The sequence below is a fragment of the Bombus vancouverensis genome, chromosome 5 (genome assembly GCF_051014615.1).
Source record: "Bombus vancouverensis nearcticus chromosome 5, iyBomVanc1_principal, whole genome shotgun sequence".
Taxonomy (NCBI): domain Eukaryota; kingdom Metazoa; phylum Arthropoda; class Insecta; order Hymenoptera; family Apidae; genus Bombus; species Bombus vancouverensis.
The window spans coordinates 12,508,383-12,794,117 of NC_134915.1; the positions used below are offsets into that span (position 1 = coordinate 12,508,383).

The window sequence follows — 285,735 nt, forward strand, 5'->3', positions numbered from 1 at the left end:
GACGAACGGTTAGTTCGTAGATAAAAGATCGACTTTCATTAAGTTGGACTTTATTACAGTAAACGATGCGAAGCAGCATTTATTTAATTTACTTAAATATAACATATATTGATTAATTATAATATAATACTGCAATTACTTAAATTAGTGGTACCGGTTATTTTTCGATACCGATATTCCTCAACTTCCGTCGATTCGTTGAATTTCGCGAACGTCCAACTGATCATTAACGAGTACGAGTACGAGTATGAGCGAACATCGTATGTATTTGATATATTTTTTTACCAAAGGATATCGTATTTGGCTGTCTTCATTTCATTTCATTAACATGCACGAAGTTACGTACGTTTTTAAATTACATTAACATATGCAATACGCATTTGTGACTAAAGTTAATAAAGCTATTTATGATTAATGTTGACGGAATGGAGTTGATAATGAAACAATGACATTGACAATTATTAGTAGACGACTTAAATTATATAATCCCTTTATGCAATTAAAAATGGCATATATAACCCCCACGTTTAAATTAATCTTGTTTAAATGTTATTGTTTTGCTCATGAAAGTTTTACAGTAGAAGAAACAATAATAGCCGGATAATCACGTTTATTCCATTTGAAAATGCTACAAATTAAAGCTATAGATGTCAGTACTGTATGAACGAGTCCGTTTTTTCCTACTGTAGGTACTTACGAAAGGTACAAAAGTATACAAATTTTAATATTTTGCCTTTATTCAATATAGGTAATCCCAAGGTCATATCATAGATTGATTCCAACTGTCGTTTTAATAAATGAATATTTTGTGCTATAAATTTTGCTATAAGTAAAGACTTTTTATCTACTATTTCTGTGTTTGCATATTTTGCTTTTAACAGGCTAATGTTTTGAAGTATTAATTCAATCCGTTCTTTGATATTTATAACATTATTCCTAAAGCTTTGATATTGTCCATAAGTATTAGAGAAGATACAGAAGTTTATTAATGTATTTTCAACAAAAATTTCTATTTCTTTTGACAATGGTACATCCCTTAGCTTTAATTCTTCATAAGGTATAGAAAGATCTCCATCCAATTCTCCCAAATGAATAACAAAATAATTACCTGGTCATTTATTGACGAGTGTACCTAGAAGATGAATATTGCCTGAACGTATAGCATAATAAAATGTATTATGGCATACTTCATTTTCATCATTTGGTAGCACAGTGCTCTTCCCAATATCAACTGATAGATTATTTAGAATGTTACTGTCATTACCAAATAAGTATTCTAAAATTTTTACTTTATTGTGTTTACAAGCTAAGATAACTAAGTTAGTATTTTTAATAGTGTTGTTAAAGCTATTATAATAATAATCAAAATTATTTGATCTTCTATACTACTTATACAATCAATAAAATTATTTAACTTTTTTAAGCTATCAACATTGCCCCCTAATTTCGTTTTTTCGAGTTCAATTAAAATCAGGAGATAAAGTTCTTTAGCTTTTGTATTTCTGTAGTAGAGCCTTTTATATTCGTTGTTAAAGTATGGAAAGGATTTTTTGAGGTATTACAAAGAACTTTATTCTAATATTCACATAACTTAGCTCGCCACGTGGGTTACTCGTCGGAGGCCTAGGTCACGAAATTTCTCATTGCACTTTTCCCTTTTGTCTCAACGGAGTCCTAGAGCATCATGCGACACTCGCGTGCATACCAAGGAGGGAATACATACTTACGTGTGTTTTCGCTCTACGTTCCCTCACTCTCGCACGTATTGGGTTGGCAACTAAGTGATTACGGATTTTGACAATGTCACCTAATGACAAAATCCGCAATCACTTAATTGCCAACCCAATACAATACAAATATACTATATATTCAACATTCTTTTATGAACTTTTCTTTTGATGTGTAAGAACGCGATAAAAACCATCTATTTTCTTGATAAGGAGTAGCATGTTCAAAAACATTTAAAAGCTTAATGTTACAGCGTTCAAAACTAAGGGACAATTTTCAAAGTTTTTCTCTGTGGCACTGCGTTGTGATCTTTTGCTTTTTTTCATTTTAAGAAACTTACCCTGAACTAACACTTTTTGTTAAACTATAGCTATAACCAAATTTTTTGTAAACTTTTAATTAAATTTTTAAAATTTTTTATGGTACGTTTCTACGCGACATAAAATTATGATTTTTCTGTCAACAATAAAGTGTGTTGCTCTAACATTCAGTGATGTCATTCATGACATCGTAAAAGTAGAGAGGAAATTCCCTCTCCAGCAGAAGTCACATCAAGTGTAGATAACGACGAGCATGCGCACTAAAGTAACTTTGTGATAATGCCATGCGGCTAATAAAGGAACTAAAATGTATCATAACAGATCGGAATAATAACATTCCGCATAAAAAATTGGACAAGTACTGGACCTCTGTATATGTACGATCGTGTATGTAATACTGCAATATGTATCATTGATTGAAGATATAAAAAGCATTGCATGCCACGTCTATTCTATAGCAGAGAGAAAATATATATCTATACCTCGTCTGTATATGTATTTTCCCTCAGGTGAGGAAATTTATCATCCACAACCTCAACAGTGATATAGTACATGTTTTTTTTTATTTATTTATTCAAATTTTACAATTTGTCCAGTAGGACATTTGGTAAAATATTATAGCGATATACTAATATAGCATGTGGGTGGCTACCCCCAGCGGGGTACCAACATCGTGTTTGTTAGGTTATGTCCTTTGTGAGATCTGTTGGGGTAGTACATGTGTTCTTCTGGGATTTAATACGAAAGAGAGGGAAACAACATGTTTACATCAGAAGAAATAAAGAGGCAATTAAAAGATTTATTAATATTGAAACGTAATGGTGAATTAGACACTGAGGAGAAGCTTCTTAACTCGAATAATAAATATTGGAGAAATTGTATCATGTATGATAGTTTGGAACATTATGTTTATCATTATGATGAAGAGGTACTAATTTATAAAATATAAATTTTTAAACAATTTCGTCCGTTTATTATATAATGTTAACCTTTATTTTAGATAAAATTAAATACACTAGCCCTTATAGTAGAATCAAAGAAGAGCACTTTAAAATTTACATCTCAAGAACTTGATATAATCATCCTGTTTCTACAAGTTAATTTTAAAGAAAATATAGAATTTGTTCCTCTAATAAAAAAGGTAAGATCACTATAATGGAGATCTAAGCTTCCTATGAAACATAAATTTGTTTTTGTAGACTTTAAAGCGAATGAAGGACAGCTTAGCTGTTATGAGGCGGCAATATGCACAAGAAGAAAAAATGAGAAACCATTATAAAAAAAACCGTAGTTCATCAGAGATAAAACAAGAAGTGATGGATGAATCATATAAAACATCTTGCAATTTAGAAAGTGATATAAACATGTATAGTTGTAAATTTGAATCTCTACGTCAGATGTGCATATGTAGCCCTGATGCAACATACAATAGGAGGCAGTGTTCTCTACAGATATTGCTCCTAATGAGAGATTTATTAGATAATGAATTTAAACAAGTTATTTGGAAGGCTGAGCAAGTGGAAGCAATATTTAACCTAATGTTATTAGATACATATGAAACAAATAAAGTAATGGCTTTCAATCTAATAAAATCAATAGATCCAAATTTATTGCAATTAAATAATGAAGGTCGTGTTCGTGATATTATCATGGTTGCTATTGAATTAGGCAATAGTGTAAGACCTATTGATACTATTACAGCTGTATATATGCTGAAAGTTAGCATACTGTCACCTATTGTACAAAAAGTACTTGAAAATCATTTAGATCTAATAATACAGTTTGAAGATATAAAAGAAGCAACAATACTACAACTGATACTAATTTTGTTGAAAAAGTTGAAGGTATTTGTGCCTATTTATATGACTTAATTGTCTTACGCAGATAGCTATATAAATTATTTTTGTAGGATTCCTTGACTCTAGCAAAAGAGAATATAGTGAAAACTGTTATTAAACATTCTTTGTATGGCTATCTTTTCTGTATAAGAAATTTGTTATATGAATGCAATTTGGAGAATGCTGGGAAAGAATGTTTGTGGCAGAGCACTGTAACAGAATTGATATCCATATCTTTCGAATGCAGTCATGCAGTTTCTTTAATAGTAAATAATTCTTCACCAGAGGGACATTTACCAATGGATTTGAATTCACAAGCTATTAATGAATTATGTAATTCTGTGCCTGATAAGCAAATAGTAACACCACAAATGGTGTTGCTTTGTTCTTGGCGTACTGTAAAGGAAGTTAGCTTATTGTTTGGTTTGCTTTCCACTAAGGCACCTATATGTGAAGACAATCCTTCCATAAATTTGTTAAATGAAGAGCAAGTAAAATTTCACAGTTTGTATTAAAAGGTTATTTCTTTAGAAGAAAATAAGATAAAGCAAATTTTTAACAGATTATCAAAATAGGAGAACATTTTGTTTCCTTGCTTACTGAAACAAAGCATAGAGGAGCATTTGAACAGGCTCATGTAGGATTCAGCCAATTGTGTTCTCGACTATGGCGTTTAAGTAAAACAAATCTAAATGAATTACCTAAATTGTGGTTGCATCAAATTTTGATTTCCATCACGGGAATTAAAGAGAACTCAAAATTGTGTGCAACCAGAAGAAGTGTAGGAGTACCATTTATGATACAGGTAAATGAGATCAAATATTTCAGTCCTGATTTATTTTTTTACATTATTTTATGAATCTTACTCATATGAATCTTACTTAACAGGCTTTACTATCTACAGAACCTCGTCGATACAAAGATACAAAAACTATAACCTTTGATTCTGTGATAAAAATTCTGTTAGGACTTACACAATTGAAAAGTGAAAATCTATGGGAAAAAGTGCAACAACTGATATACTCAAACTCTGTTTTTACACATTATGAGAACTCACTTGCTACATTAAAGTACAATGATGATTGTCCTGTAAACGAAAATATCGTTCAAGTCACGGAAATTAAAACACATGCTCTAAATATCTTAAGAGCAATTTTTCGACATTCTCATCTTGCAGAAGTAGTAAATAATTATGTTGAAGATGGTTTAATAGCAGCATTTAAAAGTTACGATGCTGCAACATGGGCGGTAAGTAAACTTCTTCTATAATGCGAAAATGAAATAAAAAATATATGCTGTCCCTCACAGGAAAGAAACGCAGCAACATTACTTTTTAGTGCACTTATTACTAGAATCTTTGGTGTTCAAAGAACGAAAGACCATATCAATCTTACCACAGATAATAAAATGAATTATAGAGTATTTTCTGAAAAATATTCTAATCTATTATCTTTCATTTTGGATCAATTGCAAACATTTGTGGCAATGGATGATACTCTTATAAAAGCCGATATACAATCGATATTGCTTTTACTATCACGGTTATACTGTAATAATAATACGGAACCTAGCGATATTCAACGGAAGGTAATTATACGTGTTTCATACGGTAATTTAGCTTAACTCTTTATGTACTATGGTTACTTATACGCGACCGTATTAATTTTACCGTACGGTCTACCTGTCGCGTATATGTGACCATGAATTTGCAGATTATGCATGCCCCTGAACGATAATGTTTTCGTATTGGCATGTTTGATCTGTGTTCGCCATGGTATCAAAGGTTTATTATACCGTCTTTGTATCATTAGCGGCTGCAGCAACGGACGAGTATATATAATTGCGAATAGTCAACGGTTTTGTTCCTACTATCACGAAATAGTCTTCGAAATTCTCTCTCTTTCCTCATGGCATTAAAAGCCTTCTTGTACAAGTACTAGAAAGCAGAAACTCCTTATGATAGTGGAAGTTGTGATGAAATGAAGAATATAACTCCACCAGAAATATAAAGTATATCTATAACTACAAATCACTTTTTGTTTCTTAATTATTCTACGAACCGATAATTTCTCATGTTTTTGAAATATCATGACTAAGGATTTAAATAACTTGTTTTTCCCCTGTTACACAGACAAACAGTGCTACTCACATGCTCGTACTTAGAAGTTTCATGACAAAAGGTATACGTCTATTTCAGGTCAATGATCTTATAGATTTAATTATACAATGCGCAAAAAGTGCGATATTCGAAACACGCAAATTAGCAGCCAGAGCACTTGTACCTTTATTAACAACACAATCTGTTCAATATGCTTTAACAAAAATAATTGAGAATATAATATCTGCAGGGACCAACTATTCATCTTTAAATTTAATACATGGTTATATGTTGCAAGTATGCATATCAGTAATGAACATTTCTTTAAAATACTAATTGATTTTTTTTTAATACTAATTAATTTGTAAATATTTTTTAAATGTTATAGATATATGAAATACTAATATATTTCAATTTTAAATCGTTTGAATTGGTTGATGTAAGTTGGGATGAATTTTTGAAACACACAGTTTGGATCATAGAAAATCTGGAGCGAAAAAATTCAAAACCGCCAAGTTTTTTATTGGCTGCACATTATGTAAATGTTTGCAATAAAATATGTGAAGTAGATAGAACGTAAGGGAAATTAATATTAAAAGTTTCGAATTATTAACAAAATACAAAAAATCGTTTCAATTGCAGGTATGCGATACGAATGTTGCCGATGCTATATACCGTAATTTCACATTTATTAGGTGAAAAATTAAAACAAGGACCTGCGCGAGAGGTGTATAAATTATCAGTAATTAGATTCATTCGATCAATAGCGAGAGAAACTTCGCTAATTCAACAGTCCATAGTAATCAAAATATGCTTGCATAATTTAAAAGTTCCTGAAATGCAAATTGCTGCATGGTCAATTATTTCAGAAATCATTAATGAAGTGAAATACAGAGATGTATTACAAACATTATTAAATTATGGTTTCTATGAAATTCGCAACTCTATAGAATGTTTTTATAAGTATAGTCCAGAATTGCAAGATGCGATATTTGATTTCCTCTACAGTAGCCTAACGTGCATTAATCAAACTGAATCCTCTGATTTCATGAGAAGAATTGAAATTTGTAAATTTGTGTTAAATGAAATACGTCTACAGGATAATAAAAGTGGATACTATGAGAGAGACTGCTACTTAAGATTATTGGGGAAATCATATGTGACTTTAGCTTCTTTTAACAAACATGATGGAGCAATTAATTTAGAGTGTACAACTGATGTATATAGTAGCTTCTGCGATAATCTATGGATCACAAGTTTGAGTGGAGATTTTAGAAAATCTGCATTTGAAATAATGGAGGGTCTTTTCCTAGCGTGTTATAAATGTGAAGAGTATCAATGTAAGTTATGAAATGTTAAAATATTTTTATGTATACAATCCTAATTAAATATGATCACAGATGTACAGATTCAGTGGTGGACAACAGTATTACAATTGTTACTGGATAATAATCGCGAAATACGAAATGAAGCATTCTCTTTAGTTGATCATGTTCCGGTACATTGTACAGTGATTAATGATTGTTCATATATGAATTTACTACTTTCCAAATTCTTAGAATGCAATATACGTAATAAACATCCTGAGTATATGTGTATTGCGCTTTTTTATTGGAGTACTGCATTGTTAGATTATATAGATTACGAAATGGATGATACAGATGTAAGTAAATATTATTTAAAGTATTAAAAATGTAAAAGATACTGTAAATGTAATGTTATTCCTTTTAAGGTGTTCAACAAATGTACAAATTATGACTTCTTTGAACCTTTGGAGGTATCAAGGACATGTGCTGAGTTTTTAATAAAAAATATGGAGTGTTATATAGACATTATATTGCCAGATGACGCTATAAATTGGGTCAATTCACTTTTGAATGTTCAATTTCAAAAATCCATTTCGTTTAGAACGCTCGTGAAGAATTATGAAAATTACATACCTACTCTCGAAAATAAATTGCACGATATTTTGAACCCGACTTACAAGAATAAATTATTACAAATTTTATCATACGAGCAATACAAAAATATATTATAAAATGTTTACATAAAATAAATCGAACTTTTTTAATAAAATATAGTCGCAATCATTTTATTCAACCAAAGCAAAAATATAAGCACTTAAATTTTAATATCATCGAAAATAGATTCTGCATTCCAAAGTTGCCCTATTTGTAAAATAAAGAATATTCAATTGTTCTTTACAAAGTAAGAAATTCTATGACAAATTGAGGAACTTTTAACTGGAAAGATAACGTCTTTTTAAATTTAAAAAGAACGGAAGAGTGGAGTTAAATGTCGGTTGGGGAAATATCCCCAGGTGTTAGTGGCTAGAGAGTTTAGTTGAACCGCTTGGCGCAGGTAGACGCCACCGTCGCGGCTCGACGTTTGCCGACTCGGTACGTATTTCGTGACATTATACCGCGGATCCGTCGGATTTTCGCGTTTTTCGCGCCTCAGCGTCGTGACCGTCGAGTATTAGTGTGCGCCGACAATCTTTATCTGCGTTGAACGAGAGGCAGCATGTCCACGAGTGTTCGAACAGATTAAAACAGAGGAAAAAGCAGCTGAGAAGATAGTGGCCGTGTGTGTACCAGGCATGGAGTGGACTCAGTGCGCTCGTTTCAAATCGTTACGAGCCGTTACCGCAGTCCCAGTCGAACCAAGGTGAGTTCCGCCGACATAAACACGCGGGATCGCGTTCCATACATGTTGTTTCACTTTCATATTGAACTGTTATATCGTCCCTAGAAGATCCTGTCGATTCCTTCATTCCCTGTTCTATGTATGACCTACTTGTTGTACAAGCTGTCATCTCTCGATTAGAATATTTCTGTCTGAGACCGAGCTGTGTTCCGCGATTGAACTCTTCTTGCCCGGAATCGTGCCACACGATAGCCTTTCTCGGGTAGGTTTTCATGTAAAAAAACACATTGAGAGAAAAAGAAGAGTTAGAGAGAGAGAGAGAAAGAGAGAGAGAGTGAAAGAGGTGGAGAGAGAGAGAGAGAGAGAGAGAGAGAGAGAGAGCAAGAACTGGGAAGGAGCGTGAAACGGAAAGATCAAGCGAGAGCAGCGAGAACAAGTTTGAAAACTAGCACTGCCAGTCCGTTGAACATCTGCGATTCCTAAAGTGCGTCCTTCCAAACACGGAATGTTAAATAGCCTTCGCGCTTGATCAACTAACGGAGCCTTCTCGAATGATCTTTCTTGACCTGTCTCTCTTTCTCCTCGAGGAGAAAGGTCATCGGTCTCAAATTCATCTTTTGTCCACGCCTTAGGCACACCAGTAGTAATGCGCAACGACATACATATTTTCCCTTGGTCCAAACTTGTTTTAAATTACCATAAGTAGTTTGATACCTTCTGCCTCAATGCGCTTGATTCTTTTTCGTAATCGGTCAAATTTCTCAATGTCAAGTTGACTACTCGTTACGTCCTGTCACGTTCGATTTGATCGCCTGTCTCGATTCGTTCGTTTCGCAAACAGGAAAATTGCTAAGCCATTTTTCATTTAATAACTTCCATGACATTTTTAATCACCCGTTATGTTCACTATGGGCTATGGAGAGGTGCATGTCAAGCAACAATTTTCGTTTGTTAACGCGTTATGTGATATAACGTACGCATTTACATCTCATTATAATCAGAAGTGAAGCAAAAGAATGTGAGAAATAAATACGAGTAATTTAACGATTATTTTTTGAAGCGTGAAAGTTAAATATTTGTTAAATCAATAGCTTTTTCGACAACACGTTTTTGAAATGTAAAAATCTTTGCTAATCTCCTTTCAAGACTTGAAAATTTAAGCATTCTTTGACAATTGAACAATATTTTTGGCTAAAGTCATTCATCACGACATTCGTTTTTCAAACATTAGCCACAGGGATTACGCAGGAAAAGAACATTTCATAACCTGATCATTTGCATTGTTCCGCTGATCTAGTGTTTTTAATAAACGATGATGAAGAGAACGACACTACGTTTGGTATACCCGATTATTTACATTTTTCTCGCTTCTTCGCTCTTCTTTTTTTTTCCGCCCCTCCGGCTGTTCTACAAGAGAAGGAGCAATCATTTACTTCTTACAAAATTACATGTATTAACTGTTTCCACAGAACACACTGGGAACATTTTGTTAGAAACTAACTCGTTGCTTGTCAACGAATAAGCATCGTTACAAGATCTGTTCTTTTTAGAACGTAGTAATTAAGAACCGGTAATTTCAAGGAATTCTATTTATGATCGATGATCGATGAAAATGAAAATGCAATGTGTAATATCATGTAACGTATTTCCTATTTCGAATATAAATTTTAATCATGGATTCATACATATTATAAAGAGTTACATGTATATATCGCATGCAGACCCATAAAAAGCTACCCCCACAGTAGTACCAACTTCTGCATATATACGTTACGAAACACGCAACCAAGCAAGGTTCTTAATTTCTCTAAGGTAATTTATTTTTCCGGTTTATTTTCGATTCCATTACCACGATACGCATTAAACGTCATACGGATAAGGTCTCGTTTCGTATGGGAAGTGCAGCCAACCTTTCTTCTCTTCTTGTTTAGTTCCGTGTTCGCGGGAAACAATTGGGCGTTCAGAGAGCAGGAAAAGGTCGAATATACAACTCACGTGTCGAGGGTCTATTTGTTTTATCAAGCCTGCAGCGGCAACCTGCTCCCGCATTATTTTGACAATAACGCCGAGCAACCACGCGAACCAGACACAACTATATAGGTAATTTATGCAAAATGCAAGCCGCGCACTCGCCTACGGGCGCGCTTCGTGAGCGCTACCCATTACATTATAACAAAACAATGTTTAACGATTGTAATTGACCGTAACTACGGCTCGAATTCGATAAAAATGAAAAAACTCGAATTATGCGGAACGCATCGATTTGCATGTACGTAACACGCCTCTCGTCGATTCGATTGTCTATGCCACACCGTATGTATTTGTTCGTTAATATTAAAAGATATGGTAGTTCGTTGAAATTACTTACTTAGCTTACTTTGTAAATCAAATTTCATCTACGAAGACCAATAGTACATCGATTTGCATTCTCGCTCGTTGGTCGAAACGTATTCGCTGCTGTTCTCAAGCTTTCGTCTGACAAGCTGTCAATCACGAACACGTATATATTTTGCAATCGATAATCATCCATTCCCGCGTTTTTTCGATTCACGTGACACGGTCGATCGAGAAATTTAATTTTCACGATGCGCATGAAAGCTGCGCGTTGTACGTATCCGTTGTCGGATGGTTTCGCTGTCAGTTTCGATTGCGCGACAATCAAACGCGTTAATTTCCAATGGTCGAATGCCGCTTATAATCCGGCTTCCATGTCGGATCTCGAAAGCCTGCGTTCGCTTTTCACCTTCCGGTTGCCTTTCGAACTATGCGAGCCTGGTTTCCGATTTTACGACGGTATACAGCTGCACGTTTTATCTATGGTCATTGAACCTTTGCTACACCGGAGAACACAGTGAGTCTATAGTCGAAGCTACTTTCTTTTTTTCTCCTTTTTTGTGCAATGTTGCATCACGGTTCACTAAATTAGGGATATTTTTACGTCTGCGCATTATGGAACGTTCGTGCTCTTTGCGATCGACAGTATCACCTAACCTTACAAATGAAACATTTTCTATCTGCGTGTATTCCAGCTCTTGAAATACGACATTTTCATAGCTATCGGTTTCGAAAATTAGACTTGCGTGACATATGATATCTTTATTAATATTTATTCAGTATAGTTTTGCATCTTTAAATTTCAATATACAAATTAAAATTACTGCCTTTTACACGTTCCAACGTATATATCTGGTTACGGAAATTCAGCCATTGTTATTGAACAATGGAGGATTCCGACGAATAAGAAAAAGCAGCCATGTTCGTTATACCGAATGTAGAATAAACGAACGATGGAATCGAATCCGCAGTTCGGTATATACGGCCAGCCACGGTACGTGACAGATATCTTGAGGGACGTGTTCAAATACCACCGGATGATTCACGACATCGTGAATATAAGAAAATGTAGTTGGGATTTTTGTTGGGAGGTCTGGTTAGGTATAGCTCGTTGATATTCGATCCTATCGAGCGAGAAGGAATTTTTGGCGGGAGCTTTGTGATCGATCCAGCTACTTCGAGATCTAACGATCGCCGATTCTTTGATGCCTCCGTGTGAAATTAATTTCCACGGAAAAATCCGAGATCTGCGGTCTCGAAATTCGATAGCTCTGCTCCCGTTTCTCGACTAAACCCCGGAGGAGTGAAACGTCGCGTATATTATTCGTATCATCGTCTAATCGACTTACGTAGTCTAATGGTTTCGAGTGATTACCTCGAAGTGCATCTTGACCTACACCGGAAACGGTCAAGTGCCTTCTTAATGATTATTAATGTCCCTTAACGATGCTTAGTCGGCTCGATGGCCAAATCACGCCGATTAACTCTGATAATTGTCCTTGCTGCTTGCCTCGGTTTCTCGCTGTTTGGTAAATTTTTCCTTATCTCAAATTGTAACAAAGAAAGTCAAGATAATTTAACTGATTGCGCGAGTAAACGTTTACTCGGAATACTTGCGTCCGAAGTATCGTCGTCATTTAATCTCCGTTAACTACCGTTTCAACGGAGCAATGTCGTTAACGATATACTACGATTTACGAACTGTTATTTGGCATTCCGTCCCAGTGATATAGTTCGGAAGCAAACATGTGTCGTAGTGACTCATGTTCCCGTTTAACTGTCGTGCGTGCCAAGGACATCGCGTAGTTGCAGTAGATACGTCCTTGCCAATTTTGGAATCCCGATAAGCGAGTCTGTCGCCTGTGACAAATCATTTTAACGAGCGCGACAGTTTAGAGATATCGATGATGCGGTTCCTTGGTTTCGTCGACGGCGACCTGGCCTCTGTCCATTTGGAAAATGGGACGAGCTGTCGAAAGTGGCAACGCGCTTCCTCTCGCCACATCCCCGTCGCAAATATAACCTTGTAACACGAAAACAGATACTTTCGAAGTTCATTCAGTTTGTCCCTGGCTTGCACGTGACAATTCTCATTATATGCCGTTTTCTATGGCGATTTTCCAAATTCTTAAATCTTGTTATAAAAGTATCGTCTTATACGGGGACGCCTGTACTTAAATTTTCAAGCACCCAAGATACTCAAATTTCAAAAGTATAAAGATTTCCAAATATCTCAATTTTTAAATACGTATAAGATTTTAATTCGTTCGTTTATTTCAACCTGTTTCTCTCCTTCTGTTCTTTTTTTCTTGTGTCTGCTTTTCTCGTGTCTCCGCGATATCGTCGCTTCGCACGATTTCCATGGCAGCTTTCCCCCTTGCGCCGCTCGTAAAATACGAACAGTTTCTCAGAGCGAAAGACGGACGATTTTCTCGACGTTTGGCGATATCGGTTCGATTATTAGAAGATTAGTTGGTTGTAGCGGGTACTGCGAAACATCGGGTCAACCCGCGACCATAAAACTCGAGGCTGGTGTGCTCGCAATCTGGCAAACGTTCGCCAGTCGTACTCAAACGCGTGCAGAAGTTCGGCACTCGCGTATTGCTTTAGACACGAGAAAGGGTCGCGAAAGTTTCTCCGGGTTTCGACTAAGTTTCCCCACCTCTACAGGGAATTTCGACTGTACCATATGCAATGATATCCCGTGAAATTTATATAACTTGGCTACCGGCAACTTTCTGCCTCGAGGATTAACTTTTATCTTCATAGAATCTATTTTACTACGAAATGTTATCGATTTATCCTTCCTTTATCCATTACAAACAGTAATCTGCTATGGTAAACTCTGCTGTCCATCAAATTTCAACGCGATTGGTCACCGGTGACTTTCGGAAAAATATTCGTCAACTTGATTTTAGAGTTACTTTGCTCGCACGCGTACGCGAATTTCATTCATCAGGCACTCGGTAAATTTCCTCCTATTGTCCTTCGTCCTGGATGCTCTTCCTTGACCAAATGGGGGAACTCGTAATTGCGTGGCTGCGTTCAAAAGGGTTCGCCGCGTTTTTCAGTTCGCCAGTTTCGTCTCCCCCGCCTCTCTGTGTGGATATTTCCCGTGGCGTTTTCAAGGCGGGGCCCGGTACACAGGTTTTCTACCCGCAATTAGCATCGGCGATGTATTCGTGTCACGTATCCACGGGATAGTTTCTTCGCACGCGACTCCACGTGAAACGTCCTTTATTTCGCTGAGTGTACGCGAACGATCGTCACAGAAATTGCACGGCAAGCAACACGACCAACAGATAGAATGAGAAATAGAAATATCTTTCGCTCTTTTTGCTCGTGCGCCTGATCTAGAAAATTCGTTGCTTTGCGTTCCTCGTCCAGGTAGTCATTCGATCGTTCTGCCTTTTCTACTTCTCTGCGCGTTTCAACCAGATCCTTCTTGCGATTCTTGCGTTTCATTCGAAGATCGTCGATATTTTATAATCGTTAACCCTGTTCCGTCCCTTTCCTTTCTTTTTAATCGATAATTGAAGGATTAACACGTAAGTCTACGTTTCGCGTTCCTATGTCGGTTGTCGGAACAGCTAGGAATCGGCTCGCGTATCACGTAAATCATTGAGATCTTCGCGCGATTCGCGATCGAACGACAAATAGAATCTGGAAGGAAGATTTATAGAAGGAAGAGAAACGCATCGGTGTCGCGTAATCGAAGAAGTTGTTTTCGGCGGGCTGGCTCGTCTCTCGCGGAATTTGAACGAGCTATCGGACCCGCGTTTGCATACAGGGTGTCGAATAAATTACATCGACGAGCCGGCTGTCCGTCCGCGCGGAGAAAGAATCGGTTTCGTTCTACGGGGATCTGTCGGGCCATAAATAATACATAACCAGGATACAGGCGAGTTGGCTCGCGGAAAAAAGGGGAGAAACGTCGGAGGAAACGGAGCGGCGCGAAGGAGAAGAGACGCGAGCCTTATCGATGCGTGTACAGTCTGATGTGGAAGTCGCGTATCGGTTGAGAATTCTCCAACGGATCCCTCTTTGCATCTTAACCCTTTTGCATCTGTGCACGAGATACGAATCTCGCGACGCGACGTTCTTCATACGATGCTACGAACGATAGTGGATATTCTTCGATATTTTTGGACAGCAGGTATTTTTCCATCTTTTATAAATTCAGGCATTTCGTCCATGAATACGAAAGAGTTAAGGTTTGATATATCTTGTGGCATCTTCATCCGTGGAAAAGCGAAAGCTTAGTTTCAATTTTCACGTCTCGATGAAAGTAGGAACGAGCGAAAAATCGCTCGATTTTCGACAAACGGGTATTTCTTTGAAAGAAGAACAGACGTTAGACGTCGAATCCCTCGAATCGATGTGTAGCCCCCTTGTATCGCTCCTTTTACTCGCAGACCTCTTTCTCTTCCTTCCTTTCTCTGTTTCTTCGTAACGTCGATACACGTAACAGTAATTGCGCGTGCAAGCGCACGGACTACTCGCAAGCGGCATTACACTTTGTTCCGACCGATGGAATTGCGTGGAAACGAAGAACACCGCGCTGTTTCTCCGCCACGAACCGATAATATCTTGTTTTCCAGATACCTGCGGGGCAAACGTTCTCGGTCGGTTTGGAAGAGCGAATTCGAGCGAATCAAAGCAACGGTTCGATAATCGAGCCGGCCGAGTCTGCCGATTCGACCAGCGGCTCTCTTTTAACGCGAGAAGAATGGTGGAGGCCACTTGTTAAACGTAGTGGGAGTCTGAATACCCGTGATTTATGACGGCACAGTGGAAAGAAAGCGCGGTTAATTTGGAGCTTCGGTTATTGATGGTCTACATTTGTGAATTGCCTTCGATTAAAATTCGCAGGCGGTTCGTTAGGCGGTCCTTTATATTAAGCGGCAACTTTAGATTTTACCTGGCGATTCTTCTTAAAATCTTGTGGGACTTGGAACTTGTCGTTAAATTTTAATTCGAATCGATAACAATTGTATTAAGTACGTAATCGGAGCTTCATATTCAGCAGGAATTCCAGCGACTCAGAGCGGGAAAATTTCCTGGATTCGATGAAGAGGAGGTCGTTTCTTTGTCAGGTAGCTGCCAGTTTGCCACACAGTGGCTCTTTGTGCGAGGGAAGGGCACGGGAGTGAGCCATTGGCATTATAACGACTGCCTCCAAGGAGCCGACCAGATTGAAGAGGGCTTCCGTCGCGCCTCGTATAACGCGAAAACCGTTCGAAAGTTAATTCGAAATTTATTCATGGACTCCACGGGACCACTAGCTGCCGCCTTCTCTATATACGTCCGGGTATTATTACGTAGAGGTACATGTAGCTGGAACGTTGATGCTCCTCCTGGTCGTAGGCCTATACGCCACCAAACGGGGGTAAAGTAGGGCTAAAAAAAGGACAAACCAGCCTCCTATGAATACGTAATGTTATTACGATTAAGAATTAAGTCCTGTCGATCGATCGGCGGCTCGTTCTCGCTTAGAGGCCGTTTCAAGTTTCCTCGAATCTGAACGTCAAAGGGAATGTCGTTTGGAATCGACCGTTAGAGAAAGATTCACATCGATCGATCATGTTTGAAGGGAGAGATTTCGAGACAGATATCGAGATTGCTTAGGTACTTCAGATTCGAAAAGTTCGCGGTGGTCCCGAAGTAAATGTTGTTGCGAGCCGAACGGCGCGGAACAAGAGGGGGCACGGGTTTATCGGGAAGATTTAGGTATTTCGTGTAGGTATTCAGATTTATACGCGGAACTCGCCGTTATTGCGGCTGTATATCTCGCGTGTATCCAAAAAGGGTCACGCCACACGGTCGAGGAGCGTTTCTTTCATGAAAACGACAAGCCCAAAAGTATACCGCATCGCGTGGTAAAAGATATCGCTTGCTCGTAAAATCGGCGATATTAGGCGACCGCGCGTTAGAGAGAATCTGACCGTTCGACGAGAGAGAGGGAGAGAGAGGCGTATACACTTTGCGGAAAATCCGGCAGAAGAGAGGAGAGAAGTAGAAGCGGCGCAAAATCAACCTATGCCAATACATACCGACCGATAGATTTACAGCGTAGTAATAATAAAACGCGCGGAATACGAGCGTTGCATGGGGCTTTATTAAAACGTCGCGGTTTATGGAAGTTCGACCGGTCGATCGATACTGGCGCTCCACTCGCCAAATCGTTGGCTGTTTCTTCGTTTAGTCAGCTATTTTTCCTCGAGAATGGCAGACTCGTCGATCCGCTTCGGTCTCGACGGAGATCAGTCACGATGGATAAAAATACTCGTCAAGCTGACGTAACGACGTAACGCGAACGGGGGTCTGGAATCGAGAGGATCGTTGTCGATTACGAGTGCGATTGCGTAACGTTCGTTCGTCCGTAGCGCGGAAGCGCAATTTTTCATGATTGGTAAATGTAGTTAGCATACTCGAGTACGTTCCTTGCAGGACGTATGTTCGTCCGTTATCGTATATGCATATATGTAACGATCATTTTCTGAGCGAAATCGTCGCGTGGCCGTTGATGTTCGGTCGCGTTCGATATTCATCGACGGCAAGGAAACGCCACAGGTAGTTGACACGAGATTTTTCACTCATCAAGTGCCAACCGTGGCACTCGCTATGAGATGAACAGCGCCGAAGAGAAAAGCAAACAGAGAGTAGAAAGAAGAGAGGACACGTAAAGGGCTGACGACTCCTCTGCGAAACGAGCCGACACGGCGTTGCTATTTCTAGACGAAGATTTGGTTTCCGGCCGCGCCATCAATTTGTATAATTACTGTTTTCTCTGAAAGCAGCTTCACTGTGGTCCCTTGTGGCCAGAAAAAACTTTCTATCCCTTTCCTCGCCGAAAACACCGAAAGACGTAGCTTTGACTCGACGTTTGGCGTCGATGTTTCGTCGTTTCGCGCCATACCGTCTCTTCTGCGTCTCCAATCTCCGATTCTCATCGGTCCCATTATCGTAATTGGCCGACGAATCGATGGAAGATGGCAGGTTCGCATTTACAAGTACACGCGTAAAGCAGTCGAGGTGGAAGTGAAAAATGTAGGAAATCGTGTCTTCTCGAGCCGATAGACTCGCCTGGCGGGATCACAAGCAGCGGCGGAGAATTGGGTTAAGCTCAAGGGAACGTCAGATTAATTCAGAATATTCAGGATCGCGTACGAATCCCGCTTACGTATGTTCATTATGTGGCTGCGTGGTATCGAGTTCGTGAATCGACTGGCTGTCTAAGTGAATAGATGCTGATTAGGAGTTCTCACGCATCCCCGAATGGAAGGAGAAAGGCTTCTCGTTATTCGTTATTTGACTCCGCGAGTCGGCTGATCCTATCGGCCTCGAGTGCCGTCTGCATGGTTACGCTGTCCGCCAGCGTCGATTCGGATTTTGATTCGCGGATACTGCGATTATTTCTGGGTAATTTTACTTCGATTCGGATTCGCGTCTCGTTGATTCATCGGCGATTTGTTATCGTGATTTTCCTATTAAAATAATATTTATCTTCTTCCCATTGCGAGCAAAGAGCCGGCGATGTATCGTTTCAACGTGTATCACACATACAGATGAGTGAGTGGTCTTGCTAGTTGTAGAACGATAGGCGACGATAACAAGGCACTGAACTACGCGAGTGTTCGCGCGGTCTTCATTGTGGTTTCGAGTCTTTATCTTCTCTGGTTTTATTCGACCGCGGATATCCCGAACGCCGTAAACTTTGACGCTTGACCGATTTTGCGAGCCGCCTATGTCGCGCAGGCTATTATTTTCGCGTTTGTTTTTCCCATTCGCCTGGCCTTCCCTTTGCGAGCGAGCGGACAAGTGCCGCAGACGTTTCGCTCGCGGTAATTGCAGAACGGAACGTTACACGGCCCACCCCTCCATCCGGTTTTTCATTTGGCCCCTTTTAGTGTCGACCTTAAAATAAACTTTGTAGTCCTGCGTCGTCGTTCTCGTCGCCGTAGTCGTCTCCTCTTCTCTCTTCTACTCCCTCTGTACTTTCTCGCTCTCCTCCGCAATCCTCCCTTCCCTTTCGGGCTCTGTGTGCGCGTCTCGTCATGCCAAGTCAGCCGAAGAAGCGCGGCCGAAGGAAATGAAAGAGGTAGGAACGGAGGGGGTCCAAGAGGGAGAAAGAGAAGAGAGCGGAGCGCTTCAAGAGACACCCCAAAGAGTTACAGCTTTCAATTTAGTACTGCAAACACTCGCAGCGAGTTAATATCTGCCTTCCATTTCCTGGTTTAACCTCGTCGGACTGGACCGCGAAAACAAATTCGTGAAACTTGTCGCCCGCTGTTCGGTAAGTCGAGAGAAGAGACCTGCTGTCTCTTCTCGACTAGACGTCGACATAGATGTTTGGAGAAGCGTCGTTTTTCGAGGGGGTCGATTAAACCTAAGGGTGTCTAACGGAGCACACGTCTGTCGATGGGACGCAGAGACGCGGCGGCGCGACCACGAGGAAACTTTCCGCGGGAGAAGACGACTACGCGTTCTTCGCTAATGCCGCGCACAAATTGGATACGGTTGGGTTCGAAGTTGGAAGCGACAGGCCGCGAAACCGGCCGATTAGAGTCGCGTCAGAGACGTCGAGTTGCCTGCTTCCCGATTACCGAACCGCGAACGTCGATGCTGCCTGCCTCCTGGACGCCGCGATAATCGCGTTCGGCTCGAGTCGCTGTGTTACCGTGTTGCACGTGACTCAAGTGCGCAGAAAATAAACTACGAAGGTAGGGAAGGGATTTGGGGTGTTGCCGGATTGGAGAAATTTCGAGAAAGCTTGGTGTATCGACGCGTAGAAACATACGATCGAGGGGAACGTAAGACGCGGTTAGACGAATATTTCTGCTGGCAGCTGGGGAGGCAAAGATCGCGATGACGTGGTAAATAACGGCGTATTACAGTAGCGGCGTAGCACGCGAGAGCTTGACGCGAGGTTAAGGTAGCCGGAAGAGCGGCTGTCTAAACGCGTGACGCGCGTACACGGTCTCGCGATCCCACGATTGGCCATGTCAGTGTCAGTTGGCGATTTGGATGTTGCAGGTCGCAGTATAGCCGCGAGGATGTGAGCAAGGATGCACGCAGGAGTGCGTGAGATCATCGTGATCGCCGGAAGATGGCCGCGACGCCCGTTCCGACGCGCGTATCAACGTGATCCCTCGAGGCAAGCAGGGAACGCGAGGGACCGGCCACGCCGTCCAGCGATGCACTGAGGCCTCGACAGCGGTGTCTCGAGTATCGAGGAGGATACGCAAGTCAGCTAAGACAAGCACGGAGCCAAAACACGATGGAGGAGGTGCGAGGTTCCCCGGCACGACGCCTCTCGCAGATCCTCGACCCGATCGCGCGGCTTGCCACCGATTTTGGTTCGAACTCGGCCCCCTGCAGTCCCAGACTAGGCGTACGAGGTCACGAGGCGAGCAGTGGCAGTATCGTTCAAACTGGGCCAGCAGCAGCCGAGGTCACGACACGTAGACAGCAAGTCGGTCCGGAATCGAGTCGAGGCGGCGGCTTGCCGCCAACCGGAGCGGAGAGTCCTCGACTCTGGCCAAGGCAATTTCGTCAGGCGCCAGCCCCACCGCCGCGACCCAGACACGCGAACAACGCGAACAACAATCACGCCGCGGCGATCGCCGCCTCTGGAAGCCTTCCGGTACCGGTCCACGCCAGGGACTCGCCTTACGTCAACGTACCGAACTTGCTCTTCCAAAAGGATAACAAGGGATTCGTAGAGACGGCGAGAAGCGCCGGTTACGTCGAGCTCCGGGACACCAAGCCAAAGTGTAGCCCGTACGATTTCACATCAGAGTCGAGCGGCCACGTAGAGTACACGGACAAACGAACGTTCGCCGCGCAGACTGACTTCGACGGCTCCTCTAGTTGCTACGACGCCAACGATCTGGCCGCGTTTGCAAGAGCTAGGTCGAACTTCGATCCTGGACCGGCGCCACGTGGCGGACACTTTGACCGAGCGTATTCGTTCTCCGGCAGGCAGCCAGAGCAGACGGGCAGGATCTTTGCGGAGAATCGACTGTACGTGGAGCAAAGAAACGCCGTGGCTGCGGCAGCCGCTGCTAGTTCGGACGCGAAGAAGGAGAAGCTCGAGAGCAGACCCGCTTACGGCGCGTCCAAGAGTTTCGATGGATACTCGAGCGCGGTGGAGGAGCTTAATTGGCAGGAGAGGTGCCTCGAGTTGCAACTCGAACTGCACAGAAGCAGAAGTCAGGCCACCAGGGTGCGAGACATGCTTCGCGAGAAGGTGAGTCTGTTTACTTTGATCTTTAACTCCTTGCTCGTTTCTTTTCTCGTTCATCCGCTTTCCACCGGATTCGTTCGAGAAACTTCAGCTGGTCAGCCGCGGAGCACGTATCTCCAGAGCCGCTGGAAATTTACTCGGTTACGATCGACTGCGATGTTTAACGCGTCAAAGAAATCGTATTATTCCAACGAAGATTAAGGAAATTACAGAGGTTGATCGTGGAAAGTGCAGCCGATGAGATGGCTTACCTCCCGAACCATATTTTCTAGCGAGTCCGCGGGGACCAATCGCGACAAACGGTCCGTGACTAAACCAATAAGCGATCCCGTTCCGTGCCGGCGGCGTCACGGCCTCTGCCCGATAACTATTCTCCGTTTTCCGCGTTGTCTCGACCATCGAACGGCTTGCATTTTCGCGAAACCATCCGTTCCTCCGGAATTCTATCCACTTCCCGATAAATTCGTTATGCCTCCTAAAAGAAGGAACAGAAGACGTTAGGTTAATTTAAAATACGTAAGTTGATACGATGAATGGAGAGATTCGGGAAAACATGAAAGAAGCGCTGTCGTATATTATCGATCAATCGATTCCTGGGGAAATACCTTCTGCTCTGTCCAATTCCTATCGAATACTCGTCAAGCAGTTCGTACAGTTGGTCGATCACATCGGCAAGCGTGAACGAGGCTTTAGATCGTTCACCAGACGCGCGTAGGTCGCGATTCGGATCGAAAACGACGTCGAACCGGTCCTCGTTACGATCCTGGAACAATTTATACCGTTCACGAGCGGGTTTTATCCGACGCCCGACATACGTCAAATGAATTGCAGGAGGGTGAACCGGTCGGCGGAGGGGCAAAATGCCGCTTAGGTACATACGTCTTTAGTATGCATGGTCACGCGTCACGATTTAACGCGACCACCCTAGATAAGGCACATAGCCGCCGCTATGCAGAGCCAGAGAGAATGGTCTCTTTGCTCTCTGAAAACCCCTCGTGCCTCTTAAACGGAATTGAATTACTTACCGGACGAGGAGACTACGCAGCCACAGCTTAAATCGTTGTTTTCCGCGCTCCGTTGCCTGTCGAAAAATCACGCCAACTTTTCACTGAAATATCGCCAGTCACCGATATTTCTTCATCTACTTCTTTGTCCTTGATCTTTAGCCTTGTCATTCTTAAAATACAGAAAAGCTATAGAATAACAAAAATAGCTTGGAATCTATGGATAAGACCTTGGAAATTGAACTTTGGATAGAAATAGTGCAGACAGAATATTCTCAAGAGGATTTAAATACTTCGTAATCGATACGGACGACTGGATATCGTTCGATTGGAATAGCTTTGTAAAACGCACTATCGTTTCCATTAGATACGAATAACAGATACACAGTTTGGAAAGTAGCGTCGTGTGTCTTGCGCGTATTGCTTTATTCTATCGATCTATTGCTTCTAAGAAATTAATTAGCTTCGATAGTATTTCCATTTCAATATCTTAATTCTTTGATATGAATTCTTTAACGGAGGATGATAAATCTTATCACAAACACGTACGTTGAATCGTATTAATTATTAAATTCTTTACTCGAAACGTTCGTGGAGTAACGTTCGCACTTAACTTGGAGAAGTCGTAAAATCAGCTGACGGCACGACGAGCAAGCCACGACCATGGCTCCTTATCGCTTTTGTATCGCGCCTCCAAGCTGAAGCCCGTTACGCGTTGCTTGCATCACTGCCGGATCGTTGTCCTGATTGACGTAACGTTTGTTTACAGCGCGGCTGGCTCGCGGCGAGATTGCAGATTACGCTCGCGCGGAACTTCAAGTTCGTTTCACTGCATCCCACGTTTTCGCCTTTCTCTCCTTTTTATGGCTTTTCGTCCCAAGCTTTGCCCAAGGTTCCCTCGCTGTTTCAATTAGATACGGTTTTATTACGAGTTCAAAATCACGAAATCTATTCCGTGTCTGCTACTCTATTCCGTACGTATCCGGCTTCGCTTTCAAACTCTTCTTCGATCGTTTAGTTTAGCTCGTTTCGTGTCATATCGAGTGCTAAATTGATGTAACATGGATGTTGCGAATTCTCGACTAAAGAGCAACCGGTCAGATCAAACCGTACCTCGAATGAATTAATGCTCAAGGTAGCGGAGGTTTAATAGATCGAGTGTCAGAGTAATCTAGCACTGTATTTGCACTTGTATAAAAGTAAAGTGTGAAGTTGTGAACACGGTGGTGGTAAGATCTTGCTGGGAGTGAAGTATTTCACCCGTATGGTACGATGTCTGATGATAAACTGTCCTCCTACGTTGTTGATTCTCCCTACCAGTCGTTGGGATTCGTCTGTCCATCGTGTTCTTCCGTCTGGTCCTTTCCCGGGGTTTGTTACCTGACCTCGAAGTCATTAGGTTTACAGCTCGGGGAGGACACGTAATTCGGAACTTCCTAAAGAAGGGAATGAGCCTGTCCGTGCTGTACACGGACGGTCACTCAAAATTCCGAACAATGGATGTTAATACTTGCCACGTTTATATTTGCCAATTTATACATACGTAAAACACTGTCACGCTCTGATTCATCAGAGACTGAACATATGAGCAGAGCAGCAGATCGACTGTGCCACGTAATTACGTTAGAATATAGAAAGATTATACGAAAGAAACCTGGAAATCCATTCAAAACAACAGAGTTCCGACTATCTCCGACGAAGCATAGTTCGCCGTAGGGTAGTAAGTAGTTTCGTTCCGTGGTATACCAGACGAATAATCCCTTAGTCCAATCGATAAATAGCTCTGCTTAATTGGATTCCCACCGTCCTAACAAGCAGAAGTTACAGCGAGCTTGTAATCCGCGTCTCGGCCGCGGAAATCCTTCGGTTCCTCCATGGCCCCGCGAATCCCCGTTCGCAATGTTCGCGTTCGAATCAACGGGGGCGGCGCGCGTATATGCGGAATAGTTTCTTAGAAATTGCTCACGTGCTCCGAGAGTTGACCTTTCGTCGCGTGACAAGAGCCTACACTACGTTCCGCGTTCACGGTCGCGCCACGGAAATAGTTCAACCATACCAGTAGGGTGGAAAAGGCGGCAGAGGTGGAGGACACGGAGGAAGATAGCGGGCCGCAAGCCGTCAACTATCCGCGTATCGCGCTCTTTAAAGCCTTCTCAAAGGGCACTAACGAGTTACGGCCTCGTAAAAAAATTAACGGCACTCGGCCGCTTCCGGTGCGATACGATTTCCCCGCGAGTTGAAAGCCCTTCCGCCGCTGACGGTCGTGGCACCCATAAAGAGTAGAAAAAATATACGCGTCGGAGGACGCGAGATAGCTAGGGCCTCGCGGAAATTCGCGCGACGCAAGAATCTCGTCGTCGAACCTCGGTTTCCCACGAGTGGAATTTTTCCCCGGCTTTTCCGCTTCTTCCATTCTCGACATTTTCAGCAAAGCGGCGTCGAACAGTCGCCCGGCTGAGCGTTAATGCAGACAAACTGCGGCCGAGAAAGGGTGAGGACGCGCGCGTGTGTTGTCAGAGGGTGGAGCGAGAGGGAACGTTGAAACGTTGACGAGAATTCGGCGAGCCGCGCTCAGTCGGAAATTATACGGCCGCCTCCGCGCGAACCCGCCATATTTCGACGTTTTTGCCAGACTGTCCCTCGCGTTCCGCCCTTCTTCCGGCTACGGTTTTAGTTCCACCCCCGAAAACATCCAGTTCAACGGGGAATCGGTAAATATCGCGACGTGCATCGGACGCGTTCGTACGTGTCGGTGAACGTGGTTTTCGTCGCCTCTTCCATCCTCCTGTTTTCTCTTTTTCGCTGTGTTTTTCATCCTCCGTTCTGATTCCTGGCGAAACGCTGCAATCGACGTATGTATGCTGCTAATGAATATCGATTCGGAGTAGATGTACGAACGTAGACAAGGCAAGGTATGAATTTTAAAAAAATGACAGAGGCATAAAAGGTCGTGGTATAAGGTTTATTACTTTTGATGAATAAATTACAGAGACAATCTTCCCAGAGACGGATACGCTGTGACTCTAGCCGTGAGTCCGAAATGGTTGGTAGTTGTCTGCGAAATATTAAAGCCGTGGAGCATTATGCTACGTGGAAAATACGGCGCCGTTGAATCGCACGATGAAGCTGATATAATCTTCGGACGAACGTTTCCAGGCGAAGTTCCACGCGATGGCTATTTCTTCCCTTGTGCGCGCGTATCTCTGGAGCTTCTTTAAAAGCGTCGCTCTACGGAGATTCGGGCCGAGTGTCAGTTTCGCCGAGAGCTCGAACGAGCCTTCTTCCAGTCTTCGTTAGAATTTCTAATTTATACACCGCCCGTCATTACGCGATATTTCGCCTTACGCTCGCGATCCTTCGAAAAAAGGTCCGCTATTTACCCAACTGGTATATTTCTTTCCCGAGAGATTTCGCCCTGGATCTCCTTTGTCTACCTTCGCTGGTACTTCTTATTATTGTCTCGTGCCACATCGCGGCATCGTCTCTCCGTTTTGTCATCTTTGTTTCCACGAGAGGCGTTCCCATTTCCGCGACTATGTACTGTGAAACTGTACGGTGTCAGTTGCGGATTCACGAATAACACGCCTAACATCCGAGTTTCGGAACTGTGTCACGTCCGTGTACATGCTCCGTAGAAATGCTCCCTCGAGCTAATAATTCAGACCGGTTGTTCCTATCGATTCAATTAATCTTGCTCGGCGCAACTATTGGGATTTAGTCAGTTGCACGGCGTGATACATCGCGTCAAACACCGAACAAGACATCCATCACTGGAACAAATACGGGAACACCAGCGGTTCGATTCTTGTTTGCCTTACTCTCTGCCCCATCCACCGATCAACCTGGAAAACCATGCTAGTCACACTTAGAAATCCTTGCACTTACGATTTAACACGTCACCGATTTTCCATTGTCGGTATCGTTAAAAAGGTTAATTTGCGCGGCGATGTACGCCACAGAGACGGTAGGAAACGACGCCTGTCTAACTGGCGACACCTCGTTATCCAGACGACGATGACAGGCCGAAGCAGGACGCGCCTAAGCAAATATCGCCGCGTTGGTATACGCGAGTGCACACAGGTAGCCAGGAATATATTGTTCAGGCGTCCTATTAATATTGCATTCCATCGGAACGGCGTGCACAGCGGCGCGTTCCACATACATATATAAAGGTCCGTATCAATATTGATTCGACGGCGACGGCGTGAATGGAGGCTCTCGTGCAAACAGACGAGCCTTCCGCCGCGCAGATTTCAAAAGGCTGCCTTCCTCGATGGCTTCAGCTGGAGGGAGGGCTGAACCTCCTTTTCGAACGTTTTCAGACCTATTTACGGATGAAACGGATGTTAACTTGGCGCCTCGCTCCTCTCTGTCACCGGGAGCGGAAAGGATATTGAAGGCTGAGCGACTACTCAGAGCCTTCTGATTGAGCGTTCGTCGTGCCTTCCTACGCTTTCAGGGAATATTGAAAATTGGAGACTCCTCCGCGAGTATCTTTATCTCTTTTCTCGCTTTTGTCGATGCCTCCATTGGCGCACGCCTCTTTTTTTTTTTTTTTTCTCGTTTCCGTTTCAATCGAGAGAATATAGAGAATCGTATCGAATCGTGGATTCGTATTTAGTTGATGTTTAGAGAATAGACGAATGAACGGAGCGTGGGACACGATCGTCGCTTTCCATAGATTTATTCTCCGAAGGCTTGGCGAAATCGGGAACGTGAGCGGCGAGGCAACGAGGCTAATGAAATTATTCACATCGCGCGATACTTGGCGTTGCGATAACTAATTCGCGCGGACGTACGCGTGCCCGAAATGAGTTTTGGGATTTAGCGATGATTCTTCGCAAACGTAACGACCCGTTTTGTGTATTCCCCGACACTTTCGATGTTTGCATTCGCCGACCCATTGAATTGGCGTCGCGCGACGCGAATAAAATTGCCCTCTGGAATTAGGGTGGAATCCGCGTGCGAATCGTCCGCTCGACGTACCTCCGGTGACCACAACTTTTCATTAAAATCGTCGTTGACGCGGTCGTGTAAAACTGCGAGAGTGCCCGATGCAATATTTATTCATTCTCTTACGAATAGCCGGCCGCTGAAATACCGTCTTCTCCTTTTTCCAAAAAGCCGAATAACACGCGAAAACGAATGGTTTTACGTAACGACGAACGTCACCGGGAAATTATCGTTGGTTTCGTGACCAGAGCCAATGGTGCGAATTTCAATGTCAAACTGGTCGACAAACGAAGGGAAATAATTGCGTGACTCGAACGAATTCCTCGCAATATTCGAAGACGACCCGCTTTAATATCGATCACGCCGACCGCGTTTTTCCTCTTTTCCTTTTTATCGTTTCACGCCACCCCTTCTGCGTTCCTCTTCCACTGCCCTCGAGAACATTCTCCCGGTGAATCCTGGCTCGTTGGAGCTACACGAGGTGACTTATCGATGCCCGTTTGCGTTCCACTAGCATTATGCAACAGAATCGGAGCGGGTATAAAGAGTAAGAGGGAAACGGAGAGAACCCGCGCCGGCTGTGGCACTCTATTGATACAGATGATGGCCTTGTATATACCTAATGCTCGTGGGACCTATACGACTCAGCCACCCGTTACATTACCGTGAAATATTTGCCATTATCTTGATTTGTATACCTACCGAGTGTCCCCACATCGTGTCCATCAGTTCGTTGATTCGCTCGCGCTCCATTCATTAATGTTTCATCGTAATGGATCGGTCGATTATCTTGCGCGCGATCAGTCACGTCACTTTCCGTTTCACCGAGTAACACGTGCACGATTCTTCGTCCCGTTGCAACCACAAACGATTAGCCATCCGTAATTCGTCACGATTTTGTCGCGTCGATCCTCGTACCTCGGTTCTTACGAGGTTTCAAGGTAAATCAGTTGTTCGGGCAAACTCGCGTACAAGGTTTCGCGGGGCTAAGAGTCGACTTGCTTTTCAAAAAGTCGTAGCACGCGAACTTTATTATCCTTCGAAGAGGAAGTTTGTCGCGGTGGGGTGAATGAATCGACGAAAGTCTGCTCGTGGTCTGGTGGTCTCTTTGAAAGCTGTTTGATACTGGTCGAAGTCTATGGCGAGCAAACGTCGCGAAAGTTCCGGGCAACGTTTATCGGTTCCCTTCGGCTCATTTTCTTCCGCCGCTCTTTGTTTCCTGTTTCGTGTCGGCTTAGACTCCGGCATGTCAGGGCAATACGCCAAAGACGCGCCGACCGAACGAGACTGCGGAGTAGGGTGTTTCTAATTGGCCCCATCTAAGAGAGGTCGTCTCAAAGAGAGAACTTCTCCGTTTCCGCGTGTTCCATCCCGTCGTTGGCTGCACACTGCACACGCGTACGCTTCTCCACACGGTGGACAACGAAGCACGGTGGTGCGCTCGTCGCTAGCACGAAACGAGACGACGAAGAGATACAGGTATACCTAGATAGCTAGAGAGGAGACCGTGAAACGACTCGTTTTCTAGTCGCGCAGAGAGGCGTGTATCTGGCTCGTTTTCAAAAGCCGACGTCCTTTATCTCGTTCCGTTTCATTTCCGGCACCGCATGGCGAACCAGCGATATTTATCAGGACGCAAATTTTCCAAATTAATATTGGCGACAGCCCGTTAAAATTCTACGTGGTACCCGGTTATTTTCGACCACCGTCGCTAGTGGTGTTTGTTTTTAAGCGAACCGTCTCGGGGATGTTTCTGATTCGGCTCCTTCGCTTTCACGAAGATTTCTCTTTGAAGAAGAAAGACGATCCGCGAAACGACATGATATGAGTCGAGAATCAAATTAAGCTGCTTTACAATTAAATTTATCGTACGATCCGAATTTTCACACTTTCCTGTCTTCTATATTTCGCGTCTCCATCGTGACCGACCGAATTTTCCGCGACGAATGCACCGGCTGCTAATCAAAGCAGGGTGAACCGAAAACATCGTTAAAGATGCCATAGATATAGAGGTTGGTAATTTTCGCATTGATGTTGTACGAGCTGTATCGGACGACGAGGCTTCGCACTCGTTAGAACCACGGCCACCCATAAGTTATATATATTTTTCCAAGTTTCCGTGCCTTGTGTCCCTGTGTGCTTGTCAAGAGTCTCTCTTTCTCTTTGAGGCAGGCAGGAAGAGCGACTCGACTCGGTTCCTTTCGTGGCACGGAACCCTCAAAAGTCCCTCGGCCCTCTCGTCACGGCCACTCCGACGATAGAGGGACGAGAGCCACGCATACACACGTACGTGCACAAGGTGTCTCGTTTTAATCCACTGCGGCGTGTGTCTGCCGAGAAAAGCGGCCTGGAAAATTGCTTTCTTGAGTAGTGTGGGTTTCTTTGAAAGGTACTAAAGCCGGTGCTTTAAACAGTTTGCAGCTTTCTTAGAATATTTCTCCATCTTTGTTAACAGCACCTTGCCATCTTCATCGACCATATTAGACGATATTTCACGATACCTTTGATTTTTATGATTTTACCGCGAACTAAAATGCGAATGATATCTTATGGGTTGGAAATTGTCAGACACCTCGTATATAGAAATACACGTGGCATTCGAAGGGAAGAAACAGTAGGGTAAGAGAAGTAAGATGGAAAATTACAATCTGCGAACTCCTCGTTGTAACCGACGACTACGTCGGATTGCATGGCACCAGGAACCCGGACATCGTGTCCAATTAGTAGCCAAGGCAGCGGGAAACTTTAACGAAATTCGAGTTCGGAGAACTCGCGTCTCAATTAAAACTTCGCGTCCCACGACACGAGATCGTTCCACGGCGTTGAATCGGTCTGCGGCCATTCCGGGGGCACCCAACTCGAACTTCGTCTCGATTTTTAGATCCGCATCATGCTTCGAGTCATCGCCACTTTTAGCGCGTTTCTCTTGAAATAATCGCCACGGTCCGTGCCAAATTTCCCTCTATACGAATTAAGAAATCGTCGAATTATTCTCAGTCGGTTATTTGCAAACACCCTGGTGAAAGTTGTAAGCGTGGGAGTCCTAGCTACTTTTTAATATCGTCGAACGTTGCCAAAATACATCTCGAGCTTCTAAGTTGTAATTCTCTTGTTTCCATAACTTTGCAACGTTATAGGCTAGGCGGTCAGAATTTATGCGCGAATGGTTGCAGTTTGATCTCGATATGCGTAACATATTCTGTTTTCTTCGTCGATAGTGAAAATTCGTGTGCTGTGTGTCGATTCGTGCGTGGATCGTAGTGCAAGGAGGATGGATCCGTTAATCCTTTGATCTTCCTTGTCGCACGTTTGCATGTAGTAATACGAATCACGTTATTCTTTGCTAATTATAAAATGAAATTATTATTCCTAATTTTTCCTTTGCGTAAAGTCTCTGATTCACCGTGACCACCATCGACGAGTTAATGTACCTTTTCTTTTTAGAAAGGAAACGTGAACCAATTTCCATGGTAGACATCGACCAAGAAGAATAGCGTTGTAAATTCACGTATCAATTCAGGCTGTTCGACTTTAGATCTCTTTAGTGGTAGCGGGAGAAAGTGTTGGCGCGTGACGCGTTTAATATTGCGACGTAACTTATCAATGCAAATGAGCCGTGCCGTTAATGCCGGTTACACGAGCGTAGTAAACATTACCGTTTATCTTTACGCGTCGCTCAATCCGTCCTCTTAAAGCCAACAAGAGATACGAGCGGTGTGCATTATCGCGGAACACCTTGCGCGTGTCGTCTCCGCGTGTGTTACTCCACTTGGAATGAGAAACGAGCGTGCGCCAGCCGTTCGATCTCTGGTCTTGTCTCGGAGATGACGAGGATGGGTTGGCCTCGAGATGACTGCAATCGAACTGGATCCGATAATCGAGCGGCTTTGCGTGTCATCGCAAAGAGTACGACAGGACGCGGAAGAAGCGCGAATATCAAACCGAATACCGCGGCTCGTTGTATATTCTGGTTTATGTATATTTTTACATGGAAATCGTCTGTCTCGAAAGCTCGTGTTTCATAGTTGCGCATATATTTTCTTTTATTTTCTAGAGCTTTCGAGGAATTCGCGAAACGCCGAGAATTCTCTGAATAAATCGAATAAAGGAGAACGGTCAGAGACATCGCAGACGTTTTCGCGTAGAATTCGTCGGGTTGTTGCTCCGTTTTTCTGTAGAGTCTGTTCTTCCAACTTTCGGCGCTTCTTCACGAAAGGGATTTGCTCACGATCGAAGCAGAATTTTGTCCCTCTTGTTCACGAGGCCAGCGCGACATTTTAAAATACTTGGTAGCCGTCTTTTTCCTTTTTCATCATCCCTTTTTCCTGCTGGCGGTTTCTCCGTAGCCGTGGTCGAGGACACGGTCGGAAGTCCGCCGAATTCGATCCTTTATTTGCGGAGCACCACGCGAAACGGAGAAAGAAGGAGCCTGGAGCTCGTTCGCTTACCAACACGACTTCTCGATTCTCTCGCGTCTGCACGGTCGGTGTGGGTACGTGCGTGTGTCGGAGCCGGCGCCGGCGCCACGACGCCGGTCGTCTTGTCTGCCGAGAAAAGTTCCACACCAATAAGCGACCGCGTCTGAATAAATCTCGTCTCGCTCGAACTGGACCACCCTCTGACTTTTTCACGCTGCACGCCACTGTATCGGTAAAACGTGCAGACTTCGTATCGATTTGGAATAGATCTCTCCTTGTTTTTCTCTCCTACTCTTGATCTTTCTTCATCTACGAGTCATCTAACTTTTAGCAACTGTAAAAAAAGATTGTTCCATGTTGCGTAGCGAGTCAAATGGTCGTTCGTAAAGAAAAAACGGCGGAGAACACGGGGGATGGGTGGTGCGGTAAAAATTCTCGGTATAGGCTCGTAAAGACGAAAGCTTTGCGGTTCTAGTAAATACGAATTAAGGGTGGTAACGCGCGCGGCGAAACGAGCTCGCGCCAAGACTTTGCAAGTCGAAAAACTTCCGATGCAGCATCGTCTTTCACGAGTCTCGAATCTTCTCCGCTCCTTAGGCAGTCGTTCATTTTTATTACGAGCTCGTTCCGGTCTCGCGACCATTTACCGGCATCTTGACTCTTTTGATTATCAGCAGTTTAGGAGGAAGGTAGCCGGGTTTTCAGTTTTTAGAAACAACCGTACGTTTTCGCAATTATACGTACGTGTGCCTGAATCTTTTCAAAAGGTCCGAGATTAAAGCGTTGTTGTTGGTTCAGACATGTTCCACAGGGAATGATCAAAGCTCCAACGTGCTTCCTCTCCGCGTTTCTTCCGGATCCTGTTTGACGAGGGTCCCTTTTGCCCCAGATCACACATCCGTCTGTACTTCATCTCGACAAACAGACGTTGCTTTAACCCGTGTACGTGTGTCCTGCTTTGCAGCTTGTACTTCGTACTTCAATTACTGTTCCTACGTCAACGGCTGCTCCCCAGCGGTGTAACCAGACGACGAAATTTGCAATTTCAACCGGCTTGTTTAAAGGGAAATCGTCGTCGAGAAATAGTAGGACCTAGCTTTTGCCAGTTCCAAAGTAATGTTGTATACTTGGAGCAGCTTAGTTTCTTCGTTTGTACAGGAACGTAAACAGATAGATTATTATTTCGATAAAATAAAGAGCAAGAAGATGGCGTATAGCTTAGTTCCGAGAGAAATAATGTCGATTCAGTCTGGTTTTAAGATATAGAATTATTCTTAGCAGAATTTTCCTAAGTCGTTCGTTTATTACGTGGCTCAGATGCGTTCTGCTAACTATTTTCGTAAAAAGAAACTGATCCCCTCCGGACCATGATCACGCTGCACGCTATAAACTCGAAACATATTTCTAACAGAGAACGCGCTCGAAAGCTGGCGTTTAGATCTCGCTGGTTAAAATACAAATAATCCTCTCGTAGAGTTTTCCAAGTTCTCGTGAATTTCCAGTGATTATTCTTTCCACCCGAAACGATTTAACCAATGAAGAATCGTCGAGTCGCACGTGCTGGAGCGTCTGATTAAGTATCCATGAACCGCAGGCCTTGTACTAGTACGTCACGGGTCGGCTGGCTACGAGGCAGTCGATTTTGCACGTACGGTCCACCCTAGAGTCCGTGATAAAATCCTATCGACAAACCTGTTCACAATACCCTTTGGATACACGTCTTTCTTCCCCTCTTCCCCCTTCCTTGTCCCAGCCTTTTACGGGGGCGGCGAGCGAGCGTCGACGGCGGCGGCGTCGTCGTCGTCTTCTCCCACGGGCGACGAATTTCATCGGGAGTAGCCTAGACGACGAAATTGGGAAGCCGTGGCTTTCCGGAATGAGATTCGGACGGTCCGAGTGGCGCGGCGATATCCCGCCGGGGGGATCCCTTTGTGACTAATTTCCCGAGCGTTTCTGTACCCCCATCCCTCAATCGAATCACCGTGAAAACGCGGCGAATGAAAGGGAAATAGAGACAATTCGATCCCGACCCTTTTACGTCCGCTGCCTTCGTTATTTCTTAATCATCCAATCTGCTAGTCATTTATTTTCATTCGTCCACTATATGTATATCGTGGTTATTATTATCGTGAGACAGAGAATTCTCTTCTTTCGAATTTCCTTGCCACCGATCGTGATTCCATATGTCGTTGAAAATCCAGCCCCTAAACACCGACAGTCTCGACGAGAATTGATTAAGCCCGGTTTAACCCTTCGTTTGAGCCCTCCAGTGTCTCGTAATCGTAAATTGGGGTGGCTCACCCATCCCCGTGTAACGTCAACCGAGGAGCGTCGCCGTACTACCGCGTGTTCTCCTTTCATTCCACCCTGTACGCACCTGTACACCCTCTTTCAGACAGCCCGGTTTCAGATGTTGCCGCGGTTACGCGCCGCGACTCCGCGAACGAGCAAGTCTCCAACGATTTATAACGCGTTCCCCATCTCGCGTGACCGTTCAACGTTTTTATCGAGTGATCTATCCGTCCTACGAGTCTGTTTTTCTCCATTTGTTTCACGAGCGTAATCGATATTCGTCCGCAGTGCAGTCACGACGACCTTATGAATTCCATCTCGCGGATCGTAAAGCAAGTTCTCCCCACGAACCCCTGTCATCGGGGACTGTTTCGTTTCGTTCCGTGTAATTCTCCTCGTCGTCCGTCTCTTCCACCGTTCTGCTCCCGTTGAAACGACTCCGGACGATTAGGGGCGGCTCGCTGCGCCACTAAATTTCCAAGGCTTTTCCGGTCGAACGACGTCCGATGGAATTTTGGTCAGCTTCTACCGCGGTATTCTAATTCCACGACGCCCCACGATTTCCGGAATAATAATAAGCCGCGAATGAACTCGCTACTTTCGCGATAACTCGCGCGGCCAGTTAAACGATCCGCCCTCTTGTAATAACGTTTTTCTTTTATAATTCCGCTGATCGTATCGGAATTTTGAAAGTATTCAAATAAAAATCCTGCCACGTACGATTTACCTTTAAGAATTGTATTTGAAGTTCTATTTCGAATCAATTTCACGCATCCCAAAATCAACGATTTATATATCATACCGACGGTGTGGAATCGAGACGAACTCAACAGCATCGTGGCGGTCGTTTCACGTCGCAAATAAAACTTTTTCCCCCGAATGCTCGCGTATCCGGGTATATACATCTTGGACCGGGTTCTGGGCTCGTTTTCCGGGAAACTGCCACATGTAAGCACCGAGGAATAATCCGACCCCCGACTTTTTACCGTTTTCGCGCTCTACCCTCCGGCGGTGGCTGGTTTCCTGCCCGAACCGGGACACCGGAGAATACGTAAATCTCGAAGAAAACGCTCCTTGGAGAAGTCAGAGGCAGGAACGGTTTCACAGTCCAGGGACGACGAGCGCACACCGAGGGCTCATTTGACCAGACGTACGATAAAGCTCGTGTCTAACGGGCCGAACCTCCCACTCCGTTCCATCAGCCCCTTTACGAGCGGATTCTTTGTGTAAGGGTTGCTCGTATGTCCTCCGACATCCCCGACTCGCGATTCAACAGGCAGCAAATTGTGCTTGCATTCGCGACCGACCGAACGGTAACGAGATCGCAAACTGTCGCACTCCCTAATACACTCGTTCTGATACACGAACCTTCTTTCGATTCTGTGACTCCGCTATCGGTTGTCGCGCGAGCAATTTCTTCTCGTTGTTTTCCAAACAGATCGTATGTTAGCCGGTAGCAGAGTAGCGCTTCTCATTCTTTGATTTCGATGCGTAATATCGGCGATACCGATGGCTTTTTACTGCCTCGTTTCTACTCGTTCAAAGGTGTGTCCATAGATACCGAGAGCTCTTCCCCTGTCGTCCTAAAGCATCGATTTTTACGTCAGGATTTCTCCCAGTCTCAACGTGTCTCTATTCGGTTATCGTAAGATAGGGTGAAAAGCGATCGGTATCAGGTTTAGGCGTTTCATCGCAGAGAGAATAGTCGGTGGAACGAGAATTCCGGGGTAATTCCACGCTGGAGCAATGTAATCTACTTTTGACGGGCACAGCCACTCGTCGCGCGTTTATTGGATCGCGACGGCTCGTAAAAGCTGTCGCGGCGCGATCGATCGATCGGGGATTTTTTGGCATCGCAGTATACACACGTCGTCCGTTAGACCGGTATATCCCGGCTATTGAATAGAGCCAATGGTTGTCGCGGATCGTCCATCGAGCGGGCCGATAGAACGGCTGCAAAGGCGTACCTCTATTCGCGCGACACATACCACCGACCAGTGTATAGTCGCGAATACGATTACGACAGGATACCGAGCGAAACGGCAAGAATTGATATCGCGATATCGCGTCGATACGTTACGACGATTGCGAGAGACCCGTCACTGGAATCGTCGCTGTCGTTATTGTGTCTCGACGGTACAATCGTTTTCCACATTGAAAGCTTCGATTAATAGATAAATCCTTTTGATAGTCACGTTGTATCGCGTCGATGTAGCGCGTGTTATTGCCAGGTGAAATTGGCGAATTAATTCGATCGTTAATAAACGAGTATTTTATTCTCATGAAAATTGGATCGAAATGGGGGGAAAAACGGAGGAGTCGAATTAATTTCCATAATATCCTTAACATCGACCACTTCGATCGAAAGCTGTCGCCGTGCAAACTGTCCACGTAGTAGTAGGTTGGACGTAGCAGTATCTCGATGTCCCGTAGAGTTCGATGATTACATTTCGAAGTCGATGGCCTGAGAATCCTGTCGGAAGATAACTGTAACATTCTTTGTCTTTCCACTGGCTTCCTTTCGTTCGCCTTAGATTCTGTCGCGGGTTATTTCCTCGGTCGGTGTCGTTTCGTCGGAATTCGATCTCGGAATTCTACCTATTCAATTCTCAAAGATGTCGTCCGTGGTTTCCATTATGGCTAGCGAATTTCGCGATTAATAATCACAGAAGCGACTCGAAGCGGGTGAATATCTCCAGGAATATTCGTCGAAGGGACGAACTTTTCCCTTAGCTGGTCGAATCTCGCGGCTCGGTTTTCCTAAATAACGTCATGCTCGATTCTTTCTCGTCGGTTGATTTTCCACAGTTGGCACGGTGGGTCTGACGGGCGGGAAATTTCCCAACGCATCAGAGAGGTTCTACGAACGAGCCTGGACCGTGCCATTGTCTCGCTCTGTTCCCGCTTCGTGATCGATCGCGGTCGTTCCACTTTTCTCGAAAGTTGCTCTTTGTTTCGCCTCTGTGCGAGAGAACGCAAAGTGAAATGGATCTTGATGCAGACTCGCGTGCACGTACGTACGTACGTGTGTTTCAATAGACTGGTACTTGTTGAATCGTTAGACGTAGTTGGTCCTCTTCTAATTCAAACGATTAGCGCTTATAGAAATAAGCACGCTATTCACGGCCCGCCATTCACCGCGTCACACTCTGCTACGTATTCAATGAGTCTTCGATCGATAACCTCGCACATAGCCGAAAATCAACACTTACGCGAGAAATATAAATGCGTGTAGGCGGAAATTTCCAATCCGTATCTTTTCCCAATTTCTTCCCGTTGAAAGGAAGCCTTAAAAGGATAGAGTAATCCAGAAAGTTAATTGGAAACGCATCAGGATCCGTTAATTTGATAAACGGATCAAGTGTTCTCGGCAGCAGGTTTCCTTGGGTAACAGGTGATTTTTCATTAGGCCGGCTGGCCCTGGTGTTCTTCGTCGGGGCGGGTAATGGAAAAAATGCGGTGGTAAACCCGTGAACTTTTCGTCGGGGATGTGGAAATAAAAAGATCGAGTCCGTGATTAAAAGCCCTCGGGCAACAATTGATTTTTCCCCCGTGTCCATTACACGAGGGCACGCACACGCTCGTACGGTACACGCGTACACGTATCAGGTAGACGCGTAGACGCATGGTTGAGTTTGTCCCGCGGGCTCGCACGAATATCGACTGCGGAAAGAGAAGAGAAGAGAGAGAAGAAAACGGCTCGAATTTGTTGAACCGCGTCGCCGATTCACCGTGGAGAATGCCGCCGATCCACGTTCGCGAATTTAAACGATTTTACTCGATACCGTTGCCAGGCCGAACGGAGACGTGCGCGGAATAAAACCGCCACGTTTTTCCAACGCTCCTGCGCTCGACTTCTCCCAGAACGAGTAACTTCCGCGCGGCGAATTTGTTTCCTGCTGCGGCCAGCCTTTCGATAAATTTCGATGTTCCCGGGAAATTTGCGTGTCTAGCCCAAGTATATATTCTTTTTAAGCGAAATCTGATTCGTATGCATACTACGAGCAAGTAAGAATCGCTCGCGGTTTCGACTTTCCCTCGGTGTTTACGCGTCTGCTCGCCTCTAAATTCCATCCAAGAATTTCCGCGTTTCTCCGATCTGTTCGCCGATACTATTTTCCTGCGTTTCATCCACTTACCATTCGTACCTTAGTTGTTCGATATAGAAGAACGATTCAAAGAACAAATATATGTCGGAAGCTTAGAAACGTTTTTAGGGCGCGATCCCTGTGTCACTAGCTGTATCCTTGAGTCAAAAAGAAGGCATAAGCGGCGGACAAAAACGCGTTACGAGCTACCGTTCGTCACGGAAACTGGGTTACCATTAGACAGAAACAATAACGGCGGACTTGGATAGAGGGTATTTTTGAGCACCAGTTTCCGCCAGGATACAACAGTTCGATGCACGTGTCGCTAACTCGTTACAAGATAGTTGCTCTGTGAGCGCAGCTGTGGAAGCCAGGTCGCGCAACTTCATTGGACACCGCTGGACGTTTTTGACGCGAGCGACGTCGTGCGATTGGTAGCTCTCTTTCTCTTTTCGGCTAGCAACGCGGAGCCTAAAGCCCACGTCCGCCCGATCCATTTATCCCCGCGGGGGAAAAAGGGGCCAAGGAAAAAGCCTGCTTTTATTGGACGACCGCCGCTCCCGCGACAGTTACATATTGCGCTGCCTATAAAGCTTTCCCCTCCTGGCGAGCGTAACGCAAGCCTTTTTCATCGTAGACACGATTATTCGCGGTAACAGGCGAATGTAGATCGTCGTTGGAACTGAAGTCGTAATGGGTTTACAAGATTCTAAGAGAGAAGGTTTTTTGGACGGTTGGGAAACCTGGACAGACACGGAGGGTGGATTAATCCCTCGAAATTTGGATGATTTCGAGAAAGGTTCGAAGATCTCCTATCGTTGAAGCTCCTTCTCGATCTTCTTCCCTGGCTCGAGAAGTCGTAAATTCGCTGGTCTTGCACGAAATTTTGGCGAAAATTCTCTGCGGTTCTCGATATTATTCCAGAGATCCGAGTCGCTGCGATTCATCCCGGAGTCGTCGATGATCGATGGACGCGATTCCTTCGGCCACCTGAAATCTCTTAAACTCGGAATCGAATCGTGGCTTTTTCGTTTTACCGCTAGAAGGAAGCTTGAAACGAAGAAGATTCACAATTTCGCTGGAGCTGTTCGATTTGTATCTCGGCGAACAGCTCGCAGACGCGCGGAACAAAGGGCGCCACGGCGCGAGATATTACTCCGACGATATAAAGCGAGCTGATATAGCGTGTCAGACCTGCTGACAACCTACGATAGACCGTGGCGAGGTTTTGTTCGTTGCATTTTCGGCAAAGGTATCGCGATAGCCCGCTCGCAGAAAATCTCACTCCGTTGCCTCCTTGGGTTTCAAAGGGAAATGTTCGGGCCGAGCATGGGAATCGCGAAAATAGAATACGAAGGTAGACACGCTGTTTTTCAGCGACAAAAATTCGATTCAAAGCAGACACGAAATGTTCGTTCCTCGTGCTCGTTACTGACACTTCTCATCTTCCACGCGGCTTCGTTGAACAATTCGCTCTGTTTCTCCCACTCGCGACAGCTTCTCGCGGAGTAATAGAATTACTCGCGTCCTTCTCCGCATTGCGACCGATCTTTTTTATTCCGATTCGTTCGCGAGACTTCTCTTCTCCTTTGATAAAAAATGTGTATTATCTTGCGAATTTCAAATCTACCAACGCGCAAACCGGCCTAAATCTTCCATGAAACGCTGCACGAGGCGCGTAACGCGGAAACTCGCGGTCGCTGACGAAACTGCAAAACGGTGTATGTTCCTCTCTTAAACAAGAGGAGGGTTCGAAGCGAAAACGCGGCGACGTGTCTCGCTAGACGAAATCACCGCGGGACTTTAACTAACCCTGAAATTAGAGATGCTCGGGCGCGCATTTTCTAGACGAAGAGGGTGGCGGGAGAGGAAAGGCACACGGAACGCGCGACACGGATCAGCTACGTGGAACAATCTGCTACCGGAGTACGAACGTCAAATGGCACAACAAAACTAATTTTACAAAACGCCGCGTTTCGCCCAGGTAAATTATTAAGGTCGCCTACCAGCGTCTCTGTTGCTCGTACTCGAGCCACAGTCAATAGATTCGCCGCCGCCCTTCGCTACAATTTAGGCTGGAGCGTGACGAGTACTCGGCGGGGGTTCGTGAAAGTTTCGCCCTTAGCGCCATCGGGGTTAAGTCGCGCAGAGGGGAACACGGCAAGATATTGCACGGCGGCTTGCTTTCTCCGCGTGATTCGTGAAAAGCCGGCAATAAAGTGGACCGACATTATTTATTAATTTCGTGCGTGCCTAACGGAAAAAGCCGCGACGCGACCCTTGCCCCTCGTTAGGCAGAGAATGTGGCTGGCGCTAAAGTGGCTCCACGGTGCCGTCACTCTTCTGGACCCCTTCTCTTCGCAAAATGGTTCTGGGAAGAAAAGGTTCTAGAGAGTTCGAGTGAAAAAGGATTATTAGACGAAAGGAAAAAGTTATCTGTCGAAGAACCGGGTCGCCGAGCGATTAAACACTCGTCGAGGACAAAGAGGAGCTAATTCGAGTCACACCGAATGCCAACTATTCGATTCCGAATCGTGTCAGGCAGCGATGATCAATTATCGTGCACCGTCTAGCTTCGATCCGTCCAAGATACTCGTTCGAGAAAGCACCTCTTATCTCTGCTTCGTCCGTCTCATCCACCCTCTATCCGCGCATCGTCTTGACCCAGTACAGGGGAAACAGAGTCCGGGACAAAAGCCATCACGAGGTCGTGTTTTAGCATCGTCTCGTGGCTCTTCCTTTGGCTTAGGAAAAGTGGGAAAAGTAGAACGTGATGTTTAATATTTCATCATGCGCTTAGTCACTGTTGCGCGCCTTCTTTCTGGGTCAATTCGCAACTCTGTTACACATCGGTTGACCGAATTCTTGCTTTTTTAATCGTTCATCGATCCTTCGCAATCGTCCGCTAGTCGTTCCGTCATTCTCTGAATCGTTTTTCGTGCGGCGGAGAAAAATCAGAGAAAATCGTAGTAGACTGAACGGAGCATCTTCCCGTCTGTCATATCCGTTTCGGGCGACGAAATGCTCACGAGCGGAATTGCGGTTGCTCCTGAGGCCAGCTTGAAATGCCCTGGAAGCAAAATCGATATTTAATTTTAACGAAGCCGAGGCCGCACAAAAGAATATTCTCCGGCAGTCGGTTCTGTAACGAGAGCCGGAGTCGGTCTCGTCCTCCTTCTCCCCTCGTCGTCCTCGTTTCCCTTTTCTCCCCGTTGCTTTCTCAGGGATCTGCTCTTCGTCTTTGTGTCTGGCGTCTGCGTCGCGAAACTTGGACTCGTCGTCGCGAGCCTAGGGGAAAGGACGAAGGTCGAGCGAGCTGCGAAACTTCCACTTCTCTTCTCTCCCTAACCGTACAGTGAAGAGCAAGCTGTTAACGAGTCTCCTAAAAAAGGACGATTTGTTTCGCGGCTTCAATTTTCCCGCGTTTCAAGATCGTCTTCAGAACACCGAACAAGCCGCGCCGGTAAATTCTCGCCGAAATTCTTTCCAATTTTCCAAAGTGGCGAGCTACGCCGGCAGGCTACGGTCGCAATTTTGTTTGCGTCCGTGTCGACGACGGCTGCTCGAAACGCGCGCCAAGAAGCTCAGACGGGGGAGGCTTAAGAACAGGACAAAGGAGACCGGGTCTCTCGTCGCGCGGCGTGATAAAAGCAAGCTTTCCGTAGGATCGTGTATTTTCCAGGGATTTTTGGGAGAACGGCCGCGAAAATTGCAGAAGAAAGGAGGCTTATCCTGTGGTCCTACGCTCGGAACTCGCTACGAGAGCACCGGTCGTCTGGCGTTCGTCGTGAAACGACGTTGAAAGATCGTACATGCTTTTCCTACATTCGTTCCCCGGACCTCTCTACCTTTGTCCGAAATGTTCGGACGACTCTATCTTCTCGATCCTCTGTCCTGCATCTTTCCCCTTTCTTTTCTCTCTGGGATAGATCCGATCGCGGTAATCTGCTGCGGCTCTCTGGTAACGAGTCTCGGTTTCCAGCTAGTTTCTCTCGACGAAAGTTTGATGAAATTTTGTAGCTAGATAACAGGCTGAAATGCGAGAGACGGATAGTGGAAACGTTTTATAATCTTCTGGAACGAGACGCAAGGTGAGAACAACGAAGACAGGACGTTCAAAGAAAAAGCGAAACATTTATGAACGATATTCGACGGCTGATTACTCGGTCGTGGCTGCCTCGTTGACCATCTTCTTAGTATCAGCTGCATATAACAAACGACCCCATTTAAGCACGAAGACCGAAAGCACGGCGCTGCGCAGCTTAAGCTACGATCGCTTATGGCGGTAATTTCGAGCGCCGAGAGGCTATCCAATTATTTCGATGGCTTCTCGTGCGTCGACGCTTTTCTCTTACTTTTTATCTTTGCCCCATACTATCATCCACGATAGGTAATTGCAACGAAACAGATATACTTCAGTATAGTTAGAATTTCAATTATATCCCTCCCTTTTTGTACACATATACGTCTCGTTCCATGTAATCCTCCTCCGAGTTCGAATCCCATAGCGGCGGGTACTTCAGTTTTCTCCTTGTAATCGAATTAAATCCACCTCGTTGATCTCAGAAATCGATCAACAGTCGAATCTCGAATTATTATGGCGCGTGTGTTCAATTACCACGACAGAAGTGGATCGTTGCCGGTTCGAATCGATGCTAGCTTCTAGGAGAGACTGTGCTCGCTGGGAGACAAATCTGTAGAGAGATCGAGAATCCCAGGAACCAGGACGAGACGAGAATCGATCGTCGACAATCTGTCGTTGATAACTCGGTCCGACAATAATTGGCCGCGCGAGGAAGCGAGGGAGGATCCATCTCGCGAAATGCAACGGGCGATGACAAGAGGGTGCCGTTCTTCTCTTGTCTCTGCTGCCACGCTGAATCGTACGTGAGGACGTTTGAAGCCGCCATTAAGCCCTCAAAGACGAAGCCTCGGCGACGAACCGTCGGAGTAATTAATTCCTCGCGCCTGGAAATTTCGTTAGAGGACGACCAGGCTTCGTAAAGTCGAGGTCACAGGTTCACCCTCTGCTCGTTCCACTTCTCTCGTAATAACCGGTCGACTTCGTGCTTTTAGGGTTAGTCACATTGTCAGAGAGCTTCGACGATCGGTTTGCTTAGCGAGAAAAGGCTATCGAAGTTTAACTATGCGATTTTCCATCGATCAATCGTGTTTCTTTTTCAGACATTTTTCTCGTTTCTTAGAAACGGTAACTTGCACGTAGCGGCAATACTCGAATTATTCCTCTCTTCGATCTTGTAATATAAATTGCACGCGAACTTGTTGTGTCGAACGAAAGGACCGGGAATAGCATTGCTTTTATCACGATCGTTGAAGCGAACAGGTGACCAGATAAATTAAACGGGAGCAAAGAAACGAGCTTCTCACCCTTTCGCGGACCGAGCGGGGGTGAGGTTTAAAATTACGACGGACAAGCGTTTTAATTCCTCCCGCTGAAAAAGTCGGGAAGGGAATTCAAGTGGAAAAAAGAAAAAAGGGGAGCGTAACAATTTTCCCTTCAAGAACCCGTTCTTAATATTCCTTCCGCGATAAACCGTTTTCTTCCCCCTGTTCTGCCTGCGTATAAATACCAAACGTACAACAGTACGTCAGCGAAGTTGTTTCCCACTTGGAAGCAGTTCGTTTCGGTAGCGAGACTCGGTCCCGTCTATCCCCACTGTCTGTACGGCTTCTTGATTTTCGATTTCTCCATCGTGCATTTCCTTCAGCCTTGATCTTTCGTTACCACAGCCCCAGAGTTTGGTCAAGGATACCATAGCAGGTGGCAAGGAGGAAATCTGCCCGCGAGAATTTATCACAGGCACGAATCTCTCGACTCGAATCCAATTTTCGAGATGTACGACGGTACAACGTTATACCTTTTCGTCGTTATTTCTCGCGACCACCCTCCAACGCTTCCCTGTTCTTGTTTACCAACCATGTTCCCGCGGTATCCGCTTGTCAAAAAGTAGATATACTGGCCGGTGAGTCGAACGCAAGTGGCAACTTTCCTTCCGAGTCGACTTTTTCCTGGATCCACTGGAGGGTGGGTCGGACACGCGCGAAAAGAAGAATAGATTCCTACGGGAACGAGCAACTGGAAGGGGAACGCTTCGATAAGCAGTCAATATATCCTAAGCTCTCCTCGGTCCTTCTCCTTTTACGCGAACCGAGGAATACGCTGATGCCGCACTCTACTCTATCCGATTCGATTGCCCCGATATACTATACGTTGCTCTACTCCTATCGTCCAGCTCTCTTCTAGATTCCAGCGCTCCTCCTTTGATTCAATTTGAATTTCTTTTAGCTCTCGCGTTGCTTAAGCCCGTCTTGTTTCGTCCTCGGCTTTCTCCTCCGGTTCGTTCGTATCTCGCGATAAATAACTCGACACCTCGAAACGAGTAGCTGCAGAGAGCAGCCCTTGCAGAGAGACCCCGCGAAGACGGCCGAGCTAAGTAACCTTAACGGGATTATCGAGCTTTCTTCGCTCGTCCGTCCAAGGTTGGGCTTCCTTTCGATTACATGACCGCTCCTTCACTCGCTGCCTCTGCCGAACCTTGTCCCTTTCGTCGAGTTCCATTTGCCTCTTTCAACCACCTCCTCCTCTGTTCCTTCATCGATCGCGCAACTAATTCGTATACAAGTTCATCGTCTTGGTGAAACGATTAATTAAAACGACGAAGGACGAGCAAAGAAGGAGAAAGGAATAGAAAAGAGGAAGAGAAAGGAAAAGTACGATTATTCGAGGATGATCGCGTACCGCAAAACGCGTAGCTCGGTCGGCGAGCGAGCAACCGGTGGTGAAAGCCACGGAATATATTAATTAGCCACGCCCTAGACGGGGTGGAAAAGTTGCGGAACGCGCGTTACGACGCGACCAGAGGTGTACGCACAGAAGTCGAAGAAAGTGGAAAGAACGGTGGAAAGGCGTCTGAAAGAGTATGCGGAGAGTCCGGCTACGAGAGGCAAGAAGCAAGAAGAACAACAATAAAACCCTGGGGTGTAATTTGTCATGGGGTACGAGTGGAGCGCGGAGAGAAGCTGTGAATGTACATTCTCTTTTCCGTGCAACTTTGCCCATTATTATTAACACTCTCGGGGCACGCTGCGGCCAAGGCAGTGGCCGCGCGAGCTGTATCTACGCACGCAGTGGCGATTTTTCTTTCATCGCGAGAGAACGAGAAAGGAAGGGAATCTTGCGCGTGAAAGTTTGGGCGCAAGGCGAGAGCGATTCATTCTCGGCCAGAGATTCCGACGATGCGGTGAAAATTTCATTTCACGCCGACTCGGTAAACGGAGAAATCCTCGTTGAAATTTTGATTGTTTCAACCGGCTGTATATTTTCTCTCGTTGGGAAGGAAAAGAATAAGAAGCGGTTTTACGAAGCGCGGATTGGGTCGAACGATCGCTGCAATACGAATCGTGGATGCCTGTCGATTTGACTCGTGGTTGGATCCCATGCTAGGCGAGTATTTATATTTTACGAATGGAGGAAGCAGGCAAGAGAATAAGGTCGTTAAGATCGGATCGACGATAATCATCGTTGATCTATGCGTGTAAGATTCATACGTGACAAGGAAAAGAATCGGATAAAGAATTTAATGGAGCGGCAAGAAAAACAGGAGGATCTCTCGTTTGCTGGACGATTGTTCTGATGGATCGAGCGATCGGCATAGATTCTTTTCTTTGAAATCTAATAGCCTGACGGTAGTTTCCCGCTGTTTTCTCATCCTAACGGATATGATTTCTACTCTGTCATGGCGCTAAACGTTGAATCCCTCGATGATTTCTAAAGCAGAACATCCTTCCGTCTATTATCCACGAGTGTAATTTACCTCTCTTTTATCTTCTATATTTTAGATTAACGAAAGACGGCGTTCCAGCGTCTGATCGATAAATGCAATTACGAAGAGCGTGGCGCGCGTAAAGGTAACGGTTGGCGTTTTGCGATTAAAGAGACGCGCGGTCTGACCGCTGATTACGAGGAAATTAGCTGATCGGGAGTGCTTTAAAAGCTTCCGACAGATTCGATTAACGCGGCATTTGGCTTTTTCGTGAGTGTTCCGCGAGTCTCCCCCTATCTTTCTCTCTTTCTCTTTGATCGTCGCTTCCTTCTTGTTAGTTTTCGAAAAAGTTGCCAACGGGAAGCTTCGCTCGTACGAGGCGAGCCCATTTAGCCCTCGGAGAAGTTATCTCGGCGAACTTTATCGGTTCTGGGAGTACCCTCTCTGCACTTTACCTTGCCTCACCTCCCATACTCGTTCCTTTTCTCTCCCTCTCTCCTTTTCTCTCTCTCTCTCTTCTGCTCACGACAGCTGCTTACTCTCCCTTGCTTCGCTCGATTTTTCAACTAATACGCCGATGAGAACAGAAACGTAACGTTATCGCGTAAAACAACCGACCGGCAACTTTTCCGCCCCGGATGCCGTGTCCCTCGTCGTCTCTCCCATCACTTTGCTAAATCGAGCCACTCGCCTCGCCTAAGTGCCCCCCTTTTGTTACGCCGTGTCTTTTATCACCGTCCAGGACCTCGTCGAACGCCTTCGTCTCTCACCTATATAAATACCAGCAGAAGTTTCGGGATTCGAGGGAACGAAACGCGGATCGAGAAAGGAACGAGAACATGGAACACGCGTGAATATATATTAATGGTGCGCGTTCTAACGGAAACTCATTTTGCTGTGGCGCACAATGCCGTCCAGACGGATGACAGTGAAAACAATGGGACAGGTTGCGTGATTAAAAAACGCAGGGAACAAGCACGGTGGCCGGAATCATCGGGATCCGCGTGGTTTTATTTTCGTGGGCTCCTCGTTTGCGGAGCTTTCGTGGTCGCTCTTGGTCCCTCCTCCTACCACTTCGTTATTTTTACGAGGTATCAAGCGTTAAACGTTTGCAACAAGCTCGATGAATTGAAATGCCCCGATCCGCGGAAACACTTCGGTTTGCATTCAACGTTAAGCCTTTGGAAAATTGATAAAGCAAACGGGTCAGACTTCGAACGCTGAACGTGAAATATTTTTCTTCTAATTTAGATGCGTGGAAGAAAAATCGGTCGCCGGGATTCGAACCCGGGTCCCGAACGTCCGTAACCTAAGGCGCTAACCACTGCGCTACCATCGTCCGACACTAGTTAGTGTCGAGTGCTGCTATTTGCTGTTGAGTGCCGCCACAAAAACATACTCTTTGGTTTACGATCGCAAACAGAACCGGAAGCAATCGGAGAAATTCCCTGGCGCTTTGGTGGCGCGTCCTCCTCCTTTTTTCCGACGATGCGAAATAATTCAATAAATTACCGCAAGCGAAAATAAAGGAGGAATTGGCCAGTATAATGGGACCCGCGGGTCTCCGAATAGGGACAGTTTTAAATCGAGACAAAGGCTGACGAAAAAAAAGAATAAACTGCCTGATGGGCTTTTTATCGAGCGATTTGGTCAAGCGGTTCCCTTCGGAGCGATAACGGACGATCGTCCACGCGACGGAAGACCTTCCACCGAGTTTCCACGTCCAGCTCGATCACCGTCGTACCCTTTTCTTTTCCCCTTTGCCCCCTTTCACCGAGCCCTTTCCACCTGAAACCTCCCAATCTAATTGAAAAAAGACTGTTCGATCGGTCCATTTCGGATCTAATCGATCCTCATCCTGTTCCTCGAACACTCGATTACTCCGGAACGATACTAACTGCTAGACTTACGCAGTAAATCCAAAAGGTATCCAGGTGTCGCGATTCCAAGTGCTCTTTTTATCTCTACCCACGTTCCGTCCTCGAGAAAAGTTTGAAAGTTCTGTTGCCCGATACCCTTCGGATCGACGATAAACCGAACTCCGATTCTCGTGTTTTTACGGTGAACACGAGCGAGATGAGAGGTTCTTTGACCGATCGTTTTAATTATTTCGCCGAGTTTAGCTCTGGTAAACGACGAAACAAGAGAGCGCTCGGCGAAGATATTCCGGACGAAGACTGGATGGGAGCTCGTTTCCCGACTTCCTAATCGGGGGAATAGAAATTCGAAAGAGGGTCGGCAACAACGACGCTTTCACGGTTAACGAGGGCGTCGTTCGAGGTGCGACGAGAAGCGTAGTTTATACTAACGGCGAGATTAGAGCCTCGGAGTTCCAGCCCGAACGATCTTCTCCCGTTTCCGAGGAAATCTCGGCCCGATAGCGTGTCGTTGCTGGTCCCCGCTGCAAAATCTGGCCCGAGATTCTTCCCTCCCGGTGAAATCTCTTGCCTGCTGGTGCAATAGCGTCTTCTTGATTCACGGAGATCGAGCGTTATCTTCTTCCGGCACCGCTTTTCCAATTTTTCTGACGAAATCTCCGCCATTCGTCTTCTCTTTCTTTGCCTTTCTTCTCCCCGTTGGAAAATTATCGAGTATCGAGCTCGAAAGAAACAAATCGAAGAGAAAAGATAGAAACGTCCGGAACATTGACTCGTAATATGTAGTTTCCGACAAATGAGAATAGCTGCAGAATGATGAAGATAGAATAGGAGGAGAAGGAGGCTCGCTTCTGAAAGTAGGAAAACTTTCGAGCTTCTGGAAATTGATTAAAAGGTTAGACGAATGTAACGACAACTTTGGAGACGCGGGATAGAAAATCATCCGGTTGGCTCTTGTTTCCTCGTTGAACTTTCGCGGCGACTTCACGGAATCTTCCTCGAAATCCATGGTTTTTAGCGGTAAGTAGATCGGGACGGGGAAGAAGAAATCGTTGTAAGTCGGAAAGTAGGAGAACTTGGATGCACGCGAGATTGCTTCGGCAAACTAACTTATCGTCCTCGATTCTACAAAATCTTCTCGATTTGTCCTGCGAAGGAAATCACGCGAAATCGAATACTACGTCATGGACGAAAGCGTTCAATGTACGAGTTTTGATCGTACGAGCAAGTAGATAGATAAATAGCGTGGCGGGTTAGGCAAAGAGTAAATAGCGAAGAAGCGCGCGTTGCAAGGTAGAAAATTGCCATTTCACGGTGTTCTTCTTCGAACAGTGGACGAAAGGAAGGCCGCGTGTGCACGCGTTTGATAAGAGCGACGCCGAAACGCGAGTAGAAAAAGAGACGACACGCTCTATTCGCTACTGATTTCCAGGCGTGAAATTTCTTTCCTCGACCGTCTCCTCTTCCTCGAAGCGAGGAAGAATCAGATACCGAGGAACGTAAAATGCCAACCATTTGAAACTCTCGTCCAGAATCATTCTGCCGAGGAGAATAGTCTTCGCTAGCGAATGTGTCCTTGCTTCGTCGTGATTCGCCGGAGGAAAATGGAACGACCTTTCCCTTTGCCGCGCTACAATTTGACCACGAAGGAAAAAATTCTGCGACAGTCTAGACGACGATAAACAAGAATTTCATCGACCGTTAAATCACATCTACGAACGAGCAGAAAGAAACGTGGCCGGCCGGATTAAAGTACTAAATTTCGCGCGATTCCGGTGCCGTGTTCGAGTTTCGCGTGTTATCGCGTTATATAGTACCATTCTAATTCCACGGTTCGTTACTTAGCTTTAATTGAACGTAGTCTCGTTCAATGGGAATCTATCGATACACCGGACCTGGCTTGACTCCAAAGAACACACTTTTAAACAAACCTGCCCGGTCGGCGTCGCGTCACGAAGACGAACGATAGCCGCCTTCCTCCTTCCGCTCGTTGTCCGGCATCTGCTAAACTGGCCAGGGTTTACGCGTTCCTTTGATCCACCTGCTCTTTGTTCGCCAACGTAACGAAGAAATAGAGGAACAAAGGGTTGTATGTTCGATTCCGTATCGACTTTTACCTCGGTCCTGGCGCTCCGTTCGAAATAACCAGCGCGAAATACCGCCGCTATAACCACTTTCTGTGAGTACAGCTACATAAATTCCCTATCGTAAAACGAACGTAGCAATTGTACCAAATTCTCCGTAGAAATACCAATTCTCCCCGAGGAGAGCTGCACGAGAACGATTTTACATCCAACTTTACGTCGCATTCGTGCCTGGTCGAAGGTTTGTTCTCGCGGTGATTAGGCCGCGATAACGTTGAAGAGAAGCCGGGCAACGAGCCGCCGAAAATTGAGTTAGAATTTCGTGAAACGCGTTGCCCGATAAGATGAGCGGCGCGGCAGTTTTGATTATCCACCGCAGCACCTCGTCGACGAGAAGTGGCGTGGGATACGATGAAACGTCTCCTCCGGTTGGCGTGTTCTTCAGTGGAAAATCTCACGTTCGCGGACTGGAGCCGAGAGAAAAACAGCAGGCCCGCGCAGAGAAAGACAAGAAACGTTCGAGGTGATTTTGAGCGGAAGATGAGAACGGGGAAAGAGATTTTCCGTGGAAACCTCGAAGAGGGCTGATAGCCCATCCAGCCAGGGGGAACCAGACCCATTGTTTAACTTGATAAATGAAGTAGCCTCGCGCCGAAGCTCAACGCAGACTCCGTTAACAATGCCGGCGATATATTGTTTCGAGTTAATTCAATGCTGGAAACTCTGCAGCGCCAAACAGGTGCGCGTCAGCCATTGCCTGTAGATGTGTCGAATCGCCATAGACGAAACTTTTCTTTCGCTTTCGCTATTGTATAGAAAGTAGAAGTTTGTTAAAAGGCGTAGAAATAAAATAACAGTTAAAAGGTGGAGAAGCAAGAGAATTCGTAAGACGATCGTGTAACGATTATCGCGTCGATACCCACAGTTCGTTAAGATCGTTAAACGTTCCGTGGAAAAATTCCGTTGAAAAGTTGGCTATTACCACTCGCCAGTAGAGCGTATTCGTATCCGCGAGACGTAAAGCCGCGCTATCCTTATTTACCGGCACGGTTTTCCGGGTCGCGGCCTCCGGTTTTCCGCTTGCATGTATATTCGGCTTTTCATTTTTCCTTTCTCTCCGTTTTATTCAACGAGTGCTCTCGCGCAGCCCTTTCTTCGCGCAAGAATTTTAATTAGTACGTTCTCGGCCGTACCGGACGAGAATGAGAAATTGTCGCGCGACTGAAAAAAATGTAATTCCGCCGTTACAGTGCCAGCTTGCCCTGTTCCACGTGTCTCTTTTCAGAATTCCGCTGGCCCGCTCGTAAATATCAGCCGAGATCGATTTTTTTCGTCGAACCTTCCGTCGCGAAACGGCGACGTGTTCGTAATTTTCTTTTTTCGTCCGGAGAATTCGTTAAGAGTTATTAACGAACGGAAAAGTAAGCACGAACAAAATCCGATTCTCAAACTTGGATGCGAGCATTTTTTCGTTACAATGTTTCAACTAACGATCGTGACAGGACAAAAAGAAAGAAAGAAAAAAAAACAGACGGAATTTTCAGGCAGCCTTTGTATCACGGATACGGATACGTAAAAGAGCAACACACAGCTCGTTACACTCCGCTATCAATTAGATACCGTATCGATCTCGACGTGGTCATTATCGTGGTCCGGTTCCACATCAAACGCGTCACGTGGCGAGCGAGTTTGGGTATTTTCCAGATGGGTTTGGCGAGGTAGCGGTGTCGTGTCATCAACGAAATTGATACATTTCGTTGGCAATGCGTGTACGACACGGACTCATGCCACGTTTCATTAAGTGTCGGCCGCGTAAAAGGCAGGGATGTAGAAGGAAGAAACGAGAGGAGGGCCGATAACTGGCGAAATTGCGGAACAGAATCTTCGTTGGCGTGCGACCCTTTACCGGGACAATTCCACAATTACGATGTAATAAAACGGAGCGGAAATATCGCGGATCAGGCTTCCGTACGATCTTCTCGAACAGGCAAGAGAAAGGAAAAAATAAGAAAGAAAGAAGAAGACGCGCAAACGGTTTGGTACACAATGAGTGACAAAGCGAGACCATCCAATCGTCGTACCCGTCACGAACGAACCGTCTCGCTTACGAGCGACCTTTAGGCGGATTAGGCGAGAGAATCGTAAAGTGAAAATTCTGCTTCTGCCTTCGTCGTCGGTTAGTGGATTCTACCGGTAGTGAGAGAAGCCCATATCGGCGTGGAAACTTCTCGTAACCGACTTTCAGAGCCCAGTTGCTTCGAACACGAGCGTTCTCTTTAAATCGATGCTTGAAAAATTCAGCTTTTCGAGATTAGCCATTTTCTCGCGACGCGACGAGGTTTCTTCCTTCCTTTCTCGAGGTCTGGTCGCGTACCGTCCGTTTTATACGTTCGAGTATATCTCGAGGAACGAGGAAGAAAGAGGCGGTAGGAAATTGAAGCGAGCTGGCTTTTGCAAATGGATCTAAACGACGCACCCGTTTCCGGGTGATTCGTGAGCGTACCGCCCTGGCGCCAGTAGAACGCGTCTGCCATTGTCAGACACAGACAGACCAGGCCTCTATTCTTTCCGTGGCTTTCTTAATGCACCCGCTATTGTTTCGCGTATGCACGCGTGTCGGAGAGAAAGATAACGGACGCGAGAATGGATCGTAATCGTTAATCGCGACGATTAGTACAAGTCGTCGCGTGAGTCTCGAATCGATCCATTCGCTGGTTATGAACGATCGCACTTGGTGGCAAGTTCAAAGCAGGGGCTTATTAACTGCTAGCGTCCGTTGCCGGCAGCGCTATTTATAAATTAAACTACCGGCCGTCTCTTCGAACGCGGCTCTCCCTCTCGATCCTCCTTTTACCTCCTCCTGCACGCTCTCTGCCTCGCTCTGTACGCTCGTTTTTCTCTACTTTCGCTTTTCTTCCCTCTCGTCCGTCTTCACTTTTCACGGCGAACAACTCTCCATGGAAATTGTCGCATCGATATCCGTCGCGGTCTCGCAACACCCGTATTTCACTCCTCGTTTCGGGGGTCTTCCCTGGGATTTTTTGCTTGTTCCCCATGGGAGAAGCCAGGATGCGTACGATTGCGTAACAGACGCTATTCTCGAGCACGGCCAATTAAACATAAAACTTATTCACGAGTGGATGTCGAGTTGCTCTCAACGACGGGCAATTAAGATATCTGCGTGTCAAGTTGATTCGAATTTCGTAATCTTATGCTACCTGCGGTATCTCGAACATCGATCGATCGAGTTTTAGTTCTCTTTCGAATCGTTGCAAGATCTACGAGGAAAGTAGAGAGTTTCATGCAGCGCCATATTTTACAACTGTCGTTAAAACGATCGTTTGGCGCGTGGTGCAGAGATAGCAGAGGCGTTTTTAGCGGTACGTCGAATAAGCAACGATGGTAACTTTAATCAACACGTAGCGGTGTTCTCGGTGTTGTTACATCGTAAAGCTGACGGCTTCTTTTCCCGTTGCTTCTACCCGGAATTATTCGCCCCGTTACGGACGACACGAGCCTGTCCGGGGAACCAACTTTTACGACGTAACGTTGACGCGACCGAAATTACGAGCCCGAACCCGTTGTTCCCTGGAATGCTCGGTGACGAGTACATCAACGTGTTAATTAAAAACTTGCCGCATCACTACCGCGACTTACTCATCTCGGTCGTGAGGGAAACCTCATTAGGACCTGCCATAAAATACCATGCGATTCCGAGGTATGTGATTGTCGGACGATGGAGAACGATGGAAAATTAACGACACGTTCCGTCGTTAATTAGTATGCAAACGAGTATCCGTATCTTTTTCTATTTAATAAACATCCATTTCTTTGAATTATTCCAACGTGGAGACCGCGAACCTGTGTATTTGTCAACATACCTAATACGGATCGAACCTCTCAGGAAAATCGATCCGTGAATTTTTTTAACCTACTATTTCAAATTGGTAGCCTATAAATAAACATTGTAGCGCGCAAAAGACTTTGTCGACTATATTACACGCGAGTTAGGAATTAGATCGTCAGGTAAAGGGTTAAAAGTATTCGTCAGCCACATGAAAGCTTCGTCAGCGATTCCCTCGTCCGTCCTTTCATAGACATCGTCACGGTCGATCGACAGCAACCATCGTGACATCCGTTGCGTCGTTGGAAATCGCCGCGATTGAACGATGAGCGATCGAGGTGGACGGTCAATGCAAACAAACCGCTTATCGCGTGCGCACAGCGAGGCTCTTGGACGTCGAGAATGGAAAGAAAAAAAGCGAACGAGGCCAGAGCACGACGGCGAGATACGAAACGACGAGAGAGGACCGGCTGCACTTACGGGATGACACGATAATAAAAGCACACCCACGCCGAGTACACTTCCCTTTCCCTGTCCTCCGTTCGCTGCGTTTCACCGTACGCGCGGGTTTCCACTCGTCTGGTCGCTGATTCACCGACGACGTCGCCGGAAACGCCGTCGAAAATAGCGCCAGAATAACGAAGATCGCGACCACGACGACGGTTTTATAGGTATATTGTCAGCGCTCGTTGCATCCGCTGCGGTTCCGCCAGCGATCCGGCTACCTGCCTCGTGGAAAACGTCGCTGAAATATCGCTCGTGCCCTACGCTCGCGTGCGTTGCGTTTATGTAGCATCTTATGGGGAATAAATGTTCACAGTCGTACAATTACCGTTCGCGGCGCCGTGTTGCGCCAAAGAAATACATATCGTGAAAAATTTAACGCTATTCCAACTTTTATTATTACAATTACCAAACTTCTGTTATCGAAACATTGTATTAATTTTAGCGAAAGCTCTCGCGCGATTCCAACGACTGCAAAGAGAGAAACATCCGAAGTCAGTTCTATCAGTAGAAAAACTTCGTAAAAACATCGTAGAGTCTAGAATCGTAGAATCATCCTAGTGTCCTCGATGATCTTTTTTCGCAGAACTGAAGATTACGTTGTTTTTCACTCGGTTGTTATTCAAACGTATTCTTGAAATAGATGATACTTCCTGAAAATTCAGCAAAACATGTCACAGAAGGCGCCATATAACCCACACTTTTTTCGCCGCTTGTACACGTAGTCGTTACATTTCGGCGAATGAAGCTGCAGCCCGGCGGAATCGGGCGATAATACTTAACAGACTGACAGTACCGGCGTTCTGAGGTTATTATTGGAAGGTGCCGGTAATTATCTTAGCAAGGGGCCGCCTGCAGCTCGGGGTTGCTCCCCGGAACGGCGATCTTCGCGCTGTTTATGACAATGATGGATGGTTCCTCCGGTAATTCATCATCGCCCGGCACGATCCCCTCTCGATGTCTCCTGCTGCTGGTTCTTCCGCGATCGGATAAGCCTCCGTTCGTCCGGGCGGATTCCTCGCGGATTTTTCACGCTCGCTCGATCGGTTACACCGTCACGTTCTCTTCAACCCTCTGACACGATGCTTCGGATTAAGACGAACGGGATCATCGACGAGCTTAACCGTGTCCCGTGGCGAATGGCGTCTGAAACAGGAATAGAATCCAACGCGGAACCAACCCTGTCACGCGTTCCTCATCCTTGACCCCCGACCGCTTAACGCTCCGTATCGATCGCCGTATTTTTAGACGTGGGTAGTAAACAGGCAACAAAGCTAATCTCACAGCATCTCGATCCGGATCTCAGTGCTGGAAGCATCTTCCGCGAGCAACCTCGTGAATCCTGTATCGGTTTCAAAGTGTAGAAACGGTTAACTGTGGAGGATATTTCACCGCTTCGAGGATTAACCCTTGGCGAAGGTACGGTTTACCCTTTCGAACAAGTATATCGTGCTCTTGAAAAGCTTCTCCCTTTAAAAACAAAGCACGATCTTTGGGGTGTGAATTCCGTCACTTATGATCCTCGATCACGCAACGCGTTCGATGATCCTCGAACGACGAGAGCGAAGCGGGACGACGCCGATAACCTCGGCGAGGGGTGGCGACGGAATTGTTTGCGGTGGCCGGGCTGCTCGCCACGAGGGGTGGCTCGAATTAATGGCCACAATCCTACATTCAACCTCCTTAGTCCGGATTAGTACTGACACGAATGGCGTGTCATTGGGAGCCGGGAATCCCAGGGATGGGCCGGGCGCTAAGCAGACGCCGGGAATTCCCCGAGGAGCAGGGAATAGAGCTTCCAGCGCGATGCCGACGTAACCGCGGATTTCGAGCCGGCGTCGTTTACACGCGATACACGGCCACGATCCTCGAGATTCCGCTGGTAAATAGTGTAACGCGACATGCTACGATGCAGTTTTTATTAAGGCAGCTCCTTCGAGCTCCCTGCGAGTCGGTGATCGCCAGTTCTTCGGGGATGAAAGACGAACCGACGCGACTGCCACATGCGTCCTCGTCTAAATATTGGATAGCGCGGTGCAAATCGTCCATCTGAATACCATCGTGGCAATGTCGCTCTCCTCTCGGATGCCATGTGGCAGTCACTGATATCCTTTTGGGGGAAACTTTTGTACAGAATGGTGAGAAAACAAAGGAAATTCTCATTCTCAATGGAAACAATGGAGACTAAAATTTGAAATTCTCACAAATATTCGTACAAGACAACCAGCAAAATTTATTCATCTTCTATTAATAATTGTTTACTTTTGGAGTTACGTATGCAAATGCGCTTCGCAATAGAACCTCATTTGTTTGAACGAGATTTTAGTTAGTGGTCGACTAAACGAACTGCCGACGGTTGAATCTACCAATCTGAGTGTGAACTTCTATAATATGAATTGCAATTGCAGTAGGATCTCGATTAGCCGGAGTCTTCTGTTTACTAGTAACAAACACTCGCGTGTACGTGTCTTATGTACATAACAAATTCTGTCGTTTAGTCGCACGGTACCATCCGAGTACCGACAGTTATTATTACTGTTATATTATATTATATTATGTATTACAAGAATAGATTCAGTTGAGTCACTGAAATCGACGATTCTTGATTTCGGTGCAGGTGAATCTACCATTGGAGATGTAGAGAGGAGAGATTAATCTATAAAAATTATTAGTTGCGAGTTAAGATAAGAAAGTGGCTAATAATTCGCACATCGCCGATGCAGATATGATCGCTGCTATATAAAATGATGCCGGCGGTGGACTTGTAGAAGATGAACTTAGTCGTAAAGAAGGTGCTTCGATTTTGCTCTTTAGTATTTGGGGCAACAAGACGACATACCTAACTTAACAGAGAGTTTAACACCTCTCAAGAGACACCTGTAAATGCAAAATTGAAAATATATATTATTACATTCTAAATAATTCTATCACGTAAGCAACCGTTCAATGAACAATCTAAGAATTTAGGACGAAAGTATTAGCTTGGGTAACTTAGTCGAGGAAGCATCTTCCTGGCCAGCTGAAGATCCAAGCTCGAATCCCTGTCTAGTAACCCGACCGACCAAATATTTTTCTTCCTTGCAATAATAAATGAAAAAGAAAGAACGATTATATCATAAAAAAGAATACATGCCGAGAAATATCGAGGTTATCGTAGCGCAGAAAACACAGTCTCGCTTATTTTCCCTGGTCCCGTGATTACCCGTTGAACCTCGATTTATCTTGACTGTTTGTCACCCGATCTAGCCAGTTAATCGAGGTTCTGTGTAAACTATTTGTACCTTGACAAATTCGTATAAACAAGTTCGTACCGTACTCTTGCTTCACTCCGTAAATGTAGAAGAAGCCGACAGCGATCAGACCATTTGCGTTCCAATTATTCACTTAGGATGGTGAACGCTTTCCATATGGCAGCTTCAATTCCTGCACGTTAAATTGTTAATGCGAACCGCAATAAAACGCACACGGCTGCAGTGTTCCGTTAATGCTGCTGGAAAGCTCGCGAGGCATTGTAATCGAGGAATCGTGAGCGAACGAAAACGGGTAAATGGGAGTGGCCCCACACCCCCTACTCTCGTCGGCCATCTCGCGAACAACGAGAAGTACCTGTAGCTGAAACAATGACGATCATCCGGTGGCTGGGAAAGCATCAGCGTTCTCGTTATTTACACGTCGCTTTTGTTTGTCCCATTCGTGGCCCTGTGCGCCACATCCGCGCACCAGAAATATAAATTACCGAGCTGTATTCTTCCCTGTCGAGTCGCGTTTTAGAATCGCTGTCGAATGTAACGCGTTGATTACACCGTCTCTCATCTCCGATGGCGGTCGAGTTTTTGTCGGCGCTTTCCTTCTTTTTATCTCCATCTTTCTCTTCCTCCTTTTCCTTCTTTTTCTCGTTTCTCGCGTTCGGAGATTGATGCGTTGGAAGATTTTCATCGGAACGATAGGATCACCGCGAGTTTCAACGCTAATCACCGATCCTTTAGAAGAATTCTTCCAAGATACGAGACTGATTAGTCCGCCACTCGATGAGTTTCCCACCGGATCCTCAATGAAACACAGGCTTTTCTCTTCCACGATGAAACGCGTCGATCTTTTCTTCTATAATCTGCTGTATGTACTCGATCGTCGATCTCTTTGAGCAGACTCGCTCGTTTCCAAATAACGTCGAAAGTTGAAACGATCGTTCACTTAAAGGCTTGTTAGGTAGCTGGCTAGCTGGCTGATACGGTAGACAAAACATCGCTGGAAGCTTTACGCTACGCGTTTCGTCTTGGAGAACTCGATTAATCTTTCAGGGCAATTCCCAACGATCCCGGAACGAAAACAGAGCCATCGGGATAGCTTTTTGCGGGCATGCAGCGTCTAGAGACGCCTATAGAGGTAGGTTTTTCGCGACGAAAGGGGTGAACGGGCGCGAGACTCTCGAGGAATCGTCAAGGAGGATCGATCGAGCGGAAGTCGGGCGGGAATAACAAGCCCGTGGAAACGCGCGATCCCGCGCGCAGCCCGACCATGCGAGGGATAATATTACCCGGTTATATAGCCGCGGAGTCATTAATTCTATCGATTTCGCCGTACTCCTCGCTGGTTCCTCGTTATACCTGTTCAGACCTCTCGCGGAGATTACAAGCCGAAGGACGTACTCGATGAGCCCGTCTAACGACCTACTCAGACCGATCGTAGTGAAATTCTACACACTTCGCGTAATTAAAAGCTCGTTGACCATGATTTTGGTGACATTTTTCGACAAGCATTCGAAATATTTAGGTTTCTCGTTATTAACGACAGATTGAACAATTTCTAAGCTTCCAAGGAATAGGTCGCGGTATTTGGAAATACTGCGAGACGTTAAGCCAACGTATTAGACCGAAGATTGTTCGTACGTAAACGAGCCACGCGAGGCTGGCCGAGTCTCCGTCATGAAAATTAGTTGATCGAGCAACGACGTCGTAACTTGGTATTGTAGAGCGCTACATTAGTGCAGAACCGGCTCGAGGGATGCTTAAACCATTAGCCCGCGTAATCTGGCTGATTTCGATCAATCAGCCAATGAGTCAGTCCGTTCCGAGTACGCTCGTACTCGCTTGAAATCCACTCGGCTTTAAATACCTCGAATTCCTCGAAATCCTTTAGTTCTAATAATGCCCTATCAACTTTGCGTATTTATTCTAACACGAATTTCCCGAGAATTCAGCGATCACGAGCTGACAGAACAATAACGGTCGCGATAAATCGCGAGACGCAACCGGTGCGCGTGTCGGCGGAGGGAAATCAATGACGGCACGTATACTACTGGTCGTACAACGGCCGATGATTTATCGTCGCATCATTGGTTGGCCTATACGCAGACAGAAAACTATTTCCCCGACTACACAGGCCCATAGACCCTTACGTAGGTGTGTCGACCATAGACGCACTGACAAACGGCCAATTTACGGGCTGTGTTTCGCGACCGAATTTTCCACGACAACGTCCGCGCACCCTTCGTGGGGGGAAACTCGAGGCCCCCGGAATATCCGGCTTATCTGCTGCCTGGGAAAAAATCGCCGCCGCGTTCGAAGCTTATCTGCACTCCTTATCGACCGTCTCTCTTTCTCATCTCCCCCTCCGATTCGACTCGTTAGATTTGCGTTTACAGGGATGCGGGGTAACCGAGCCTCGCGCTAGACGCGAACGTTTTGCTCGCTACGATCGCCGCGATGATTAGCCTTATCCGAGGAATTAATCGGGCTCGTTTGTAAGACGGACACGGCAGCGTTATTAAATTTCATCACGCGCACGCCTATCGGTTCCTGGGACTTGTTTGACCGTGCGTAGGGTTAGCTCCGAACCCTCGCCGCAGTTTCGACTAGATATATCGTTCTTCTTCCCTGACAATTTATGGCTGCTTTCGGACACGTTTCTCGCGAGGCCACAGGATTCTTCGTGAAATGTTTCCTGGCATCTAAATGGAAGTACGTGGCCTCGTTCTGACTGGCAATTTATTTTTATTGAAATTGTGATAATTACAAGAACGCTATGGTCCCCGATGTACAGTTCGTATCGTTGGAAGTATAAAAGCGGCCCTAAATCGAGCCTAAGCGTAGCTGGTTTCTCGTTTTCGAAAGTCCGAGTTTGTTGGAAATTTCGGTGGAAATTGGTATTTGTTCAAGGAAGAATAAAATTGGATCCGTGAAGGATAAAGAGGAACAACGTGATCGGACATTTTTTACGGTGTCGGAAGCGTATCGTTTTCAGCACTTGGCCGGTCTGGCGAGGCTAGGCGAAAATTTAATTAAAGCCGCCGCGACCGGTGCGCCTCGCCTCCGTGCATTTACCAATTATCGAACTAAATGGAACTACATTATGCAGCATTTACATTCCGATAATTATGCCGTGAGATTTTGAAATCACGCTCTGCCTCGTTCCACGTCGCGCGTTAAACGTTCAACGGTGCCGGTGCAAAGGTTATTGGCGCGCTGCTAATTATATCAGTCTCCCGTTGTTCCACCAAAGTTTCCACCTTGTTTTAATCGCACTGGCAAGTTCTTGCCAAAATGCAATATTTAATCTCGCAGAAGTTAAATCGATACACCTCGCGCAAACATGTTTTCGATGTACCATACGCCCTAAAAATAAAAGATAAAAGAAAATAAAAAACGAAAGTAAGAAGAACGTTTGGAGAAAAAATTCACCCGTGAACGTACAATCGTAAGACGATAGATTTCTGGTTGACGGTTTTCGGTACGTCTTATCGAACTTCCGCTTCCCCATCGAGCGGCCCCCCTTTCTCCTTCCGTTTTCCACAACCTCGTTCTTTCTTTTCTTCCTTCCTTCCTGTTTACCGCTCCATTCTTCGTTCATCCGGTTATCAGGCAGCGGGAAAAGTTGGCAGAATTAAATATTGATTTTGTTCGCGAACCGGCTGAGAAGGGGCGGGGACGTCGACAAGTTTATCGCTGATTTTGGCCGAAAATCCACTTACGTCGACTTTAAAAGGGCGCTACCAGGCTTCCTATCCTTTCGAAGCTCCGGTGAAAACGATTTAGCCTCTATTTGCGTGCCTTAGACGCTGCTGAACTTCGAATGCCGCGCCGATGAATCGAAATTTATTGGTCCCGGTCGCCTTTTGTCGTTCTATTCAGCTTCCATTCCTGCACCGCCGCCGTGAAAAACTTTCGGAGACACGGCGGTGTAAAAAATGGCAGGAAGGTTCGTTCTAAGGCATTACAGGGTCTCCTTTTAAGCTGTTGTTGGCGGCCGACGCTATTGCCGGCGCGAATTCATCGATTTTCGCTATTGCACGAGTTGCACGGTGTGTATCGATCACTCGATATAGATCGTCTACCGCAACCACGAGTCTGTTCCCGACCCTGGGTTCCGCTAAGTAGCCCAGTTGATGAGTCTATTAGCAGTGGCCTACGGGAAAATACGCAGCTTCCTCTTTTGCCTCGTCGTTTCTTGCTCCCCTGCCCCGCCTTGTTGAAGAGCACTCGACTGCCGAATGACGTTGATAACTTGGGGAAAACGTCCATTAGCGTTGGATTCCAGACGAAAGTTTCCTTTGTCTCTCGCGCTGATGATAAGAGATGAAAATCGTTTGATAAAAGTGATCTAAGAACGCGCAGCTCTGGAGAGCTGGTCGGAACGGTAACGTGGCTGGCTCGATGGAATTCTCCGTCGTCCAACGCAGAAATTCTTTCGCTCGCGACCAGCCACGCAAGGAGAACGTCGTTGATCCGCGATTAAGCTACGGTCCTGACCCAGTTGCAAAGTTGTCGGCGATAATTACGACGTCGCCGGTCGCCTGGGCGGTCGAGTAATTGAAAAAAACGCTCGTCGTTGATGCGGGACGACGCGTGGGCGCGGCCGGATCGCCTCTCAAAATTCATAGCACGAACTGCGCTCTGGAGTCGGTGGAGAATTTCGCGAAAATTCCCGGCATAGCCGTCGGTCACCGGTAGCCCCTCTAATGAAACCGCATCGGTTAATTAACCGATCGGATCGATTAATCATCTTTCCAGGCACTCGAAGCGCGCTTTCGGAGATCGCATAGAACACGTGGGCGGTAGAAGTTGGTCTGCAAGAGACAAGGATCGAGATCCTGGTCTCTGTTAAAGCGGAAGAAAGTGTATTACATTGTGATTCTCTGGTATGATGGACGTTTCTGTGCACGACAACCGTTCCAGATCTTAGGATTAGGAAGAAATTGATGGAACAGTGCTCAGGAACCCGAATGATTGGTTCCCTACAATTCTGGCGTTCGTTCTCTTGTGTTCCTGTAGTTTCTACGTTTCGTGCTTGGACGAGCATCTCGCAACGATTTATTCTAAAATGTTTGTTCTTCCTCCTGTTTGTTCGTTGACGTTTTTATTTATTTATATTTTCGCTTGCTTGCGTTTTTATTTATCTAGTTGTTTACACGTTTCTTTGTTTACATCGTTCTATCTGTCATGGTTGAACAACGCAGCTCTGTTGTTTCTACGCCAGGATTAAAGCAGAGGAGCCAGTGCAGATCGATCGATGGATACGCCGTCCTGCGAGCGAAGGGTTGCGAATTACAGTTTCGGTTCAGCGATCCAAAAGATCGAACATCTATTCACCGTATCCAATCGGAAATTAACGCGCTACGAACAGAGAAGACGAGAAGCACGATGGATTCGTCGAGCTGCAGCTCGATTATGCGCGGGACTTAATTTTCCTCGCGCGTAATAGCCACTTCCGGCCCAGTTGCTGCGTGCCTCGGCCTGGCAAGACGCGGCCACGCCAGTAGACAGAAAATATTGTCGGCGGTCAGTTTGAACGTGGACGCGCGTTCGTCTCGCGCAAATAAAAGCATACTCGTGCCTGCTCGGTTAATTTGGAAATAAGGGAGAATTTACGACGTCTACGGATCTCGTTAAACCTTTCCGCGATTAAGAGATTCGCACATATTTCATTCGTTCAGCTGAGGTCGAGGGAAATTAAATCGGTTATCCTGTTAAGCCGAGCCAACCGACACGTCTTATTCTTGGATCTGCGGACGCGTTTGGAAATCTAAACGAGCCGTGTTTCTTCGTTATGTACTAGGGACGGTGATCGAACGATCATCGAGAACAAGAGACTCGAAAGAAAGTTTCCAAGCGTCTGCGGAGCCGATCGACTGACAGACAATGAATCCTCTTCGAGGGATTAAACTCTCTCGTTCCCTCTCCCCTTGTCTGTATCTTTATCGTTCTTCCTAAGAGTCGTTCGGAAAATACAAAAACGGTTAAAGAAGTTTTCGAGCCTCGTTGAATCGTTTATTCGACGGTATACTTGCTCGAAACTTCATTCGTTCGACGCGTTTTAAAACTCTCTTCGTAATTAATTAGCACCCATCTTCTCGTTCAGTCGAATTCCACCCAAACACCCTTCAAGCACCCATAAAAACATTCCAAATTGCGCAATTAAAACCTGGCTGGTAGTTTCTACAGTTTCACGAGCCTCTAAACCTCACCCCAGCATGGCAAATAAAAACTTGCCAAAACCATCAAACCCACCCACGCTCGAACCACTTAAAATCAATTTACCTTTCTGCCGAGCACGATCTTCTCCCCTCGAGGTAATTTCCAAAAGATCATCATCGTTGGATCCACCGTTCCGTAACGATTAAATCTTGTAAAGCAGAAAGAAGGAAATTTCGGATCGAAAATAGCGTTGCTCGAATTCCAGGCAATTACGGCGGGAAGCGCAACGAGTCGTGCTGGTCGCGCGTAAACCTGGTTATATGCGTCCCGTCAGTGACGATCGTCGATGTCAACCGTAAAACGACGTCACTACGAGTCGTCCGTGATGACACGCGGATGACCAAGAGCCGAGATATCCCGGCTTCCAGCTGGTTGCTCGCATCCTGGCCACGTTTCCGTGCTGTCTAACCCGCGCGCCGAATATCAAACGCGTCTCGGTACTCGTGTTCGCTTCCGCTATCGGTTTCTTGCGGTGACGCGCGTCGGAACAATAACGTTACGTGATACGGCGCCGACGAAACATCGTTCGACGCGTGGTTCTCCCCGAGCGTTTTAAAGGGGAGACGAGATTTCGTCGAAAGCGAGGGGACTTTTTCAAGTGCGTTTTTCAAGCTTCCAACGAATCCACGCGCTAACGTAGAAATTTGCTTTCTCTTTGTTACAGGTGAGTCCCAATGCCGAATAAACGATACATTTTGGAACTGGCTGTGCAAGGTAGTTGTTCGCATATCTGTTTATCAACATCGTATCTAGATCGGTCGATCGAAGCTCGGTTAAATAGAAATCCACCGCGACTTCCGATTTGGATGCAAGGCGTCGCGTCTCCGGACACGTATTTCGCGTCTACAGGTTACGTCTATCGACCATTTTTCAATATCCCTCCGCAACTACTATTTCGGTCAAGGTAGACCTACGTTCCAACTATCTGTTGACCGCGGTAGATTCACGCGGACCGACCTACCCCAAGTTGGACTGTGTCAAACAGTCTTTGTCGAACTCTGTTGGAATCTACCTATTCGAAAGGATCTGGTCCTTATCGCGAAAAAGCGCGCACACACGTATTACGCAATCGAGCATCCAGATCCTATGTCACCGTCCCACCTTCCCAACGATCCCGATACTCGGTTAACCTATCCGTTACGTAACCCCTTGCCGAAGCAGCGAAAGTGGGAGTTAAGCTCGTGCACAGTGGGCGAAGCAAGAGTTGCCGCAGTCGCGTGAAAAAGGTGATTACGAGCGGCTGTCAGCGCGATACAAGAGAGACAGAGGAAAGAAGGGAAGGCGACGCGGCAGCGTGTAGGAGGGCAGGAGAGGTTGCGGGCTCAGTTTGGCAGAACTCCCGATTCCGTATTCTGCAGTGATCCGCCGCATCCCCGTGCGGCGCGCGTGCTGTTGTTATTGTTGTTCACGGTGGAGGAGCAGCGAGGCAGAGAACACGGCAGACACCGGGTTCGGCCAGGTGGAACGAGGATAGCCGGCATTTTTGTTTGGGGTTACAACGCGCATGTGACGTACGGCACGCTCTCTTCCTCTCTGTCGCTCCCTCTGTCTCTTCGGTGGCTCGGAGCACAACTTGGACGCTAGAACACAAGTTCCCTCTCAGTGGCCCGTGAACCGCGACCGGAGCAGCACGCTCTCGTTGTCGTTCGATCGATCATCGCTTTGCGAGACACGCGATCATCCCCACTCTATTTCCGACCCTCTCTGTACGACTCCTCTTCTGGTACGTTGACGCTTCCGTGGCACGCTGACGCTTCCGTGACTCGCGATGGACATTTCCGGCCGGCCTTGCCGCGACGCGTCACGTTCTTCGCCCCTCTCCCTCGGTACTCAGTGACACGAGCTGACGACATCCGACAACGCATTCCAAGTAGAGAAGGTGGTGGATTTAGACGAGCAAAAACTGTCCGACGATCGTCGACCGTTCTGGGACCAACCGTAGGATGACTCGGATGGACTGCTCGGAACTCGATTATCGGTGAAAGGATTTCCAAGTACCTGCTTTACGAGTCGGATATCGAGGGTGAACTGATATCCCGCGTCGATTAATCGAACGTTCAGTGGAATTTGTAAAAGGAAAAGAGGCGGATATCGGTCGATAGAAGACATTCGACTGCGAGTCGTTCGGTAGGCCGTTATCGAGGAAAGTGCGGCGGTTTAATTCGCTTTTATTCGCTGGCGCGGCTTAATCGGCCCGTGAAATGACGATCGTAAGACACCACCGGTAAGGGTAATTAATTGTCGCTGCGATTCTCTCGTTATTACCGTGCGCGCACACACGCGTTTACCTTCGTCCTCGTTTTTCTCCGCACTTGCACACCGACGACGAGAGCTCGCGTCGGTCGATCGATGACGCGGTTTTTAATTAAAAAAATCGCTGTCCGACCGCCGCGAGCCCGCCGGCATAATTAAACGGGTTTCGTTAACGCATGGTTAATGAAGTTACGATAACGACGCGTGGGGATTCGCGTTGTGTTCGAGGCGCGAAAACCAGAAGAGAGCGCGCACGCGACCGGCTTAATAACGAGCGAATCGACACGTCGACGCGACGCGACGCGAACCTACGATTCGCGCGGACGCTACGGCACGACATCCGCTCTGTATCGAGCACCATTTTTCCCCATCGTTTATTCATCCGTTCACCGACTATACGGGACGTTACCCGCGATTCGATGAATTATTCGCATCTCGAGTATATTTCGCCGTTACCGGTGAACAGCCAGCTTCACGAGGGCTGCTCCGGAAAACCTGTTTATAGAGTTACGTGTTTTTATGGAAGGATCCATTACGGAGGGTAACGTGGAATCGAGGAAGTATCGGTTTTGTCTCGTATCGATGTAGTTTGGGAGAAAGGGGATGTTAAAGTAGTCTCGATCTCTGTCGAGTGTCTTTGCACTTTTCGTTTATGACGTCGAACGAGTTTTGTTCCGCGAAGTCGAGAGGTTGATAGCGAACAGCCATATAACTTTTTTTCGTTTTCGAATCCTTTGTACGTTTAACTTCCTTTCCCTTTTTTACACCGACTGCGTTAACTTTTTCAAGCAGGCTTTTTGTCGTTCTCGATGGAACAAATCGTAGTGGAGTGTCATCGAGTAGCATGAAACGCGATCGAATGGCAGGTGGCAAACGGTCGACAGGTTCTCCAGGCTGAAAGGGTCGATCGACACGAGTATTCGAATCCGCTCTCTCGACGACTGTGACACGCGTCGCGCCGCCAGCCGCTAAGATAATTAGCAGCCCTCGTAGCCGACGATACTAATTAGCAGGTAAACGGCTCACGGCCGAGCGAGAAAAATCAAGGGATCTTTTCGCGCTGGTAATTAATCGGTCTCGGCTCAAGTTCCTAGCCAATTAGCAAGGTGCTTGAGCGATCGTGTGCTGAGCCAACGTCTCTTTCGACGACCCTGGCCCGTGGATCCGTGAACGGGTGCAACCGAGCATCAGCCCCTTTTGTCATCGCTGTCCTTTGGAATGCGTTTCGCGCCCGGATGAACCTTTATTCCTTTTCCGTGTCACGACAGGTGTTGCGCTCTATCGATTCGTTTGTACGAGCTTTTTAAATCGGTAATAAAGGGTACAACAGCGATTTAAACGTTCATGAAAGAAACAACGCGCTATATTATCTGGTTACCTCCGATAAATCGTACGTCTCGATAGAATCGGTGGAATATAGGGAGTTGCAGAGTTAATAGATAGAACGGTCGGAGCATATAGCAGAAGTAGACAAAGACCCGGGCCCATCGAGATACACGAAAAATGAAGACAGGCGGCGTTTAATCGCGGATAATATCGGAATTACGCGGTCGCCATTGAGAATTACCTTGGACGTGGCTGGGCGGTTGCACAACCATTCTCCATTTCCCCGTTGCGTTCTCCCTCGCTCTTTGTCCCCGGCATTTAATCTGTCGATTTAGCCGAGTAGCTCGCGAATACCGAAGTTGTACGCGCCGAAAGAGAGGTAAAAGGCTGCATTGTCGATCGTATTTGGTCGGTATCAGTTTCCATTCGGCTGCGATGCTGGTGGTGGGGTGACGGTAGGGTGGCGATGGGCTCGGCCCTTTTTCAATTAAGCTTTGATCACAGAGTCGAGATAAAACGCGTCGGCTCGGTTCGTGTCGAGAGCTCGAACGAACATCGGTCGATCGCACGGCGGACAGAGACACGTGGAAAAACTTGAGAGAAGAAGAGGCGCAAGTTGGAAAGAGAGTGGCGAAGCACACGGGCCTGCTTCATCTCTCGTGGAACGCGCGATAAATCGACAAAAAGAAACATAGGTTTAGCGAAATCACCTCTCGTCCTCGATCGTTTTTGACGCGCCTTTCACCGTGTCTATCCATTTATTATACGTCGACGAACCGTGCTCTCGTAACCGGCGAATCGACGGAAGCGCCGCGAGATCCGACCGATCCGTCGATTGTTCGCGATTAATGGAGTGAAAAGTCCGGGCTGCTGACCTTTCTAACGCGAGTCGATCCGCGCGCCTTTCTACGGGATCGATGCCTGTTTCGCAAACAGCGATATCGATTTTCTAGGATTCGATGTACCCGAGAAAACACCAGACGGAAAGAGAAAGTTTGCAAAAGGGCGCAATTAGAGGAAGCAAAAGGAAGCAGTTCCGCGGCGCATCGCGAAATTTCCACCCTTTGCGGAGGTAGAGGAATACATTAACCCGTCGGTCTCCATTCGAAAATAAACGAAAGCTGGACGAACGGCCGCGTATTTACGTGTTTGCGGAGCACCCTGTCGAGCTAGCGTGTTTGGTAATTAAATGCCCCTAGGAGCAACTCCGCTTTGACCCGTACTTCGGGCCTGTCCGCGAATTAACGAGCGCTGCTCAAACATCGAACATTGGGAACGCGGCATCCAACCGCCAAGAATTTCTTTTCCAATCGTAAATTGTTGTCATTCGTGCGAAATGATTAAAAGTCGTCGGGCAAATGGAACATCAAGGCGAATGAATCATCCGAGTGATTTCCGTTCCGGTCGGACCTATCGTTCTGAAAAATTGAATCGATCGTGTCGCGGTACCGTCTCTCGCGGGAAATTAACCGGCGAAGGCATCTTCGTTGACGCGTTCCCGTGGTAATTAACGAAACCTTCGTATCACGGTTGCTCGAAGAATCGAACGAATGCTCGTCGGTCGTCCACTCGAGAGAATTAATAAGGGACTGTGACGCGAGTCAGGTTGTCGCAGTTTTATTAAATCGGCTTTACGACGAAACTTTTTTTCTTTTCTTCTTTTTAGTGGTGCTTCTCGAGAAAAGGCGACAAGGCTCGCCGTTTTACCGATAGGCCGTAACACCCTCCTGTCCAAGCGATATCCGTTGCTGTAAAAATGCCGAAACTACCTGAAACTCGTATAACTGTAGGGAAGAGCCAACGTGCCGGATAATACGACCAAATAACTGCCTTTCGATTCGCGTTTCGTCTCCTGCGAGTTGGTAACGCGCCTTGCTTGAATTTCCAAGCGAGAAGCGGTTAACGTCTCTCGATCGCTGACTCGCTTTTAATCTGCCAGGTAGAGCCAATAAAATTGTCACTAAGATCACGCGTTGCTCTTAAGATCGTTCGCTGCGGATTCGAGTCAGCGTGTAGTTTATGTGTCTCGTAGCCACTCGGACGTGCAACGTCAGCTAAAAATTACGAAATTGTGGAGAAGAGTTTTCTAATAATCCTCGTCAAACGCGCGTAGTAGTACGAAAGAGCAAGTATACGCGTGTAGTATCCAGATTGTTAGATTAGAATTTCCCATTCGTTGCTCTGACGAACGAATCGATACGTTTCTTGCGATAATAAACATAGTTAGAGAATCGCGGTAACTCGAAGGAAATCACGACGAGGTAAAATAACCTAACTCGCGGAGATTCGGACGAAAAACAGACGGCAAGAAAACTCTGTGGCGCGTTTTTCAATGGCCAGGCTTAATTAGTTGGGTGCGAGCGATGTTCCCCGGCGAACAGAGACGAAAAAGAAGATACAAAGAGGCAAAGAAGACGGCACACATCCGATGCGTTTTCTTTCTCGATCGGCCGTGACGGTCGTCGACTGCGTGTCCCCCTCTTGGTTTATTCGACGTGAGGCACGGGGGCGGGAAACGAGCTTCTTTCTCCTTGGAAATCGGTCGTTCGTGCTCCAAACGGGGCTTAAAAATATCCTCCGCCCGAAAATAGTCGATTCGTGCGCGCCAACACCCTCGACGCGTACGTCGTCGCGCGATGCTCTCGCGATGCTCGTCGTTTGCCCCCATAGCCAGTTTTTCTTTCATTGTTTTGCTATGTTTCCACGACGAAAAGCTCGAAAGCACCACCAAAAAGACAAGAACGATTTCTTTCCCTCTCTTTCTCTTTTTCCGTCTCCTTCGGTCGACTCACCGTTCGTAATTTATATGCCGGTTAAAATAGGAGACCGCCTGAAACCGTCTTCTTCCCGCCTCTTTCCTTCCCTCCTTTTTACCAATCCTTCTCCCAGTTTCTCGGTCTCGTTCGTTCGGCTGTTACGAACAATTTTTGAACGCTCAAAGCGGTCGTTGAAGCATTTTAAAGACTCGAAGGGGTTCTTGACGAGCTTCCAAGATCGGAAGCACGATGGAAACTTTAAGTAGAAATTACGGCCCCCTTGGACGGTAGATGTAATGCTCCTTTGTGGTAAAAGGAATTAGTTCTAGCGAACTACGGTTCGATTCTTTTGTTCTTCTGCCTTCTCGAAAGCTTCCTAGAATTCCTAGCGGCGGTCGTTATCTTCTCCAGGTTAGGAAAGTACGATCGAGATTCTCTCGATCGTCGAGTAGAAGTCATCGCAGATGGATCGTCGAGTGGCATTGAATAGCAAACGATAGAAATCGTGTTTGGATCGTGCTCGATACGAGGCGTGGTTTCGATATTCCGTGTTCCGCTCGTTTCTGCTTCGCGTCGAACGCCGATGGTCAAGAGTGAGTTTCCTCCAAAGGAACTAGTGACGCGCGAGTGAACAGTGCGATCAGAAAGCGGCCAACTGCGACGACAAACTGTGACAAATGGTTCAGCCCGTACGTACGGAGAACAACAACTCCGCCCTGGACATGGAGTCGCTCGAGGAGATGCTCCGCAAGGTAACAACTTTCCAACAACTTTCGACTCTATGTAACACCAGCTTTTCCCCTAGTTTACGTTGACCGCCGTTTCTCTGCTCGTGCTCGAACGTACCTCTGTGTCCAGCCAAACGCGTGCCATCGTAATACAGATTAGGAAGATATAATAACTCGGCTTAACGAGCAAGAATTACTCTACGTCCCGTGGGTCCAAAGACGCACAGGCAGTGGGGGTTGCCGGGGGAAAAGGTTTTTTAACTGCTACTTCCTGTAATGTATTCCGTTAGGCAGCGCTGAATGGACCACTTAGCGACTATCCCGCACGCATGTGTGCCGCAGAGCGAGAGAAAGAGAGTCAGCCTTCCTAGCGTAAGCGCTTTAACGATTCTAAAGCCTTCCTCCTCCTAGCGTACGTGTATGTATATAATACATATACATGCATGTACACGGACCCCCCTTGGCCCTCCTAATAACCGCGCTAATGGTCAATTCAGCAGAAAGTCCCCCTCGCCCATCGAGGACTATCGAGGACTCTCGTGTCGCGTTTTTTCCACGCGACCCGCCATAATTTCACCCCTCGCGGTCGAAAAGAACAGCGTCGACCGAATGTCGGTGAAAACGATACGCCCCCTCCCCTGTCTCGTTTTCTTTCTTTCTTTGCCGGTGGCAAAAGGGGAGCAAACAGACTGGTGTCGCTCTTCTCGTGCTCTCTCTCTCTCTCGCTCACTCTGTCTCTGGGTCGAGTGGGTGTGGACAAATAAGCGGAATCCGATGGAACGAAAACGAGGAAGTACCCTTTAGGAATTATTGATTCAGGAAGCGAGCCGGTGGCTCCGAGAACGCCACCAACTTTCTCCCGTTTAGCTAAATCGTCCCGCTGCACGGTGATCCGTTGTAACCTGATGTTTTGACGTACGATAGCCATGGACAGGTGGATTTCGAAAGCAAAACGCGAGCTCCGACAGGGTTATACCCATTTTGCCAATGTAATAACTAACTTCGTGTAGAATCTGACGAACGCTAATATTGATACTGGAGTAGTCATAAATCACGAATGTATGCTAAGAAAACAAAGTTCGGTCTGTTCTTAGAGCGTAGATACTACCTGCGATGTTATCCGATGTATTAAGACATCCCCCACATTGCCGTAGATAATCTTTAATCAACTTCAATCTTCTTGAATTTTCAATGTTCGGTCAGCAGACAATCTTAGATCGAGACGGAGAATACGGATTTATCGATGACGAAGCGCAGTGGCCGCGTTTGCCACGAAGGAAAAAGTCTCTTTAAACGAGTTGCGTTCTCCTTTCTTTCCTTTTTACCCGACTTCTCCCTAGTACGTCCGCTGGACGAACGCTTCTCTCTCCGGCGCGTTTCACACGGCGTGCTCTCCTCTCCGGCTCTCCTCTCTAGCTTTGGCTTTGCTCGATGCGATAGAGAACAAGAGAGCCTGGAGTGAACGAGACCAGGAGAGGAGGAAAAAGCTCGGTTCGCGTAGCTGCAGTAATGTAGCTTTAATGTAGCACAGGGGAAAGTTGTCGTTCCCCTTTGACGATTTTCCACGTCAAACGGTCGCGCTGATTTTCACGTGAGCGTTCGTGCCAGCGTATTAGCTGCCTTTTTTCGCTCGCCACCAGCTGTCTCCGCGCGTTCTGCATTTTTCTGCTTTTAGTCGAGTTAGGAAGGCAAGAGGAGGGAAAAAAGCAAAAGCTCCCGATGATCGGGCAAAGCTGTCGCGCGACAGATTCCGCAAAGATAGAACGTCTGCCGAACGGCAAAGCTTTATTCGCTTCTGCACGATAGATTCAATCTCTTTCGCTGACTTTTTCTTTCTCCACTCTCTTTCCCTCCCCTCCCCCCTTTTTTCCGTTTTGGTAGATTTCCTCGTCGACCATCGGTACTCGATCTTCGAATCTTCATCTTGTTCGAGTCGTGTAAAATACGACGAAATTCGAAGGCAGGATAATTTACAAATTTTTTGGACGGTTCTGCCTCTTCTTTTCTCCTACGGTTACAACCACATTTTTCACCTGGACGTTTCACGGGTCGCGACACGGTTGATCTTTTCCTCGGCGGCAGCTGTTTCTGATTTGAACGTTTTCAGCGGAGCTCATGAAACATTCATGCCCGATGGCCGCGGAAAAGCACGGCGAAATTATAAACCGCCCTCTCCTCGACCTGAGCCGGTTTGTTCCGCGAGGTTCGCTGCTACGTCGTGGCTATTTTCATTTTAATTGGCGTTTGTTAAGGCTGCGACTTCGCCCCTTTATTTTTCATTACTTCGACGCGCGTGCAATTCATTGGAGTGCGCGGGAAAAATCGTCGGCGACCGAGTAATTGACGCTAAAAAGAACGAATTAACCATCCCCGCGACGCGTTTCCTCCTTTTTTGCTTTTTTCCCGCCCAGAGAAAGATTAAACAAGGTTCAAAGAGATCCATTAACGTCACATTCGTGCGTAAAATACGGCCGTGTTAACGCGATTTTTTGAACTTTGATCGGGCAACGTTGGCGTCCGCGCCTGTTTACAAAACGTTACAAGCTGTTGCCAGTTTGTACGAACGTAATACTTTTATTTGCGATCTTGATACGATTTATAAACCGTAGAAATCATGCTACACAGAATCGCGAATAAATTTTCCATAACGAGGATCATTCCTCGAAGATCTTCGTTCGATAGAACAGAAAGGTTTCTCGAGTTGCTGAAAGGAAGATCTTTGGCATTCATAAAGAGAACGCAACGTCGAAACGAGACGCTAGGACGTTCGACAAAGCGGAAGAGAGTAAAAATTTTGCGCCGCTGCCACGTACCTATGTCGTATTTATAATTTATGCATGGAATACATAATCCGCCGACGTGGATTTGCATAGGCAAAGCTTGACCGCGTAAAATAACGCTTAAATAACGCGACCACCTTCCTCCGCATCCGCGCACCAGCCTCTGTTGCTGTGTTTAGGCGTGTAAAGGGGACACCGGTAATGCGGGACCATTTGTCCGCGAGAATGGAGCAGTTAATTGTCTCTTCGTTACCGTGCAATTACCTTTGTCACGGGAGATACAGTCTGGTGTTCAGCGTCTTCGCAATTAGTCGCGCAATTAGCGTTTTCTTTGGCCCGATATCGAAGCCGGGCAAAGATTCGTAAATGGATAACGGATCGAGAAGCGATTCGAGAAGCGGTTAAGAATATATCCCGGATTTCCCGGGCGACCAGATTAATTTCCAACGATCCGGATCTGGCTGGGATGCTCTTCGAAAACTCCTCTCTGGATAGGAAATTCGCTTCGGGGAGGAAATTCGCTGGAGCCGAGGTCGCGCAAGAACCGACTGCCGATGTAACGCAAAAAGTTTCGGGGGAAATTAGAATCGGTTATCGAGACTTCGTTCTATCGATTCGTATTCATAAAAAATATTCTATACGCATAGAAGAGTCTCTGTGAACGCGCAACTCGTACGGCTATTTCTCATCCGCTTGAATGCGGATGGAAATGGGAGCCACTACTTGGTTCTAATACTGGAACAGTCACTTTGCGTTTGGATTTGAAACGTCCCGTTTCATCGTTTTTCCGGTGTATGGCTAACAGTTGGTAAGTTGCGCGGTAAAGCTCGAAACGACGGGTGACAACGACGACGATGATAAAGCTTCCGTATAGCCCGTAGTCGTTGCACCGCCGGATCGACCCTTCCTCCGGGGGTTGCGTCTTAACGGATGAAAAATTCTCTCTGTCTATGGCTGCTCGTATCGCTTAGTGCGGCAAACGTCCAGCTGGCTGAAATTGCGTTGGCAGCGACTCCGTGAACGCCAACTTCCGCTCGACGAAGGCAGAGGTGCGCAACACCATCCTCCTCTATTATATAAAAATATTATCTTAACCCTTCATTGCCGAGTTTACATCTTCCGAAAGTTGCTCCGAGGAAATTCGGCAAAAATTCGAAGAGTTTGTCTTGTCAATGGAAGTTGGAGCGAAAAACTCGGAGAGTGCAGGCATCGTAGGCGTAGAAAGTACTTGGAAGCTGAGGAAAACGTTTGCGTAGCTCGTTAACCGCTAGCTCGAGATCGATTTCAATTTTTGGATGGACAAACGAGTAAATGGCCAACTAACGAGAGAGAAGAAAACCGCCAAGTTCCGTGAACGACGACCAGGTATAATACGACATAAGACACGAGCGGCGACAAACGTAATGAATCGTGTAGCTCGAATTGGAGAATCAGTCGGTCGGAGGACGGAAACAAATATCGCTCGTGCACCGGCTAACCGTCTTGCTTGCTTCTTCCGCTCCTTCTTCTTCGGTAAATAGACCACCCTCCGGAATCGGATTCCACGCTCGCCTCGTCTGAGGAAGCGTGTTTCCTCGGCTGTCTCGCGCAACCGGAGGCACGTAGATCCTTCGAAGATCTCTAGGCGCCTGACTTATAGCTTTCCGAATAGAACTCGAGGAGGAGTCTTTGGAAGTTGGTAATTGCAATATGATTAGGTATTCGCTCTCGGCAAGTATAATAATCAATAAACTATTAACGGAACTTCAAAATAGGCTGTCTCGAATTTTGAGAAGACTTATCGAAGATAAAAGTTACAGGCTCGTCGCATCCTTTAAACGAAGAGAAGCATCGAGGGAAAAATTCTCGCGTACGATCGTGGTTGCGCACCCCTGAGCGGGAAGCGTTCGCGACGAACAACAGCTCCCTCCTCGCATCCCTTGTTAAAAATGAGACTATTCGCGAGCACTTTGGCGCGAAACGGCAGAACGCTTTGTCGGAAAATCGTGAGAATATATCAGGGGCTTTTCTAGGGCGGCTTGATGCCATCGATATAATAAGAGCGCGGCTGGCGTGGCGGCTCTTCCAGCTCGACTCTCCAGCCCCCTCTAAGCACAGACTCATCCGGCCCGATAACTTCTCTGAGAAGCAGAAAATAGAAATAGATAGAGTAGGGTGGCTTATACCCCTCTCTTTCGCCTCTTGAATATCCTACCTTTCTTTTTCTTTCTCCTCTCACGGCTGTACCGCCTCTTCTACGTTTCTACGTACCTTCCAGAGGACTTATCCCGACATTACCCATGCGATCCGAGAATCATTAACGCTGTCCTCGCGCGTACGTTTCGCGGAAATTTACGAGCACCGAGCAATTATGGCCGGTTCAAAGGCGAAACACTTGGAACGATTCCTGGTAACGATATTCTGCATCCTTTTAACGAAATGGAAAAACGATCTCGTAGCGATCTGTAAATGGGAAAGAGAACTTTCTCTCCTTCTCTTTCTGTTTCTCTCTTTCCGGAAAGCGGAGTCTTGATTTCTCGTTGTTTGCTCGGGGTTCGCCGTCAAATATTTCTCTACCGACGAATCGCTTTATTCAAATATTGATCGCAGAAGCTTCTGCTCGCGGTGGGAGCGATAAGGCTCGTTACTTAGCGAGATCGAAGATCCCTGTCCCTTATTTCGATGCTCTCCGATCCCCTTAGCTGTTCTTTCCACCTTGTCCTCCATCGGTCCATCCATTTTTATGTGTCCAACGCGGTTCCATCTTAATCCGTCAAGAGGAGCGACAACATCCGAGAGCGCGGCACGCTTTCTAATTCAATCTCGTCGGAACGAACCGTCCGACTCGATTATACCGGCTGTGATATATGTACATCCAGCCAGAGGACGAAAACCGCAAACGTAGCTCGATCTTCGCTCTGCTTCCGTGGATGAGCAAATTTCGAAATCGAATTTTGCAGATTAACCTGTTTCCTTGCTTGCTGCTTCTTGCCGCTGCATTCGCACGCACACTGGATAGAGTTACTCAGTCCTTTGCGGCGATCCTTTGAGCAACTTCTGATTCGATTCTCTGTTTAAACAAATCCCCAAACTCGTGCGAGTCTTGTACATTAAGAGTGACACACCTTGAGCTTTAAAAAAATCTCTGCGATTCGTTCGAACGAAGCTCCGTGTGAATTCCAATTTAACGGCATCGTTGATTCTATTTGCCAAGCAATTTCACTTTCGTCGTCAACTATCCAATTAGCCGCTTATCCGCTAACGTTAAACGTCGAAGAGCGTTTTTCGCGCCACGCTCTTCACGGCGTTTCTTTTTAGATAGGAGGTTCAATTAGTACAAGCCACCTCGATCCCTCGACGGTCAACGAAGGTCCCATATTTCTCCGAATCGTGCGAGAAATAGAGCCACTCGTCCCGCAAAAAGCCGCTTAGGCGACCACGCGAAGGGCGGTAAAGCCTCGGAGCCCTTGGACCATTCCCACCCCTGGAATCCGCGGATATCCCTGCAGGGATACACGGCAAAGTTGAAAGGCATGTTTTCCCAGTTTTTCGACCGTCTCCATCGAGGAAATCCCTCCCTCGTGCACGAGGTCACCGGCGAAATTCACGATGCGAGGGAAAAAATATAAGGGTTGTATGGAAGAGAAAACTGGTATTGTACCGTACCTGTTCCCGGACTTCGGTTGTTTTTACTCCATTCTGTAATCAGTCTGGGACCACTTAATCGCAGTGAATTGAAGTTTCACCGAAAATTGTGGCGCAGGATTTATTATATACCGTTGTAGGTACTCGAAGTTTGGACCTGCGCTATTCTAAACTATCGACACATTGTTCTACGATATCCACGTAGACGTGCGAGACAAAATCCGCATTTCCTTAGTTGCAAAACCAATAAAATGTATATAAAATACATAAAGACGTACAAAGATACGTAAAGATTCGTAATATGTCGAGTTGGACAAGAGGGATACCTGTTTAGGAACCAATTTATCATCCATATGGCAAAGCTCATGAAAATGCGAATTTTATTGGGTTGACAACTAAGAAAATGCGGGTCGTATGGGCTGGCAACTGAGGAAATGTGGGTCGTATGGGCTGGTAACTAAAAAATTGTGGGTCGCATGGGCTGGCAACTAAGAAAATGCAGGTCGTATGAGCTGGCAACTAAGAAAATATGGATCGTATGGGCTGGCAACTAAGAAAATGCGGGTCGTATGGGCTGGCAACTAAGAAAATGTGGGCCGTATGGGCTGGCAACTAAGAAAATGCGGGTCATATGGGCTGGCAACTAAGAAAATGCGGATCGTATGGGCTGGCAACTAAGAAAATGCGGGTCGTGTAGGCTGGCAACTAAGAAAATGCGGGTCCTGTGGGCTAGCAACTAAGGAAATGCGGATTTTGTCAATGTCAACTAATGACAAAATTCGCATTCCTTAGTTGCGAAACCAATAAAATGTATATAAAATACATAAAGACGTACGAAGATACATAAAGATTCGTAATACGTCGAGTATGTTCATCGAGTATTTGCTAGACGAGAGGAATATCCGTTGTATCTTCTGTTACCGCGACGCATGACAAACACATGAAATTAGCAGTCGATTGAGCGAAAAAACCGCACGCGATGCTGTTAAACCCTGTCTCGGAAAGGTAGTCGAGTGCATATTTGACGAGTAATTCGAGAATTAACGCGCTGCGGGTATAAAAAAGCAAGAGATGGAAAGAAAAGAGGAAGCTCGGTGGAGAGGGTTAGGGGCCACGGACGAAGTCAAGGGCGGCTCGCTCGAGGCGGACACCCGCCTCATTGAAAAATGCATAACGAGGCGAGCACGCTCGGTTGCCTACCGTGCGTGCGGGCATAATATCAGCCGGGGAAACGGAGAAAGTGCCTGGGCAGGTTGCTAACCAGCCGGTATGCGGCCGAACGGACAGGTGCCGGTGACCTTGAAACCGTGGCCGCGCACCTTCCGCATTGGTGAACAGCCGGCGTGTCTGCAGCTGGCAACACGCGGCACCAAATATTTCAAATTATCGCGGACGATCGCCCCCACAAGTTCATTTTGTTACTGAAATAATTGACGGTCGAATTCTCCATTCACGAGATTCACTTCTACTTCGAATTTAACAATCTTCTCCAGCTTCGACTGCTCTTCTCTATCTCGGCTTTCTCTTCGGCCATTCACCACATTCTCGGAGATCAACCGTGGAATAGAAAAGAACGTATGAGCATCTCCCTCGAACTATTATCTCGACTCGCGGACAACGCGAAACATCCAGGCTCAATGAAATCGAATTTCAACCGAGGGGAAAGGAAAAATCGCGCGAACGACTAGAATTTATTCGAACTCTCAAAACCACTTGGATTTCAGGGGTCCGGAAGGAACACACGGGAAACCATATCGACATCTATCGTGGCCTGGTCGCGTAACGGGCAATAAAACACGCGGGACGCATCTGGGTGCCTCGTTTCTTTATCTCGCGCCCCGAACGATTCTTCTCTCGAACCTCTCCATCCACCCTGTCGACCTCCGGGCGAAGATCCTTCGTTCGTTTCTCGTCCCATCGATGGAGAACGGTTCGCATGACCATCCTCTCACACCGATAAGCGTTTAAACCGCCCTCGCGCATCTTCATTCGTTTCTTTCATGCATTCGCGCGTCGCTTTGCTGGCGAATTCTTTTCTCCGTTACAGTAAAATGGCAAAGGAGCTTTATGCGAAAACGTTTATCCATATTTTACGATAGATAGCTTAGCGAAGAAACTCGATATTCTACTAGAAAATGAACCCATTAAGCTGGCTGGTTAAAGGAATTATGCAACCAGCTTTATGAAAATGGATGCTCGTTCCAGCAACACGGTCAAAGGGAAGCACGGTCTGCGAAGCCACGCATTAGCATTGAAATTCTGGCCGAGTATAAACCAGCCAGCTATCCAATGATCCCGTAAGATTGCTTCGTCGATGGCCCCTGACCTTCTCGGATGTCTGACTCGCGCGAATTCGTACTTTATGTAAAAGGCTATTAAACGACCGAACGAATATACAAGGAAGAGAGCACAAGCGAGCATTATTCGCGTGAACTGACATGCCCGGCCGATTTCTCCCATCAAACGGCCGCTTCACATTCCAGTTATCGTGACACAGCGTCGCTTATCAACTGAGACACGCTCTCCGTCATCTCCATCGAATATTTCGTAACTGGGAACTTGATCGAGGAGGAATCTCTGCCGTTGAAACGCATTAACTGGCAGGCAGTAAAAGGTAACGAATGAACGTACGCGATCGTCATCGCGCGGTAACCGAGCGAAGACGTTCCCCTTTCTACGCGTTACTTTCCTTTCCTTTCCTTTTTTTCTCCCGCTTTCTGTCGTTTCCAAGATTTATTACAGCCACTTTCGCTAGCTTTCCAACCCCGCATTTATTTCACGCATGACCGAAAAGCCGACCCTGCGACCCTCCACGAAATACCTACAGAACCAACCGCGTATTTACTTTAATTGGCTTACGGGAGGAAAAATTAAATACGATACCGGAAAGGGGACCATCGATATCGCGTCCATACACTCGCTTCTTCATACGCTACGCCCCTCTATTTCTCCAACGTCCTCGTTCCACGAATTTTTGCGGTTTTACGTCGCACGTGTTTAATTACTGCCGCGATCGCGGACCACACCGTCCGCTAGTTTGTATGGTATAAAAAAAATGAAGGGGACAGGGGGGAATAACATAAAATTCCTAACCAGGGGTAGATCGCGCGGTAGAACGAATTATAGCCCGAAATTATCGTAAAACTTGCAGCACTCCGGCGAATTCTGGCGGAGAGCGTAATTAAAAATTGCAAGCGTTAAGTGCACGCGTATATAACCGTGGATGATACCGCGCCACGCGTTCCCTCTCGAGTACATCCTTGTTCCCGATATCGATATCGGTAGTGAACCGATTTCCGTCGGCCAGTGTCGAATTTGCTATGGAATCACTTCGATAACTAAATCGCCGTTAATTAAAAGTGCCTCGTTATTCGCCTAACAAAAAGGAAAGAATAATTTCGTTTCCATTGAAATACGTGAAAATCTAATATATCAAGAAAGAAGTCGTATATACAACGTTCTAACGAACAAACCCGAATCGCTAAACGAGAAGAGGACGATTGTTGGAGGAAGAAAACGGTATTCAAAGGAGGCAACTATAAAGCAAGCCTAATCGATGCACGATTCAAAGAGCCATAAGGATCTGCGCTAGTTCGATTCGATTCCCGGCCTGTGTTTACCTTTCGTCTCGGTAACGAGGTTCCAAAATGCTCGGAGGTATTTCAAGGAATACGATTATGACACCGCAGTGCCGCCGCCGCCTCCGGAGCAGGTTGCGCGCGGCTGATTTTATCGGTACACGGGGAAACGCGTGTAAATATGCAGATAGCTACTTGGCAACTCGTGTACCCACGCTTAATGCGACCAGCCGAGTCGTAGTCGCGCGGGAAAGCACAGACAACGAACCAGAGCGAATGTGTGCAGATAGTATGGCAAGGGATGGCACGGTATTGGGGCCAGTCTGTGGTTCGTTGCCTTATTAATTGGACGCGTTTGCCCTGCAACGACGGCGTTAAAGCACCTGATGCACCAAACTATTGTTTAACATCGAGTCGTTAATTGGATCCTTCTCCGAAAACTTTCGCAATAAAGTTGCAGCGAACTTGAAACGATTTCAAAGAAAATTATGATTGGTTAAGGAAATACCACTGAATCATTCGTCACACGAGATAGGAAGTAAACGACGGTCGATCATCGAGTCAACAATGCTATCGAGAGGCAACGTTCATGCGCGGCTACACGATGGTTGCAAGTTCCCTCACCAGAACACGGATATACACATCGGTGATATTTCTGTTCCCGATGTTCGCTAACAATACCCAGCCGATGGGACATCTGTTGACAAGAACCGATATCTAGGGACCGTGGTCCACCGATCTGACAACTATCGCCGCTATACTCGCGAGATCCAATTACGACATTCAGCCTACCATGATCCAACTGTGTCAATCATCGAGGACATGGAAAAGATCCGACTGTCCAATCAACGTGGCTGATGGTGCCAGACAAATTTAATTATCGATCGTACATTACTAGTTTGCTGCGCGTTTTAACAAAAATGTATGTGTTAGAGAAATGATTGGAGACCAACAAAATTGTGGCTGAAGCAATTCGATCGCTGTCAGACAAGTTCGCCCGTTCATTTCTCGTCTCCTCGAGTTCGATAATTACCATCCTTCAGCTTTTCCCATGGCTTCCCCAGACTGTAACCCGGCTCGACGAATCTCCAGCAGACGATACTTAAGGCCGGATTCATGATTGCTTCCGCACCCAAGAGACTTAATTATCAGCCGGTCGATCCGTCGCGCGAATTTGCGCATACGTCCAAGTTCTGTGACCATCGTGCACGAATAGTCTGCATATTTCAATCCGTGCAATTACCCTGGAGGCATAGCAGACACTACGATATGGCGAGATCCTACGTTAAAGCATAGAGTTGCGGTGCCAATTAAATATACGGCCATTTAAAGTTGCCTAACAGATTGTAATCTTTTCAATGCGATATGATTATAACACGATAGAAATATACCACGCGTGTACTAGAATTTTCAATAAATGGACCAAAAGGAAGTTATCAGAAAATAAGTGCTAATACACGGAAACGAATATTCCAATAATGAAAAAAAATATTCAAAGGATAGTAGAACCAGCAACAGCGCAGAAACCAAAGGGAAAGTTTGTAAAATTCGATCAAACGATATCCGTGCGTAGAAAATGTGATGCGTGTTCTTGAAAAATTCATGATCGTGTTGTACACGAGGCTGGCAAAAGGCCGCTTCGTACGAGCGATGGGCAAACAAAATGCGCGCACTTCGTCAACCGTGGCTAGCTTTTCGATATGCAAAATAAATCGATCTAACCGCACGACCGGCAATAAATAAAGCAAATATAATGCATTTTCCATGGGCGATTTTCGTCGCGGTTCGTCGCGAAAAATCGAGTTGATCGTCACGCAAATTAAGCGGCGGTCGAACAGGCTTTCAATACCGTGTATGAAAATTAAATTCCCCGGATATTGTGCAACGAAAATAACGACGTACGTGTAACCAGTTTGTGCTAACAACAGGGGGGAGGGGGAAAGGGAGAAATTACATTTTTCTGCGTAGCCTTTGCAAGGTTTAAAAACCTATGACAGTAGAAATGGGAAATTGGTTCTGTTTGGTGAAATATTGGTGATTGGGAATGGCTGAATGTCGTTTACGCGATAACTCGTCGAGGAAAGGTTTAAATTTTCAAATTTCAATGTAAAAAATGGAGTGTACGATTCAAAATCCAACGAGCATCATTTCCAATAACGAAACAAGTCTCCTCTCGCCCCAGGGTTCCCTTGCGGCAGTAAAATCCAGGCATTTGCCTCAATTTTACAAGAACTTCTCAGGTGCGAAAAGGAGTCTGGAAACGATCCAGTCGGATTGCCTGGCAATCCAACGTTCGAACCATCGAGAATGAGGGAAACGAGCCGCGAGTTTCGCGCGACAAAATCACAGCTATTCGCGCGTGTGTCGCATCGAATCGTCGTCGCGTTCACCGCTTCTTCCTGCTCGCCCTCCTACTCCGCCTCTTTCTCCACTCGAGATTCGATTGTCCCGTGGACGAGGCTTTATTATCGACGCGGTAACGCCGTCATCGTGGTCCTCGCGATTGTTAGTACGATCGTCGTTATTGTTATTGCACTGTGGCTGGGTCGACGCACGAGTTGCGGCCCTCGCTCGTTTTCCGCCTCTCGACTGCCTACGTGCCCAATTCCCAATGCAATTCCGCTTGCGGACGCCCACTGGAATTATTTTCCTATCCATTTTTTACGCGTCAACCCCTGTCCACTTACTACCCAGAGAAATTCGATGGCACTCGTCGATTTAACGTCATAAGCGATAAAACGATAAAAGCTTTTCTTCTTAAAAAATTAGCTACAAGTTTAACGCACAAACAAGACGGAGGCTGGATTAATTCACAGAAAATCTCGTGCAGATTATTTTGTACCTTACGATTTTACCTCTTAACCAGTTGCCAACCAAACCAAAACTTTATTTCGGTGCGATTCACGCGTATACTCGTTGTGTGAAATAAAAAATTGCCATTCACTATAAAAACGTCAAAATTTTAGTAAAAGGTAATACAAATTACGTTTACTGATATGTTTCATTTATACTGCCAGTAAACCTACTGTGTATTTTATAAACAAAAGTTTAATTATTTGATTATTCTCTTTGGTGCGTGTATCGGCTATTCCCCGAATTGTTTTGTGTTTTATACCAGCTTATATAACATTATACCAGCTATACTATCGGAAGCAAATCTATTTGGAAAATGTGCCGTCTGCTGGAACCCGTAAGAAGTCGCGTTACTTTGTGTGGTACCTCGCCTTGAAAAAAATCGCACTGGAATCAACTGAATTTCTGAAATTTTTTTTTTATTTTTCTTGCTTATGAATTTTATTATTTTTTAGCAATTTTTAAGTTTTCAATAACAATACCTTTTTCGACAACGAATTGTTAATTTTTTATCGAATAAAAATATAATCCTCCCTCGTTTTGCTGTACTTTTTTCGTAAAATTTATGATACGAGCATTTGCCCTGCGTTCGACGTGTATACTCGTCATTGCTCGATTTTAACTGCGCACCCCGTAAGAGATTTTTGAAACTAAATTGCCCAGTTAACAGTTTAAGTAAATTTTATTATCACGTAAAGCCAAACGTTATCCTTTTTTTAACTCTATCCTTATAAAATAAGAGACTCTCGACATTGGTGGTAACTAGACAGATATAGGACATTTAAACGTGTAAAAATATACGGGACACGTGTAATGTTCGGAAATATGCAAAATATAAAAGGTAAATCTCCATGTATTTAGGTTTCACTTCTTGTATTCGTAAAAATTTGAATTTGTCGAAACCTGGACAGTCTATCGATTGCAATAACCCAGTCCCCGCCAGCCGAAGGTTAAACAGACGAATTAATTATCGCGTTTCTACCAGACCAACTCCAGCCGATTTCAAATTCTAATCCGATAAACCGCCTATCTCGATGCGACTGTTCGCTCGTTTCCAAATTAATGCATAACACATGACGTTTCCCTGGAAGAGATCACGATGATGGAAATTCCGTCGAGGCAAATTTGCCAGGCTGGCGACGTGGCGCGCTCCGAATCACGCGTTTTGCGACTCACCGAGCGGAAAAAGGTCAACCGGATTGTTAATCGCGATCTGGTCGTTAGGTTGATGTAATTGATTGATCCGCGCCGCTAATAGGAACGCGATGAATTATATGATCGTGGCCGTCCTCTCTGGCATTGTTCGACGACCGCGAATATAACGCGGAACCGCTAACGAAATTTTCATCGCCGGAAATTAATTCGCGAACGGCTCGTCGCCGATGATCGTCCTCCGTGCGGGAAATCGAGTTATCGATTTTTATAGAAACGAGGCCTGCGTTTCGCGTCCACACCTCGACGAAATCTTAAGGAGACGAAGGATATTCACGAGGATAGTAAAGAACTTCCGCTCGTTCCCGTGGCGAAATCGGGAAGCCCGAAAGAGAAATCTTGCCTTATCTTTCACGACCTATTTTTACGATTCTCAGTTGGGAAAAATTCAAACGGCGTGACCTGCTTTGAATAAGTAATGCGTCCTGGAATGGCCGATCCTCGGGAATTTGCTTCGTTTTCCGTCGATCTCCAATCCCCGTTTGCTCTTCGAGATTTTTATGGACGCGTGTCGCTCGCGTGATTAATTTTCGCGTTCCTCTCTCTCTCTCTCTCGCTGTCATAGAGCGAGGTAGTGACGGTGGATAAATATGTTTGAATAAAGTTAGGAAGTCAGGAAGGAAGAACAGGTGTTCCAGAAAACGGTAAAAGAGGAAAAAGTTTGGAAGAAGCGGTGGAAGCGAATTAATCCGGCCCCTAGGGCGCTTACAGGTTGTCGCTTCTTAAACAAACAATTAATACAAAGAGGCTGGAGGTGGTCAGGACCGAGGGTGAACCGTAAGTAGGTTTCACTGCGATAATTTCGACGATGATGACCGTAATAATGGCAATAGTGAGCGAAAAGAAATTTTGCCGCAGGTGGAACAGGGTACAACAGGTAGTATCCCTCTCAAAGACACTTCTTTTTTAGAAACTTCGATAAAAGACTGATGAAACAAAGAACTCGGTAGGTGTGAGCGTGGCATTCTCTCCAAGCCTTTTCACGAAAAATTTTACGACATTGCTATGCGCGTGTCGATGGAACGTTTCACGGAAGATCGATGTATCCGAGGAAAGTTGAAGGAGAACGAGCCAGGAGGAGGATTAAAGTAATTTTCTGCTGCTTCGCGTACAGTTCGTTGACACCGCGAGAACTTGCCTGCTTGTTGAAGGAAAATTGTGGAAGTTGAAATTGGAAGTTGAATTAGATTTAACTTTAAAAGTCCATCCGGTGGCAAGTCAGCGCGCAGCAAAATAGCCGAAAGTGACAATTTCCTTCTTTCGGTCACCAGCCGGGAAACATCGTGCAACTAGTTTCTCTCCTGTTTCCCTAATCCCGGCTTTTCTTTGAACCTCGTCTACCTGTCAGTCTAACTGAAATATCCGGCACAAATTGCATCGCGTAAATTGGGCGCAACGTCTTTCGAGAAGCATACGTTTAAGGATGATGAACCGGTAGTTGATTATTCTTACGATTGTTGTGAAAGCCCCCTAACAAAGACAAAGCGCTTTACATCTTCGTTAATGACGTTTCAAAGAGCAGATCCAACGAAATGCAGAGATTCGATAGACCCGCGACGCTGGTTCGTGATATAGAAGACCGTTCCAACCACCCTGCAATATTAACACTCGTCTGTCTCTCGTGCTAGAAGCGTCTTCTTACGTCTCATCCTCCTTTCCAATTATCTCTAACCCAATCTACCTCGTAAAAGAATAAATCACGCGGCGATGCTCGATAACCGGTTGCTCGTCGGTTTATTAATGCGGGCTCGTCGATCCTCGTGAATAATAATCTATCCAGTCGCGTACACGAATCGACGTTATTAATTAATAGAATCGATATGGAAACTGATAACGCGGTGAACGTGACGAATCTAGGTCAACGGTGCGATGTGTCGTCGGCTACGGCCATGTAATTTTCTTGCCGTTCCGCTCTCGAGGGAGCGTCGACCGTGTTGTACCCTTTTCCGCTCGAAATAATTAATATACAAGGCACGAGAGAGCGATCCGTAGGCGGTGGGATTTCGGCCCAAGGAAAGCTCTTTCCGAGGGTGGTCGGCGAAGCCCATGAAGTGCTAATGTGCTTCCGTAAAGACCTGCACGCTACCTCGGCCCGGACCGGTTCATAAAAAATGCACGCGTTCTTGGAGTTTGCCTATCTCGCGAACCCTGCCCTACCGCTCCGCAGTGTTCGCGACTTTAACCGAAGGGGAAACGTTAAGGAGATCCGTTGAATATAATTTACAGCGCGAGATGTAAAGAGCAATACGGAGTAGCACAAAGATAAAGCGTAACGCTTAAACTTTGACGCTTGAAAAGAAAACTCGGAGGCGATAGAAAAATTCTACGCTGGGTTACAACGACGTCCCATTCGTATATCGTATATCGTAGAAAAACTTGCCCGATCAAACGCGAAAGGAATCGGTTTCTATTCTTCGTCAAACGTCGAAAGAAACGCGATTCGTGGTGCGTATCGTTATCGAGAAACGTATCATTCGCAAGACGGAGGGAGTGGAGTCGCGTGACGATTTTTCCAAGGGAAATGGTATTAATCGAACACGGTGGCGAGAGTGTAGCGTGGTTCCCTTCGACCGGCGTTCTTTTTCGTTCACGCGACACCATCGGCCCGCCATAAATTCGTCGGGGCACAAAGAGAAACGAAACTCAAGAAGGCGCACGATGCTTTATGTCTCGCATCACGCGACCCACCGATAACATTAACGAACCAATCCCAACCTCGTGCCCTTCTCCGACCGTTTTCCACCCTTCTGAGAAAACGCCGCGGGGTGAGAGTTATCGTTTCGGCCGACTGCTCTCGCGTTCTTCTGCTCACTCGCCCTTTCTTACTCCAACCAACCCCTTTTCGACTGCTTAAACCCTAACGAATCCGCTGGCCTTCTTCTCCCTGTTTGGCCCACTTTTCTCTGTTGCGTGGCTTTCCTGGTCGCTCGTGTTCGTTCGACGCGCTGCGGTTTTTGCGTCGCCTCTTCGTGGAGTGAACGAGCGTAATCATCGTCGACCTGTCTCGTAATTATCCTCGGCGTGCCCTCCCTGGGGATGGAACGTGGCTCACACACGTGGCCGGGGATGTGAATCGTGAACTTCACAGGCGCGATTAACCTTTTGTCGTTGAATTCGCTGATTAGAAATCGCTCCTTTTCAGGCGGGGATAAATGTTTTTGTTTCGTGACGAATCGGTAGCTCGCCGGGCACAGCCAGCCGTAATTCGTAAATGTCAGACGCTGCTAGGAGGTCGATCTATCGCGAAGATCTATCGCAGGTTTTCGAAACTTTAGAGAAGCCTAGAAAATATCGCAGGACCCATTTATCGAAGTGTAACGAGGTTAAAGGGGAACAAAGCGGAATAGATTTGTTAAATCGCGGTTCATAAGGAACGTTCAGTTCGTGGAGTGTTCGCCTCTCTGTCTCTTCACCCGACGTAGCCACTGCCCGAGATCGATTCGATTTGAATTCCAGCCATACCACGGCACACTCGACGTCGAATACCACCGCACAGACGTTTTCATTTAACCGCGGGGTCAACTTCTTTTTTTCCCGCTTTAATTCCCCGACCCCTTTTCCTGCTGCCTGTGTTCGCGTCACCTGTTCGCTTTCAACGAAAGCTGAAGTACGCACGAGCTCCCATAACGAATGCATCCTCTCGTGGCCGTGTAACGGCTCGATAACGATCGACTCTTGCATTGCGAGTTATATACCTTGCTTTCTCATACCCTCGCACCGTCGTCAGCGAGGCGTCGCTCCTTTACTTCATGGAGCTGTTCCTCCGTCGAAACTTGAAAAACTTCCCGTTGTCGGTCGAGTCGAACAAAATCCACGAGAATCTGGAACGTTCTCCTTTAACACGAGGTTCGAGAGAAATCTGTTAGCTTTGCCAGGAACATCGGTAGCGGCCCTGCCATCTAACAGACCGTTTGATCTTTCGCTAGTCACCTCGTCGTTCGCTAAAAGATTCACGAGAACGCCCGCCCTGACAGCGAGTTTCGTTCAACGGTTTGCTATTCATGGTGTCGGCTATATTCACGAAGGAAAGGAAGGGTTTCTCCCTCTTTCTCTCTCTTCTTAGGAGAAGACGAAACATCAGCGGAACACGCGCAGTCCCGACGACGAGGAGCCACGATTTTCATAAGCCCTTATTGCCGTGTTCGTTGCCGAATCGCGGGCACAACGAGCTAAGGGAGAAAGGGAAGAGGAAACGGGAGAAAAGGAGAGCTTAAGCGTTGACGACAGTTTGAGAGATTCTGCTGGTATCCCGTTTGCGGCTAATGTACAGCCCTTACCCTCCATCGCAGACGTTCTTTCTTCTCGAGTCTAGCCGCGACTTTAACGCCAGAGGAAATCCGCGCCTACCCCGTTGCGAGGAACGTTTCTGCGTACCTTCGCCTCGATACCGTACTTCCTTTCCTGCTCTCGTACTTTTCTTCTCATCTTCTTCTCCTCTTCCCTCCTTTCGTACTTCCTCCCTCTTGACTTTCCCCCTTTTTTTTTCGCTCCCTCTCAACGCCAGATGCTACTAACTGCACCCTCCTGATGAGATCCTCCTGTAGGCTGCCTGTTCAGCTTCTTTCCAGCGAGCCGTCTTCGCGAGGAAGGGCTGAATTCTCACGCACGCGGCCCCTTTCCAGCACGTAGACCAGCCCTGGATCGAACGTCTCGTGCGCTCGTTCGACGCCCTTTGCCCTCGCTATCTGCTCCGCCACCCCCGTGTTTGCGGTTGTTTGCGTCGCCAACCGCTTCGTCGAGCGCTCTGCTGCCTTTCATCACGGTGATTGGGTCGCGAGTGCTGTTGCTTATCGGCGGCAAAGTTGCTCGGAATAATTGGAGGACTCCCATTTGCTCTCCCCTGTCTTTTGTCGCTATTCGCTGCCGGCTCGTCCCGTCGAATCTACGACTTGCGTTCCGACGCCGCTATAAATGCATCTGCGTTCTATTATTTACCAATCAACCATGATACATCGACTAGTCGTTAACACTCGTACGCTCCGTGGCCGTATACATCAGCGATGCTAAAGCATGCGCAGCGTTGCAACGCCGCGGCAGCCCTCGCAGCAGATGGTTTCGCACGTTTCACCGTGTCAATTACCAGCAACGATGAATCGTTCTCTCGTTAACAGCGAGAGGAGGAACGACGCGATAAACGCTCCGGTTATTTGATCGGCGCCGAGGCCCTTATTGTATAAACAGTTTTGCCGCGGAATAAATTGTGCTGCGGGGAAAAGAGGCGATTGTGGCCGAGCGAGCCGGGGAATTTTCGACGATATAACACGCGCGAATACGGAAGGTTTTGCCCGGTGCACGCGCGGCCAAACAACGCAGGCGTCGCTGTGCTCGGGCACTCGGTGATTAATTAAAACGGAGGTTAATATACGGGTCGAGGCGCGGCTTTAAGAGCAATTCATACTGTCCCGAGGGGTCAACCACGGAATACTTTTTAGCCGGTTCCACGGTAGAGAGAGTCAACGAGCGAGTCTGATTCTCCGCCCGGTTTAATGGGCCACCCTGCTAATTCCAAGAAGACTTAAATCACGACTGCGTATCGAATGAATTACCCATTATTTTCGTAAATAGTCGCCGCTCGCGCGCCGGACGGACGCGACGTTTTTTCGTCGTTCATGAGTCTTCTGGGACAGCGGAGTCCAGCTTCCTCTGAAGACGAGTCGATGTACGACAGTAAAAATACTGGCGAACAATCGTGATCCCTTACAGTGACACAGAATATAGTAGAATATAGTATTTACTGTTTCAATTTAGATGTAAACGTTCAAATTCAAGTATTGGTATTTGGATGAAAAAATTCCAAAATTTTGAGATCTCGCATCGGGCTGAAAAATCTTTCGCGGGGAAAATCAATTCTCGGGGCGAAAATGTAGAAATATGTCCGTGTCGGTGGAGGAGCGGCGCGTATCAATCTTTGACGGATCAAGCAAGTTTTGTGGCACCGCTTGAGTCCGTGGTATCCATTAAACTCTCGTCAGACAGGCATCCACGCGTCGAGCTATGGACTTAACCAAGTTTGATGGAAGTTTTCCCGCTGGAAGGAAAATTAGATGACGCGAGATATCGCGGCCCCTCTTTCCTTTCGGCTTACCAGCGAACTGCTTCTCGATTCCTCGTGCCTGCTGACGCCAGATTATGAATATTTCATTTTTTCCTCGACATGGTAGACGCGTCCATGCTCCTCGAAACCCAACATTCACCTCGATGGACACGAAGCGTTCATTGTTTGCGGACAATACGCGCTCCAGAGTAGCTTTATCGGTGTCCCGACGACTCGCTTCGTAGGATGGCTCTGAACGTGTTGGATCGTCGTTTTCTCTGCTGTCTAAATAAATTTCCTGTGGAAAAGAATTATTTAAAAATATATTTTGCAACGATGAATTATTAGTAAACTTAATTTCTCAAATACTAAAGTAGCGCCGTTTCGTTACGGTGTAGAATCTAGAAATACCGACTGATTTTCTTTTCTCTATTGCAGCTCTCGGAGCTCGAGCAGCGGGTGTTGGAAGCGGAGGGCCGAGCCGACGAGGCGGAGGACAAGGTGAGAATAAATTTTCCAGTCGCGATCGTTTCGTCATCTCGAAGAGATTTCTCCTCCTCTGCGCTTTTCGCTCAAGAACACCGATCATCCTTTCGATTCTCGGCTCGTTAACGTTTCCTTCAGGTCGTAAACATCGATTCAGGCCGTTGAGAGAAATCGAAACGCTGCTGGTAAATCGGTTTCGTCTCACGGCATCGTAGCTCACGAACGTCCAATCGATTCGGTGTAAATGATTGCGCTGCAGCTCTGCTATTAACGGAACGCCAGTGTCGTTGGTTAATGCTCGACCAACTGGCCCGAAGACACCAAGGATAAATAATTAATTTAGCGAGTGGTAACGACGTTCCTAGCAAGTCCTACCGTCCGCTTTAATGACTCGCCTCCATCAGGCCAGTATTTTATATACCGAGTGTTCCGTTATAATTTTCTCTCCGGTATAGCCTTATTAGCTTATCTAAAAATCATATTTTACAGGCTGAAATTGGAGCGCCGCTTTTTCTTTCGATCGTTCAACGAAATGGAGAAATTATACAATAAGATTTATAGATAATTTTGTGTAATCGATAGAGTGGCATGAGAGAGCGTTGCATTGCAGCTATGCACGCCCTTTGACCTTTTCAGAACCTTGTCCCTGAGTTTCTGCCGGAGATCCTGACTTTTAATCGGGCCGTGAAACATTAAATTCAGTGAACCAGGTTAATTAGAAGTTCGTGCATAAGTTGTGAAGCCGAACATACGCCGAATGGAGTCGTATCTTAATGGACGGATGTTCCAAGTGTCTGATCTTCCATCTACCAGCGTAGATAGGAACATCGAATAGTCTCCTCTCATCGACAAAGCACTTGTTAAGTGAATATTTAAATATCGTAAAACCGGTTAAACTGTTACTTAGTTTTATCACGCTTCGCAACGCGAGCGATCAAACGGCGGAGTTCCACGTGAAAATATCGATACTGCGTTACCGACTAGATAGATTCGAGGGTGCACCTGGAAACCCACCGACTATCGTCTCTACCGAGTTTCGCATCGATTTTTTCCCCCGACCTTGCAACCCGGTTGCCTGGCCTTTACCGACGGATACTCAAATTTTCGTAAACCATCCGGTTCTGACTTTGTACCAACCGTGGGCAATCGCAATTCGGAACTTTACGACTTCGCATACGACGTTTCGATAAATCGATCCTTTGGAATACCAGCTCACCGATTCGTTTGCTCCGTTTTCTCTAATCGACATTAATTCCCTTTTGATACCAAAGAAAGAAGACGTAAATCGATTCGGAACGTTATTTACGGAACATAGACAACAGCCTTTGAATTAATCTCTAAATTCTGTCTTCGTGGATTCTTCGAGGATCCAGCAAAAAAGGGAATCGTATAATTTGCAAAGCAACGATGTGGAACCGAAAAGTTTACTTTACCCTGGAAGTAAAGAGAATTCGGGAGTAAAAGTTCGGTCGGTACACCCGGAGGATCCGGGTGTCAGGGCGCATGTTACGTCGCATTGATTTTTGCGTTCGGCTAGCGAGAAAGACGGGGACCACGAGAACGGGAGAAAGACGACCAGCTGGAACCGCTGATGGACGAACGAGGAGAGCGCGAGAGGCAAGAAGAGCAAAGAGAGAGAAAGAGAGAGAAGAGCGACAATATGGCCGTACGACCGGCCGGCAAGACCGTCGTTTTGTTATGACCTCGAAATTCGGCCAAAAAGTCGGGCGTTCGTGAACCACGTGCATCCGGTGCCGGTGCCGGCGGTACATCTTCCGCGATCGTTCTTGCCCTCGATCCTTGGTGCACCCCTCGATCGTGACGGGGAGAATCGGCCGGGACAGCGGCGTCGACGAACCAGCGCGTTCTTGAAAATTATGGAGACCGGCAGGTGACACCGATGAAAGGTAAAAACCCTTTGACACCAGTCACCACACACACTGTCTTTTAAATTCAAACATCTCGTCCATTTTTTCCTTATAGCTATTGATTTTGACGTTTGATCGAGTTTCATAACTTCGAGGTCATGGTTGACGAAGCCATTCCTCGCAGTTGTTCTTCTTGATTCTTTAGTCTTGCTCGGTTCGAGAAGATCGTGCGTGGTTTGTAGTTCGACTTGCTCCTTTCGATGTCGATACCATCGTTTAACCATCTTATGGGTCACGGAGAATTCTTAACGAACTCTGTTTCCATCAAGAAAGGGGGGTCATCGTAGCGTTTTAGGTGAACAGCGATTTATATTATATTCATCATCGTAGTGTTGAAGAAATGTTCTCGATCGTGGCCGTTGTAAGGACAATGTCTAGAAGAGTGTCTTAGTGCTCAGTATAGATGCAGGTTTATCAGTGTGTTCGATCAAGATTGAATCCAAGCAGATCTACGAGTGCGTGGACACGAAGCGTCGCGAGGGAAGAAACGAGAGACGAAGAGCGTCTTAGCGGACGCGGGTCGACTTAACGACCCGCTTTGACGGGACGTGTCGCGTATAGAATTGGCGTGCAGCCAATTCATGAGTAATCCACGTTTCCCGTGAGCTGCCGCGCAAGCAAACAAAATAAAGCTACTTACGCGCAGTCGTTGCTTTCTTACTCCCCGTGTACAGTTCCCCTTTAAATATTTCAAAGCAGCCGTGGCGCCGGACTTGTTTCGATGTTGCTGTTTCTCTAGGATCAAGCCCCTGTTTCGAACGTCGATTCTCCGAAACTGCCCTTTGAGAACAGGGTTCTTAAAGTCACCGTAGGATCGCAGCTTACTTCGTCGTGCGATCCAGGTCGCTTAATCTCTAGGGTTTCGGTACCTCTCTCGCTGGGCTTGAGTCATAGGGATGCAACGCTTGATTTCGTTGCGCATTGCTATCTTTGGTCTTGGCGATGTGATATTCGAACTTGAGTTCTTTGGAATAAGGTATTGCAAGTAAGATAAAATTATACAGTTCACGGTTTCGTTCGTGGCAAAATATAAATAACGACAAATTGTCAGGTAAATTTAGAGGACAGTGTTTGTAACTGTGCCTTGTGCTTACTTATCACGAGTGGAATACGATTATAATATCTGCAAACATTCTTGGTAACTGATAAATAAACCGCGGATATATATTTATGCAAGTTCGTAATTTGATTAAAATAATCGAAAAAATAAAACTCGAGCAAAAGATTGTTTTATCTATGAAACATCGTAAATGACGCTATACTTTGCATATCTTTACATATTACGCGTGCAAATCTGCGATATACTTAGAAAGAAACGACAAACGAGGTTCATCGCGTATCTTCCAAATATTTCTTTCGCTACTTCTTTGAAAAACGTTCTTTTCAAACTCACCGTCGACCGTGGACTATACTTTTTCTGGATGAACTCGCGTCTAGCTCCACTCGAGCCTCAAAATTCCAATCTTCTCAGTCTCTTGCAATTCCTCGTTAACGCGGAGGTCGCGCGATATACGCGGAATAGCGGACAATGTCGAGCCCTTCTCGGTCGACGACGCGTTTCTCACGCGTTCGTCGGTCGTTGATCCATTTAGCCAGCCGCAGTCGTGGTCGTCTGTTCCCTTTTTTTCCGCGGCTCGTTCCCCTCGACGATCGCAGTTGAATGAATGTTTCTGCATGTACATGCACGTTAACGGGCTGCTTTTGGCGGGAAGCCAGCACGATTCGACGATGCGTCCGTGAGAGGTGATACCGCTTTGTCGCGTGTACGCGCACGTGCGTCGAACCACCATGAAAAGATAAGGGGGCCAGCCTCTCAGCTCGTCCCATGGAACCCGCTACGATTCGTGCGTCCCCTTCGCCAACGAAAACAAAGTGGCCCTTTGCCATTGAAAGGTCTCTGTGAGCTTCCGAACGCATACGAACGATTTTGTTCAAGAAGCTTGTAATACCGTGGATTTAGGTTATTAGACGTGGGATCGGATCAGCCATGTAGTATCCTGAATGGATCGATCTGATTTCCATGAAACGTTATTGCGATCCTCTATCAAGGGGGAAAAAAAGGAAAGCGTAAAGACAATGCAAATGGCAACAGACGTGACGTTTCTGTAGATCAGCGGATGGGATTAGATTATTCCAGCCAGCAGCTATTTCTAGTTTCGCAGTATTTCGCTTTCAGGGTTGTGCCTCCGGAGACGCAACACGAATCGATAAATCTTCGGATAGAGTTCAAACGTCCGCAGAAGTCGTTCGATCGAATGATAAACTCGCCGTAGCCGGTCGTTGTCTCTGAATTAAACAGCTCCGACTCGGCTGCCAAGTCTGCCTTCCTCTGTTTCCCTATTGAAATCCAATGAACCGAGTAGCATTGAAAAAGACAAAGAGTTTCACAGACCATTTGATTCCTTGGAGATAGCTAATTTCTAAATACAATCTCCTTTAAAAGTGGGAAACCCTAGAACTGCTGTACCACCCGCTAGATATAATTGAAAGCCAGCAACCGTGAATCCTACGATCCTCGACGACGAATCAACTTCTGCGTTCAGAAGTCGACAACCGGAAGGCTCGTCCCTCCCATACAGCGATCAGTGTCGCTATGAGACACCCCGTGGACGATCGTTCATCGCAGAACGTGTCGCGTGGTGACGACGGGCGCAGGCCTGCGAGATACAAGCGTGGAGCAGATCGATAAATCTCAAGACGTAGAGTCAGCGTGGAACGTGTTGGCGATCGGTCCGTCGCGTATTCTTCGGTTTCCCTCCGATCTGGGTGGTGTTAGAGGCTGCGAATCGGCAGAGAGCCTAAGGAAGGAGCTGCCGTCTATCGTCTACTGTCAGGCCGACGTACTTGCCTGAGGGGTGGCGTGTGTGCACACGAGGACCTCTACGAATTCTGCCATTGGCTGCGAGCCAACGTGACTCATCGGCCGCAGGAAAGGCCGAACAGTTTACGTGCATTAGTTTCGTTCAGTTCAGTTCGATCATCGGCATCGTGCGCACTCTTATCCCCGTAGTTTATCCCCCGAGACTCGTTCGAGTTGCGGTTACGAGGCAAGGGAAAACTCGTGTCCTGGTTCGCTGTTTGTGGGAGTGTCCTCGAGAATCGAGCAAGAGCCCTCGAGGAGAGGAACGAAGGGTTTAAAGGGGTCATTGGTCGATTCTGATTAGCTCGCGATCGGCTATCATGGCCACTCGTAACCTGGGTAAGGAATCATCCAATATCGTATTTTTTAAACGTCCGGTAGGATACGATTTCTTGGAAAAAGTTGCTGGAAAAACAAGAATCGAACGTACGATCGTCGTATCGCGTGTCGAATAAATTGTATCGGGGGTGTAGAGTAACGATGCGGCACGTGGTCAGATGAGATTTACAGTGAAATGGGCCAGTGTGCTGACTCGGTGTGAAAGAGTGATCGAATATCTGGAACGACAGTTCGGTGGAATGTCGGTGCTATTAATACTGCTCTGCCAGCGATGATTCGCGTTGCGGCCCAGCTTTGTTACTCATCGTCCGCGAACGGTGCAGCCTTGTTCGATCAATCTCGCAACCGAAAATACGAAGCTTAACGCGTCTTCTTATTCCGATTCGACTCAAACTCTAAAATTTTTTCCTCTGAATCTCTGAATTAGCTATTGAGAAGGAACAGAACGCGATCAAACGACAGAGAGAAGCGAAGTATCACGGGATCCTTGACTCTGGAGAAAAGACGACAATGAACGTGAAAACGCGAAGGGTGATCGATATGATTCGCAGAGCACATGCAACCACACGCGGTGCCAGGAGGAAAACATTCGGCCAGAGGATTTCTCCGTTGGCGTATTGATTTTCTCAATATCGCTCTCTGTCTCTCCCCTTTTCCTGCTTTAGCGGTGGACGCGCGGAGTGCAGCGCTTACGTATCCGTACTGCGTGAGCGTGATATCGATTTTTGACAGCTGCTGTAAAACGAGCATTGCCACCATCGTGGCAGAAAAGGGGTGCACCAGGTCCACACGCAACGCCAAACGTCCCTTCCTTTTTCTCCTCCCCTTGTCCACCCTCATTCTCTCTCGCTCTGCACGCTTTGTCATTGCTGTTTACTCGACGATCCCACGCCACGCGTCTCCGACTGCCATGCTTCTCCGATCGCGCCGGAAACGTGGCATGCTCGCGTGACGCTTTCCGAACCGACGAAATTCACGGAGTTCCAGTTATCGGTTGGAAAGTAGGCTGGTCAGAGGGTACGCGCAGGCAATGTTTTTATGGGGAGGAATCGGTGAATGGGTGTCTTCTGGGCCATGAGTTAAAGAGTACTTTAAGAGACAAAAGCGGAGATCAACGATGTTGAAAGTTCAGAATTAAGTTAGTAAAGCGATATGTCGTAATGGATAAACGGATTTGCGACGACTGGAAGGACGTATTGGATGTATTACAGGTACGGATGATGGAGGAGCGGCTAGTGAAGGGTGAATACTGCTTGAGCACATCCGGTGTTGGTTCTCCACCGCATTCGCTGCCGTCGACTTCCGGTACGCAGAATGACAAGATCGAGGATGTACATTGTGCCTGCATCTCGAAGCTAGAAACACAGGTCGAGGAACAGGTAATGCAAACAAATCCAAACGTTTCTTCTGAGAAAAATATATGAATCGATCTGCCCTCAATCGGAACCTCGTCAGGTTCTTCGTAGTATCAGCTTGCTTTCGAACGTCTAAGAATTCTATACGACAAACGGATTTAATTTCATCAGCAATTTTGCAGAATCAGTATTCCGATAATCTAACGCGGTTGCGTCATGATAAAACAACGCGCCGTATCAAAGAGCGGGCGAGATAACTGATAATCTACGAGCGATTACGAAACGCTTGCAGAGGCAGTTACGGCTTCAAGACGCGAGGCAGGTCGAGGCGAAAGCCGCGAGAATAAAGGAATGGGTGACCAATAAGTTGAGGGAACTGGAGCAGCAAAACCAACACCTAAGGGAACAGAACAACAAGTGCAATCAGCAGTTGGAGCTATTGAGAAATCACATAACCAATATCGGCCTGAAACCACCTGTACGTAGAGTCTTCGGTATCGGGAAAGAATTTTAAAAATTCATTTACCAAAGGACCTGTCGTTTCAGGCACCTACAAGGGCATCCTTATCTCTGGAAGTTGACCCCACGTTACGCAGACGATCGGAAAGCTTGGAGGGAACACCGCAGGCGATACCGGAAAGCGTGCAAAGCGCCGTAGCGGAACCACAAGCTGGTACAAAGCACCGAAGACACCTGTCCGCCTGTGGAACTATACAACGAGGGATCACGACCACCAACATGGATTCAAGGTAGAATCTCGCGAGAAACCTTCGTCGTCTGACGCTTCGCGCCTACGTACATTATTACATACATCTCGCTTGTTTTCGTAATGATCGCTTCTTTCGCTTCTGCTTGCGCGTCGTTCGTTAGCCTGTAGCGTCGCGTAAATATGTCTCGATTCTCCTTGGGAGGTCTCACGACGTGATAGCGGCGCCCGACTCTCGAAACTGTGGTACCCTGTAACGTCCTGAGACTTCCTGCGGGGATCTGTCGACCCCGTGTATACTTTGTTCTCTGTTGCCTTCCAGTATAGAGCTTCTCTTTTACTTTTCATCTTTATTTCCTTCGTTCTTATTGGCACGAGCACATCGCTACGGGGCTGTCGCTGATCGTGTATCTATCGAAGCGATTAAAATGCGTTTGCCGGCTAAATTAGTTCCGTGTTTTATGCTTGCCGTTCTTTTACCGCTCTAGCTTGCTATCGGAGGAGCTCGCTGCTGCGGTGGAAAACTTGGTGATGTTACCGAATATACCTGGAGTCTCGGAGACGAGCAGAGACAGTGGCAGCTCGGAGGCTATTCACGATTACGCGGAGATCTATACGCCGAGCAGGGAAGGAATGAATTGGGCTCAAAGCGCGCAAGGTCCTCGACCACCCACTCCACCCTTGCACCGATTTCCTAGTTGGGAAGCCAAGATATACCAGGTACAGATATATGCGTTGATCTTATTAGGTTCGTTTGTGCGTGTGAACGGTTAACATAAGTTTCTAGAGTAGAAAATCAACGAGTCTTATATTTATGAGAAAACACGCGTTACGAGCATACTCGCCAAGTTGTTACAGTCAGGAAACAAACCCGTTTACGAATTCCATAGGTAGCGGATGGCGGGCTTGGCATCGGTCCACCGACGAACGAGGAATCCGCGCCTTCCACAATGACAAATACAACTAGCTCGTCGAAACATTCCCAAGCAACAGGACACAACTTGACTGCGCACAACTCCCAAGGCTATTGCGATATTTCAGTTCCAGTCTATGCAACGGTCAAGGGTAAGTGGCTGTCGTTCGTTTCTTAACAAGCATTCATTTTAAAAGGGCGAGTGTCTATGATTCTTTCGATTTTTTAGGGCGAGCCAGTCAAATTAGGTCGATGCCCTTTGGCGACAGTTCCGACGACAGCTCGGACGGCGAAGAGCATGCCAATCAAACGGAAACCAACACGAGAATCACCAATAGCTCTTCAGACAACACGGACTCTTCGCTTGGCAGTGGAAGTAGTCCTTCGAAAAGCGTTAAAACCACCAGCAGCCTTAGTCCTGCCAAGAGAAGCTCCAGCGGTTCCCCTAGCAAAAGCGTGAAACGTGGTAAGCATTTCAATTATCATTCGCAATCGTCGAACACTGTGATCGTACATCCAACAACTTGGAAATTGCCGCATCGCTTACAGACACCTCTCTGGAATCTGGTCTGTCGGAAGATTACGCGATACCTCCCGATGCTCTAAGCTCCACATCCTTCGAATCTAGTATGCCGAGTTTGCTAATGCGAGTCTCCGGCGAGAGCCCAAAACGACAAGAATCTTTAGAGAAGACCGGCCACCTTGCGAAACTCGGTGGTAAATTAAAAACCTGGAGAAAGAGATGGTTCGTGTTGAAGAACGGTGTGCTGACCTATTGGAAAAGTCAGAACGATGTCAATAGAAAACCTCAAGGCCAAATTGTATTGGATGAAGTGTGCAGGTAATTGTGCAACGATATATATTTTCTCGTATTTTCCTCGTAGAAAGTACGATTAAAATTAAGATTATCCGTGACTTTTTTAATAGGATAAACAGGGCGGAAGGTGCTGCGACGTTTGAGATAGCAACAGGGAAGAAAACGTATTATTTAACGGCAGACTGTATCGCAACGATGGAAGACTGGATAAGGGTTTTACAAAACGTACAAAGGCGGAACGCGACGAAACTTTTGCTCAGTAAGGAAGATAATAAGCCTACGATACAGGGATGGCTGACGAAAGTGAAAAACGGGCACGCTAAGAAGTGCTGGTGCGTCCTCATCGGAAAAATGTTCCTCTACTTTAAGTGCCCTAACGATACGGTAAGCCACTGATCTTTCAATGTGTATATTATTCGATGACTACACGTGAATATTACCAAGGCCTCCGTTTCATCTGTCTTTCAGAATCCTATTGGACAAATAAATATGAGAGACGCTAGAGTAGAAGAAGTCGAGCACGTGTCCGACAGCGACAGCGAAGAAAGAGACGCCGAGGGTCCTCACGAAAGAACAATCGGTATTTTTCCTACTCATCAAGGCCCTACATACTTGCTGATGCCTCATAAACAAGATAAAGACAATTGGCTGTACCATCTGACGGTGGTATCTGGAGGCGGACCTAGTGCTGGAACTCAGTACGAGCAGCTAGTACAAAGATTAATGGAAACCGACGGAGATCCTAGTTGTGTTCTCTGGAGACACCCGCTGTTGCTCCACACGAAAGAGAACATCACTAGCCCACTGACCAGCTTGACATCCGAAGCCTTGCAGACCGAGGCTATCAAGCTTTTCAAGGTTAATACATAAAATATAAAAATATCGTACATCAGACACTTTATATACGAGGAAATGTTATTTTACGCCACAGGCTTGTCAGTTGTTCATGTCGGTGGCAGTGGAGCAAGCAGGCATAGACTACCATGTGGTATTAGCGCAAAACGCATTGCAACAATGCATAGATCAACCTGAATTACAATCTGAATTCATATGTGCATTGGTAAAGCAGACAAGTCGTCATACTCAACATCGTTTGGGCGTACAGGTAAAAAAGGCCGCCAGACTTGTGTCGCTGGGTACTGCGCGCGTTGTAAGTCCTGCTTATTGTTTAACAAACACTCTGAACCCTGTACCATTTTTACAGCCGACGAGTTCGTCGCGTAATTTATAATAAACGTTTTACCTATTGGCCGAAACGCTACTATCAAGCTAATAGGTTTAAGATCTATGGTATTCTTCAAAAAAGGCTAGTTAAAAAACGAATGTATAATTGGATATATCGCTTCCGTATAATCAGAAGAAATGGTACATCGGGTACGCTTAGTCAAGTATTATACGAAGTAATTCCGTTGAAGTAGCGGTGAACTGTTTAGTTGTCTCTCTCTTTATTCTTTTTTGTTTTCTTTTGTAAAGTAACTCACTAATAATTAATACAGCTGGTTGTCGTTTATTTGCCAAAGCAACATATAATTAATAATAGTAATGATAGTAATAACAATAACATTAATAATACTTGACAAAGTACTTAACAGAAAACGATTTTAGTTTTAACATTCATTCACATTTCATTTTCATTTGCTGCTTTACGTGTGCTATTCCTAGGCTACTCTAAAATCGCATGCGTTTTTTTTTCGATTCTTGTTATCTTTTTTCATAGAACATCGTCATGTTAAGTTTGTTTTATTTTTATTGTGTACTTTTTGATATTTATACATGATACCCGATCACCTGTACCCTGATGCCCTATCATGTGAGCCGAACATATTTCGACAGTTCATTCCTCTCATCGCGGGAGAATCACTTAGACTCACTCTTTATTTCATCGATCATACTTCATCATCGATGCATTAACGATCGATCGTCCGATTCGCTAATAAAATACCACGATCTCCGGACTTGTCAAAATACGTTCTGCGGCACACACACTTGCAGAATGGTATGTTGGTGTACATAAAAAACCACACACAGAAAAACATCTTTTTACTAGATTGGTTTTTTGTTTCTGTTTCCGTACGTTTTTTTGCTCGATAGCTCATTACAAAATATTCTCTGTTTTTTGAATGCTGCTTAGAAAAATTAGTCTTTGATTATCTGGTCATAAACGGTTATATAAGAAAATTGATTTAAAGAAAAAAAAAAAAAAAAAAGAAAGAAAGAATAGCAACAACAGCTAGAAGCTCCTTACAGATTCGAACGTACGTCGTGGAATGTAATTAGATCGAGAGCTTCGGAAGCTATGCATCGTTGAGTACAGTGTATCAAGTGTCAAGGAGAATAATAAGAGGAAAGAGCGCGTTCGAGCGATTCGTTCGTGACAAACGAACGAGAGAAAAATGGTTTCGAGCTGTAAGGTAGACTCACATGGCCTAAAAAATTACGAAAGCGCTTATCTCATCCACATTTCTCTTAATTCATTCGACTTATTACAGTTCATGCGTTTTATGTGATTAACACACATAGAGTTATGCGTTAATCAGACCGATTTCGATTGCTTACATTACTAACAGGCATTATATTATGACGAAAGTGTAACGAATCTAGAGTGTTCCATCAGATCCGAGGGCATTCGAACGTTTGTCCCAGACACTCCTCGTACAATTCCAAATGCATATTAGAAACTCGATGAGCTGCACAGGTCTAAAAGATTTTAAAACACGTACCCTCGATTGTCCTGTTAAAATAGATTCTACAAACGAATAATAAACGAGGACAGTGGAGCGCGATTTATTTAAAGAAAAAAAAAAAAAAAAAATAAAGTAGTAGATTAGGTCTGGTTCGATCCAGGGATATAGTAGTATGCCAGCATACCATTGCAGCAGCTCCTTCTCTGCGCCACGCAATCGCTGTTCACCTGCGATACGCAAAGTCCCGCGGCAAATGGCAGCGGTGAAAATGCGGACGCACAGTCGACGGCCTCCACTTCTCACAGTCCTCCGCTCATGCAGGGCCACTCGACGTCAACGATCTTGGACTGCAAAACTAATCCCGCCCAGTACGTTCTTATCCAGGGATGGCAGCTGCTCGCGCTCGCTGTTTCTCTATTCCTACCAAGAAACAATCGGCTACTCTGGTACCTGAAGTTACACTTGCAAAGAAACGCTGATACTAAGTAAGCGGCCTTCATTCGTTCTATTAGCGTTCAAATTTCAAAATTTCAATCGAAACATGTTAATTTAAACGTATGAATTTGTTATTTTGTTAGAACGGAGTGCGGCAAATACGCAGCCTATTGCGAAAGAGCGTTGGAAAGGACATTACAAAACGGCGGAAGGGAGGTGAAGCCCTCGAGGATGGAGGTCCTATCGATATTAATGAAAAATCCCTACCATCATTCCCTGCCACATGCGATACCGGTTCACTTCTTGAATGGGACGTATCAGGTTGTAAGCTTCGATGGCAGCACAACGATAGAAGAATTTCTGAATACTCTAAACCAGGAAATCGGTTGCCGAGATGTTCATCAATCGGGTTTCACGTTATTCAGTGACGATCCCATCGAGAAGGATCTTGAACATTTCATCGATCTTCAGGCAAAAGTATGCATCTCGGAAGAGTTTGGAAATTACGGTAGACGAAAATATTCCGACGCGATAATTTTATTCGTTCCAGCTTTGTGATATAATCTCCAAATGGGAAACCGCATTAAGAGAGAAGGGCTCGGGAAAATTCGAGAATACCAGGGTGATACAATTAACGTACAAATCGCGATGCTATTGGAGACAGGCAGCTAAGATGGAAACCGACAGAGAAAGGCTTCTTCTGTGTTACCAAATAAATCAGCAAGTCGTACAAGGCAAATTTCCGGTCAATCGAGAACTTGCATTTGAACTTGCGTCGTTAATGGCACAGGTAAAGTTACTCTTTGAAAATAATGGTGCAGTTTTTTAATGAAAATACTGTTAATGTAACGATGAAACGTTGTAGATCGATTTTGGTGAATATAACAACGATAAAGCTCGAGGCAGCGGCCCAGGATGCAATCCCCATCATTTGGTGCTTCAAGCTTTAGACAAATTTTATCCCATACGATATCGGACAAACATCACTGCCGAGCAATTAAGGCAAGTACCATGTAAATTACAAAGAACATAAATAAGTATCAGCTATGTTTAAATTCACGGATTTCTTGTTGCAGAGAACTGCAAGAAAAACTTCAAGAAAAGTGGATCGCGTTAAAAGGTCGTAGCGTATTAGACTGTGTTCGCATATATCTAACTTGTACCAGGAAGTGGCCTTTCTTTGGAGCTACACTCTATCAAGCAAAGGTTAATAACGGGACATATTTATAGGTAAACAAAAATGAAAAAGAAAGTTATTTAAAAATGTCTTGTTTCATAGTTGAAGCAAGCTGAGCCGATAACCGTATGGATAGCCGTTTCCGAAGATAGTGTTACTCTCCTAGAATTACAAACGATGGCAGTGATGTGTCGTTATAATTATGCGAACATAGTTACATTTGGAGGATGTTTGGATGATTTTATGCTGGTCGCTTGCCCTGACGAAGGAGCAGCTGAACAAAAACTTTTATTTGCTCTATCAAAACCTAAGGTATATTATCGAGCAATCTAATTAAAACAAGATTTCTAAATATTAAATATTATCTATTCGCATCTATCCAGATTCTGGAGATAACATTGTTGATTGCCGATTACATGAACGCCTTGGGACATACTTTACCTGGCACGCCACAGATGAACACGTTAACTCGTAATGGGTCTCACAGATCCATCAAATCGACCCTAAGACCTACAACGGGTTTGTAAAAATACATACTTTTGTATTTCATTTTTTCTCTGTTTTTACTGATTGAATAACAATTGAACTAGGTTCAGGCTGTCTTCCAACGCAACCAGATATTTTAAAGTCGACGCCAGACCACCAAAGACCTTAAAAAAAGACTGGTCAATCGAATTGGGAAAAAAAAGCAGGGGAATACGGCACTTCGTTCATGAAAGTCTGATCCTGCCAAGGCACTAACTTTATATTCGAAGGTACTACAGGCTGTATTGTAAGAATTTGCGTAAAACGATACACTGGACGACGCTCAGCAACGTGTGCGCTGTAGTTGATTTTAGTTGCGTTTTGTGTAAATTAGAGATGATGCTTGACAGACAACGTTTTTGTGTACATACCTGACAGCATGCAAAACTCTGTGGTCCACGTTAACGCGATTTAAACGTGGGTGACTGAAATTAATCGAAAACGATTTGCAACACTGCCTAAAATAAATTAGTATGTCTGAAATTACATCGAATAATTTCATTAAAAAAAGCTAAGGCATCGTGCTGAAACTTTTTGCTACCGTATTTATATACCAAATTCAAAACGTTTAGCGTAAGATAATGATGCAGAAGTGATGTATCACATATGTATATAATTAATCGGAGTTAATGGATGTTTAGAAGTCTAGTGAGTGATGCAGCGATACCTTTGTCTTTAATGTGAGAATATGTCGACGAAATTCTTATTTCTTGCCAAATCGATCGCAGTACACGTACGAGGAGCCTGCAATTGCTTTGCAGTGCAAATAAAAACACATGGATATAAGTATTTAGATTTTTCAAATATAAAGATATTTCAAGCGTAATAACTGTACCTACTGTCATTGTAAATTCAAAATTTACCTTCGATCACTACATTATTCACATAATGATCTGTTTTAATTTAAAAAGTGTTGTACACGATTTTTTATTGCATTGACTAATTACTTCTTTTATATTTTATAATGACTAATTTGAGAAATATGGTTGATTGGTGACAGTAAGTACAGACAGTATTAACTTTAAGTCTGGTTGAATTTAAGCTCAATCATAAGAAAAAAATTCTTTGTACGGAAAGTGACAAATGCAACTTACACATTATCATGTTATTTTGATAACAGCTAGTCTCATATTTTATATTTATTTAATGTTTAAGCAAATAAGTTCGTTTTATAAGGACACGACCAAATAGATGTAATGGGAACGCGTTTTCTTTAATAATTAGTATCGTTCCTGCGGTAACATACGTGCAACATTTTTGTACTAATTAAACGATGATCCCGTCACGTATAGAAGTTTTGTACTCGCTTGACGTGTCCTACATAACTAGCAAATGTCTTCCTTCTCTTTAGTATCCAGAAATAAATAAAAGTTTAAAAGTAGGGCTTTCGTGCAATATGTACAAGACTTCTATAATTTTATAATTCCTGAGATAGGCTGAGTGTGACTGTGCCTCTCTGAGCAGTATAGACAAAGTAACTCTATGCACGGCTTTGTTTAGCGCATTGAAGATTTATATAAAATAAAAACGATAGAAACCTCAGATTACTGGGAGCAGTACAAAGATATGCAAGAACGACATTTTGTCTTTAATTTTTATAATACGCAATGAAATGCTACTATTTAGGTGCTTAGCACCTTTGTATCATGATGCAGTAAAAAAGAGTCACTGATCTGTAAATATCACCTTAGTCTTAAGTTTCTAAATATAGTAGAATGAGAAGAGGGCAGCTGATAAAGGCTACAATCGTGGTAGAAATTTCTTGCGATCGTCTAGCTGTCTACAAAATATTCTGAGCCTACCACCTTACATTTCTATTTATTATTTATTCGCATAAAACGACGCATAAGGGCACGAGCGGTGTGAGCGAAAAGCATTGTACTATTGTACAGGAAGAGAAATAAACTGCTCGGATCTACACTTTGAGAGACTTATTTACTTACTGTATATATTAAAAACCTTATCACGCGATACAATTTGTATGCTTCTTATAAATCTATCGTATATTTTGGATTAAATCCTTAACAATATACATAATCATAATATTCATAGATTCAGTCTATTTCTTCAGGTCTTACAGGATGAGTTAATGGTATTACTGATTTTTTCTTTACATCTCTTGAAAGTGCTTTTCTCATGTCTGAAAGAAGAAAAGAACAGGATATTCAATTTATATTTAAACAATTGTTTACAAAAGTAACAGTAATTTGTATACCAAAAGCATCTTCATCTGGGTTTCCAGTATAATATTCTAAAACAGTCCTATAAACAATATATCCTAACTGTTGATACATTTTGATTGCCACCTTATTACTAACTCTTACAAAGAGATCTACAAAATATGCTTGCTTCCTGTAACAATATAAAATACATTGAAACATAGAATATATATGTTAATATTAAATAAATATGTTATATTAAACTTACTTTTCTGAAACCTTCTCTAAAAATTCTATTAACATTGCAGCCAAACCTAATCTCCTATAATTAGGTGAAACTGTAAGAGCTGTTATATGACCATGCCAGTTCTCTCCTTGCCCTTCTGCCTTTCCCATAACTTTAAATTTCTAATATTAATTATAATGCACTATCAAGGAGAAGTATCTTATACGATACAAGAAAGAAACTTACTATAACCCATAATTTCTCCACTTGGCGATTCAGCTACTTGAAAATACTCTGGCCAATGTGCTAGATAGTGTGTATAAAAAGAAAGTCCATACTAGTTTAAAATTTTACCAAGTAAAATTTTAACAAATTTAAAATTAAGAAAAATATATACCAAAATTGTGTAGGAAATAAATATGTTTATTTTAAACAACAAACGTAATAAGGTATAAGATATTTAAAGGATACTGTCTCCGTAAGTGGATCTAAATTTCTATAAAAAATAGAATAATTAAAAATGTTAATAAATAACTGTTTTTATTCAAAATTGTATATTTAGGTTAAACACAATATTAACAACGGATAAATACATATTTCGATACTCACACATTGTTAAATTTAAATAAATCGTTGCATGTGAAAGGCCTAAGAGTCGTCATGTTTTAAATACAATAAAAGATTAAGTAAATAAACGTGATATAAATGTGATTTATGACAGGAAGACACTGAATCCAAACTCAGATCTGCTCAGGCCCAGATCAAGTAAATGCGACTAGTGTAATTTATTCATCTGACACCACACGTCGCCACTGCACCACCTTGTGGAATTTCAAAATTTCATTCTACTTCAGTACGCATGATTCATTAAAAAACGTTTTATCAAAGGAAAAATAAATTAATGAATAATAATATAATAACAAATTAAATTATGCAAAAATAGTTTTATACGTAATTTAAAAACAATTTTATTAAAGTTCTTATAAGAAAAGAATACAAGCAAGGTATTTTCTTGTAAAATTTCGGGGACTTACGCTAAGTTACATCTTTTTTACATTTGTTTTTATATAATATTTATGAATATCAATATGCAGTCATACCTAAGATGCAGTCAAAAACACGGCAAATTGTGTAAACATTTTTATGATACAAATATGAAGTGTAATATATTTGCCTCGTGCATTGCACAGAAATGACCTATCATTTTTTGAGCGTTACACATCTCCTTCGCGGATATTGTTACAATGACTTTCTTCTGAAAAAATAGTTAAACACTTTTTTAGCTATATGTTTATACTTTTTAAAAAACCGTATGCAATGTACAAGTATAAAATCAAAGCTTCTAAACACCTTTCATACAGGACACTAATGTTGCAAATATCAGTATATACTGTAAAGTCTTCAACTTCGATATTTTTATTTTATCTATAACATTACAAATCTTAAATGCTACTTATGTATATCTTTAAAAAAGAATATAAGGTAATAATATGTAAAACACGCTTTGATATTGTAATAATAACAAAGCTTTGTTTGAAATATAATAAATATAAATGCCTCTTATAGAAATACTTTTATGAAAGCACTAAGAGTAAAAAAATTAAAGCACAAGCAAACACAACCAGTTCTTCATTATTTAGTTTTCTTCTTCATACTGATATTTTGTTAGAGAGTGTGCTGTATAAAATGTGATAGGTTTCAACAATATGCTTTGTAATTCACACACAGCACAGAAATAAATGCTTAATGTAATAACCATAGAGTTATAAATATATTTTGTAATAAATACAACATTGTTTTTAATTACAGCATTTTGTATTATTAATGAATCTTGACATTTTAATTTTTATTGTACTATATGTTTTATTTTAAATCTAATGTAGCTAAATATCTCGAAAATATTGGCCCTTATAATGGAGTAAATACGTTATTATGCAATTAGCATTATGTTACATTTTGTTTTGTTTCCTTTCTATATTCTTAAACATAAATAAGAACTTATTTATGCTATTTTTACATTACAATTAAGTATTAGCAGAATCTTAATGTATATTTTGTAACCTTTTTTTTTTATTAGCAATATAGTTAATTTTATTTCTTTTAATTGAATAACTTTAAACGACGTACTGCAGTTTTCGTAATGCAAAAACATAAATTATTTTCATAAATTTAATAATCCCTTATAGTACAATTGGTGACATATTTAGAACCTCGTTTTATCGTTTCTAAAATTTGCTACCAAGACTAGAGATTTCATCATGATTTAAAGTATTCTCTTAAATAAAACAATAACAGCGTTTTATCATCTTATCAAGTAAAAATGCATTTATGACATAAATAGGATACAAGAAATCAGTGAATTCGCAAATCTAAATTCTTTTGATTTGATCATTTTTTCCTATCATGATACTGCCTATAAGATACTTGAAGATAGTTTGTGTCTACATATTTTATATTAAATGCAATCAAATGCAAAAGATGTCAGGAATAATAGTATATTTTAATAACACACTTTCATATAAATTTGTGTTCGAAATTTCCGTGTTTTAATGCGCGCAATCGTATATTATAGAAACTTAATCTTTTATACATAAATAATATCTATGTCTATCAGTTGATATCAACATTGATCTTATTGAATTTGTTACATTTTAAAAATTTCCCATTAATAATAATCATAACCAAAATTTAACTACTACAGCTATTCCATGACAAGGAATATTTATTTTGTGTGTGCATTGGCTAATTACTTCTTTGATCCATCAGTCTAGAAATTGCTTTCAATTTGGACTATACGTTTATTTTACAATAACCAATTAGGCAGCATTAAAAACCTGTCTTTAATAACTCTATTATTTCTACATACATGCAAAATTCCTCCTTTATAAAGTGATGTAATATGAATATCTTAAGAACTAATTGTAGGCGTTGATTTGACTATGAAAATTATGCATGAGATTTGCATATGCGTATATACAATTAACACTGAGGTTTGTCCGTAGGAACAAGGCACGGCTGACGTATCGTCTTCTTTCACTGAACAGCGTTATTATTGGTTGAAGATTAACAATAAAGTACACACCTTAATTATTTTGACAGATTTCCAAAGATATTATTTTATTTTTATTTCTGCCAAGTTTCAAAACAATTTACGTCAAATTTCACATCTACTTCTTCATAGAGTTATGAACTTATATAAGTTTTCTAGTATGTAATTTAAAAAATTATGTTTATATGATTGACTTCGCATTGAAAAATACTTTTTTCTTATCATGTATCACAAATAAATGGATATTCTTTGAAATGGTATTTACTATCACTGCTTCAAAACAGCAGTAACAATTTACTATTACATTTCGCAATTCCATTTCAAGATAATATTTAAGATATCGTATTACAAAACATACGTGCAGGATACTATGAAAATCGCCTGAAATGCTGCCAAGTCCTCCAGACAAATAATCAAATATAGATACATTTTCGCAATTTATAATAAATGAACAAATAAAAAGATAACATTTATATCAATAGAGAATGTTTTAGAACTATCATGCAACTAGTAGCATTAGATATTATAATTGAATCAACAAACATTAAATTATTCTTTTATATAGGCAATATGAATATTGAAGTGTAATTTTATCGTGAATTTATTATAAAAAAAAAAACTTGAATCGTTTTTAAAACGTAATAGTATTTCATGCAAAATATTATGAAGCTTTATATATCCAGAAATTTAAGCGTTGATACTTAATAAAATAAACTGATATTATCTTGAATTACTAGTTATCCAAGTAAAATAAACTTATTAACGAACTATTATTATTAATTTTGTTTATCAAATATAAGCGTTTTATACTATACCGCGAACTGTAAGTTATTGTTGTGAAGTCAATATGGAAAAATAGCAGCAAATAAGTGTCTCAAATTAATATTTTTGGAGATCCCAGTCCTTCATAAAGTTGTTGATAACTTATTGTAATATGAAGCATACTTGAAATTATATTCGTACCATCAACAAAATAGGCAAATAATGACGATTAAACCTGAATGGTAACGAAACGGGTACTTGCAATTCACTACCTATGGCATAATTAGATTACAAACATTCATTTGAAATTGACAATCCATACATCCGTTAGTTTTGTTAGTTAACATCAAGAATAATATTTGAGGCAGGAATATTTTTACTTTACTACAATTTAATTTTACTTACGTATCTGAACGTAATTTCTTGTATAGTATAAAACGCTTTACCAAAAGCAAGATAGTACATACGTAAACATATTATAATGTATATAACTAGATGTTATAAAAAATAAATGAAGGACTAGGAATCTCAATGGATCCTGATGGATTTTAGAACCTTCATTGACAGGTGCTTGAGTGCCAAGAAATGATCCATACTTGTAAAAGTTTTCCAAAAGTGATTCTTTTTCAACCCATCTATCATATAACCATTTAGACAATAACTCTGGTTCTCGTGGGACCTAAAATCAATGATGTAATAAAATATTCTCATGGAAAATATGAATGAGTGACGGTCTACATATATTTAAAAAACTCACCACTGAGCTAGGAAAAACTCGGTAAAATAATACTGTTTCACATGGTGGTCGTGAACCAGTTATAATTGTTGGTAAGTCAAGTGGTTTACCTTGAGGATATGCTATCGTTATATCTAGAATCCAATTGATTTGTGGTTTAGCTGCCGTCATATCTATAAAAAGTTTATACAGATTAGCAATACATATGTTACTTAATATATTGTAATTAAACAAGAACTTAAGTTAAACTACAGTTTCTATAAAATTATTTACTTGGCCTACTGTTCAATTGTTGTTCTGCTGTATTATTTTCTTGTGATGGACCAATCGTATCAAATATAGTTTGCATTGCTCCTACTCGCGGTAACGTTACATTTTCAAGAATTGGCAAATTATTCTTTTTAGCATATTTTTGTGATGTCTCTCGTCTTTTACATAAAAATCCTCCTTCTGGGAAGAGAACCATCCATTTTCTGCTCAATGGAATATATGCTTCTTTTAAATGCTTTTCTAGCTTTTTTAAACTCCCTTCCCTTTGTTTTCGACCCTAACACAAAATATCATCAAAAATAAAGTAACCCAGTTACTTAAGATATTATTAATAAACTAACAAATCTATAATCACTTACAGATACAATGAAGAAGTCCTGGTGTAAAATAGAAACTATACCAAAGTTAGTAAATTTAAAAATCCTATCCATAATCCACATTAGATTAGGTAATACATTTGGCTTAGCATTAAATGTTGTCATGAGTATAGGAACATCACCAGTACTTTGATGATTTGCTATTACTAATGTTCTTTCACTAATAATTTCTTGTATATCATCACCTTGTTCTATTACTATAAATTAAATGTTATTTGTTATTTCAGTATTATTTTAATAATGCTATTTTAATTAAATATATAAATTATTTGTATACTCACTATCATAACCTGCAGACCAAGTCCACGTGGATACCATTGCTAACAGCCAATGGAAAAATAATCCTTCGATTCTCCAATATACTTGTGGTTGATAAACTTTTATAGGGAACAATAATGTCATCCATACTACATATGTTGGTATACAATAAATATTGTTGAGTATCACAAAAGTGGTTCTAATAGTACATTTTACAAAATTTAATACTTTATTGATTACCCTGCAAATTCATAAATACACTAAAATTTATAGTCATAAAAATAATTCTTAAATACTCAAATATTTATTTTTATTTCTTTTATTAAACTTTTGAGGGCTCATAAGACTATTGTTTATATCTTTCATAACAATATGGCTAAACTATAATTTAATAGAATAATGTGATTCTGTCACATAAAATTTAATTTGCATCCAATAAATATACAAAAACATTCTTTGTTTGCAATAATATTTGTCATACTAATGTAAAATTTCATCATATAACTTTGCAAAAAGAAATAATATTATTTTTGCTCGTAAAACTCTTATTGATATTTTGTTCCTTGATTACAATAATTAACTTTTGAAAACATTTATTTTAGGTAATTATACTTAAACCACACTTTAACTCACAACTTAAACAACATCTTAAATAAAACCAATAAATATCATACAAAATTTCTTAATTTTAGAAATTGCCTCTCCAAAGCACATTACGCTTTCTAAACTTAAAATTAAGCTTTTTTCCAGAATTTTAATTGAAAAATAAATATAAGTTAATCTAACATTAATGATCGGTTATGTGCAATGGTTATATACCAAAGTCGGGTTTCATATCTCAGTTAAATAAATTTTAAACATATATTACAAGAAATTAAAAAATACAACTGATTATGCTAAAATGCTATAATGATTTCAAATTATTTTAGAAATTACTTGAGAACAAGAAGCCCGGTACTCGTGACATTCTAGGTTAAGGATAAAAAACGTATTTTTTATCAAATTAAAAGTTGGAAGACATGTTGTTCGTAAAATAACTTGTAATTGTAGTAAGAAACGTTTGTTTATTTACATAGAAGTTGGGAACGGGACATGTTGCATTTGATAAAACACGTTTTTAACTTACCTCGTAAAAGTAGAAAAGGAAGAAAAGTCAGTCATTTTCGAAAGACACCACTTGTAATGCAAACTCGACGAAGTTTTAACCACAATTTTTTGTGCATAGCATTCCCTTTTGCATAAATTACATAATAAGGATCATTAAGCGGGATGACATGTAAAGATTCTCGTGCTGTTTACATGAGACGTAAATCTTAAAATTTTGCTAAAGTTGTTAAAATTCAATAAACGCGTTAACCGCTTCGTTTAATCGTTGAATAATTACTCTCGATATCACTAGAAATTCCCAGTCCCAATTGACACACGACTAGTATGATAAGACCGTGTTACACAAATTTATCGGTTTGTTATCGACTACTATTTAGATGACGTTTTTTTCAAAAATACACCATAATTTTGTTACTTCAACTACACGCAATACCACCACGCACATATAACATAAATACAATGGCGACGAAAGTTAATAGGTTGGTAAAAATACTACATAATTTAGCCGATAATTAACATACTATTAATTGGTCAACATTGTATTCGTAATTGAAAGAAGAACAATTCAAAAAGAAAAGAATTTCATGTGTACGTTTATATGGTATGTTTGAAAGTTCATGTTTTTGGAAACCAGGATGGTAGCTCACCAATCAGAAATTTCAAATACCAACATGTAAACTTTTCGTTTACTTCTTTTACATGTTTCTATTAAAATACATCTAAGACGGTTTTTATAAGAATAACACTTCATAAACTCCAAATAATCTTATTGCAATCTAACAGAATACATTTTTATTTGTAATAATATTAAACTAATTAAAATCAGTTAATGTACTAAATAAACCAATCACGGTCTTATTTATTTGCGCACAATATCTTGACTGTATGTTTGCAACTGCAATAAAATTGATATCTTCACTCAGCTCACGTAGAATCTATCTAACTATAACATATTTTGTGCTTAGTTTTCAAGCTACTCGTTAGTGCACACTTCTATCAGAGCTTCTGCTCTTGTGTCGTTTTCAGTCATTTTTACTTATTCTTTCGATCCTTTTTAACTTCTGGAACGATTGTTGAAAAAAACTAGACGTTAAAAATTATTAAAATGACATTAAGTTTATTGAAATGTTCACTTATCAATCATGGATTATTGGAATTAAAGAAATCATCGGCTTTTTTAACATTAAGGCTGTCATTGTATACATCGGTAGTTTCTAAAGGCAATAAAAAGGTACCACTATGTCATATAAAATAAATCTTATGACTTAAAAATGTATCATTTCTCAATAACGCTTTCTTAAATTTATAGCTAAATTATTTTATTTATTCTTTCTCGCAATTTACTCTTTTCTACTATTCTCGTCTAAAATCTTTAAATTAGTTCGTGCATTGTTTTTACATAATCATTAAAGAACTAGTTCTTGAAATAATTTTGCAGAATATTATAAACAAAAAATGTACTGCCTTGTCATAAACAATTTTTTTAGCATACTTTTGAGATGTTACGATGTCATTTGTAATATAACAATTGAACACGTTTGACATTTAATCGAATTAATCATCTCTAAACGAAAACGTAAACAGGAACTTTTTCAATGAAAATAGAGATTGTGGAATGAATTTTATGAAACAAGATGGTATGATACAAATTTTTTATTTTATAGAAAATATTAATTAAACGTGACATTAAATCCTTATGTTTATGTAATGGAAGATACTATATTTATATATTTCATTTTTATATTACATAATTATGTATATAATTCTTTTATGTTGTGTTCCCTTTTTTTTAATTTGATATTGTACAAGCATAAAAACCTATCTGAGTACATATCTATTATCACATACATGGTTTCATCTGACTGACCTTCAATTTCCTCTGTTCAAACTGCTATAGTACTCATTTTGAAGCTATATTCATTCAGTTCTATTATATAATTTACCTTCTCAATATGGTATATGAGCATAAATTATTTTTATAAACAAATTTCATCATTAGTATTATAATAAATTTTTAATGTTGTAATTTCAGGAGTCCAGTGGTGAATTTCGAATTGAAAGAGATACTTTTGGTGAACTAAAGGTTCCTGCTGACAAATATTATGGAGCACAAACAATGCGGTCAAAAATGAACTTTCCAATTGGTGATAGTTTTGAACGAATGCCTGTAAGGAAATCTAATTATTTATTATAGAAAAAGGAAGTTTTAATGCATATAACATTCTTAGTTTATATTTTGAATATTTCTTTAGTATGGGGTTATTGTCGCAATGGGTATATTAAAGAAAGCTGCTGCACTTGTAAATAAAGAATATGGAATGGATGCAAAAATAGCAGATGCTATTAGTAAAGCTGCAGATGATGTTATATGTGGAGACCTTTATAAAGATCATTTTCCACTGGTAATTTGGCAAACAGGTTCTGGTACGCAAAGCAATATGAACACCAATGAGGTATTGACACATTATTAAATAATTTAAGTATAATTGGATAGACTTGTAACTAGTTTATTTATTCTATTTAGGTAATTTCAAATCGTGCAATTGAATTACTTGGTGGTAAACTTGGATCAAAGGATCCTGTCCATCCAAATGATCATGTAAATAAATCTCAAAGTAGCAATGATACATTTCCTACTGCTATGCATATAGCAGTTGCTTTGGAAATTAACAGGGTATTACTTCCTGGTTTGGAAAAATTACATGAAGCATTAGAAGAAAAGGCTAATGCATGGAAAGATATTATAAAAATTGGTAGAACTCATACTCAAGATGCTGTGCCCTTAACACTAGGACAAGAATTTTCAGGTTGGGGTTAAAATATTCAGGATTAAAATATATGTATTAAACTATTTTTATAAAAGCAAATAATTGTAATACAGGTTATGCAGCACAAGTTTGTAATGGCATTAAAAGGGTAAAAGATACTCTTCCAAGATTATATGAGTTAGCACTTGGTGGTACTGCAGTAGGAACAGGATTAAATGCACCAAAAGGTTTTGCGGAAAAATCAGCAGCAAAGATTGCAGAAATTACTGGATTACCATTTGTAACTGCTCCTAATAAATTTGAAGCTTTAGCAACTAAAGATACTATGGTAGAAGTGCATGGTGCGCTGAATACAGTAGCAGTTTCGCTTATGAAGGTATGTTTAAAGAATATTCAATTAAAAAAATCTATATTTGTTATTTTACGTTATATAAAATTTCTATTTAGATAGCTAATGATATTCGATTTTTGGGAAGTGGACCTCGTTGCGGTCTGGGGGAATTATCTCTTCCTGAAAATGAGCCAGGAAGTTCTATTATGCCTGGTAAAGTTAATCCAACACAATGCGAAGCAATGACTATGGTTTGTTGCCAAGTCATGGGTAATCAAGTTGCTGTATCTATTGGTGGAAGTAATGGCCATTTTGAGCTTAATGTATTTAAACCTATGATAGTTGCAAATACATTAAGATCTGCAAGACTATTAGGTGATGCCTGTGCCTCATTCACAAAGAACTGCGTCGTCGGTATTAAACCGAATGTAGATCGTATCAGTAAACTTTTGAACGAAAGTTTAATGCTTGTTACTGCTTTAAATCCACATATTGGTTATGATAAGGTATTACAATTCTTTAATTAAAAGAAGACTGGTTTATTACAGTCTTCAAATATAATATAAAAGTTATATTTTTCAGGCTGCTAAAATTGCCAAGCAAGCCCATGCAGAAAATCTCACGTTAAAAGAATCAGCATTGAAGAATGGCATAACTGCAGAACAATTTGATCAATGGGTGAAGCCGGAAAATATGATTGGTCCCAAATAAATTTTAGCACACAGAAAGAAGTTAAGAATAACAATTTTTTAATTGTTAGCTATTGAATAAATTTTTTGTTTACGTGTTGTAAATTGTGATATAAGTATTATTATTATCAAATACTAAAAGTATTTTTATTGCGTATTAATTATACATATCTAATAATAATTTATATAATAAATCATTTGTAAGAAATGTTACACATAATAAATGCGAAATATTACGACAAGTAGTAATCCTCAATTTAATATACTTTTTAAGTTTTTTTTAAGTTCTGTTCTTGCACAACTATGTTATAATTTGTACTGTAAATCTCATGTGTTATCTATATTACAACAGATATGTATTACAACAGTCTGAGGGCATAGGTCAATAAACAGTTACTTTAGCTTATTAAATTCTACATTAAAACAGCATATATACAAAATGAATATATTAAAGAAAATACAAAGTGTTATTACCAGACTTGGAAATCGCAATTATGGCAAAGTTGGAATAATTGGGGTGCCATTTGATAAAGGACAGGTATTATAGTACATGGTAATATAGTAACATAATGTATAAAGTAATAATATACAGCAATTATAAATATAGCATAAGGAAGGTGTAGCACATGGTCCAGAGGCAATTAGGACAGCTGGATTAGTGCGAGAATTAAAATCATTAGGTAATTATTATTATATATTTCACTGATTTCAAACAGTTTTAAAAACTAAAAATCTAATTTTTGTAACTCCTTACATTAAAAAAGGGTTAGATGTGAAAGATTATGGTGATATTTCATATAAAGCAAAAAATGTAGATGGAGTAAATAACATGTCACACTTGGGTGATGTTGCTGGCTGTACAAGTTATTTATCTGAGAAGGTTCAAGAAATTTTGAAAGATGATCGACGAGTATTGACTATTGGTGGTGATCATAGTGTAGGAATTGGAACTATAGATGGTCATGTTAAGGTATAATTTACTTCTTTAAAAATTACAGCTTTTTCTTTCCACATTGTATATTATACTTTATACCATTACAGGAAAAAGAAAATGTAGCTGTTATATGGGTTGATGCTCATGCAGATCTAAATACAAATAAAACTAGCGAAAGTGGAAATGTTCATGGAATGCCTGTAGCATTATTAACTTCTGAATTAGCTGATTACTGGCCACATCTGCCAGGAATGGATTGGCAACAGCCAATGTAATTTGTAATTATATTACAATAATATTACCAAAACGAAATAGATAAAATAATATATTAAATATGTTATAATTATTTACAGGTTATCAATTAGAAATGTAGCTTATATTGGATTAAGATCTGTTGATCGTTATGAAAGATTAGTTATTGAAAAATTTGGTATTACTGCTTTTGGTATGGAAGATGTTGAAAGATATGGTAATATTATATACTTAAGCTGACCAAAACATTAACAAATCAATTATTAAATGATATCTTTGTCCAGGTATTCATGATGTTGTTTACATGGCACTAAATAAAATAGATCCTAATGAATCAAAATCATTACATGTTAGTTTTGATATTGATTCCTTAGACCCATTAGAAGCACCATGTACAGGAACTCCTGGTAAATTATCTGCTTTTGCCTAGATAATTTTTATTCTAATTCTTACAGTTTATTTGTTTTAGTACGTGGTGGATTGTCACTCAGAGAAGCTGTTCACTTAATGGAAATATTATACAGAACTAAAAGACTAAATGCAGTGGATCTTGTAGAAGTAAATCCTTTCATTGGTAATCAACATGATATTCAATTAACTGTTGAAGCTGCTATACACATAATTCAAGCTGGATTTGGTTATACCAGAAGAGGTCTTAAAGTTCCAAAGGGTGTTACAGATATGCCATTACAGACATTTAGATAAATTATAATCATCTTTATTGATGATATTATAACATTAAAGATAATCAAGTTGCCATGTCAATTCTCCTTTGAAGCTTATATAATAACAAACTTTTGTATACTTTTAAACAATACCACAAAAATATAAGGGAGAAACAAAAGAATACAATATATTTCATTATTATATACACTAATTTTTATGAATCACAAATATCTTATCAGCAATATCATTAAATTTAATTTCTACCTTCTTTATTTCAGTACTTTCATCCGGTTGAACTTGATATTCAAAATATAGTTTTCCTGTAGTGTTAGCCCCCTTTACATTAATACCGAATTTCTTAATATTTCCAGATTTATACTCTGGAAGCGTTATTCTTCCTTCCTTTATAGGTTCTCCTAAATGTTTAATGGTTTCCTTATGATCATAAAATAATTTCAATGCCTTTTTATAAGTTGTTGTTTTCCGAATTTTGTTTTCTAAATCATATCGTACAATAAGTCCTGTAGCTGTAACAATAACACTTCCAAAAAGGGCTATTGTTGATAAATTTTTAAGTGAAGGTATCTAGATATAAAATGGAAAAAAAGTTTTATTGTATTTACAAATTGTTTCTTTTATTTTATACAATTTGTAGGTTAGGTTTTATGCAAAGAAATAACAAGCAAATCTCTTAAATAATAACGTATGTAAGTAATCACAATACTGATTTATCACATGTATTAAATACATACCTTTAATTGTCTTGTAATCATCATCTTTTAATCAATTTGTAAGGAAGTATTTTCCTACGGATACGTTTGAAGTAACCTTACAAACACCGTAACTGTCTCGTGTTCAACATTCAATTATGTTTTTACTTACATTATTCCATTATCGATAAGTATAAATTGGTATTACAATATATAAGTACAATATACAATAACGAAACAGACACTGCTGATAATGAAATTAAATCCTATTACATGTTATTAATAAATCCTAAATATATATATACAGTATATAAGCTATACATACATACATATATATATATATATATATTGCATAATAAATATAAGATAATAATAGAACATCTTTTCGTCACGTGATCGAATTATGGTTACAATACTTCACAATTTTTAATTCATTAAAACACAAATGAAAATTGATAAAAAAGATCAAAACTATTTAACTAATAAAAAGGAATATGAATTATACAGAAGAAAACTTGCCTTCTTATGAATAAAAATAACACTTTTCAATAGTAAGATTGTTCAATTTATTTCTTTATTTCAACAAACACAATATCTGTAATGTGTGTAAAACAACTGTGTTGCCGTACACAAAGTGTTCAATGGCATCTTGTATGTAATTATTAAACAGATTTCAAGTGTAGATTCATAAGGTTGTTCCAGCAACAAGATGTTTTTATTTTTGCGCGATACGTTACTAGATAATTCTAGGTACATGAGCATTACAACAATATATACTAAATTCATAAGTTTATATGTTGTAATCTACAAGTTAATTGGTATATTTTTCTACATAAATATAAATATTTTCGGTAATATAGTAAAATTTGTTCACACATTTCGATAAGATCTTTATGTACAAAAAATTACAAAAAACTGAATTGTCACGAAATTCATGATGACGTATACAAAAATGAAGATTTTATAAGTCGTACACGATTAAGAGGTATTTTATAGAGCGCATACATAGATTATTAGAAATATATCTTATGTAAAATAATATACACGTGATAATATATAAAGTAAGACTAGATGTGAGTGTCACGGATTCTATCTATGAATCTAAAGTCGATACAGTGTGTAGTTCCAGACACAATTTAGAAGCAAAATCACCTGCCTTAACGCAAGAATATGCGGCACAACAACGGCTGAAAGCGTATTGGCAAGAAGAGAGCAAATTGTATTCGTTAATAATTAATATCTTTCTTTCTGATTTTTATCGATTTCCGTAAGGAATTTATGGTACGCTCACTAAGTAGGACACAATACTGAAAATAAGAATTATTTCTTTTAGACATTCAATTTACACATTTATTTGAAAAAACTCAAGATTTCTTTACTTACCTTTGAGTATATAATCTGTTAGTAAAGTAGGTACAGTTGGACTGTCTTCGCTAATTGCTTTTAATACTGCAAAATAAAATACCAGAGTTAAGCGTTTAATATATTCGCATAATTATTCAGTGATACTCACTTTTAATGAGAACTTGTAATGCCTGATTGTCTGGTGGGCCACTGTCCATATGATACGGAATTACGGTAGTTAAATACTGTAAGCAACGTTATTCAAATGAAATATTTCAAATTTATACCTACGAATTCGACGTTCTGAAACAACCGTCAATTACCTTAGATTCTTGAAGCGATCTATGTTGTGGTAAAGGACTAGTACCATTTTGCATTTGATTTCTCTTTCTCGTGACATGATGCTGTCTTCGTCGATTTTGTACTGCTAACAACAACGAGATAAATTGATTCTTTAATTCTTTCTCATATTCGAGCTCGTCGCGCAATGCAAGTTCCGCGATGAGAGTTTCGCTCAGAGCTCCCACCAAGGATTCCATCTCCCCGAGTAACTCAGTCAGTTGGCTGGAGGTAAGTTGTTTTAGCTCTAGAACAAACGATCATGATTCAAGATTATGAAGCCCATTCTGATGCTGTTTATTGGTTCGTATCTGCTTATGAAAATATACTTTTCTCGTGCAGCGGAGAGCCCAGAACTTCTCTGCTCCTCTCCAGTGCCTCGTCGCTATCCAATAAAGACCCATCGGAATCCGGTGATCTTTCCATTGACGGACTTTCCTACGCAAAACAGATGTTTTTCCCTCTTTCCCTGTGAATTTATCTCTTGAAGAAATTGTATATTTACCTGCATTATATCGTCTATTTCACGGAGTACTTCTTCCGCAGTCTTAAGCGGTTCCTCTGGGCTGTGAGTATCGGTGCTACTGGACAAGATCAAAGCATGCATGTCCAAATCAGTTGCGACAGCCTCATCTTCGCTACTTAAATCCTCTAGTTCAGGTCTATAGCAAACAAAATGAAAGCGTCTAATTTGCAAACGTCGATCGCGCTTTGTATATTTTCAAACACATTAAGAGATGTCCCTTCTATCGTTATCAACTATGTATTCTTGCGGAAAGAAAAGCAGCAAACAAAGTACAGAAGCTGCTTAAAACGCTGCTGTAGGAACTACAGCTTACCTTTCGTGTGAAACCGGAGCCTCGTTCAAATTAAGCGCGGGCATGTGCATTTTTCTAGCGTACGATTTGCTCCAATCGATTGGTAATATGTTACCAAACGTACCGGTAATCGTCCACCACATTCTACAAGAAAAAGGAAAAGCATTAAGTTGAGAATCTCCCGTTAGATGACGAGATAACGAGCAAATTTTTTTTCTTCCAGACACATTAAATTTCATTAGGCGTATTATTAATTTCAATTACGCAGGCACGACACCAGTTGACTCATATCCTCCCGCTGAATTGTCGTCTGCCGTTGTTTCAAAACCATCAATCGACCAAGCGACTGCTATTTTTACGTCCTGAGTCTTAACGATTACTCGGGATCAACAGCGAAGTATAATCTTACGTGACTTCAGAAAGGCACGTTTGCTAAAAGATGGTGTACATTAAAATTCGGGGCAAGGATGTTTAAGAAAGTGCCACATTTCTAGCTACCAACTGTTCTATCTTTAAACTAGCCAAGTAACGGCAACGTATCGCGAACGAATTGTCTCAGCGAACTCTGTCGAACGGAGAACAATCGTGTGAACATCGTAATCTAAATTTCATTGAGGCCTACACATCCTGTGCATCATCCTCGGAGACGCGTTATCGTTTTAAATGCTTGTCGAAAGACGCGATAAGATTCGACGACGGAGACAGATGTTCAAACGAAGTCTCTGTTTTCTGGGATACCGTGTGAATCACTAGTTCCCCGTAGGCGGTTCCCGGGTCGTGTACACACGTACAGATAAGTCGTTCGATCCCTTGCAAACAAAGTCTAACTCATTTCGACAACAATGCATCCATTCTAGGGAAATGAATTTTCGCATAGAATCGGTAGCCGTGAACGAGATCCTATCAACCAGCCTTTCTCATACTTCCGATTTGTAAACAATCTCGATTAGATAATACGATATACGATCTGCAAGACGATTCTGTCCTCATTCTTCTGTCTTTTTATTCTTATTTATTTTCTATTCGTTGGTTTAATTAAGTTTGTTCCCACTACGATTACCGGATAATCGAGTGAACCAAACTAAACTCGAACGAATCGATTAGACTCAATTAGCAGTGCAGCAGCAGTTTCACGGTTCGCTGGCAACCTTCAAATTTTTTCTTGTAATTATTCGTATCGATCAAATTAACTTCGTTTGTCTCGGTCTTATTATTCTCCTCATTTAGCCAGTTGCCGTACGGTAACGCTCGAGCGGTTCTCAGAAATAAAAGGAGAATAGAGGCAACATACGGCGGCCCGGTCGATGGTGTTGGATTAACAAATGGAGGTCAATTCGACCCACTCGAGTTTCTCATTAATGTTAAGTGCATTAAGGCAGTGACTTCATCCTGCGCGCATGTTAGTCGCATCATTCGGGACAAACGCCTAAACAACCCGACCAGATCCGCCGACGAATGAGTTATCGAAGCAGAAACGGTTCTTTCGTATCCGTTAAAATTTCTATACCTCATTGGAATCGGCGCGTGCAATAATTCAAAGATAAACAACGATACTAAAAGATGTATTAAAATTGAATGAAAATACATGGAAGAAAGTAACGCCCGTCCAAGGGGATGGACGTCCCTTTTGAAACGACCTGTACATTTTTCCCCATTAACTGGAACGAGAAAAACGCAGTGAAATTGAATTCTAGGGAAGGCGAGTGTATCCCCTTGCTTATTAATTCATTCTTCGGTTCAATGATCCATGACGGGGCTTGTACAGTCTTCGTACGCTATCCGTTGCGTAACACGACCAGCTTACGAGCAAAAACAGCAGCTTTTCGACGATTCGTTATCCTAACAAATTGCCGCGATCCAATCTATTTTACTTAGTTCACAGTGAGCCAGATAAAATAGCGCAGGATACGGGTAAGACGCGAACAAAATCTACGACGAACGTTTCGTTATCCCTCGCAATCCTGCCAGTATCTTCTTTCTTTTATTTTTTTCAGACAATAGAAAACGTGTTACAATGCAAAAGAGCCGAAGCACTTTCGCTACATATTTCTACGATATTATCGGCGTGCCTCTTCCCGTGCGCTCTTCATCGACATAAATAAATAAATTGAGAAGCAAGGAAAGGGGACACGAAAGAAAACGCCGCTCGTAGGAACATCGCACCGTGGTTAGCTGATACAGCGCAAGCGCTGCTTTATTGACGTTTGTCCACCCGGAGGGGTGGCTCGATACGAACGACCGAACAAAACACAGAGATCAAATTTTCATGGGGCACCCCTTCGCGATTCGATCGATGCACGATTTCTCGCTGCCGTGATCGCGTTACTGACACCTTCCTCCACCGGCACCCGAATTTTCGTATTACTTTACGTTTCTCGATTCCCTCGTCACGAGTTCTCTTCGACCATTTTTATACTCATGACCATTATTTAATCGACAGTAAATAGCTTCCTACGAAACGTACAAGTACTCCATTGAACCGCACGTTCCAGAAAAATTGCAACGCGTACTTGTCCGAAGATTTGTTTTATTCCACGAATACCTAGTCGGCGATTCTATGGATTTTGACGGCGAACTGTTTGGAAAAGGATAAAAGGAGGACTACGCGCAAAGTGCTGGCAAAGAGAACGTACGACCCGTGGCCTGAAAAGGGGGCCATGAAAAAAAGGAAAGGAAGTTACGTGCCGTGGGGCGAGAAAGTCTTTCGGAGGTGAAAAGAGAAGGCTACCGCGTTTCGCGTTCAAAGGCGAGCGCACCCATTGGAGCCACGACCTTGGCTCTCTAAAGAGGAGAGACGCGTTTCATCCATCGAACAACGCTCATTCCTGAGCGACGAACTTTGTCTCGTGGCAAATTGGATTACGAACAATAGACCGGATACGCACGCACGGATGCGTTTATTCTTTCCGGCTTGGTGCATGCATATGAAAGCGGCGCCGATGCCGAATGAGACACGTGCGAGTGCACGTGTCCGATCTCTGCAAACCTCGGCCACTGACCTCTCGACTTCTCGCTGACGCTTCAACTTTCGATACGTCGATGCTCGATCTAAAACCGTACTCGCGTTTGCGCTTGTTGAAATTCGGGAAATTGACTTCAGATGGATCTTAGTTTCCATCAAAGTGAAATACCAGGGTACCAGTCGATCTGATGCTTCTCGAAGAAGATCTACTCGGACGATCCTTAATTAAAGCTTCGATTAAGCTTCCCGACTTGGATAATTTCATTACATGTACGTATAGCGGTTTACGACGTCGAAAGATCCCACTATGGTGCCATAAAAAACTTTACCCAGTACAGAGGATCTTTGTAATAAACGTACTATGGTTGAAGCAAAGTAGACGTAAGCAACGTGAAAGAATGGAATTTATTTCCCCTACAGCTCCGCCCTTAGAGTTCTATAGCAACGGAATAAAAGAAGAAAATTTTAGGTAGGCGCCTGCCTAAGCAGCAGGTACATAATACGCAGGTATACGAGTATACAAGGCGAAGAGAACTATGCGTGGGTCACTTGGACCTCCCCTAGTGGGTGAGAGTTAATTCTTTCCGTTACAATCTCAAAGTGGTTTTCCTTTGATATAACAGCTCCGGCCCCTAAAGACTACGCGCCCTACACCGACGCCGTTTTTATAAGTTTATTTTCTTTTCTTCTACGACCGCATCAGAGCGATGAAAGGCAGCAGGACGTCTAGACGAATTTGGAGAAAGGCAGGACTTCAAAGAAATTTATGCACAACCGGAGTTGAAACGAGTTTAAGAGCCTCGCCGTGTTACTCTACACTCTACAGCGAAGAAGATACAATTTTGCGCTTCGTTGAGCTTCACCTGCACCGAGTGGTTACGTGGTTGGATATATTCGGTCGGACACCTGCACCGAGGATAACAGCGTCGATTTTTCACGGAGAATATTCTTCCGGAGTCTCTGGAACCTTTTACGCGTCTCTCCGGTCAGGAATTTCAACTATTTTTAATTAGCTTTCACGATGCTCGACTTTTCCTGGAACTCTTCTTATACGTCTGTTGCTTTAATTAATACACAAAGGACGAGCTATTTTCGTCCTTAATTGCGTCAGTACCGCGCATAATGAAATATATCAAGTATTCGGGAATAGAAATACCGCGCAAGCAGTTAAATAAGTTATTAAATTCGTGCTTAATAAGCAAAAACGGGTATATTAAAAGTAAAAGTTATATATCTATGTGGCTCGTCTTCCAAACGTTGGTTTATCGGAGAGACCACGTATTTGTCTGATCAGCAACTCCTATCGGAATATACCGAAAGAGGAAGCGCGTCGTTACGTAATGCACTATGGCCGAGAAAAAAAGATTCGCGAGGATGAAACCGAGAAAATGTTATAGAAGAAATAACGAGAGCACGCCTTTTGTTACGTGGAATTTAGAAATCGAGAAGGAACCGGCCGATCAAGCATCGATGTGCCGGTGCACAGCGCGCGACGATAGTCTAATTAGAAGGTAAGTTACTTTCTTGTTACGCGGTCTGTCCACTCCGCGGAGAGAAAGCTGCAGAACGCGCGCCGCAAACGTCACGTAGAGAGTACTCATGGCGGCACACTTTTCTTGTAAAATCGATACCGTGATCTTCAGGATCAGACATGTAACGAAAAGCTGGCGTCTCGTTTAAACGAATTCGAACGCCTCGAATTACCATCAGCAACATATATACAATTACTTTGCTCCACTTTTTGTTCCAATTTTAACTCACAGTGGGCGTCCGTAAATCAAGCTCGTGTACGAATCATAACCCATTCGCTTTTTACTTGGAAGAAAAAAATCAATGGGGTCGATTCATGTACCGTCGACAAAAACAAGAGTATAATACCCGTTGAACCGTATCAATCTGGCGGTTTAGTGCAAGTAGCTGTAACGCTTCCTAATGAAACCATAGGAGTAACGCAAGTTCAAGCGATATCGGTTTAGCCAGAGTCATCGAGTGAAACTGTTTACGCGTCTTAACGAGAATCGAAGAAAGCGTTAACACGAGATTACTTAAACGGAATATGAGATATTACTCGACGGAACAACCAACAGAACCGTAATGGTATAACATTTGCACCTCGTTTATACCATCTATAAACTGTTGCAAAAAGTTACATTAAACGGGATAGGTAGGCATCTTGAATGATGTCATTGAAATACCGAAGCATGGGACCGGTAATTATTATTCACACGGGATATAATATCGTAACGGTGATGACCGTAAACGATTACTTCCGTTCGACAAGAAGTGTGGCGCAACTATCATTACTTTATAACGAGGATCGCAGAGCTGCAAGGCGTAATAGATATCTCAAGGTAAACGCGACAATTTGAATGCGATAACTCCGACGATCTTCGGGGTATTCATTTACCAGGGGAGCCGCCACGCAGCGTCAGCAGCTTTACTTTTTTAATCATCGAACATGGCCGTATAAACCGGTATAACTGTACCGGAGATATCGCGTGACCCAAGGGTAATAGAAACTTCTCAATCGCGCACGTACTAACGTAATTTTCACTTGCGCGCTTTATAATTTCTTTTTTGCTGTCGACGATCCGTTAAAAAGAGGTCGTTCGATGATAATGCACAAAAGGAAAGGAAGGAAACGAAGTGAACTGCTGTATCTTCCATTCACCAGTAGATTATCTCATGTCTCGTACTAATTGACTTATCAAGGAAGCTTTTTCCTTTTGCAGCTACCGTTCGTAAACTGGTTGCCATTTAAATACTCTGACCAACTTCTACGTAATACCTACATTCGACAAACAAAATTATTACAATAAACTGTATAGTTTGTAAATTTATATTTGCGTACGCCATGGCGATAGGATATTCGAGAGAAAGAAAGAAAAAGAAAAAAAAAAAAACGATTGACGCTCCAGAAACTTACTGGCACTCGTTCATAATTTCTTCCTGCGTGCGTACTTGCACGGGTGCCAGGGACTCGACGTTCGTGCCGTAATCGCGAAAGCAGGATGTTATCTTCTCGTCGAAGGTGTTAACGAGATCCTCGAGACTGCCGCTGAAGGGGCTGAATGTCCCCTCTTGCAGTATATCGGTACCATTTTCGTGCGTAGTCGCTGGCTCGTTCGCGTTACAATTCTCTCCGTAGCTCGTGTTTAAACTCGTGTCCAGCAATTGCTCTAAATATGACAAACAAGAGAGACCATCATCAGTATTTATATTATCTATTATCTTCTTCTATCTTTGTCCTACTTTTAGTACACAGTGACACGTCAGTTTATCAGTCATCGTTCTTAATCCAATTCAGAGTAAAATAAACATCGATAAGTTTCGATAGCGTGAGACGCAATAAATCATATACACCGGAATGGCTTATTGTTCCCATACATAATATGTAGAGGGCAGTGTCACAAAGGACTCGCTAGGGAGAGGCTATTAACATTTCCCTGTCACTAAAATAATTACACGAACAACTTCTAAAAGCTTTCTGACATTTGCATGCTACTGTGTAATTGGATATTGTATACTGCTACAAACGCTGTATACATATACGTAATTACATAAATCAATATGTCTTGTTTGCTAATTTGAAACTGAAATTTTAAAAATATCATTGGCATATAATTAGATACTAGAAATCTTAGACTCGTAAAACGAATGAAAAAGAAATTGATTCTTCAGAGTAAAGACACCCACTGATAGCCGGTGGGAGTGTTAATTTACATTTGCTACGGGTGTATTATCAGTTACATAAACGCGATGGATCGTACTTTCGCGTAGACGTCAGTGACGCATAGCGGATCGAATGTTTTTAGGATTAAATATCCGTGATTTTTCTATGAACACCGTAAAACATATATTTGCGTTTCTCTAGCCCCGGAGGCGTTTCCAGGCCAGATTTCCAACGATGTGTGTTCTACGATGTCGTGAAAAGTGATACGAGAGTTAAAGCGTATATGAAGGATATTAGACACCAATTGTACGCATGACGTAGCCTTTTGTTACGCGTTTGTCGCCCGAAGGTCGCTTCTTCACCGCTGCCTATACTAAGCCACCCTCGTCATTTAATTTGCACGTCCGCAAAATGAGCGTGACCACGCGTGCACGCACGTTTTACACGCTTAATGCAGAGAGACACACGAAACCTGTTCCCGCTACCGAGAAACTCTTTTGGTTTCGAAATTTCCGCTTATAGTGCCGCACTGGCGTTGTACTGGAACGCCTTTTTTAGTCAAAGTAAAGGAGAACATCCCAGGACAGCAAGAAAACCACGCGTTTCCCTACTCGTAAATCATTCTTGTTTCGTAACCAGACTACGGATGTTGTTTATGCAAATTTATAATTTAGTAGACTGAACCAAAGAAATGGAAACTAACTGTACGGATTCGTTTTACTCTTTAAACGCGTTCTTATATTCTTCTATATTGCGCGCATTCTTATACATTTAAATTTCCCGTAGATGCATAAATAATGCCCGCAGTCTATTCATAAGCGAACAATCGTCACCCACTTTCCGAGTAATCGAAATCGATTGTCATAAAAATAGAGAAGGAGTAAGGATTATCGGAGCTCTATATATACTGACTCTCAGTTTCGCGAACGACCGTTAAGATCAGAATTTTGCTAATTGACGAAACGCATTCGTAACAGAGACAATTCCGATTCGAAAACATCGCGATAAACTTTGATCCACAACGAGGTTAACAAGAGTCCGACACGGTAAGATGCGTCACAAATCGGGCAGGAAAGAGCAAAAGGAAAGTCGGCACGCGTGTTCCCTCGCACCTGTCAGTAGATTCATATTTTTCAAGCTGGCCGTGTCTTCCTCCTCGAAACGTGCGAGGGGTGCCTCGAACTTCAACTCGGCGATCTTGCCCGCCATGTCCCTCATTATTGACCGTGTGGAGAAGAACCGGCAGCGAAGTCAATCACCGTGATGAAATTCGGCACCGTACACTTGCGGCAGCGCCTCCGAGGCGCACCGTTTTCCTCGTTGTTTTTTATGATTTTTTCTTACAGAGGGGTAGAAAAGAAAAAGACCAATAGACACTACAACCAATTGGCGAACTGCGCACTATCCGCCGCCTGCAAGGCTTCGCGAACGACTGACGCAGAGGGAGCTTGCTCGAAAATAGTGGGGGAAGATGATTGCCAGTCGCCATGACAACCGCTGGCTGAGCGCGCCGGTGACACAAAGCATCGACAGTAACGTATGCCAGAAACCAAGTACCCTGTGAAATTAGTAAATATATTTTGTTAGACAAAAACTTTTAATAATTGAATTTGAGGTACACATATATTCAAATTGTCGAAATAAAATCGTATAGGAGATGTATAAATAATACAGCGGATAATAAAACCATATAGGATTTCTCTTAACATTTTCATGTTACTCCCAACGTTACCGATTACATACAAGTATAGTAGTTATCTGTATTTTATACCTAATCGATAATATCACATGCGATTCGAAAATGTAGATTGTAATTGTTTTCCATGAGACTGTATGAATGCACTTTAAGAGTACAAATAGTTTCTAATATCAAATAGGCAACATGTAACTACAAATGGAGATGAAACATAGATAGAAATAATCATTTTCCTAGATAAGTCCCTATACTTATCAGTGCCGTAACGAATTACAGAGGGCGTAGGAAACACTCCGAATTTTTCGAAGTCGGTATTACAGAATGTGAGATGTGAAGTTCCGTATGACGTCAGCTCTATCCTGTATTTAGTCAAGGATTTAATTTAAATGTAATAAGAATCGCACGACAAGTTTCAGTACTTAAATATATTAAAATTGTTAATCCGGATCAAGGGCACAAATATCGTATTAAAGTGTCTAAATATGCAATTAAAGATTTTTCGTTTTGCAGAACCGTAAACAAACCGTATAATGACTTATATCGCCATTACACATCGAATTCATTGGAAAAGAACCACGATGAATGTCTAGTTCTTTTCATAACCACACCTCGTTCATTTTCGAGCAAAAAATAATTCATCATGATGTTGGCGATAACGTAGCGTGGCCTTACTAATGCACAAAGCAATTACTCTTAGGTGGATTTTGCCGGCCGAAGGTCTGTTTTTGACATTTTCTGCTCTTTCGATGACCCCAACAAAGGCCAAAACAAACATCCTCGAGCGCGATAAGGTAATTTGGAAAAGGACAAACTCCGATAATACTTGCCCCCATGGGTGGCTGCTTAGTAATGCCATATTATATAAGCGATTTACTAACACCTGCAACATTTCGATGCGAAACTCGGATATTGGGCCAGCGCACAAGGTAATTCACATACATCGCGAGTCGCGTAAAGAGTGTAATAAAAAACACCACTATAATGGGGGATTGTAGTTAACCTTGATAATATCGGAATTGTTAGCGGGAGGTGGTGATTAATAGTGACAAATAAGATTTCTTTGATACACGATCCAGGATCGATATCAAGGAGATCGCTATAGTTGCATTATTAGAAAATCATCGGTGTAACAAGTGCCATAGATAAAAAGAGAAATTTGCATTACAGGAAAACTACCGAGAGGAAGTTTGAAGCGTATAATTTTAAGTTTTGTTTCTCGCATGTCGATTAAAATTTATCTGAATAATCGATGGTACGATCATTTTAACAGTATTGGTAATAAAACAACGTTCTTCTGCAATTAAGAAAAGGATGTTGGCATAAAAGATTCATGAGGCACGGCTTATGGCAAGAAATAATGCTGCTTACTGTTGTGTTGGCGGATTGTCAGTCGCAAAATAACGTTGCTATTCTGTACTTGAAATAAATCAATGCGGTTTACGCGCGGAATGCAACAATGTGCTGAGATAAAGAGAAACTGGAGCACGAAACGCGAATTAAGAGAAACTGCACAGTCAATGAAGAACCTGTTATTCTCTTTATTTATGGGTAGTAAGTGTTAGTATCAATAGATAGAAAAATATTTCTTTCCATACCAATTCATTGTATTGCTGCGCAATATCTACATGCAGATGTACATTATACGCATATCATTATGCTCGCCGCGTAGACGTTGAAAAAATTCGATTACGCTAAAATGTAATCAATCATTTCGCTACTGCAATTAGTTGATATTCGTCTATGTCTGAGTATTAATTCGCCTATTGAAATTAATCCATCGATGACTTTAATTGATCTCATCGATATAGATCGCAGGGTCTACCGAAGTATGATACTTTGTAATTACGCTATGCAAATAGTAATTACAAGCGTCGCGGTAATCATACGTGTCGAATGAATCATTGATATTTAATACGATTTCCTATTTATACACATAATTATCCTGCATCGCGTATTTTGTAGAATATTGTTAAACCTATTCGCTGAATGTAATCTGGGCTAATAGCGTTAAACAACAGAGTCGATATCATAACGAATTTGACACACTGGATTGAAATATTAAACCGTACCAGGCTATCTGGCGATAACGCATCACGGATTAATTAAAATTTCCGTCGTTTTATCTCATAAACAGAGACTGACCTAAACCTCGAACATCACGGCGTGTATGGTAAAGCAACGGACGGTTAAGTTGCTTAACTTAGTTATGGCTAAATGAATGCTGGGGAGCATTTCTATGATCGGTCGACCCATCGAATTGAGGGTCCAATTACCGATAGTTCCAGATCTTGCAACCTAATCAAATTCAATGGAAAAATAGACCTGGGGCTACTCTTTCCATGGGCTGTTGTCGAAGGGACATTACGTGCTGGATGGTAATGACCCTCCCTATTGCTCTCACGTTGGCAGTACGTAGTTGGCGATAGACCGAAGGGGACGCGTGTGTTTGAAAACAACGAAAAATCGTCTGAAAAAACCGTTACTTCTTCAGGTATGTAAGTGTGTCGTTACGTTCGTATTTTATCGAGAAAGAGAAAAAATTAAAAAAGGGGAGATTTCGTGTAAAATAATACATTTTGATACAAAGATACCTTTTGCTTCATATATTCCCTCATATTTCCATCGGATAAATAGGCAATAGAAATTGGACGTTATCGAATACATGGCCGGGTCAACTGGTTTCATCCAACAAGTTTGTTGCACGTAACGATAAATCGATTTTCTCACGTGTTAGAATAATCCGATCACCGGATTTATCGGATAAAGAAACGGTAGCGGAGTTCAAAGACGAATGTTTCACTGACCGAAGGTATACATTTTCCGTGAAACGAAGATGCGAAAGTTCACCGAGTTGCCGAATAAATATATCACCGACATTGGCAGTGTTCTCCTCGAAGCCTTTGGCTTCTATTCTCGGACGAATCCGTGGTGCATCTCGTTTTACGAACAGAAATAGCCGCCTGTATTTTACCTTAGCTAAGAAGATTTTATTAAATCTTTTACTAAATATTTCTTTTGAATCAATGTTAAATTCTCGATACTACTCGATTTTTTAAAGAAATTTTGTTCGTTAGATAGCATTATCAGTTTACCGCTGTTCGCGAGTTTAAAGCGTAGTGAACAATTAACTGTGACGTATCTATGTAAATAATTTTATCATCAAAGGTTAAACGGGCAGGAGAATATGACCAAAGTATATAAACATTGACGAATATGAACAAAGCATTGTAGACGCGGACAACCGGATTTGTATACAAGAATTGTTTCGTCCTGGCAGTGTCAGCTGTAATTCGATTACAAGCCCCGCTTTCGAAGTAGTGCACGCGCCTCATGTACAAAATATCCTAATGCCACGTTTGGTATATTTGCATTAAGAGGTTCAACTTCGATATTTGGATATTTGGATTGGTCGACGCAAATTTGGAGAGTTTCACGTATCAAGATCGTCCGAGCAACGCCGGAAGACCAGCGGAAGTGGGAACTATATATCCTATCTGTTTCTGAATTTGTTGCGTGAATCCACACGCGGCACGATGAGTTCCAACTCGTCACCTATGCACCAGGTATTGGCTACTTTTCCATCATGCGTGTCACGTATCGAGCTTCAAGGTGGCAAGTCTCTTAGCAAAAGGGGTGACGCTACGATCAAGACGTTCGTGCTTGTTGTTATATTAAATAGCGAGACTAGCATCGAGCGAATACGTTCGACAGAAAAGTTGAGTTTCGCATTCTTTTGGAAACTTCGTTATCCAGCCGTGTTCGGAAACGTCTTTAAAACAAGCACGAGGAGAGAGCTTCGACTAAACTCTAAACGAGATTAGCCTCGATTGGAACGATAGAGCGCGATCGAATGCCCGGTGATCGGGCATACAAAGCTTGAATACTAATTTTCTTCGCTATATGCTTACTCGATGTTGTTTCAAAAGACTACTGCGTAGGAAAAAACCGTGATATGTCGCGTATTTGATTTAGCGAGCATTATTATTCGATCGAATCTAAAGAGAACGAACATTTATACAAAGTGAAACGGGGAACATGATCACCGTTCGAATGGTCGGACCATTTGCGTAAACCGCTCGGCTGAGCTAACTGTTCGTGTTATCCGCATTTTTTTTCCCAACACTTAAATAATTGTCGTGCAGCGAGCGATAACGTAATTGTACGAACTCAGTCGAGTGCAACGTATTATTTTTTATCTTTTTGCGTCTCGAGCAAGCTGTCCTCAGCATATGTTCCCTGATTGATAAAAGATACAACTCCATTGTAGCGTCGATTACTCAATAATTGCATAATCAGAAAACTATATAAGACGGCATTAACTTATATAAGTTAATTACCGCTCAGTTTTGATTAGAAGTTTCGAATTGATCGAAACATTGATTAATCGGTACTTACACGTGAAAACGATGCTCTTATTATTGTCAAACGACTCGTACAGTACTACGAAATAAAAATCTCAACGTGAACAGGTATTAAACGGTACGTGAGTCTACCTAGTACATTTGAAATAATCATACTTCCGCACATAGATCGATTCGAAGGCGTATCCTGTATAATTATCCGCGTAAATCTCAATTAATTCCAGGGTACGACAGAGGGTTCAATGGTAATCGATACATTTATATGTCGGTTAATAGATTTATTACGCAGAACATGTTACACTCCGGTTTCAAGGTAAACTCGCATGAATGTCACTCGATATTTTATGCCATAGATCAGCTGATTCAACGATATATCAAGAATTTTTTAATTACAGATATATATGTATATAGAAAATATATAGTGTATAAAATTACGAATCATAACGTATAGATTGAGGATCTCGTCTATATATTTGTGTCTCGTGTTTTGAATAAAGGTTACACGATAATTGTTGATAGGTGAGCAAATGGTTCGAAGGAAAAAGAGAAAGAAAGTCATCTTGACTTTATGAGTCATAACTTTTTAAAGCAGGTACTCTATACTCGAGGTAAATTTACATGCAATTATTGCTACTTTATTCCGATTGGTTTGCATTTACGGATCTGGCACCGCCTCTGCTAGTCGATAGAGAATCATTTATGTGTACACGTAACACGTATCGTGATCTCTTAACGGATGGATGATTAAGTTACGATCATATATATCATTGATCGATCGACTAACGTTAGGAAGGGATTATTAATGAGCATTAAAAATCTATCGCATAAATCAATAATGCGTATCGGTCAGACCAAGTTGAATTCAACCTTTTTTTGAACTCGATGAATTAGCTATGAACATTGCTATCTGAAATTTGTAATATCATTTTTTCCGTAACTTATACGGCTTACGTTACTCAATGTCCTAAATAACGGTGCATTCGATACGCGTATCCTTCTACGCCTCTCAAGCAATTCAAGTTCTGATTGAATAAAGAGACCCGATCTATTCGCGTCTAAGAAACACATCAATGGTATAAATAATTGCATCAATCATAAACGCAACGACACGTCGCTGACAATAACACCTTCGAGATAAATCAAAGTCGGACAATTAATTCTTCCATCGGTCTACACGATTTTTCATATCGCCACCTCCTTCCCCTTTCATCTTTTTTCAATGGGATCACGCGATGCAATGGCTGCACTTGTTCCAACTTGTTTGCACCATTATCGTTTCATCTCGGACTAGCGGCGAATGATTTGTAACAAATTTGCTCAGGAAAGCGTAGAACGATGAAAAGACACGATAGAAAACACGAGAAGGAAGATATAGTGAAAAAGGTCAACGTCGTCTGACTACGGAGATCGTTAACGGTTTAACACCTCGTATCGAATCCGGTTCGAAAGGATTCCTAGAAGAAACGAACGATTGTTATATTTCATTGTCGTATGCGTTAGCGATCGCCTCGTTTATCAGGCCCCGCGATCAAAGGCTGCAGAAACCGGTGATTGTATTCGCGTTGTCGACCATTACAGAATACCTAGCAATGTCCATCGGAGGTCCGATCGAAAGATCACCGGACGACCGACAGGATGTCCATGTAAACGCCTTTAGAAAAATGAAAGAAAAATGGGTCAAGAACTCTAACTGAGCTTCACATTGTTACAAAGATCTTGAAGGTTGCGAGTTACTATCCTTTTTTTTCGTTTTTTAAATTGAATATGACATCGAAAGAGGATATGGAACGATACTCAATGCCCGGCAACTAAAAGTCGACGTCATTGAATGCCACCTAAGGCATGGCTACGGTTCTCTTCGCTGACCTTCGCGGGTTTAGATCGACGACAGTTCCGTGACTGGTCCAGAGCACCTTTTGCGTTTCGTATAATTCAGTGGAATTACATAATTCGAGGGTAAATAACCTCAGCTCCGAATCCGGTTCGCGCTTCGTGACAGATTTCTTTTGTATCGCCGAGACAAACGGTGGTCCACGTGACCAGACATTTCTCGAAGCGGAAAGCCAGCACATTCGATAATCTACATCTTGAAAGTTTGAACGGTGCCTCCACTAGCCTTTGATTGGTATTGCAGTAGATCGACGGTAGGGAAGAAAAGGACGAAGGGACGACGTAACACGCGAATCGACTTTCAATTTCGAAAGACGGTATTAAAGTTCGAGCTATTCGATATCCACGCGTGCATTGGCAACCGACACACAAGCTCCTTCCTTTACATTTAAATAAAACCGCGATATCTTTCTATTCTACGCGAACGTTTTGATCCGCACCAAGTGAAGTAAAAGCGAAACGTTCGAGAAGATACTCGGTGATTTTCCGAAACGAATGCGTCTTTGCGAGTTTAATCGGTTTTCAGTGTCACGAATGTCTGTCAACGCGTGAATGACGGAAGTCGATTTATCGGTAAACGTTGTCCAATTATTTTTCTATCTTATCTATCGCCGCATATGTACACTGAACTTGAATTAAACACTTTGCGCCGGAGCGGAAGAACTTGCTCGTCCACCGACGCAAATACTAAGAAATTTTTAATGTGAAAGGAAAACCAATTGGAGCTTTCTGTAGGCACGAAACTGTTATATTTCCGTGTCACGTTGCAATATGTACACGAATTGTGAGAAAACGTGACAGTTGTAATATTGTACGGGATTTTATTGCGTATCGCGGAATGTCATGGCAGCTTCGAGGATAATCAAGTTAGTTAATACCATTCATTCTTATAGGACCCTATCGTGCGCCAGGGTCTTATGATATATCGCTGAGTAATTGGCATAAGTAGTAATTTCACTCTTTTTTTTAATTTCTATTAAACGTCGATCGCGTGTCTCAGGCAAACATGGACATGTGTTTAACGCATATTATCTTTATGCTTTTTGCCTCCCTGAATCGATTCATTTGCATAAGCGATATTAAATGCTAGAAGCTGTACAAATGTATCTGAAATATTAGATCTTCCCTCGGTTGTTGGGTCCATGGTAAATTACACACGACATCATCGATAATCAAGAGACTCGAAAGAGGAACTCGCGCGACTAATTATTAGCGGAAAGAACGGAAATACGTCGCGAGAGAGATGATCGAACGTGTACGCGAACGTTATGTAAAGTATCCTTTCCAATTCCTAAAAGATGCATATCAATCTCGCTTGAAAAATGTTCGTTTCCTGGCGAAAAGATCGATTGTTTAAGAGACAAACCATACGTATAACGAAAAAATATAAGAATACAAAAAATCGAGCAAGACACGCTGACGATCAAATGTCGATATTTCTGATCGCTAAGCATCCTAAACAGTATTCGTCTGTCCCTGAACCTGTAAGAATGGCTTTTGCCCGTACTGAGAGTATATAAGACTGACGACGTCCTATCACAAAGCGCAGTGTTAGATTACCACCTCGACGTCAAGAACGAGCCTCGCGTTATTGACAAACTCGACGGTGTTTCTACATTCAGTGGTCAATTGAATCAACAATTGTCATCGTTTCGAAACGATATCATCGCCCAAATTTTAACAAAACCGGTTTCGAACGTATAAGATTCACGTTGAATATTACATTATGGAAACTGCGCTATCTACGGACTTGATCAATTCTGCTCGTAGCGATGTCGGCAAGAGTCAGACCACTTTCGCGAAAGATGTGCCGAAAATGGTCAAGTATACGGTAAGCTGGCAATATTTTTCGCTTGGAGATCCAACGATATTGCATTGCGATAAATTTTACTAGCGCGATAGCTTTTTTCGTTGTATCCGACCTGACTGGATCATACGTTAATATAGTAGATTTAATAAACATAAGATTTTTCTAAACGATACAAACTTAAGTATCACGTTCTCGATAATATTCGATAATTTTGTCTATATACATTGGGTATCAATAACTAATTTAAAAAAATATCTACATCGAAATGATTAAATCGCGAAACCGAGAAAATGTACAATGTGGTAATAACAGTATAATATTATTGATGAGGCTTTTCTTTAATGTCCTGTACAGATGGTGGAACGAATTCTTTTACAGCGAAAAAGACGTAATTGTGATTCTGGAAATCAAAACCTACTCAACTTGTATTAGCTGTCACGAATCATTGCATCGAAATAGATTAACCGTAATTCAGCCCTCGCCAAAGTTGGTCATTGATGATCAAGATAAAGCGTTGCGCAAATAAGAACACGTCGCGAATTGCTACGTTAATTGTTGCGTGTGAAAGCGTTAATTCAATTCCCGTTGTCGCGAAAACAATGAATTGTTATTGTCCTGGTTGCATTAAGTTACGTTTACTTATATATGCATTGTTGCACCATACATTGCTATGCAGAATTCGTGCAATCAGATATGCTGCTACTTTGTCTAAGCAATGATCCAACTACCAACTATCAACAAGCGTAATCGAACAATTTATGCGAATCTTTACACATTTGCAACTTTCGTAAATCTTTTCTAAATTTCTTGTCTGCTTCAGCTGGCTGATTCAGCGAACAGCGAAGAAATTGACATGGACTATCAGATTCAATCAGTCACTAAAGATGATAAGCTCAGGGTACTTAACTTTCTCAAGCAGTACTTCTTCAGAGACGAGCCGCTCAATCAATCGATCCAATTGCTAGCAGGTAGAGAAGACTTCACTTGCACGGAATTGGAGCAGTATAGTCTAACTTCCCTTGAGAACGATCTCAATCTGATGGCAGTCTTATCGGACGGTACTTTAGTTGGTGTAATATTAAATGGTAAGAATTTGATCTATAAGTATCGAATATTAACAATGTTTTCATTGTTCATTGGGGTATTTACGCGAAAGCTGCTGGAACCACGATTGTGTTAACCAAGATCCTGATATATCTGGGTTAACAACACAATCGAGTACCAAGAACATTCTATTTTCAGCAGGAACAATGATATGCTATGAGCTAAAAAGTTCCACGAATAAGAAGTGGTGACAAGTCGGTCGTGATGAATAATTATTCCTCGAGTTTGTATATTAAAGTGAATCTAGGGTAATAGGATGAGCAGATACTTTAAAATAGTGTACAAAATATTCGTTCATAATCTTTGGAGGCCATTGCTATATTTACGAGACGTATCTTGTTTGAGCATCTAGCAAGTAGTCTATTGTTTAATACTACTAGATCGGTACTGAAGATAGGAAGAATCGTATTGAAAGACTCGCGTGATCTTATGATTTGGCTGAGGAGTTAGATTTAAATGAATCAAATTAAAAACAAAGAAAAGATTCAAAGAAAAATAGTAGATACACCTACTAGAAAACGTTACTAGTTAACGTTACATAAATTGTTGTGCCAGTATCGAGCAAGCGTGAGACTTATTAATCGCTACCAGTTGTCGCAATCACAGTAATTAGATAATTTTATCGACAGATCTAGTTATCCATATGCTTATTCAAATAAAAAGAATAAAGCTAAAAATATATAAGAGAAATTACAGTTTCCTATATCTCTATCTATATATCTATATATAGTTTTTTATTTTCGTCCATAAACTTTTTGGTGTAGACCAAAAATACTCAGAATTTCAATTGCGAAACTTGAACAAGAAACATCCTCGTAGTTAGTGTAAAGATAATTATGTTTTAAATGCAGAGCCGATGTTAAAAAGTTACCTTCGAGATGTAAATTATTAAGGCTGAATTACATCAACTACCTGATATTTATGCAATATAATTTATGCAACACATTTAGCTTTATGGAGACGTCATAATAAATTAAACATTTACTACATAAATTAGAGTTAAGCACGCAAATTCTGCGCGAGTATAATCGATAAATTGTGCTTGTTAAATGCAGGAAAGATGGATCCTCCATGCGACGAAGAACCACACTACATATCTAAGTGTCGAAACCCAAAATTCAAAAAAATTCTTCAGTTACTGCATCACGTGGATCAGAAAGTAAATTGCGAAGAAAATTTCCACGGGTTGGATGTCTTGGAAATTAAAATAATTTCCGTAGATTGTGAGTGGCGAGGCAGAGGCGTTGCCAAAGCGCTGCTAGAAAGAACACTGTAAGTCTCACTTTGTTAATTAAGTCTGTGACGAACACAGTGAATTAATCGCAATGTCATTTTATTAACTAAAATATTGTTATATATAATACATTATTCAACTAATATTTAATAATGCTTAACGGTATATAAATAATTTACTCACGAAAATTTGTCTGTAGTGAAATTGGGAAAGAGAGAGGCTTTCAAATGGCGCGTGCCGACTGCTCGTCCTCTTTTTCTGGGAAACTATGTGCACGAATGGGCTTTGAACGAGTCTACGAACTCAACTATGCGGATTATCTAGACGAAGATGGTAATCCTATCTTTTCCCCTGAATCGCCACATACAGAAATTGTTTCGTACATTAAGAGATTGTGAAAAGCGTCATAATACGTATTTGAAATCAGGTACCCGTTTAAAATCGAGTATAACTCAGAAACGCACTCCTATATCTACGTTATATTTTTCTTATTATCAAATATCCGTACACGTGATACATTTCTTTTCTGAATGTTTCTTTTCTTTTGTAAACATTTTTTTTTTCTACGAATTAATCTGATATCTCTATAATTATTTCATCGCGATGCTATAAAAACGAATTGTGCCAAAATATCAACAATAATAAAGTTTAAGAAATAACTCGCACGTTAAGAAGTACACTTGATTTAAACAATAGATGAATATTGCATTATTAGCAGCATAAATAGATATATAAAAGTTACACGTCCTAATTTTATTGAATGTGTTTAAAATATGTATGAATTTGTTAGTATTCTGTTGTAATGAATTTATACACAAAAATAAAGATGACACATGATTTGTATATAAGCATAATTTCTATTATAAACAATTTTTTCACCTATAAATACAATTTTTCTAATTTAAAATATGATCTATTCTACTTAAAAAATAACATTTTACAACACATGTATTACTTCGTGTAACGCATTGTATGTTTTCGTACAGCAAAATTTTTAAAAATTTCTCTATGTTACAATATGTAAATCCAAGTAAATATACCTTCACATGTGTTATTTATCATCCGTAGGCACGATACCTTCTGCCATCATTTTTTCCAACATTTCTAGCTTCTCTTCAAGTGTTTTATTTTCATACTTTTTATTACTGTTCTCAACCTCTAGCATAATCATACGACTCTTTCTTAATGCTGCATTTTGACTAGCATTTGACCATACTATAACACGTATCAATTGAATTAGTAATCCTATAGTCAGTAGGAACACCCACAATATAATTGCTTTTCTTTTCTCTGCTTCAGAAGGTTTTCTTCTATATCTTGGATAGTACATATTGTATGCATATTGGTAACGATTATAAGATCTGAAAATGAATATAATTATAATAACGATTAAAAATAATTTTGGAAAATAATTCTTAAAATAAACGTAGTTCCTTTAAAAAATATACCCAGCATTCTGATAATAGTGATTTTCACGAATATTATTCTCCTTCAAACCAATATCATAACTACGTTTGCTCTGTTTGTTGCTTAAAATACTATAGGCTTCATTTATTTTCACAAACTCATCATGATTTCCCTTATTGCCACAGTCAGGATGCACCTAAAAAAATACTTAAATTACCATTTATTTGCTATATACTTTAAATATTTTAAAATACCACGAAATTAAACATAATTGGAAAAATATTTGAAATACATAAAAAAATGACTTATACCTGTTTAGATAATTTGATATAAGCGTCTCTTATTTCTTTTTGAGTTGCATTTGAAGAAATATGCAAAACTTCGTAATAATTACATTTACGTCTTTAAAAAGCATACTTATCATTAACTGATACATGTATATACGTGAAATATGTTATTTTCAGATTCTAACCTTTGATTATAATTTCTATAGAAAACATGAATTAATGTAGGTACTTCAAATTTATACACACGAAAAATTTGTGCCATATCCTCAAAATCTTTTCTGTATATAATTGCAAACTTAAAAACAACAACGCAAAACACTATTATGATTCTACGACATTACTGAACTGAAGTTAGTGATGTTATCATGAAATTATATCGATGACGTTAAACTTTTATACCAATTAACTTCGCCATATTTCTTTTTAAATTAACTTGTAAAATGAAAATGTTACAAAATGTAAAATAAATTATGTAATAACACATTCTGACCAAAAGATTCATGAATTAAATATTTATTAAAAACCAAATTCAATTTTTATAATATAACAATTCTCATTTACGTTTGGTGTATAGTATAAAATATATTACAATATGTATACAAGAAACATCCTTAATTATATAATAAGATAGGCCTCAAGCCCAGCTCGATGTCTATGCATTTCAGGTTTATCATATTACGCAATTTATGCAATATTTATTATGCGTTTTGTATAAGCTCTATTATTATCAAAAAAATTATTATGTACGTAATTTATATTGTATATCTTATGTACAAATTGTACGTTATGACAATGAATTATAATGCAAGCCTTTATTAAGAGATATGAGATTAACTAATAATGTATAAAACCTTCTTGCAATTTTATAAAAATTGACATATTACTTAGGTTTTATCTGATTATTGGCTTGCCACTGTAAATAATACTTTGAGTTCAAGTGCATTGGCACAAATAATTTTTGTTTTATATTGTATGTTAATTATGTATCTATTTTAAATGCATTATATAAAAAACATACATTCAGTTCGCTAAAGAGTTGCAATGTAATACATTAATACAATCACATTCTAATAAAATCTCTTATTAAAATAACGACTACAATTTGTAACTTCAATCAAAATATATAAAAATTTTTAATTATATTGCGCGCATGTACGCTATGCATTTTTATTTTCTTTATGTTTATGTCCTTAGTTCAATTTGTAAGAAGATCGTAAACGTATTCAAAATTTTCTATAATATTTGTTTACGAATATCTATATACGGTCTTCTCAAAATTCAAGATTTACATATGCATAGGCAATAGAATAATTCACTTTTTTTTTTATATAATTTGAGATAGTTTCAGTTTGCAAGAATTAAATTTGTCATTTACTAGTAGTAAAATATATACGTGTTTGTGAAGTTTTTTACTGTTTTTAACAATTTAAATATGAAGGCAAGTTATTTTTTTTCAAGCAATCTGAATGCTTTCAAGATCACTACATATTCAGAGTATGCCTACTCGTTCCTGTTTTCTTGTAAAGGGACATACGGATATTTCGGAAAATCTACAGCATCTACTGGATTTTTAACTTTAAAACTAGGAAATAATCCCGTCATACTAGTTCTAGTATTGTATCCTTTGGAATAACCGTCCCAATGATTTCCAAAAACTTCAATTAAATCTCCTACTTTCAATTCAATTTCACCCTCCTTTCTCGGCTTATGATCTAGAATAGCTTGATGAGGGTGTGGATTTTGACCACCATAATAGTAAATATCATCTAATGACGCGAAACGATTATAAGCGTCTGGATAATATGTTTGCATTAACTCATATGCTACACGGCACACTTGAGAACTGAATGTGCACACCAAATAATCACATTCGGATAAGAGATGTATATCGATAATTATTCCTTGTAAAGAAGAATCGGAATATCGTTTCGCAACTGAAGCTGTCTCTGCTATTTCTGGATCTCCTATTATTTCATAATTTGAATAACGATTTCTTGCCGTTGTGATCACTTTTGGATCATCGCTCGCTAGAAAAACTCTTCTCACTTCTGGTTTTGGTTCAAGTTCGTCGAAATATTGTTCAACTTTAACCATATATTCGTCTATATCGTGATAAGCAGCTTCAGTACCAACTTTATCTGTTCTCCGTACATGAACTCCAACAATAGGTTTTTTGAAACCTAGTTTTTCCTTAGCATTCTCTAATGTTCTTTTCACATGTTCTTGAGGTCGCATTAAATACTTTAAAACTTGTCCTACCCACCACACTAAGGGATGGCCATGAAGTTTCTCTAACCTTGAAGCTAAATCAGCTGGTACACTTGGTGGTTGAAACCTCGGTTTTGGATAAACATTATCCACAATTGGCAATGAAATGACTTGTTTAGATGAGTCACCAGGCCAGTTAGCATGTGATGCTCCAATTGTAGATACACAAGTCTCGCTAAGTGGTTTAAAGACTGATTCCCAACCATCTTTGTGATACCTCCAACCTTTAGATCTAATTATTAATGTTCGCTCTGTACCATAAGCAACTAAGAAACAATATGTAATATGATGAATCTAAAATACAAAATAATGTACAAAATTTCATTTATAATGATTTATATAAATTCTTACATTTTATTTAAGATAATTTTTATTTACCTGACATCCAAATCCACAACCTTTGTTTAAACTGCAAACCAACTTTCTTGCTTTATTGCAATCACTAGGATTTTGTAAATGCCTGAATCTTCTTTGTACAAGATCAGATAATTCTTTTGCTTCCTTTTTACGCCATTCATCATAGCCATCTGCTTTCATTAATTTGTCAATGTCTATTATGAGAGATTTTTTATGATCCCAAACATTTTTTAATGTGTCCTGTATTTTTTTTTCTCTTTGTTCATAATTAAGTTTATCAATAGTTTTCCTAAATTTACTTAGTTCTGCATTAATATAATACCTGTTCAAAATATTAAAGTACCGCATGTAACATTCCCATATTTTCATATACAATGACAAACTATACCTTAGATGCTATATTTACCATGTCTCTTGAATATTATTTCTTATCATTCTTCTTAATTCTTCATATTCAGAAGAAGGGACACCGTGCTTAATATTATCCTGATGATCCAACAAATCATCATAAAGAGAAACTTTCTCAAGTTTTTCTTGTATTGAACCTAAATGGTCTCCTTGAATAGATTTTGATCTTTCTCTGGAAATTACGTTATCCTGTACAACGAAAAGATCACAGTGCTCTTTGTTTTAAACTTCAAATAAATCTGTCTGCTTTTATAATTTCTGGTATAAACTTACCCTAAAATTATATTTTTTAATGCTTCATTTTGTCTCTTAAGAATCTCAAAATCATTAACCATTTGAGCTAAACGTTGAGCATTTTCTTTATTTGTAGGACTCTCATTATTGGATGATAAATTATTAGCCTTAAAGATATGTGATACTGATATTATTAGTACCAAAAGCCATGTAGCCAATAATGCTATTCCTACTTTCCCTAACCAACCAGGTCTCCCTGACCAAAATGTTGCCATTTTATATTATGGTAATAGAATTATATTATATTTGATGAGTCGCATTACGTCATCTATAAATGTAAAATTATCACTCTTTTAATGGAAAATTGTATTACACGACAACTGTTATGTAACAAAAGTAAAATATTAAAAGTACTTTGTAAGACAGTATTTTGTGAGTACTGAAAAGAGTTACTTGAACTCCTTTATCAGGCAATTAAGAAATATATATTGTAGGTATAACTTCACAATAACAGTACAAATTATCCTCAATAAAACTAATTTATCAGTAGGAAGTATGAATGTACAAGGTAATACATAATGAAACAAAGTTAAAAAAGGAAGGAAAAATATAATACAAGACATATTATTAAATTATCATTGAAAACTTGACATTAACATGTTTTTATATAAACCACGAATAATCTTATGTTGACGAATTGAATAAAATATCAATCTTACCGTGTGCTTCAGCATTTCTATAAAAAGATTTCAAATATGAGATAGAGAACATTCGTTATCATCAACGTAATCATAGGAACAAGTTCTTTGCAACAAATTGTCAAATTTTTTTTCATGTGCGGGTACAGTCATTAAACACTGTTTCATATGGCAAGAGCAGACAGTGTGAGTTACAATTTACAATTCTTCCGCACACATTATGAGCCGTTTGCATTGGAGAGTTAAATACTCTAACCATAGACTCTAATCAGTAGCTACATTGGTTTTACGATATTCAAACATGAATTTCTCGAATAAAATTATTACTAGCTATTTGTTCACTTAACAAATTAGCTGCACAATATCGTAAAGTATATGAAATATTTTATCGACAGTATTACACGTACATTTTCAAATTATCCTCCAAACTATACAATTCGATTAATATTTAAGAAATCGATCATATATGAGATATTACAAGTGTGAACAATTAATTTTAAAACACGACTTTTATATCAGATGGCGGTAATATGCTACGTTTAAGTCTAACATGAAACATCGCTATCTATTCGTTTCATCCATGATTTTGTCGTATAACCTAGAATCTTGACACTTTAAGTACGGCGTTGTGTAAATGTGAAACGGACGATTAACGCCGAACAAAGTCTGCGAACTTTTGTTTAAACGTTAGTTTTAGTGTTATTAACGAACCGATTGCTGAGGTGAAAGTAAAAATCAAGTCGGAAGTTGCGATTGGAAAAAGCATGAAATTGACAGAAATAACGTATTGGTTTGGTATCGTGTCGCGGTATTTCTAAACGCGGGTTGGTTCTTTATCCTCCCCTCCCCTCTTGCCCTCCGAATCCCTTCTGAAAATCTCGTAGCATCCTTGCGCGCGAAACACGCGTATGCCGGTGGACGCACATTGTGTGCCAGTACTTCGATGTACATACCTGTGAATAGTGTATTTTAAGCTTTAGTTTTACGGGATGAGCGTGTGAAAGACCGAAGCGTACATAGTAACTGTGAAAATATCGAGTAGTATAGAACGAAACGAACGATATTTGTCAATTAATTTCGACTATAGTCATCGCAGTAATTGAGGTAAAGCTTATAACGTAAATCGAAAGAGGGAACACGTCCATTATCGTACCTGGTATAGTTTCGGGGAAAGGGATTTGTTAACATCAACAACGATACAAAGAATCTAATTTTACGAATCTTTTGGTTCCTCCCCCTCTCTACTTTCCTACCCTTAATTCCCTCTCGTCCGTTGATGAACAAGCAGTTGTCGTTTTTTGCATGTTTCACTTTTTTTTCTTCGGCATCCCCTCAGTTTCATTCGTCCGTCGCTGAAGCGGTTGTGTCGTTTGGTAAAACTCGAGGAGCCGTGTAGACTTAAAGTTGCATTCGGTTCGACAATTCTCTTTGTGTTCTCTTGTTCCCCGTGTCCGGCAGTGTTGTCAAAATTCCGGCAGCACCGCTGTATTCCAGCTGCCATTGCTGTACTGTCTAGCGTTCAATCACAGGCATTCATAAATACGATTCTATTTAGTGATTATTCTTGTTATCGTTGCCGTTCTCGTCGTCGTGGAAACAATGAAGATGTCACATTGTTAAGAGTCACACGTAGAACATGCTCGCAGAACATACATAGCGGGTGATTTTACCTTTAGCTCCAGACGCCGGTTCTGAGCGAGCTAACCTTCACAGTGAGGGAACATCTTATCTGTTTGATCATCGTTCGTCGGACCTGAAGCAGTGGTACAGATTGACAGAACGATGAAGTGGCTCGGTGCGAGTAGCGCTGGTGCTGCGGGTGAACCGGCACCTTCTATGCAATTGCACCATCCTTCCGCGAATGGACACATACCCACAGTAAGCACTTATCTTAATTTTTTTCTAGTTTCCTATCTCGTAATTAGTACAACGTGTAAAACGATTTAACGTTACAAAGTTTTGCTCGGATCGAAGTGTTCATAACCTATCATTTCATGTGTCTTCTAACTAAAATATTATTTTTCGATCGTTACTCCAGAAATTTACTATTGTACTTATTTATTTTTTATTTGGTATATTATTATTTAACGTAGAAAGTTCTATTCTACTGTTGAAACATGAGAAAACAGTCCTTTATATTGTTCATATGCATAAATATTGCATATGCTTATGCTTTGTTTAATCCATCATGGCAGGATATTGTATAGAAATGAAGATGTTTTGGTTGCATTTATCAACTTGCTTACTCCAGTGAAACAAGACTAATCCTGCATACGTTACTAATTTCTTTGAACTGTAGGAATAATTATATGTGTTTTAATATCAAAAAGAGATTTTATTGTTTTATGTTCCTATTAGTTTTCTGATAAAGCATAGATAAAATACTAATATATGTATATTTTAGAGCACTGTGATACCATGATTGATTAAACAGTTATGACATACTTTATAATATATACATTAGTTATTAACAATTTTATAATGATATCTTTAATAAATTTGATATGATAATCCTTCTTTGTATGTACAGTAGTAAACAATTACCTAGTAAACAATTTTCAGTAATTGTAATTTTTTTAGTATTATGTACTCCAAAATAATGTATTGATTTGTACATCTTAAGTTTATATTAATTCAAATACACTGATTTAAACTTGGATTTTATCTGCAAAAGTTATTATTCATTTAATATAACTATAAATTATCTATGAGAGTAATAAGGAAAATCTGAAGTAATGAAATAATTGTTTATTAATAGGATACAGAACAATGTGGGCAAGTAATGGCTGGTGGTGATAGTATGCGTATACAACCTGGTCAAACACATCAAATTGGTGTGAACAGAACTCAAGATGATGCCATGGTGGGTTACGTATTTCAACGACCTACGGAAGCAGAATTTAATGCCCAGTCTTCAGCTTTCCAAACAAAACAGGCACCACGTGCTTGGGCTCTTGCAGATGATGCTATTATTGATAATGTAAGCGTACAAAATATTTTTCAAGATATATTAGATGGTCTATTGTAGGAGAAAAAAGAAATTTGTAGACTTATGCTTTGATACTCCAAAAGTACTATAGATAAGTAGCAAGCATATCTGTTGCTTTCATTTGATTGCAAATTTAAATGATTTATAGAATCCAGAAAAATGGAAATATCCCATTACTAAACTGAGTGTACCACAACAGAATCAACCACAACAATTGGGTCTGCAAACTATGAACAATGTTCATTTACCTTATGAAATCCATCCAATGCAACTTAAAGTAAGTTGTATATTACTTAATATCAAGATTAATAAAAAAAATATTCTATAATCTTGTACTAATATTTGCATTTTTTATTGTTGTGCAGAGTGGAGCACCAGGAACAGAACATTTAGTTTACCTTAATAATCAAATGACAGCACAGCAACAAGTTGCCCTCTTTCATCATCAACAGCAGCAACAACAACAACAACAATTCAGAAATGGCCAGGTAAGCATAATTATCATTTCAATAGCTTTAGAATATATTAGAATTAGAGATTGGATATTTGAGATATGTTTACTCAATGTTTTATATTAGTGTCATTGAATGGAATGTCTGTTTGTGTGTGTGTCTGTGTGTCTGTGTATATATATATATATATATATATAAATGTATATATATATTTATCAATGGAAATGTGATCAACTTTATAATGAAGATATGTCTATATCCAAGAAACAATGCATTGAAATACGTATCTCTTTCCTCGTCCGTACTATTGACCACTATTTTTCCGTTATATATTTGGCTTAATATTGAAATGCATACAGTTTTGACCGTCATATACCTAAATTTTAATGTCAATGATGCTGTCATATATATCATATCAATCAAGAAATTTTAGGCGTTTTTATCATAACTTTCTCAAAATTTATTATATCAATAATATTTAAGTTTAATTTCCATGTCGCATAATCAAGATTAATAAAACAGATTGACTTTTGAGTCTTTTGAAACATAAAACTAATTTGGGTTATATCCAAAAAAATATCTTCGGTATTCTTTTATGAAAAAATATTTTATAATTTAATAATTAAACATTATCGTCTACTGGTTCATAGTTTCACGTTGTTGTTTATTATCTTTCGATATAATTAACGCATTCGATTTGGTAGGAGTTTAAATCTCGTACTACTAGTTGTCTAATTAGAGAATGTCATTGACATTGTCGGTAGTAGTTATCAATCGACTAAATAGAAAGTTTAATCGATGCGTAGGTCTCCTCGACAAAACAGTGTCAGGGCCAAAATTTGGCGATTCAAACTACGACATTTAATTACGTAGGAAACTAGTCGAAACACAGACTTGTATTTTAAAAGAGTATGCGTTATATTATTTATTTTTTCGTTACAATTTTCAAGGAAATATTCTACTACATTTTTAAATACGTGTTTATTCTAAATAGGAGATATTTCTTTATAATAATGATGTAAACTGTAATTTTCAATTTTCAATTTGCCCTTTTTGTTTTTAAATACCTATTTTACTCATTATTGTTTTCCTCGTTCAAGTTTATTTTTGTAAACTATAACGAATGCAGGCATTTGTTAACGTTAATGGCTTTTATACACGGTAAATTACATCGCAGATTTTTTTATCGTTATACTTTCTATCTTAATCATAGATGAAATTTGTAAAAAATAGAAAAAAATGTTTTAGTTTCTAGTTTTCTTTAGATATATTTGATATATTTTGAGAATAATCTGTGATAATCGAATAAGAAACAAAAATTTATTTCTTCTGGTTAAGATCATCTGGCATTGTGTTAAAACAGTTTTTGAAAATTCGCGAACGTATATACGTTAGGTTTAGGATAGTATTGTCCTTCATTCGTGGCGTTAATACTTAGTCGGGCCAGGTAAATTTACTAAGCACAATCAAATTTTCATCCGGTCGTCGTGAGAGGTCGTGCAAAGTAAAAAGGACGATGATTGGTCAGTATCTTTCGCCAAGCGGAGAGTAACTGTCAAAATGCTCGGTAGAGGGCATACCATTCGAGCGTCGTTCTTTGTTTCGGTTAAGAGGGCAGTCTCTATCGAAGAGAGAGGCCGGTTAACGAAAATTCGAGGAGAGACAAGTAAGAGCATCGTGACGCCGAGCGTTGTTTCAACGCCCGATAACGACGCGTCTTGCGATATGTCAAGACGGACGTGAATTTAGGCAAGAACACGTAATCGACTTACTCCCCCTGTAAATAAATAAACGCGTATTCGCGGAGTGAGTGTGCAAAGTGCGCGAGAGGAGAAAGGAGGTGGAGGAGGTGGCGGCGGCGGTGGCGGCGGCGACGGCGGCGGCGGAGGAGGAGGAGGAGGGGGAAGAGGACGAGGAAGAAGAGAGGAGCATAGGTAGCAGTGGCAGCATCGAGGCACCCGAGGTGTCGAACTGTTTGACAGGCGGCCGAGCGCTTTTCTTTCTCTCTCACACTCCCGTTCGTGGTGCTGCGATTTGTATTGTTCAGCGGCGGTGTGGTGTGTTCCGTTTACGAGAGGTCTGTCCGCGTTCACAGAGGAAAAACGAACGTGAAAACAACCGGGAGTGGTGTGTATTCAGTGCCGGCTGAATCGGCGTCCGCGCCCCGACGCCGCCGTTCGACGTACGATTCACTTATTTTTCAACAACGTATCCTCAACATTCAACGAATCTCCTCCAAGATAGCCTCGTCTACCGGATAGTGCGTGTTAAAGAGTGTGTGTTCGATTTTTCGTTCGCGTTGTTGGTGTACTACGGGGTTAACGGTGAATCTCTCGAAGGTGACGCGCCGTGCCGAGGGTACCTTGGAGACGGTGGAGAGTTTCGGTGTAGGGTACGGCCAGGGAGCAGGTACGAGCACAGGCGACTGGATGAAACCACCGGGGGATCTTTTCCTTTACTGCGACATGAAGGATTTGGGGGCCGACATGGTATTTATTTCAGTTCAATTACACTTTTTTATTTTCAAGTTTTTCGTATTTCTGCTTCTCCACGCGACACGAGTCGCCGAACATTGCCAATTTGTAGGTTATGTTTCGAAGTCTTTTATTCCACAATGGAAACCTCCATGTTTATGAAGCTTTAGGGGGAACTTGACTTGGTTGTACAAATCACTGTTGCTGCTCATGTATCGTAACTTAGTTAAAATGGGTATTATTCGTCAGAGAAAGCCTTTGCAAATTTGGAAACTTTGTATTATCACGATTTTATTTTATTTATAACCTTTTTATTGCTCATCTTACACTTAATGAATATAATAACGAATACCGTGTGTAACGGTGTATTTTTATCTTGTGTCTCGTTTTCCTGTTGGCGTTGTTTTTGTTCATCGTTCTTTCGGTAAAAAAAATATTTCAATCAATGGTATTAAATAACGATGAATTTTTTTGTTTACTTTATTTAAATATAGTGTAGCGTCGTAGTGTATCTATCAAAATATTTTGTGTTTACGTTATCTGATAGTTGCAAAAAGCACCGTTTTGTTAAAAATTAGTACAACTATATTTTCATTGTTACTTATGCAGTAATTGCATTGACAAGTTTATATTGCCAGACTAACATTCATAAACAAACGAGTACTTTGTTATATTATTAGGTTTTATGCCTTTTTCAAGGATACTTCAAACTTTTTATGAAAAAGCTGATAGCTTTGTTTTATGGTAGGTCAGAAATGTCCGAAAGAATGACTTTAACCTTTTTATTCAGTTTTTATTCATCATTGATATAATTACAACTCGTAAACAACATCCTTGTTATTGTTATTTAAATGGATAGTTTTGCAGAAAACGAACGAATTAATGATCATGTTTAAGTGGTGTGCAATCATTAGGAAAGCACTTGCAATACGTTAAATTATATCAACATCGGTGCTTTCTTTTGCATCGATCCTAGATTGTTTACTACGATCGAAATACATTCGTATACATTCGTAAGTACATACTTGATATCGCGTAACTATCAAGGTAAAATTTTTCGAAACTATCCACAAGTGAAATTGATGACTATCATCAAACACCTTAAAAAAGAACGGATGGTCTGAATCGTAAGCAGGGATAGTCGTACGAACGTGCTCTCGCATGGAGGTATCCTACAGTAACTCAGCCAATCAGGTCTTCGAATTCGCTTAACCTTGTAATATAACAACGAACCATTAGCATTACCTTGTATCTTTACGACAAAAAGATGGCAAGTTTTCGAGCCGTGTTTATTTTAATGGGAACTAGACAAAACAATGGGTTTCGAACGGTCGTGTTATAAAATGAGTAAATAATTCAGAACTGTCTCGACGATGGGAAAAAGGACTCGTTGAAGAAGAGGGGAAAGTTTCTCAATACGATAGCTGTAAATTTGGACCCATGGAGCGCTGCCGGCACGTTTCAACCATAGAAAAAATATGTATCTAGACGTCCGAACTGAATCTTTGCAGCGCTCCGCTCCTTCAACTATTTCTTCGTTGTTTATGTCCTCGAACTCTACAGTAAAACGCCCGGAGTTCGGAGTTCTATCCTTCCTCTCTCTCCTTCTCTTCTTCCCTTGAGCTCTTTGTCTTTCTTTTATACATAAGCGAGCAAACCGGAGGTACGGGAGAATGTTCGCGTTGTTTTAGGTTAATGTACTTTCGCACGAACTAAGAATGTTTCACGCGGTGGAATTGTATTGTATAATATTAAAAACGTGTTTCGTCTTCTCGGAGGATTTCTTCGTTTTTGGTCCGATTATCAATCAGTTTGTTCCTTTCGCATCCTGTTAGATTATGAATACCGTATTTTGTCCGTAGCTATTCTTTTTTTGTACGAGGGCCATGTTGTTTGGACCGGTGCCATTTAAATTTATACGGCTTTATGTTTTGCATGTTTCCCCTTGCTTGTGGTTCCCCCTTTGGGTGCACCTAATCGATTGAAATACTGTCAGGGTCTTCTCTGGACTGTCGTGACACATGTGAATTGTGCGTGTGCCGAAAAACTCAATGGAAATTTTTCACTTTGATGTTCGTCGTTCATGGTTTACAGTTTGGTAATATAGGTTTGATAATATCGTCACGATTTAGCCATTTCGTTTTAGAATTTACGAATATAATTATTCAAAATTACTTTACATAGTTTCAGAATACATTTTCCATTGTATATCGTAGTAAAATGCCCTTACCAGTCTTTCTACTCGATTCTTTACGCTGACGGCGAATTTCGTCGCGGAACGTTTCATTCGACTCGCGTCGAATGTTTTTATTTGGCTTACCGACCGAGACGCCGACTCGGACGAGCTCCTCTCGAAACCGTGTGCATTAACGATACTGCATTGATAAAATCGTAAAGGATAAATACATTTATCCGTGAGTCAGATGCACGATGCCGCGCTTCTCTTGCACCAATATAAACGGCAAATATGCCTGGAGGTAATATTGATTTGCGTGAGTCACTCTATCTCTTCTAGTAGGTTCAAGGTTCAGGTTTGTCCTTACTTGCCACAAAATGTTTTCAATTAGCCTCGTCATTCGCATTGCCACGCTTTCGATGGCAGGTAGTCGTAATTCGACTTTACAAATCTCTGGTAAAAATATTACACGCGAAACGTTTTCTGATGCAGGATGTCCCGAAGAAAGTTGGTATTATAATCCTCATGGATTATGGACATGTACACTGTAAAGTATTACACATAATGTTACAACATAAAAATATCAGGTTGTCACCTCGTTGCAGCGAACTTTCTCTTCTCTCTGGCCGACAGTAACAGATGGTTATGGATAGTTATGCAGTTAACGCCCACGGTTCGCAAGCCTCTCCACGATAATCGTTACACAAGATCAGTGTCGCTCTTCGATTATGTTGCATCCGTGCTTCTCTGCAACATAACGTTAACTCTCCTTTGAAAGAAACGGTAAACATCTCACGCAGAATCTATCCAAGAGACAAGAACCGTTCTCCATTGTCTTCTCTATTTTTGGCGGCAAATTATCAGGCTGTTTCCTTTTTATCCAAATTCTCGTTTTGTAGTCGCGCTCCATGAGAGTTTCGTCTAGACGCGATATTTTCTCGCGAAACACAGGAATTCTCGGAAAAAGTAAACTATCGTCGACAAAATATTCGGACTTGAATCATGGCCAACATTATGGTTGACTACGCTGACCGGTAAAGACAGGACTGGTAAGAAACAACTCCCACGCGCGCGCGTTATCGTATTCTATTCGCGATAAAAGAAGAGTGAAACCAGTTTCCGGTTTCTTAAGTGACGTCAGCCTCGAAAGAAATGTTCTGCAACGCTATGCAAAGGAGTTATTAAGCAGTGGATAATCTGTTTTCCTGAAATGGCAATATGAGACTTTTTGACGATAAGGGAAAGCCGTCGAGGGAAATGTTTATTGACATCGGCTTATATGTCTGTGAACTTACGCAAAGCGTCATCGATAATCGATAGTTGTCGCTGATTCGAGTCTCGAAGCGAGTGGATAAAAAAACAGGATTGCATGTACTGATCGTTTCAATTTCAATAATATTTCTGTTCTTTCCTATTAAAATTCGGAATAATTCGTATGTTGCTTGTACTTTCATTCTTAGAACATTGGATACCAGTTTTATAAACTTCCTATCGTACATATATATAAATTGCATAATCTTTTACATATTTTCAGAGTGATTTAAATTCAGATGTTATATGTGTATGTAGTATGCAAATTATCGTATTAATAGCTGGCGTAATCGTCTCGTATCGTATAATCAGTTTCTCTAATTTTGTACTTTCACCTTGTAGAACTTAAAGCGTAATTCAAAAATAGATATTCATGAAATCTTCGAATCGTCCACGAGTTCGAATGATTTTCTCCTCTGGAAATTTATCCGGATAAAAGTCGATCGAGCTTTCCCGGCTCCCTTCGACCGTTAGGGGTGAACAACTCGGACTGTGTAGAATCGTATCGTGGAAATTTATACGTAGAACGGGGCGGGGGGAGCAGTTCAATTTGACCAGCATTGGGTACAAAATTTTGTAGTGTTTCTTCTACGAACGTGGCGGTTACCTCGTCGGATAGTATTCCCTCGTTTATGCCGTAAAGTGACGTATCGCGTCGTGACTTGTAGTGACGTGACGCGCATGTCGTTGAACCTAAACGCATCGGTTACGCTTGCAGATTCGTCATCGGGAACAGCAGTGTGTAGTACACAAAGAAGAAGAAATTTATTTGTAAACGTCTCCTTCGCGCGGCCACGACTGTGGTAGCCCGTGTCGCATCGTTTCGAAACACATCGATTTGCGTATTTTGTTCTCCAGGATTACGTATCGCTATCATTTATCTAAAATTTCTACAAGCTAAACCATCGTACTATGCTTTCTTACACGAACGAGAATGTTGCTCGGATTACTACATCGGTTAACCGATAGCGATGGCGTTAGCTACGAATTGCCAGATCCGCGCCGATTTCTTTTTAATTAAAAATCAAACCGGGGCAACAAAATGCAAAAACCACCCCCATCGCGCGTTCTTCTCTGTTTCGTGTCTACTGCGCACGCATTTGGCTCACGCAGGCGCACGCACACGCACAATTGGAGAAAGAGTCGAAAAGGGGTAGAGTGAGGAGGTCGAGGGAGAGATGAAGAAAGAGAGAGAACAACAGGGTTCGCCTCCCTCGTGCTGCTGATTCTCCGCGAGGACAGTGGCCGTGACCCGAGGCCGAGGGGCCTGGGGAGGGGTCGGTGGCCCCGTGGCAGTTTAGCGACGACATCCACGCTGCCGTTCCACTGGTGGGGGAACCTCGTGGGTGTGCGGGGTGAGTAGGGAGAGAAGTTGGAGTGGCGGCCCGCGTGGAGGGGGTTAGCTCCGTCGACGTATGGTGGGGTATAGCTTAGGGGTATAGCGAACTATCGTTGGCTTTGTTCAATGAAAGAGAGATCCAGTATTCTTTCGTCTCGTCTCATTCTCTGTTTCCTTTTGTACTCTTTCGTCCGATATCCCTTCGACTTGTTCTCTCGCTCGTTCACCCTCGTTTTTCGTCTCCTCGCAATTCTCCCTCCAACGAGGTTGCGGCCAACGTGCAAAAGAGCTTCTGCTTCTGCTGCTGCTGGCCGGTTCGAATGGGTAGAACGATATTGTCCTCGTCTAGCGTACGAAAGATGACGACTGCGGCACGTCGTTTTACCTTCTCCTTTTTCCTCCTTTATCCCTTCTTGTTCCACTCTTCTCAGTCTTCGCTGAATGTGCAAAAGTTTTCGCTGACCGGTTTCAGGGGACGGAATGCTACCGTTTTCGTTCTGCTAACGAACGAACGGAATCAACGGGAATTATCATTTTCTCTTGTTTGTTTTCTATTCCGAATCGTGTTCATACTTGTTCGTTTACAAGCTAATGGGCTTGCGGTACACAGGAATCGTAATGTAGGGAATCACGGTGTGGAGAATCGAGAAGCCTCCCTCTTGGAAGTTTCTCGGTGGTGGAACGAGAAAATTTGCGATGGGTTTTCTCTTGCTCGTTCATTCGCTTCTCGACCTCTTCTCGTCCCTTTCTCCCTGTAGTCGTGCTTAACGTGCAAAAGCGTCTCTGCCGGCCGGCGACGCGGTCGATACTCACGGCGTATCGCCCCCGGTTGACCGAGCCTTACCCTTACCCTTACCCTTACCCTTACCTTACCAAACCTTTAGACGTATCCTTCGTTCCACTCTGTAGCTCCGATTCGCATCCCATTTGTGTGCGTAAAAGAGAACTTCGTCGTGATTGTTATAATACAACGAAGTCGCCGGAACAGTGAAGAACGATGGGAATCGCCGACGTACCCAGCTGGCTCGAGCACATCTTCCTGGTATATAAATCCTCGGATATAGAATTAAAAATCGTAACGTGTAGCGTGACAATGGTCCAAAGTCTTTCAATCATTTTCAAACTTTGCTTCTCATTGCCTTTACGTAGAGTTCGTGTATCGCATGACGGGTACGTGCCGCGCAATCTGGAAAGTCATTCGGACGTCATCGATGCGCACAAACGGAGAATGTTGCTCGCCCAGTCCTTTCGAAGGATATTTTCACTACTACGTTGTGGTCAAAAACAGTAACAGCAGCACTGCTGTGTTACAAAAGAGACAGAGAAAGAGAGTAAAACCATGACCCGGTGGAACGGCACGAAATACAGGTTGGACAAAAATGTGCCGTAAGATGATGCAAACGAAGATTCGCTTTCCAACTTGATACGCGCGAATCATCAGCTTCGTGCGCTCCTTCGATCGACGTTTTCTCCCGTGGGATTTCTAACCGGTTTCTAAACTAGTACAACCCGTTCGATTTTTTCTTCTGTTCCCTTTTATCCGCCGATTTGTCGAACTAGGTGAAAAGACGCACGCGTTTCGCCAGGAATCAGGCCTTAGAATTTCATGTTAGACCTCCAAGTTCTCACGTAGATATATTTCGTTCGTGTGACGTGATCAAACGTTTCTTTATCGGTGGTTTTTTACGACTTGCATGCAAAGCGATACACGCGTAGAATTGATAACGATTAATTCGTTGTAAAGGACACACGCTAGCATGTCTCGACACGAGATATAATTAATGCGCTTACAGATGCACCGTAGACGATAAACAGCGTCGTTTGATATTTCGTGGTTTATGTATTCGAACTGTTATACCCACTCGATGAATGACGCACGATGCTATTGTACCTGGTATCGTTTGCTTGATCAATAAAATATAAATATCGCGTGTGTCTTCGTCGTGGAAACGCGTGAAATTTCGAATCCCTCGTACTCCCACGGTACTTTTTCTTTTTCTCTTTTTTTTTACTTTTAAGCGTCTCGTCGATGAATCATACTGATTCATCGAAGGTCTCGCAACGTGTCTTGTCCGCGTACCGATTAAATAATCTGCTACAACGCGCGATTTGTCCGAGCAAGTGTGAAATGTTTGCACAGAAGCGCCGTCGCGTCGATGCGGTAACGTTACGATACCACGCGTTGCGTGTACACGCTCGATTCCTCGGTATCGTTTTATGAACTACATACATACCACGCACACGGCAATCGAATTCACCAAGCTACCAATTCGCCAAACTTACAAAGTCTGCCGTCGCGCCCGTAAAATCAGCTGATTTTACTTCGATTTCTTTGTTTTAAAAGATCAATCAGAACTCGTATTACAGAAGTCATACAGAAAGCACATTGATCGACTTTATCAATGGTAATCATTTGCTTTGAAGGTTAAATAGTAGTCGTATGTTGTAGAGTTAAAAATAAGATTTTTTTTAAAAGTGGAGTTAATCAGCTAGGATTTTGAGTGGCTCATATACGTCAGCGATAAAGGTGAAACGATAACTATATGCTACTTAATGAGCTAATTTACCGAGAGGAACGTTCGATTGAAACGCTTATAGAGATTCCGGGGAATCGAGTCGTTGACGTTTCACGATGAATAGTGCTTGATGAAAAGAAGCGACTTGAAAGAAGAAACGGGGTAGCTTCGAGTGAATCGAAACCCATCCCTTCCCTTTTGGTACTTTCGTTTAACGATCCACGGACCAGGCGTGAGTGACGATGCGGACGAAAATGCATCGAGACGCCCGCACTCTTGAGCTGCACTGTCACCATCGCACGTGCAGTATACCTGCATCTAGGATCCCGCAATCTGCGGACGATGGTTCCCTCCATCCCCACCGCTTCTCGTGGTTACGTCACTGACCTCTAGTTAGGTGAGGTCGGGAACAGTGCAGCAGAGTTCAGGTCACGATGGAACGTAACGACTCACCTCCGTTTTCGATTCGAGTCTTTTCCATTCCTCCGTTGAGATTATCTTTTTGCGCCAAACTTTGCGATCCCGAACCAACTTGCCGCTCGAGAGAAAGAACGATGTCAATATTTGCGACTGCCGATAGAGAACCAAGTCACATTTCGACCATTGACACTGTACACACTTTTCTTCGTATCTCTTACGAGTGGTACACGTTGTGTAACGAAAAATGAAAGTTTTAAAGTTTATGAAAAAAGGGGAAGCTGTAGAAGCAGACTGGTCTGCTGGCACGAAGGGTATTTGCCAGATTCTTATTTCATTGAGAAAGGATGCATGTATACAAGGGATATCAAGCTCTGATGATCGACTCCGTAAACGGTAGATACGCTAATTTTAAGCTAGTCTCTGTAGTTGGTTAGTGTAATTAATACGATCGTTCGCATTTGTATCTTTCGTTGCACGAGGCGGCGCGAGCTCTTGGGAGTTTCGTGTCAGCACGCGCCGAGTTTGAAAATGTGTTCACTGACCCCGTGTACTTACGACCCGTTTTCTGATATTGTTTCAGATCGCTCCCTCGACAAAAAAGCTTTGGGGCGTGGACGAGGGCGGCTCCAAGGACGAAGGGGGTGTAAAAGGCGGTGGGATACTTCACTTGGGCGACCACCAGATGTGGCGAGATTCTACCTGGAGCACCTCAGGTATGATTACCTTCGGACTTTTAAAATTCAGAGAATAGCGTAATGTATATGTCGGAGTCAGGTTGGCATTTTGGGGCGTTCGATGAATCTTTATTTACTTTATCGTCGCGAATGTAGCCAATATTTATCAGTACGAATGTGGACACTACAAGAGGCTATGAGTAATGGTAATAGGATGGTCGAGATGATGGTGACAACGAATTCAGGTTCGATAACGAATCCACGGTCCACGGGAGGACAAGTACCAACGTGCTACTCGATTCGGGTAACTTCCCGATAACTCAATCGGCAATTCGTCCAACGACTCACTAACAAACTAACTCCCCTAATCCCAAAAGAGGCTGCCCTTATACACTCCTGTCACCGCTTCTCGGGTTAATCTTTGCTTTTAAGGAGAGCCATATAATCATTTCATACCTCTGTCAGGTACATGTCCCTCCCGTGACCGTGGCTACGTCCAGTGACCTGCCATGTCACTTCGAGCCCAAACCCATCGTCGTAAAGTCAGATTAGAACATTAAGACTATTTCTTATCTTTATTACTTAAGGGCGGCTATAGTAAAAATCTGGACTATTGTATTGGGATTTTTCCCAACATTCCGGACGGGAAATCCCGCTGTCTTTCCATCTCCGACATATATTTGTTGGTATTTATGTGTTTCACAGTCATGTTGGTTCCTATTACTTTCAATGAAACACATGCGGAAACGTTCGGCTCCATTGACTAACCGCAGCGAGTACACACTGCTGGCGTGCTATCGAGCGTACTGACACGTATCAATGACAATAGGGCTGAGAATATTTGGAATAGGGTTTCGAGATGGGGATAATCCATGAACGGGGTTAATCGGAATCGATAATTCATGGATGGCAGGCATTAACGCTTGACCACTTTGTAGGTCCACTGTATCCGTGGCTTATCTATTCTATACGCGTTTTGAAAATCTCAGATGACCCTTTATCGTGTTTATTAATTGTCGTCCATTAATACCCAGGCTATCTGCAGCTTTCGTTCAGTCAGAGTTTGAATGGTTACCTAGCCTGACCCAGCCGGGCCATATATAAAGGCAGACTTTAATCTCGGCCGCGTTCATGCGTTCCGGCCGATGATGCCTCGTCGAAGTCCTTTAAATCCCTCGAAATATGCTGGTCTCCTCCAGACACGAAATTTAAGCGCGCGAGCTTTGATCGATATGGATTCGGTCGACACTACTCGTGGCTGATCGTTACATAATCTCAAAGGGTAAATCGGTTGCACTGCACGCGCTAATTTCTTCTCGAAAAAGAAAGCCGCGTGTCGTTGAGAAAGGAACGAGATCGCGTTGCGTGAGTCAGTCAACCGAAGGAACATGACCTACTGCGTTTTATGCTTGTTTGAGAAAATTATCGCGATAAAGAATATTTGCTATGATTTGTAGAACATTTTTATCTTCGCTTCCTTTCTTTTTTTGCAAAAGTTTCCAACGTAAAATATCTTATACGGACTTATACATATCTATGGATCTCGATCCTTTATGCCTGAATATCGCTTTCTCCAAGTATGTACATATATTGATAGCAATTTAGAGTATATTGAGCTTATTAGTCCAGGTATTCGAGTATTGGCTTCTCTCTAATCGCGGTTAAAATAGAAGCAACGACGTCGTTCAACTGGCTTCTTTACCTTTGCTATTAGCGACTTCGATATTAGAATCTTTTTGTTTGTAAAAAAATAGATGTAAAAGAGGCGAAACGTTTTTACAAAGTTCATTTCGTTCAGTGTTAAATTCGATTTTTAATATATTCGTATTATGTAAATGGATTTTGTAAATGGACAAGGCGAACAGAGCTACGGCGTGTCCAAAACAACGAGCTAATGAGCTGATTCCGATTAACGCCGTATGCTCTTCGTATTGGTACAAAATGCGTGGCGAGTCAACGATCGTCGAAGGTCCTCGTCGGTTGACGTAGAATTCCCTGAACGTCTGATACGTATTTCAGGCCCGGTAAAATTAGAGAGAAGAGCGAATTATATAAAAAAGTCAAACGAAAACGAATAAAGACGAACGTCAGAGACTCGTCGTCCATGGGGGAGGAGGGTACAACGAGATGCGAGCGATACCGTGTGTTTTACGTCGTGCACGCTTATTGATTGGTACAGCACCGAAAGAACAATATATAGATGCGAAAGTAGAAATACTTGTGTCTCCGCAGTTTCGAGCGGAATGTCAATAATCGATACTCTACCAAAACAGATCTCTTCCAATTGTTTGCTTTTACGAAAACCAAGGAAATCCACAAAGTCTTCTCCCTCTGTCTGTCTGTCTGCCTGTCTCTCTCTCTCTCTCTCTCTCTCTCTCTTTCCCCTTGCTTGTACGATCAATCGATACCAGCCAAGCTTCTGGTATTTTCGAGTCCGTGTACAAACTTCTCTATCTCTTCACCTCGGGAACCGTTTTAAACTTCTTGTTACCATCTAATCCAGACGAGTCCATCTTCCCTACCGTGGTTGATATTTCGATTTCTTCCTGGTTATTCCTTGGTCGTTTCGTGTCGCTGAAAATCATCAGAATTTCTCGTCAATTAAACGGATTACCGCGGTAATTGGTGTAGGGAAAGGAAGGAGTAGAGAACGAGAAAGAGAAACGGAAAGAGGTTGTGCGTTGGAAAGGTTGAGCGAGGTTCTTTCTCGTTAAACGGAACCTTAAGTCGTACGGGGTTGTTGCGCGAGGGCGATGGTACCGTGGCGGCGATGTTGTGTGTGCAGTGTATGCACGAAACACCTGATTCTCGCGACGGCATGTACCGGCTTCCATGTGCACGCGGGCCGAGTTTGCATGTGTGCGTCACCTCGATGGGTGCAACGCGGCTGTTGCCATGGCGACAGACGCCCGGCATCAGCGGCGGTGGGAGCAACGTCCCAATGCCCAGGGTCGTACCTACTGATCCACCCTGAGCGCCGGCACACCAACCCCCTATATCCACCTGGACCCGACGAAATTGCGTCATATGGAACCGTAAAATTCATACAGTACCCTAGAATCCTAGCGAACGTTTTCTTCTCACAATGTACGAAGCCGATCTTCTTTTTTTTCCCTTTTCCATCATCGTTGAAACCCTTCGATTAGAATGGTCTCGCGGGAAAGCCAGCGATACAGTGGCAAACTGTTAAGGATTTTTATGATAGAATTTCCGTTACACCTTTGCGGGTTTCTCGCTCCACGCCTTTTATCGATTACTGGTTGATACGACACGAACACGATACGGTTTCGGGACATTGTTAACGTTCCCTTTTAGAATCGTCGAATTTTGTTCACGTAAAAAAGATGGCCCTCTTTCAATATTTAATGGTTAAATAGCTTCGAATTAAAGAGCTTTTATGATGTAATGTGATGGAATCGTTGGTTGAGATTAAAGGATAACGGATTATCGGATATCTGTCTTACACGCGAGCGTTGATTGTAATTTTTCGATGGGGATGGGTGTTTGATTGAAATATACGTCAGCATGGCATCGTGATTAATGGCGTTTTTAATTTCAGACCATGCCGTCTCACAACCGATCTCCATGGGCACAGGTAGGCGTGTGGGTGTCGGGACTGGTTATCATCATCAAACATCAGAAGTTGGGACGGTCCTTAGCCCCAGAAGCAGGTTAGCGTATGATTTAAGTATTTAAAGGAATGGGACAAGTTTGTTGTTCCTTGAGTCATCGAATTGTTTTGTTTTGCAGTGAAACGGGTGGTCTGGGGGTTAAAATGGTCGAATACGTTCTTGGGTCGAGCCCTACGACACCTAAAGATTTGGAACCCAGAATGGTTTCTCTGAGATTGGTAAGCATATAGGCGAAATAAAATATCGAGCAGACCAAAACAAATTTTACAATTTTATTAAAAGATATTTTTGTTTCCTCGTGTAGAACACCGATGCAGACAAGAAAGAAAAAGAGAAGGGCTCGGCAAGTCCTTTTGACAGTTCTAAAGACGACACAGGTCCACAAAACAACGGATTAACATCTCAAAATGGTCTCGATGACGATAAAGGATTTAAGTGAGTATCGAGATTTAATTTCGAGTAATATCAATTATTATATCGTATAAAAAGTATTATAAAAAGATGCAAAGATAATTGTATTAAAAGAATATGAAAAAATGAAGGTATTTATTAGGCGCAATCTGCGGTACATTCAGGGTTTGCGTAAATAAGTTAGGAGAAAAACGCGTTGCTATTCTTGCGTAGCTATAAATAATTGCTTTCAATTGAACGACAGTAAATGTGTCATATGCTGTTCGTGAACAATTACTATTGCTGTGAGGAGCACGATCGAGGAACGTAAAAGTGGCAACTGTCAAGGGCGTGCATGTTCTACCTACTCGGCGGACGATGACATCATAAGTTTGCCTCTCTGGTGTTTGTTGCACCATCATTGTACGCCATCTGGTGCTCCGCTTGTACCTCATCTACTCGATATTACCGACATTCTCCGTGCTGTTTATACTGTATCATTGTGGTTTCTTTTCTTCGTTAAATGACGATAACATTCTTAATTCATTTACTCAAAAAATTTATATTTTGTAATAATTAAAAAGGATGGTAAATTTTATTGTATATTTAAAGAACTATGTGAATTATCGTGCAAATGTCTTACTCGGTCATCATTCTTTGTTCTATATTAGTGAAAATCGAACATTGAGATCAATTGGATTAAGAAACGTGGCAAATAAAGCAGAAAGAAGGAACGGAACTTATATAGTAGCGTTGTCGTTGTTACTTAAAAATTTCATTATGGTAATGATGTTTGTTCATTATTGTTGACCGTCATGGTCTAGGCATCGAATTTCCCCTTTTTATAAGATCAAAGGTACAGGTCCCTGAACATGAACATTAAATTATATTATGCCTGTCGTTATACAGAATGTACCGTTATACTGCACTGCTAATCGTGCATTCGTAGAATCTTGCTCGACTAGTTTGTAAAGATTTTTTAGACATTATTCAAGGTATCGACTTGGAATTTGATAACGTTAACGACAAATATTCGTCAAAGGCATAGAAGTTAAGATAGCTCGACGTTTAATGTTCTTTTTTATCGTTAATTTTATACTTGATTATTCGTTAGTATTAGAGAAATGTGAAACAAGTTGATTTCAGAGGAAACTAATTGCAATTTTCTAGTTGTTTTTGTTTTTTTTTTTTTATTATCCATTTATTTCCAACGCACTGTAATTATTTTTAAGATAGTTGTACATAGTTATACACGCGTACAAGTTCAAGCGCGCGAGTTACATTGCTAATAGATTGTTATCACAATATGTAAAATAGAATTCTTTTAGCCCTAAGAATTGTATACTCATGTCACGTAGAATCAAGTTCGTGACATTTACGATTGTAGTGTTAGAATGGCTAACGAAAGCGGCGTCACTTTCTTTATATAGGGAATAATAACAACAGTGTAGTAATTCCACTGTGCAACGGTTTCCTTGCCATTACAATCAGAGGTAGTTTTTTAAGAAATTTAAGAGATCTTGAGTATAATACAAATTAACTTTGCAAATTCGTAATAGAAATTCAAATTTAAATTATCAAATGCATAACGAAAATTGAAATTCATTTCTCGGTAATCGTTGTTTGCTTTCGTTAATTAAGATATTTTTCCACGAAAGGAAAACAACTGGCCTTATCGAGGCATAGATACGCATAGATATCAAGCTGTATATTTTTTCATGGATGTTACAGTACACGTTGATTCGCGAATGATTCACGCTTCTTTTATTTTCATAAGTGTATCTAGCAAAACGGTTTATATTTCCGTATATCATGTGTTGAACGCATTGTACTCTGGAACGTACCGTAGGCTGCCTTCAATCAGAACGAATCAGTGAAATGCATGAAATAGAGAGTAAAGAGATGAATATTTGATTCCGCGACCCTCAAGACGGTTGCATAATCTGCTCGTCTTTGTTCCCGTCTCTCGTAAGTTAAAGTGGAGTCACGGTTAATTGTGATAATATTACGGATGCTGGTTATTGAAAAGCTGATTGCTATTTACACCTGACAATTATTATCGTTGTTTTCAAATGTTATCCGCTACATGAATGAAGGGATTCCCTTTCGTTGGAAGAACGACCGCTTAATGCCGTTTTTCGTCTTTTATTTGCAGTCGTACACCCGGGAGTCGGCAACCTTCTCCAGGCGAAGAGGAATTTCAGAAGAACGCAGCAACGACTCTTGTGAGTGCTGGAGGTGGTGGAGTCGTGTTATTGAAACCTGGTGTCGATGTGGTTGGAAGCGAAGAACATTTCATGGCCGCCTTTGCAGCGGCTCCACCGCATCATTTGCAACATCATCAAGCACCACCGACGCATCATCTTCAGCACCCGCACTCGCATGCGGCGCAACTCTTTGGTGCACAGGCTCCTCCACCCCCACAGGGTCCGCCACCTTCGCAACAACAACAGCAGCAACAGGGGCCCCCACAGGCGCAAGACACCACCACTCACTTTGATGTTCAGGTAAGTCTCGACCTTATTGTTTTCCCTCTTTGATTCCACGGGACGAAGTCGGAGAAAAGAATTTTTTTCTCTCGGTGGAATACGCCTTTTAAGACGATACAAGATGGTATGCGTGAGATACGAGGAGTAACGAGCGAGCAAGACTACATATCTCGTCTCTAAGATTTCATCGCGCAAGCGAAAATTTACTTGAACGGCTATGTTAAGTTCACCTATCTATACGGTTGATTGTTGTTTTTGGAGCCGGTTAAGGATGATTCGAACGAAGTATCAAAAGGTTGTCCCAGTTTTGCGTTAGCTCGCAGTATATTTTTGTGTAACGATTAATAAATCACAAACGTACTCGTAAATTGTGAAAGCAATCGTACCAGTTTAAACGTCCTACATAGACGTGCATCGTAAGGTTGTTGATTATTATCAAAGGCTGCTTGATCAAGTAGCTCGACGAAGCTCGTGCATTAACTGATTGCGACGGCTATCGGTACACTTTATACACTTCCGTTGCCATCCAATTTAAACATTTCGACGAGACGTTTCGCAATGAAAGAAAATATTTGACTTTTGGGCAAGCTTGAACTCGATGCCCTCTCTCGTGTCCGTCGTGAATCTGGGAAAGTATTCAGATTGTCGTAATATCTTAATTAGTCAGCAAACCTGCCCGTGGATCATACCGTAGGTTTGTACGTAATTCCATAAACGCCATCCTTTCTTGTTAACGTTACGTTGAATTCTGTTTGGTGCAATAGAGTACGGTCTGACTAGTGTAGGACTCGAGGAATCCATAATAGTTCTAGAACGGCGCAGAGTATTTAAAGTCTGTCGATGGTTTTCCACGCGAAGGGCGTCGCGTCGCTGCTGGCGTTAATTTAGCGATTGTACTGGCGACTAGGAAGAGGTTATTTTTAAGCAGCAAGCAGCTGATACTAACGAGCGGTCCAACCACCGAGCAACCCTCTTGTACGGGTTCTCGACGGACTTCCTTCGCTTTTGAAGTCGCGTTTCATTCGAACGAGCATGCCTGTCGAGGGGTGAAGGTACAAGCGAGCAACAATAGAATAGACGGAATAGTTTGCATGATTTACTAGCATTTTCACGAAATTATCGATGCATTATTAACCGCGTACCGATTTTCTTAGCTAATGTTAATTATAGAAAGGCGTATCGTAAATTATGATAGCACTTGATGTAACCGTCGTAATTACAAATCAAAGTATAAAACATACATTGGACGTTTATTTCGCCGCTGATCAGACTTGGCAAACCTTCGACGTTTACGACTTTTGATTTAGTTGACGAATTCCTTTTCGTGCAAGATCAGATGGCACTGTAAAAGCGAGTTTAAAAGCAATTCAACGATACGGGAAACCTTTGAAATTCCAAGTGTTGTTCGTTCTTTTTTTTTAGAGCGTGGCCAGCAGAAAAAATAGACGTGTCACTTTTCAAGCTTGCGTCATTGTCGGCAGCTCACTTGCAGGGCCGTTATCGTTACTGACCGTTTGTTTCTTTCGCATATTTTTGACGTCAATACTTGTCTTATAATCCACTTATCTCGTCATTCAGATAATTTATTGAAGTGTTTCATTCTAAACATCAAGATACGATCATAGTTTGCATAATTTTGAAGATAAGTTCCGCTCCAATAAGTTAACTAGACACGCTCGGAGCATCCTGCCGCAAACTTGGCTTCGAGATGCGACCAATGATCGAATCTTTCCACTCTCGGCAACCTTGGCTAGTTTTATCCTTGAGAATGTAGCCTCGTAGGACATATGTAGCTACCTTTTCTTTTTTTTTTCCTTTTCTTCTCTTTATTTCGCTTAGCGAAAAAGCGTCCCCCTCCACCTCCTTTCGTATTGGAACTCGGTATGACCTGACAGCTTAAGAGACACGTAGAAGGGGAATGGAGAACGATCTCGTCCTCCGGCAGGGACAAATGTATAAATCACAGAGTGACAAGTTCTCGACATCTACTTCGAATCCTATTCAGAAAATAGAACAGACGTTATATAGCCATCCTAGCACATATTCATGTTTATGCACGTTACACTGCATGTCCGAACGTTATATCGGCGAATGCATCAAAATGCCTTTCGTTATGAAACCTTCTTCATACTTCGACCGTCATCCAGCAATTTCGTGTTACGTGGCTGCCAGTGCTTTTCATCTTTATTGCAACTTTGCGCTCGATATCGAGGCGATTATAACACGCTACGTTATTACCTATAAATATACGTATGTACATATCCGACAGAGTATCCTTTCTGGTCAATTGTAATCTCGGCAATGTAATTGGAGATGTGTAACATTTAATTTAGTCCGTGGACGCGATCATCGAAGTCGAGATCGATTCGAAGGTGGCTGATTCGAAATTAGATCGGGGGACCGGAACTTGAGGACATCGATGTGTATTCCGTTCTCGTCGACGTCTCGTTTCAAGTATGAATCTACGTAGCCTGGTCTATGTTCCATATTCTTATGTGTTTACAGCGAACCGTTCTTCCTATCCTAGAGCGTAGTAGCTAGTCCGGTCGCGGTATATTCCTGCTCTTCTTTCGAACAGGACTACGCTAAGCTGAAAGCTTTGACGGCGTGCTCGATTAAAACGTGAAACGTCGCTTTTAAAGATAGAATTTTTGTAAGAAAATCAATAATTCCATGTCGTGGACGTGTGACGGATAGCAAGTTTCTCTTTGTACGAAATGCCCGCGGTTCCTCTGAGCGTACAGACGCAGGGAAGCGTTGCCATTCGAAAGCGTATGCGTTTCAATAAGAAATTTGGATTAACGAATTACTCGGAAATTTTTTGTGCGATTCACAGCAGTGTCTGTGTGACAAGACAAATAAGAATATATGCGGCGTATCGCATAGCTAGACACGTGAATATACAATTCTGCTTGGAAAAGAGGAAATCACAAATGAAAGGGGAGAAAATGCGGTGTACAAGACCTCGGGTCGTCCAACTCGTTTTCCACCCCCCTCATATCCCCATCTCTCTTTCTCTCTTGATATGTCTCTCCGTGCGTGGCGTGCGCGCGAGCTCGCGTCCCCTCCCCTCTCCTACGGGAAATAGTACCCATCGTAGGCAGCATTGTTCCCAGGGTAGGGGCCATAGCGCTGTATTTTCCACGTGACGAACGAAGCGCGTATGCACAGGTGCAGCTTGACTGCCATGGCTCCTGTAATCTCTTTCTTCCTTGCACGTTCGTTCTACCTTTTCGTTTCCGCATGCCTCGATGAAAACGCGAAATGTCGCACAAAGCATGCATCGAGCGCGGTGTACGCGGTCGCCGAGGAGGAGAGAAAAAAATTGCAAACTCGCGACGCGACTTGTGTTTCGCCAACGAATTCGTTATAATTTTTTTCTTTCCTTCTTTTGCCCTCCCCCGCCCTTCCTCTTCCCCTTTCCATTTTCCCTTCCGCAATTAGTGCCGCATTATACGTCAAACCGGATTCCGTCAGTGGTTGTCGTATTAATTAACACGCTGCGCGCCGTTCGTCTGGCGTGCGGTGGTTGCGTTTCAGCGATTTCCATCGGACGTCGCGAGTTCAGATACACGTGCCACCCACCCCCCAATGACACCCTCTTACCGAATATTCGGCGACACGGTCGCTGTCCCGCCACTTCACCGTTATTTTCCCGTTTTTGTCCCTTTCTTCGTCGCGTCTCGCGAATATTTCCACCACGTTGTAGCCTATGGTCTTTCACGACGTAACACACATAAAAATAGAACGCTCGTGCAGCTCGTGAGCGTATTACGCCAGCGTTTATGCACGCGTGCTTGCCTTCGGAGCACGAGAAAGCGTGTGCGATGGTACGAGAGAAGTGCGTGCACGCATGAGACACGGCTGCCCTCTGATCGCGTTATTACGCGAAGGCTCGTGCTCGTCAGTGCATGAAGCGATTCCCAGACCTCGTCTCCTTTCTCCCCTTCTCTCTGCAGTTTGCTTCCCTTACCTCTCGCTCTCTGTTTCTCCATTCTGCACGTTCTTCGCTTCTTCCTTTTCTTGTACCCGACCACTCCACGGCATTCTCGTTTTTCCCTCTTCAACTTGTTCAGAGGCACCCCCTCCCCTTCTCGCTCTCCTAGATTCGCTGGCATTTTCTCCTCTCTTTCCTTCGTTTTAGCTCATCTTTGGCTATACATACAGTGCTCTTCTTGTGATCACGCGAAAAGCAGGAAGAGGAGCACGAGAATGGAGAGAGGGCAGGGGGGTGAGAGCGGGAGAAACCCTTTAAAGGTGTGTACACACATATATACACGCAAGCACGTAGACAGGCATCGGGTTGTTGACTCGGTGCCCATTCAGCATAAAGTGCAATGACTTCCTCCGATGAAAATCTGTATCATCGCCCGAAGGCTACACTCTTCGGGGGTAAGCACGACGTTCCTCGCCGTCGTTGCAGTTCCGGTCAGAAATCCCAAGCCACTGTCCTATTCCCAGTGGCCTTCTTTGTTGTGGAATATCGAGTTCCGCGGCAGCTCCGTTTTCCAACTTTTCAGCTAGCCAACGTTTCCGTTTTAAACGCTTTACAGTTCCTTTGACGAACTGACAAATATGCACGCGAGAGCTACCCTATCCACGACCGGCTATTGTTGCTCCCGAGCTATAGCTCTCTCCGCTGTGGCTGCTGCTGTTGCTGGTGCTGAAGAAGTCGATACGATTGTTTGGAGCCCGAAATTCTTCGCGAGCAGAACGGGTTTCTTCTCTCTTTCTTTCTCTTTCTGCCTGCTTCCATCAAACGTTCGAATTTTAAGCGTAGCTACGGCCAAACGATGCACGTTGCTTGTACTCAGTTAGGTTTTAAATGTCAGGTCGTTTTGATTTTGCTCGGAGCTCGTATAGCTCGTTTAGATGCGTTTTTAGCCAACGAATTGACTTTGTTGTTTCACCATTGCGTTGCTACAGTTTTGCAAATAATTGCTAGCGAGCCTCGAACTGCCTGACGATCGGCGAACAAGCCAAGTGCTTGTCACTCATTCGACGATATTTTTGGTGGACTTACATAATCGGCCATACTTACGTAGCAAACCTTCCTCCTTTTCCCTTCCTTCATCCGCGTGCGCGTGCTCCTCAATTTTTCACGCTGGCTGACTCACTTTGGCATAGCCAGCCACGGAAGCCGCGCGAATATCACCGTGTCCTTCACATACGTGTTTCGCTCTACAAAGGGATTTGTCCAGCTTATTACATTAAATTTTCTGTACTTCAACTTCATCGCTCCTATCTCATTATTCCGCACTGCAGGTTTTTTTCAGCCAGACCGGCAATTTTTACCAGAATTTTTTTAATGGACCGTATAACTATTTTTTTCTCCTTCCTTTTTTCTATCTTTCGTTTAGTCGTTTTTTAGTCGCGCGCGATTCGACTTTCGGATAATGCAACGCGTTTCCACATTCTTTCTAATTATCGATCGTACGAGCCCTCTAACTATTCTGGCATGCGGTTAGTTGACTACGAAGTTCGCAGGTGGCAGGCAACGCCAGTCCTGCCAGTGAATGCTACGTGTTGGCTAATCGAAAACAACAAGGATTAGCAAATCCATGACGAAGTAGCGTGATAGAGGCTGAAGCAATTAAGGACGGCAAGAATGTGCGCACCATTTCCTTACCTCGACCAATTACACCGTGCTTTCATCGGAAGGCTACACTCTAATTAGATAGCATAATCTACTTCGTTCGCTCTATACTCCTCTCTGCAAACCCGCTCGCTCGACAGATTTATTAAACAACGATTCATTTGTCGGGCTTGTATTCTACCCGTTTCACGGCGTGTTTCTCGTGGCTAATCGAAAACTGATTTATCGCGTTCCGGATAATTAGGAAGCCACGCGCGGTCTCGGTGCCTCCCGTTTTTCTTCGATTCTCTCGTCTTTGATCGTCGTAGACGAAGATGGACGCGCACTCCACGCGTCGCGATCTTTAAAGATGAACGTTTCCTCCTATTTTTCCAACACCCGTGCGTAGGCATCGCCGTTCTGCAAGTTTATGTAAGTGTCTCGCACGTTGTGTTCACTGTCGCGGAAACCGAGTGAGCAGGTCAAAGGACCTTTCCACCTCGGGGACTAGTCTCCTGGAAGACTACCGCCTCAGCAATTAAGTGGAAAGATCCGATCTTTCCAGACGCGCTACACTCTCGTAAATTTTCCTCGCTCCCGACTAACTCGTAGATCGAATTTTGGAGACAAGAGAGCTCATTTGTATTCTCGTCTTTGCTTCAATACAGATTTATTAATTACTTCTATTTTTCTTTCGTAATTGATGCAATCGATTCTACGACGTTACAACCACTGACGTAGTTTCGCGCGAACGTTCTTCAATATTCGATGTCCAAATGCCATTGCCTTTAAATATGGAAATTATGAGTTTTCAACGATGCGAAAAGTTTCTTGGTTTTCTTTCAACAGCTATTAAACCCGTGTTTTTTAGCTGTCATAATATTCACGACCCTTCGTGTTCACAGTATATCCCGGTGTCAAGCTGATTATTTCCCCGGAGGCCGAAATTACCACGTAATTCCTCTCTCTCTCTCTCTCTCTCTCTTTTTCTCTCTCTCTCTCTTCTAAGCCCGTTAATAGGTCATAGAGAAAGGTCAGGGTTGATGTTCGTTGAAATTTGTCGAAGTATCGTGCGATTTCCCTCCTTCTCCTTCTCTCTTTCACGGAGAAAGCTCTTTCGTTGATGACTCATCCGGATATCCACGGAATGTTTGCTCGAAACGTCGATTGCAAAAATGCCGGGCGTCGGCGCTTTTCGAGCTATTTCGTGCTCCACGCGTACGCATAACCAGCAACACCGATAACATTTTCAATTAAGAGACCTCCGCTGTTCGGCGGATAGGTGGAGAGAAGTTAATTAACCGACGACGAACCGCGTCTTGAGAGGCGTAATATCAACGAATGCTAAGAATACTAGTTTTAATATTGCTTTGTCATGCAACGCGGCCTCAAGACGAAAATGACACTTGGTCTGGAGGTTATTAATGAAACGAGAGAGATCATTAGTCTTAGAAGAACAGCGTCGTGCCTCGTGGTGGATCCTAATTAAAACCACGGATCACCCGCGGAGTCGAATCTAGGCTAGAAACCAACTTGAAGTAGCCTCTCCACCTTCACCTCCAGCCCTGTTTCAACGTGTAGCCACCGCATCTTTCGTCCCCTTTTTTTTTGCAACATCTACCTACCATCTCGAGCATGGAAACACAAAGCAAACGCCCTGAAATCGTGACCAAGTGCAAACTCTAGAACCGGCGGTGCTCAAAATACTTATTCCACTCTCTCTCTCTCTCTCTCTCTCTCTCCCTTCCTCTCTCTCTGTCTGTCTGTCCTCTTTGTGTTGGTTAATCATCGAGAAATGAACGAAAAAGAAAAACAACGATCAATGAGTTACATAACTAAAGCACAGGAACGAGGAGAAGGATCGAACAATCTAAACAGAGACACTTTAAAACGTTCTACCTGGAACACGGTTATTTTTTCAATATGTAATCGGAGAGGAAAGAGAAACTCGGGCTCGTAAACGGTCAAGGATTCCTTCGTCGATGGTGGTAATTTCAATATTTACGTTTTCGTCGAGTTTGCTTTATCGATTACTCGTTAAAGAATTTCAGTCGTGGTTACACCACGGCGTTTAAAAGAGAGGGAAAGAGAGAGAGAGAGAGAGAGACAAAGGGTGGAAATTTCCAAGTGTCGCTTGATCGGTGTTTATCACCTTTTTCCTCAGAACGAAGGCTCTTTAAAAACCACTTCCTACGGTAGAAACGCGTTTGTTGCACCGTCGTCACGGGTGCATGTGCACACAGGTAGCCGAGCGAGCGACTCTAAGTGTGGGCAATTGCTAGCTATATTTTTATACGTATACCGCGTTCAGCTGGAAATTTTTTCTTATAATAAAAGATCCTAGGGTGCGGGCAGCGTTGCCGTGTTTCACAAGGGTTGGTAGGGGTCGATGAGAGAGAAAGACATCGTGCGGAGAAACGGCGAAGACGAGGAGAGAGCCTCGCGGCACCTAACACGCGAACTCGCGTGCTCGCCCATCCCTTTGAATCTAGAGGTTCTCAACTTGCCTCAGTCGGCCAATCGAATTCGTATAGGCCGATTGATACGTTCGCGATATCCCTCCGGGGGGTCAAAGACATCGATTCGATTCAGTCGTGGAACGAAACACCCGAGAAAATACCGGATATCTCCTAGACGAGCGCTTTGGGAACGTTCCGCCGTTTCTTCTTACCTCCAAGGTAAGTAGGGGAAGAAGGACACGAGAAAAGGCCCAATTTCCTTCGACCGCATAACAGAAAAAAAATAGCAATATCGCGCTTTCACTGACCTCTTTTCTTATCGCATAAGATCACGCTCCATTTTTAACGTGTATTAATTAATCGCGTGGTGTATTAGTTTGAAACGCGGGGATGTAGCGTGCACTCCGTCGCGTTCGTCTTTTTTTTTTTTTCGATCGAAGCCACGAATTTGTCGAAGGCTCGAAAAGGTGGAAGAGAAGAGGAAGAGACGAGTCGAGTACGAGAAAGCCTTTTGGCTCGACGACGCTTTCAACGTTCTATCGCTCCGTGTGCCATTGATTTTACGCAAATACGCGATACCACGGATATATCAGGAGACGTGTCGCGTTGCATAGTCCAGTGGCCGCAAGGTGAATTACCGTTGAGATTTTAATTCGTTGGCGACGACTACGCAAAGGGACGACTCATTGACCATAGCTGCTGCCGCTCCCTTCGATATGCAGCTCGAGCGTTTTTTTGCTGCGGAGCTGGAACGCGCGAGCCTCTTTTCAGAAATCAGGCTAGTTTAACGGATAGTACCATCCTGACGGTTACCATTCGTTCGTACAATGCCGCTTCTGGTGTGTGTTCACATTTGTACTTTGCTCGCCCCCTCCCCTTCCACGGGCAGCTATATTCTCATGGGCAACCGTATTTGCGCATTTATGTACATGGAAGCACGAAGTTGCTGATATGTAAATAATAGCTGCTGCAAGGTACGGTTGGATAGGGGGTATGAATAGTCCTCTCCCCTTTTTGATTGCCTCTCCTCCTTTTCTTCGTCGATACATCGAGTCCTCTCCTCGTTCCACTCGCTACATTCTCTTTTCCCCTATAATTACTTCTTTTTATTTTTTTCCTATAACTATCCATCGGTTTTCTCGCCCAGTTTCCGTTTCTCCCACTCATCTTCGATCTACTACTCCACTACTACTATACTGTCGGTTTCATCCTCTCTTTCTTGCTCCCTGCTTCTTGCCCCTTTTTCATATTCCTTTTCTTTCTCTCTCTTCTTTTTTTTTTTTTTAACTATTACCCACTGTCTTCTTTCTCTCCGTCTCCGAGCTTTTCTCTCGCTCGCACTCTCCTTTTCTCTCCGCTGCTCTGCTTCTCCGTCATGTTGTGTATTTTCCTCCTTTTTTCTTTTATAACACGCCCCTTCCCTCCCCGGTGGCCGCTTCTGTGTCGGTGGTTCCCATCTCTCTCTTTGTCACTCCCCGCACAGCTCCACTCTGTGTGTCGCCGTATCGTTCTATATGTATATATGTGTGGCCGCAAAAGGGAAAGGGGGAGAGCTCCCTGTAGACAATAGGCTGTTGGCTACGGGCGACGACAATGTGCCGGCTGCGCAAGAAAGAGGGCTGCCTTCACCCGTCTGCTTTCCTCTCCTTCGACGCTCTCGTTTCTTCTCCTCCGCGCTCTCCTTCCTCTCTTCCGCTCCCTTTCGACTCTTCACCGGCCCTGAGAACCCTCGAGGTGGTACAGCGTACATCAAAATTAAGGCACGGCCAATTAAAGTCGCGCGAAACACGCCTCTCTCTCTCTCTCTCTCTCTCTCTTTTTCCATGACGCGTTTCTCGGCTGAACAAGGAAATTTCACGGGCGAGACGCGAAAAGTTGGCGGGATTTTTAGCCGGCGTTCAAACGATATTTCGGGATCGACGATATTTTCGACGCCGCGGTAATATACGCAGGGGAGAGAAAAAAAGAGTTGCCGGTGCGTCGTAATAATAACGCTCAGCCGCAAAAGCAGTCTGCAGCTTTTCTAAACTTGTCAGGTCGACGTGAAAATCGATACACGCACACGAAGTGGAAAGAGATGAGAAAGTGCGACCTGTTTTGCGTTCGTATTAGTTTGTAGTCGATTATTGGCATTTAGAAGACATATATGTATATATATATATAGTGCTGCGTTTTGAATCTAACCCAGTGTTAACCCTTGCCCGTGTGCCGGTTCGATCGAAGGAGAAACAATGCCAGGAGTATTGTAGGCCAATTGATTTTATTTTTTCCTCCCTCTTTCAAAGGATCACGCTCGGTATACATCGAGTATACACGGTTACTCTTTTATTCTGTCCTCTGTTATCCGGCATACGATATCATCTCGGGATACCCTTCAGTTTCATTCGGAGACTTGATTCATCATACCGTCAGTGCATCCGTGTCACGAGTACGGCTTTCCCCGGGGGATGAAATTTTCGATCTTCGATTTGTTTCCTTCTTTCTCACTTTCTTTTTTCTTCGGCTGTACGTTCCACGCGTAGTCTCGAAGTCGATGGCAATGGGAGATCGAAACGCGAATCGTATCCCGATTTCTTGCACCTTTATTCCTCTTATTTCTGCCCTCGTCGACGTTATCGTCGCCGTTGTCGCCGCCGTGCTAATACTTCTAGTTACTTTTTCACCTGCGAGCAAGTTTCTGATCTTCGTGCAAACCTCTCGACTAGCAAGGCGACACCGGGGGCAGGCAGGAAGAACAGGCAGGGCCGTACTTTGGGGCGAGCCAGTTCCCTCTTGGCTTCGCTCTGTATGCCAAGGCACGAAGGGGGTAGTCGTCATCTTCTTTTGAATCTCATGAAACTCGCGCGCGCGCCTGCCTTTGTCTCACCCTCGTCCAAGTGCAGGTGGTTGGGGCGGCAGGGCCGTACGCTCAAAAGCACTTGGACGGGAAGAGAGAGAAGGGAAACAGAGAAGGAAGGAGCCGAGAGGATAGAGAGGAGGGTGCCTCGGGGACAGGGTCTCAGGAACGTCTGTCAATATTGGAAATTACATGCAAAGTCTCGTGCTACTTTCACTGGGCAACTGAATTATTCAGAATAATCATAGTCGCGCCCGTACGCGCGCCGGACACCGCAAGAAATCGAGGGGTTGCACGGCACGTCGCGCAGAATCTCACCCCCGTACGTGTGTATCGGCTTCCAAGGAAAATTTCATTTGCCGGAAGTCAACGGCATTGCGATGCTCACCCGTACTCGACTCGTTTTCAGCAAACGACGCTTAACATTCCACTGGCGGCGCTTTTTATTGCTTGGTCGTTTTAGGAGCGACGGTGACCTCTCAAAGTTTCATTCTCGTCGCTCAGGCAGTGTATCAAAAAAAAAAAAGAGGGGACCGTCTCGCGGTTATTTCTCTCTATCAAAATATTTATTCGTTCTTCAACGAGGATGATGATGACAGAGATCGTCTCGCAAGGTCTTGTCATAAAAAAGAGCGACGAGTTAAACCAGGCAAGCATTCCGCGTATCTTAACGTACGAACGTTGATTCACCTGTTTCGTTTGAATCGCTATGAGCGCAATTAAAAGTCGAAATTTAATCACACGCCGTGAACACGCATGTTCGCTGTACAACCAGACTCTCGAGTACATCAACGCTCTTGAATGGGATCAATGAAATCTCTGCACGTCGGTGTACGACCGTCGAATGTTAGAGGAGAAATGGTTGGATTCGCTAGGTTCGGCGTATCCTCGTCAAAGAAGCGAATGAAAGGGAGCTGGAAGGGCCTTGGAAATCGTCGAAGTTGAGTCAGTTGGTGTGCGTTCTCTCTTCGATCGGAAATGGTACGACGAGGAAAGAGAGCTCTCTTGGTTTGCAGTCTGTTTGCCGATCCCGAGAAATGTTCTCCGGCGCAGAGAAAAACGCGGAAATGGTTCGGTAATGGGAAAAATGTGCACGGGCGGTACGAGCGGCCGTGCTTATGCGTACACGAATAGGCGGAACACGGAACACGACGCGTCGCGACGATTAATCGGTCATTAATTCCCGGTCGATCGGCAGTACGGTTGTGCAGGGAGATACGTTTGAAAACCGGCAAGGCGAATCTTCCCGCGAAATCGTGGAAGCTCTCGTGGCTTTGTCGTGTCCTCGGCAAAAGAAGAGCCCACTGGGAGGGAAGGGAGAGGGTGAAGGAGTCTCTGAGGGCGACAGGGCTGTATTCTCGTTGGGTCTTGCCACGAGTAGAACGAACTGTCTGCTCGTTGGCGAGAGAGAGTTCGGAGCAAATCACGGCTAGAGGAAAGGAGAAAGATCGAGGGAATGGAGAAAAAGAGAGAAGGATGAGTGGGAAGGGGAGAGAGCAGGAAGACGGAAAGAATGAAAAAGCGAAAGAAGGAACGAGGAGCGAAAGAGTGGAAACGAGACGGATGCACGACGATGAGAGCGAAAAAGAGGGAGCGATAAAAGGAGAATGAGCACGGAGAGCCAAAAGAGAAGGAGCGAGCTCAGGGTTAGAAGAGGGAAAGAGAAAGGAACGGGGGCTAGGATGGAGAGAAACGGAGAGGCAAATGGAGAGTGGGAAAGGGAGGAAGAGAGAGGGGTGTACGCGTCACACCGGCCGCGTCGCGTCGCGTCACTCAAAGCTCGGGCCATGGGAGCGAGGAGGCTCGAGAGGAGGCAGTCAGTTCTCAACTGCCTTTCTATGCGGCAACCGTTGCGAGCGCGGCTTAAGCCCGGATCACGCTGGACTTAACGGCTCGCTACGGAGAACCGGCCTTCTTTACACCGCGCTTTCGTCGAAGCACGCTGGATACCAACGAAGCTCGAACAGCTTGAACGCATTATCGGGACACAAGGAACCTATTGTCGTGTCGTACGTGTGTGCTCCATCCGCGGTGTCACAAAGAGAAACTATGACTTCTACCTCGAAGGTGTATCATCACCTGATCTTCCGTGTTTAAGTCGCATAATCTTCGTGCCTTCTGCGATTCTTTCTAAAAGAATCGCCCCCGCGTCGCTTTCCTTTTCGCCTTTGTTATTACGATCAGACGTATATACAAGTGTCTCGTCGAGAGCGATACTATAGTTTTACACAGTGTCCAATATCGGGAGTGTGTGCAACCAAGGAAACACCACGTGGTTCCGCGTAATTCTCGTTTACCTTTTTGACAGTGATCGATCGTTTGTTCGTTCGCGGAAAGCGATGTTCGACCGTCGAATCGTCGCGCGCGACAGATCATTCTGACGGAACAGTGATCGTTGGCGGATCAAAAGGGGGAATGCCAGCATCGGTTTACCGCAAAGTTTCACCGATCTGTCGTTTCCCTCCTAAACTTGGTAACTTTACGAAACATGAAATCCAACTTTAAATTCCATTGAAACGTAACTCGTGAAAAGTGCGAGGAAGTACGATAGAAGGAAAAAGAAAAGAAAAGAGAAAAAAAAGATAGAAGAACGGCAAAAAGAAAAGTTGCTTCGATTTCTCCGTGAATTTTTGTGCCCGCGTGTGTACGTGAACGTTGTATAGATTCGAGGCGATTATCGAAGCGGACGCGATAATAAATGCTAGCGTCTCGCGAAGCCCCGTCCGTTGGCTGAGCGGCAGAAGGATTAGGGGGAGAAAAAGAAGAGCGGAGGAGGAAATCTCAGCCCTGGGTCTGAAAATATGGTGGTTCTCGAGCTGGAGACCGTATATGCCCAGGCCGCCCCCCATACGAAATTGCTGAACAAGCGTTTCGTCGGGGCACACCATTGGCTGGGTCCTCTCAAGGAGGCCCTGGTCGCTCGTCTTGCGGCTGACAAGGTACGGACTTAATCCACTGCGCATTTACGCGCCATCTCCCCACGATATACGTATTCCACTCGATAGATCTGTCTCATCGGGGGTTGCCGCGCGATCACCTTGAACGATCATTCTCTCTTCGAACATAACTTGTGCGAGTTTACGATGACTTTTGGATACTCGGTTTCTGAACGTCGCCACGAACGATATTTATAAGCGTGTAGAATTCCTGCACGATGCACTCATCAGCTGGCATTAGACAAAACCGTTCATTGAAGATTTCGTCGGCGGGACTAATCCACGACGAGCCGTGCGAATGTTATTTATAATGCATCGGGACCGCGAAACGATTTCCTAATACTGTTGCACGAGCAAAAATCATCCGGGAGAAAGGTGGATTTTTGCCGGGAATGCGGCTAAATCGTTTTGCGCTCCGTAGATCGAGAACCGTTTTTTCGCAGCGTTAGGGTTCTCTCTCATCGGCGCCGCGCGAGGTATGAAGCAACGCTTCGAGGCAGCCTTATATATCAGCGTTTTAATCAACACCACGATACACGGTTAATCTCGATCGATTTTTTTCCTCTCGCCACGGGAGCTAATGAAACGAACGAGATCGGTTACGTCCAGTTTCCGAACGGTTTAACCGAACGAGCGGCCAGGCTATTGCTATCCGTTACACACGCTATTCTCGATGGAATATGCGCAATAAAAAAGTTACTCTATTAAATATTTAAAGTTTTGCCGTTAATGAGGCTGCATATGTGTATCAGCGTACGCTAACTGTATTAGGTCAGGAACGTGCATATGCGCATATCGAGCCCTCCTCTCTCCACCGATATATCCGAGCAGATATAATCGAGTAACCTGCTTTAACCTCGAATAACACGCGTCCTGATTTAAGAACTGCATCTCCGATAAACAGAGGGGAATATAATTTGTCCTGCGGTTATCGTTCCGATACAAATTCCTCGAGTTTCGCCGTGCATTGAACATACAATGTAAAAAAGTGTCAGGAAATGGTGATTTCGATTAACGAATTATCGTATTTCTCGCATTTTTTATCGTTTCGCCCGGAAGATAGATAGAAGCAGCGTAACAAAGGAGTATCGAAGTTGTAGACTTCGTCACGAATCAGAACCGATGTGCAGCGACACGTTTTGTAATTCTCGTTGGAAAATACTCTTCACGTTCCGATTACCGGTTACACAGCGCATCCGCGCTATTTTTCTCCCCTTGGGAGGAACTTTTTCCTAGGGAAAATTGGTTCTCGGATGTCGCCACGGTCGCGGTTCTTAATTTACCCTGGTGAAGGAAAGAGGAGAACCGAGTGAAAGAAATGGAGGAGAGGAAAGGAAGAACGACTCAAAGCGGAAGACCGTGAGACACTCGATAATTAAGAGAGAAAACGAATACAGGAGCTGTGTTTTATCTACGCAGAGTCACGACAAGTTCCAACGGAACTCTGCTCGTGGAAAACGAACGGTTGTTTCGCGTTTACGAGTTCCTTAATCCTCGTTGGCTCTGTACCGACTACAGGCTACGATGTTCGGCGAGTTTAAAAATTTGTTCGTCGATCACAGCGCGACTCGATCCACCTCTGTGGAATACTAATCGCGGATAGATCCGTCGCAAGGACTATGAGCCTCGTACAGAAGCACTTAGCGCACTCTTTTTTTCTTTTCCCTTTTTCTTTTTTTCTTTCCTTTTTTTCTTCGCGTTCCACCACCAGCAAAGACGTCGTTAAAAAGTCTTACGAAGCAGAAATCCGGTTACATATTGTTCGCCTGCGCGAAATTTAAGCGTGCAATTTTTTCGGATCATGTTTGAGCAACCGGCAGTCGGCTAGAGAACCTCGTTGAGTTCCCGGGACATTAATTCGATTCACCGGCAAGCCACTATAAACGGTAATTAATAATACAAGCGTTACAAGGTTCTTAGGTTCGTTCGGTAGTTGTCTTAATTAACGACGATTAATTAAGACGAACGTGACTCGATTGCGCCTCGATTCGAAGCATCGTTGTGTAGGTAATCCGATCCGTTGCGTGTGCGATTTTCATTGCAAACTTGCAAATAATTTGATCTACGATGATCCTATTCTCTATAGGCAGCACAATTACGTATATATACGTATAGGATATTACGATGCGATTAATTTAACTTTCGAAATCCAATATGTAATAGTAAAGCCAATGTTTGTAATCGGAAAACATTGTGCAGCTATAATCGATTTACTCGATGAGCGCTTTATCTTCAGATTGTTTCATTTCTGCGTTGAAGATTAGATTAAGGATGCTCGAAAGTAATGCAACTGGTGATACTTAAGAAGTATATTATTGTCAAGTTTTCTAGGATTTGTGCAGTTCACCAAAATTCGTACGATACGAGTCGGACAAAGTGTCGGAATTCTTGTGTTTGAGCAAAATATATTCCTAATAGGATAACTACGTTAGAGGCAATGTCGAATAGCTCGTCGTTTCTGCCAAGGGAATCTTATGAAATGGAAATACAGGGAGATCGATAATGTTCGGTGGTTGGTTAGACTCGTCTGGCTGTCGGCTGAATAGTAGCGTGTTTGTAACTCGAGAATTTTCGTATCGTTCTCGGTATATTAAATTTGATTATGCAATTTGCTGGCTAGTGTCGGATGAGCGTCTTCTTATCAGCGGGGAGCTTTTTGATTGGCATTTTGACAAATAGACCTGAACCCTGTTTGCTCTTATGTGCACGTGTCGTGCCGTGGTATAAACCCAAAGTGTCTTTGATAACCTCGGTGAAAGCGCACGCGATATGCTAATGTCTTCGATACTTCCGACATGCGGGCATTCTCGAACGTGGCGCGGCGACGAAATACCACTCGAAACGAGCAGCGACTTCTCTCCTCCTTTGTCGGTACGCTTCATCCTCAACTGTGACGTCACCTTGCAACCAAAACTGTCCTCGACTCTCTACGGTCACTCGTAACATCGCGTCGAACGTTCAACGAACCTTGAAAACGTCTGTGCGAAGGAACATTTCGTTTAAAATCTCTTTCGATCGTTCTCATTCGGTCTCTCTGTTCTATTATATTTTGCAGTGTTGCGTTTATCGCTGTCACATATAATATTCGGGCAATTTATTATCACGGTATGAGAAGCGTATTTTATTAACGTGTAAATGTTCAAAGCAACCCGAGCTAGCTTCAGCCACGATTTATCGAGATCTCTCGGTGTTCGCGTGCGGCACTGTGATGCTCCGCCATAACCACGTACGTTATACCTCTCCAATATATTTGTCTTATCTGTTAGTTCACGTCTTCCTGGCCGTTTTTCCGCCCCACTTTTGTGCAGCAACTCACGAAACCACGTTCTCCTCATCGACTCTCTCCCAGCGAGTCACAGAGAGGAAACGGCTATGTTGTAAGGTGTATTGTTCATCGTGTCGTATGTCTCGTCGATAGTATCGCGTAAACGATAACGACGTCAATTAGAATTTTCACGAAACTAGTTCGATAAAAATCGCAGGTTCGCGCGAGATAATTGGAAATTTTTTACGGTATGTCCCCGTGAGCTTGACTTCGGACGTTCGGATATTCTGTTCGAGATAGAAGCAAATCCAGTGGACGCGGCAGAACGTGCGCAGCGTAGCGTGAGTTAATTCACAACGACGAAAGTCACGGGGGGAACATAGTTTACCATAATTCCACCTTTTACCCCCGGGTTCTTCTATCCGCCAACGGTTTTCCTCTCACTCCACCTTTTCATCCGTAGTCTTCGTCTATGGAAATTTAATTATCACGCCGGCTGGCTCTTTCTCTCTACGATGCACACGATAATGATTTTCCTCTATGCTCTCCATAATCATTCCGCTCCCGCCTCCGAAGGAAGGAAGAAAAAAGATCGCCGTTCGACTATCGCCATCATCGGTGAAGAACAGATTTGTACTTATTTTCCTGTATTCTTCCTCTCTCTCTCTCTCTCTCTCTCTCTCTCTGTTTTCTCGACAATGAGAGACTGGCGCTGCAACGCGAAGACGAAATACGAAACCTATTTCGTTCTTGGCTTCCTCCGTCCCTGAAAATCTAATTATTACCCCACCTTGAGCGGTGTACTGGCCGTACTCGCCAACACGCAAAGTAGTTCTCGATCCTAATCTGGACAAAAGAACTTCTATATAAGCAATGCCAATTCGTTCCGGCGCGAAGGTTCGCGCGCATTTGACCCGCTTCTCGGCTCGGACACGTCGATCTTTCGTGTTGGAGAATCGAATTTAAAGTTCCACCAGGATATCGAAGTTAGCGTATGCCGACCGGGGTGAAAACAAACGAACCTCGTAAAACGAAGTTAACGCCACGCCTGGTCTCGGTGTACCGCGCGCCACGCTCGATTTACCTTTACCTCCCATTGTGCGGAAAAGTTAAATTCTTCCTAATTGGTCCGCGAGTTGCGCCTACCGCCGCCGAGCCTTTCCGCCTCTTTTCACCTTTCCTCCACGCTGAAAATTTAATTATCGTGCGTCGACCGAGCACGACCCGTTTACGCATAACGTCGCCGTGGCTTGCCGCGAAACGATTCGTTCCACCGGATTTTCCGTTGCTTCTCCTTCTTCTCCCTTTCTCACTAATCTCCGTCCTACGCTGTCCTTTAATAATACGATGTAAATTACGCACCGGTTTCGAGACGTTGGGACGGTAGTTGCGGAAATACGCGACGAACTTGAAAACGTTTCTTTATATACATACATTGTTTGTAGTACGTGACAAAGAAACGCGCGACTCTTGGAATCGCGTGCAAGATTTTCGCGATTATCCGTTTCACGAATGAAGACGTACTGCGGTTCACAAGCTTTGCTGTCAATTTCATCGGCGGTATCTCGCGGATGAACGCGCTAAATCGTTAGATAACGAGATCACGCACTGTCTGGTAGAAACGATCGATAGAAGAACGGCGGTCTCCGCGTTTAATGGCAATTGGATTTCAAGAATCCAGCGAAATCCACGACGCTTAATATCGCGTCAATGGCGCGTGCTGTGTATGCCCAAACGAATGGTTCGACGCTTCTTTCGTCCTCTTTCAAAACCCTTTTCTTCCAATGCTATACCATTTTGCTCGGTGGTTAGTCTAACCGCGAACCACGATGCTCGATGGAATGCTAAGAACACAGTGGAGGGCTTCTCGAGCCCCTTTCCACCTCCTTTCACCCCACCGTCCCTTCGCCTGTCTTCTTTCGATACCGTTGCATCGGCTATTGCATAAACCGCTTGCTTCTTGCCACAGAGACCCGGAACTCGAGTAGTTCTCAAGACGAGCCTTTCAATTCCCAACTATGCCAACAGAAAAAAAAATCCATTTCGATAAACCCCGTTGTAATCGGTCTGGGGTTATTAAACGTCTGGTGATGGAGCAGCCGCGATTTGAGGTAATAAGCCTCTCTCGTTTTCTCCGCTCCTCCCCCTTTTCTTCCTTCTCTTCCTTTTTCTTGAGCGAGGGGATTATTGTTCGTCCTGTTAACAGAATATCACGATGTAATCGTCGTTGTCGATTAAAATATTTTCGCGAGCCATTGGAATTCGACGCGACCCAATTTGCGGTAGCCAGTCGAGCGAAGTAAATTGCGTTTTCGCGTACTTTACCAGTTAAGTCATCGAGCCATCCACCTTTCAAGTCTTATCCATCAGACGTAGCGGTGTATTGTAACTTGTGGTGCAACTCGTGGTGCATTCGGTAACGACCTTTCGTTTGCGAACGAGAGGTCTATTTATACGCCTCGCAGGATTTATGCGGCGACTGCCAATGTCAACATGTTCGATTGTGCGCGGGAAACGAGCCACTTTCAACTCGCGAAAACGTGTATACCGCGTAATTTCATGCAGAGCGCTAAGTTTCCCATTTTAGAGTAGCTTAAGCACGTCGTCGTGATTCTAGAGCATTTATTATCACTCTGTACGATTTTTCAAACGATCACATTCTACGTAACTTTCTCAACTCTCAACTTTTCCAATATAAGAAGGAATATTCATCGAACTTCTCCGACAAGGAATATTAATTCGCGATCCGAGATGGAAAGTACGCTTTCGAAGTTTTGAAAAACAAAACGCGTTCAGCGATTAGATTGATCGTGAATGGCAAGGTGGCGTCTGATACGCGAACCACGTACGCAATTCCGGTGCCCGATAGGAACATCGTTCGATGCATTTCGATGTCATTGTCGCATTTTCCTCTGAAACGGTAGCACTTGTAGATGCATCTGGCGATTTCTATGGAGCATTGTCTGTGGCGCGCTGCATTGACTAGCCAGAAAAGCCACAGCTGTCGAGGTCCGTGAGCTGGTGACTCGGTTATTCGCGCCTTCCTTTTGACACGTTTCGTCCTTATCTACTTCCGCGTCCTTTTCGCCGTGAAAGTGTTTCGAGCGCGATCGATCGCGAGCGCTCGCCTTTCCACGTTTTCCTTTTCCTCGTCTGCCTCCTCCTCTTCCTCTTTTCCCTGGTAACTCGGTCGTCTTCACGATTCACGGTAGAAACATTTTAAACGTTCACAACGTGAACGACGGTTCACAACAGCCGCGCCAGGATTCCAAGTTTTTACGTAACCGATCGATGCATTCCTGTAAAAAGAAAAACGCTTTGAATAAGGATGATACTTGGTCGATAAGCTGAACGGAATCGAAATCGAGCTACGTATATGCTCGGTAATGTTCGCGATACTTCTCCCTGTCCGCGTGGACCGCTACGAGTTCCAGAAAAATATAAAGCGGAGAACGATGCTAGGCGATCGTTCTTTCGTTGAAACGCGCGGCGGGAAAGTGAAATAGCTAAGCAGGGATCGAGAAAGAGGAAGAAAAAAGAAGAGAGGAGAGAGGCAGAGGGAGATTTGCATGGAACGACGCTTTATTATGCATACGACAGATTTGCCGTGAATTCAAGGCTGCACTTTCAGTCGTCCTGCCATATCTCGCTTACGGAGCTATACACGGTATACCGGCACGTATACGACGTTCTCGTATCTACGATTCATCCTGCGGTGAAATCGGCGCGATTCGGTGATCCCTTTTCATAGCGATCTCGCGTTCGAAGTATGGACATATGGAAGAGAACGAGTTCCAGAGGATCCCATAGACTAGGAACGCACGTGAAGCGTCGTGCAAACAGCGTGAGCGCGCACCGAGGGGAAAAATGGGACTTTTATCCGAGAATTTTAAAGTGAAAACGCGACGATGAACTCCCGCCAAGTACCCGCCCCGCGCTAATTAACATTATTTCCTTTTCGTTGCGGCTTTCGCGGATCGAGGGAGTGCCGTCGTTGTTTTTATTGCGAGAAAAACGGATTAAAATGTGTAACATCTCTTTTGCGGATTGTTAAACTAACTTTTCGAAAAGAGCGAGCCATGTGCAGACCATAGCGATGCCAGTCTTTTATCCTCTCTCGTGTCTGGCATTCAGAATAAATCTAATCCTTTTCCCTTCTTCCTTCTTCGTTCGCTTCTTTTTTAAATAAATTGGAGGCGCAGAGTCTACGCGCAGATGCCAGGAATATTTCATTTGTGCGTCCCGTGCTCGTCCGAGTTCCGCCGGCTTTTATTCTCTCGGAGAAGCGCTCCGTCTTCGGTGTCGGTCGCGATAACAGCCGCTCGCTGTTCACTCTGGCCTGATTCTGGAATTCCTGTAGGATAGAAAACGGCTGCGATGCGTCTTCCTCATTCGGAGCGAGATATACACGAGTTTCCGTTCGCAGCCTCGGGCTTACGTCGCATTCCTCTCGATGATCGCCCTTCTTACGGTTCGATGCGCACCGATCACATATTTCACTCCGTTTCCGTCCGCGAAATTATAACACTACCATCGATCGTCCTTCGATATTCATCCAATAAACGACGCGCAAATTGTCGTCGACGATCTTACATCGCTACGTATATACATCATTTCAGGTCGCGTGTAAATAAATACCGGTTATCAAATAGATTGATATAAATAACGATTAATTAGACGATAAAGGTGGCAGTTTTCTGGTAGGATGTCGTTTAGGGACGCGATAATTCACGTTCCGGTTGAACCGCGTCACTTCCTCCCATCTCACGGCGAATCTACCTTACGTATATACGTCTCACACGAAGGGAATGTAATAATTACCAGGGCAGGTCTTATTACCACGGAGGTCTCGCGTTACCGCTGAGCAAGCGGCCACGATGAGATAGCGCTCCTCTGCCTTCGTGCTCTCACGTTGGCTGACTTCTTGTTGGTCGAACCAACCAGAGAGATATGTATACCGTGTTACCACGGTGGCTAGTTAGTCACTTAGCGGATAGTTCCCTGTGGGATCAGCCTTGTCCTCGAGATTGTTGTAGCTTTCAACGATATCAACCGTCTTATCATACGTACAGAATATTATTGGATAAATCATGGAGAGGTGTAACCTGGAGATCGGTAGGCCGATCTTTCATGCGGTTTTTCCTTGTCGATCGATTTTTATTGATTTTCGTTCGGATTTTTCACCGGAGTTCATCTCTGCACGCGCGTAAAGATAGAAACGAGAATACGACGTATAGTAGGTTTGGTATCGTCGACGTCGACACCGGCGTCGTGTAATCGAATATCGTAGCTCGGACAATTTTTAGCAAACGACTGCGGTTGAAATTTAATTCGAGATTACGCGGAATCGCGAGTCTCGAAACGTGAACGACGTTCTCGACGCGGGAAACGGATGAAATAATAGGATTCTTGTTGAATCGCATGTCGTTTGACGTAATCAGAGTATCGCGCTTTAAGCTTAATGTCTTTATCGTCCATATAATGGACGAACGTTTCTACTATTATCAGGTTTTTCAAGCGCTGACTATCTCGGGTATTATCTTACTGAATTTTTCTAATTAGTTCAAGCAGTCCGGCAAATGTAACCCGCGTGCGAGCGTGTACGAACCGAGGAACGATCTGCTGGCAAATACGCGAACGTTTGATTAATAACAGCCGCGTTTAGTTTCCTAACGAGCTCCTTCGACCCCGAGGAACGGACTTCAGGCTGGTGGTTCGCGGGACTCGATTATTCTTATCGCGACGAATTTCCGCTGCTAGCTTTTTTATTCCGGAAACTGCCACTTCCGCTCCCTCGACTCTGTTTTGCTTTCCCTTCTTTTTCTCTCGCGCGCTACGTTCAGAAGAAAACGATGCATAGACGTGTTGTGGTTAATATGTTTTACGGTGGCACGATTAATAATCGTTGCAGGTCGCGCAAGAGCTGCCGTTCCCCCTCAACGCCTGAATACAAAACGGTGTCTCATCCTCTTTCCTTCTGTTCTATGGCAAAGCATTCGATACAATAATTCTGCGAAGACTGGTGAGAATGACGTTGATCGCGATATAGAAAAGTTATCGATTCGTGCGATTCGTAGGCGTTCAGCAAAGACTATCGTCGAAGGAATCGATGACGTTGGCAATTACCATCAAGGTTCTGCTCGTCCGCACGATGCAGCGCGACAGTCGCCAGTGATTTCGATGCGACGCGAATTGCTGGCTGCACGTGAAATTCGATCGTTTTTTCTCCTGATCTGGCAGCGTGACACGACGCCACGCGTTGTTGAGCGAGCTCGTCTCTTCTTCGACGAGTTCACACGATGATAGGTATTACGATGATGCCGATGAAGCCGGTTTCGTTTATTATACCAGGCTCCAACGAGGAATTTATTATTCGCGATTGTACAAGCTCGCGTCCCACCCGCCGTCCTCCTTTCTGTTTCGTTCACGGATCACGTATTTTCACGTGTTTTATTTAGTTCGCCATTGTTGCGGGCACGCGCGCGCGACGTTTTTCACAGTCCATCATCAACCGCCATCACAGTCAGCGGCGACTTCGATCTTTTATTCTGCTTCGTTTTCAAACCACCGCAGATTTCTTTCCTACCGAGCTATTAACGGCCGACAGAAGAATTCCATTTGAAACTTGTTCGATGGAAGTTTAACCGAGGTGTCCGAAAGCAGTAGCGAGGGAAGAAAAGGGAAGAGGAGAAAGCCAATCGGAGAAAGGGAGATAGAGAGACACGGTTTGCCTTGAGAGCGAGGTAATAAGCCGGAAGGTTCTTTCGTAAAAGGAAACAAAATTAAATTCTATCTTGTGGATGGTATATTGACTCGAACACGCTAGGAATATTGATGAGATTTTTAGGAGAACCACCTCGCCTTCAATTGCGTAATCTGTCGAGTACCGGATTGGTAAATAAACCGACGAATTGCAGCCTACGTGCTTTCACGAGAGCTACGATCGCCGGTTGGTCGACCGATTAAGTTTCGCCGTTTATTTTTATTTCCACGATCCCCCACCGTTATGAAAATAATTTTCGCGGCTTTGGTCGCGTAGATACGACCAAGACGAGGAGAACAAGATCCGTCGAAGGAGGCGAAAAGAGTCAACTTAACGGTCAAGCAACGTTTACGACCGCGGAAGTACCGTTGTTTCGCAGCGGAGCTATTCGTTGGAACGATATCCCTGCAATTTTCTTGCCGCTTCCTTTGCCCCTTCGTTTCTATTTACACTGATTACAGCCTCTTTTCCACGAACCACGTTATCAGCCCCGATTTTTTATACTTTGTGCCTACCTATACTCGAATTATCAGCGTCTACCTACGACTTTAACGCTACAAGAGCAAAATGAACGAAAAGAACTCGTCGAAAATGTATCACAGAAGTAGATGTGACTCTCTCCTCTTGGTCGGTCTTGTCCTCGAAAACGGTTCGGATACTACGTAGCGACATAGAACACGAAAGAATGGCTTTGACCTCGATGGTGCGCGCGGGGCGTAATGAAATCTAACAGCCTCTCTTCAAGCAAAGTTCGTCGCGACTCTCAAAGGAAGTTGCAAACTAGCGGCAATTCCCAGTGAGATGACAGATACGAGCTTCTCTCGCATCGGCGACAGGTCTAAGGCGAACGCGTAAACTCGTCTAAACGTATGTAAACGTCACGTAAAGCCATGTTTCCATCGATCGATGGACCTTTCCTTGTCTGACAACGCGACACACACACGAGTCGCGTCAGCCTTTGGAAATACGTCGGAGGATGGTGTACCGAGCAGTTCGCCTCTTCGATACGGATACCACCAGCCGTTTATCTTTCTTTCTCTCGCAGAATGCGATACTGCCGGGCAAACCTAAGGCACATAGTTGGAAGAGACGTGTATGTTTGAAAAACAATGGTTCGTGTACAGCCAGACGATCCTAAGACACTGTGTTAGGCCCGCTTTCTACATGTACACGCGATGCACATCGCGCTCGCGCTTTCATACCGCTTTGGTATACGTGTACATCTTTGTGTAGGCGCTCGAGTCTGTGTACGCCTCTCTGTATATACGAAGAAGTGCAATCAGGGCTTACAAAGGTTGTAGCATTTCATAAAGGTCACATCTACAACCCCTCTCTCCCTGGGGGGTATTAAAATCAACCCCATGCTTGCAGCATACGCCTCGACGAGGACCCGTTTCTCTTCCTCTATCTTTCTTCCTCTCATCCTCTTGATATTCGCGCCGATATCTTTGCGTATTAACGGTTCTTCCGTGTATTTATCGTCGTTTATTTATTTTTTCCTCGACAGTGCGCGCTCTCGACAGTTTCCCGTACGCCTACTCTCGTTCCCTCCACTTCTCTTCCTCGTTCCCTCTTTTTCTATGTCCTCGATGTACTCTTACGATTACAAATTCATCGATTCCCGTTCAGCCGTGTTAACGAGCACCCCCTGGTTTGTCGTGTTCGATTGATGTCTCCCAACTGCAGTCTCGTCGATGAGATCGCGAGATCCCATCGATGACAAATGCTGGGAACATAACAGCAGGAAAAATCGAACACAGTCGGAAAAAAACACGACGATTAGAAGATTCATAGATAGAACTGTACACGCGTTGATAACATTTTCGATGCGTTGACTACGTAAGAAAATTCATCGCTCCTCGAAATCGAGCATCGACAAATATTGATACATCGATGTTGCGTATCGGTCTCTATTTGAATTCTTCGAAGCGAAACGCATATCGTCTGTAGGCTTTTTCAATCCATTCACCGTTCGTTCGCCGTTCACATATTTGCTTCGTTTATCCGATCATCGATGGCCATTATTTGATAAATCCGATATCGCGAGGCGTGAACCGACTTTGTGACCTTCCCTGCTGGAAAAGTCGAGCAACGTAAGTTGCGTGTATATGTACACGTGGGCGTGAGTGAGGCTCTTATACACGTGCAATCGTATACACACGACAATGTGTTCACCGCGCAACACGCGCGTGAGCAAAGCAGAAGGTCGAACAAAAGTGGACGGGCACAATTGCGGCACGACAAAGAGGCGAAGCGAAGACAAATATTCTGTCTGGTGCACGATAACGGTCTAATAAAATCGGCGGCGCCACTGAGAGAAGACCTTCCTCGCTCGTCTTACGTTGCTGCACGACGCCTACGCCGATTTCTCTCCCCTTAATAAAACTAATTGGCTCACCTCGCTCTTTTCTCCGCCCAGTTTCCTTCGCCAAACGTCTCAATGAACTGAAACGTCCCGCAGTCCACGGAACAAATTTGCCTCAAAACGAATTTGCGGAGGAAATCGTCGAGAGGAGCGGCGGATGAGGTCTTCGCTAATCAGCCGAATTGGCCGATGAACGAAGACGCGTTGGACGATCGACTTAGCCGAGACGCTAGGAAGGTTTAGCTAACTAACCGTGAAATATTTTCGACACTTGTACGTTTTCGATGGCGCGTCGATACTTCAATCCGTTTCGATTTTCTAAATCCACTTTCCGCCTCTAACCAGTGCTCGCTTCGCGTCAGAGGGCACTCCAGCTGGTGAAGTGGACGATCGGGATCAGAAATCCTAAACCACTGGTGACAATGGCTTTTGTACCAATAGCATCGAGTGTACTCCAACTCTTTTTTTACATTTCCAAAGTTTCAACATCGGAGAAAACTTTACGGGTTCTGCCAGCTTGATTAAAGTAGATGCTACATCGACGGCATTACCAGGAAGTTATATTAGATATTTTCGTTTTAGATTTGCCGTGTATTTGCATTTAAAGTTTTACTCTGTTATTTATTCAAATGAGTAAGAAATATTTAGAAGTAGTACAGCGCGTGTTCATGTAACGGTGTTCAAATTGCACAGCAAATAATTCGGAATATCACGTAGTAGAAATTAGTCTCGTCTTGATGACCAGGTATTCGGCACGGTTTCCATCAACGACACGCTTTCTTGTACGCTTCCACGGTGGACTTCCTTTAATTCCTCCCAGAGTTTCCCATTCTTCGTTCTAGCGACAAAATCCAACTCGGTCTCGGACTTTCGAATTTCTTCGCCGATCGATTTTTCTCTTCGAGAACAATTACACGGCATCGGTTTCGCCGGATACTTCCCGCCGACACGCTTTCACGAGCGATCTTTCATGGATGCGGTTTTGTCAAAACGCAGATCCAACGAAATTCTAAGTTTCAATGACACTTAGACGAAATTCGTGCGATGTCTTCGAAACACGCTTTCGATTTCCTTCTTCGTCGTCGTGATTTTACTTTCGTGGTAAAAACGTAGAGGAAAGTCAAGCCACGCTTTCGCGAGTATTATATTATGATACCACGTATATAAAGATTCAGTCCATTTCGAAGAAGTATTATCAGGCACGAACCAATTTGTCATCCTTAATTTCGGCTACTATTCTTCTCGTGACACGTGAATCTCAGGCTCGTATGGTGGAAGACGAAGGACGAAAGGTTCGTTCGTGATAGGGAGAAAAAAATGATGTTTCTTGTAGGCCTCTTTTTACGTATACGATAGAGTCGCGTGTCGGAGGTCGATCCAGGTCTCCACGTGACGCATAACGGGTGTCGCGTGAAAAAAAAAATGCCAAGAGGAAGGTGGGGCTGGTTAACGGCCCATTAGACTGCGGCAGGATAACCGGGCCGCACCCTTAAAGGCCATCCAATAATAAAATCCGCGTCATTTGGCTAAAAGCTACCGCGAAGGGGTATCTGGTATCAAGGTGTGGTTCCAACCCTTATCACGCGAGTTCTCCTCCATCGAGTTTACCTTTGTGTCTTCTCTTTCTCTCTCTCTCTCTCTCTCTCTCTCTCCTTTTCTCTCTCTATCTATCTATCTATTTCTCCCTCGTTTCCTTCCTGTATCCGCCTCCGCTCAGTGTCTTTTTTCTTTGTTTTTAACTTTTTCACTCGTCTCTCCCTATGGGATCGGCCGTCACCGAGAACAGGACGCGTGTCCCAACGAGAGAGTTTATTTTAATTGAATTTTGCAACTAGGCTAGCGCCTATAACGGGAAACGCGCTGCGTGCGAGACCAGACCACGAATAGACGCTCACAATAGGCATTGTCTTCAAGTCCCGATGTGGATGTCTACGGACTACCTCGATAATTGTGAATCCGTTCCACATTCATTTTTCGAATAGTGGATAGTCCCACGAAACCACGGGACTGATGTATGTTTCATGAATGAACCGCCTTAAACCGAGACTCGCCACCAGTTCCAGCTAACGGTATAACAGAGATTGTCCGCGACGCGTCTGCTTGAAAAGTTAAGTTTGTTTGTCTCATCCTGACTACAGGTTTCGTCACCGGCGTCGTTCAACCTGTTCGACGTCGCATATTTTCTATGTGTCTGTACGTCGAGACGAGCGACGCGATACCGGACGAATTTACAGGTGGCATCCGCGAAATTCTTTTTCTTCCCGTTTTCCTCGTGACACAAAGACATGTGTCGTGACAGGAGCAGAGAGGCTCTCCCTGGATGACGTTGACGAGATACGCGACGCGAAAACAACGAATCATTCGGTGGCTGGTTGGAGAACGGTACAAAGTCAGGAGGGTATCGTGCGTTGAGCAAGCTTGGGTCAATTCGATCGATTCCCGGTGTCTGGGGAACCGGTTTCTGCCGATGGAACATTAACACCAGCGGTTCTCCGCAACCGGCACACACACACATACACACACATACACGTGTATACATATACGCAGAGAGCGTTGCCGGCCCGATCGCGTGATTTATACCGGGAACTGCGGAAAGAACGGACCCTGCACACGCTTAGAAAGTTGGCATCGCTCTGAGCGACGCGTTATCTGGAGCGAGCGGTAGCCATCGTGAAACAACGTTTTACACTGTGCTTTTCTTTCGCGTTTTCCTAACACTGGTTGAACAAGCTCAACGATAGATAAGGGTATTTAAAACTTTCCCCATATCCTGTCTGGCCTACTTAAACCTGCAAAACGATTCTTCCACGCGTTATCAACGAAATTTGTCGTTTCAGGCGTTTCTAGAATGCTCCTCGATCGCACTTCCTTTGAATCGAGCTGTATCGCAGCCGAACACGCGAACGTTTCTACCCGATTAATTAGTCATTCCACTGCTTTAATCGTAACACGTCTGCACGCGATTTCACGTCGCGGAACGAACGCAGCCGCGTTACGGTCAATGGAAACCGGACTGGAATACTGGCCAAGTTCATGACTCGGTCAAATCTGCCTGCGAAATACCAGCTTCACCAAACTATGCTGCGCAATTTCGGCCTTGTACACATCGAAATACCGTGCCGCTGAACGCAGCGGTAATTTCATGAAACGATCGACGTCTCTGGAAATTGTCGTTGCAATCGGACACTTCGACCCTTGACCTCTTTTCGTTGAAATGAATCCATCGGGGAATGCGATCTTCGCCATCGTCGACGTCGCCGTTATCGTCGTCGTCGTCGTCGTCGTTGTCGATCTCGTCGTCGTTCTCGTCGTCGTTGTCACGAATCCTGCTCGTCTCTACCGGCTGGCGTATAGGCGGGGTCCGAGACGGTCGCCTCCGGGAACGAATAATTTCTTCGGCTCTCTGCATTCACAGGGTCCTCGTTGTTTTTGTATCGTCTTAATTGTTGCGTCCCCGATTGTTCCTGATGGCTATCGAACCAGTTCTTGAATCGCGTCCATGTAGAAGTAGACCGGAATTCTGTTGTTCGAACGCCGGAATATTTTTCTGTTTAAAAGAATTATCATTATCTATCTAACCGTGATCGTGACTCGTGCTTGGGAGGAACGATCGATCCGAGAGGAAATTCGTGATAAAAGTACGTTCGGTTTAATTAACATCGATGTCGGGGAACGAGCGGAGAAACACGAGATTTGCCAGGCTTTTTGGTAATTAATAGCACGTGATACAATTGTAACGATAATCGGAGAACGGGTTACGACGTCGATGGGGGATTTAGATTGGAAAATTACCTACGCGAACGTTTTCGATATAGAGCCAAGTGGGAATATGTCGTTGTGCAGCCACGTCGAAGACACCCTGTATATTCCGTACACGCAGTCAGGTGAGTTAACGGTGCTCCGAAGCGGTTAAGTAACGGGCTTCTCCGCTATTTATCGTTGTACTTTTATTTCACGCAAACAGCCCGTGTTTCACAAATATCCTGCTTCTGCTCTGCCCCGCCAGTTTTCGATTCATCGATACGCGTCCTGCTTTTCATGCCACATTTCCCATCTGTCGTTCTGCCAATCCGAACGACTCTTTTATCGCCGGAGAAATGAATCGTCGATTCGCGATCATCAATCCACGATCATCGAGATCATTCCCTTGGCCAAAAGTTCTAATTTTAAAAGTCAAGCTTCCCTCGTTGCGCATCGCTATTGTTCCCCGCGGAAAGCGAATGCGCACACTCTGGTTGCTTATATCATAGATAGTTTTCGCGGGGCTCGTAAAACGCTCGTTCAAGGTTGATATTCAGATTGGCGGCAATCAAAGCGAGCTAATGGCGTTGCCTCGGCCGCGAAATGTTAATAAATTTCCCTGGCGAAATTCGTCTTTGCCAAAGCGGTTTACGTGCACGCGGCACGCCGCGCTGCTATCCAAGCGGAATAGCGACTTTGCTCGGTTAGAATCAATAATACGCGCTCGCCTAGGAGATATGGTAATGTGCAGGCCGAAATCTAGATTCAGTTCAATTCAACCTGGTGGAAAGTTTTACCGGCTAGTTCCATCGTTCATTACCACTCGCAGATGCACGAACATTACGGTCTCTGACGTTCGCGCGCGCTTGTAATCGAAAAGTTTCAATAGCTGCGCGCCATCCTCTTCGGTGGTCTGTCTTACACAGGTGAAAGATTAGTTAAGGAATTAAAGAAACACGAAACTTTCTATTTTTTGTCGCCGAAGTCGTCGGTAGTACGAAGTTGAGAGAAGAGAATGGAACGCGTGATACAACATCGACGATCAGGCATCAGAATACGTAATTATCGAGGTACGCGTGACATTACAAGGCCAATGGAGCATACCTTGTCTACCAATACTTACTTGCAACCCATTTTCAAGTTAGCTGCCTGACGTCAACATCGATCGTGCACTGAAAAGCACATTTCGGCCAAACAGATGCGGTCTTTCAAGATTTGGGTCTCGATTGTGCAAACCTTTCCCGATGAAATTTATAAATTTAGATAATATTTTTCATACTCCTCCGCGGTATTTTCTCAAGATAACGAGTAATCGCTATTCCGATTGTAATAAAAATCATCTTTAAATCAACGTATACGCCGTATCAAGTAATTGGTTGCTATGTATATTGAACTTTTGATAAAGATAAGAATCTATCGACACGTTTGGAGGGACCGATCGACTTGATCGTGGTGGTGTGTTCTCGATTCGCGCACATCAGGTTAGGAATAATCGTATCAAAACGCGTTGCGGTCGATCGGCAAACCGTAACGCGTTGAGAATTGAATGTTTGTAACGTTAGTGTCAGCGAAACTAAAATGCGTTATCGAAACACCACCGGTACGATATCCACGCCGTTATCAAAGTTTCTCGCGATTGTCACAATGCATGAACGATAAAACGCTGCTGGCGGATGCATGCTCCGATTCGAGACCTTTTCATGCCCGTATTACATCGATCTTTCTCCAACAGAGTTTACGCGCGTAACACACGAAGGGAACACAACACGCTACGTATTAACGACAAAAGTTATCGGCGTTGCGCGTCCAAACGATTTCTCTTCCTCTCTTCGAGAGTGTCGTTGCTGGCACGTCCTGCCACGTCGAAAGTGCGATGTCGCTGATTGTTGGACTATGAAAGCGACAGAGACGGATAAAAAGAAAGACGATGAGAAACATCGTCTCCTCCCTTCTACTTTATCCGCAACGACGTCGCAACACCATTGGGCCATCGGCTGCCGTAAACTTGGTGCTAGTTTTGCTTGGCTGATTTTCTACGTTCGGCGTTCGGCCGAGCGAAAATCGTCGAGTTGAAAATTTCGACAGCGCGGCATGACGGTCAAAACGATCGATCGTTTCGAACGTGGTTCACTCGCGCCGCAAGAAAGGCAGTTCGTGTGGTAAATGTTAAAGTTACCATTCGAAGCACGCCGTTTTGAAAGTCAAACGAGCACGCTCGAAAGTTCGTTGAACTCCGTTCGTTGAAACCCGTTTTCACGACCGCGTTGCGAGGGATTTAGTAACGAATATCTCTCGCTTAATGCTTCTTATATCACTGATTACGCCGGCTGTGGACCGCTTCTACCGTTGGTAATCGAAGTTCGGGCTTTTCGCCAATTCTACCGTTCCTCGCTGGACGTGTAATTCTCTGGCACTGGAGACCGAGCTCCTCTTGTCAAAGCTCGTCTTTTTAACGCTTACCGATCCAATGAAATTTAATAAGAAACGAATCGTCTCGTTTGGAAGGCGATCGAGCTCTATGAAGGCGTGTTAAAATACCTGTTCCACAAAGAGAATTGATCGCATTCTCGCGAACCTCACCAGGCTTAATTTATGCCATTTAACTTCCTCAATCGAATAGTAGTACGAGCTCGAACGAGCGTGCGCCAGCTATATTCGATTAGCAAGCACGAGTAGAATGATCGTTGCGCACAAACTGTGCGGTCGTGTACGCATCGTGATCGCGGTCGTATAAGCGGAAAACTCGAATGCCACCAACCATTAAGGACGGATAATGCCCGAAGGGTTTTCGAAAAATCTGGCAACGATTGTCACGGTCGACTCGTGCCAGATATTCTCTCTTCAACGTGTGTGGATACTCGAGCGTGTAGAGAGCAGGAATCAATAGGCCTGGTATTGTAGCGCGGATTTGTAAGCCGCCGGCGGAAACCTTACGTATTCAACAGTGAGTCACACTTCCAGGAACGTATAGCAGCCCTCTTCTCTCACCTACGACAATGTTCTCGGGCATTGTTTTCCACCCTTGCCAAAATCAAACGGTTCCCCCGGTTCTGTGTCGAGCTTCAACCCCATTTTTTTTTTCACCCCTTTTCAAACGCAATCACCGTGATTTCCATTTAGGCGTTCGTTTTCACCTCATCCCGTTCGAGGGCACTAATGACTTCTGCGGTAATGGCTCCTGCTGCAACTTCCATTGAAAACTGTGCCGTGAATTGAGTAGCCCCTCGACCGTTCTTTTCTACGCTTTCCTATGGTAAGCCATCGACGTGTCAACCGTCAGCTGGTGACACCACAACTCGAATCCTGTCCGCTTCCTCTTCGTATCTGCTTTGTCAGTATCGGTATAAGATATTGCAATCTTTCTTTCACATGCCTGCTGGAAGATTGAAAATTACAGCGTGTTAAGTAATTGAAACTTAATCGCTGAATGAGATTGAAAGATAGAGCAGGATAGTAGGGTGTGGAGTGCCGTTGTATATCGTTGGTGCCACACGGGTCAGGCCAGCGATAAGATAGTATACAGCGTTATTAAACATTTCGTAGACGCAATAAATATTAAGAGCCTGATCTGGCGCCTATCGTTTAGCCGGTTTAGCGAATTACACTGTGCTGCTCTTCCTCGAATAGATTCGTAACAAGAGATGTATCTGGAGATAAAATAAACAAGTCAGTCAGTTTTATGGCCCTTAGTTACTTCGAATGGCTACACTGTACCATATCGAGAAGTGGGTTAACGTTGATTGCAACTAGGCCCTGCAAATTTTCAAATCCTGCATATCAAAAAGATTGTCTGCATTGCGTATCATCGATGTAAGCGAAACCCCTTCTAGCCTCATAGATTTGCGAAAAGACGTTACGTTAGAACGATCTGTAGCGGCACATGAACGTAGAAAAGTCAACGGAAAATTCGAATCTGGAGAGACTCATATTATTGTGCCAATGTTGTTTTGGTTTACAAGGGCAGAGCAAACGAACTCGGGACAGATTGTTACAGCCGTTATTTGTAACCTTCAACCGGAGTTACATAAGAACTGTAACTTTGAACTTTTTGTAATAAGTCTGTCGATATAAATGTGTTTATTAGCAGGTTGCCTAGGACAGTCGAATTTTTATCCTTTGTGTGATCGGTGTAATAGTATCGGGCGCGAGCGACGATTACTACCGGTATACGTTATTTTTGTACGTGTGCTTACACTAAATTTTAGTATAACATTATTAAATATACCTCATATCCTAATAATAGCACCTCAGATCTTTAAAATCGCTTTACTTAGATAAATTTGCCTCGGTATCTCGAGTTTCGTTGGGTCGTTGTATAAGCAGACTTTCCGAATTTGTTAAACCTTGAGCAACAAGAAAAGCAACCTGTACACCAGATTGGGAAAGAAGAGGGGTCCGCAAGGTTCGCGCATGGAACAATCACCGAACGTAACCGTGGCCTTGGTTGAAGCTCGAGCCGCTTCCGGAAGAGGTTAATACCCGAAACGCATCGCTGACTCGGAGGGCTAGAGCGTGTCGTGAATGGTTCAAGTTTCTACGCTCTCGCGGAGCAACAACCTACTCGGAACAATGCCTATTTATTTAGACACAGATCGTTGTGTTCGTTAAGGGACCTAGAGGGATTATTTTTATGGTCAAAGTTAATGACGGCACGGGAAAAATGTCGTAGGTGGTCCTCTTCCATAACGAGTAAAGCGTAATTGCTGGGGAAGAAGCCAATGCATTCTTCCCGGCTAAATGAAACGTTGACGCCAAAGACTATTCGTTCGTAATAGCGTCTGTAATTTGTATTGCAATCCTAGCAATTAACGTTGACGTAACGGCCGACGCTATTCGATCGAACCTCGCGTCACTGTTTCGTTCTTAGTCTATTTAGAATCAATATATTGGAACTTTTCTACGTGAAATTGGTTTGCCAAAATTAACCAATTCTATTCTCTAGTCGCCGAGGCAACGTGATACGAATATTCGAGATATCGACAGAAAGATATGGATTGAATCAAACGCGATTCTTTGGTACGAGCGTTCCGTCCACGGTCAAACTGTACCGCGTTTGTCGGTCAATTAGAGAGTCCAGAACGAGTACCGGTAACATAGAGGCGAGCGCTTGTCGGTGAACGTCCGCAGGGGGTCGTCGACCCAAGCCAACCAGGCCTTAGCTGTCTACAACTTTAACGTTGCTTTTACACCGATATCTGTGAACGTGGACAATCCCGCCTCCTGGCTTCTCCTCTCTCATGTTTCGACCTTGGTTCGAAACTTTAAACCTGGCCCGGCTCGATTCTCACCCGGTAACAGAGTGTCGCCATCGAGCCTCGAAGCACCGATTACGTTACCACCGTGGAGATTTACACGACTAACAATTCAATCGGCCGCTTCTCCGACTCTTGGACGCTTTAATCTCTGTCCAACGCGATTGGAGTTTTGCCCAGAGTTCCTCGGTAAACGCTCGCTACGTATTGTCGAATAAATTAAGACGGTGAGGAGAAGCTGACGTCATTTGTAATGCTTCGTGGACCTGCCACGTATTACCGAAAATTCGCAATCGCCTGTCGCTACCAACTGCTCCTGCTATTTGACGTTTTTGCAACTAAATTCCTGTACATGATGGTAGCTGGCTGTTTTCCCATTTCATTAATAATTGAGCATATTAAGTTGTACGGTATCTCGTAAAAGGTAATAATACGAAGGGACGTGAAATTACAGAGGATTACAACGAGTATCTCGCGCCGTGAACCTACGTGTATCTTTAACAGAGTCCGGTAGAGTTATTACCGACGACCACACGTAACCGCGGAAGAAACGAGTAAAATTGTGCTTAACGAATACGATTTCCTTCTGTTGCAGCAACTATTCCGAAGTCAGCCGCAAGGAGCCACTCCACAGCAGTTGCAACTCCTGCAGCAGCAGCAACAACAGCAGCAGCAGCAGTACCTAGCCGCCTCGCAAGCTCAACAACAACAACAGCAACAACAACAGCAGAACTTTCCCACGGCACCGTATACCGTAATCAGCGGTCAAGAACCATATGTCGGAGCATTGATAGCCGGTGCACCACCTCCAGTGGTGCCGCAGTATTATGGAGTAGCGCCGTGGGTTTATCCAGCCGGATTGCTACCGCAGGCACCTCCTCAAGCTGCCGCTCCGCCGCCTCCTAGGAGACCATTGACACCATCTTCGGCTGCGGCGGCAGCTGCCGTTCAAGACACTGCAAATAATTTGGCTCAAACTGTAAGCAAGTTAATTAGCTAGCCCGCTTTCCAATGGGACATTCGGATCGGACGCATGTGTTTAGAAATAAATCCTATTGTCGCGACGCAATTTCAGCTATTGCCGATATGTGTTTCGCTGCGTGCAAAGTCTCTCCCGTCGCTCGCCTGTTGAACGTTTCTCGATTAAATTTGGCCGTGGGGATTAAATATAAACTTCGAGCAACAATTTGCCAGCTCATTAACGTTCCTACGTTTCTGTGTCAAACAGAGCTGCTACTTGCTTCTAATATACGGCGTTCTCAAATTAATATTACGTTTGATATACAGTTGATTTTATATCGATGTATTGACAGGTTCAAGGCCAATATCAGGTGATACCGGCGTACTACGATCAGAATGGATCCATCGTGATGGGTGGGGTGCGTGGATTAAGCTCCGCGGCAACCCCTATGAGATTAGTCAGCCCAGCGCCCGTTTTGGTAAACAGAGCTCCGTCACAACCACCACCAGGACCACCGGCTCCACCACCACCGAGTCTATATTCCCAGCCAACTCCTACGTCCCATAGTAACGCAACACCGGGAGAATGTTTGGGTAAGAAGCGTTGTAGTCATAGAGATTGTAATTAAATATCCGGACTGCTCATCAGCATTGTAGATATGTGTTACTTTTTTTCCGACATATTGATTCTGTTCTACGTGGTATACATATATATATAAATCTATATACATATTATGTATAGCCTATACATATGCATGACTCACGATTAAATATATCAGTGAATTTTTGAGAAACAGTTATGCGTATAAATATACATATGTATTTATATATATATATTAACGTCGAATAACTTCTTTGTTACTTGTACATACGTGTATACACGCCACGTATTAACCTGGTGACTAAAAATGTCTAGTACGAATTCGTTGTCGATACCGGAAGCGTGCGTGTGTATGTGTTGGAACGGTGTACCGCTAGGCTTATAGACGGTATAAGGTCGGTAAGGTACGGCAAATTAATTGATAACTAAGAGCGTGTGTGGGTTGCGGGCTTTTGGTGCAGGTCTGGCGGCGTGCAGTGCAGCAGCAGTGGTTGCACAGGCTCAAGCAGTTGCGGTACAGCAGGCACAACAGCAAGGATCGGGACTAGCCGCAGGTTTAGCGGCACTAGGATATGGCGGCTCCCCTCTGGGAGCACTAGGCTCGCCCGCTCAGCTTCAGAGTACAGGTACACATTCCTAGCCAACGAACAACACACTCTTTCGAAACGGATGTTTCAGTTTCAGGCGTCGGCGGTGTCCTCGATTTTTCTCTTTTGTACATAACGACCGCATATGTTTGCATGCTTTGCAAGAGCCTTATCGTTTGTCTTTACACACTTGTCATTTTGAACGTATTCTCCTAGTGACGTCTTTGTATACCTTAAAACAATCATACATCGACAATCGTGAGCTTGTCCCTTAGTGAAATTCGGCTTTTAGAAAATCTCGCATCTCTTCTTATCTGTTCTCAGGTCTAGGTCTTGGAGCTTCTTCGACCGCCCGGAGAGATTCGTTCGATAGAAATACATCTGCTTTCAGCCCTAGCTTGGAGTACAGCCGTGCAAAATGGCCTCAGAGTTACGGAGCCCTAGGTACTGATCCGCTGCTCTGTGTGTTGTATAATTCGGAGGGTTAAGTACGTTCGTCTACAGTTGCACGATCTTATTTGCAGGCACAGTAACTGCATCGCCAAGCCCATTAGGATTATCCTTAACACCGCCGCCAACTTTGGGAGGGTCTTTAGGTGGACTCGTCGGTGGAGCAAGTCGGGTATCTGCTGCCCCTGGCGCTGAAGCCAAGTTCCGTGCTAGCGCAGTTCCAGCTTTAACAGCCAACGGGGTTTTCGGCTCTAGTAGCTCTCTTTTCCCGAACTTGGTGGGCAAACCTGGCCGCAGTGGCACGACCAGCATCGGGGACAAAAATGCTGGTGGACGATCACGTTTGTTAGAAGACTTTAGGAATAACCGGTACGTGCTTCCCCAGTTATCACTCGAGGACACGAGTGTCTCATTGTCTCGTAACACAGCTTATGTTACAAGCAATTCTCATGTACTTCAGATTCCCGAGTCTTCAGCTACGTGATTTGGCCAATCACATAGTTGAATTCAGTCAAGATCAGCATGGTTCCCGTTTTATTCAGCAGAAATTAGAACGTGCTTCGGCTAGCGAAAAGCAGCTTGTATTCCAAGAGATCCTTACTTCTGCTTATTCATTGATGACCGATGTTTTCGGGAATTATGTTATTCAGAAGTTCTTTGAGTTCGGTACGCCGGAACAAAAATCCACCCTTGCCCAGAAGGTAATTACGACGTTCATTTTTATTTACGTATGTAGGAAGTAGATTAAATGATGAATACCTTTGCGTGTCAACTGATACTTATTGATCGAAAATAATTGTAGCTGAACGATTAAAGTAGATGCATAAAGTCTTTTAGATCTTTACTAGCGTTCAATTAATCGTTGATGTTAGGTTCGAGGACACGTACTGCCTTTGGCACTGCAAATGTACGGTTGTAGAGTGATTCAGAAAGCTCTCGAATCGATCGGACCAGAACAGCAACAAGAGATTGTCCGTGAACTGGACGGGCACGTTTTGAAATGCGTTAAAGATCAAAATGGAAATCACGTTGTGCAAAAATGCATCGAGTGCGTTGAACCACGAGCACTGCAGTTTGTAATCGGAGCATTCGCTGGTCAAGTGTATTCCTTGAGTACTCATCCCTACGGTTGCAGAGTAATTCAACGTATTCTCGAGCACTGCACTCCTGAACAAACTCAGGGCATTCTTCAAGAGTTACACGCTGCAACTGACCAACTTATTCAAGATCAATATGGAAATTATGTGATCCAACATGTGCTTGGTAAATGTCGTTGCTTAAAAATATATTTATAACTTTCTTTTCCTACCAGAGTAATTCATTCGTACGTGTTTGTTTTATAGAACATGGAAAGCCGGAAGACAAGGCACAGTTAATCAGCAGTGTTAGGGGTAAAGTACTTACTCTCTCTCAACATAAATTTGCGAGCAACGTCGTTGAAAAGTGTGTGACCCATGCTACAAGACAAGAGCGTGCTGTACTCATTGAGGAAGTATGCGGATTTAACGACAAGTAGGTTTCGCAACATATAAAACTTCGATATTTATCAACGAGAATTATTTCCACCAATATTCCTTTTGTTGCAACTTGTTGCTAAAATTCGTTTGTACTTGCCATTAACTGCTTACTTTTTATACTTGTTACGAAATAGCGCATTGAACGTCATGATGAAGGATCAGTATGCCAACTACGTGGTTCAGAAAATGATCGATGTAGCAGAACCAGCACAACGTAAAGTACTGATGCACAAGATCCGCCCACATTTAGGTAGCTTGCGCAAGTACACCTATGGCAAGCACATCATTGTCAAGCTGGAGAAATTCTTCATGAAAACTGCATCTGCAATGGGGGTAGCAACACCAGCTGGTGCTACGAGTGGTGGAGGTGATCTTGGTCCTATTGGACCGCCTGCTTCTGCTGCTGGTGCAGTATCTACACCAGCTCAGCAGCCAACGCAGGTTTTATAAGCGTACGGTTTCGGAAAGTAACAACTTGAGGATCTTCGTACGTTCAAAAAAATACGTACTAAGATCTACGTAATATTTATGCAACGTATCTATCGTCATTAAACATATAATGGACGAGGAAAAAAAAAAGAATGCATTTCAATGTGCCGCTTGTCACGTTGTCCCTTCTTGAAACTATAAAGCTGAAAGAAGAGAATACGCGCGTATTCACTTAAGACGAAAAAAAAGTACTACCGAGATAATTTTTCTTATTTTTGCAAAACCATAAAGAACGAAAGACGCTAACAATTTGTACAGATCAACAAGAATGGACAACGCGAAATTACGGTACGAGGAGAACGAATTTTTAGGTCAAATATGTGTCAGGAAAAATCAACTTCTAAAATAACGTTAGTACAGTGCATTTTTTCTATTAGTAATCAAACGTGCTGCCGAGTAATATATCAATAGCGATTTACATTGAAATGTCGCGAAAGTTGCATTAATAACGTTCGAGAGCCGAGTTTCCTCACAATAGCTGGATAAGCTTCAAGCAACTATATAAAAGAAACTAGTGCTGAGATGGCTGATTGTATTTTAAACACCACTCGTTTTCAATGAGTTTTAGAACAGTTTTAACGGCATGATAGTTCCAACAATTTATGACATACTTCCCCTCATTTTGGGTAAAATTGTTAAGCTCTTTAAACTCAGCACTCTTTTGAAAGAGCGTAGGCCCTGTCCTCTGGCAAACATTTAGACACCTATGAGAAAAGCATAAAACAATGGAAGAACAAGAGGAGAAGTTAGTTGAGTCATACGGCTCATCGTGATTAAAACTCGGTAATAACAACAAAAATTTTGAAGAAGAGAAAATTGTGTTTAGACAGCTAGGATAGATCTTAGAGCTGCATGCATTTATATCGAGCTGTAATGAGGGTGCGATGGCCGTTAACACCATGCACGAAATGTTTTGATCGCAAGTGTACCGTACTATCTTCGCACGCTGAAAATAGTGTTTGTGCGGTATACGTCCGATCATTGAATCGATATCGATTCAGATTCGATAGAGGTTAGGAGCTACAGATATGTTGATTAAATCTAGCATAGCGTTTGACATGGGAATGGAGCTGAGTACCCCATACCTGACCGCTGATCTGCCCCCTTGATTGCTTCAAATTGTTCGTAAAAGAAAGAAAAAAAAAAAGAAAGACAAGAGAAGCAAAGAGAAATCGATTTTATTACTCGTTTAACGTTTATAAGAATTTGGAAGATGAATCAGTATATTATGTATATGTGTGTACATCTCTCGAAGACAGAACTTAACAGGAGATGAAAAGAATGAAACTAAAAGACAGAAACAAAACAATGAGGAGAGACATCAAGTCGTTAGCACGGTTCTCCTTTGTTCATTTTTACGTTTGTCGCTCTGAAGCGCGAAGCATTTTTTTTTCTACTCTCTTACATCCTTTTTGCATCCCTTTCCTTCCGATCCTTGCCCCTCCGCCCTGTTTCTCCTTTCTCCTATTCCCGAGATCCCCAAATTTTGTAAATTGTGATATAAATAAATAACAAATGTGTATAGGTACGACGTGACAACCTTATCGTGAGGAACCGTAAATTCAATGAATATTTTATTTTTCATGGGAATTCTCTCCTTTTTAACGCACTTTGTGAATATCGTGTATTATAATAATTACTAATTATATTAAATTTAAATATGATTTACGTTCTAATGCTGCTGACCCTCGATCAATATACGTTAATATTTCCCTTTCTCCTACCGTTTTAAAAATGGTTTCAACCACCCCATCGATCTCCCCATCGATCTCCCCCTCTATACACGTACAGGCACATACATTTATACATACTTTTCAATTGTAAAATATGAAGATTTTTGACGAAGGAAACACTCTAGAGAAAGGAAATCACTTATGTTCGAATTCATCCAAAAATCCCACCCCTTCTGACCCACATCCCCGATAACTCCCTTCCATTTTTAAATAATCGCAGCCATCGCGATTATCGCGGTGATTTTTGAACGTAACCGAGATCCATTGTACATTGTATAAATGATAACGCGTTCTTTAAAAGAAGAAAAACGTCAGGAAATTAATATTCCCAATGCGTGTGTATCTATATCTTTTCGCGCCATTCTTTCCCTACGCCTTTACAACACGTTCACACATTAGTTCAACATATTATACACACCAAGCATTTCAATTGTATTATATATACTGATCACACAAGACGGTTGGAAAGAGCACCTCTCAGCTGTTTTCAATAATATCGTACTTGTTCCTTTTAATCGAACTTTCGCATTGTAAAAGGACACGCATAACTATATTTCTCGTATCTTTTTTCTTCTCTGTCTCGCCTCGTCCGCTTTAACGATTAGCTTCGTACATCGTGCATGCATCACGTATTTTTGCATCACTTTCTGTATTCCTAAGATTTTGTACATTCGATGAAGCAGTTCATCGATCAAAATCATCAATTTCATAGCGTTCTTTTCCGAAGGATTTTCTTTTGTACAATTCACCTATATACTTAGTTCATTTCGGCGACTTTCACGCATACTTCGTTGCGTAAGATTTTTATATTTGTTAAAGACGTATTCCTAGAGGAATAAAAATTCAGATCGGAATTGGAGATTTATTATTCCATTTTTAAGATAAAATTGGAATAACTTGTAGCTCGTTCTTAAGAGGTTTTCTGAGAAATTCGAAGAACAGAACAGCGTTTCGAAGCAGAACGTTTCATCTAAATCACTTCACGAGTATGTATGTATATAATTATTCTTCATCGAGAGATTCTCGACGGTTGTACAAAAAGAAAATCTTGCTAAGTTTTTAAATTCGACGTTCGTGTGCGCCGCACATTTGCCACACCTATTTGTATACATTCGAAAAAGGAAGTTCGTTGCGTGTTGCATTCTCACAGCCGATAGGTAGTTGTAATAAGATCGAGTTGTATCTCAACTGTGTACAATGTATAATATTTTGTTAACTTAGATGTTAAACGTGTAGAATTCTAAAAAGAAACAAAAAATAGAGGAACAAGAAAATAAAGATAGAAGGAACCAGCGCAAACAACTCGAGGTCCGTTAGGGTTTTGTACAAAAAAGATGTGAAAAATAAAAGGGAAACGGAAAGAAAAGGAAAGAGCCAAAAAGAAAGAAGAGGAAGAAAATAGCCGCTTTCTTTGTAACATATTGTAAATAACGATTTATTAACGAAATTGACAAATTCTTAGGTAAACCCTTTCTCTCTTTCTCTTTCGTCTTTGCTGAAGGATTGCTGTCAAAAAGTAATAATGGCGCGACAGGTTCAAAAGTAGGGAGGAAAAGTTTGGAAATGTTTAGGAGGGGAAGTGCGTAAGACTCAGTACTTATCGGGTTTTAAACGACCGTTCGTTCTTTCTCGTTTGCTTCCCTCCAATCTGCCCACGGATTCTCTGAGTAATTCGATCGATTGGTACTGGTACTCGTGGAGAATGGATGATAACGTACGCGAGCTACCGTTCCCCACACCTGAATTCGATCTTTTCGGAAATCGCTGAGAGGAGGCTGCTCGTTTTAGAGCCGCGAATAGCAAAGAAAAAAAATGTCAAGGACATAGAAAAACAAAAAGAGAAATTAAAGATGAAAAACAGTGTCACATGTACGATATAACGAAACGGAAAAACTCAACATATACAGGACAGAGACATTCCAACCGCCACTTTTCATCCTCAGCCGACAGGATACTTTGCCGTTTTTAAAACGCGAGTTACATAAATATGCGACGTCAATATGTTGTATTAATATTTAATAAGGAATGACGATAGTTCCTTCGTCCGTGTAAATCGCGCGCATCATCTGTAAATTAAACGTCGGAATTCAACATCTCATTTGTAATAGAACCATCACGATAATCACCCTGTCGAGTTAGGAAAAAAAAAACGCAAAAAATGAATACCGAAAAGTCACTCAACAGAAGCGAAAATCGAACGCAAAATCTCATGTCTTATCAGCTAAGGTTATTCATTATTATTATACTTTTATTATTATTATAATTATATTATTAATATTCTTATTATGATTCTTATCATTATTATTATTATGATTCTTCTTCTTATTATTATTATTATTATTGCTATAATTACCAATATTGTTTGATTAACGACCTTCCCTCTACGGATTATTATTGTTATTACTAATAATTGCTTTATACACACTTTTATATATATATATACATACATACATACATGTATATATATATATATACATATATATATATGTATATGTATATGTATATATATATATATATGTATATATATGCGTATATACATATATGTGTGTGTATATATATATATATATATACATATATATATATATATATATATATGAAAACACGAGTATGACAAACTCACGTATATAACGCTTTATAAATATGATACATAAAATAGTACGAACACATTTTTTTATGCTCCGGCTTTTTCATTTTGTCCTTTTGAAGCAAGAGTAAAAAGAAAAGATACAAATCTTTACTTTAATTAAAAGATAAAAAACGAAAAAAAAACAGTTTAGTGCAAATGTTTAGCGATAGGTTGACAACCTTATTGCTGTCGTGTTATATATATGTATACATCTCTAAGCTTCTGAGGAATGGAAAAGAAATTCATCAATAACTTTTGATTATAAATAGTGTAAATTTTTTATATAGCGCGAGAAGGACGAAATAATTATTGGTTGCGCGACTTCTACGATGTGCTCGTGCACCATGTATAAAACAAAACGTAAAGAGCGGGAAAAAGATGGAAAAATCGGAATTATACGTTCATGATACGCATAACATTACACACGACGATTTCTCGACTTTTTTTTTTTTTTTTTTTTTTGTAACTTTGAACTTTGTATTCTTTCACCGTTCGTTCTTTTCCTGCATTACGGATTGTGCGATCTCAGATCCGTCTGCGAAATTTGTCTAGTTATAGCGAATCGTACATCCTATTCCTTAAGAGCGTGTACTCTTTGTAAAATATGTAAAAGTGCGATACACATTATTTAGTATTTCTGTACACACAGTTTGGTATGTCTTTTTGTAAATTTCTGTGCGATTATACGATTCGTCACCGAGTAATGAAAAATTTTGTTAATAAAGGATCCGAATCGCGGGATTTGTAACGCAAACAGTATCGGACTTATTCTTGCCTTTAACGAAGAAAAGAGCAAAATAAAACCAGGGGAAAGACGACCGACCGGCTCGTTCGTCTCTTCCAATTTATAGAAGGCGTGTAAACATCCCAATCTAGCAATTCAATTGGACAAAAACCATTGAAATTTGCCGCAGCACAATTCGTATTCATGAAGTTTCGCGCACGCCGATCACATTATCAAAGGAGCATCTTCGTGTCGTAATATCTCTGTATATGTAACGGATCACATGGAACAGTATTTGATAAACGAATATTTTTTACTGTCTCGTCTAAATTTCAGTTAAATGCCCCACTCTAAATTCTTGTAACTGTAAATGTTCACCAAGAGGGGCACGACGAGCATTTATCGATTAAACGAAATTTATGCGAAAGATAAATTGACTACTGTTTTATATAACAACATTTATCTGCAAACGATCAACACGATGTTCGATTCGGCATATACAGAGATATCGTGCAAGTAATATGACAGCGTTCCCACGTTGCGTTACGTATATCCCTTTGCGCTCCCTTTAAGCCTCTAATATTTGTACTTTAGATACAATCATCTCTTTCTCTTTCGCCCCATCTGTACCCGGACACACGTCACTCTTTCTTGAAGGTATCTTGCGAACATCATGATAAAGAAACAAAGATATACAGAAAACGCAAAATCAAGAAAGGATTCCCGGTGGGAACGCATATGATCCGAAAGAGGAGGACAATTAAGCAACCCTATAAATAATTGATTATACATATATATACATATAAATATATATATATCTGTATATGTATACCTAAAACCTTTGAAAACTATCGATATATGATATATATGTAATAAGTACTATTTAAATATTGTAACAATTGTATATGATTTTAATACTACATGCTAATTGTATTATATATATATGAAAGATCTGCGACCTCCCACTTGTAGAACACACTCGATCGTACACACACACGCAACATACACTCATCTACACACACGTATACGCTACATGTGCATATATCACGCATGCCCTACACACATAGGTAGACATACAAGATCGATATTATTTGGTGATGTGATGATATGCCACGGTATCCGTTTACAAGTATTCAACGAAAAAAAAAAGCAACAGCTTGCCTCTCTTCGTTGAATGCAAGCTTGCGAATACATACAATATACACGAGCGCGCTTGCGCGCTCACACACACACACACACATACACGCGCGAAAGAAGCACACAGATCTAAGACATCGCGTTCTTCTTCATTTTTCATCTTCGCACCCACCGGTTTCAACTGCCATGGCGCTATACAGTTAATCGAATAACAAAGGAAAACGTGAAATAGTAAATTGATTCGCTACATCCTTGGTTCACCGTTCAGCGTTCCTTTGGCTGGCTCTTTAGGTGACGGGACGTGAATCCGCGCGCGGTCGCACGCGTGAACCAAGGAAGGACGAAGAGGACGTAGAAGAACATCCACGGGAATGGTGCGCCCTGATATTAAGACTGATGTACAGTAGCGCGCTATTCTCACCGCAGAGATATCGTCATTTTCATTACATTACATAATCTCACAGTATACACCTACACATCTATCCTCGACACGGTTACACGAAACAACCACGGATTCGCAGGGCTAATTGAACATATATATATAAATATATATATATCGTATATATTTGTCAGATATATGTCATATATGTATGCGTACACTCGTTTGCCACGCCACTGGCTCTTACACTTGCACGCGGGTCGACTCGTGTCATTCATGATTTTTCTTTCGATATTTAATCGTATGCGCGTGTACATTGTTGCGAATTAAATGTCGTTCATTTCGGCGAAATGAAAAGAAAAAGGCGTCATCGGCTAAATCGTAAGCTGTTTGTAATATATACGAAGCATGTATAAGCTGTAATTATAAATTGTTTGACATGTTGCGTTGCTCGATTCGCCTGGAAAGGAGAGGTGTGAAATTTCGTGACAACACGGTGTAACGTTTTTAAAAGCTCTCTTCTTATTTTTTTTAGCTTCTTGTTAACATTATCGTTTCATGATAACAGTCGTTCATACGTTGAACGTAATGAAAAAGAAAAAGACAATTGTTGTTCGATAATCGCGCGAGCAATGTACGAGCCGGTGATGCTTCTGGGACACACGGTAGATGCAGAGGGATATAAAGAACAAGAAATGTATTCCATGTTAGCGGATAATTAGATAAGTGGGACGGACAGGCATACGGATTAAAACAAAAAAATTGCGTAACTTGTATATTAGTGTATAGAACGTAGAAACGATGAAATAGCCACGAAAAGAATCATTTTCGACGATGTTTTTTACAAGCAGGCAGAACAGTGCGAGTAGATTAAAGAGACAAAAAAAAAATGATAAAAAATACGTCATTGTACCATTTAAGTAAAAACTAAAAAAGGAAAAAACTAACGAAAGAGAGCATGTCAAAAAAAAACGGTTTATAAAAAATGCACTAGCGACGAAAGAGAGCCACTACAAACCGCCACCTCGAAAGAAAAACGTTTAAAAAGAAAAAGAAGAAAGAAATAATAAGAAATAAGTAATATACACTCACTCCTCGGTAAAAAAAAAGAGCGTAGATTTTTTTAAATAGTCACGCGTCGATGGTAGAATCGACGTACCGGAATTTTTCGAGAATAAAGAGTACGCGAGAAATAACGCACGCGAGATCACTTTTTACGAGCACATGAAAGCCAGAAGACGAATGGTTTCATGCAATAAGTTTTGTTCTTCCCACGATTACTTGTTCCTTTCTTGTTTAACGACATACCGTGTTCGTTCGTTCATCAATTATCGCATTCTTGTTTTTCTGTTGATCGATTCTTTAATTGGGATATACGAATTCGTTTTGACTCGTGGTGGTAGCGGTTCCTTAACATTGCCCAGGTCCAAAGAGTTCTGTTTTGCGGCTTTACGTTAGACGTTCTGTCAAACCAATAATATGCAAAGCGTTTCCGCCGATATATATGTATTGTAAAACTATTTCCAAGAACGATACACATCGTTACGGTATTATTATATACTAATTAGCGTCTTTGTCGATTGTATTTCATATTTTCTAGAACGTTAAATAAAAAGGATTTTCGAATCTGAATATAATGTGAAAGGAGGATGTCGTGATAACTTATTACAATAAAACGAAAAAAAAGGGAAAAAAGGAAAACAACACGAAACGAAGAAAAATTTCCACATTTTCCTGTTCATTCAATCGATTCAGTGTTCTCGCGCTCTTTTAGATTTTCTCGTCGCGCAAGCTTTGCTCTTTGGATCCAGTGCATTTCCGGTTACTTCGAATCAAACGTTATTCCAACTTATTTCGTCGTTAGTGTTCATGCTTTTTGCTTATGCGTTTATTCTTTTCTTTATTCTCTTTTCTTTATTTTGTACATCGTTTTGTATTAAATGCTGTATTTTTTTTTGTTTATTAAAACAAAATATTAAAAGTAAAAAGTAAGGACAAAGCGTGTCAATGCAATTGCATTTTTACAACCGTAAGTGCTCTCCATTAAAATTGTCGCACTAAATAAAACTACAAGCGTTTACTTAGTCGAGTTAAATATTCTTTAGTATATTTTTTAAATGGTATTTGTTCGTATTGTAAACCTTATAACTAGTAGATGCATTAATTAATTAGTATGATAATTATATATATGCTTTCTGTTGCTTGAGTTTTGTCTTATTTTTCATTTTTTTTGTATACAAGAAATACCTACCTTAAATATTATTTATTGTCATCTCCTACACCGATGATTCGAGACAATTTACGTGTAGGGCGATCTACGTTCTCGCTTCTAGTGAACACTTGTTACTTTTCTTAAATTTTTATTGATAGATTCACAAATAATTCAGTGGATCACTTTGAATTTCGAAAGCGCGCTTAAAATTCCAAAATAACTATTCGAAAATAAGAAAATTGAAATTAAAACGTAGGTAGCCGTACTGGTAGTTTGTCTTGATTAGCATTTTACTCATTAGTAGACGTACCTAATGCATCAGGTATACACCACACCTTTACACACTTACACACTCGAAAAAAATAAAGAATTAACGGTATTCTAAATGTAACGTGTATATGATGGCTGTACAAATGTAACATTTTTTTCCATTATGTATGATGATATTAATGATAATGAAAAATGGAAAGATTTGATGCAAAAAAATGTGGTATAATTGAATTTACAAAAAGAGAAAAAAGAACTCGCGCGTGTACGCATCGATCGGTACGAGTCCGACTATGTAGTCGGTATGAGTATCGATCAATTCACTCCCGAGTGATTTACCAATAAACTACTATTACTTTTAATTATTATAAAATACCATTTCTGTAATAACATTATGATATAAAACCATACATTGAATGGCAAATCTTAGTAGTTTTGGTGTCCCGTGCCTGTTTCCTTGTAGATCTACCAACCACAAATTTATTGTAAATAGTGTAACACGTATACAATACGCATTAAATATGAGGATTGTAATGAACATTTTGTATCGTTAAAGATAAAGTTTATTGGTACTATCTATAACTTATTCGTCGGTTAGGATCGCGGAGAATGTCATACAAATCTTGATCAAACGATTTGTCGCTGTCTCTTAAGAGTTCATGCGACAATTGTACCAACATATATTCTTGAAAGTAACGTATGAAAAATTACATTATTAAATGAATCGACATCTTAAATTCAGCAATGTGATTCACCAATGTGATCACGGATATTTGTAAATACATATTTTCTTATTTTTATTCGCTCTCTTCTTTGGAACGTTCTCTTTCAGAGCGTCTAGATTTCTTCTTACGCCGACTTGGGCTTCTGGACCTCGATTTGTGTCTACGAGATCGCGATCTGGATCGATGTCGATGTCTAAAACAAAAATATGGCGAGTATTGTTATTGTTCTATTGACACGGTATCAAATTTTAATTCTGCAGTGCTTCGTTACCGGTCTTTGTGTCGATACTGAGATCGAGATCTGTCACGATCTCTTTCTTCATCTCGCGACATCGAGTCTCTTTCTCTGTCTCGTTCTCTAATCATAGAATCCTTTTCACGCTCACGATCGCGATCTCTATCCTTATCTCTTTCTCTGTCCCGTCCCATCGAATCTAGTTCTCTGTCGCGATCTCTTTCTCGTTCTCGATCTCTTTCACGATCTCGAGAATCTCTAGGTGGCATTATAGGAGGAATATTTGTAGGAGGAACCATAGTTGGTATCGTTTTTGGGCCAGTATCTTTATCATCTTCTCCCTCTGTCATTGGAATAGCTAAATTTGTCGGTTGCCATGTCTAAAGTAAAAAGAATAATCAAATTTTTTTTAGAAATAAAAAGCTACTTACTGCTTGACATCATGCAGTGGAAAGATCAGATTTGTAGGATAAATAAGATTGTTTGAGATATACCGGATCATTGCCCCATTGATTATCTTGTGTAGGCTCATAGCTTTGATAATATGGATCTGTTTCTGGGATATAAAAAGGAGCTGGCTCTCCAGGGTATCCAGGAGGAGGTATATCAAATGCAGGAGGCATTCCTGCTCCTGGAGGTGGCACACTCATATCAGGATAACCTGGCTTCCTAGAGTACTCTCTCCTATCTGCAGTCATTACTTGTATCACATTTCCTTTTGGCGGAGATTTATCAAGATTTCTTCTGGAAGCCAAACCTGAACTACCAATTACATCTATTGTCCCTGCCATTTTTCTTCCTGGAGGCGGACCTGCTCTTTTTGGCCCCATTATACCAGAATATTTACTGTTATCATTAGTAATTGCAACTTGAGGTACCCTCATGCTGCCTGCATTACCACCGCCTCCTCCTGCATTCAATATTAAGCCTACTCCAGACTCACTTCTCATTCTCTTTTGTCTTTCGCAATAAGCTCTCCATGTTTCTTCATTAAAGCCATAATTAAAGTAATCAGTAATGTCTGCACCAGGTTGCCTCCAAGGTTTGTCTTCTAATTGATCTAAATTAAACTCATGAGCAGGCATTCCATTGATAACGCCTATAGTTTCAAATTCATCTATACTAAATTTTCCAGGTTGCTTATTCAATTTATCTGGTACTCCCGATGCATTTGTGAGTAATCCTCCTCTTTTGATATTGAGGCTACCATATGCCGGGGTCGATTTAATGTCACCTATGACAACGTGTACGTCGTCATCGGAATCCGAATCACTAGCGGCTTCACCATCTTCTTGACTGGAAACTTCTCTTACACCATTTTTGTTCACTTCTGTATTGTTTTCGTTCTGAACGTTATCGGCTCGAGAAGACTCTTCCTCCTGTGGTTCTGTTTCTTCAGGCGTCTATGAAAATAAATGTCATTTCAATATTGTATTTAGTTTCAGATCGTTTACCTCTCAAATAGGTTATATTGTGCGAGTAATAAGGTATATTTTAATTATGATAAAATATCTTTATTGATACTCTAATCATGCATATATTCCGTATCAAAAGAGCTTAAACATTTAGTTCATTGTATTTATCTTCATTCAATTTTTTTAATGGAATCCAATAGCAATAACCGGATGAATAGGTTAGAAAAGGTATACCTCTGTTGGTGCATCAGGAACATTTTCTGTTTTTTGATCTTCCAAGGGTTCTGACTTTTCTTGTATCGTAGCAGGGAGCGAATCATTTTCTTGGCTTTCTGGTTGAGCAGACGTTGGTGTGTATTCTTTTCCGTCAGTCGAATCTCCATACAACCATTGATCCTCATTTTCATCCGCCATTTTTCCTCTCCTTTAACTTGACAACTAAAGAAATACCATAGATATATATTGCTATGTTCATGAGAAACATAGAACTATACATCCTTTGACACGCTTAAATAATCAACGAGCTCTTCTGCCTGCAAGTTCGCCAACCTTCCAGAGACTAGTATAATAATTAACTCTCTGTAATTAATTATAATTTAAAGCGTTCAATGTACAATATTTTTATTAATTTATCTTAAGAAATAATTTGTCTACATTTCTTTTAATCATTCATAAGGATAAAAGTGTGATAAATCATGTACCGACTATCCATAGTAAAACAAAAGTATTCTTAGAGTGGTATGAATGTACCAAAAGGTTTAATGATTTGACGTGTACAACTAGAGATCATCTCTGGTACAACTCTATATACTGAATTACCATAGTTATAACTATAACTGTTTTGTTACAAGATTGTGGTTAAGATGGGTCCGGATAAGAATGCAGAAAATCTTGTAAGTTTAATTGTATGACTTTACTAAATGAATGCTTAATAAAGTATGTATTCTGAATTTTCTAGCACCAGTGTAAAGATTTATTGATATACAACTTAGCTATAACATGTGTTAGAACACGCCACGTATGACGCTTCAACAACATAAAAATTGTAATTTATTTCATTTTTCTGTGTTTACTAATGGGAATTTATTCGGAATAACATTATGTTTTTTTCTAATCATTATCAATTTATCTTTTATACATATCTGAAATAAATTTCTGTTCGCCGGTATTAAACACGAGACGCTACTGTAACACACAATAATTTAATTCATTTATTGCTTAGACAATTTAATTTTTTTCTAAAATTTATTGTTTCAGGTAATCAAAATTAACAAATGGGATGGATCTGCAGTAAAGAATGCATTAGATGATGCAGTTAAGGATGTACTTACAAAAAAATACAATTACATAGAGAATTTTGCTTTATTGGATGGAAGATTAGCTCTATGTGGAATTGCTATAATGGTTGCAGTTGTTGCCCTCCTCTGTGATTATTTATATCCTTTCCCTGCATCAAAGCCTGTGTTACTTGTTTGTGTTTCGTTATATTTCTTTTTAATGGCACTTTTGACTTTTTATACAGCATACAAAGAAAAGGGTATATTTGTTGTAGCCATTGAAAGGTAAAGTACATTAAATCTGATATTGTTTACTGTTTCCTAAGACTGTAAATAAGTTGCAAATTATCATATTTTATTTCAGAGATCCAGCAGGTTTTAATCCAGATCTGGTTTGGGAAGCAAGCTCATATTTAAAGAGACATGATGACAAATATAATCTTGTACTATCCGTCAGAAGTACAGCCACAGGAAACGTGAATGAAACTAGTGTTACAAAATCTGTTGCAAATTTTATTGATATCAATGGTATTGTTATACCAGAATTAATAGAAAACGTGGTAATAAGTATGCATGATAGCTTAACTAATCAACGTAAAGAAAAGTAGCAGGAGGAATGATATTCAATTGAACGCAATTATTTCTTTCTTTACAATTCATGGAACAATTATCTTTTTAATATTCCATATACATACTTCATATTGGTGTAAATCTGTCTCAAAAATAAAAATCCGACGATTTTTGGCATACGTATTGTAATTCGTTTTTAAATACAATAGAAAAACAAATATAAACTTTTACATAGTTGTTAATAGAATAAAAATTTTCTGTATTCCTTTACGTTACTAGTGAATTATTTACATGATTACGTGATGCTATATTTGACAATTTCAGTTTCAATATCACAGCTGAAATTAAATGAATGATGGCCATTGAAATGTGATTTATGCATATCTTTAACAAACGAAGAATAAAGAAAACAAAGTAACAAATGTTTAGAGTATATAAATATCTCGTGACTTACCGATGTAAAATAAGTGATTATTCATTGTTCCCTAAACAGGTACATTAACATAAAATGTGCAGTTTTATTTTTAAAAAAGTTGTAAAAAAAAAAAAAGAATAAACGCAATATAGTTCGGCTAATTTACACCCTATATAAACCTCGCTTTTGAAAAAAAATAACCGTTTCCAGATCGATGATATAATTTATAAATAGTTCATATTTTACATTAACCGTGGGTTGTATCGTCTTCTACAAAATCTGCTGCTTCTTCTCGTGTTACACATACAACGTGAGAAACTTTATTTCTGAATTTGACGCCATAAAATTTGTTCGCGTGTTGCAGCAATTCTGGTCTATAACACAATTAATTATGTATGTGATTGTACAAGAGATTATATATTAGTTCAGAAAAAATAGTAGAAAGTTACCTGAAGGTTGTTGTGATAAATTGTGCATCGGAACTAAGTTCATGGATCATATCCGCTACAGCTTTTCTGTGCTGCGCATCTAGCGCTTGGTCAATTTCATCAAATAAGTAAAATGGTGCTGGGTCACATTTTTGGATAGCAAATATCAATGCTAATGCTACAAGTGATTTTTGTCCTCCAGACAATTGATTCATTTCTCTCATTTCAGCTCTATGACCAGTGAAAGATACTCGTATGCCTGTACCAAAAAAGATTTCGTAATGATTTATTTATTTATTGTTTACTAACAAAAATAGAAAGCTGCTTCTTTTCTTACCAACACCGATAAATCTATCAGAATCAGCTGCTTCTGTCGTCGTATCGTCTCCTTCGTCACCATCTGCTGTTTTCATAACTAACTGAGCATGACCTGATGGTACAAGCTTTTTGAACACTTCGCTAAAATATTTACTTACCTAAGTATGAAAAGAACGATTTGAGTGCTTCACTTGTAACAGTTAAAAGGTAAATGGCGAAACAGTACCACAATGTAAGCATAGAATAAAATTACATTACATACTTGTTTGAATGTAAATTGAATTGCTTCGCATTTACGTTGTTCAAGTACTGACATTAGCTCTTTAATTTTTTCATCACCTCTATCTAATTCTTCTTTTCTTTTTACCAATTTCTCTTTCTGATCACTAAATGACATGAATTGATCTAATGCTTTTTTATTTACATGACTAAAACAAAAGGTAATAATAGAAGTTATTATAACATAACATAAAACATTTTCATATCTTTATATGTGTTATTTTATTGTTAGTTTACCTGTATTTCTTTAAATGATTATTTGCTTTTTCCATTTCTTTAAATAACTGTTTAGTAGTCAGAGTACTAAATTTGGAATATACTTCTTGACTAGGTAATGCACCAAGTTCAGTAATTTTTTGTGTACATTCTACTATTTTCTGTTGTAAAATGTTCAATTTGCTGGCTAGTTTCTCTAGATCCTTAGCATCTGCTTCTATTTTTTCCTGTGCTTCCTTCTCCCTGGCTTTCCACTTTTCGACCTCTGCAGATTCCGCTTTTTGCTACAAAGGACTTTATACATATATAACATGTATTAGGCTTAATATATTTAGGTAATAATTTTTATATTTACCTTCTTTATAGCATTAGTTACTCTTTCATTCTGAGCTTTAAAATCTGCATTTACTTTCACTAATCTTTTTTCAATATCCCCTAGTTGTGCTTTTGATGATTCTAATTGACGTTGTCGATCCTCTACTGATATCTCTTGCAATGCCTGAACCAATTCGTCTTTTCTTCTGACCAAATTATTGGTTAATAGATTTTCCAATTTATTTTTCTCAGCTTCTAATCGCATTCGCTTAGCAAATGCTTCTTTGTTATCTTTTGTTAAGCGCCTTATGTCATCGTTTAACGTATCAACTTGACGTTGATCAGCAACAGACAATTGTGCCATGAGTTCTTGATGTAATTCACTTTCCAAGCCTTCTTTCGTTGCACGCATTGCTTCTAAACTCGATGTACATTGCGCTAGACTCCTTTCTTTCGGTGTGCGATATCTTTCTATTGCACTTAATTCTTCCTTCATAAGTCGTATTTCTGCTTTCATTTTATCGTATACGTCTCTATAAAAATAAGAAAATTGTCGGATTTCTAATTGTTATGTTTCATACAAACATTCATTTTCATCTTTCAGTAACCTACTTAGCTTTACTATTTTTAGTTTCAGTCCTTTGCATTTCACTAACATAAGAACTGATATTTTGGTCCGCTTTTCTGATTTCTTCTTTAAGAGTAGAAAACTGAGACTCGAGAGATGAAATTTGAGCTATTAACTCTGATCTAGTTTTCTGTATTTCTAACCGGGATCTTAGTGTATTAAAGTATCCGCCCGTTAAAGATCCTTTTGAGGATACTTGATCACCTTCAAGAGTCACACAATCCAAACCCGAGGTACGAGCCAAATTTGTAGCGGCTTCTAAATTACGACAGATTAATGTTTTTCCAAATATATACCTGCATTTAAAATTAAACATAAAAATATTTCGTATTTTATTGTTTTATAATTTTATATCAATTAAATGTATTACTAAAAACTTTACTATTATTTACCTCATAGCTTTATCATACTTCTGATCGTAATTTAACTGTGATATCATAGGTATGGCATCACCGGTTTCTGGATAATCTATATCTTTTACATGGAGTCGATTTAAAGGCATAAATGTTACTTCCCCCGGAAGACGCTGATTATTCATTTCTTTTAAAATTTTTGTTCCAAATTTGTCAGTTTCGACAATATGATGAAATAAACGATTTCCTGCAGTCACTTCTACAGCCATATAAACACTCTTGTCGCAACTAAAATTTTCAATCACAGGCCCATAATAACTACTTACCTCGTGGGCCATATCTTTACGAGTTCTGGAAAGAAAACGTACATTAGAAAATAACATTTTCAAATTACTTAAATAATGCTTACCGAAATGTATCCAACACTTTTCGTACGCTATCTCGACCATTTAAAATAGGTTTCCCCGCCATAGATCGTAAGCTTTGATCTGCCTTGGCCAAATCTTCTTTTAGTCCAGATAAATTGAGTTGTAATACACTCTCTTGTCGATATCTACAACGAAAATTTAGCTTATATTTCGTAAAAATTCTTTAATTATACAAAAGGCTACATAATAAACAAACTGTTCTTTTCGAGTAGCTTGACACTGATCCTTTGCTTTGGTAAGTTCGTAATATTGTTTATTGTGCTCGTCTATCGAAGTTCGTTGCTGTTCCATTTCGCGTGTGTGTTCTTCGATCTTTTTTTCTAAAGTAATTTGTTTTTCTGCATCTCGTTTTAAGTCTTCGCTGATTTTTCTTTCATGTTCTTCTTTATCTTTAATTTGTTTGGTAAGTTGTTTAAGCTCATTTTGTATCCATTTATCTCTTTCATCCTAACACGAAGGAATTATTAAAATAAATTATTGGAATTTCCTATATCTTTTTGCACGCAATTATGTTGTATTAAATACCCTGCTGGTAAATTGACTGCCACGACCCTGCTTGGCATATAATTCTTTCCGTTTTTGCTCTTTTAATTGTAATTCACGCGTACATTCCTCTTCAACACGTTTCATTTCTTCATACTAAAATAATAATTATTAACGAAATTATTATCAAGCATATTAATAATGATATAACTTACTTCCGGTTTTAGTTCTTCTAATTCTGCTTCTCTTGCTGCAATGTTTACTTTTAATTTTTCTAATTCTTGTTGAGCACGTTTTCGACTATCATTATCTCCTTTTACTTCTTCCAATAAATCATTAATAGTTAATGTTAACTTAGTTTTCTCTTTTAATAATTGTTGTTGTTCAGCACTGAAAATTTTACCTTCAATTTACAACTAATATAAACAATTGTTTTAAATTATTCACATGTAATCTTAAGAATATTACCTTAGTGTATCCCGTTCTTCTTTTGCAGTTTGCACTTCTTTCTTTGCTTCCTTAAGGCGCTTTGTTGCTGCTCTCACCATTTCCTGTGCAGTTTTTGCTTCTGCACATAATCTGGCTTGTTCAGCCCCGCTATTAGCTCTAGACTTTTCCAGATCTTCTAACTTTCTTTTATTCTCTTTGAGCTCTCGTTCGTGAATTGTATATTCTAAACATCGACGCTGTTTATCCCAACATTGATATTCTTTAAGTTCCTCTTTTTCTTCTTCTAACGTTTTTAAACGTTCCTCTGCAATTATACAATTATAAATTACTAATTATTTTTCAAAACGATATCATTAACTTAAATAATAATTTACCTATAGTTCTTAAAAAATCTTGAATTTTTTCTAGTTTCCCTTCGGTTTCTTTTAAAATAAATTTTGATTCTTCTCTCCTGTCATCATATACTCTAGTACCAGCTACTTCCCTTAACAATTTAAGTCTTTGAGAATCAGGTGCTGTTGCCATTTGATTGATCTACACAATGCAATGTATCATATTTTTCCCGTTCTTATAAATCACAAATACACCATGAAGCATACCTTTCCTTGCTTTACAATATAATATGGATTCGATCTTGAAAATCCTGCTGATTCTAACAAATTCATCACATCATTCCTTGTTACTATCCTTTTATTAAGAAAATACTGATCCTTCTTTGAGCCAATTACTCTTCTCAAATATACTTCTTCTTTATCAATCTATAAGAACAAATAAGGTAGAGATTGCAACAGAAAGTTGTTAAATAAACAATAATGCATGAAAATTATGTAATAGCAAATTTTACATACCGGTAATCTCCCATCAGAATTATCAAATATAATTTCCACATGTGCAGAAATAACTCTTGGTCCTGTGCCCTCGTGCAATAAAGCTTGTCTCTGTTCAGGTCTGAGATGAGAAAATTCATCACTCAAAACAAATTGGATTGCATAAAAAAAATTGCTCTTGCCAGAACCATTTCTTCCAACTTGACGTTCAGAGAAATCATTCATAAATTTGATTAAAAAACATATTATATACCATTAAAATGATGTAAATGAAATATATGCACATACCTACTACATTGTGCCTTGGATCAAAGGGTTCTACCACTGTTTGTTCACGATATGACTTGAAACCTTGTATAATCACCTGATCACAGAAAGATTCATTGCGTATAAATATGAATTGCACGTCTTAAAATTGTAAGTTTCCTTATATAAAAATTTTTATCTACATATTTCTAATTACTTACAATACTGAACATAAGTATTGACCTTTTCCTTAAAATGGAATATCTGTTTTAAAATCGGACAGAGCAACTTGATTTTTTTTTAGAAGTTAGATGGATTAATCTGCTAGATGACATATAAAACACATTTTGAAAAATTACAATTTTTCGGAATCGCGAAGAAAATAGTAAAGATCAAACTATTAACAAACCTTTTCATCTGAACATACAGTTATAGGCCGAAAGTCGCGAAAAATTACGATTTTCACCAATTTTAGCTGTTTGTAGCTCATAGCAATGTTAACTGATTTCGATTAAATCTTCAGCATGTGTATAACTGACTTAAATTTATAAGACGCATTTTCTTAATTTTCATTAAAAGCTCAAATGAAAAGGTAGTAAAATGTGATTTTCACTGTTTTTATCGTGATTGTGTCCAATTGCATTTTTAAAAAATTACTTTTTATGCATCATTCAATAAATTAATCCTTCTAAGTTTGATATTTATTATCCTTCTAATTTCACAAAAAAAATCGAGACATTTGGTTCAATTTTATAAAAAGTTATTCCATTTTACAGGGTGTGCCAATACTTATGTTCGGCACTGCACGTAAGTAAATTTACATGTGTGGTTACATTTTCTGAAGGTATTAATCTAACTGTGTAATCGCGTAATATATTCATACCGAGTGTAAAGGAATAGAGGCATCGTGCGTAAATCAATGTTTACGCGTGTTAACACTAAACGATAGTAGCCATACTTCTAACGAACGAAGAGCGTCTATCAAAAGGAAGTTGTAGAAACCGCGCAAAAATAGACAGGAACTTGGAGGATATTCTAAATCTTTTTTGTGGTACCTGTTTGATATACATGGTGCGATTATTATTCACACGAGTGTTTCTCGTGTTAACACCCTACAACAACTCAATCAGAACCTTAAATTCTCTGTCACTGAATGGAACAAAAACGTTCAACCGACTTGTTGGCACAGCGACATTTGTAAAATAATCTGCAAGGCGACGGTATAATAAAGTTCCTAGATTTGGGCGGGAGACGCGTTTTCGTGGCCACTATAGAAACAAAAAAATACCATTTTCTAACCAAAGACAACTTTGTTTTTTTAATATAAATTATGCCTAATTAATAATATAATTTTTTTTTAATTGTTGAATGTTTTGTTTTATTTTTTTATTATGGGAATAAATGATACAGAAATAGTATTGCAATACAAGTCATGTCAATGTAAATTTTAATTTTTATAAGAATATAAAGAGAGTAGCTTAAAATATATAAATACTAACAATATATTTCATTCAATGATGAATACTTAAAGCATCACTTTGAACTTCATGACTCAATTGTGTTTGTAAGTTAGACAATTTATTTTTCAATGCTGCAATGCCCATCATGACAATATTCTCAGGCTTTAGAGCTCCGCTACTTTCAACATTGAAATAATATTTGTTTGGTTTAGCTTCCCAATTAAATGGTGCCTCATCTAAAACATTTTACGATTGAATTTAGTATGGAATCAATGTTTGTAATAAAGTGATACTTACATTGATCTTCTTCTAATTCACTGTATTCTGATTTTGGCCATTCATCAGGTTTTGGAAATAGCGTGTGTCTCATAGAATTATCTGGATCATACTCAAAGCTTACACCAGCTGTGGGATTCCATTTTGCGTGTTCTTTTCCGAAACCTTTCTTTGCATATGCTCTTAACTTTAATTCTTGACCCTTTCTCAATTTTACTATCAGTATTTCTAGATAAGAGTATGTCAATTCATGTTGTATAATGCATTATAAAAGTAATGGATATAACATCTAAATAAATATATACCATCTGTTTCTCCGTATTCACTAGCATCATCTTCTCTGTGCCTGGATGTAACAGGAAGTACCCTTGGATCACTGGATTTAAAATCGGCAGTGGTTACATGTCGTGTTTGATCTTCTGTACACTTTACATCAAGTGTGAATTCCACGCTACACTCTGGACAGAAATCCATGCATTGGCAGTCCCTTGTATATTGTATCCTATCAACAACCTAAATAATTTTAATACCAACTTTCCGTTTTCGTTAAAAAATCTTAAATATATCGAAGTATTGATTTTTAATTATTTACATCATCACTTATCAATGGTATCATTCCGATCCTATGTGCTAAAAATTCATCGCTCAACACGGTTGAATTGGCTTCTAATTGCACCCAATCAATGGCCATAGTAGGTGTCTCGGCAATAAAGACGCGTCTCATACTATTTGCTACACTATAAAAATTAAAAGTTTAATAAAATAAGAGAAGAAAATAAAAAAGAATTTAGTTATCATTCAATATAACCTATCTTACCTCAATTCTGTATCTTCTACTTGAAATTTCACATTTTCTTCTGTTAAATCTGAAATATGAACTGATGGTTGATTCGCGTATGGCATTTTACCGGATTCCTTATATTGAAATCAATACAAAATATGTTTTGTAGTTAATACCAGCTCAGTTAATACATATATTCCTTTTACAGTCTTAAATTACTGTTGTTCTTCCTGCTATAGGCATACATACATAGGCTATAAATTAGGAATGCAGCGCCGCCATGAAAGATCTAGTTTGAAAATAGTCTTTTAAAAAATATCAGAAAATATCGTTTAATTCTTTTCTACAATAATGTAAAGGAAAAACTCATGTTAGATGTAGTGTACTTTTTATTAAAAAAATTTCATTACATATCATTCGTGACATAATACGAAAAGTAGACAAAACTGCATCAAAGAGTATTTATGAATATTCAACAACATAAATCATTTTACATATTCTGATACACATAGTTTCTGATGAAAATGATTCATGAATGGAACCGAATGAATAATTTATATATATGATAATATACACACATACGTATGTGTAAATATTCAGTAATAATTAGTAAAATCTAACACTTTAAATTACTATTTTTCTAAATTCTTATTCCTCACTTTCACTTATGTTTGTAAGTTCACGAAAAGAAAATGACATCAATGCATGCACGTATAAGCGATCATTTTACGTAATAAATAATAAAAATGAGATAGTATAATTTTGGTAACTCTTATAAACAATACTAACTTTTATAACATAAATATTAAAGTGCTAACATTTGTATAATATGCTTTATATGGCACTAAACTTTTGTAAAAATTGGAAGACTGTGGTTTGTGAAACTATTTGTTGAGTATCTGTAACAAGTTCGTGCAATTGTAAATGATGTTGTACCAGTGTTAATATGAATGTATTCTAAATGCAGTATAAATAGGAATACTAAAACATATAAGAGCTGAAAGCATAGCATTAAGAATTATTAAAAATATTTTCAGTCATGTAAGTTTTTGACAGCTATTACGAAAGGAAGTAAAATTTTGCTAATGCATTTAACAATCGATTTTCAAAGTTCGTCCGTGAAACGCTCAATGTCTTGTAAATGATCTCCATAATCTGTAGCTTCACTACCAACAAAAGCATCATGGTGGTCTAAAATTTCATCAAACGACAATCTATTATCGTGATCGTCGTCGGATGCGGCGAATAGATGATCGACTTCATCGCTTGCAATTTCCCTAAAATATTTAATGATGTCACATATATTCCTAAGTCATTAATTAAAAAATATTTTATGTAAATATTTACTCACTCGTTACTAGGTACAAGCCAAGAAAGTATTTCATCAGAATCCAATCTTCCATCTCCATTTTTATCATGTTCATAATCGAATTTATCTTTTTCTATTAACAACCACTCTTTATCTTCAGCTTTAGCTCTATTTCCAATAAATTCTTGAAAGCTAATAGACCCATCTTTATTTGTATCTTTGTCATCCAGAGCTTGCTTCAATAGGAGTGGAAACATTCTTGGTGTTTCTTCGGGATGTGTATAAGCTTTAAATTCTTCTGTATCAAGATAACCATCTTTGTTTATATCAGCAGCTTGAAAGGTTTGCTTGTCGTCAGTGATAAGTTTGTCATCCACTGCTAAATCTTCTGGATCGGTGCCATATGTATCTTGAAGAATTTCATTCCAACTGACTTTACCATCTTCATCTGTGTCGGCATCCTCTAATCGATCTTGAGATTCCTCAGCAGAAAGCATGCTAAAAGAACGCAGAATCCAAGCCTTCAGTTCGTTTCTCTCAATAAATTTATCATTGTTCAAATCCATCTTTGTCAATAAAATTGCTAAACGTCGTTTTGATTCTTTTGTTGGAAGTTTATCAAATTCTTCTGCCTCCTTTACGCTTCCTATGAAAAGTGAGAAACATGATTTTGTTGATAAGATCTTGGTTTTACCGTAATAAGTTATGAATGTAATATAATATAAAAAATACCTAAAATAGCTTCATGATCAAACTCCTGATGATGTTCTCCTCCGGCGTAATGGTCCATGTCTCGTGGACTAAATGCACCATCCTCTGTTCTTTCATTGCTGCTCTGTTTGTTGTGCTGATGAGAGTGTATATGTGCGGAGGCTGCATTTCCGAATGAAAATGATCCCAGAATCGTGAAGATAAAAAGAAGAATTTCTACACGCATTTGGCGTGTACCCATTGTAAGCCTTGGGAAAATTCTAAGAATTAGGATAAGAAGAGATAACCTCAGAACAAGAAAAATTTGACAGGTGCACTGTTATCTACACAGTGTACCATAACGACTTCTATCGACTGTTTGTCGTTACGCATGTCGTATAATCGTTCTCGAAAATCGATTTTGATAAGATTTAAATTTGACAATTTTTCATAGATTTCCCTATTGCTATTGAAAGCGACACGTTTAAGTATAAAGTGCTCATGTGAAATATATTTATAATTAATGTGAATTCACTTTTGAATTATGAAAATAACAAGATCTAAAAAGATTGTTTTATGAGATTTGTAGTCAAGGATAAGGAAAATATAATAATAGGAGATCTGAGTGAGTACTAATAAGATGTTCATGCAAAAAATTTAATGTATATTAAACAAAGGTTGTATGTATTATATGAAGCAGAAATATAACAGTTTCCAATTTTGAGTTTATACTGTATATTATTTAAGTAATTTTACTTACTTATTAAGAAATCTTTTAAAATTGATTGGTCATTGTAACAAATTATAATTAGAAGAATTCCCAATTTGCTCTTTGAGTTCACGTTTTTGATAATGGGACGAAACTTCACTTTCGTTCAGGGTGTCAGTAGTACACGCGCGTGTTGGAATATCAGTGCTTGGTACGTCGCGCCGTGAAAAGAGATGAAAAAAAAAGAACGTCAGGTCTACCTTAGCCACGATCAGTATGTGCGGTCATGATTTTGTTCTAGGGTGAGCGTTCAAAAATAGATATACTAACACGCGTTCAATTTATTTCTAACTTCAGTAACCATCAAGCAAGCGACATAGATAGGACAGGAAGAGACTGAAGACCGTAAAGTATCATAATATCCGTTATTTTCTGACTCGTGATAATGATTTGATAAGCTACGAAGATGTAAAGCGGAAGTACGCACTCTAAAAATATCAGTTAACAATATTTTTAGCTCAAAAGCGTAGTTCAGTTCCACTTTTCCATTTTATCGTACAGGAATTACAGTTTTTTTAACATAAAGGTATAAGATATTTGTTAGAATTTTGAACGTCTATTTTCCACATATGTAAAATAGTATAAAGTTGAGTAAAACTACTTTTAAAACTAAGCAGGATATCGATTTTATTGCTATAAAAAAAGAATTTTATCGAAGGCCGTCTGAAAATGTCAGCTTCTTTGAATGTTTTAAAGTTGTCTTTGAATTTATGTTTTTTAAGACTTTTTTGCTTTTTTTGATGAGTACTGTCACAGATACCTCGTCTGGATCAGGTCCCAAAAGTTTGTTTCCAATTTTTATATACACCCTATATATCTATGTTTGTCATTATATATATATATGATTACATTTTTAAATGCAACTGTTCATTTTTAGATTTTTGAATTTCAATTTACAAATTTTAAATCTCTGAACTAGAAATAAAATTCAAGTTTTATTATTAAAGATAAAAAGTTTTAAATTTTCACATTTGTTCTGTTTGTCCCTATTGTATTCTATTTCCAACTGAAACGTTTTTAATGTGCTAATCTAATATGTAAATAACTTTGTTATAGATTTATCTTATGTCAGAAGTATATACATACATAATGCTATAAATTATATATGTACATTGTACATGCATATACAGATAGCATTGCATATGTAAGCACTGGTATGCTACTACTTACTATGTTTGTCGTAACAAAACGCAGAGGGCGTAAGAAACACTCTGATTTTTTCCACGTCGGTATTTCAGAACCCGAGGCGCAAAGTTCTATTTAATGTCTACTTTGCCTTTAATCAATGATTGCATGTATCACTTAATTGTTTTCAGAGTATTTCTTAAAATATCGATTGTTTTCTAAATAACGATGAAAGACAATATGATGATTTTTTTTTATTAAACAGTTGGAAAGTAATATATGCAATCATTTTTATTATCGGTCTTAAATCTTGCGTAATGGCTATACGTTTCGACTGCAAACGATGAAATTATGCCGGAATTATTATGATAATGTTGCAATTCCATACGATCGCACAATTCTTCATGATCTATTGGTGGCCGATAACTTATCCCTTCAGAACAGTTCTGCATTTCGGAGGTCTCGGACGATAAAATCGACGATTCGTACCCCCGGTTAATAACACAGAAATTCATTATTGGAGGACAATTTCGCGTTGTCTGCTGTCGTCACCAATACACTCGTCGAATAGGGAGTGTTAACAATTAATTTTACGTTGGCGAAAATTTATTCCGTTCTCGTTATGCTTTCCGACGTGTGTTCTTCCCTTTATAATGCTAATTGTCAGAACGTTATTGTTCGCCGTCCGTAAAATACAATCGAACGATAAAATTTGTTAAACATCGCCGGTCAGCGAAATATTTCAATTTTCTCTATGGCGCTGTGTAACGCGGATGCTGTAAAATATCATCGGGCTTTCGCGATTTCCCGCCGCTACCGTATTTTTCCAATTTTCGAACCGTCGGCTTTTTTTCATTCCCGCGATCAATTTTCCAGCTTCACTGATCCCGTAATTATTTAGCGAGAAAATCGCCGAAGGTGTTCTCCTGTTTTCTTTTCTCCGTCTGCGGTGAAATGATATGGAGATTGGGAAAAGTGCGGTCGGTCAGAACTGATTGGCGAAACGGAAATGCGACTGTTTTATATCGGTGACCGTAACCGCGAACTGTACTGATTTCGAGATCAAAGTCAAGTGTCAATTCCATCAGGCTTGCAAATTCGTCGTTCACCCTCTCTGCAGAATGACAAATGTTCGCCTGGTAAAATATCCAAAAGTTTGACTACGTTAATCTTTATATTCGCTAGTGTCGCGTCTAGCATTTACCACTTGCTCCGCTTACAACTTTTCTACGATCATATAAAGTTCATTCACTTGCGAAGAAATTCAAACGTTCATAAGCATTCTCTCCCCGCGTCTGTCGAACAATGTAATACCCAAAGGAAAAGCCGTTGAATTCGACATTCGATCGACTCTAACGAATCCGTCGTCGACGAGTTCCTCAAGATATTTTCGATTCCGGTGGAATATTCCGAAGCGGAGAACGCAGACGCTTGTGATTTTTCCCAATGGTTGAGACGGGGGACGAGCAGCCACTGAAAGCATTCCTTCTGACATTCAAATGCTCGATGCACGAACGAAAAAGGATACGTAAAGCCCGACGCCGCCTATTCATCGCTCAAAGGGATCATTTATCAACATATTTGATATGCTCCTGGCCGCGTTAAACCCGACGGAGGAACCTTACCCGCTCTCTCTCTCTCTCCCCCTCCGGCCGAGCTTCCATAGAAATAATATGCTAATCGCGCGAAGGCGGAGTTTAAAAAGTGCTCCGATAAATTCTCCGGACTTTTTGACGTAATTTCGCCCCTTCGCGCTGCCGCCACCAAATATTCTTTTTACGCGGTTTCCGACGTCTTAAGAGAACTTCGCTTCTGCACCACGGTATATCAGCCGGCGGAATATATTTTTTTGCTGGATTCCAACCGGATGTCACGACCTGCTTCGCGGGCAAAGGATTCTAAGCCGACTTCCTTCGCACTCCCTCGCGGAAATCGCAAGAAGACGTTTCGGTTGTATTTCACTGACAATTCCGCGCCCCTTCTTAGAGAACAAGACTTTGGTTAGTAAAAAACGTTTGAACGATTCGAAACATTGTCCAGCGCGGCGATTTTTCGATAGCCAGCGAGGTTACGAACCTCGAAACGTCATACTTAAGTGATTGACACGACACGTTAAGATCATTTACAAATCCCCTCATCGGTACTTATGCGCGCGGTGACGCATACGCACATATTTATGCACCCCTACCCCATACGTGGCTTGCCCTCATACATACATCGGTCATATTAGCCGCAAAGCGGAATACTCGGAGTGGTCCCGTTTGTTTATGCCTACTTTTGTGTCGAATCGTTCCGTGCTTCTTAAAACTTAATGCAAGATTGTGTCCTCGCTTCCAAAAATGAATCGGACAGAAAATTTGCAAGAATTAACTTAAAAGATAAATTAGTAGAGTAACGTCATCGAGTGATATGAAAATTCGGATTGTTAGGTAGAAAATTGGCTGGACCAACGTCTGACAAAGAAACGCTAATTAAAGCGTATCGTTAATAAAACGTTTGTACGTTGTTTATTCTCTTTTCCAAATATAAGTTTTCCAATCTAGCTTTTAATTTATCCCGAACTTCGTATCGTCAACGCAATGACATCGGACTAATCCCTCGGTCATTCAATTCCGAAACGCCACGTCAGCGGGACACTTTCAAGCATATTGAGGCTGGATCGTGTAGCCGGTCGCCATTTGCTTTAAGCCCTCCTTTCCATATTTATCTTGGTCTCCTTCATTACGGAGCCACTCGAAGATTTCTTTTCCTCTTCTTCTCTTTTCCTTTTTATCGTTCGGTATCTCCGGGATTATCAGCCTATTCGGCAACGAACGCCGCCTCCGCTATTTGGAACGAACACGCAGATTGCTTTTGCGCGCCAGGGGAATTTACGAGCGGCGATGATAATTCTCTGAGGAAGCATAATCGAATGGCTTTCATAATAATTTCCATGGGAGCTGGTCGAACGAGTCTTCTTCTCGATTCTACGAGTTTGAATAACAAAGGGAATATTCCAACTTTATTTCACTTAAAACGTATCGATTGCTTTTAAAAATAAGAGATGTTCGTAGAGTAGAATTCTCCATTCCGTTTCACTACGAGAGAATGAACAGGAAATGTTGGAACTGTCGGCGGTATACGACGAAATATTTCGAGGCGTTTCGCAGAATCGTAAGGGTGTTCGACGTTTCCGTGGCGCGGTTGTCTCAGCCGAGGCCATACGCCCCGCGATTTAAGTCGTCAACTTTTATGGGGGTAGTTTTCGCGGAGACGGTCCGCGGCAAGCCACATAAAAGGGGGTGGAAGTTTCTGGTAATATGGCGGCTTCCCGTGGAATATGGCGGCAACTGTATACAAGAGATAGCGACAATATTGAGGCGACGGGAGCGCCGAAGGAAACCAACTGGATTTTGGCTCTAGTTCGTGTCGATCTTAGGTCACTGTCCTTCTTTTCCTTTATTTTCTTTTGCTTTGGTTACAGTTCGTGCTACGAATAAAATATCTCTGTTTCGAAATCAACAGAATCAAGAATAATTTAAAACGCCAATTTATATTTTAATCCAAACTATTTCCTGATTTTCTCTATAATCAATCGAGCGACCATATCTTCGTTAAAGTCCCATTTTGGAAGGAGATACAGAATTTCTTAGCGTTGCTCAGCGGCTGTCGATGACGTCGATTAAGAGAAATACTGCACTCTCAGTGTCGACGTTCGGAGGCCGTTGATTGCATCTGGCATTTGTGTCACGCCCTTGAGTACCCAGTCGATATGCCTGGACAAATTGGGAATTGGTATTCTGCTCGTGGCTGTCGCGACGGCCAGACGGATTTGCGAAGGAGCACATCGGGCTAAAGCACGGAGACCGGCAACAGTTCCCTCGCACCAGGGGCCCTCTGGACAAGGCTGACCCGTGTGGATCCGTTAAACTTGGTCAAATCGCTTCCCGACGATCACCTCGCACCGGAATACTAACGACTGGCAAAAGAGGAGCGTACGTTGCCAAGCGTTCTTTCTTCTGACGGATCGTTAACCGGTCATGGAATCTGGAGACACGAGGAATTCGAATTAAGTCGGCAGCGAGCCACCGAGACATTTAAAAGTGAAATTCTTCGAGGATAACGTGGTCCACGATGAAACGATTAGAAAGATTAGCAAGCTCAAAGATTCTTCTGTATTGTAATGGAATTCTTTTCGCGAAGGAACGTCCGTTCCGTTTAAACGGAATACTTGGTTCGACCTTTTTGTTATCAGCAGGCCACAGCTCGAGGCAGCTTAGCACGAGTACCCTCGTGGTATCGATATCCCGCGGCTCGATTCTGCTCCTTTTCGGGAATATGGCAGGCCAGGCGGCGGTGTAAAAACTTACAAGCCGTATTTCGAGCTGTCGTGCCGAAGGTTTCGGCCGTCCTTTCCGCTCGACATCCTCGAGCACATGCGGACGCGGAAGCCGATTGGACGAACACCACGATCCGCAAAAATGCCACGATCTATACAGGGATGAATCCTCTTTCGAAAAGTTTGCCTCTCAAATTGGCTCTAAACCAAGTGAAATACGAATACAAACGTTGGATTCGGAACGAATAATTTCTCAAAATATTCCTGATAGAAAATGAAGGATAGGGGGAAGATAATTTCTATGGCGGTGAAGGCTCGAGATTAAGAAACGTTTTCCATCGAAACGACCCGGAAACGTCCATGTATCTTGGGGAAATTATGACAATATCCCGGATTGAGTTTCGCCGGGGACTGTACTCTGATTTACTTCCGACCGATTCACCAGGAAATCGAATTACCTCCGCGGCGGGCACGCGGCGAAACCTCGAATTAAGAAACACTGAGAGCTGCGGAAAATATCGAGCCGATATAAATCAAGACCTCCTAGAAACCTTCTTTTTCTCGTCCCGATTCTACATTCATTATCGCCGACGATCGATCCTCGTTTCCTTGTTAACAAACAAGCCTGAGTGCACGAGAATCGATTCGGGACACGCAAATAAGAAGAAACACCAACGATAAATCACCGTATCTTTCGAGTCCACTCATTAATCGGTTCCAATGCGCAATGGCGAGGCACTCGAATTCCGTTGAAAAAAAAAAAAAAGAAAAAAAGAAACGCAGAGAAGAACGAATAGCAATGGGTATACAGGGAGCGCATATTAGACGCGAATATTCCTCTGGTAGGTACATGTAGATATTTCCTGGGATTTTATGTCCCGGAAAGGAGGAGCATGTAGATAGTTAAAAACTTGGTTCGATTACCCATAAAGCGCGCTCGTTCGGCATTCTGTTTCTAAGGTACTTAGCTAGATTTTATTTCGCTTGCTTTACGACCGCGATGCTTCTGTCTTGTAACTCGACTCGGGATGCGTGGGATTTTCGTGCATACGTCTTGGCTAGGCAAACTATAAAAAAGCTATAGATCCCACTCGTTATGTAGCCACATATTAAAAACTTTGCAATACTCTGCCTTAATCGGTGGACAGATCAACGCGAGGGTAATTCTCCGGCTGTTTGAGCAACAACGTAGTGTCGAAACATAATGTAGAGAAAGAATCCATGAAATTCCGGATTTTGTCCAGCAAGTTGGAAAAGGTGGGACAAACAGAAATTTTCATTCGGTTGGAATATCCGTCTAGCACTTTAGCCTCGTAAAATCGTGAAACGATAAGGAATTGATATGGCGGTGCTCTTTTGCCGTCAAACTGATCTCTTTTACCTCTTAGCAGGTTTAAAGAGGCGACCACTCGTGGACGTGCCAAGTTAGGAGAAAGTACGCGACCCGTCCTTCGCTGGATCCTGTGCTTAATGGTGCTGAATCACAGATTGCGCGCACCCCTAGATTTGAATTTATTATCAACCCTTGCCTGGAACGAGCACGCTGCCGTTGGATGGCGATCGTACGGTCGAAAGAATAATTCCCCTTCGTCGTCGATCGAGTCGAGTTTTCTCCTCTCTTTCTCTGACGCGGAAGTGCTCGGTCTAAGAGGTCGAAATTGCAGATTTCCGCCAGAAGGGTTGAACTGTTCGGCTTCTAAGAAATACAACAAACGTTCGAGGAAAAGGGCAGAAGTTGCCACACGTTTAAACGTTTCACTAGCGAATACATGCCGATTCGTGGTCGGCGTTTGTTCTTAAAATCGGACGCGATCCAATCGAATTTTCCACGTGTTCACCGTTCGGTCGGTGGCCACGGTTCACAATGGTTAATTGCATAAGCAAACACACGGGCGTCGAACGAATGCACTGGCCACTCATTCACCGGACGCGGTCTATCGTCGGCCGTCGTTCCGTTCGATCGCGTCCACGGCACAGAGCGGAGTGGAACCGTGCAGAACGGAGCGGCTGATAAATCCGACGGTTGTTGCCGCTATAAATCAATTATAATATTTCATGGTTGATTTCGACTATCGATTACAGGGAATAAATGTTCCCGAACTTTCCCATTCTCGGAGGCCTAAGCACCGTTCAAATTCTCGCGATTCGAGATTCGTCGCGAGTTACCTCTGGTTATCTGGTGATCGAACGCGAATAAACGCGAGAGCATGAACGCTCGTTGACGTATCGAAACGACGCGCGAAATGAATGCAGCCAACAGCGTGAGCGAACCGGATGCGGTCCATCGTTGGCCGTCGTTCCGTTCGATCGCGTCCGCGGCACGGACCGAGCACGAAGAGCAGAAATTCAGCCGAGGCGCTGATAAATCCGACTACGCTTCGTTCCCGCAATAAATCAATTATAATATTCCACGGTTCGCTTGGGGTATCGGTTATTAGTAAAACCCGTCGCCGCTGCGGAAGGCGGCCATATATTCACGGCCGGTGTTTCTCTCGATTACAAATTTCGCGTTTTCCGGACGACCCTCCGCGAGGGTGTGCTCTGCCGACTCGCACTCGCTCTTCCTTCTTCCCTGTTCTCTGTTTTCTCGTCCGTGTGTCTCGTTGTTTTCCGCTTTGTCGCTTGCTTCGTTTCGTTCCTTATACGCACGTGAAATTTCGATCGGAGTCGACGATTAATCATTCAATTATGGCTATTTTGCCAACTGTACTTTTGCGTATATCAAATGGACACTGGCGCAAGCGTTTTTTTCGTGAAATTTTCTTAATGAAACTTTATTAAATTCAATGTCAAATTTATTTACTTACTTTTTTTGTATTATAGTAGATGATTGTCTTGTTGTTTCTATGTGTTTCATTTCGTTCGCCCCTCTATCCATGTTTTCTAGTACTGTTTTCGCTTCAAGGAACCCGTGGACTCGCGCATCGACACCATCGCAGCATTATTCACCCTTTATTGGATTTGCCGATTTTTCTTCGGTACGATGCGCGATGCGCGGCCCACCGTGACGCCTCACGCGACGTGTAACACGTATTCGAATCGTTACGACAGCAAACGCGAGCATAAATCCTTCGATCCGACCTCTTCTCTCGTGAACCACGACTGATAACCACGATCATACGAGGAAACGAGCCTCGAGGATAGTCGATAATGGGTTCTGCGTGGTTTCCCCGTCGGTCTTTTCGTTTTCTGCGATCGATTTATCGTTTTCTCATTTCCTTACGTTTCGAACAAATTGATCCTCCTACAGAAACTTTGGAAAAAAATTCGAAAGCAGTTAACTCGCATCAATTTTTTTACAAGATCTCAGCGCAATCTTGGCTGAATATCCGTAGAGAAAATAATGCCAAAATGATCAGAGCCAATACAAAGTGGCGAACAGCAGCTTCGTGACGGGTACGCAGGCATTTGCATCGGCATTGCAACGTTCGGATTATCCGTATTTTCGGAACTGCATGATCTTCTGGCTCTTGCTGGTCGCGATATGGACAAACGGAGGGGGCTGCCTCGCCACTTCCGACTTACTCGTCCAGATCTAAAGATTTGGAACGCACCGAGGCACCTTATTTGCATACTTCACCGATTCCAATGCTTTGCTCGCCTCTCCTCCACCGTCTGCCCCCATCCAGGACTTAGTTCTTTCCACCGTCTCCGATGCAAATTACAATATTCCCGTGCTATTCGTTCGGATATGATAATATATGCGTCTCTCGATCAAAATAACGTTCTTTTCCCCTCGCACGTGCTGCTCAACGAAGCCCCTCGCCTCTTCGTTTTCTCTTTCATGCACCTGTGCAATTTAAGCACCAAGAATCGTTCAATTGTTCTATTCTTCATGTTATCATGAAATCAGGTTTCTCGAGGACAATCCAATAGCGGAGTGTCATAAAAGCTTCCTTCGTGGATTTCCTATAGTCTTTGTGGGTTAATCTGTAATCGTGGAATTAGTCGGATTCAAGAAACCGGAGTAGAGATCGTGGCCCGCATGTTGCAAATCCGGTTACGCTTCACGAGGGGCGAAGGGCTCGAGAAGGGTGAGCCTCATTATGGTCAGAAATAATATTCCCATAGGGCCACTCTGTGACTCTAGTGCAAGCGTTTTTGATGGCGATCACTTCAATTCTAACACAGCGTTTCGTTCGATTCGTAACACGCGATCGCATAAGTGTTCGAGTTGGCGATGAAATTTTTCAACGATCATTTAGAGTATCGTCTGCTCGGTTGATTAATCAACTTTGTTTAGCATAAGCGAAACAACGTCGCAGATACGCGGCGGAAAAATAAAAATTTTGCTCGTACAATCGGTTCGCAGCGATAAGGATCGTGCTTGGTCGAGAGTAATGTTTCCCACGCGGCCGATACAAGCACGCTCGCCACAAAATTTGCTCTTTTTTTCTTCTATAGCAATATTTAGATAAACCACGGTACGTGCGTCGACTAGGAAACACTCGCGTGATAGATACACGCGGGAAACGTTGCACGCTTTATTGCCGATTCCTTTCTCATCGCGAGAACGGCACGGTTTTATATGTTTAATTACCTGCTGCGAAACGATAGCTGTCGTAAAGTAAAAATTGCGATGTTGCCTTTCGATCGAACTCCATATTTACGATTTAATAACACAGCAGAGTTCCGTTCGTTCACGCCCTATCTCGTGATATCCATTTACCAACGAAATAATTCCGAAAATTCGCGGTCGAAACGTGAGAAAGCACGCGTAAAAACAAGTCCCAACGAAAGAACATCTCGGGTGATCGACGATCTAATTATTTTCAGTCTTTCCTCGTTTGTTTCCCTCTTCTCGCGGTAGTGGCCAACCCCCGGCGCAAATCGTTCCTTTTGTAGCGGCTGCGCGTTATCTAAATCGCGTCGAATATTTCCACGGTAGCACGCTTAGAGATCCGGTCCGCCCCCGGGCCAGTGTTCCCCGTTAAAAAGCAACTCGCGTATCAATTTCACGGGACAACGCGGTGCATCGCGGGTAATCCGGCGTGCTGGATCGTCTTTTTGTTCCTGGCCGCTTAATATTGCTTGTCCTGCCGTAATCTCCACCCCCGACACCCTGTTTCACCCCGACCGCCGCCCACCGCGTTTCGCTCCACTACGCCAGCCACCCCCTTCGTCACAGTAGCGTAGACTACGAGATTTTCTTGAACCGCCGTTTCCGTCGTTGCTCCGCACGATGAAAGAACGACGATCTCTTAACCCAGCCCATATATTTCAGCAGTCGAGTTTTCCGTTTTCGGTGATCGATATTTAACTACCACTCTGCTATTTCTCTATGAACTTTGGACGGAAAATCTGCAGCGAAAGTGGCGCTTCGTTCGTCCCTTTGTAATATTTTGCACGATCTATTCCGTTCCACGGAAAATTTCCAACGAGTAAATTTCACGGGAAGGAGGAAAGAACGAGGGGATGAGAAAGTTCTGTCCCCGATCAGTCGCGCCAATGGCGGTCTTTTCGGTGTTTCGCCATTGCGAAACGCCGTACTCCCGTGGTACTTAACGTAAGTACGTCGGAGTTTGCCGGAGAAAATAAAGAAACCTCTCGAGTTTTCGCCTCGCCCGACCTTTTTCCTGCTGCCCGGCTACTATCCTCTCAGTTTGCCCTCTCCCTCTTTCGCTCTGTCTCTCTGCACCGGGACAATGTTATTTTACGGCACGATGAGTTTGAGCCTCTTTCATCCGGCGACACGGTGCTCGCGCCGCGATTCCGACGGTAATGGTTGCCGTTGTCGACGACGCTGCTCTGCTGGTTTCTACCGAGCCGCCACACCCTCGCGACTCGCCCTCTGCGCACCGTTTAATCTGATCAACTGCGGATTATATCGGACAGCACCCTGACGAGCAGCAGGAAAAAATCGACGGCTGCGACGATGTTTCTTTCGCTCTTGCAGTCTTTACTGATTTCACGATGGAAGAGATTGGCGTGCTTGTTGCGCGCTCTCTTCGGCGTGTACGTCGTCATTTGCACAGAACTTCTCAATTTTCATGGAAAAGAAGTTGGAAACATGGATACGAGAGCACACGATACAACGCGAAAACATGGAAATTTCGTTGAAGATAAAACGAGATGGACGAGTGTCGAGGTAGCTAGATGTGAAGCACACATTCGGTCGGTGAAATTGCAGAAGGATAGAGAAGTCTTGCTTTTTTATTAGATCAAACCGAGTGTGACCAAGCTGTACGTTCGACTTGACTCGGTCACTCGGCTCCTGTCCGAGCGAATAAACGTCTCCGTGCCTTATACCGAGCCTCCCCCTTTTCCCAGTCGCCATCCCCGGGGCACTTTTTTATGTCATCGGGAGACCCTGCTGTCCCGACAGCATTTTATCGGGCAACGTGCTCGTCCGGGTTCTCAATTTCACTTCTCGCCCTCGTACGTTTTCGAATTCCACGGCGAATAAATACATTTCTTATCGTGAAATCGTCGAAAGAATCTGTCATGTAGAGTTTTTATGTACGGAATTAAAGTAAATCTAAAATATAAAGAAACGAATTATTACAAAATTGGTCTATAGACTAGAATGGAACTATGTTAAGATGAAAATATAAGAACAAGGTTTAAAACGAGTCTGATCGACGATACAGAGCGTTCAATAAAGAACACCGGTTCGAACAGGGTCCGTAATAGCCGTTCCATATATCGTCTCGGCACCTTTTCTCCGTCACTTATTGCAACGGCGATGGCGTCGACGTAACTCGATTTTGCTTTCCATCTGAGACGTTGAAGGTCCCTGTGGCCCGTTCCTCAATAAGGCGATTCTCTGACCCAAATTGACTCCTATTGCCGCTGGAAGAATGAGTTTCGAGACGATATTTCGCTCGTTGCTCGTCATAAAGGGACACTTCCTTTGAAACGATCTTTTTTCTTACGACGAAGCTAACAATAAGAAGCGGATTTCTGTCCGATTCCACTTTGTCTTCCACAACCGGGAGAGATTATTTTTGATGGAACATCCGCGTGCACAGAGTCAGGGATCGTGGTTAATCGTTAATATTCCCTCGAAGGGAGTGCAAGTGTTCGACGAGCAGGCGTCAATCCAGATTCGGGATTCTTATCTGTCCACAAAGCTTAATCCCTCCGATGCGAAGGCGGTGGTGCGCTAAAAAGTATTTTACGAGCTGCTTATACGTTTCAGCGGTCACCCTGACACCGAATCCAATTTTCTAGATACGATCTTTAGTAGGGATCAGGTGTTGGAAGTTCTCGGGATCCCAGTGTGGTGTGTTCGCCATTTGCAGCGCCACGCAGGAAGCATAATGATTCTCTTGCATTTCGTGTGGTCCGTTCCCACAGGCAACCGCGTCCAAACTATTCCATATTTTTCCTGTCTTTTCTTTCTTCTCTTACCGTCGAATACAAGTCGCGAATCTTCGAGGAAATCGAGTAGCGAGTTTCTGTTCGGCGGTGTATCGCCATATTTGAATATTTCTAGCAGCAGTCAGGAGAGTCGAGCCAGATAAAATGCTTTACGACGCCGAGGAATTAACCCTTGATTTCCGGGCATTACTCTCACCGCGGAGTCTGCCGAGATAAAGGGGTGGCTCCTTCCTTACTATCTCCGCGGCATAATGGCCGACGAAGGAGGGCACCGTTCATGGCGAAAGATATAATAGAGCCTCACCGTGGCTCTTCCACGGCCTCGTACACTCGCGATTTATGGTTTCTTTTATTTAGGGGAATAATGGCTAAGGTTACCAGTCTTCGCTCGAACTTGGAGATGCTAGACGAGGCGAGTCATGATCGTATTCCTTGTTTTAATATAAGAAAGAAACCAGGTTCCGTTCTTCGAATACGTGTCATAGTTCCTTCGAGCAGAGCTGTTTTAGACCAGAGTAAATAACTTTTCACATTCTATCGACGTACCGGAGGAATCCCAGAGGACGGAGCAAGCGTTGCATCGGTGGTACCGCGTATCTTTGACGACGCATAGACGATGCACTCTCGCGACACCTTGCGTTTCTCAGCGCGGAGGAGACGGAAGAAGAGTATCCGGGTGGGTGTCAGGTCCGCCGCTTCTGTATCAATATTCATCAGCGTCCTATGTTCGGTTGGCTCAAATTCGTAGGATTAGCCGGAAACTTCGCATCGCTCCCTCCGCTTCTATGCAAGCGTCGCGCCGTTGCACGAGAGAGTCGACCTAACGAAGAAGGACGAAGACGGTCAAAGGGTTTAGAGTGAGAGAGAGAAAGAGAGAGAGAGAGAGAAAGCTAGGACGGTGGGAAGAGGGAGAGATCGTGGCAGTCGCCGTGACGCTCCACCGCGGGATTCTAATCCGGGTAGGCGGGCGTGTGTGACGTCATATTGCATAACAATTAATCAACGGGCGATAACAGCTAGCCGGGTCGACGGAGTGGGAAGCCCTGATAATCATTTCACCGGGCAGCTTAAAGTGCCACTAGTTAACGCTAAGCCGATTTAAAAGCGATTTAATATCCGGAATAATATACCTAGGTTTCCCTCTCTCTTTCTCTCTCGCCAGTTCTGTCGCGAACACGCGGCTTTGCTAACACGACAAAAGGGATCGTGCGCGAATAGATCCCCGTTTCAGTGTTCTTAAGAGGTGTTTCTTCGCTTCTCGCGGGGCACGTTCAGCTTTTGAAATGTGGAAAGATTCTTCCTCGTGTTGGCCGAGTAGAGCAACGTCGATGGCCGCAAGCCAGACACATTTCTCCTTTTGCGTTTTTTGTCTTGCTCTTCCTTCCTTTTTGGATAGAAGCTACGTTTAATGGCAGCACGGATTACGACCAAGCGACAGACGCAGGATTTCTCATGGAAATTTAGAGACAGGTCCTTTGATAAGTTCCTCCGTATTGTATGCCTGTATCCTAACGCGCTTCTTTCGACACTATATCGCCAATAAGTATTGGCACCAGCCACATGCTAATGTATAATGCCGATCAAACAACTGTTTAAACAGCACCGAGTTAAGTGCGGCCCATTCTTTCGCGACCACCCCTTCGCCCCGTCGCCAGTCTTCCATCGTTGACCGACGGGGTTGTTTTTGTCTCCGAGAACCAGGAGCTATGTCACCCGTGATTCTCGTCACTTTTGAATCTACCGAACTCCATCTTCTTTTCTTACCACAAGAAGAAGTTACGACAAGATAATGATATTTCTGCTTGGGATTCCAGTCATCTCTGCTATGCAAAGCTAGTTTCTTGTGCCATTCTTCTACCATTATTTGCTTTTTGGGATATCTACGTAAGTCGTAGAACGGACGCTTTTATTTTATTCTTTGCCTTTCGTTTGATATTCGAGTAAAATTTCTTCTCGATATAATCTGGTTATCTGAGAGATGCCGACGGCCAATAGTTTCGCCGCGACGAGGTCGCATATATCCCATTTTCGTAGGCCGTTGATTGAGGACAGATGCACGAGCAGGGGAAGTGCACTGTGCAGTATGGATGAGGGTACAGTCGATCACAATGACCCCCTGAAAGTACAATGGCGCACTAGTTCTCTTCGACGGGACCAATGCCGACCCGAAAATCACTCGGCTATGACAAAGAGCTGTGTTCGCGCTGCCGCAAATATGTTGTAAATACAGGAATACACTGAGAGTGTCTCATCGGGGCCAGACAACCCTGTTCGACTCTGTTCGAGCATCAGATAGCGCCTTGACGTCATTACCAGAGAGAAACATCCAAAGCTCTGTTGCCTTGGCCAAGATTGGAAAAATATGTCGTTAACGAAACCTTCATAAATGCAAATTCAACGTCTTAATTCATCCTGTTGAAATTAAAGAGGAGCCATTTTCTAGGTGGATCTTAGATTTCAACTCTACTTGTTTTTTATGATTGTCGAGATAGAAAATCAGGCAACGTTTAATAAAAGCGAATGTACGAAAAAACAAGTGACGCGATCGATCTGCGTTCACGAATGCGGCGCGGTTCGTTTCCATAAAATCTGTTGCTCGCGTTGCTGGGCGAAATCCTAATTAAACGGCAGATTCGAATTCGCCGGTGGTCCACGTACAAGCTTAATCCCGGGAAAGCGCCGATAATATCGATCGATGCGGCGAGTTAATTAAATTAAAATACTCGTATAATAGCGTGCCAGATGGCACGGCCAGAACATACAACCTGGTATTGAGTACCAGTTCACCCCTCGGCAACCCCCCGTCGTAATACGTAACTCGTTTAGTCTTGCAGGTTGACGAAAAGAGTAAGGAGGGCGGAACTGCCGCGGGATTTCGCTTGGCCAAAGCATTTAACGCACCCCCGTGATCGCTTTTTGCTGATCTTTGATCAAAAAATCGCGGACGTTTCACTTTTGCCATTGGAATCTCAGTTTCAGAGAAACAGTAAGATACTTCGCTGTGTCGTTTTCCATAAGAAGATGCGCATAGTGAGGATAATGATAAAAAATGTTGAATATCATGGAATTCTAATTGTTATAATCATAACATTTAGATTCTGGTCTCTTATATTTTTTGAATGGGAAGAGGATAAAAAGATAAGTAGTTGCGGCTCGTAGATCCGTGATGATACTGACGGTCCTGATTACCTATTTACCAATGACAATCGAATGGTTATTTAGTTTCATGGGGTGAGAATCGAACCGCAGTTTAGCATTACGGAGGCCGAAGGCAGGTCGTTAGCGGCGTTGTCGCAACATATGCGCTCGGCAGGCTCCATATGGGCCACCATGGACCCAAATACGTAGCCCCCGGAGCCAAAGTACCGTACCCCATCAAAAGGGATCGATACCGTTTCGCTCTTTAATCGGTCAGATTTTGCGGCTTTCCACAGTGTTTTTCAAAGATTTTTATAATTAACTACGAGGGTTAAACATTCTCCGTAAAAAGTTTACGATTCATGTATTAGCTTCATACGAAGAAAATTAGATTATCGTGAAAACTATATAAACGCTTTGTAAATGTTTCAAACTGCAAGGATTCAAGAAACCGCAAGAAAGAAAAATACCTTTCTCAAACATCTTACGGAGGATGATGCAGAAAAGCGCGTAGAATGCTAAGAGAGGCTGAGAATAAAGATAATTCGGGTGGTCCATGGTTTCCATCGATTCCCATAAGCATTGCGGTCGTCGGAGATTTTAAATGCAACCATATGATGAGGGCGGCTAAAAACATGGTATTTTCTCTAACCATCGCGCAACCGGAGACGAGGGCCACGGATGAGTTTGTGCGGCAAGTGCACGCATGGTGCGTACACCATGAAGCAGAAGAGACCCCCACGGAGAGTGTACGGGCAGTGAGCAGGTTGACTAGCTTTGTTCGTGCTCGATGATGACGATGGGGTCGGTCTCCGCACAGATGGGCCGCTAATCTCATTGAAAACTCATGAGGACTCTCAGAGTGGGGGATGGACCAACGGGGGGAGGTGAGCCAAGGGCTGAACCCTGCCCTAGAAGTCTCTGTAAAGTCTTTGCATGGGGGCCAAGCACCGTGCCAACCACCATATGTCCTACGTATGTATATGCGTGCACGTCTAAACGCATGATGCATGCTTACGAGAATATGTCGCGTGCTTTCTTTCTCTGCTCACCACGAGGATTGCTATCCTCCGTGCTATGTACACGATTATACGATATACTAATCGTGATACGATAGTTGCGACCTTAAAATTTTTCCATCGGAAGATCTTCGCTTATGTATACCATATACATTTCTTAAAATTGATGCCCATCTTCAGATGACCGAGACCATTCTTCTCCGAGCTATTCGATTACCTTGCTAAGCTGGGCTTATATACATATTTAAGGTCGTGACCAACGTTAAGATCAGCGGAGCATAACTCCGTGCCGGCTGGCCCTCTCATGCATATTCCTCCGGTTTAACAAACACTCCGTAGAGACGTGAGCAAGAGAAAGAGAGAAGGGTCGAGGCGGAAATACAGAAATAGTAAGAGTAGCGGCGAAAGGGGTATAGAGAGAGATAGACAGACCCGGCACGCACTCCTCGGGCATACGGGGTTGCTTTACGAGCGGACAACTAAGGTATGCTCCCGGTTTCACCCCCTGCTCCTCCGGTATAATCGTGCTTTTCGTAACGTGGCCGGCGTTGCAACGGGCCAGAGGTTTTATACCTTGGTTTCTCTGTCGGAGTCAGTGCATCCACCGTGACCGAGTCCGTCGCACTTGCTGCCTTTACGGAATACGCTGCGCGTAAACTTTCGGAACCGCAGCCAGATATCGAATGCCTGGTGTTGCTCCTTCGTATTTTTTTACGATAAAGAATATTCTTCTTATGCTTTCCTATAAAATAAGATTTTTATATCTAAAGAAAGATGCGTGGTAATATTTAACGACACGTGACGTAATGAATACGCCATATTTTCTTTTAATTCTTGAACTTTGCATTTTGTAAAACCTGTTGCTTTAAACGTCCGAAGCATTCATAGCAGATTTAAGAATCAGTCTCGACATTTGTACCGCATTCATTTCCGTGGAGACGCAGTTGAACGATCAGGTAGGAAAACATTGGACAGAGGGTTGATCTCCGAGGATCCGACGTGATTGCTTCTGACAGCGCAGTTAGGGGCGATGAACGGACGATTGGTGGATCGAAAGATAGTGAAACTGGATACTCTGCACATATGCTTCGTTCTAGCTGTAACTATGAAATATGTTGTTCCGTATCTAATCGTATCTATCGCTACACCTTTAATCGACATTTTAATTAGCCTTTTACCATCCATTGAATCTCGAATGGCAGGACAAAGGATGCGATTTAAAGCAAAAAGTCGAAAACCATCTTATCGTGGTCGAATTTCTCGAAGTCTCTGCTAATTCTTTCTGAGATACCCAGGTGTTTGCTACATTTTCGCGGATCTGGCACGTCGAGGCAGCTCGGGAATCAGGACTCGGACAAATTACACGTGGGACAGACTTAATCTAGGTTCGTTTCTCCTGGGAACGCCGAAAGAGAATCAAAGTCACATCTGTGACGTTCAGAACGACGCCACGGTCGTCCTGGGTCTTCTCGCTGCAAGATTGATGACGCCTTCCGCGCTTTCTCACCGTTTCCAGTATTCTCTTTTGCGGACATAGCCGCCGCGAGACAGCAGGAGAAGGGAAGATGCGATTTCTCCGTTGCAAATGAGACGTCTCCGAGCCGGAAGCTCGTCTTCGTGTCAACTGAGCCCACTGACAAATGTTCCGTGACATTGCACTCGAAACAATCTTTGTCACACTCACCTGTCGTAAGATAATTAAATATTTCAGTCTCGGGAATCGAGACAGCGAGATCCGACAATGAAAAATAATGCAGCAAGCCGAGAGAAATACTCGTGGAAGTGCGAGAGTGATTTTTTAAAAGAAAAAAATGTTTAGGTGACGTAGAATTTAACAATACGTGATATTTAGATAGTAGAAAACTGCGATGGAAGTAGAAATTTAAAATATATGTTTATCGTTATTAACTACCAGATAATCTATAGATATCTGTAAATCGATCTTCGATATTTTAGAATATTTTCGTTCCATTATTCTTGTCTTTAACTACATCCCAAACGATCCTTTTCCTCGTAGGAATATCCTCGAAAGCTACAAAATCTTCGTTCATTTAAAAATTCGACTTTCACTCTCCGTTCTACAGCCAACGTTACCGATATCGTCTCAGTTGTCGGTTTAGGAAGCGAATTCTCTTCAGAGGGAAGACTCGAGGGTCTGCGGCAGGGTAGCGCAGGGTCTACGCATCGTCCATCATTCGCTGAAACGACGAAACGCTCGGTAGGTTCGGGTTTTCAGAGAGCGGAGCAGATCTGCATAGCGAGTCGGCATCTCGGGACGAGCGAGCTAAGTGCGGGATTATGCAAAGCAGCGGCCATACAGTATAAAAATACGGAGCGACTCCGCGCCATCTTTTCCGGACCATTCTAATAACTCCCTTCTATCCAGCTTCCTCCAGGCCTCTAGCTACCTTCCTCGACCTCCAACCCTCCTCGTTCCCTGGCGCTGCTCGGCCTGCGTCGACGACCATGGGGGAATCACGAACCCGTGCACGCGGAACGGTCACCCCTCTTCCAAGATTTCGGCAAATATAATCGTAAAGCCGTCGACAAGACCGTCGCGACGCCTGTGCATTGCATCTACGCGATCTTCAGCGTTCTATAAGGCATTCTTTGTTGCTTTGCGCCACCCCTTTTGTCTCGCGCGTCTATTTTTCTTAATAGAAGTATACAAAATGAAGATCATTCTTCGAGATACGTTGGATTACACGGAACTGCTTCCACACGATTATTCATTGTGATTAAATCGGCGTTAAGGGGTGCGCTCTTAAGAGAGCATCGCGTTCGCGCGTCGATGCCAGTCACGCCGATGATTAATGACCCATGAATATTTACGCGTGCCATTAATTTGTATCGTTTGATTGGTTGCTTCCTGCACACGCCAGACCATAATTCGTATACATCGGATCGTCGGGATTTACAAGCTCTCGATATTCTTCGATTTTAAATCACCGTTATCAGGAACCCCCTATATAGAATTCCTACATCTGATCGGGTCGATCCTGAAATCCGAGGGTCGCGTACGTTTCGTGGCGCCTCGCCACTTAAATTCTGAAACTTCTCGCCTAGGCGACTCACGTTTTCCGCGAGCGAGGCGCGAGATAGCGGCGTCCGATAACGCCCGGTTGGAAGTCGCATTAATTTCTCTCGGTCGACTCCCCCTCTGTGTGCCAGTGGTAGAAACGCGACATGGGGATGGTACGGTTCTATCGAGGGTTGTGGGGGCTTGGCGTGTAGGTAACGGCACGCAGAAACGCTTCCTCGCCGGGCGTTTAGGTAAGGTATTCACGTAACACATAAGCAACCGCCACGCGCAGCCCACCGTGTGCACAGAGATAAGAGGCGAAGGTGGCATCTTAGGTGGCACTTCGAATAGAATTAAATTCCCCGAGCAACTGCGGAGCAAGTCGATATCGTCTCCGGATGATATCAACAAGAGCGGCAGAGAAGGAGGGAGGACAAACTTCTCTCCGCCATCCTGTAAACGCGCAAAGTGAATTCGAATTTCGTCGGAGACGTTCGGTTGGTGCGGTAGATTTCGAAGCTACGGATCAATGTCGTTGCAGTTTTGGTGTTAGCCAAAAGATGCTGCGGGTGGGCTTTGATCGATGTTTATTTGGAACCCCGTATTGCGGAGCCGAGTGATCACAGTTTGAAACAACGCTACGGTTGAATGCGAAGATTCGACTTGGAAGTTTGATTGGATATAACTTTGTAACTTCCGCGAACGTTATCACAAAGTTCCTAGGAAAATAATATTTGGATATAAAAATAATTGGCAATTATGTCGAGCAATAAAGCGAGATTGCGAAGAGTCTGGATAATAAGCTGGCTCGTCATGAAGCTGTGCCACTTTTTGGAGGGTGATTCCAGGAATTAAGACAGTCAGAAACATTTGATGGCTCACTTGGTATGCATGGTTCCGCTTATAAGTCAAGAAATTGCTCAAGCGGCCGTAAAATCTAAATCTCTGGTACTCGTCGTCAGGGCTGCGTACCTCTTCCCCTTTCGCGGATGACGTACACCGCGGCCAGCTATTTTCGAGAATTCTCTGATCCTCATCACACATTCAATTTATCAAGGACTCAAGATGTACTGCCCTGTTTTTTCGAGCTGTACAAATCGTTTGTTCATTTATTTCTTTTCATTGCCAGAAGACATGCAGAAATTGGACTTTCCAATTTGACTGGATACCGCGGTTTTGTAATATTTTTCAAACTTTCGCAAATCCTTCGATCGACTAATCTTTATTCGATCGATTTAAGTCACGATTCATTCGTGGTATATGGGACGCAATTCCACAGATTATAGGTCACGATTTTAGCAAGCTTCTGAAGAGGTATGATTGGCCTAGGGACGTATCTCGATGGGATATTTCCTTGAAACGCGGCGAGCTTGTATGCGACCAATGTGGATGCTGGCTTTTAATGGAAAATCGACTGCGCCCGGGGAAACCCGCTGGAAGAGAATCACGATGATTCCGTGAAATATGGAGGCAGGAGCGAGCAGGTTTTCGACGGAGCCGGTAAAGCTGCACAGAGTGCTGGGGCTGCGTTAATGGGTGATTGATAAACGACCTTCTCTCATCAACTGCATCGGCTGCATATTTATCACCGGACAGACTCAGCAGTCCTCGTGTTAGCGTCAGCCAACTGGAAAGTATCGCAAGATATTGCTCGGAAGCACGTCGAGTCGTTTCTCTTAAAAAGGAATGAATAAATTAAATACCCATTGGATTTCGGACATATATAGACTAGACGATGTAGTTGAAAATTAATTCGAGTAATCTTCTAGAAATTTTCGCATAATTCAATGCAGCAATGGGGGTCATACGAGCGAGTGGGAAGCTTTCTGCAAGGTGTCCCTTTGGTGAAGCAACGTCAGTGTTAACATTCCCTGTTACGATTCAGCGTTAACAGTTCACGCGTGTCAGTCACGTGCCGGTCGACCAGCGACCCTCTGCTCGTTTAACTCGGACGAATTGGGCGTCGCGAAGTTGCCCTTTCTGTCCGATTTGGAGGATAACGAGGACAGATGCCTGCGAAATTACACTTAGATGATTCTCACGAATCCGAGTCTTCACCCCTCTCGATAAAATAATAAGTTTTTCTTTTTTTAGTTCGTTCTTTAAAAAAAAAGGACTGGCAGTGGAGAAAAGGTAGCAAGGATAGTCGTTGGAGCGTCAGCGGAGAAGCATAAAGTGGTATTAGGGATTGGTATATCGCCATCAGAAGCGCGCAGGGACAGGATGCCACGATCGGCAATAAATATGGTTCATAAGCCAGGAATGGCTGGCGAAAGATATAGAAACGTTCCTAGACGTCCCGCAGCGAGTCGCGTGTCACACATAACGTCGACGAAACGGCTCTGTCGACTTTACGACCACGAATTAGGATTAAACCCGGCTTGGACCGTTCGCCATCATCTGCTTCGTTGATAGTCGAATGATTCAATTTATTCCAGCTTCGAGAAAGTTCTCCTTTTCTCTTACTCGTGTGGAGCAACACCGGGAGAAATGTTTATAACGGTGGTTCGTCGTATAATAATTATTAATCTGGTTGTAGTAAATAATTTCGAAACAGGGAAGCTGGGAAAAACTTAGATACAGGTCGTTTCGTCTTCCGTGATCCGCGAATCTCCGCTGGGGTCGGCCAGTCCAATCGAAAGGTCATTACAACTTTTTGCCGACTCAATCAAGAAGTTAATGTCCTTTAACCTCTAGGCGTTCCCCGCAGAGTTCGCAGAATCCCGGGAATCGTGAGCGTAAGAACTCGACGGCTCTCACATGCCGGGCAAAATAGATCACCAGTTTTATGATTGATCGCCTATTGGCTTCGCGTGCTAGCCAGCCTTTTTACTTCCTTTTTTTTCGCGATAGCGGGTATTATTGCTCAAGCATAGAACTCCAGTCTCACTCTGCTTCCTTTACTTGTATCGTTCCGTTTTACTATTTTTATGCTTTAACATCCGCTGAAAAAATATTGCAAATATTAACAAGCTTTGCCGAATAATTTTAAGTGAAATTTTGTCACGATGGAGGTGTTGGTAAAACAATGGCGTTGAAAAGATGATAAAAAATTGTGATTATCGGGTAGAAATGCTTTCGTAAGAGCCGCATATCACCTGGAGGGATCGTGGTATTTATCGAACTGCCGAGAAATGGGAGGAATTCGTCAAGAAGATAATCCGTAAAATGATGATCTCTGGTGGCTCTGCTGGTACCTTCTGTCCGCTACGGTCAATTTAATGCACCTCGTTTCTCTTCGGTAACGAGATGTTCGTAAGATGACCAACTATTAAACCACGAATAGTCCTGAACTTCAAAAATAAAGAATTAAAATCGAAATGATTCTTCAACGTCGTTGAATCTATATGCAACTTTATAAACGTTAAAGACGAAAAGAAAGATCGGAGAAAAGATTTCTCTCGAATAGAAAATGCTGGAGGGAATGCTCGAAAAGTCGGGGCGAATGATCATTGGCGGGATAATCGGGCACGGTGGAGGTCCATCAGCGGATTCGACGAGTCTGCCGAACGTCCAATATCCAGGAGATCGACCATAAAAAAAGGAGTCGAGGCTGGCGCGGGCGTTAAAAATATTCAAGATCGTTTGTCAGGCTGAATTACAGCCCCGCTCGGGCCCGCCATCACCCCCATTCCCTTTAGATCTCGGGCTAACGGGGTAACGGGATCCTGCGGAACGCGTTGCGCAACGTGGAGAGAGGGCAGAAGAGGAAAGAGTCGACGAGGACGGCTACGACGACGACGACGACGATCCCGGGCACATGTGTCGAACCTGAAATATGTAGGCGTGGTCTGGATGGGACTAGCAGACGCGTCCCGACGACCGAATATGTTCACCCCGTTCGTACGCTCCACCCCCGTCTAACCCTGGGAACGTTGCCATTGGCCGGTGCCACCCTCGTTGCGCCTCCACCTGCCACGCCGAGCTACCCTCCGCGGGATTCTACCCCTAAATACAGGGGATGCGCGGCCGGTTCCCTCATTTTAACGTGGTCCGCCGATGCACGTTGTACCCTTGTCCTCGTTCTCTGTGTTTCTTCTCCGGTGTTACTGCGATCGGATCGCTCATCTGTGCCGGTGTTATCACCGACGCTTGTGATTAACCTCATGTTTGTTATCCGATGGAAGGAAACTGTGTGAACTGATGTCTTAGACCAAGGAGGATTGACACCCGAAGGGGGTGAGCAGCGTGGCTGTTACACGGTGATTGCCGGAGGAAGAATTCTCTGTTGGACGCGTGGTCCGGTAAGTTTAGTTTTGTATGCTTGAAACAAAGCAATTAAGTGGTCTTTCGTTTCTCTACGAAAATTATAGTTTTTAGATAATTACTTTGTTACTACGCTTAATTTCGTGTACTTAATTGCTTTGTAATTTCCACGTGAAAGTCTTTGTTATTCGCGCTATCAATCGTTTAGAAGATATTGTCAATTCTCACCGACGTTCGATTACGCGTTTCCATTTGTTCAAACGCATCTACGAAATCGCTTGTCTATTTTCATTGACCCAGTTTCCCTCAGTTTGAGCATGGTCGTAACACCTGGTGTTCGAGTATAGAAGCGCGAGCCTCATCCATCATTTCCGCGGAGCTTGGTAAATTGACCATCGGCCGTCATTGTCACAGGTCGATCATCCGGAGCGAGCAGGATGACAATGGAAGATCGTACGAGTGGCATCGACCGTGCCGCCCCCGCGACGTCTACGACGGTCACGTCGGGGTTGACGTCGTCCAGTCCTCCGTCTATCAGCGACGTCACCTCCGACGCTTCGTATCCTCTTCAGCGTGCTAGCAAGCGTTCCTTCGACGTGGCGTTCCTCGTCGCGCCTGACGAGAACCTTGCTCGTCGGCAGAGCGAGAAAATGAGGATGGTGTCGAGCAGGAAGGATCGTATTCGCGAAGAAATATCAACGGAGAACATCTTGGACTCGGATAGACTGCCGCAGAATCTCACGATCAAGAACTACGACAACGACACCGGTGGTTCCGATAGGAGGAGGATGATGCAGTGCACGGAGAACTCTTTAAGTCCTCCATATATATCTCCGAGAACGCTGACTCCGACGTTACCAGGTTTGTCACCTGATACCGACACTCGGAGGTACGTCTCTGGCACCCGTCTACAGAAATCACCCAGTCCACCTGCGTTTGCTACTCATCAGTCGATGTTAACCACTTGCCCGGATGCGGTGGAGCCAAATCTGACTTGCAACAAGGTTTACGATACAGTTATACCCTGTCCGACCGACAGACATGGAGAATCTCGAAGCGCGTTTACGAAGGTGAATCTGACAGCACAAAGGAACGGCTTCAACGACGATGGACAGACTTCGCCAAGATCCTCCATATCGCCAGACGATCGTACCGGGTACCAGAGCAGCGTCAGTCCACCAGTGGTACCACTGACAGCTACTACTGGATACAAGTACGCGCCGTTTCCCACGAAAATGTCTTATCCTTTCCTGGTCAGTCCCGAGAGCAGTCAACCTGGTCTACTGGAGAATTTGAAGATACCCCAGATTGCCCAGCCACCCAAAGTACCCAGTCCAAAGATACCCAGCTTCCGACCGGATCTACCACCAGTTTATCCGAATTTGTCATACAATCCGATCTCCGTGTTTCCACCGATGGCGGATGCGTTGACTAGACCGAGATTTCTGGCGACGGCCGCTGGGGTGGCTGGTCTTCTGCCCTCGTCGTTCGCCGCGTTGACTCTGCCCGCGCAAAATGTTTGCGCCAAGTGCAATCTATCATTTCGGATGACCTCCGACCTGGTGTACCACATGAGATCACATCATAAGAACGAAAACTCCGGTGAAGCTGCCAGAAGGCGAAGGGAGGAGAAACTAAGGTGCCCCGTCTGCGACGAGAGCTTTAGGGAAAGGCACCATCTGACTAGGCACATGACTGCGCATCAGGATAAGGAGAGCGACGCGATCGTGGATCAGGTCGAAGTGAAGAGACGAGCCACCACTGTTCACAGCAAGTGACGACGGAAATCGTCGACAGAAGACACGATACTGACCAGTGGCTATTCGTTTGAAAATTAAGATGTTTCTTTTACGAAGGGGAGGATATGGAGTTTAAATTTTAAGGACTTTGAGAACTTGGAAGGAGAAGTGAGAGAATTTGTTTCAGGCGTGTTATTTTTTATTGTTATTTTATTATAAGGCTCGTTTAATCTGTTTTCATTCTGATCATTCATCTATGAGAATTGAAATTCGATCGGACGAAGATAAATGCTCTTCCAGTTTTTTAAGATATCATCTCCTAACATACGTAGCTCGATACACAGGATCACTTATTCTACCATAAACTCCTCGTTAACCAAATATTCACGAGATTTTTGCACTTGTCCATTTTAACTGAAGTACTTCACGAGATTAATCGATTACGACATTTTACATGGTATACGTGTATGATAACGAACTAATCGCTAGAAGCTTTACCGATTAACTTAAGAGATCTTACCTTTGCGAGATAAGGTGATATTCCCTCTTTAGTCAATATTAGGTAGGAGAAATTTGTAAATATCGCGATTAATCGTCGATTGATCGGACTTTATTCTAGTTTTAAGGGTATGATAGATCGCTCGAGTATTGCTTGAATCCCAATTATTTTCTTTTACGCCGTCACAATTTTCGCGATTTAAAATATTCTCAATATTTTTTTCCAGCTGGAAAACCGAACGTTTTGATTCACGTTGGCTGGTAGGCAGGTGTGTCGAGAGGGTTGGAGCACAGGTGGGGCAGAGAGCGTGTTCTGGCGGGGCAGAACGCGACGTAAGCCGCGTTCATTTGTGTGTCGGGGGTGGCGCGGCAATAAATAGATCGTAAACCGTACCCCGGCTAACACACAAACCGGCGGAGCGCGCATAATGGTAGGAAACAATGAATGCCGTAATCGGAAACAGTGCCGGTTTGTTATCTGCCATTTACACTCCATTTAACTTCAAACAGTGAATCGGCTGGCGCGCATTCGCGTTTTAAATACACGCGACCTCCGTAGCTATCCCCGGCTCCACCCCCGCCGTGCCTCACCCGCCCCTATGATCCCCTCCTGCTCGACGTACGGCTTAACATAGGGTTAACCTGCCGCTCGGAGTGGCTTAATATTGCCCGGAATTGCTTGACTTATCGCCACTTCCATTCCTGGCTTAATGTTTGCTTATTTCATCGCTCTGCTGAATCGTGATTCGCTCACCTGTGTATTTCTGTTATGTTTCCCTCTTTGGTCCTTCCTATCGAGCACATTGATAATTAAGAATTTATCAAAAGCATCGGGACAGAGGTGAAATAAAATAAGGAAACAGATGGGGTTCGAGCCAATACAAACGAATAAATCTTTTTAAGGATAAGAATGATAAAAGCTACAGTATTCTGTACAGCAATAATTGCAGTAGTGTGTATATATATTCGACCTCGAAGATTTTTTTTCAATTTTAATGAAAAAAAAAAGATGAGGGTGTTCTTTCCTCGATCGCTAAAGGAGACGTTAATACTGTAAAAGCGACTCATGGAATAGTATCTGTGGAAGTTCGGCGTTATCAAATAACGATTCTATATCGGATCCACGGATTTCTTAGAATATTGCGGCCCATACGACGTTGTTCTAGATATATGTGCACGATGTAAGTCTGATGTAAATGACTCTTCATACAGGTGTAAAATTATCATCGGCGTTCTGTTTTGTTTTATAAGAATTATTTATCACGACGTGTCACGTTGTATCGGTTCAATGTAAATATCACTCTGTACATAAGCACTGTATGTATTCGGAATCGTTGTTAATGAATAAAAAGAATATCCGTGAAGAGAACTCTGCGAATGTTAAACCTTATCCACTTCTTCGTTTCGTCTCTCCTCCATCTTATAAATTCTATGGTTTCGTAGCAGAAGTTTAACGTTATTCTACATCGTATTTCATTCGTTGTCCTTAATTCCTCATGGTAATAACTCTCTCATTCGGCAGAGGTATTAAAGTTATTTTTTTTAATTCGTTTCTCTTTTGTACGGTTGTCCCTGCACCGCCCAAAAGCCGATTACACGGCAATAGATTAATTTTTGACCACTTGAAATCTCTCCCTACTCGGATACTTTCGAACGTCGTTGTATCGATCGTTGTTTCCTAAGAAACCTTACTCGTATAACGTTTCTTAGAAACGATCGTAAAAATTACAATTACAAAGGAGGATACTGACAAATATTCCAGCGAAAGTGACTTGCGCAAATATCGACTTGTTGAATCGAACATCCACGCTAGAAAACTCCCTGAAGACTATTCAGGGAGGTATCAGCCTCTCGAGAGAAAAACCACAGAGAAATCCCCTAAACGGGTAACGTTAAGCCCGTCGAAACCGCAGCCAATACAACAAACAATCTCTTACCGCCCTCGTTTCGGCTTAACTTCGCCCCTTAACCCCCTACCCCGAGAATAAGTGTACTTACCCTCTGCCCGAGGTCCATAAAGATAAATAACACGAAGCAGCCCACGGGCTCCGGGAACAGTCATATCCCTTATAAAACTAGGAAGAACCCCCTCGGAAATTCCCATCATCCTCTTTCCACCGTGGCCTGCTCCTGTCTTCCATTTAACGAGCAAATCCATCCCCGACGCTTCCGTTTCTTCCACGCTTTCGTCTTATTATCGTCGCCCTTCCATCTCTACGGACTCGATGCCGAATTCGAGGAATCGTTCTCTTACAGTCACGAAACGTTGACGAAAGTATCAATCGACGACCGCAACGATTCAATAAAAACGAATCGCGGTATGGATGTGGAAGTGGATTTGAAAGAGATCCTGACCATTATGCTCGGTGGTTCGATTTAAAAGGAGCATCGCAGCCATTCATCCCTCTTGGTTCCGATCAGACAATCGGTCTTCCCACCCTTGTTAGCGATACTTCACCGTGGAGAATCGCGCGCATGCTTGTTCTGTCAGTGAAATAATGACAATGTCATAGCTCCGGGCTGATTTGCCACGGCGCCCTTGCCACGTGGGCGACGATTGGACGCGGATATGCTAATATGGCGTCCGTTCCAAGACATTAACTTCTCGGTTTGCCGATTCTCGCCAGACGAGTCACGTCTTCGACGCGAGACCACATACGCTACGTCGATCATTCGATATCTTCGCTTCTGTGTTCCCATGAACGGATCGAGCAAGACGTGACTCACCCTTACATATTTCATCTTCCATTGCATTCGTTAAGAAACGAGACTTGCTTCAAAGATTTGAACTTCTATGTAAGATATTGTAATCGAAGAAGCACTTTATTTTTGTAAAAAAGTATACGGCCGAAAGTCAGAGTTTATACGAGTGCTGGTAGAAAGATGGGTCCCAATGCCGTCGGTCACCCCGATTCCCAATTAGCCACGGTGTTTCGTCGCGATTATGTAACTTGACTGCGAACACGCAGCTTACATCGGTCTCACGATGATCCCCGTTTCGGCGTATCGATCTCAATCAGACGTTGCTAAACGATTTTCACAACGCCACTTTTCTAGGACATATGCTTCGTTTCGCCTTTAAGCTTTTTCACACGCGATACCAGAAGCAATTACGATGGAAATACATACATCCGCTTGTAGTATAAAATACGGAAACGTGTCAAATTTACCGAATTTCTCAACCACGAGAATAAACACACGTCCAGCATATCGCCGGTATCGCTGAATCCTTCTGTCCTGTCGCGGGAGATGGTAAATCCGCGGTGAAAGGACAGCCGCCGAATTCGAAGCGGATACTGCGCACCGTTCGCGCATAGTTTGCGGCTCGACAAAGAGCTGTCTGGGAAAAAAGCAGACCGCAGCGGTGTCGTGCGGTAGAGGCCGAAATAGAAAGGACCGGCCAGGCGGGCAATAATTCGAAACAAAATGTCAAGCGGCCACCATTGTCGAGTGCGGTGGTGCGGTAGGCGCCAACTAGCGCCGACGAGAAAATATCGCCGACAGTAAATCAAGGTGTAGAAGAGGATTCACCACCTTCTCCCATCCCCTGGCTCACACGCTCTCTTCCCTCCTGTCCCTTCCACCCTCGCAGGCCTGTTTCATCCCTCTGCGGATGGTCCAGCCGCACGATCGCGCCCTCACCAGCTTCCGTTCCTTGTCACTGTGTGCTTCGTGCGCCGCGGTGTTTCGTGTTGACGTTCAAGGTTACACGTTTGGATAGTCGTTTGAGCATTGATAAAGTTCAGAAGGTACTTTTTCGTGAATTCTGAGGAAGAATATCTTTTTTTCAATTAACATGGTTAAAAAAGGTGGACGATTTTTTGTGATATCGAAGCATATGAGAGAAAGAGAGAGAGGGGATGGTTGTACGGTGGAAAAAAGATTTTCCATCCTGCTTAAATATGTCCGACCGCAAAGCAATAAAATATCTTTATCTTACTCGTGCCATTACTCCCTTGATTCAGTGGGGTTCAATTTACATTCCTATCGGGGCTTCGGAAAGATAAGTCCATTTAAATAAATTAGTAATGCTATCTCTTGGTCGGCGGCCCGGGGTGGCGTTTAATAATATTTTATCAATTTTCGCGGCGATTCGTTACGCGGTGACGCCGTTCACCATTGTTCCGACGTACAATTGCTCGAGTTTTAAACTTTACGCCTCGATGAATCATCTTTCGCGAACCGATTTGCCGCGTGATAAGTTGCTGAAAAAGTTCTCCGCTGCCTCAAAAAACATTTCGCGGATCGATGAATCGCTACGTAGCGGAACAATTTGTAGTTCTTACATTTACACTTATATTTGTAGCTTTTAAAGGAAAATTCGTTGGAAAAAAATTGTAAGGTATCGGCTCTTTTTATTATTTTTGCCTACTACCAAGTAGCGTAAAGCAGCGGGTGAGAATTTTGAAAATAGATCTGTTCTGTTCGTCGTTTGTGCAGAGTTGTCGTTTCCCCTTTGTGGCTGGCGTGTAGGTAGGACAATATAATGGGGCATAACAACGGCGTTAACACGCACTGGCCGACCCCGGACGCGACCCGGGACCCTCGCCGGGTGAATTACACCTCTGATAATTACTAGAAATTAATGTTCGAGCCTTACACCGGTCATTGTGAACCGAGTCGTTTAACCAACCCTTGTTTACTTGCTTTTACGCTTTTAATCGCGATACCTGTATCACTTACCGAGATTTTTTTCATCCTCTCTTTCAATCGCTTTATCTCGAAAGGAGTTAAACGGAATATTTCATACGTGGTCTATCCAATTATCATCGAATCACGATTGCATCTGCTTCAAAATCAGTAAGAAGGCAGGAAATAGGAAAGGAGAGAGATGGGCGAGAAGCAGAGGGCAAGAAAAGACGACGGGGTTCGTAAAATTGAAAAATTAAAATCGGCGCCGATGACGGCGCGGATCCGCGGCCGATATAGAGGGCGGACCGCCCGATGGGATGTATTAAAGCTGCGGCAAGGGCCACACCAGCAGATAGGTTAATGTGAATTTATTGCGATCGAGATATCGCGTCGGCCAGAAAGCAGAGACGCGTGCTACGCGCCCCGTCGAACCGATAGCTATTGTGCAACCGCTTTCAAATCGTTCCTAGTAAAGGTCCAGACCGCGACCAAGGGGATCCGTCGCTGTTTTAAACCAACCACCCATTTTCCTGGGGTCGAGCTTCTTATCTGAATGCATCTGGGACTGCCACGCGTACAGCTTCTTCTCCGGTTAAATGAATTGCGAGCGATACCGTGATTCCCTGATCGCCGGACGATTCTTCTAGAATTCCGAAGACAGAGTATCGTCTCTACCCTTGCATTGTACTAATTTTCTCTACGATCAGAGACCTTGACTCTTACTTATAGAGCTCTGCTTGTTCTATCCATTCGAAAGTATCAATCGGAGATCGTAAAATTTTATTCGCTAAATCCCATCGAATTAATGCTTCTTTTAACCTTCGAACGACGATCGTCATGTAGATATTTCACGTTTATTTCTGTCTAGATTGCATGTACGAATTACTATTCTATGAAACTATACGAACGATTTCATTTCTTAAATTAATTTCATTATTATATCACGATGGAAAGTCTTTTTTCTCCGCTTAATTGATATAAATTAAAATATTTGTCGCTTGTCACGACCGTATTCTTCCTCTGCTGGAGGATCGTTATCGCTCTTAGCGATACTATAAATTGTTTTTGTAAGAAGAATCTGGTGGATCAATCGAAGGAGACAGGCTGCTCCGATCGGGCCGGTCTCCAGATAGCTTCTGGTGCGAGGCTGTCCTCCTCGGCGCGGCCCCGCGCGTCTTCTTCGAGCCTCTCCGCCGGATAGTCCCTGTGATCGTATATCACATTACTTTAATTCATATGGTAATCGCGCGCGGCGCAGTGACTACGCGGCTCCGGCGAAAACTTTCGGAACAATGCGAGGGACAATGCGAGGGGTGCGTGGGAGGGAGTGGGGAGGGGGTGGTGCACGGGGGATGTAGAGGTAGTGCGGAGGAGAGGACACCGTCGCTCGCAGAGGGGATGGAACAACGCCAGGGTGAAAGGAGGGTAGAGGCACTGGAAATGGTGGAGTTGGACGAGAACGGTGCGAATGCGATATTGAATTCGCCCCTGGCGACGTGCCTGTTATCGACAATGTCCGACCGCTGGACCGGAAGCCATTTGCTCGCTCTGTGACGAAATTTATGAAAGTTTCGCGGACCTCTCGCGGTATAATTGGGAAGGCTGCCGCATGTGTGGCAGCGCGAAGGTGGACTGGTCGACCTGTGCTTTGCACCGTCCTGAACATGTTTGCTTCACTCGAGCGCTGCTGCCCGATTCCGTTGCGGAAACGGAAGAAGCGACCCGCCCCCTGAGTATTTTCTGTCGCGTTGACGTCACTTTGACTGTTAGAGAGAATTTGACACGGGAGCTACAACAGTGTGTAGGAATATTCTATTCTGTGCATCGTGGAACAGTTACATTGTCTTTGATAATAAATATAGAAGGATATAAAATAAGATTCGCAAAATTTGGTCAGGATTCAGAGTGGGAAAAGGAACGAAGCTTGGTTGCTGGATTAAAAGGATTGTTGTTTCGATTCTGTTGGCAGTCGCCCCGGTGTCGGGTTCCGATAGAAATGAAATTCCCATTTCGCGATGAAAACCGCGGCTCAATCCGCGACGAATCCATATGCCGAGGAGCGCGCTATCCAATCTGAAAGTGGCCGGTTAAAGCGAACAGCTTATGCACCATACGTTTCGGGCGCATGTTCGCGCCCACGTTCGTGATTTCGTCCAGAAGCAACGAAAACCACCGATGGAAATGAATGCCGCGTAGCTCTGGCCCAGATCCCGTTTCCGATTTTCCCTTTTCGCGCTCCATTTTCGTTCTTCGAGAATACTTTCGCGTATGGATGCGAAATGATGAAAAGTGGAGTGATCAAAGTTTCATTCGAACTGTACAGAGCTTATGTCAGATCTGTTTCTATTGAAACTGAAACCAGAAAGCTATGTGGTTTAGATTGAGCGACGATTAATTCAAGCAAAGCTCTCTCTCTCTCTTTCTCTTCCTCTTTCTCTGGCGATCATTAAAAGTATGACAAAATCTGCAAAATTTCAGCATCCAAATTTCGATTGAAGCGCCTGATGGAAATTGGCCGGTTGGCCATATGCGTCGATTCTCTAGTTGTGCGCGCAGAAAAGCTGGATGGGCGTCGAGGAGGTGGCGAAGCGGCAGGGTCCGGGGTGGTGGGCCGCATTACAAATTTAATCTTACAAATGGATCCGAAAACTTGGAAACAATGGAATATATGAAATGCGGCCGCGTATATCATGTCGCTAGACACGGGGTGGTTCCAGCGGCAATATTGTCAGGGCCGATCCATATTCTCCGCGAGCGTGCAGGGGGATGGGGCCCGGCTAGATCCAGAGAACGGGGAAATATCGAAGGAAGGGTGGAAAGAAAGGCAAAACACGCTGTTGGCAAGACAAGAAGTCGCGAGACACGCATGGTTCCTGTCGCGTTCCAACCAGCACGTGTGGCCCCTAGATTCTGGCATCACATAGGTACGGAGTTATCGAGCACGCTGAGGTCGAGATACGTCGTAAAGAATTTATAACCGACTCTCTGAAAACGATTTCTCATCGATGATAGCATTCCTTAAACTTTGCAGAACAGTCGGTTCTAGTTATAGTATTGCTTCCTACTTCTTCGTCGTTTCTCTTCAGGGTTGATTAACAAATATCGGCGCTTGCAACGAAACTGATGAATTTTTAGAACAAAGCTATTTCGTAGGAAAATGGAAGGGAACAGTGGACGATCCATTTCCGCGATTCGATCAAAGAATTTGTGGAGGCAAGGGACGCGTAAGCAAGCGTTTGTGGAGAGGATAAAAGGGAAGGGAGAAAGCTCGTAGGTTCGAGGCAGAGTCTACCCGGCTAGATTAGCATAAATATGGCGTCTTAGAACGGGGCAGTTTGTCATCGTTAGCAAAGCACACGCTTCCTGGGACTTGTCGAGTCACACTCCTCTGAATCGTCGTGGCCGCTTCTATTCCGCACGGGGTACCGACAAACGTTCCACAGGAAGGAAACCACCGATGTAGGTTGTTGGATACACGACGAGCGACCGTGCGAGTTAGCTAGTCGGGATTGTATCCACCCGCCACCCTCTAGAACTCGTTTTTGCCCCTTTCCTGACCTTGCTAGTAGGAGACAGGTACTTCGGTAGCCGAACTTCCCGAACGCAGATTTCGCACTGGCTAAAGGATAACGTGATTTAGATCTCGTTCCAGGTGCTAGTTGGAGTTAAATTGCCTCCGTTCTACGCGGAGCCACGCTAGGAAAGGACACTGTAGGGATAATGTAGTCACTTTCGATGTTCAAACCTTTAGTTGTAACTTTCGTCGAACTTTCCTCGCAACTTTAAAATTTAAAATCTGTATATCACAGAAAAATGGCGTTACTCATAGAAAGTAAAAGATGCGAATTTCTTCCGGAACAGTTTTCTTCAAGATACGAGATGAATTGGCTTTTTATCGCAATTTCATAAAAGCATCGATCTATCAGGCTGAAATAGAAAGCTCGCGCAACTTTGCCGATTCATTCGATCGGCTCGCGTTATTACGATCTCGCCCTAGTATCGTCACCAATCTGCTAAAACGCATCGCCATACTTCATAAACACCCCTGCATGCCCGCAAGACGTATTAGCCTCGAGATGCCACGGCGAGCGGGAGTGACATTACTTTTCTATTAGAACGATTGGACGAAAGAAAGAATCGATATCCGCGCCCATAGTTTCCGTTCGCTTTCTATCCCCCTGAAATCTATTCTACCGCCCTTGAACATCTTATCGCATCATGGCGAAAAATGTTCATTTCCCGAAGATTTTCTAATTTAAAAGTTCCACAGACATCTATGTTTTCTTTGCAATCAATCAACAACTTTTGACAAATTCTTAGGACAGATTCGCGGATGACTTTCAGTCTCCTTCGAACCCCCGACTGCCGTACTCGAGGGAGCGTTTACCGCGGATAATTCATATTTATGACTGAACGCTTTATCAACCCCACTTGCCTCGTATACATTTAATTGAGACGTCCGTGTCGGAAGCAATAGGGTGCGAACCCTGTTGTCTCAGGGGGTTGGAAACACAATGGCTCTACCACTCGATGGACGTTCGCTTCGTTTCTCTGGACTGTCGTTGACCGTCGTTAACGATCTGCATGGATTTCCTCGATATTCGAGTGCGTATCCGGTCCGATCATTCTTCTTGCTCGTCGTGCGATTCGTCGCGACTGATTCGTGGCCAATCGCTGACCATCGTCGTTCTTATTGAGTCACTGCAGAAATCGAGCTACGCGGTTCCTCTATACTCTATCCGATAAACCTTTATTGAAAATTTACGTCGACTTTTATATTTCACATATTTATAGGAATCGCATAACATTTAGAATTCTCTATACCGTTTTGATTCTTCCACCTCGACTACTGCTCGCTTATCCGGAATCTCTATCCCTGGACGTATGCTGGTTCCATTGGGAATTTGTTTCCCGCAAAATTGGTAAGCCTATTCAGATAACATGCTATAACTATGATCCGTTCTTAATATCCCGTGGATCTTTTACATTGGAATAACGTAGATTGGTAGCTGACGTTACATTTGTCTATAGAACTGTAAATAGATACATAGACTGCCCAGATTCTTCTGTTGTTTAAGAGGTTTCAGAAAGATCGCATTATTCTACACATCTCTGTACAGACTCTAACTAACTATGCCTTCGGTAGCTCTATCAAGCGTATCTGCAAACATGCCAATTCACTCGTCCATCTACCCGACTGCTTCTGCGAATTGCTGCTCGTGTTTAAGAAACATGTCAGTAACTCGTCTTTATTCTCGCACCATACGTCATTTCCTATTAATTGTTAATTACTTTTACTGTGCCAAAGGATTATTATTATTATTATTATCGTTTTGATAATTATTTATTTAAGTTCGGTGTAAATTATAGCAAATCGTAGTTGAGATTTTGAGTATACCTAGACATATTATCGCATTTTTCGATGACATTCTCCTAAGATCCAGAGACATGCTCAAGCGAACAAATTACAAATAAATCGGCCATCAAAGATGAAGAAATCAGTACGTTTGGCGAGTTCTCCACGAAGAAAGAGGTGGATTTACGAGCTGCTCCCAGAGCGAGCGATTACGCGCTCGTAAAGAAGCTCGTAAGTGGAATCGTTCCCGTGGCGCGTTCTCACGATCGGTCCGAGCGATCGTCATCGAAGGCGCGCAGGGCCTTTTAGCGATTGCAGCCATGTATCTGGCCCGTCGATTGAGTTATCGCGCGATAGCCTCGACGCCACCGGCCAAGTAATTGAACCAAAACTTTCTCGCCACCGGTTACCGATCCTCTTTCTATCCTTCCTCTTCCTCCCTTTCTTTCCTTCGAACGATGCGACGCGAGGAATGCGAGCAAAGAGGAGGAAGAAGAACAGACAGAGAGGAGGAAAAAGAAGAAAACGAAATTGGAAAGTGTCCGCGGGAAGTTGCCGACGCCCGGCCACTATTATTATTATCGGTCGACACAGGCCGATCCCCCCGCGATCGGCTTTTAATCTTCGATCGTCGATCGGCCTATTAGGCGGGAACAGGCGAATGGCCCGTAATTGAAACTCTGTTATCGCGGCCTTCTACGTGATTGCATCGGTAGCGCGAGGCCGAATCATTCGCGTTTATCTGCCGGCAAGAAGTTCTCGCGCGATCTCGCGGCTCGTCGATGAGATCGCTCGCCAAACCGTGTCTTTTTAGCCGACACCCACCCTTCCAAGAAGAAACTTAATGAAATCGGAGCTACGGATATCGTTCGATCTTGTTCGTCCGCAACGTACCGCTGAACGAACGTTCCGTCGTATCTGCATCGTAAATTAATTTCCTCTCGTGGAATATGTTAATAGCGATCGTACGAGGATGGTTCGCTATCGAATAAGAAAACAGGCGACAGGTTGATGAAAATTTTTAAATATCGTCGATCGATGTTACGAGAAGACGTTAGAGACTTGGGATTTTTTTCTAGAGGGAGAAGATAATTGATTTCTCTTTTTTACGATCCGACGACGGCCCGATGGACAAACAAAAGCTTTCGACTATCGATCCTTCCTCGTGGTCCCGCTTCCATACTTTTCGTCCCGTGATCCCAGAGGGTCCGCTCCGGATCCATAAGTATTTTCTCAGATTGAAAAGCTTTCGGCATGAAATATGGGTCAGAGATATGGGCGCAACCCTTCTACGGTTTTAATGGAATTAGTATTTAATACTGGTGGGTGTTGGGGGCGCGAAAGGGGCCGGCCGGAAAGGGGGAAAAAACTAAGTGGTTCTGTCCTGTTAGGAGCAGTCTCCCGTTTACCGGTATTGCCTTTGCAGAAAATTTACTACTCGTTAGAGGCCTCGAATTAAAAGGCCGTCGCGCAAGAGCGCGGATAACGTCCGGAAGAAAAAATACTGCTCCCCGCGATTCCATTTGTGCCGTCTATGGACCTTGGAAGGGACGGTGGCTTGCTGAAGAAATAGAGGCGGTTCCCAGTGAAAAACAAGCAACGAATCGAACGTAATACGTCACTGACGATTACGAAGCAAATGGCAACAGGATATCCTCAAATATTTCCCAGATTCGTATCGGTCTGGCTTGTACAATGTGACGAAACTGTAGATTAAACTATTAAGCAGCGGTACCAATTGCTTCAGATGTGCTTAGAGTTGCATTTAGAATTTCACTTCTTTAAAACAATTTGACAAACATTAATTTTGCCTCGGATCCACATTGATTCAAGTCCATGATTGTATTTTTTTACTAGGAACTTCCGACTAAAAGTTTATAATCGTCTGAGCTCTTACAGAAAATTTTCGGCCTTTAAGATATTGATTCGAATATTGAACAAGTAAGTTACGTACGACATTTGCCTTTGATTCATGTTCGATGAATATTTATCGTTAGCAGGAAATTAGCAATATCAGATATTCCCGACAAACTGAGGCGACGCGTCCCGTTCGCCAAAGGGACTTCCATATTGAAGGGAAGAAAGCGTTGCAAACATCGACGAGCTAGCGCAAAACCTCCAACAGCGATTTTAACACGAACACTTCTGCTTGGTGGGTTCGGTCAATAAGCGCAATAAACTCATTCCGCGGTTTACTGCGAATCGCTTTACAGCCGTCTCGGTTACGACGTCACCTATTCCGCTTCTCTGACCCTTCACCACTTTGCTCTACTCCCTCTACCTCTCTTCCTTTCTCTGTCCTTCGTACATTTCACCCTTCGATCGTTCCATCGTTTTCTTTGTCGTTGAAAGTCCAAGCGGAACGGGGAGAGGAACTAGTTACCGAAACTGCGCTAGTTTAAATTACGAGCAGCGGCGCCTTCGCGATTTATTTTTGGGGGGTGCCACCCCCTCGGCAACCCCCGCGGGCATATATCCGTAAAACTATACCGAGTGACACTGTCTACTTTATTTCACGAGCCTCGTTTCGCCATTCCCGTCGTCCCTCTTTCGCCACTTTGTTCTTGCAAGTTTCTTTCTACGCGAAACTCTCAATGTTAACGGGGTGAGAAGCGGGAAAGTTCGCGACCGTTTTCAAGACGCTGAGATATTGCCCGCTCATCGGTCGACGATGATATAAAATGCTCGTCGCGGACCGGGACGTGGACTACTGTTTTATATCGTTATCGGGGCCAACAGAAGACTGGGCTGTGATTTCGTGCCACCAAATTTTCACTGCTCTCTGGGAAAAAGATTTAAAGCGGCGTTTCCGTTTCACGGCGATAACTCGACGCTGGTGTTTGCGACCACGTCGTAGTTCCTCGAAGCTTTCTTGAATGGAAGCACTTGCCGGCCAGCCTTCTTCACTCGCTCGAACTTTGTGTAGCAACATTCGTAGCTCGCACGAAATCTTGTCGCTATGCATCTCGCAAAAAATGTATCGCCCATTTCCTCTCCCATTATAAAAGTTCATCAATTTTGTCTATACGTATCTACGTTCTAGTCGCCTAAAAATCTCAGGCGTTAAATTCTCTGTTAATTCCGTAGCCGTGCAAGTTAGCTCGATCGAGGCGATTCATTGGGAATTTTCGGAGGAAAAAAGTGGAAAGCACGGGATCGGTAGCTAGGTCTCGTCCCTCCTATCAATCTCGTCCGCTCGTTCCCTCTCGCTCTCGGACATTTACATGGCAATAGCTGATGTACCTACACACCGGGCCGGGTTGTTCCCCGAGGCCAGAATTGAAACCACCTCATTACCAGCCGTTGGTTGGGGGTTGCGTGGAAGGGGTTTGCCAGGAAGGGGGGGCAGCGAGGCTGCTGCCGCCGGAGAATCCGTTTTGCGAATATTGGAGGTAATGTCGCGAGCGGTTTTATACAACACCCGTTCCGCCTTTTTCAGGCACCCCTCACCACCACCATCCACCCCCCCCCCCCGCCAGCAGACTTATTTCAGCCTGTATTACGGCCGGTCTGATGAAAAATGGAAATAGCTATCCTTCGGTACTCCCGTCGACGCTCTTTTATATTTTAACACTGGCCAAGAATTCTTGTTTCGCGACGAAAACGCGATACAACGTGTAATCACGACGAACTTCGTCATTTTCTAAGCACTTAGTTATCAACACGAACGGTCGAGCCGATCGTTTACCAAGGTATTTTTACGGCGCGACGAAAGCTCGTTTCGCAGGGGCCAGGACTAACAGAACAGGTTCGGTCGGAGGCATAGGTGCGCGGAGAATAGAGTCTCCGAGCAGATGACACGTTCGCCAGGGCGGAGATAAGGGAACGACTCTCGTAACACGAGTACGAAGATGCCCGCATTACGAAACACGAAGCGGCAGTCGCCTTTACGACGCCGCGATACGGCTAAACGGGGTTGGATCACGCCCCGCGCATAACAACACCAATCCCCCTTCCGTGGCTCGGCCATGGAACGCGGCAACTTTACAAGTTTAATTAAACGTTTGCCGTAACAACGCCACGAAAGGTTGGCGAAGAAAGCGCGCCCGGATCTTCCAGTCTTAACGGCGATCTCTCGATAACAACCCCTCAACCGCAACTGCTTCTTGCTCTCGAGATTCTGTTTAAAGTTCGATCTCGAAAAGAGACTCGGGAGACCTTGCTATTTAGAAATCGAGGGACAAGTCGTCTCGTGTCTTTTCTACCATTTAATTACCGCTCCTGCCTGTTCGTACGAAAATGCAACACGTAATCGATTTCTCTCGGGCGCCAAACTCGGCGAGAACGTTCGAAAGTTTCCCAGTTTGAGAGCGGACGCGACTAAGAGTTCTGCGAGTACACGGAAGCGAGAAGTTTCGCCACGATCGGTTTCAGCAACTTCACTCCGTTTCCGTTCGCCGAAAAGGAATGGACTCGCCGTGTCGGGGGCATATTGGTAATCTCGAGCGCGGAGAATATTTCTGCCAACGTTTTCATCTACCCGCGAGCACCGACCAACCCTCTGGGTCCGCTCTATCGCGGTCAAGATGGCGTACTCTATACGGTACACTACGATTTCCATTTCCATATAAACTTTCCGGCGTTCTAGATCTTAGCTTTTACTCGGTGCGCGGCGTATTTTCTCTCGGAAACGATGGGACACTTTTTTAACTTAACTCCTCGAAACCAACGTTCTGACGAACAATACGATATCTGAGATCTAGTACGATTTTATATAACAATGTCGCACACGTGTAATATCTGCAGTATTGTTCATAAATCTTTGAATATAGGATCTATAAAAGATGTTCGAGTGATGTCCGTTTCACGAAGACAAGAATTAGGATTCCCTGGTGGCAACTGGTTCTGTGCTTTAGTAAAAATGAATAAAAAAAAAAAAAAAGATACGTGCTTTCCTTTTTTATGAAACGAGTGAGAATCGTCGCGTTGTAACGTTACGAATATATCTTCCGGGGTGAATCGTCAAGACGTTTCGGGGGCGGTCAAGATGGCGTCCCGGTGTACAGTGTGCTCTACCTTATATTAGCATATAAACTCATAGCCCCCAGCGAAGGCCACTTGCGCTTTGATTTATGTACTAAATATGCCTTACTCGCAAACCAAGCACCGTTGAAGCTCCCTGGAAGAGCAACACAGCTTCTCGTTGCCGAGTTCCCGCTGCTGAATTCTTGGAAGCATCCCCTTTTGTTTCATCTCCGGTACACCGAGCTTCCGTTCTCTATATTTTCCTCTTTTTCCTCGATTTTCCGAACCGCAACGATTTTATGCGAAAATTTTTACACGAAACGACTATTTTCTTTCCCATGTTCGTTCTCTCGATTATTTTATTTTTACAGGAAAAATTTCGAACGATTGGTATGAGAACTTAGAACGGAAGAAATCTGGTACAGTACGATGCCACAGGTTTTCCAGCAAAGCATTTTAAGCGACGTTCTTCGAGTAAAAACGCCGTGTGACAGCAGCGTGGCGCGGGGCAGCGAATCGCTCGTACGCTACGATAAGTATGGTAATACGTTAGAATTAAAAGTCCGGTTAAGCCGGTAATAATTCAAGATCCGCGGGTGTATCAAGGCGAATAAGCATAAATGAATAATTGCGCGATAGATAATTTAACGTGCACGCTGCACGTCGGCCGACGTAGCGCGCGATCCGCTCGCGTTTGTTATCCGCCGGCTCTCCACGTTCCTTTAATTTCTCCGATATTTATCCCACGAAACCACGCGGGAAACCATGTACCGGCGAGTAAAAAGAGCGTTCCTTATCTTTGGAACAAAACGTCGAAGTGATCGGAACCGTGTTCTCCGCGTCGATCCGGTCTTCGACGCTACGAAGGTTTTTCGTTCCTCGAACGGGAATGCAAATCACGAAGATCGATCGCCCGTAGCTGTAATTCTTCCTTCGCCATTTGTATTTCATTGGAGGCGGTCTATCGCGGTTGACGATATTTGACTTTTATTAAATTCGACGAGATTATTTGTTTCGCCCCGTCTATTCCAGGGAAACTGTTAAATATTTTTCCCTGTCACCGTTCCGACTCTCTTTACATTGTAAAGGTATCGATTCTGTAAAGCATTATTATGTATTGCATCGTTTATATTGTCATTTCGAGAATTCCATTGACTGTGTGGTGCGGGCAAAATTATGTGACCTGTCAGCTTTTCACCGGTGAACACTGGAAGATGTAAATCCAGGAGAGCAAGAACCATTCGACGATTCTATATACTTTGTCTCCTCTTGATTCCGGATTATCTTTGGTAAAACATCATCGAGAAGCATTCCGTGGCTAAGATTTTGGCCGACGGCGGCCCCGCTCGACGGAGTAACCTAGTTTGCGAAGTCGTTTATGCATATCACGCAATTTTCTTACGGTTTCGGCCGTGTTAAAATATGTATGGAATCGAGTTAAGCCGGCGCGGCGTGCAGTCCGGCGGCGGGTACAGGAAGCCGCGGAAGCTGTTACCGAGCCATTTGCATGGCATCACGGCGATTTCGTTAAAACAACCCCTCCGTTCTCTCTCTCTTTCTCTGTCCCTCGGTCTCGTGGTTTCTGTCCGTGCCCCTCTCTCCTGCTCGGCAACTCGATTTACCGAGCGCAATCTAAATACACGGTGTTCCATTACGCTGGAACCGCGGTGCCCTGTCGCGGGATATTTCGTCGAATGTTGAAATTGATGTCGCCGCGTTTTCGTGTTTCGTTTGTTGGAAGCGTGTCGTCCCAGCGAATAATCGCCGTGTTTTGTAATGTCAATCTCGAGCTTGAATTTGAATTTCACGGGAATATTCTGGCGGTCGATATCAGAAAATTTGCAAGTGAACAAACCGGGGGGTGAAATTTGTCAGCAAATTTCAAAATGGACTGGTAGAGAAGTCTGAGGATCGGGAAGGCGAAAGATTATGAGAATAGTTGCATGGCGACAAGATCGGTCTCGACTGCAATATTTCCCGTTTCCGAGAGACATATGCACGACAAGGCAAAGGGAACCATTTTAGATCGCGGCACCCCCTTTTTCATCTTCGTGACGGAGGCACCATGCCAGAAGTTACGACGTTCGTGAAGCGAACCAGGCAACGAAAGGGAACAACAAAGCCGTAGAAAGGGAACCAAGAGGGAAGAAGAGAAAGATTGGCGCCAGCAGACTTTTGTTTCCGAAGAAGCATAAAAATCGTTTCTTTTGCGTGGCTGTCGTCCCTTCACCACCCCCCATAGACAGTTTTATGTGTCTCACATTAATTTGCATAATCGAATAGAAAAATCTGAATAACGCGTCTTCGCGACCTCGTCCGTCACGTGGATCGACTTCCCCTCCCCTCTGTTCTTCAGGAATCTGCCTTTTCACCCCTGCTGTCGTATAACCCCGTTAGAACGACTACCTGATTGCCCAATCGTCGATTCACGTATTTCCCGATGGGTAAACATTTGGAAATTTAACGATTTCCGCAAACAGAGCAGATTAGGATTGGTTGTTTAATGATAAAATAGAATGCGACGAGGGGATTGTCGAAAAAGTCGATTCCCTCTCGTTTTAACGATCACCAAGAAAGATCATCCTTTTGTCGATGGTAGATAATGTAGAAAACAGTAGCTACATTTGTTTTCCAACGAATGATAACTCTTCTAACGGACGAAAGATCGTGTACTATCTGTCGAGTGCTTATCGTACGTTGAACAAACGCACCCCACGGTTGGTACAGGAGAAATCTACTCTGTGGCATTCAAATATCGATCGCGTCGATGATAACGAAGTCAAAACCGAACTCTAACTCGCGAAACTGAGAAGTACTCGTTGCATTCCACAGCTATAGGTGTCGTCACTTTGCGCTTTTCCAAATTTTTAACGAAAGAACCGCATAATGCTTTTAATCCTCTGCAAAACTTCTAAATCAGCCGGGATTAAATTTCACTACGCGAAAGCAGTTATTGCGTGCTGTTCATTGAATGCATTTTACATGATAGAACGTTGCAATTAACGCGAATAAGCAATTGCTCGTTATGTTTTGATAATTTTATACAGGAACAGGCAACACCGCGACGTTATAAATGGTGAATTAAATGATTTAATCAACCGAACCGATCCATTGATTATAAGGTACGCGAGCGTAATTCGCAAATTACACGAGAGTATCCCCATTGGTCAGGATCGATGTTGAAAGCGTAATGAATATCAGATTTACTTTTCAAATGACCAAGCCAATACTCTAAAATTAGACCTCATTTTGACAAAAAAAAAAAAAAAGAATAGTCACGCGCCACATCAGTTCGGTTTATTACCAGCCATTTGCTATTCAACATCGCAAAATGGCTCTGATCTTCGTAACACTTTGCAATTAATAATTTAACATCTAACAAAATGTTACAGCAATTTGCTGTTTAATTCGATAGCCGAAAACTACGATATAATCGAACGAAATGAACATTTGAAGGGAAGACAGAAATTAAGTGTCGAAAGGTGGAAACCGAAAACCCGTGGAGGCATACGATGGAAGAGAAAGAAGTGGAAATTGGCAAATTGCCTATCAACACGAATCACCGGCCCATTCAATATCCGCGCGAAATATTGCGGCAAAATTCGAAGGGTGGAAATGTTGGCAGACCAAGGGGTGAGCCTCGTACGTTCGAAGAAATAGCGTTGTTCCGATAATTACCTTTCGCCCGTGGCACTCTCGTCTCTGTCGTTACATATATCATTGATATTCTATCGTCGAATAATAGCAAGCAAAGAACCAAGTAAAACAAAAATTGGAGCCAGAGTGGATTGTAAAGAGCGAAACGACGTACGAGCTAAGTTAACTAGAATTAACGAGGATTGTTCAGGACGAATCCGTGGAAGATGTCCACAGTAACGGACGGGCTGGTTGATTCGGCTACAAAGGGGCTCTTCACGAATCGGTCCGGCACGTACGACAGTCTTCCGGACGTGCCGGACTTGATTACACCCCTTTGAAAGGAAAGCGATACGACCGACAAAGCGTCTTTGTGCGTTGTTAGGGATTTCCCTGGAGACATTTGTAATCCTGTAGGAGCAGGTGAACGCATTATGCGACCCCCAGTTTACGTTTATGTTAGAGGTTGGCTATGTAACGCGTGCGTGGCCGTACATGCTACATACACATACTATATATGTAACGCCATTAACAACGCGTGTGAAGGTACACTAATGTATCACAGGTTCGATCGTGTATCAAACGGCCGTTCGCGCCAATCAATCGCAATTAAACGGTATATGAGTTGTATCGAGATTACGAAGAAATGCAAATGCTTCACGTTCTATGCTTTTGAACTACGAGATAATACGAGATCACGTTTTCATACCGATTCGAGTCTCATCGTGCGTTACGACATAACTTGCGAGACGCTTTCGTGTACTCGAAATATACGTATTCACGACAGAGTTGCGTAACATTGTGAATCATTACACAGTCGCCTGTGTTTTGTAACATTGTTGTAACGCGTTGTCGAGGCTCCAGGACGCTTGGCATTTTCGAAGTTGCCGAGCTTCCCAACAATGTTGAAAATAGTTACGGAGGTTTCGCGAGCGTCGTAATATTGTCGCCAGATATCCAAGAGTTCTGACATGTTTTAAAACCTTGGAACAATACGCGGCAACGAATCATAATTGGAAGCGAGTGAGCGAAACAGGCTGGCTTGGCTATGGCGCACCTCGACCACGTTTTTCTCCTGCTCTGTTCTAAGGACTACCGTGCATATTCATCCGCGGGCATCTCCTTTTCCACGAGCCATCTGCGCGCGATTGCAAATGCGGCTGGCACTGGCAGCGGCCAGCGTAGACGTAAAAAGGACGATTCGTCGAAAAGATAGCCGCTCGCGGGCTGTGTCAGGACTTATGAGCACGAGCATACACGTGGCATCGTGGTTGCCGTCGCGGCCATTTACAGTCAGCCTTGTCTTCGCCCGTTTATGGTCGATCGCTTGAAAAACCGCCTCTGCCTCTCTCTTTTCCCCTCGCTCCACCGTGTCTCTGCGCCTCTCTCGTTGGCCGAATCTTCGTTTCGCGATCGTCCGATATCGTTGTCCGATCAGCGCGAAACTTCCACTAGAGTCGGACGAGGCTCGCTCCTTTGGCCGATTCTACTCGATGCTCTTACGATCCTTGCAAGAGAGACAAAGGAAAGCTTTTTAATCTGCCGGCGGAAGAGAAGTCGGAAGGTTCGTGAGCGCGCCCCGGTCCAAGTTCCAATTGTCCGTTTCTTTTCTACAGAAAGTCCTTTGAAGACGACAGACTGTCGATGATCGAGGAATTCGTATACGGACGTTGTTTCTTCGAAAGTTTCTCCGTGGCCAAAAGTCGGCATGGCGGGTGAAAAAGTGGCTGGCGGAGAAAGATTTGGCGAAGCTGTGGTCCTTAAAAGGACCACAGGGGCAAGAAGAGGAGGAAGAAGGAGTGGAAGAAGTAAGTCCCAGGTGCTCGGTGGCTCCGTTTCTGGCACGGTGCACCTTAGAAGGCGTCAGATTGTCAGCCTTTGTCTGTTCTGTTTCTTTCTCCTTCTCCGCTGCTCTCTGTACTTCGTACTTCTCTTTCGCTGCTTTCTTTCGAGGGTCTCGAGGAAAAAGCTTCGCGGATCGTACGGCTTCGTGGTTGGCTTTCGACGAAATGTCAGCGCCAAGAAACCGTTTCGTTTCAGCGAATCGCTTTTACTCGGCCAGCCTTGATATCCTCGTTTGTTACCGCTCTTCCGTCGTATTTTCGTCTTTTATCGACGACGCTTTAGGAGTTACAGAGATAAGCGCTACCGTGTCCCGGTAACCGGGCATCGTTTATTGGCAAGACTTCCCTTCCGCGGGACTTTGAATCCACGGTTTCACAGAGGCAATTAAGTCTCCGTAGCTCCTCTTACCTGTTCCGGAAACAGACAATCCTCTCTCGTCTTATGAAAGAGTTCAAAGCGCGTTAAGATGAGCGAATGGAATACGAGCGAGAACTGCAGCAGATATTGCGCCGGGTCTCCGGGTCTCGCCTTAACGAGCCGTGGCTGTCGTTGAAAAATGAAGCTCAAAGAAACGCTTAGTCGTTTCGAAGGTGTTGCCTTCGAAATTACGAAGCCTCGTCTTCCACCACTGACTCGGAAATTTGGATGCAAAACAGGCGACAAGCTCGAACCACCGAAACAAATGACTCGACGTCTCTCTGTTATCTTCCTCGGAACGATCCATTCGAAGCTTTCGAGTGGCAAAACCCCGGAGATCGCGGTTTCTGTGCTTTCGCCTAACAGAGGACCGGCATAAACCGAAGAAGCAGAACTACCAATTCTCTCGGTATATCCACCGAGTTACAAGATCGATGCCCTCGAAGACAGAACGAGTCGTCGATTGGTTCGAATCGACTCTGGTTTTTAAACGCGCCTATTGTACGCCGAACGGATCTCGAGCACGTTCCTTCTCTCTTCTCGTTTCCTTTTTCACTTTTCGTTACTTTCCTTTTTTCTCTACTTTTTTTCTTTTCCTTTTTTTAACCCAGCCCCCTCGATGGTAATAAAACGCGGGCTTCACTTACTTCCGCGATATCGTTCCTCCTTTTTTATGATGTTCTACCGGTACGATATTATGGATCACTCCGTTGTCATAGTTTCTCCTATGAAAATGGAAATCAGCCATCGTGCCGGAAGATACGTATGAAAATACACGGACCCGGTTAATATTTCACTCCCCATTATTCTCTATTTGGAGAGGAACGACGAGGGAGAAGAATCACCGGCGCACCGATGATTGCTATCCTCGAGCTTTCGAATTTCCTTCGATTGGCCCCGAAACGCTTCCTTCGTCCGGAAACCTCGTCGACGAAACTTCGAAGCTTCTTCGTACGAATCGACCTCTCCTCAGCCTCGGCAAAATCACCCTCGTCCTTCGAGAACTTGTACGAATAAGAAGATTGCAGCTTCCACGGGTTTGAAGTATGTTTTGCCAGTGGAATTCGATTTTTCGTTAAAAGCTGGTGCAAGTTTCTCGGACTGCGTCAAATGTCACGAAAAGTCTACGGAAAACACTGTTATTCGTTCCAATTTCCACTGTTTGTTCGATCGATCGTGAAAAATTCACGACGATTGATAAAATCAATCCGCCAGGGAACAAGACAGAGGGGTGAAAAAATTTGAACAAGATTAAAGAAGATCCCGCGGCTTTTTGTCGGCTAATGAGAAAGTCAAACAAGGTCGGGTGTGGTCGTTCGGCGGCAAATCGAAGGTCTACGGCACCTCTACGATTTCTCTGAGAATTCGGAAGCGTCGGGACGACGCGAGAGCGCCGCTGTGGATTTCCCAGCTCCCACGAACTCAGCCGACAATCACGGAACGAGAACGTTGTTTACCCAAATAATTCCCGAATTAGCGATGCCACTAGCTGCCGTTTGTTATCCCTTTGCCTGGTGATTTTACAGTTTCTCTTATTGTTTAGTGCAACGCCGCTACCTTCGTGGTACGTGCTCCACACGCGATTAATCTTCACGCTTTGTATCGTGGGAAGACTTAATTCCGCGCTTAATTCTTCGTTTATTGGCTTCCAACAGTTTCCACTACGAGGCAAGCTTCCAGGGATGTTCGAGAGAGAAGAACGCGATTCAGAATAAGATTTTTCTTCGATCGCGTTAACGAGCACGTGAGAATGTAGCGAAATTTTCGAAACTTTTGGCCAGTGGCAAGGGATACGTGTTTCCAAAGAATAATGCATACAAAGCGAGTGGGATGGAGGTTGAGGGTCGTAGTAATACAATGTGGCGGCGTAATGGGAAAAGTGCAGAGGGAAGAAAAAAGAACGGTGGACGTTGCGCCGTTTTCCATTTCTCACTTGAATTCCGCCGAAACGAGGAATCCGATGTATCCGGCGTAAGAACATTGTCCCTGTTGTTTCGCCGGCTGAATTTTTCTTCTCATTAGGAAATTAGGGATGCTTCTGAATATATCTCGATCCTGGAATCGAGCCAAGTTGCCCGAATGAATTTCATAGAACACTGGAGACATTGATGAATATTAGAAGAATAATAAGGAGAGTTTATCTTCGATTTCACGAAGCGGTATATCCAGACATTGGAGAGGATAGACCGGCCGATGACAGTCGCCAATTTACCTCGAGGCCTCTCGTCTACCATCCTTCGATTCGCCTATCTATTATTCAAGGACGATCAGACGCACGGCAGATTTCGCTTAACGAGTCCTCTAACAAGACGTTTACGAGCTATTTCAAAGTTCTACGTGCGGCGTTTGCTTCGCTTTACTACGCTCTATCGTTCGGTTGTTTCCGTGTAAGCCGAACTTAGCTCCATTTCTAAAATTTTGCCGCATCATCCTCGCGAGAGTGGTTACGATCGCTGATCGAGAAACTGATACTTGGTCGCGCGACCAGGTTCAACGATCCTCTCGCGCGACGTGCTCAAGTATGGGGGAAATCAGTTTGAAAAAGCCGACGGTGGTGGGCTGCATCCACGCCGGCGGTCGATGGCTGCGTGGACGAACATATATAATAACGTAAACTAGGTGGCAGGGAGGAGCTGTCCAGAGTAAACAACGCGGTGGCCCAGGACTAATCGGCGTTCGGGTTGGGTTATGGGTTCCCACATCGAATCCCGTGGCATTATGGGACCCGTCCAGCTCTCACGCCTCTCTCTCTTTCTCTCGCTTTGCCTTCTGTCTGGTTGGCCTCTGCCAGGACCAGCCTAGACCAGTTTGCCGTGGCTAGAACCACCGATAACTACGTACGTGAGAGCTTGGCTTAATGTTGTCGATACACCGTTAAACGGTGCCCGTTCCGCCGGGGAATTTCGAAAGTTCCGATCATTCGGGACACACCGCTACTCTCGGCGACATTTGTTGCCGTAATTAATTCTCGCCTCGAGTTCCCGACACCGTCACGGTCTGTTCCGACCCTTTTCCTCCTCCTTCTCCTCCTCCTTCTTCTCTTCGTCCTTCTGCTCGATAACCCTCTCTCTAACGATCTAATTAAGCATTTTTCAAACGGATTTGAATGCGAAGATTCGCAAACAGCACGTTTGCGTGGGGAATTTGTGGGCCAAACCGGAGGTAGAACACCTCCCGAATTGGCAATATCAGTACACGAACGAGTCGAGAGGAACGATCGCCTGCGGTACCGAGCGACACTAGGCGAAACTCGTAGCCAGCTCCGAGCGAAGTTTAAACGGTACCATCGAGCTCTAACGGGCGCGTGAACGCAGGATATCAGGCATAAATATTCATAGTCAATCATCTGGGAGTGTCCGGGGTGGGTGCTTCAAAGGGAATCTTCGAATTCGGTCCGCGTTGGGACACAGAATCTACTCTCGATGCATCGCCGGAAGCGATCGAGCAGACAGAACAGCCGTGGAATGGAAAGAGAAAGGAAGCGGACCCAACTTGTTGAGAAAGAGAGACAGAGCAAGAGAACTATAAGGGAAGCGAAATTGCCCGCTAATGTCATAATTATATAGCCTGGCGGAACGTGGCGGGAAACTAAGAGAGAGAGAGAGAGAGTGGAAGGAGAGAAAGTGAAACGAGCCAAGACGAGCTAGCGTTGTTCGATCGAGGATCCGTGCTCGCGTTCCGCGCCCTTTGAACTGCCGATTAATTTATTCGCGAGTGCGCCGAACGACGGTGAACTGATGCTAAGCAACGGAGAAAGCAGTCGCCCCGAGGTATGCTTCGACTGGCTGTCAGCTTCCAATTTGCAGCCTAGACTCCCGGTTGCGCGTCTCCATCTACGACTAAGTAAGCTGGTTGTCTAGACTACGTTCGAAGCAGTAAACACAGGAGTTGATCGGTGGCTAAACCTATAGACGCTAGTTCGAAGAACTTCCTTTTCCCATCGACCACGCTTTTCACGGCCACGTGGAAGAAACGTCGACGCTCGTTACCGAGAAATTTCGTTTCTGCTCGACGATGATATCTCGAAGATCGTCGTTAAAATGCGAGCATAGAACCGTCCGGCGTCTTAGGACTAGTTGAGGCGGAAGCGTTTCAGAGGAGAAGTCCGGCGATCCATCGGCGAGTCGTAGGAAAAATAAAAGAAGCTTCGAGCGTACAGGCGATCGATAATGATACACGAGGGATCTTTAAAGTCTCGCATTAAATCCACGACGAACGTTTTGAGCATAATTAATTAAAGACTCGTCGGCTGGTATAGCCTTGCTGGCGATGGCCGGGCTTTCAGGCTCGAAAAAGCTTCCCGAGTCGATGTGTCGTGCATTCTTCGCGAGCCAATGAATCATTCGCGGCTACGCTCTTTGTGGTGGCCGAAATACAAGGGCTGCTGGCCCCTGCGGGCCCACCCGTCTAAATCTAACACGATAAGTAGGCGGTGCCGATTAATCATGGTAAACTCGGCTGGTACCGCTCCGATTCCCTCCCTCTCATTCTACACCGTTGTCTCTCTCTCTCTCTCTCTCTCTCTCTGTCTCCAACTGTAAGTCTGCATACATCTGTGTGGAACACGTACACGCATACAGGGTGGCCGCAACGGGTTTAATCAGGTATCTTCAATTTTACCAAAGGATATCTGTCAATAGGAAGCGGAAAGTGGAAAAAAACGATATACGAATACCCGTTGCAAATTACGTCCGAATAAAAAGTCCCATCGTATTTTTCGAAGATAAAAGGCACTTCGATGAGAATTCCGAAAATTCACGGAATTACAATTTCAAATAGCTGTTTGCTGTATAAAAATGCATGTGTTTTCATTTTCGTATAATATTCGCAGAGCGTCACAGAAACCTACCGCTGCAGACGGTAATTTCGCGAAAATATTTTCGCGGACAATGGACCGTAATCGAAATCCGTCCAAACTTGCAGTTTCCACTTTCGAATCGTAACTATTACACGAGAAGAGAAACAGCGAGTATATTAACTGTACGACAGGAATAGAGAAACGACGGAGATTGAAGTGGTCTCCGAACGGAACAACAGAATTATTTAACCACCCTGTGTGTGCGTGCGCGGACGGAGCTCGCGGCGTATCCCGTAAGATTGAGACCTCCTCGCGCCGGGACTCACGCCGGGCCCCGTGTGAGGCCCCCGGCTTCCCCCTGTACCCCCCATGGGCCCCCGAGACCGCCCTTTCCGGCTTTCTTTTAGAGGCGAGGGGCCCACGATGGAGGTCCGCCGTGCTGCCCACACACCGCGCGACGCAAGAATCATCGAACGATTTCTTGGCGCGGAGCAAGAAGCATTTACATCTTCTTCGACCGGTGACTTTTTTGCGTCCTCGCCTAGAACCCGATGCCCTTTCGATCTTCCATTCTTCACGGTCTTCGTGTCTAAGAACTCCGGAGAATGCAGCAGGACCAAGCACGCTCGTTTACAGAGACGACATTTTTCTGATTTTCTAGCGCAAGAGACAAGGAAACAGTTTTGGTTTCAAGATGTAAAACTTCGCCGAGAGTTTCGGCAGAATCGAAACTCGTCGAAGAGCTTGCAAGAGTATCGGTTGGCGTGTAAGCGTTTAAGAAGCAGTCGAATAGCAAGGATGCCTCCTCTGTTGAGAAGTTTTTCACCGGCACTGTCGGAGGGATTAACTTCTCGCCGTGGCGGAAGAAACTTTAAACGAACGTTAGATGCAAGTTTTATTGCGTGCCCGCGCTTGAAAGGCTTGTCAAAGTGTAACGGTTAAGTGCTTCCACGCTGCGCTCGACGAGTGTCGATAGTTCCTTCGCCGGGTCGATGGAACGTCAAAGGGGGTTGAATTGTTTCCAGCTGTGTGGAATATTTAATTAACCCTTTCGAGTATTTTTCGGAAACCAGCGACTGCACAGTTCGGGAAACAAAATTGAAGAGGGAAAAATCTAGATGGAAATCAACGAGTCGCAGAGGGTGAATAAAACAATACTCGGGAAAAGGGGTCGGGAACGGGGCAGTGGCGCAACGGATGGAGACGTCTATCCGCGAGTTTGCGCGATTGGCCGCGTTTGCACGTCAAAGAAGGCGATAACAACCTCTCCTTTCTAACGACGATAATGCTAATACGCTTCCCGTTCTGTATTTTCTCGCCTGTACACGGTGGAACGAGGTTCCTGTTTCTTGGGAACATCTAGATGATTCCACTTACAAGAACGAACGGATCGAAATTGCATTCTGCTAGACGTGCTTCCTAGGAAAATACAAGTAACCATTTGCTGCGGTTCGAGATGCAGCTCTCGAGGGAAGGAGTGGCGGAATTTCTTGCGAAAAGTGTTTATCCCCCTCCATTATTCGATCTTTGCTCCGTTTCTATTGTCGTTAAGTCAGAAAACGCAACGTTGCACGAGAAGAACCGGCGATCGTCTTGCTACACCTGCGCTGTGCAACGTTACAAAGCGATATTGACCTTACCTGTCTTTCCAGCCAGCGGGATGAAATATCGCGCACGTTCCTCATATTTCGAAGCTCAACGATGGCAGGGTTTCCTTCTTTAAATTTATAAGGTGTATAGGACTTTCAATGAATTTTGCATACGCTCATTTTACCTTGTCCGGACGGCGTAGCTGCAGAGAGAAGTCAGCTCGATTCTCGCAAACGCGTAACTGGCGCGCGACCATGGTGATTCGGTATTCTGGCCTGGAATTTCTCGACGTGGCAAAAGCGAGACGTTGCTTTACGACTCGACCTACTCGCGAGAAAAAATATTTTCTACGTGGAATACCCGTTTTAAATTCAACTTCGTTTACGCGCACCAAC

At 42.9% G+C, this 285,735-nt stretch overlaps 18 protein-coding genes across 45 annotated transcripts; 8 read left to right on the top strand and 10 right to left on the bottom strand.

Moving 5' to 3' along the window:
- Positions 1-1,838: 1,838 nt before the first annotated feature.
- THADA (Thyroid adenoma-associated protein homolog) lies at positions 1,839-8,060 on the top strand. 3 transcript variants are annotated; one of them, XM_076618611.1, is made up of 14 exons: positions 1,839-1,902; positions 2,220-2,557; positions 2,707-2,976; positions 3,049-3,189; positions 3,248-3,892; positions 3,958-4,377; positions 4,449-4,691; positions 4,775-5,134; positions 5,195-5,473; positions 6,084-6,281; positions 6,373-6,560; positions 6,627-7,324; positions 7,385-7,647; positions 7,717-8,060. In XM_076618611.1, exons 3-14 carry the CDS (start codon positions 2,809-2,811, stop codon positions 8,020-8,022), a joined length of 3,909 nt encoding a protein of 1,302 aa, XP_076474726.1. In that variant the 5' UTR covers positions 1,839-1,902; positions 2,220-2,557; positions 2,707-2,808; the 3' UTR covers positions 8,023-8,060. The 3 variants fall into 3 exon arrangements, with proteins under 3 accessions (XP_076474726.1, XP_076474727.1, XP_076474725.1); XM_076618612.1 differs by lacking the exon at positions 1,839-1,902 and having other exon boundaries at positions 2,182-2,557; positions 2,733-2,976; XM_076618610.1 differs by lacking the exon at positions 1,839-1,902 and having other exon boundaries at positions 2,183-2,557.
- A 303-nt stretch (positions 8,061-8,363) lies between these two features.
- Positions 8,364-106,820, top strand: LOC117156119 (uncharacterized protein CG43867). Of its 11 annotated transcripts, none has more exons than XM_033332861.2 (21): positions 8,364-8,651; positions 20,001-21,216; positions 91,114-91,176; positions 97,500-97,667; positions 97,936-98,121; positions 98,190-98,392; positions 98,838-99,069; positions 99,240-99,414; positions 99,492-99,728; positions 99,812-100,103; positions 100,190-100,463; positions 100,548-100,937; positions 101,011-101,229; positions 102,956-103,248; positions 103,342-103,675; positions 103,749-103,988; positions 104,064-104,200; positions 104,275-104,404; positions 104,478-104,687; positions 104,759-104,894; positions 104,966-106,820. In XM_033332861.2, exons 2-21 carry the CDS (start codon positions 20,245-20,247, stop codon positions 105,028-105,030), a joined length of 4,956 nt encoding a protein of 1,651 aa, XP_033188752.2. In that variant the 5' UTR covers positions 8,364-8,651; positions 20,001-20,244; the 3' UTR covers positions 105,031-106,820. The 11 variants fall into 11 exon arrangements, with proteins under 11 accessions (XP_033188752.2, XP_033188757.2, XP_033188755.2 ...); XM_033332866.2 differs by having other exon boundaries at positions 103,085-103,248; XM_033332864.2 differs by having other exon boundaries at positions 101,011-101,184.
- On the bottom strand, positions 106,817-108,066 carry Naa20A (N-alpha-acetyltransferase 20 A). Its single transcript, XM_033332881.2, has 6 exons — positions 107,895-108,066; positions 107,757-107,781; positions 107,532-107,622; positions 107,328-107,457; positions 107,116-107,252; positions 106,817-107,040 (listed from the first exon to the last, which is right to left on the bottom strand). Exons 1-6 carry the CDS (start codon positions 107,945-107,947, stop codon positions 106,955-106,957), a joined length of 522 nt encoding a protein of 173 aa, XP_033188772.1. The 5' UTR covers positions 107,948-108,066; the 3' UTR covers positions 106,817-106,954.
- Positions 108,067-108,228: 162 nt separating this feature from the next.
- Positions 108,229-114,750, bottom strand: LOC117156122 (acyl-CoA:lysophosphatidylglycerol acyltransferase 1). 3 transcript variants are annotated; one of them, XM_076618523.1, is made up of 7 exons: positions 113,864-114,624; positions 112,761-112,978; positions 112,462-112,676; positions 112,106-112,379; positions 111,854-112,005; positions 111,502-111,775; positions 108,229-108,540 (listed from the first exon to the last, which is right to left on the bottom strand). In XM_076618523.1, exons 1-6 carry the CDS (start codon positions 113,896-113,898, stop codon positions 111,539-111,541), a joined length of 1,131 nt encoding a protein of 376 aa, XP_076474638.1. In that variant the 5' UTR covers positions 113,899-114,624; the 3' UTR covers positions 108,229-108,540; positions 111,502-111,538. The 3 variants fall into 3 exon arrangements, with proteins under 3 accessions (XP_076474638.1, XP_076474639.1, XP_033188770.1); XM_076618524.1 differs by having other exon boundaries at positions 108,229-111,775; positions 112,115-112,379; positions 113,864-114,750; XM_033332879.2 differs by having other exon boundaries at positions 108,229-111,775; positions 113,864-114,620.
- Positions 114,751-114,804: 54 nt separating this feature from the next.
- On the top strand, positions 114,805-117,877 carry LOC117156120 (fumarate hydratase, mitochondrial). Of its 3 annotated transcripts, none has more exons than XM_033332874.2 (7): positions 114,805-115,075; positions 115,877-116,011; positions 116,097-116,297; positions 116,369-116,651; positions 116,726-116,988; positions 117,060-117,449; positions 117,526-117,877. In XM_033332874.2, the coding sequence occupies exons 1-7, from the start codon at positions 114,950-114,952 to the stop codon at positions 117,652-117,654; spliced, it is 1,527 nt and encodes a 508-aa protein (XP_033188765.1). In that variant the 5' UTR covers positions 114,805-114,949; the 3' UTR covers positions 117,655-117,877. The 3 variants fall into 3 exon arrangements, with proteins under 3 accessions (XP_033188765.1, XP_076474636.1, XP_033188766.1); XM_076618521.1 differs by lacking the exon at positions 114,805-115,075 and adding an exon at positions 115,351-115,481; XM_033332875.2 differs by lacking the exon at positions 114,805-115,075 and adding an exon at positions 115,672-115,799.
- A 141-nt stretch (positions 117,878-118,018) lies between these two features.
- Positions 118,019-119,744, top strand: arg (arginase). Its single transcript, XM_033332880.2, has 7 exons — positions 118,019-118,170; positions 118,240-118,312; positions 118,397-118,602; positions 118,674-118,837; positions 118,920-119,035; positions 119,103-119,225; positions 119,288-119,744. Exons 1-7 carry the CDS (start codon positions 118,072-118,074, stop codon positions 119,521-119,523), a joined length of 1,017 nt encoding a protein of 338 aa, XP_033188771.1. The 5' UTR covers positions 118,019-118,071; the 3' UTR covers positions 119,524-119,744.
- Positions 119,521-120,484, bottom strand: LOC117156125 (uncharacterized). Its single transcript, XM_033332883.2, has 2 exons — positions 120,237-120,484; positions 119,521-120,069 (listed from the first exon to the last, which is right to left on the bottom strand). Exons 1-2 carry the CDS (start codon positions 120,258-120,260, stop codon positions 119,692-119,694), a joined length of 402 nt encoding a protein of 133 aa, XP_033188774.1. The 5' UTR covers positions 120,261-120,484; the 3' UTR covers positions 119,521-119,691.
- Positions 120,485-120,736: 252 nt separating this feature from the next.
- Positions 120,737-133,803, bottom strand: Unc-76 (fasciculation and elongation protein Unc-76). 2 transcript variants are annotated; one of them, XM_076618522.1, is made up of 9 exons: positions 133,618-133,803; positions 128,584-128,836; positions 122,717-122,839; positions 122,383-122,539; positions 122,207-122,315; positions 121,862-122,124; positions 121,708-121,783; positions 121,578-121,643; positions 120,737-121,501 (listed from the first exon to the last, which is right to left on the bottom strand). In XM_076618522.1, exons 1-9 carry the CDS (start codon positions 133,709-133,711, stop codon positions 121,485-121,487), a joined length of 1,158 nt encoding a protein of 385 aa, XP_076474637.1. In that variant the 5' UTR covers positions 133,712-133,803; the 3' UTR covers positions 120,737-121,484. The 2 variants fall into 2 exon arrangements, with proteins under 2 accessions (XP_076474637.1, XP_033188768.1); XM_033332877.2 differs by lacking the exon at positions 133,618-133,803 and adding an exon at positions 130,443-130,776.
- LOC117156158 (arylalkylamine N-acetyltransferase 1) lies at positions 133,374-142,279 on the top strand. Of its 3 annotated transcripts, none has more exons than XM_033332949.2 (4): positions 133,374-133,517; positions 139,908-140,172; positions 141,247-141,463; positions 141,625-142,279. In XM_033332949.2, exons 2-4 carry the CDS (start codon positions 139,941-139,943, stop codon positions 141,821-141,823), a joined length of 648 nt encoding a protein of 215 aa, XP_033188840.1. In that variant the 5' UTR covers positions 133,374-133,517; positions 139,908-139,940; the 3' UTR covers positions 141,824-142,279. The 3 variants fall into 3 exon arrangements, with proteins under 3 accessions (XP_033188840.1, XP_076474640.1, XP_033188836.1); XM_076618525.1 differs by lacking the exon at positions 133,374-133,517 and adding an exon at positions 134,239-134,589; XM_033332945.2 differs by lacking the exon at positions 133,374-133,517 and adding an exon at positions 138,347-139,108.
- On the bottom strand, positions 142,263-143,510 carry LOC117156159 (uncharacterized). The gene is made up of 4 exons (XM_033332950.2): positions 143,305-143,510; positions 143,144-143,234; positions 142,874-143,028; positions 142,263-142,786 (listed from the first exon to the last, which is right to left on the bottom strand). Exons 1-4 carry the CDS (start codon positions 143,379-143,381, stop codon positions 142,477-142,479), a joined length of 633 nt encoding a protein of 210 aa, XP_033188841.1. The 5' UTR covers positions 143,382-143,510; the 3' UTR covers positions 142,263-142,476.
- A 106-nt stretch (positions 143,511-143,616) lies between these two features.
- Positions 143,617-147,459, bottom strand: FucT6 (alpha-(1,6)-fucosyltransferase 8). 2 transcript variants are annotated; one of them, XM_033332944.2, is made up of 5 exons: positions 147,106-147,459; positions 146,426-146,714; positions 146,151-146,324; positions 145,766-146,066; positions 143,617-145,681 (listed from the first exon to the last, which is right to left on the bottom strand). In XM_033332944.2, exons 2-5 carry the CDS (start codon positions 146,659-146,661, stop codon positions 144,620-144,622), a joined length of 1,773 nt encoding a protein of 590 aa, XP_033188835.1. In that variant the 5' UTR covers positions 146,662-146,714; positions 147,106-147,459; the 3' UTR covers positions 143,617-144,619. The 2 variants fall into 2 exon arrangements, with proteins under 2 accessions (XP_033188835.1, XP_076474635.1); XM_076618520.1 differs by lacking the exon at positions 147,106-147,459 and adding an exon at positions 146,801-146,898.
- A 221-nt stretch (positions 147,460-147,680) lies between these two features.
- pum (pumilio) lies at positions 147,681-210,810 on the top strand. 4 transcript variants are annotated; one of them, XM_076618517.1, is made up of 19 exons: positions 147,681-148,188; positions 148,421-148,962; positions 149,843-150,064; positions 150,222-150,350; positions 150,439-150,561; positions 161,342-161,474; positions 164,995-165,106; positions 165,186-165,285; positions 165,372-165,502; positions 167,613-167,964; positions 203,734-204,117; positions 204,452-204,692; positions 205,161-205,325; positions 205,611-205,730; positions 205,811-206,105; positions 206,197-206,437; positions 206,609-206,999; positions 207,080-207,248; positions 207,388-210,810. In XM_076618517.1, the coding sequence occupies exons 2-19, from the start codon at positions 148,867-148,869 to the stop codon at positions 207,701-207,703; spliced, it is 3,720 nt and encodes a 1,239-aa protein (XP_076474632.1). In that variant the 5' UTR covers positions 147,681-148,188; positions 148,421-148,866; the 3' UTR covers positions 207,704-210,810. The 4 variants fall into 4 exon arrangements, with proteins under 4 accessions (XP_076474632.1, XP_033188833.1, XP_076474633.1 ...); XM_033332942.2 differs by having other exon boundaries at positions 147,681-148,962; XM_076618518.1 differs by lacking the exon at positions 205,161-205,325 and having other exon boundaries at positions 147,681-148,962.
- Positions 210,811-217,360: 6,550 nt separating this feature from the next.
- Fip1 (Factor interacting with poly(A) polymerase 1) lies at positions 217,361-219,650 on the bottom strand. The gene is made up of 4 exons (XM_033332958.2): positions 219,430-219,650; positions 218,275-219,183; positions 217,817-218,160; positions 217,361-217,738 (listed from the first exon to the last, which is right to left on the bottom strand). Exons 1-4 carry the CDS (start codon positions 219,607-219,609, stop codon positions 217,618-217,620), a joined length of 1,554 nt encoding a protein of 517 aa, XP_033188849.1. The 5' UTR covers positions 219,610-219,650; the 3' UTR covers positions 217,361-217,617.
- Positions 219,651-219,936: 286 nt separating this feature from the next.
- Spase25 (Signal peptidase complex subunit Spase25) lies at positions 219,937-221,221 on the top strand. Its single transcript, XM_033332959.2, has 3 exons — positions 219,937-220,088; positions 220,453-220,757; positions 220,837-221,221. Exons 1-3 carry the CDS (start codon positions 220,059-220,061, stop codon positions 221,078-221,080), a joined length of 579 nt encoding a protein of 192 aa, XP_033188850.1. The 5' UTR covers positions 219,937-220,058; the 3' UTR covers positions 221,081-221,221.
- On the bottom strand, positions 221,211-227,642 carry SMC3 (structural maintenance of chromosomes 3). 2 transcript variants are annotated; one of them, XM_033332955.2, is made up of 18 exons: positions 227,484-227,642; positions 226,471-226,546; positions 226,204-226,382; positions 225,955-226,113; positions 225,730-225,889; positions 225,374-225,659; positions 225,121-225,295; positions 224,948-225,061; positions 224,619-224,869; positions 224,404-224,547; positions 224,034-224,345; positions 223,626-223,937; positions 223,054-223,546; positions 222,720-222,982; positions 222,466-222,631; positions 222,223-222,361; positions 221,907-222,144; positions 221,211-221,831 (listed from the first exon to the last, which is right to left on the bottom strand). In XM_033332955.2, exons 1-18 carry the CDS (start codon positions 227,496-227,498, stop codon positions 221,705-221,707), a joined length of 3,609 nt encoding a protein of 1,202 aa, XP_033188846.1. In that variant the 5' UTR covers positions 227,499-227,642; the 3' UTR covers positions 221,211-221,704. The 2 variants fall into 2 exon arrangements, with proteins under 2 accessions (XP_033188846.1, XP_033188847.1); XM_033332956.2 differs by lacking the exon at positions 227,484-227,642 and adding an exon at positions 226,650-226,738.
- Positions 227,643-227,778: 136 nt separating this feature from the next.
- On the bottom strand, positions 227,779-229,198 carry RpII33 (RNA polymerase III subunit RpII33). Of its 2 annotated transcripts, XM_076618893.1 has the most exons (6): positions 229,122-229,198; positions 228,982-229,030; positions 228,757-228,901; positions 228,470-228,677; positions 228,186-228,392; positions 227,779-228,124 (listed from the first exon to the last, which is right to left on the bottom strand). In XM_076618893.1, exons 3-6 carry the CDS (start codon positions 228,886-228,888, stop codon positions 227,940-227,942), a joined length of 732 nt encoding a protein of 243 aa, XP_076475008.1. In that variant the 5' UTR covers positions 228,889-228,901; positions 228,982-229,030; positions 229,122-229,198; the 3' UTR covers positions 227,779-227,939. The 2 variants fall into 2 exon arrangements, with proteins under 2 accessions (XP_076475008.1, XP_033188730.1); XM_033332839.2 differs by having other exon boundaries at positions 228,982-229,196.
- A 118-nt stretch (positions 229,199-229,316) lies between these two features.
- On the bottom strand, positions 229,317-232,117 carry LOC117156103 (reticulocalbin-2). Of its 3 annotated transcripts, none has more exons than XM_033332837.2 (4): positions 231,705-232,117; positions 230,987-231,225; positions 230,297-230,900; positions 229,317-230,222 (listed from the first exon to the last, which is right to left on the bottom strand). In XM_033332837.2, exons 2-4 carry the CDS (start codon positions 231,204-231,206, stop codon positions 230,051-230,053), a joined length of 996 nt encoding a protein of 331 aa, XP_033188728.1. In that variant the 5' UTR covers positions 231,207-231,225; positions 231,705-232,117; the 3' UTR covers positions 229,317-230,050. The 3 variants fall into 3 exon arrangements, with proteins under 3 accessions (XP_033188728.1, XP_033188727.1, XP_033188726.1); XM_033332836.2 differs by having other exon boundaries at positions 230,987-231,213; positions 231,705-232,116; XM_033332835.2 differs by lacking the exon at positions 231,705-232,117 and having other exon boundaries at positions 230,987-231,372.
- A 22,582-nt stretch (positions 232,118-254,699) lies between these two features.
- LOC117156127 (uncharacterized) lies at positions 254,700-259,502 on the top strand. Its single transcript, XM_033332885.2, has 2 exons — positions 254,700-255,902; positions 256,279-259,502. Exon 2 carries the CDS (start codon positions 256,302-256,304, stop codon positions 257,640-257,642), a length of 1,341 nt encoding a protein of 446 aa, XP_033188776.2. The 5' UTR covers positions 254,700-255,902; positions 256,279-256,301; the 3' UTR covers positions 257,643-259,502.
- Positions 259,503-285,735: the final 26,233 nt, after the last annotated feature.

Coding starts and splice junctions, on each gene's coding strand:
- THADA (XM_076618611.1), top strand. CDS start 2,809: ATGTTTACATCAGAAGAAATAAAGAGGCAATTAAAAGATTTATTAATA. Junction 4,378..4,448: donor ATTTGTTAAATGAAGAGCAA/GTAAAATTTCAC, acceptor AATTTTTAACAG/ATTATCAAAATAGGAGAACA. Junction 7,648..7,716: donor ACGAAATGGATGATACAGAT/GTAAGTAAATAT, acceptor ATTCCTTTTAAG/GTGTTCAACAAATGTACAAA.
- LOC117156119 (XM_033332861.2), top strand. CDS start 20,245: ATGGAGGAGGTGCGAGGTTCCCCGGCACGACGCCTCTCGCAGATCCTC. Junction 103,676..103,748: donor TCATCGATCTTCAGGCAAAA/GTATGCATCTCG, acceptor TATTCGTTCCAG/CTTTGTGATATAATCTCCAA. Junction 104,201..104,274: donor ATCACTGCCGAGCAATTAAG/GCAAGTACCATG, acceptor TTCTTGTTGCAG/AGAACTGCAAGAAAAACTTC.
- Naa20A (XM_033332881.2), bottom strand. CDS start 107,947: ATGACGACTCTTAGGCCTTTCACATGCAACGATTTATTTAAATTTAAC. Junction 107,782..107,894: donor TTATTTAAATTTAACAATGT/GTGAGTATCGAA, acceptor TATTTTTTATAG/AAATTTAGATCCACTTACGG. Junction 107,041..107,115: donor CCCAGATGAAGATGCTTTTG/GTATACAAATTA, acceptor TTCTTCTTTCAG/ACATGAGAAAAGCACTTTCA.
- LOC117156122 (XM_076618523.1), bottom strand. CDS start 113,898: ATGACTGACTTTTCTTCCTTTTCTACTTTTACGAG. Junction 112,979..113,863: donor TCCTTTTCTACTTTTACGAG/GTAAGTTAAAAA, acceptor ATGAATTTGCAG/GGTAATCAATAAAGTATTAA. Junction 112,677..112,760: donor TTGGTCTGCAGGTTATGATA/GTGAGTATACAA, acceptor TTTAATTTATAG/TAATAGAACAAGGTGATGAT.
- LOC117156120 (XM_033332874.2), top strand. CDS start 114,950: ATGACATTAAGTTTATTGAAATGTTCACTTATCAATCATGGATTATTG. Junction 116,298..116,368: donor GCAATATGAACACCAATGAG/GTATTGACACAT, acceptor TATTCTATTTAG/GTAATTTCAAATCGTGCAAT. Junction 117,450..117,525: donor CACATATTGGTTATGATAAG/GTATTACAATTC, acceptor TATATTTTTCAG/GCTGCTAAAATTGCCAAGCA.
- arg (XM_033332880.2), top strand. CDS start 118,072: ATGAATATATTAAAGAAAATACAAAGTGTTATTACCAGACTTGGAAAT. Junction 118,171..118,239: donor TGCCATTTGATAAAGGACAG/GTATTATAGTAC, acceptor TTATAAATATAG/CATAAGGAAGGTGTAGCACA. Junction 118,313..118,396: donor GCGAGAATTAAAATCATTAG/GTAATTATTATT, acceptor ACATTAAAAAAG/GGTTAGATGTGAAAGATTAT.
- LOC117156125 (XM_033332883.2), bottom strand. CDS start 120,260: ATGATGATTACAAGACAATTAAAG. Junction 120,070..120,236: donor TGATTACAAGACAATTAAAG/GTATGTATTTAA, acceptor TTTTATATCTAG/ATACCTTCACTTAAAAATTT.
- Unc-76 (XM_033332877.2), bottom strand. CDS start 130,548: ATGAGGGACATGGCGGGCAAGATCGCCGAGTTGAAGTTCGAGGCACCC. Junction 121,784..121,861: donor GATCGCTTCAAGAATCTAAG/GTAATTGACGGT, acceptor CGTTGCTTACAG/TATTTAACTACCGTAATTCC. Junction 121,644..121,707: donor ATTACAAGTTCTCATTAAAA/GTGAGTATCACT, acceptor TTTATTTTGCAG/TATTAAAAGCAATTAGCGAA.
- LOC117156158 (XM_033332945.2), top strand. CDS start 139,004: ATGGAAACTGCGCTATCTACGGACTTGATCAATTCTGCTCGTAGCGAT. Junction 139,109..139,907: donor CGAAAATGGTCAAGTATACG/GTAAGCTGGCAA, acceptor TGTCTGCTTCAG/CTGGCTGATTCAGCGAACAG. Junction 140,173..141,246: donor AGTTGGTGTAATATTAAATG/GTAAGAATTTGA, acceptor TGTTAAATGCAG/GAAAGATGGATCCTCCATGC.
- LOC117156159 (XM_033332950.2), bottom strand. CDS start 143,381: ATGGCACAAATTTTTCGTGTGTATAAATTTGAAGTACCTACATTAATT. Junction 143,235..143,304: donor TATAGAAATTATAATCAAAG/GTTAGAATCTGA, acceptor TGCTTTTTAAAG/ACGTAAATGTAATTATTACG. Junction 143,029..143,143: donor ATATCAAATTATCTAAACAG/GTATAAGTCATT, acceptor GTATTTTTTTAG/GTGCATCCTGACTGTGGCAA.
- FucT6 (XM_033332944.2), bottom strand. CDS start 146,661: ATGGCAACATTTTGGTCAGGGAGACCTGGTTGGTTAGGGAAAGTAGGA. Junction 146,067..146,150: donor AATAATATTCAAGAGACATG/GTAAATATAGCA, acceptor TATTTTGAACAG/GTATTATATTAATGCAGAAC. Junction 145,682..145,765: donor GTTGTGGATTTGGATGTCAG/GTAAATAAAAAT, acceptor TTTGTATTTTAG/ATTCATCATATTACATATTG.
- pum (XM_033332942.2), top strand. CDS start 148,867: ATGAAGTGGCTCGGTGCGAGTAGCGCTGGTGCTGCGGGTGAACCGGCA. Junction 165,286..165,371: donor GAATGGTTTCTCTGAGATTG/GTAAGCATATAG, acceptor TTCCTCGTGTAG/AACACCGATGCAGACAAGAA. Junction 206,106..206,196: donor GAAGACTTTAGGAATAACCG/GTACGTGCTTCC, acceptor CATGTACTTCAG/ATTCCCGAGTCTTCAGCTAC.
- Fip1 (XM_033332958.2), bottom strand. CDS start 219,609: ATGGCGGATGAAAATGAGGATCAATGGTTGTATGGAGATTCGACTGAC. Junction 219,184..219,429: donor TTCCTGATGCACCAACAGAG/GTATACCTTTTC, acceptor TTATTTTCATAG/ACGCCTGAAGAAACAGAACC. Junction 217,739..217,816: donor CAGTATCGACACAAAGACCG/GTAACGAAGCAC, acceptor TTTTTGTTTTAG/ACATCGACATCGATCCAGAT.
- Spase25 (XM_033332959.2), top strand. CDS start 220,059: ATGGGTCCGGATAAGAATGCAGAAAATCTT. Junction 220,089..220,452: donor ATAAGAATGCAGAAAATCTT/GTAAGTTTAATT, acceptor TTATTGTTTCAG/GTAATCAAAATTAACAAATG. Junction 220,758..220,836: donor TTTGTTGTAGCCATTGAAAG/GTAAAGTACATT, acceptor ATTTTATTTCAG/AGATCCAGCAGGTTTTAATC.
- SMC3 (XM_033332955.2), bottom strand. Junction 225,296..225,373: donor GAAGAACGGGATACACTAAG/GTAATATTCTTA, acceptor TAAAATTTTCAG/TGCTGAACAACAACAATTAT. Junction 222,983..223,053: donor TAACTAATGCTATAAAGAAG/GTAAATATAAAA, acceptor AGTCCTTTGTAG/CAAAAAGCGGAATCTGCAGA.
- RpII33 (XM_033332839.2), bottom strand. CDS start 229,067: ATGCCATACGCGAATCAACCATCAGTTCATATTTCAGATTTAACAGAA. Junction 228,902..228,981: donor GTAGAAGATACAGAATTGAG/GTAAGATAGGTT, acceptor TAATTTTTATAG/TGTAGCAAATAGTATGAGAC. Junction 228,125..228,185: donor TGAATTAGAAGAAGATCAAT/GTAAGTATCACT, acceptor AAAATGTTTTAG/ATGAGGCACCATTTAATTGG.
- LOC117156103 (XM_033332837.2), bottom strand. CDS start 231,206: ATGGGTACACGCCAAATGCGTGTAGAAATTCTTCTTTTTATCTTCACG. Junction 230,901..230,986: donor TGATCATGAAGCTATTTTAG/GTATTTTTTATA, acceptor CACTTTTCATAG/GAAGCGTAAAGGAGGCAGAA. Junction 230,223..230,296: donor TGGCTTGTACCTAGTAACGA/GTGAGTAAATAT, acceptor TAAATATTTTAG/GGAAATTGCAAGCGATGAAG.
- LOC117156127 (XM_033332885.2), top strand. CDS start 256,302: ATGACAATGGAAGATCGTACGAGTGGCATCGACCGTGCCGCCCCCGCG.